The following is a 229,186-nucleotide window of genomic DNA, read 5'->3' as shown; positions in this document are numbered from 1 at the left end:
AGAATGGCATTTTGACTCCTTGGTAGCAACACTAGAAGATGGTAGAAAACTATGAAAGCAAGGTCTTCAAATCTAAGAGGAAAAATGATTTCCAATCTAGTATTCTCTCTAGAATTATAGACAATCCAATCAAGTATGGGACTAAAATAAAGGTTAGGCTGGCACAGTCACAAAATTTTATCCTACCACGTACCCTTTTTTAGGAGGCTACTGGAGGATGTGCTTCACCAAAACAAAGGAGTAATCTAAGTAAGAAGACATGAGATCCTGAAAATATACGATCTCACAAAGGAATGCCATGAAAGAAAGTCCCACGATGACTGCTGTGTCAAGTAAGTAGGGTGGGGATTTCAGGAAGCAGGTCTCGAGGAAACTTGGAACAAAGTGTGTGGGTACATGGAAAGTGTAAAAAAATGCAACAGATGTTGGGACAAGGGAAAAAACTTAAAAGATAAGTACAAGGGTAACTAGAATAATGATAAAATAAAGCAATTCGAAGTACACCAAATACAAATTTTTGGATGAGTGTCTCTGTGTCACAAAAATATATCTGAAATTTTATTTCTTAAAATGTAATCATTCTATTACAACTTCAGTAGTCAGATTTTAGAAGTTTGACATTAAAAATATAGGAAAAATGTAGTATTGTCAGCGATTAGATTGCTCCTTCAGGCATCATACACCACAATTGCAATAGGTGCTCACCTTCAATAAGATGTGCACTGCGGAAGACATTTTCCAGAAAAACTTGTGTTCAGTGACTTGTTTTGTAAAAGGAACTATGCCCCTTGCTAAAGCAAATCTCAAATTTTTTTAAAGAAATGATGCATAATACATAGCAATCATTTCAACCAGCTTTTTGTTTAAATTTTAGCCTCTGTAGACTCAAAAGCATAAGGAGTTATTTACTTCTTTACAAATAATATTCTGAAATTTCATATTATTTTTCATCTTCTGTACTGTTTTTGCTATCAAGATATAGTTATTCCCATATAATGCTTTTTCTATGTATTATTATTGAGGTTTTTTTCCCTATACTTTGTTTATATTAATATTATATAACTTAATAAATTTTGATCTAACTGCAAATAATTATGTGTGGTGATGTGTTTTTTTCTCTGTCATCAAATCTATTGAGTAAACCTTGCCAGGACAATTTGTCCATGTGCCTTTTTTTTTTCTTTTTCTTTTTTTAAGTAAGGGATAATCATACCTACACTAAAATACATAAGTGCAATAATCATTGTGTACTTGATTTTTCACGTAATGCGTACTCTCATATTAAGATGTATACACTCAGATTAAAGTACAAAAAATTTCTGATTCCCTAGTGCCCTTTTCCCCGTTTATACCTCCCCCAGAAATAACCACTCATCTCTTCTAAAGGTCGATTAATTTTGCTTGTTCTCAACTTTATGTGAATGAACTCATCCAGTATGTATTGTTTTACACTTGGCTTCTTTCATCAACATAATATCTGCGATTCATCCAGGAGTTTGCATGTATCCATGGTTCATTTTTTTAAATTGCTGTAGACTATCCCATTGTATGAATATGCCATAATTCATTTATTCATTTACCTGTTAGATGGCATTTGAGTTCTTTACAATTTGCGGCTATTACAAATAAAGCTGCAATTAAACATTCTTCTGTGTTTTTTGTGGGTGTAGGCACTCATTCCTTTAGGGAATGAGCCAGACTGCTGTGTCATAGAGTAAAACTGCCAAACACTTTTGAAAGTGATTGTATCATTTTACGCTCTCACTAGCAATGTATGAAAGTTCCAGTTGCTTCACATCCTTACAAACACTTTTTATTGTCAGTCCCTAATTTAACCGATTCTGGTATTGTATAGTTGTATCTCATTGTGGCTTTAATTTACGTTTCCATGATTTGCAATATTGAGTACCTTTTCGTATGCTTATTGTCCTTTCAGATACCTCTTTGAAAGTACTTTTTCAAGTCTTTTGCCCACTTGTAAATTATGCTATCTTTTTCTTAATGATGTGTTCTTTATATATTTTGTATACAAGGTTGCTTGTCAGATATATGTATGTGTGTTACAAGTATCTTCTACCAGTCTATGCCTTTTATTTTTACTTTCTTAATGGTATGTTATGAGTGGAAGATTTAAATTTTTATAAAATCCAGTTTATCAGGTTGTTTTTCTATTATCGTTAGTGCTCTAACAAATCTTTGCCAACCTGAATGTTATGAAGATATTCTTCTATGTTGTTTTTTTTTGAAGCCTTATAGTTTTAGCTTTCACATTTAAGTCTGTGATCCATCTCAAGTTAATTTTGTATATGATATGAGGTAGAAGAGGAATTGTCTTTATTAAAATATGCTTATTACAACTGACATTTTGAAATTTAATTACTGAGAACAATACTTTAGGTATCTCATTTTTCTCTATTACTATCTTCTTTTTATTTTTGGTAACCTTTATATTTATTTTATCCAGGTTAAAGGTCATTTATCATAGATGTGGTTTATGTATCTTTGGAGTTTGTCCTTTTCATGAAATTTGAGGTAGGAGAGTTGACATTCCATTTTTCAGTTATCCTCAAAAGACTGAAGAATTCCCAAACTGGACTTTTTCTTGAAAATTAATTATCTAAATGGTATAAATTAACTAAAATCTAATACTAGTTCTTTGTTTAAAATTTTGAATTTTAGTATACCAATTCTACAGCTATTGGAATTATAAACAATTGAATCTATTATTCTGCCATGTACTGTTATTTAAATGTTTTTATACATTTTATACATTTAAGGTATTCTTCTAGACGTTATCTAGTCTAATATTCGTGTTCATCTGTTTCCCTGTTATTCACCTACCAGAATGTTCTGAATATCTGTTTCTGTACATAAAATTAACAGATTTCAAATCAATTATTTGCAGCACTTTACTTTTGCAATACATACACATTAATATTTGAGCTGATTAATAGAATTTCAGTGCATAAAATACATTCATTCAGTTGGTCATTCAGCAAATATTTACTGAGCACCTACAGAGTGCCAAGTACTATTCTAAGCCCTAGGACTTTAGCAGTCAACAAAAAAGACAAAAATTTCTGCCTTCGTGGAGCTTACATTTCAGTGTGATTTTTCACTTCAATTTATATCCCAAATGTTTACCTGTACTAGAAAATATATATTCAGATATTAACAGTAAGTCTGAATTATTTGTAATAGATAATTCTATGTCCATCATATTGTGTGCTTCCCTTTTCAGAGTGTAGAGTTCTTATGAGAAATTGCTACCCAGCCAGGAATTATATTTCCAGACCCCCTTATATCTTAGTCAGTTCTCGCCTATAATCAGTTTTTGCCAATAGAATGACAACAGAGTTGGTGTGTCAGTTCCAGACCCCAAGGTATTTTAGAAGTGGATATACCTTCTCTATATTCTTTTTGCCTTTTACTGGCTGGATGCAGATGACTATGTGGTCCTGGAGGATCTTGGAGCACAGATAGAAATAGCCAACTGCTGATTCACTTTAGATAGGAAGGGGGTCCAAAGACAAGTAACTCAGACTTTCATGTGAGCAAAAAAATAAACTCTACTGTGTTAAGCTACTGAAATATAGGGTTTGTTTATTTTAGCAATTAACATTACCATAACTAATATACTTGCCTTGTTAATAATACAGATGTTGTTAATCTGAATAGGTATGATGTTCATCTGGAAAAAAGAACCATTATCATTGATCTGGTACAATTTCAGTTGCCAAAAATGATAGTGAAAGAGGTAGTCAGCTCTTCAGCCTCCCAAAGGGCAAGGCCAAAGCCTAAGAGCAGGTTTTTGCTGAATACTGAAACCAACACACACTTAAATCTATCCCTAGCAGTTAGTGAATTAAAAAAGAAGAAGACAAAGAAGGCTTGTATAAGAAAGTAGGAGTAATTTTGAGCACACTTTGGCCCATGAACCATATTTACATTGTTATCATATTAAATGACTGCTACTGGAATTCTGATAGAATAAGACTGAGGAATGTGGAAGGGATATGGTGTAGGAAAACCACATCCTTCCTCATTCAGTATGGTAGTAAGTGTAAAATGTGTCAGAAAATTAAATATATACATGCTTTTTATGCTCATGTAGGAATAGAATTTGTTGCTTCTGCAGGAGTGGAACCAGTGACTAGAAACAGAGGTGGAATGAAGTCATTTCATTTTTTCACTCTTGAGTATTGTACCATATGAATAATTACCTATTTAAAAATACATATAGAAATGCAACATTTTATGATTAGCTTGTGAGAATTGATTGGTATCAGGGAAGATATAACTTTACTGAATTTCAACAAAATTTCAGCAAAATTCTTTAGGAAAATTGGTGTGTGGGATTGCAAAATTGATAACCATAATTTAGTTAAGTACCTTTAATGATATCCATCCCTTGAACCTGTGAAGTTTCATATGTTTTCAGTTATAGCAGCTATTAAAATCAATGTTGGAGGGAGGGGCAAGATGGCGGAAGAGTAAGACGCGGAGATCACCTTCCTCCCCACAGATACATGAGAAATACATCTACACGTGGAACTGCTCCTACAGAACACCCACTGAACGCTGGCAGAAGACGTCAGACCTCCCAAAAGGCAAGAAAATCCCCACGAACTTGGGTAGGGCAAAAGAAAAAAGAAATAACAGAGACAAAAGAATAGGGACGGGACCTGCACCAGTGGGAGGGAGCTGTGAAGGAGGAAAGGTTTCCACACACTAGGAAGCCCCTTCGTGGGCAGAGACTGCGGGTAGCAGAGGGGGGAAGCTTCGGAGCCACGGAGGAGAGCGCAGCCACAGTGGTGCGGAGGGCAAAGCGGAGAGATTCCCGCACAGAGGAGCGGTGCCGACCAGCACTCACCAGCCCGAGAGGCTTGTCTGCTCAGCCGCTGGGGCGGGCGGGGGCTGGGAGCTGGGGCTCGGGCTTCGGTGCTAGCCGGGAGGGAGTCCGGGAAAAAGACTGCAGCTGCCGAAGAGGCAAGAGACTTTTTCTTGCCTCTTTGTTTCGCGGTGCGCAAGGAGAGGGGATTCAGAGCGCCGCCTAAATGAGCTCCAGAGACGGGCGCGAGCCGCGGCTATCAGCGCGGATCCCACAGCAACAGGGACGCAGAGGGAAAAACGGAGAGATTCCCGCACAGAGGCTCGGCGCCGAGCAGCACTCACCAGCCCGAGAGGCTTGTCTGCTCACCCGCCGGGGCGGGCGGGGGCTGGGAGCTGAGGCGCGGGCTTCGGTCGGCTCGCAGGGAGAGGACTGGGGTTGGCGGCGTGAACACAGCCTGAAGGGGCTAGCTCACCACAGCTAGCCGGGAGGGAGCCCGAGAGAAAGTCTGCAGCTGCCGAAGAGGCAGGAGACATTTTCTTGCCTCTTTGTTTCGCGGCGTGCAAGGAGAGGGGATTCAGAACGCCACTTAAACGAACTCCAGAGACGGGCGCGAGCCGCGACTATCAGCGCGGACCCCAGAGACGGGCTTGAGACGCTAAGGCTGCTGCTGCCGCCACCAAAAAGCCTGTGGGCGAGCACAGGTTATTCTCCACACTGCCCCTCCCGGGAGCCTGTGCAGCCCGCCACGGCCAGGCTCCCGTAATCTGGGGACAACTTCCCCGGGAGAACGCACGGCGCGCCTCAGGCTGCTGCAACGTCACGCCGGCTTCTGCCGCCGCGGGCTCGCCCCGCCTCCTCCGTACCGCTCCCTCCCCCCGGCCTGACTGAGCCAGAGCCCCCGAATCAGCTGCTCCTTTAACCCCGTTCTGTCTGGGCGGGGAACAGACGCCCTCAGGGGACCTACATGCAGAGGCGGGTCCAAATCCAAAGCTGAACCCCGGGAGCTGTACGAACAAAGAAGAGAAAGGGAAATCTCTCCCAGCAGCCTCAGAAGCAGCGGATTAAAGCTCCACAAACAACTTGATGTGCCTGCATCTGTTGAATACCTGAATAGACAACGAATCATCCCAAATTTAGGAGGTGGACTTTGGGAGCAGGATATGTTAACTTTTCCCCTTTTCCTTTTTTTGTGAGTGTATATGTGTATGCTTCTGGGTGAGATTTTGTCTGTATAGCTTTGCTCTCACCGTTAGTCCTAGGGTTAGGTCCGTCCGTTTGTTTTTTTTTTTTTTTTTTTGCTTAAAAAAATTTTTTTTTCCCTAATAAATGTTTTCTTAATAATTTTTTCCTTATTTTCTATTTTTAAAAAATTTAAAAAAAATTTTTAATAAGTTTTTTCGTATTTTTTATTTTAAAAAATTAAAAAAAATTTTTTTTCTTAATAAATTTTTTCTTAATAATTTTTTTCTTATTTTTAGTATAAAAAATTAATAAATCTATTTTTAAAAATTAAAAAAATTTTTTTCTTAATAATTTTTTTCTTATTTTTTATTATAATTGCTTTATTTTATTTTATTTTATCCTCTTTTTTTCTTTCTTTCCATTTTTTCTCCCTTTTATTCTGAGCCGTGTGGATGAAAGGCTCTTGGTGCTCCAGCCAGGCATCAGGGCTGTGCCTCTGAGGTGGGAGAGCCAACTTCAGGACACTGGTCCACAAGAGACCTCCCAGCTCCACGTAATACCAAACAACGGCGAAAATCTCTCAGAGATCTCCATCTCAACATCAAGACCCAGCTTCACTCAACGACCAGCAAGCTACAGTGCTGGACACCCTATGCCAAACAACTAGCAAGACAGGAACACAGCCCCATCCATTAGCAGAGAGGCTGCCTAAAATCATAATAAGGCCACAGACACCCCAAAACACACCACCAGACGTGGACGAGCCTACCAGAAAGACAACATCCAGCCTCATCCACCAGAACACAGGCACTAGTTCCCTCCACCAGGAAACCTACACAACCCACTGAACCAACCTTAGCCACTGGGGACAGATACCAAAAACAACGGGAACTACGAACCTGCAGCCTGTGAAAAGGAGACCCCAAACACAGTAAGATAAGCAAAATGAGAAGACAGAAAAACACACAGCAGATGAAGGAGCAGGGTCAAAACACACCAGACCTAACAAATGAAGAGGAAATAGGTAGTCTACCTGAAAAAGAATTCAGAATAATGATAGTAAGGATGATCCAAAATCTTGGAAATAGAATAGACAAAATGCAAGAAACATTTAACAAGGACGTAGAAGAACTACAGAGGAACCAAGCAACGATGAAAAGCACAATAAATGAAATTAAAAATACTCTAGATGGGATCAATAGCAGAATAACTGAGGCAGAAGAACGGATAAGTGACCTGGAAGATAAAATGGTGGAAATAACTACTGCAGAGCAGAATAAAGAAAAAAGAATGAAAAGAACTGAGGACAGTCTCAGAGACCTCTGGGACAACATTAAATGCACCAACATTCGAATTATAGGGGTCCCAGAAGAAGAAGAGAAAAAGAAAGGGACTGAGAAAATATTTGAAGAGATTATAGTTGAAAACTTCCCTAATATGGGAAAGGAAATAGTTAATCAAGTCCTGGAAGCACAGAGAGTCCCATACAGGATAAATCCAAGGAGAAACACACCAAGACACATATTAATCAAACTATCAAAAATTAAATATAAAGAAAACATATTAAAAGCAGCAAGGGAAAAACAACAAATAACACACAAGGGCATCCCCATAAGGTTAACAGCTGATCTTTCAGCAGAAACTCTGCAAGCCAGAAGGGAGTGGCAGGATATACTTAAAGTGATGAAGGAGAAAAACCTACAACCAAGATTACTCTACCCAGCAAGGATCTCATTCAGATTTGATGGAGAAATTAAAACCTTTACAGACAAGCAAAAGCTGAGAGAGTTCAGCACCACCAAACCAGCTTTACAACAAATGCTAAAGGAACTTCTCTAGGCAAGAAACACAAGAGAAGGAAAACACCTACAATAACAAACCCAAAACATTTAAGAAAATGGGAATAGGAACATACATATCTATAATTACCTTAAATGTAAATGGATTAAATGCTCCCACCAAAAGACACAGACTGGCTGAATGGATACAAAAACAAGACCCATATATATGCTGCCTACAAGAGACCCACTTCAGACCTAGAGACACATACAGACTGAAAGTGAGGGGATGGAAAAAGATATTCCGTGCAAATGGAAATCAAAAGAAAGCTGGAGTAGCAATTCTCATATCAGACAAAATAGACTTTAAAATAAAGACTATTACAAGAGACAAAGAAGGACACTATATAATGATCAAGGGATCGATCCAAGAGGAAGGTATAACAATTGTAAATATTTATGCACCCAACATAGGAGCACCTCAATACATAAGGCAAATACTAACAGCCATAAAAGGGGAAATCGACAGTAACACAATCATAGTAGGGGACTTTAACACCCCACTTTCACCAATGGACAGATCATCCAAAATGAAAATAAATAAGGAAACACAAGCTTTAAATGATACATTAAACAAGATGGACTTAATTGATATTTATAGGACATTCCACCCAAAAACAACAGAATACACATTTTTCTCAAGTGCTCATGGAACATTCTCCAGGATAGATCATATCTTGGGTCACAAATCAAGCCTTGGTAAATTAAAAAAAATTGAAATCGTATCAAGTATCTTTTCCCACCACAACGCTATGAGACTAGATATCAATTACAGGAAAAGATCTGTAAAAAATACAAACACATGGAGGCTACACAATACACTACTTAATAACGAAGTGATCACTGAAGAAATCAAAGGGGAAATCAAAAAATACCTAGAAACAAATGACAATGGAGACACGACGACCCAAAACCTATGGGATGCAGCAAAAGCAGTTCTAAGAGGGAAGTTTATAGCAATACAAGCCTACCTCAAGAAACAAGAAACATCTCGAATAAACAACCTAACCTTGCACCTAAAGCAATTAGAGAAAGAAGAACAAAAAAACCCCAAAGCTAGCAGAAGGAAAGAAATCATAAAGATCAGATCAGAAATAAATGAAAAAGAAATGAAGGAAACAATAGCAAAAATCAATTAAACTAAAAGCTGGTTCTTTGAGAAGATAAACAAAATTGATAAACCATTAGCCAGACTCATCAAGAGAAAAAGGGAGAAAACTCAAATAAATAGAATTCGAAATGAAAAAGGAGAAGTAACCACTGACACTGCAGAAATACAAATGATCATGAGAGATTACTACAAGCAACTCTATGCCAATAAAATGGACAACCTGGAAGAAATGGACAGATTCTTAGAAATGCACAACCTGCCAAGACTGAACCAGGAAGAAATAGAAAATATGAACAGACCAATCACAAGCACTGAAATTGAAACTGTGATTAAAAATCTTCCAACACACAAAAGCCCAGGACCAGATGGCTTCACAGGCGAATTCTATCAAACATTTAGAGAAGAGCTAACACCTATCCTTCTCAAACTCTTCCAAAATATTGCAGAGGGAGGAACACTCCCCAACTCATTCTACGAGGCCACCATCACCCTGATACCAAAACCAGGCAAAGATGTCACAAAGAAAGAAAACTACAGGCCAATATCACTGATGAACATAGATGCAAAAATCCTCAACAAAATACTAGCAAACAGAATCCAACAGCACATTAAAAGGATCATACACCATGATCAAGTGGGGTTTATTCCAGGAATGCAAGGATTCTTCAATATACGCAAATCAATCAACGTGATACATCATATTAACAAATTGAAGGAGAAAAACCATATGATCATCTCAATAGATGCAGAGAAAGCTTTCGACAAAATTCAACACCCATTTATGATAAAAGTCCTGCAGAAAGTAGGCATAGAGGGAACTTTCCTCAACATAATAAAGGCCGTATATGACAAACCCACAGCCAACATTGTCCTCAATGGTGAAAAACTGAAACCATTTCCACTAAGATCAGGAACAAGACAAGGTTGCCCACTCTCACCACTATTATTCAACATACTTTTGGAAGTGTTAGCCACAGCAATCAGAGAAGAAAAAGAAATAAAAGGAATCCAAATCGGAAAAGAAGAAGTAAAGCTGTCACTGTTTGCAGATGACATGATACTATACATAGAGAATCCAAAAGATGCTACCAGAAAACTACTAGAGCTAATCAATGAATTTGGTAAAGTAGCAGGATACAAAATTAATGCACAGAAATCTCTTGCATTCCTGTATACTAATGATGAAAAATCTGAAAGTGAAATTAAGAAAACACTCCCGTTTACCATTGCAACAAAAAGAATAAAATACCTAGGAATAAACCTACCTAAGGAGACAAAAGACCTGTATGCAGAAAATTATAGGACACTGATGAAAGAAATTAAAGATGATACAAACAGATGGAGAGATATACCATGTTCTTGGATTGGAAGAATAAACATTGTGAAAATGACTCTGCTACCCAAAGCAATCTACAGATTCAATGCAATCCCTATCAAACTACCACTGGCATTTTTCACAGAACTAGAACAAAAAATTTCACAATTTGTGTGGAAACACAAAAGACCCCGAATAGCCAAAGCAATCTTGAGAACGAAAAATGGAGCTGGAGGAATCAGGCTCCCTGACTTCAGACTATATTACAAAGCTACAGTAATCAAGACAGTTTGGTACTGGCACAAAAACAGAAATATAGATCAATGGAACAGGATAGAAACCCCAGAGATAAGCCCACCCACATATGGTCACCTTATCTTTGATAAAGGAGGCAAACATATACAGTGGAGAAAAGACAGCCTCTTCAATAAGTGGTGCTGGGAAAATTGGACAGGTACATGTAAAAGTATGAAATTAGAACACTCCCTGACACCATACACAAAAATAAACTCAAAATGGATTAAAGACCTAAGTGTAAGGCCAGACACTATCAAACTCTTAGAGGAAAACATAGGCAGAACACTCTATGACATAAATCACAGCAAGATCCTTTTTGACCCAGGTCCTAGAGAAATGGAAATAAAAACACAAATAAACAAATGGGACCTAATGAAACTTAAAAGCTTTTGCACAGCAAAGGAAACCATAAACAAAACCAAAAGACAACCCTCAGAATGGGAGAAAATATTTGCAAATGAAGCAACTGACAAAGGATTAATCTCCAAGATTTACAAGCAGCTCATGCAGCTCAATAACAAAAAAACAAACAACCCAATCCAAAAATGGGCAGAAGACCTAAATAGACATTTCTCCAAAGAAGATATACAGATTGCCAATAGACACATGAAAGAATGCTCAACATCATTAATCATTAGAGAAATGCAAATCAAAACTACAATGAGGTATCATCTCACACCGGTCAGAATGGCCATCATCAAAAAATCTAGAAACAATAAATGCTGGAGAGGGTGTGGAGAAAAGGGAACCCTCTTGCACTGTTGGTGGGAATGTCAATTGATACAGCCACTATGGAGAACAGTATGGACGTTCCTTAAAAAACTAAAAATAGAACTACCATACGACCCAGCAATCCCACTATTGGGCATATACCCTGAGAAAACCATAATTCAGAAAGAGTCATGTACCAAAATATTCATTGCAGCTCTGTTTACAATAGCCAGGACATGGAAGCAACCTAGGTGTCCATCATCGGATGAATGGATAAAGAAGATGTGGCACATATATACAATGGAATATTACTCAGCCATAAAAAGAAATGAAATGGAGGTGTTTGTAATGAGGTGGATGGAGTTAGAGTCTGTCATACAGAGTGAAGTAAGTCAGAAAGAGAAAAAGAAATACAGTATGCTAACACATATATATGGAATCTAAGGAAAAAAAAAAAAAGGTCATGAAGAACCTAGTGGCAAGATGGGAATAAAGACACAGACCTACTAGAGAGTGGACTTGGGGATATGGGGAGGGGGCGGGGTGAGATGTGACAGGGTGAGAGAGTGTCATGGACATATATACACTACCAAATGTAAAATAGATAGCTGGTGGGAGGCAGCCGCATAGCACAGGGAGATCGGCTTGGTGCTTTGTGACCACCTAGAGGGGTGGGATGGGGAAGGTGGGAGGGAGGGAGATGCAAGAGGGAAGAGATATGGGAACATATGTGTATGTATAGCTGATTCACTTTGTTGTAGAGCAGGGGCTAACACACCATTGTAAAGCAATTATACTTCAATAAAGATGTTTAAAAAAAAAAAAATCAATGTTGAAATAAACTGAACTTAGAATTAGACCTCTGAATCACAATATCCTAAAATGATAAATCAAGATTTTTTTAAATGTTGAAGCATATTCAATTAAATTGCTTCATCTAAAATACTATAATATTATATCACAATATATTAATAATATATACCAAAATTTTTGTCAAATTAACAATTTGTCATATTTTCTTTAATTCGTCTGTTTCTCTTTTGGGTGTATTTTATAGTGTATATAAAATATTAGTACAGTACAATCATAGGTTAAGAAGTACATTATTGGAATGCATGCTCAAAAAGTTTCTGCTGATCGGTCGCTGAGTCAAAGTTTAGAGACGTCTGCTGTATACTAAGTGCCATGAGAGCTCAGGGAGAGCGTCTCTGACTGGAGTAGTCAGGTCAGGGCTCCCTCAGAGTGCTATCTGAGCTGAGACATGAAGGCTGATAGGATGTGAATAGGAGAAAGGATGAGGAGGACATAATAAAGCAGGACGACATAGAGGGAAATGTTAAGGCGTGTTCGGGACATTAAAGCAATTCTCAAACTGGGGTCTGGTACCATCCACAACAGCATCACTGAAGTGATTGTTTAAAATGCCTTACTCAGACCTGAATCAAAATTTCTGATGTAAGGAGTCAGAATTATTCATTTTTATCAAGCTCATGATAATTTTTATGTTTACCAAAATTTGAGAAATTCTAAATCCATGTACATATTCTAGGTGATGCTTGGATTTGTATTGCAGAGACACCACAGATGACCTTAAAAAACAAAAACAAAACAAAACAAACAAACAAAAACAGTGGTCAATTCCAGAAAGGGAAATTGAAAAACGACTTGGCTAGGTTGAAAAATTGAACCATAGGTCATTTCTATTACCAATACTTAATTCAGTTAAAAAACTTTTTTGTTTCCATTAAGTAGAGAGCACTCTACTGCTATGTAATAAAGAGAATTTAAAAGCATCAGTTCCATTCCTTTTTGGAGTGTTGGAGAGATCTATTGTTTAGTTACCTTTGAACTCTAGAAAAAGACCAGAAAGGCAACTTTAATCTGAGTGGCCAGATTCACTTTCTGCCTGTTAAAGGTGAAGTCAAATGTACTTTGCAAGCTGGCTGTTAAATGTTTCAGGTAGTGGAAAGACTACTTGCACGATTAACTGCTCTTAGCCCATGTACTCAACTCTTCTTTTATCCCTGTGCTTCACACCTCTGTTACCACTAACAGGATTTTAAGGTATGAAGATGAGAAAAATGACTACCAATGCTCGCATTACTAGACTCATTGCCCACAGGCTGCTTCCAAAACAATTTGTGGCACTCATAGTGATCATACCAATATTTAATATAATCTGGCTAAAATTTTGCCACCAAACATTTTATTCCAAAATGTCATGTTCCATAGTGTTATGTTGATATACTGTAATCTCAGTGCAAATGTTGCCATTTTGTGACAAGAGGTTTTTGTTTTCATTTTCCTCCTGTGGAGATGAGATGGAAAACCTGTTATGAGGCTACCTTTAATAAAACCCTGCTACTATTTAATGTGTTAGGATGACAGTAAAAGCATAGTGCCAATTTTAAGCTGTGTGTTCATTTCTTGCATTCTTCCCTCGAAAAAAAAGGGGGATATTTGACCAAAAAAAAACCTTTAGCTTTTTTTTTTTTTTTTTGGTTCTTGAATATGTATTTTTTACTGAAAAAAATCATTCATAAATTAACATACAAAAATGTACGAACACATGAGTAAATAACGTAATGACAATGGAAAAGTGAAAAGTGTTTTTTTTGTGTGAAAAGTGTTTTTTAAAACATCTTTAGATTTCAGTGCAAAAATGTACCCCTGGGGGCTTCCCTGGTGGCGCAGTGGTTGAGAATCTGCCTGCCAATGCAGGGAACACGGGTTCGAGCCCTGGTCTGGGAGGATCCCACATGCCGTGGAGCAACTGGGCCTGTGCGCCACAACTACTGAGCCTGCGCGTCTGGAGCCTGTGCTCTGCAACACGAGAGGCCGCCATAGTGAGAGGCCCGCGCACCGCGATTAAGAGGGGCCCCCGCTCGCCGCACCTAAAGAAAGCCCTCGCACAGAAACGAAGACCCAACACAGCCAAAAATAAATAAATTAAAAAAAAAAAAAACTTATTAAAAAAATAAAATGTACCCCTGGCACCTCTTAAAACATAAGAGCAAGCTCAAAAAACTGTAGTGATGGAAATAAGCTAGCTACCTTCAATGTAATCGTCATCGGTGAGTGGATACCATCAGTACGTGTGCTGTTGCTCAGCTATTCATGTCTGTGGTAGAGAGGCTCCCACAAGAGGCCCTGTAATGTCAAAATGAGTAGTTGTGCTGATAACCTCCCCACCCCCAAAACATGACAGCATGAAAGGAAAACTTCTTCCTGTACGCAGCAATCAAAAGACAAGACCGATTTAAGGGACCATTCATCAGTAACCTTAAAGAATTTCAGCTGTTAAAATATGCGCAAGGTCACATTTGGTTCTTACTGTTCTTTTTATTTTTAACATGAGAATTTCACGCTATTAACAGCACACAGGGCTGGCTGTGTTTTTAACTTTTACCTTTCCCCACACGATACTCAGCTTGGTGGATAAATGACTTACAGTGCACAGCAAGAGATTTCACACGAATAGAACAAACTCACACGTGATTGCAAGATGATTTAAATGACCCTACTTTGAGCAGTGGAAAGAGACTTTTGCTTTTGTCCGCAAATCAGCATTTTCTTTTTCAAATCAGGTGTTAGCCTTTTGCCAACATTTTGTTCTTGATGGTAAATGTGTTAATGAAAGGCTTCAAACAAGATCATTTTACAACGCTGCCGAGTGTACACGAGCCATCCTTGATGAAGAATCAGTCTGTCCTGGCAAATTCTTCCAAACGACATCATAATTTTGTCACACTGAAAGCAGCTCACAGCCCTCAGAGAGAGAAGAGGCCAGGCCAGCCCAGAGGCCTGGGGGCACCCAAAGGAAGGAGGGAAAGAAATCTTTATTGCTATATGCACCATACATCAAAGGGAAGCCAAAAGAACTTCTGTGTGTCATGTTCCTCGTGAAGTTCTTTTAAAGCAAGAAATGCTCAAAACTCTTTTAAAACATTATGATACAACTTACCAGCGTGTTCGAGGGCAGGAGTCTGCTCTCTCATACGAGCCGGTAAGAGCTTTGCAACGCAGTTTATTTTCTAAATAGCATTCTCCTCTTGGAAAGAACAAAAACACAACAAAAAAACAAGGCCTGGCCAATCACTCCCACAGCTTGTGGGGATTATACGTCCATGGAACCAACACATGCAATGGACGAAACCCCAACCCACGTGTATATACACAAATATAGCCTCTGCACACATCCATGTAAACCATGAAAATTAAGGAAGTTGAAGGCAAACAAGGCAATTAAGAAAAACATGAAGTACTCTTCAGAAAGTACTCCTAATAACGATATATAAACATGTTTTATGGAAAAGGAGGGGGAAAACCTGGCATTTTTCAGAATTCTGCAGAAGCCAAAAAACCTTTAGCTTTTAAAAATAAAATATGACATAGGTGCTACACAGAGATGCAAAGCCATGAGAGTATATTTTAGGGACATGCAAACTAGTCTGAAAGATTAGTAGAAATAATGCAGAGTAAGGAAAATAGCCTTTCAGGTAAAGGAGTTAAGTGAAATACTCAAAAATGTGATCTTGTTTTTAGATGAGCAGTAATAGTAACAATAGAGTTACCCATGCTGCTTAACTGATTAGGAAAGAAAATTTCTAAGCAAAGGATAAAAGATTGCCTTAGTAAATTACTACGGAAGAAATCACCTAAGGCCGCACTTAGATGATCAGTGTGATAAAGATGAATTTATCCAAGCTATTGGACAACGGCTTAGCCATCCGGAAAAACATAAGCTTGGATTCCAACCTCACTCCATGTATCAACATAAATCCCAGCTAGATCAAATATTTAAACATTTAAGAAAAATAAAACCATAAAAGTGCTAGGAGAAACTATTCTTGGATGGGGAAGGCCTTTCTAAGCATGATGCAAAAGCCAGACAATATGAGAAAAGATAAACAGATTTACCTACATAAAAATTCAAGATATTTATAGAGCATAAGAAAGATAAATTGCTAACTGGGGGAAATGTTTGCAATATGTATGATAAGTAAAGTGCTAAAAGCCCCTGCAAAGAAAGATCATGTAATAAGTGTTAAAAAATTATTAAAGACGACAATTTTGGTGATACAAACTTTAGCACTTTATGAAGTGGAATAAAATGGGGTGGAAGGCCGGAAACTTTTATAGGATAAAGAATAAAGAACAAGGAAGAGAAAAATAGAAAATATCTGATTGGCTGGGGTTGCCTAGTCAACCTTGTTTTGAGTAAGAAGAAGCTAAGTAGAGAGCCCAGAGCTGGCTTGGTGTTTGGGGATTGGCTGACTGGATATACTGTGTTTCTGGTCGCACAGAGCATTACAGGGACACAAAAGTTATCTAGGTGTTGGTTTGCTGATGTGGCACCCACACAGTAGCAGCCCCATCTTGGGCCTAGAAAGTTACTTCAACATATAGAAGACAGCCAGACAAAAAGAGTGCACAAAAAGTTTAATTCCAATGACTGATCAATTTGTGGAAAGGTGTTTTAACAGCGCTACCAGTAATCAAACAAATGGTGTAGGGGAGACACTCTTCCCCTTTTCAACTGGAAGATATTTCAAGATCACTAGCATGGGAAAACACGCATTTCTGAGCACTATTAATGAGTATAATTTGGAATAACTATTCCAGAACAGTATAGAATATATAAAGATTTAAAATTTGCATACTCTTTGAAACCAGTTTATTCTAGGATTTAATCCTATGGAAATACTTGCACATCTGTGCAAAGATCCGTGTATAATGTCGTGTAGGAAGTTTTCCTGATGCAAGGGTAATCTCCAAATACACTACCAGGCAGACTATCCCAGATGTCATGGACAGCAAATCCTTACAGCCCAAATTAAGGTGCTCAGATCCCATGGTTTATTGAGTCACTTTTAAACAGAAGTCAATTGGAAAGCATAGTGAAGGTTAAGACATTTAGGATAGGGTGCCAGGGAGGTGGGAGGACCACGTTACCTAAATCCTGGGGTATGCAGCGTTGTTGTCCTGTCTGCTGCAGCAGCCTTGACTTCTGAACGTGCAGTTTTGAGAACCACAGTTGAAATTGAAAGAGGGGCTCAGCAGGTGGAGGGTGCCTAGAGTCAATATGTGCTCGCTCTGTTAGAAATGTGCAAAGGCAAGTATGCCTGGTTAATGGCCTGCTGAGAGCCATGTTTTTTATCTGTGTTTCTGGGGCAGGACATTCACGGGGCCAGAATGAGTGTCAACAACAAATGGCATTTTAGGGATGATACAGCTGTCAGCCTGAAGGTGGCATCATCTTTACCTTAAATCTTTGGTCTTTCCATCTTTTTCCACCTGTTAGTAGCACTCTTGTTTGTTCACTCCTTTTTACATATATTCCATTCTATCTTTATCCTGTCTTACAGTACACTCTGTACTTAACACATTTTAAGAATTCTATCCAACATAAGTTTCATATATCCTTTTTGGTTTTCCTGTCCTTTAGAACAGCATTGAATATTCTCATAATACAGCAAACATTATAAACATATAAGAAACATTTTGCTTAAAATATAAAAAAATAAAAGAATTGTTCAATAATGGGTGGGGTAAATATGTTGTATATAATGGAATACTGGCTGTTTAAAATGGGAATGTAGATTGTTATTGGCAAAAGAAAAATAAGATTGAGTGAATAGGGTTCAAAAACATTATTACAGTATCTCATTTATTTTAAAATACATATATGTACTTAACATTTTCTAGGTGTTTTCAGAGAGATGTCTACAAGAATCTTCAAAATATTAACAGCAATTTTCTCTGAGTGTGGGATTTGGGGTGATTTTTGCTTTCTTCTTATACCCATTTTTGGTATTATTACAGGCGAGATTGAGGAGAGGGGTAACTAAAAGAAGCTTATATGTTTATAATCTAAAGAAAAAACAAATCAATTGTAGTTTTAAAAAGTTTCGGATTGCCAGCACTGTGCTCTGGGAAGAACAGACTTTGAAGTTGGATAGACTCAGATCCATTTACTAGCTGTATAAGATTGGGTACTTAGCCTCCCTTAGCTTCAATCTTCTAGTCTGTAGAATGAGAATAATAAGTGCCTTAGTGGGGGTGAGAACATGTGCAAAGAGCGTGGCATAATTCCAAGATCACATTAGTGGGCTAATAAATGCCCTGTATTAGACAAAGCACATAGTCCTCTTCTGCCCTCTATTTCATTCCTGATAGTGTGAAAAGACCTACTAGTCACGGTGCTAGAAAACCCCAGCAAACTGCAAAGGACTCTTTCCAAGACAGGCCAGCTTGTGGTACCTTGATTACAGTAACTGCAGTCCAACAAAGCCTGATAAGGGAATCTGCTTTCCCCACTGTCTGCCACTATAAAGTTGAAAGTATAATATATCCAACTGGAAAATGTTTTGGCCCCCAGACTTAATAAGATCATAATTAAATAACTAAAACTTGGAGTTAGAAAGCAGTATTACTAAACTTTAGTGTGTATAAGATCATCAAGGGCAGTGGTTCTCAATCCTGTTCACACCCAATATCACCTTTTCCATAATGTTCATGTTATTATCTTGAAATTCATAGATAATTTTTACATTAGTAAACACATTTTAAAAATCAGTATAATTTCTTGACAGTAACAGAAAGGAGAAATAAAAGGAAAGCAATTATAATTAAATCATTTCAGTATGGAAATGCTCTGGCTTGATTAACTTTATGACATAATGTGGTACTCAGACGCTTGCACATATTGGCAGACTCACCATGAATGTGGCAGTTACAATACAAGTGTGTTGTATCAGCAACCAAATATGAGCCACAAAGCCGTTGATGATGTGATTTTCCACAGAGGTGAACAACTTTTGATACAGTTCTGAATCAAAAAGGCTATTTTTCTTCTACTTTACAAAGTGGTGGAATTCCTGTAAAATGTAGTATATAGTAAGACCCTGCAGAAAATACTCTAAATTTGGAATTAAGTAGGACGCTCGTTTAAAATGTGGATTCTGGATCCTCACCTCCAGAGATTTTGACTCATGGAATCTAAGATAGGACCAAGAGTCTACATCAACCTCCTGGCAGTGATTCTGATTCAGGCATTCTGTTTTCTAATTGAATTGGGGGAGGGGGTAGTTGTCCTGGAGAGGGAACCTAAGAGGATAAACTAGGAACCAAAACCCAGGTTGGCTATGCCTATGTAGTATAATGTATTGGGGTGAAAGTAAGGAATTTAGAATAGGAATATCTCGGTTTCAGACACAACTCTGCTACTTGTTAACTGCCTTACTTGGTACAAGTTTTCTGTATTTCCTCATCTATAAAAATGGGTATTGTTACCTGCAGTGTGGAGGGATGGGATCGTGGTTTCTGAGACCCCTTGAGGTTTGCTTGTTTTTTTCCAAGATTATTAAAACTTCTGATATAAAGCAGTTTGTAAAATGAAATATATTAACCATGCAAATTGCTTATTATTTTGATGCTATTATTCACACTTTAGGAAATTCTGATCAGGATGGTGTCACTTTCCCCAAAGCCCACTGTTTGAAACCAGAGAAAGCAAGTCACAAAGAAATTTGGGCCACTAACCCCTCCACTCGCCAAACAAACGAAAAACACGCAAACTCGTAATCCAAAGACTTGACAGGATTCTGGCTCCGGGTGGCCGGTGGCCAGGTGTGTGGATGAGTCGCTTCACTTTCCCTGGGATCGGTTTACTCAGACTTGCAGCTCCATTTGTTACTCACCTACTCCTCCATTCCTCTTTGCTTCCTCCTTTCCCACACCTGCCACCATCCTTTCTACCCCTGTCTTTGACTTTTTTCTCTGCTTTCTTACACTACACTTTCCCTCACTACGTACTCTGCGCTTTCCCGTCCCAGATTTCGGTCACCAGCTCCTCGGCAGCCCTTTTGGCTTCTTCCCTTTGGTAATCTCCGGCAATTCTCCCGCAACGTCCGGGGTCCTTCTTAAAGTGGGGGAAGGGGGGCTCCCACCCTCTGCCCAGGCAGGGGCCCAAAACGTATGCCCGGGTCCCCGCACCTCCTTGCGTCCCCGCGACTCGCTTTCCCCTCCCCGCCCCTCTCTCGGCACCCCCCCCCCCCCCCCCAGCCCTCAGCGCCGAGCTCCGAGGCTCCTGAGTCGCTGGCTGAGGGCACCCGTCAAGGTACCCGGTGTCTCGCCATCCATTCGCCAGCAGCACGTCGCCAGGGTCCCTTCCCCACACCAAACGCCCCAGCTGCCCGAGGCTGAGGCCGGCTCTTCTTCCTCCTTGGCCTGGGATGCCCACCACGGGCGGGGTCCGTCGCCGCTGAGTCCGGAGCCCGGCGCCACCCACGTGTCCCAGAGCGCCGCGCCTGGCCAGCGCAAACCTCTCCAAGGCCACTGGCTCCTCGTCGCTGAAGCTGATTGCAGGCGAAACCCGCACGGGCCCGGGAGCTGCGCGCGGGTCACGAGAGGCACGTGCGGGTCCTCGGCGCTTCGCCGCAGGGTGCGGGTGCCCGCAGAGCCAGCAAGCGAGCGAGGGCGGGAGGAGGAAGGGTGGGCGCGCGGGCGGCGGGGTGGCGGACACCCGGTGGAAGCAGGAGCCACGCGGTGGCGCGGGCGGCGGGACTGCAGTGCCACCTCTCCCGAGAAAGCCCACACACTCACACGCCCGCGCGCGCAAGCACCTGCACACCGTGGGCATCGAGAAGCCGAGCCATCGTGAGGCTTTGAGTGCCGGACGCGTTTCAGCGATGGCTTCTGCCCTCAACAGCAAAATTCACGCGCCCGGGACTTGCCCGGGCTCCAAAGCCGATGCCGGAGGTGGCGCCGGCTGGAGAATGGGCTGTGATCCCGAGATGCACGTGAAAATGTGCAAGAAGATCGCCCAGCTCACCAAGGTAACGTGAGGCGCTGCCGGCCGGCCAGCTGCGCGTCCGGGGCGCCCCGGGCCGGGGAGGGAGTGCGGACGCGCCCGAGGGAGGCCCAGGCAGAATCCGAGCTGAAACTTTGCCTCGGAGGCCAACCCGGGAGGGAAGCGGTCCTAAATCTTGGTGACCTTCTGGAGGCACCATCCTAAAGCAGCTGAGAGAAAGGATCCTTGCCAAGGAAACTCCTACAGCCTCCGCGCTGAGCAGGTGGTCTGTGCTCCCAGGGTGGGAATGTGAATCGAGTTGAATCAGTGCTGTGGTGTGTGTGTGTGTGTTTCCTTGCGGGCTCTGCTCAAGTGATAGTGCCTGGAATGTTGTGCTTTCATTCATCGCCGTACTTTACAGGCGGGGAGGAGGTCATGTGGGCTATTTAAACATTTGATTTATTTGTTGAGTGCCAGCAGCTTGTGTGTCACCGTAGTAAACCTGGAAGGCAGCCCAGGGGACTTACTATCAAACTGGGTACAGAGCATAAATGGGGAAGTGAACGATTCACCATTTAATTACTGGATTACAAAGGACCTCGGGAGGTCAGCCCCCCATCTCCCTACCTCATCCCAGGGCCCTGATTGAACCTCCAGGGACTGTAGTGTCTTCCTTATGAAGACCAGCAAGAAAATGACACCCTGTCCTTTGTTAGCCCCCTGCAGCTTCCCAATTAGGAGCTCCTTGGGGTAGGTTCCCCTCCTGTGCCTGGTGTGTAGATGGAAAACAACATCCCTCTCTGTCTTTTATACAAGGTCCCGAGTGCCTGAATTTAGCTAGTTGCCTTGGGGTTTCCTTTCAATCTCATAATAATTACTCCTGATAACATGCCTGCTAGTGGAACGTCCGGTCCAGGTTCTGTGTATGGGACATACTCTCTTCCCCAACTATCTTTCTCCCACTTCCCACACCCACTTTTTTGTGGGATCACAGGCATTTTCCTCCCTGACTATTTTGCCAGAAGGAAGAGAGCACAGAGACCTGGAATTGGACACTAGCTGCCTTCTCCTATCCCTCCCATTAACTTCTCCACATTTTTTGCAAATGAGCCTGTATCCAAACAGTGATCTCTTTAGTCAAGGATGGAAAGGGGGGAATGGAGATACTCCTTGGAGGCCTTGGCATGTGCTGCTTGGCACCACTGATCTAATCTGGAGTCATCCAAATAGTGACATCGACCCCAAAAAGTATTGATTTGAGGTGCTGGGCACAGTATAAGGCATCTTCATCTTCAAAGAACCTAAAATAGTTTTGGAGAAACAAGGTTGGAGAGAAACCTAAAAGACACTGCTCTATAATCAGTTGCTAAATTGGATGTTTCAAGTTGTGAGTGCTATAGAAGTAGAAACAAAGGATAAGTCATTATGGGTAGGAACATTTAGGAGAGACTTTATGGAAGAGATGAACCCTGAACTCAGTTTGAATTTATGGAGTGCCTACTGTGTGCCAGGCGCTGTGCTCAATATCGATGGCATAAAACTGAGTAAGATAGGAACCCTGCCCTTGTGATGAGACAAATGCATAAACAGATCATTTCAATATAATGTGGTAATGGTAGTCATTCTGCCCATTAATATTGATATTTTGGCACAATTATTATGTGCCAAGCACTGAAGGATACGGCAGTGAAGAAAGCAGCCATGATCCCTAGTGCATAGTAGGCAGTGTTTCTCAAAGTATATTCTGCATTAGAAATCACAGTTGATTCTTATTATGTAGGGCCTCTCTTTACCATTTTTCATGCTAATTGTTTAAATTAGACATTTTTAATATTGATATTGATATGCCACCTTTCTTTTGGCTACCTTTTGTATGTGATATTTTCCATCTCTTTATATTTAATCTTTCTGTAAGTTTTATTTTAGTTGTACCTCTGATAGGTGAATTTAATCCATGTGTGTTTACTGTGATAACTAACATATTGGGACTTATTCTTCCATCATATTTTGTGTTTTTCATTTACCATCCTGGATTAGTTAAATGATCTATATTCCCTCATTTTCCACAGCTGGTTTGAGGGCTTCTGGCATTATTCCTATTCTTCTCAGCCTTGTCTTTTATTTTTCCACATACATATTTACCTATAGTTTTTCTAACAAAGTTATCACAATTCTTTCTTCCTACAAAAGAGCTTTGCATACTTCACCCATTTAACAGCCCTCCCCTTTCCCATCTTGTCATTGTTGTCTAGAGTTTTTTACCTTTTAAAATTTACAATCGTTTTTATACTTGAGTTCATTAAATTTACTGACATTTTACCAATTCTTCTACTCCCTATTTTTTTCTTGAATCCATAGCCTTCTCTTTTGGTTCACTTTTCTTCTAGCTGAAGTTCATTTAATAGTTCTTTCCATAGGGGTCTTGGTGGGGTAAGAAATTCTTTGTATATTTGGAAATGTCTGTATTTTGCCCTCACTGTTGGATGGTCATTTATTTGGGTATAAAATTCTAGTGATGGGACTTCCCTGGTGGTGCAGTGGTTAAGAATCTGCCTGCCAATGCAGGGGACATGGGTTCAATCCCTGGTCCGGGAAGATCCCCCCACATGCTGTGGAGCAACTAAGCCCATGCGCCTCAACTACCGAGCCTGCGCTCTAGAGACCGCGCATGCCACAACTACTGAAGCCCGCACACCTAGAGCCCGTGCTCTGCAAGAGAAGCCACCGCAATGAGAAGCACATGCACCTCAGTGAAGAGTAGCCCCCGCTTGCTGCAACTAGAGAAAGCCCACGCACAGCAACGAAAACACAACACACCCAAAAATAAATAAATAAAATAAATAAATTAAAAAAAATTCTAGTGAACAGCTATTTTCCCATAGCACAGTGTTGATAGCATTCTATTGTCTTCAGGTACTAACTGCTGCTGGTAAAAATCCTACTGCCCATCAAATTTTCATTCCTTTGTAGATAATCTGCCTTTCTATTGGTAGCATTTGTGTATGTGTATTTTGACGTTTAGCAGTTTCATTAGAACTCTCTAGTTGGTAGTGAATGTACTTTCTATTGAAGACTCAGGTGCTCTCTTTAATTCTGGAAAATTATCAATGATTCTGTTTTCAGATATTGTTTCTCTGTCATTGCCTCCATTCAGTTTTCTGCAACTGCTATTAGGTGAGTTAAGGAAGCCTCTCCATCCACATCCTAAAATGTTATTAAAAATCTTTTTGTCTCTATTGTATCCTGGTGAATTCCTTAATCCTGTCTTCCTATTTCCCAATCCTCTAAATAATATGTCCAATCCAGAGTTTTTCCCATCTATTAAGTTTTATTTATTTTTAAATTTTATTTATTTATTTATTTTTGTCTGTGTTGGGTCTTCGTTGCTGCACGCAGGCTTTCTCTAGTTCTGGAGAACTGGGGCTACTCTCTGTTGTGGTGTGCGGGCTTCTCATTGTGGTGGCTTCTCTTGTTGCAGAGCACGGGCTCTAGGCGAATGGGCTTCAGTAGTTGTGGCACGCAGGCTCAGTAGTTGTGGCTCGTGGGCTCTAGAGCGCAGGCTCAGTAGTTGTGGCGCATGGGCTTAGTTGGTCTGTGGCACGTGGGAATCTTCCTGGACCAGGGATCGAACCTTTGTCCCCTGCATTTGCAGGCAGATTCTTAACCACTGCGCCACCAGGGAAGCCCCATCTATTAAGTTTTAGAATTACATTTTTCATTTCTAAGATTACTGTTCTTGCTTCCTTTCTGTCTGATTTTGATAACTTCTTAATTTTTATAGCTTTATTGAAGTATAATTTACATACCATAAAATCCATCTAAACATACAATTCACCACCTTTTAGTAAATTTACAGAGTTGTTGCACCATAACCATAATCCAGTTTTAGGACATTTCTATCACCATCCTTTGTATCCATTTGTAGTCAGTCCCTGTTCCTACCCCAATGCCAGGCAACCACTGATCTACTTTCTGTCTTCATAAATTTATCCTTTCCAGATATTTCATATCAGTGAAATGATACAACATGTATTTCCATCTGGCTTTTTTCACTTAGTTGCTAAATCTCAGCATCATGTTTCTGAGGTTCATCAATTGTTGTAGCATATGTCATTCATTCATTCCCTTTTATTACTCAGTAGTATCCCATTGTATGGATACACCATTTTCTGATGATCATATTCACCAGTTAATAGGCATTTGGATTGTTTCCACTCTGGGGCTATTATGAATCACGCTGCTACAAACATTACATTCCTGCGCACACATTTTTGTTACTCTTGGGTAAATACCTAGGAATGGGATTGTTGGGTCGTATAGTAAATTTATGTTTGACTTTCTAAGAAACTGCCAAATGACTTTCCGAAGTGACTGTGCCATCTTACATTTTCCAGCCTACTTTTCCAGGAGGATCAAGTACCACCCCAGGCACCCAGTTCTCAAATACAGTGAAGTGTACTTCTCCCTTTCCTCCTCTGTGCACTCACTTCCCTCGGATATTTCCTCTCCTGAAATGACTTCATCTCTATAAGTTGAATCCTACTTATCTTTTAAGTCTCACTTCCCCCAAGAAAAATCTTTGAAAAAAATCTCACTTTTGTAATTAATCATGTATTCATTAATCACTAATTGTATATTCGTTATTTCTTTCTTATTAATCTGTTTTTCCAGAAGTTTGTACAATGTCTGGCACATAGTAGACCCTCAGTAAGCTTGTTAAATTTAAAGTTTCCGCCTATGGATTTGGTTAATATTTCTTTCATCATGCTTATCCATCTGATATTATAGTTGATTTGTATATAATATGTCCCTTAAGATAATAAGTGCCTTAATTTATTCACAATCCTTTGCATCTGGTAGCTGCGCGCGGGCTTTCTCTAGTTGCGGTGAGCGGGGACTACTCTCCGTTGTGGTGCGCGGGCTTCTCATTACGGTGGCTTCTCTTGTTGTGGAGCATGGGCTCTAGGTGCACAGGCTTCAGTAGTTGTGGCTCGTGGGCTCTAGAGCGCAGGCTCAGTAGCTGTGGCGCACGGGTTTAGTTGCTCTGCGCCATGTGGGATCTTCCCAGACCAGGGCTCGAGCCCGTGTCCCCTGCATTGGCAGGCAGGTTCTCAACCACTGTGCCACCAGGGACGCCCTCATTATGTGTTAGTGTAGCAAATAAATATTCATTTACACGGTGGTCCAAAGTCCAGGATGCACATTAAAAACACTTGGAAAGCTTTTAAAAACACACCAGTGAGACGATAACTAAATGCAATGCCTGATCCTAGACTGGATTGTATCCTGGAGGTAAAAATGCTACAAGGAGATGGTTGGGTCAGTTGACAAATTGAATATGATGATAGAGAAAATTAAAGTATTTGTATCAATGTTAAAGTTCCTGGCATTGACAAGTATACCATGGCTATGCAAGAAAAATATCCTATTCTAAGAAAATGCACCTTGAACTATGTCTTATTTTTAAGGAGGTGAGTGTGATGTCTTACTCTCAAAGAATTTTATTTTATAAATAAAATAGAGAAAATAAAAATAGAAAGAGAGCAAATGATAAAACAAATGGGACAGAATGTTAAGAATAGGTGAATCTAGGTAAATGGTATGTGATGTTCTTTGTACTATTCTTTTTCTGGCAGTTTTTTCCTAAGTTTGAAATTATTTCTAAATAAAAGTTGAAAACAAACAAAAGGAATACAAGGCCCCAGGCTCCATCTCAGAAGGAGAGGAGAGAGAGGTGACAGGCACTGCTATTTTCTAAAGCCCCTTAAGACCTCTAATGTTCACACAGTGTTGAGAACCACCAGTTTAGAACAACTAAAGGTTTAAACACTAGAGTGGGCACAAAGGAGTTAATTGGGAGAACAGGAGGTTCCAAATCCATTTCCCATTAAAGTCTGTGGGATGCTTTGGTCTTGAAAACATCAGGCATGTTTGCCCAGCCCTGTCCCTGGGCCCGTTCAGCCAGTCCCTGCTTTTGCACCTGCCCAGAAATCTCCAGCTGATTTTTCCTTTTGTAGGTCTCTCCACATCCTCATACCCAGAAGCGTTAGCATCCCTCACACCCAGAGATTCCCCAATTCCCATTTTCAGGGTGGGATGGAGTGTCTTGCCCCCCAAATACAAGTTTAGCGAAGACCCTTTTATATTAGAACATGAAAATGAGTGGGAAAGCACGTGTTCCCTCTCCATAAAGCCTCCCTTGAACTGAAGGCTGACTCTTGGGAGCCCAGCCCACAAGCATGACTCCATATACCCATGGGACAACCTCGCACCTGGAGCAGTTAGAGAAAAGGTACCCAGGAGGCAATGAGCAGTCCTCTTAGTGCCAGAAGCTTCCAAGCTGAAAGTATAAGAAGTAAGATAACCCCGACAGACCCTCTCCGTCACCCTTCCTAAATGATGTCTGCCAGGATCTCGGAAGACCCTATAAGGGCTACGGTGGAATCAAGTGCCTGCAACTTCTGCACATTAGTAATGCCTTATGATTCCCTAGTATCTGTGTTCTTTGCAAAGCCTTTGACATACTTACTCATCCTCTGTGTGCACAGCAGTTCTGCATGGCAAGGAGACGAGCACCATCTCTAATTGAGAGAATTAATATCTGAGACCCAAGAAAGGGTCAGTATCCTTGCCTGACGTCACATTAGGATGTAGTGACAGAACCAGGGCATCCAGAACCCAGTGTTAGGTGTGTGTGTGAGAGTGATGCTTCTTCCCTGGTCATCCCTGTGTTTCCATAACCTCTCTCAATCATCTTTAGTGCTCTTTCCCAGGCGAGGGGAAATGTAGATCTAATCAGTGAGGCTGAGGGCTGGAGCTGGGTCTGCAGAGCTCTTTCCTTTTTCTCCCTTATTTCTCATGGAGTGATCTGCCCATAGAAGCACACATTCTGCTCTGTCAGCTGTGCTGTCGATTTTACAGGGGTAGGTGCAGTTCTGGGAGGAAGAAATGCCCTGGCCCAGTATTGTGACTAGGTGGGTAAATATCAGGAATGCAGCCTGCCCGTGGGTATGTCACATTCTTTAATATTATATCGGTAATGTGATATTTTGGTCTCAAAACAGCCTCACGCCTTGGTCTTGTGTTTCAATTAGTTCGTTGGAGAAGGATTTTGTTTATTGGGCTTTCCTAAAGACCCACCACACAGATCTTAGAATGAATTCCGTTTTGAGGAATTTGGTAAAGTGTTATAGTAAAAACGAGTTCTGTCATTTGGAGAGCATCCTCACCTGAGAGCAGGGGACCTTTGAGTTGCAGTGTAGTACTTATTTGTAGATCCTTCCTTCCTTCTTTCCGTGGGAGGTTCTGGAGGTCAGAGTCACCACTCCCAGCACAGTAGCATGACCAGACCAAGCGAACTGTGTCTCCCCACGTTCCAGAACCTTACTGAGGTCTATGGAGACACATTAGCGAGGACAGTCATATTGGATGTTGAGGGGAGATAGTGGATTGTTTAGGGATGGGGTAGGGGGAATGCTGTTATGGAGAATAGACCCTGAGTATAAAATCAGAAATATTAAGGAAAAGAATGATAATTTCTACTCCAGGTTATCTTTTAAATGAATTTAAACTTGATTTATCTCTAGAGGGATGCTTCTTACTCTTATTTATACTAATAAATATAAAAGAAAATTAAATATGAATAAAAATGAGGTCACCTGGAGAGCTAACAATTTGGGGGTTACTCTTGGAACGCTCTTACTCCTGATCCCTGCATGGCTGGTATCAGCTAAAATGCTATCTCTTCAGAGAGACTTTTCTGACTTTCCAATCCAAAGGGGCCAACCTGCTTTATGTGTAATTGAGAAAAATAGTCCTTTCTTCCTTGGTGATTTGTTGTGAGGGTTCACTAACTTAAGGAATGTAAGTGGAGCATCTCACCCGGCGGAGAGACTATTGTAAGCCTGATAGATGTTGGTTTCCCTTCCCTTGCTGAGCTAGAAGAATTGCAGAGGGACAGGACCACTGCCCAGTTGTCAAAACCGGCAACTAGGAACAAAGCCAGGCCTTCTCTGGACTGAGAGGCCAGGGCAGTGTCCCAGGCAGTAGGAGTGATGCTGACTGCCACACGAGTCCTCAAGCAGGCTGCCACTTGAGCCCTGTGTTTTCATGGCTTGAAGTTGTGGAAGTTTTATTGCACCCACTGACTCCCTTAGTTTCTCTGAAAATACCCTCCTGCCTGCAGGAGCGAGTGTAGGGACATGTTTAAACGGTTCCATACCAGTTTGCTTTAGGATTCTAGATTTGAAAACTGCAGATCTGTTTTAACAGGCCCTCTCTATTGGAATCTTTTAATTAAGCAAAGTGACTCATAGGGTGTACAGACAGCTATCTCACAGAAATCTTTTTGCCATAAAACAGGATGAAGTACGCCTTAAATTGGGTGTCTTTGAACCCTACTAAGATGCCTCTACTTTTGCGTAACCATTCTGAGCTCTGCACTTCCCCCCGGCCTTGCTCCAATCCTTTCTCCACACAGCAGCCAGAGTGATACTAAAATTGAATCATGCCCTCCTACACTGCTGTAGAATGTTGCAGCTGCTTTGGAAAACAGTCTGGCGATTCCTCAAGTAATTAACAGAGAGTTATCATATGAGCCAGAAATTCCATGCCTAGGTATAAACCCAAGAGAAATTAACTTGTACACAGTATTCAGAGCAACATTATTCATAATAGCCAAAAAAACGGAAATAAATGAAATGTCCGTCAACCAAAGACTGGATAAATAAAATATGGTACAAAGTACAATGGGGGTAGTGACTGAGGGATGCAAGGTTTCTTTTTGAGTCATGAGAATATTCTTCAGTTGACTCTAGTGATAGTTACACAACTCTGTGAATTGAATTGTACAGTTTAAATGGGTGAATTGTATGGTCTCAAGAATTATATCTCAGTTAAGCTGTTAACATTAAAAGAAACGAAAACAAACTGAATTTTCTCCTGTTTAAATCCAGTTCTGAAGCAAGTCCTGATGACTTTAACCCCATAAACGCAACGAGTCAGTCCACCTCCCTTCTGCATTTCCGCCTCTGCCCTAGTCCAAGCCGCCTTCCCCTCCAGCCCCCAACCCCTGCTGCGGCCTCCTCGTGGTCTACCCTTGCCCCCGCTCACAGCGGCAAGAATTATCTTACACAGTATAAACCAGAGCATGCCATTCTTCCGTTTAGAACCCACAAATGGCTTCTAGTTTCACTTGGAATAAAATTGGTTCACCTAAAGTAATATGGTCACTTGGGGTGGCTGCAGTCTACTTCTCAGCGTCATCTCCTTGGCCGCACTGGCCTTCTTTCAGGCTTTCAAATGCGCCAGGCTGGTGCCACCTGGAGCCTTTGTCCTCACGGTTTCTTCAGCCTGCTCCTGGCTTGGTTCAGATGTCTCTTCAGGGAGGGCCTCCTTGCTCACCTAGACCGTGAGATTTCCTCAGCTGCATCTGCTGTTTCCATTTTTTTCCTATGTTAATCTATTTATGGCCTTCTCTTCCCCACTAAGGAAGTTCCTTGAGGGCAGAAATTTCTGTCTGCTCTGTTCTCTCCTATACCCCCTGGTGCCTAGAACAGTGCCTGGTTAGTGATCCGTGCCCCGCAAGTGTTCGTTGATGGGCTAAATGAACAAAAAACTCTTCCTGGACCTCCCGCAGCTCCTAGGATAAAATAGCACATTTCAAACACAGCCTAGGTACAGTCATCTTATGGGAGAGTGGGAAGGCTCCTTTCTCAAGGCCAGAACTCAGGAGGTGCTAGCATCTAATTTCTAGTTTTCTGAGCACAATGGAGAACTGGCATATCTGACAAATAAGTGGACATCCCCCATGCCCTCCCAGGCCAACATCTGACTTAGTCACTCCCAGCACCTGACCACAGACACAGGGTTGGACCAAACTTGGTGCCTCCATATGGTCAGATCCACATTCCTTCAGAACACTAGAATTATGAGGTAAAATAAAAACAACGGTGACCAATCATACACAGAAATCACAACCATTTTAGAAAAATCAAGAATACAGAGAAACGAAAAGAAAAAGATTTTAAAGTATCCCCAAACCCATAATAACTACAGTGATATAATAACTAATACCATTTTTTGCAGAGCCTACTATCTGATTTCTCATACAAATATAGACATGTAATTTTTAAAAAGAGAGTTATATCACACATAACTATTGTGTTACCTGGGTTATTTCCCCTTCACAGTAAAGCTAGAACCCTTCAACACAATTTTTAATGGTTGTATCAATAGTCCCTTGCATAAATGTTGCATAATTTAACTTCTTTCATTTATGACACACTTAGTGCCTTTTATGTGCCAGGTAAAATCCCTTATCTCATGGACCTTACAGAGAAGTAGAAAGAAGCTCTCAAATACAATAGAAGCCCTCCTATTCAATGTCATGTGAACATTTTGAATAATTGAAAATGAAAACTATAAAAGAAAAAAACCTAACATAACTTTTTAAACTTAAAACAGGTGTCAGCACTGAGTTCCAATGGGCAGGTGCAAACAGTTGTTAATTAAGGAAGGGAGGGGATGCAAGACAAGGGAGGAACAGTCAAGAGAAACAATAGTACAGCCTTGGGGCAGGGTCCTGGTTCCCATCAAGGGATACACACAACAATATCTTTGAGCTGTTTTGTAGAAACTGAAACCTCCACAAGGTGGGAGAAGTTAACTGTGTGCTGCCCACAAGCAAGTAGACCCAAGACTTGTTGGAACCAGAAGGTTGATGATATTGACTCCCACTTACCTCACCACCAACCAATCAGAAGAATGTCCACCAGCTGATCATGCCCTCTTTGAACCATTACTATAAAACTTCTCACTGTACCCTCCAGGTCGGGACACAGAGTTCTGAGGGCATTAGCCTGCTGTGGCCCCTTTTGCCTGGCAAAGCAATAAAACTATTCTTTTCTACTTCACCCAAAATAAAAAAAAAAAGGGTCAGCAAACCATGTCCCAGGCCAAATCAGTCCGCTGCCCATTTTTATATGGCTTGTGAGTCAAGGATGGTTTTTACAGTTTGAAAAAAAATACAAAATAAGAACAATATTTGGTGACACATGAAAAGTACATGAAATTCAAATTTAGTGTCCAAAATAAAGTTTTATTGGGACACAGCCATGCATATTCACTTAGACATCGTCTCAGGTAGCTTTTGTGCTAAAATGGCAGATTTGAATCATTGTGACAGAGACTGAGTAAAGCCTAAAATAATTACTGCCTGGCCCTTTACAGAAAAAAGTGTGAGGATCTCTAATTAAAACATGTGGGTGAACACTCATTCACTAATCATTTCATGTGAGGCTCAGTTTCAATTCTTTGGGATGGCCTGCTGATTGACATTTACCTTATTTGTCTTGTATAAACTACAGCTATAGTTAGAGTGACCTTTTAATTTATCATCCAAACTGAGACACTTCTGAGAATGAAAGGGGGCATTAAACCAGAAAGTGCGCTGAAACAACAGGTGTAAACAGGGACTGTCCTGGCCTGACCGGATGTAAGGTCACCCTGCCCATAATGCATATGTACTTTTTACCATTTAGGCGTCTTTAAAGTGGAGAATGAGAATCTAAATTACACGTGGAACAGTGTGAGTTCAGAATCCCTCTAAACCTTTAAAACTTTTCACTTCTCTGTCACAGCTAATTGAATACCACGTTTTTTCTTTTTTTCTCTAGCAACTTACCTTTATTGAGTCTTTTCAAAGCATTCAGTCCAGTTTTCATTGGAACAACAACGTACTCTTTACATTCATATATAACTGACCTAGTGTGGTGTTAAATCACATAATTATAATAGAAAATAAACGGGCACAGACAAGTGACAATTAGTGTGAGAAGTGCGGTGGCTTTCCAGAGGAAGGATGAAGGGTATTAAGTTATCCACATGTTTGCTGAATGGAGACTGGTTAAAAGAACTTCTACTGTTTTTATACAAAAATAAATACAATTTTGATATGCTACCAAGTAGGAAGTACGAAAACATTGAACAACCTGAGGGATCAAGAAAGGTTCCCTGAGATACGTAGGGACTATTATTGGTAGACTTTTGGTTGATTCCAGTTTCTCATTGTTATAATCAGTACTGTGATGGACATTCTTGAGACTCTATCCCTGCATTCTTGCTAGATTATTTCCTTGAGACAGATTTCTATGAGCAAAACTCACCTTTGTTACAGGTAGATTCCCATAAAGAATATCAGGAAAATTGGAAGAAAGCGACCTGGAAAATATTTATCTATTAGTTAAAAACAATCTAATAGGGAGTTCCCTGGTGGTCTAGTGGTTAGGATTCGGCGCTTTCACTGCCGTGGCCTGGGTTCAATCCCTGGTCGGGGAAATGAGATCCCACAAGCTGTGCAGCGCGGACAAAAAAAGAAATCTAATAGACAAGATGTACGGAGGCCCTTACTTGTTAACTACAAAGCTTGCCATTTTAAAAGGCACTTACTACAACTCTCTTCTCCTATAATCCGAACACTGGAACAGTTCCGTGGCAGCAACACTCATAGTTACAGAGACAATGGTGTAATTACTTTCAAACTATAGTGGCATAATAACAGGCCCAGGCTGTCAGCTCACATTATGACTATTTAATGGACCTATTTGAAGTTACTCACTATATTCTGAGCCTCCAGGGTAAAAGGATACACCTGGAAAATGCTCCCAGGTTGCTCAAGGCATTAGAGAAACAAGCAGCTCTCTCACGGCTCAGGGGCCCAGCGGAACCAATAAACACACCAGCAATTCTCCCCGATCTCACGAGGAAACCTTTCTCTTAGCTGTGGAACCTTCAGAATATGAAACAGAAAGAACTGCTTGTGAATCTTTGATGTTATCATCAGGAATAATGTTCCCAGCCTGCTGAGGCAGAAAAATTTTCCTGAAAAGATATGCCCCTGCCTGCTGAATCCTGACCAGCTAGCATATAGCTTTATCCCTTGAACTTCAGGCTCTCGTTTTGTTAAAATGCAAACCCAAAAGATTATTCAGTCTTTTACAGCTTTGTGCTAATTGTGTACTTGGCACTTGCTGTCTTCTCTTGATAGTAGCGGTGGTAGACCAAAAAATAGCCTTGCAATAGATATCATCCCTGGAACCTGTGAATGCTACTTTATTTGGAAAAAGGGTCTCTGAAGATTAAGCATGTTGAGATAAGATCGTCTTGTATTATCTGGGTGGGCCCTAAATCCAATGACAAGTGTCCTTTGAAGAGAAAGGCAGAGGGAGGTTTGAGACAGAAGAGGAGAAGACACAGAAGAGGTGAAAGCCACGTGAAAATGGAGGTAGGGGCTGGAGTTATGTAGTCACAGGCCAAGGAACACCTGGAGCCACCAAAAGCTGGAAGTGGCAGGAGTGGCAGGAGGGAGTGTGGCCTGCATTCACCTTGATTTTGAACTTCTGACCTCCAGGACTGTGATAGAATGAAGCTCTGTTTAAAAAAAAAGAAATAGGTTTCAGGTGTACAGCATTATAATTCAACATCTGTGTACACTACCAAGTGATCACAGCACAAGTGTAGTTGCCATCCATCACCATACAGTTGACCCCCTTCACCCTTTCACCCGCCCCCAACCCTCTTCCCCCTGGTAACCACTAATCTGTTCCCTGTGCCTATGAGTTTGCTTTTGTTTCATTTTATTTTTGTTTTTTTAGATTCCACATGTGAGTGAAACCATACAGTATTTGTTTTTCTCCATCTGACTTATTTCATTTAACATAATACCTTCAAGGTCCATCCATGTTGTCCCAAGTGGCAGGATTTCATTCTTTTTTATGGCTGAATAGTATTCCAGTGTGTGTGTGTGTGTGTGTGTGTGTGTATCCATCTTCTTTATCCATTCATTCATTTATGGACACTTAGGTTGTTTCTGTATCTTGGCTATTGTAAACAATGCTGCAGTGAACATCGGGGTGCATATATCTTTTCAGATTAATGTTTTCATGTTCTTCAGGTAAATACCCAGAAGTGGAATAGCTGGGTCATATGGTAGTTCTGTTCTTAATTTTTTGAGGAATCTCATACTGTTTTCCACAGTGGCTGCACCAGTTTACAGTCCCACCAACAGTGGGTTCCCTTTTCTCCACATCCTCACCAATATTTTTTTCTTGTCTATTCAATAATAGCCATTCTAACAGGTGTGAGATGATATCTCATTGTGATTTTTTTTTTTTTTAAATAATGCCATTGTTTTATCCTGACTTAAGGGTGTATTTTTTTTTTTTTTTTTTTTGGCTGTGTTGGGTCCTCGTTTCTGTGCGAAGGCTTTCTCCAGTTGTGGCAAGCGGGGGCTACTCTTCATTGCGGCGCACGGGCCTCTCACTGTCACGGCCTCTCTTGTTGCGGAGCACAGGTTCCAGACGCGCAGGCTCAGTAGTTGTGGCTCACGGGCCCAGTTGCTCCGCGGCATGTGGGATCTTCCCAGACCAGGGCTCGAACCCGTGTTCCCTGCATTAGCAGGCAGATTCTCAACCACTGCGCCACCAAGGAAGCCCCTCATTGTGATTTTGATTTGCATTTCCCTAGTAATTAGTGATGTTGAACATCTTTCCATGTGTCTGTTGGCTACCTGTATGTCTTCTTTGGGAAAATGTCTATTCAGAGCCTCTGCTCATTTTTAAAATCAGGTTGTTTGTCTTTTTGTTGTTGAGTTGTATGAGTTCTTTATGTATTTTGGATATTAATCCCATATCAGATATATGATTTGCAATTATCTTCTCCCATTCAGTAGGTTGCCTTTTCATTTTGATGTTGGTTTCCTTTGCTGTGCAGAAGCTCTTTAGTTTGATGTAGTTCCATTTGCTTATTTTTGCTTTTGTTTCCCTTGCCTTTAGAGTCACATCCACAAAAACATCGCTAAGGTCCATGTTAATGATGTTATCGCCTATGTTTTCTTCTAGGAATTTTATGGTTTCAGGTCTTACATTCAAGGCTTTAATCTATTTTGACTTAATTTTTGTGTATGGTGTAAGATAGTATCTAGTTTCATTCTTTTGCATGTGGCTGTCCAGTTTCCCCAACACCATTTGTTGAAGAGACTGTCCTTTCTCAACTATGTGTTCTTTGCTCCTTTGTTGTAAATTAATTGTCTATATATCTGTGGATCTATTTATGGGCTCTCAATTCTGTTCCATTGATCTGTATGTCTGTTTTTGTGACAGTACCATATGTTTTGATTACTATAGCTTTGTAGTATAGTTTGAAATCAGGGAGTGTGATACCTCCAGCTTGGTTCTTCTTTCTCAAGTTTTTTTTGCTATTTGGGATCTTTTGTGCTTCCATACAAATTTTAGAATTATTTGTTGTAGTTCTGTGCAAAATGCCATTGGAATTTTGACAGGGATTGCATTGAATCTGTAGTTTGCTTTGGATAGATTGGACATTTTAACAATGTTAATTCTTTCAATCCATGAACATGGAATATCTTTCCATTTATTTGTCATCTTCAATTTCTTTTGTCAATGTCTTATAGTTTTCAGTGTACAAGTCTTTCACCTCTGTGGTTAAATTTATCCCTAGGTATTTTATTCTCTTTGATGCAATTGTGAATGGGATCATTTTCTTAATTTCTGTTTCTGTTAGTTCATTATTCGTGTACAGAAAGGCTATAGATTTCTGTATCTTGACTTTGTATCCTGTGACTATACTGAATTCATTTATTAGTTCTAACAGTTTTTTGATGGAGTCTTTAGGGTTTTCTATATGTAATATCATGTCATCTGCAAATAATGACAGTTTTTTTCCTCCCTTTCTTATTTGAATGCCTTTTATTCCTTTTTCTTGCCTAATTGCTAATGGCTATGTTGAATAAAAGTGGCAAGAGTGGGCATCCTTGTCTTGTTCCTGATTGTAGAGGAAAAACTGAAAGCTTTTCACCATTGATAAAGTTCTGTTGGTTTAAACCACAAGTTTGTAGTGACTTGTTATAGCAGCCATGGGAATTGGGTCCATTGGCTAACTTTCACAATATCCTCTTCATCATTACCAAAGGCTTCTTCCTTCTCAGACCCTGCTGAGGTTCTTGCCTCTGATAATTGTCAGAATCAACTAGTGAGCATTTTTAACAAAAATTGAGACCAGTGCATTAAAACCTTTGGGTGGGGCTCAGGCAATTATGCGTTTTAAAAGCTACACTGGTAACTGTGACTTTAGCCTGACTCTGAAATCACTGCAATGGGTCCTTGGCCTTTGGTCTATATAATATGTCCAGGTCTGTTGCCTGGCCCTGGACTTGCTCTGTCTGGTAGCAGAGAGACTGTGTGTTTGTCTTATTTCTTCTGCTTCTCTAGGAGTTCTTTAGGCCAGTGCTGTTCAAATGTTAGTATTAAACACAAATGGCTAGGCCCACCTGCAACATTTCTTGTTCAGTTGATCATGGGTGAGGCCTGAGAATTTGCATTTCAAACAAGCTCAGGTGATGTTGTGGACTACGGTTTGAGAAAGCCCTTAGGATCATCAGGGCTCTCTCTTTTGCCTTCCTCATATTTGAACTTCCAGAAGCTTCTAGCATAGTGTCCTGCTCTCAATAATATTAATAATATGAGCTGAATTACTTAGAACTGTGAAACCCTTGATGACAAGGACCTTGCCTTATACCTTTTAAATATATCTTTAGCACCTCCATTAATGCCAGGACACAGGGAGTGACAGTAGGAGACGTATTAAAGGGTGGGTGCACCAGCAAAACTCCCATCTATAAGGGATGCTAATGCATCTCTGGGTGCCATCACATCACAGGAAATGCAGAAGGATGCCAAAATGGCAAAAACCCCCCTTAAGAGAGGTATTGTGCATGCCTCAGTGGCTGTTTCCAGTTTAGGCGTGACTTGGAAGAGGTTGTGAAATAATGAGGAGTACAATAAAATGCTTTGTGAAGGAGGACACCACTGGTTAACCTCAAGACTTCAGTTTTGCTGAGTAAATATGCAAGTTTGGGGCCAGAGCTGAATTGCTCCAGACAGTAAAAGAAAGATTAATCTCCCCTCAGCAGTTCTGCTCCATCCTTTTCCTCATGTTGCATTCAGTCTCTTAAATAGGCATTGACCAATTGCAGGTTTGAAGGAATGACAGATGTTAGCCTGCTAGTTTACCCACGTGTCTTGGTCTAGCTTTGCAGTCTGCTGATGATTTTGTTATGATTAGGATTACAGAAGCATTTGTGGGTAGAGTAAGGATCATGCAGATAGGATGTGGTGGGTGGGTTGCATGAAGAGTGATAGCTTCATATTTTGAAGCAAAGTTTATTTAGATCATAGTTTTGGTTAAGCCAAACCAATTTCAAGGAAGTGAAAAAGAACCTGTTACTGGTTTTCATCTGTTTTCTTCCCAGGGTGCTCTGCCCAGGGTGCTCTGCCCTTGAGAAGCATACCCCTCAGACATCTGCTTTTCCTTGCACTTGCAAGCTCATTAATGGCCGTTTCCCAGAGAGAGACCCAGAAATAGCCAATTCCATTAAAAGGCTTATCATTAAGTACAATACAGCTCTTTATGTGGGAGGATGGCCTCTGAATAAGAGTCCATTAGGGCTGTGGGCTGGAAAAATGGGTCAGCTTTCTTTTAAGGGAGAAATTAATTCAGCAAGCAAGAGCCAGAAATACTGTGACATGCATCCTGTACAGCTTTTCCTCTTCACGCTGCCAAAGTGCGTCTGTCCAGACCTGCTATTCCTGTCCTCAGGCCCCTGGAGCAGGGCCCATTTGTCCTGAGGAAGACTATCGAATTGTATGGTGACAGCCTAAATAAACATGAGCAAGGAGATCAGAACTGAGTATAGGGGGTGTATGTGTGTGTGTGTGTGTGTGTGTGTGTGCATGTGAGCACACACACCCTGAATATAATCTAAACCAAGAAAACAAAAGTTAATCAGTAACTTGTTTGCTGACCTCTTTCCCCTTTGCTAGGTCCTAATGTCAGTTCCATGAGAGGTGGCTCATAGCCAAGTCCATGTGGTGCTGTCCCCAGAGAAGAGCTGATAAAAAGAAGCTTGTTTCCAGTATAGGAGGCAAGTGCTTGAAAGGACTGTCCAGTGTCCAGTCTCCTCCTGCTAACTTAGGCAAGCTGATTCACAGGGTGTGGTAGGCCCTTGGTAGCTGGGGTCGACAGGCGGAGGAAGAACTAGAGCTGAACAAGTGGGAGCTGGAGAATAAGCATCCTGTTGAGAGTAGCCAGGGACACAGTGTCCAAAAAGCACAGAAAACACAGGAGTGAATCAGGCACATATCTGCAGTGGAAGAGCTGGTCAGCTGTGTGGGCCAGGACAGTGAGGGATTCCAGAAGGTGGATGATTCAGAATTCAGAAGAGCTGTGAGTCAGAAGTGGATGTTCTGCCCAGATTCAGCAGGATACCCTGCTAGTAGGTTATGGACATGAAGACTCAACTCTACAGAAGGAGGGAATTGGCAGAGTGGCAGGTTCTTGGCAAACAACATAGAAAATTTAACGCACTTGTAAAACATTCAAGGAGGAGATGTCTTGTAGGACATTTGTTGTCTAGTTGTGCTAGATTGGATTTTGCATTATTGTTCAGTAAATATTCACTCACTCTTATTGCCCTCCCCTACCCAAAGAGCAGAGAGTCTGTCCTCATCCCATCCATGATGGGCTTCTTGAGATTTGCTTTGGTCTGTGGAATGTTAGAGAGTGCAAACACAGGCAGAGGCCTTAAATATGCTCGTGCAGTTTGGTGATCACCATGAGAAAAGCATGTGCTGATTGGCCTCTGCCCCTACAGCCTAGTGCTAGTGAGCAGACCCGAATGCAGCTCACAGCCTCAAGCCAAGCCCAGACAATACAAGACCTGAAACGCAGGGCAGATCCACTCAGCCAAGCCCAACCACGGTTACCCTACATGAGAATAAATGCTTCTTGTTGTAAGTCATTGAGTTTTGGGGGTAGTTTGTTATGCAGCATTATTGTGGGCAGTCCCTGACTAAGACAGAAGGGCTAGAACTCAGAAAAGATATCTCAACTAGAGATGCAGTTTTAGGAATTATCAACTCATAGAGGATAGTCCATTTATTTGTTTATTTACTCATTCACTCAGCAAATATTTAGTACGAGCTGATTCTAGGCTGGGTACTTATTCATTGATATGGAGGAGATTGTCCAAGATCCTCATGGAAATAGGTCTCTTGGCATCTTTCCCAGGGAGAATTTGCCAAGTAAGAAAATGCTGTCAAAAACAGAACCTTGGGGATTGCTAGCCCATGAAAGAGAGTCTGAGAAGGAGCCTTCTGAGAGGTACCAGGAGACACAGGTGAAGGTGGTGTTTCATCTGGGAGAAGAAGCCTTCAAGAGGGAGCATTGACTGGTGGTTGGTGCAAAGAGGGAAGATGGGTTGAGGCCTAAAAAAATGTCATTATGAGTGGTCATTGGTGGCCTGGGTGTCTTTAGAGTGATGGACAAGGGTTGGGAGAGCCTGGTGCTGAGAGCCATGTGTTGGCTTCTGTATTAGTCAGCTTGGGCTGACATAACAAAATGCCACAGACCCCATGACTTAAACGTCAGAAATTTATCTTCTCACAGTTCTGGAGGCTTGAAGTTCAAGATCAAGGTGCCGATAATGTTGGTTTTTGGTGAGGGGTCTCTTCCTGGCTTGTAGACAGCACCCTCTCACTCTGTCCCCACATGGCCTTTCCTCTGCGCACATGTGGAAAGAAAGAGATCTATGGTGTCTCTTCCTCTTTTTATAAGACACCAGTCCTATCAGATTAGGATACCACCCTTATGACCTAATTTAACCTTAATTACCTCCTTAATGGCCCTCTCTCCAAATACAGTCACATTGGGGGTTAGGGCTTCAACACAGGAATTTGGGACGGAACACAATTTAGTCCATAACAGCATCAGGAGACTTGGTTCTGGTTCCAGCCTTACCACTGCCTAGGCCACCCCTTGAACTTTCCCCAGGACTCCCTGTCCTGATCTAAAGGCACAGCAGCCACCTTACCTACCTGCCTCAAGGTTGCTGCAAGGAGAAAGTGAAATAAATTCCTTGTATCTCTGGGGCAAGTCAGGGGTACAGTCAAGGTTTACTTAGTTGCAAAAGGGATCCTGGATAACCACCCCTACCAAATTCTATCCTCCCTTTCCCTGTGGGTCCTGGATGGGCATCTGTTTCTGTGTTGGCTTTTCATGCCTCTTCACTGCTGCTGCTGGTTGCCTTCTCCATCTGTCCTCCTTGGGAAGAGAGGCTCCTCAGAATTTGTATATGAATTCTTTATGAACTGAGCATGTCATGAAATTCTGAGATGTTTACAGGGCACAATGTGATGTGGGGAAAGAGCCCTAGCTATGCAGTCAGCCAGGCCTGGATTCACATCACGGGCCTGCCACAGACTGTCTGGAGCCTTAGAAAGTTATCTAACAGATTCCTTAGATTCCTCACCTGACGAATACTGGAAGGAGTGCCCACCTTGGTGTGTAGAGATGGCAACTAAATGACATAGTAAATGGATGAAAAACACAACAGCGAATGGATGAAAATTTTCATGACTTAACTTTAAGAACCTAGATGCCTGGTATCCAACTTTGAGCTGCTTGCTGAGCTATGATGCTGTGCAGTGTGACACCCCTCCCAATGATGCAGGCTAGTCCTACACCTGTAGAGATGGTCCTTGGGAAAGTAAAGGTGTCCAGGCAGTGTCCACCACTTGGCAATGTCTGCAGAGGCAGGACAGCACATCAGGGCAGTGAGCTGATCCCTAAAGAGAATGAGTCCAGTGGAAGCAAGGATGTGGAGCTAGAGGGGACTGGGAGAAACAAAAGCCGGTCCCCTGAAAACCCAAAAGGTTGATGGTGCTGTATGTTTACTGGAGGTTCAAGTCACATTTCCTTTGAATCTCAAGGACAGGAAAGGAGGCAAGCAACCTGTGTCCATCAACAGATGAGTGGATAAAGAAGATGTGGTATATACGTGTGGTATATATATATATATATGTGATATATATATATGTGGTACACACACACACACACACACACACACACACACACACACACACACACACAGGGAATATTACTCGGCCATAAAAAAGGATGAAATTCTGCCATTTGCAACAGTATGGATGGACCTAGAGGGTATTATGCTTAGTGAAATAAGTCAGACAGAGAAAGTCAAATACTTTGTTATCACTTATATGTGGAATCTAAAAAATAAAACAAACAAATGAATATAGCAAAACAGAAGCAGACTTACAGATATAGAGAACAAACTAGTATTATCAGTGGGGAGAGGGAAGAGAGGAAGGGAAAGATAGCAGTAGGGGATTAAAAGACACAAACTACTATATATAAAATAAATAAACTACAAGGATATATTGTACAGCACAGGGAATATAGCCAATATCTTATAATAAATTTAAATGGAGTATAATCTATTAAAATACACTATTTGTACACCTGAAACTAATATAATATTGTAAATCAACTATACTTCAATAAAAAAAGGATAGGATAGGATGCCCAAGCTGATGTGAGGCTTATATTGCCTCTGAGGAAAGATAGACTGAGTTTAGTCACAGCTTCAGAAGTTTGCTCTGTAAATCACCTCCAATGCCTTCCTTGGTGGTTGTGGTACTTAACAGTTCATAGTGCTGCAGAAGATCTGTGTTATCTGCACATTTCAAGTATATTTACCACAGAAGGTGTTGGAACTCAGTTGAATCCATTCATTCCTTCCCATATTTCCAATGTGTCTAAAACTATCTCCTCTCTATAACACAGAACAGCATTGACCAATTTCATGGCAATGTTTTTGAAGGTAGAGCTTGGTGTGGAACCTTGGCAGTTTTATGAAATATTTCACACATATAAAAATGTATAGTACCTATATGGAGGTACAAAGAATAATGATAAAATAAGCACATGTATTTACTATTCAGCTAAAGCAACAAGACATTATCAATTACTGTGTGTCCCTCCCTAACTGTATTTCGTCTCCTCCTCCCCAGAGGTAACCACTGACCAAAATTTTGTATTTGTCAATTCTCTTGCTTCTCTTTAGTGTTTGCTACATTTCTCTAAACACTAGTAAACAATATTTGGGTTTTCTCTTTTTTAAGACTTTTATATAAATGGTATATTCTTCTGGAACTTGTATTATTACTTAATATTGAGAGTTTCATTTTTAAAAAAGATAAACTGAGTTTAAATGCATTGTTGTTACACCTGGGGAAGTTCTGAATTGGCCAAAAGAGGCTGAGCCACTTTTTCTCCACCTTTTTCCAACTACCTTTTATTCCCCTTCGTATTAGGCTTACTTGACTTTTTTACTCCGTTAAATCAGGTAAACCATCTGAGCGGAGAGAAAATGAAGTCCAGCAGCGCCACCAGCAGGCAGCGTAGGGAGCCACAGAAAGGAGGAACGTGTCGTTGTGATCCCTGAGCTGTGCACAGCTGTCGCTCAGGCGCCTCCTCCCACTAAATGCCATTTAACGGCCCCCGAGAATCTTATCACCCCTTTCGCTTCACTGTGGGAGTACCCTCACTTATGCAATAAAAATGACAAGTCACCCTCTGCAGATGCTTTCAACAGGCACTAGAGGTCGAAGCCGTCTCTTCCTCTTGCCTTGGAAAAAATTGCACCTGTCACATTTCTGAAACAGATACAAAAAAAAACACAACAAAACCCAGCCTTCGAAATTATCTTCACAACAACAGACAGCTCCTTGGCTACAGAGAGGCAGCTTTCTGGCTGGTTGGTTCTAGGATGCATGTGCCCATACTGAAACCAATTACGGACTATTTGAAATTTCAGTCAAATATACTGCAGTCGCCGATACTGAATAAATGATCACTAATGGCTAAACTGACGCTAAGATTATCATGAGATAGTGCTGCTTCTAAAAATATATAGCCTAAGTCCCTTTTTTTTTATATCATGGCCTTCCTCTTTTTTTTTTTTAATTTTTACTTTATTTATTTATTTATTTATTTATTTTTGGCTGCATTGGGTCTTCGTTGCTGCCCACGGGCTTTCTCTAGTTGTGGACAACAGGGGCTACTCTTCGTTGCGGTGCGCGGGCTTCTCATTGCGGTGGCTTTTCTTGTTGCGGAGCGCAGGCTCTAGGCACGCGTGGGCTTCAGCAGTTGTGGCTCACGGGTTCTAGGCTCAGTAGTTGTGGCGCAAGGGCTTAGTTGCTCCGCGGCATGTGGGATCTTCCCGGACCAGGGCTCGAACCCGTGTCCCCTGCATTGAGAGGCGGATTCTTAACCACTGGAGCTAGCGATGACCTGGAGATGATTTAGTCATTCTCCCAGTTCACACACTAGAGACTAGGGAAGCTAAGGGGCTTCTCCGAGGTCACACAGCTGGTTAGTAGCAGGGGAGGGTTAGTTGGAGGGAGATCATTAGTTTTGGTTTTGGTGTGTTGAGTTTGGAGGTCCTGTGAGACATCCTAGTCAGGTGTCAAGGAAACAGTTGGATATTTTTGATGGTCCTTTAGGAGAGAGGTCAGAGTTTGAGTTACAGATTTGAGGGTAGACAATGTTGAACATTTCACTCACACATATTTCAACCCTGATTCTGACGTGTGCTGCACAGGCTGGAAAGCTTAGAATTATATTTCTCAGAATTCCTTACAGCTGGATTTCTTGATGTGATTCTGGCAATACCAATCATGTGCTCCCCAACAAGACATTTATTGTCATTTTATATAAATTTTGCCATGAAAATTTCAAGTATTGATATATACAACATTTCAGTGTACTGTTTCCCAGTTTCAAAAATGACTAACATATGCTAACTTTGCCTCATTTGGACCCATATCTACTCCCTACTTCTGTATTATTTTAAAGCAATCTCAGAAGTATTTCATCCATAAATATTTAAGTGTCTATCTTTGGAAGATAAATATTCTTTTTTTATAGCATATCCTTAATACCATTATCACACTGAAAAAATTAACAGTAAATCCTTAGTATCACAAAATATCTGTTCGGTGTTCACATTTCACCCATGTTTTCTTCTAGTAGTTGTATTGTTTCATAGTGTTGTCTGATAAAATTTTTACAATTTTCTTTTCAAATCGGGATTCAAATAAGGATTTATATATTGCAACTCAACTGGTTGATATGTCTTTTAGGTTTCTCTTAATCTATAGTCACACACACACACACACACATACGCACACTCCCGCCCTTTACTTGTTAAAGAAACTGGGTTATTTGTTCTAGAGTTTCCAACAGTTTGGATTTTGCTGGTTGCACCCTTTGATGCTTTTTAACATGTTTTTCTGTCACTTATATTTCCTATAAATTTGTGGTTCCATTTACAAGACCGAGTAGATTCAGGTTCAAATTTTTGGTAAGAAAACTTCACAGAAAGTGTCGTGAATGTCACAGGAGTCCTTCTAAGAGGGAGGCAGAAGGGTCAGAGGCAGAGCACAAGATGTGGTGATGGAAGTAGAGATTGGAGTGACGCAAGGAAGGGGCCACAAACCACAGCATCTTCAGAGTGACCTCTAGAAGCTGGAAACGGCAAAGAAACAGATTCTCCCCCGGAAGGAAGGAATGCAGTTCTGCTGACACCTTGATTTTAAGTCTTCTGAGCCCCAGAATGAGAGATAATAAATTTGTGTTGTGTTAAGCCACTAAACTTGTGGTAATTTCTTACAGCAGCAATAGGAAACTAATACAGTAGGTAAATAACAACTTAGAAAGGCCTTTACCCTTCTCCAAAATTATAAATTAATATAATATATAAAATAAATATAACTAAATTAATCCATAGTCTCTTCTAATATTTTTATGGTTTTATTTTTTATTTTATATTGTTATTCTATCTGGGATTAATTTTGATATAAAGAGTGAAGTGGGGATCCAGCTTTATTCCTTCTCAAATGGTTAGCCAATTGCTCTATACATTTATTGAATAAATGCCATTCCCCATGGACCTGAAATTCCATCTTTACCATGAACTTAGCAATCAGGACTCTCTCCTCTGTTCTAGTCATCTATTTCATGTTTAGGACCAAGCTATTTAATTATTATAATTTTATAATAAGCTTTGATATCTGATAGGGCTAGTCCACTCTTACTATACTTTTTACAAAATAGTCCCTGTATTTTCACCTATTTAATTTTTGATGTGGTTATTAGAATCAGCGTGTCCAGCTCCACCCAAAATCCTGTTGATATTTGTATAGAGATTGCTTGCATTTAGGCATTAATTTAGAGAGAATTTACATATTACAATATTAAGTGTTCCTATTCAAAAACACAGTAGGTCTTCTCATTTACTCTTTTATGTCTCACGGCTTTAAAGTTTTCTAGGTCTAAATTCTACACATTTCTTAATTTGTTCCTCTGTGTGTGTGTATATTTGCTGCTATCGTAAATAGAATATTTCCTTCCTTAACCTTTTTCAGCTGGTTATTTTTTATAATTGGGAAAACGATTGAATCACGTATTTTAATCCTAGTCAGTTTTTTTTTTTTAACATCTTTATTGGAGTATAATTGCTTTACAATGTTGTGTTAGTTTCTGCTGTATAACAAAGAGTGAATCAGCTGTAGGTATACATATATCCCCATATCCCCTGCCTCTTGCATCTCCCTCCCACCCTCCCTATCCCACCCCTCTAGGTGGTCACAAAGCACCAAGCTGATCTCCCTGTGCTATGCGGCTGCTTCCCACTGGCTATCTGTTTTACATTTGGTAGTGTATATATGTCCATGCCACTCTCTCACTTCGTCCCAGCTTTTCCACCTCCCTGCGTCCTCAAGTCCATTCTCTAAGTCTGTGTCTTTATTCCTGTCCTGCCCCTAGGTTCTTCAGAACCCTTTTTTTTTTTTAGATTCCATATATATATGTGTTAACATACGGTATTTGTTTTTCTCTTTCTGACTTATGTCGCTCTGTATGACAGACTCTAGGTCCATCCACCTCACTACAAATAACTCAATTTTGTTTCTTTTTATGGCTGAGTAATATTCCATTGTATATATGTGCCACATCTTCTTTATCCATTCATCTGTCGATGGACACTTAGGTTGCTTCCATGTCCTGGCTATTGTAAATAGTGCTGCAATGAACATTGTGGTACATGACTCTTTTTGAATTATGGTTTTCTCAGGGTATATGCCCAGGAGTGGGATTGCTGGGTCATATGGTGGTTCTATTTTTAGTTTTTTAAGGAACTTCCATACTGTTCTCCATAGTGGCTGTATCAATTTACATTCCCACCAACAGTGCAAGAGGGTTCCCTTTTCTCCACACCCTCTCCAGCATTTATTGTTTGTAGATTTTTTGATGATGGCCATTCTGACTGGTGTGAGTTGATACCTCATTGTAGTTTTGATTTGCATTTCTCTGATGATTAGTGATGTTGAGTATCCTTTCACGTGTTTGTTGGCAATCTGTATGTCTTCTTTGGAGAAATGTCTATTAGGTCTTCTGCCCATTTTTGGATTGGGTTGTTTGTTTTTTTCATATTGAGCTGCATGAGCTGCTTGTCAGTTTTTAAAGGCCTCCAGGGAGTGACAGCCAAAAAGCTCTCTAGGCAGCCAATCCCAGCATTTAATAACCTCCTCTGACTTACATGATTGTAGAAATTATTGACAGCAAGAGAGTGGGCTTTAGTAAGTGGGAAAATTGCCTTATTTTTAAAATAATGCTGTGTTCCATTTAAATACATTTTTGAACTTTTTATTTGAGTAAAATATACATACAGAGCAGTTTTAAAATCCTGTTTAATAAAAGTTGGTCCTAAAAATTCAAGCTGACTTATTTATTCCTAGAACATTTTTGAGCTCCATTTTGTGCTAGGAACTGGGTTAGGAATAACCTGATGGGACCCCTGATAGATTAGGAGACAGATTCTGATGGGTGTGACATAACGGAGGGGTGAAGAGGAACCCACAGGAGGGACCCCAGTGGAGTGGGTGGGGGAGGATGAAACGTCAGGGTAGGGGTCAAACAGGTGTGAGAGGAAACTGCACCAAAAGCCCAGCTACCAAAGTTGAAAGGACATTTCAGTTTTGCTGACTGAAGGACGAGCAAGCAAATTAAAACCCTGTGAGCAAATTAGTCGTAGCTGCTCCCTTCAAGAGCAAATCGCTGAGGTTAAGAGAGGAGCTCAGGAGTCGGTCACACTGCCTGCCAGTGGAAAAAACGTGCATTGCTTTCATTTTCACTGTTCTTTTAATTTTTTTTTTAATAAATTTATTTATTTTATTTATTTATTTTTGGCTGCGTTGGGTCTTCGTTGATGGGCGCGGGCTCTCTCTAGTTGCGGCGAGCGGGGGCTGCTCCTCGTTGCCGTGCGCGGGCTTCTCATTGCGGTGGCTTCTCTTGCTGTGGAGCACGGGTTCCAGGCGCGCGGGCTTCAGTAGCTGTGGCTCGCGGGCTCTAGAGCGTAGGCTCAGTAGTTGTGGCGCACGGCCTTAGTTGATCCGCGGCATGTGGGATCCTCCCGGACCAGGGCTTGAACCCATGTCCCCTGCATTGGCAGGCGGATTCCCAACCACTGCGCCACTGAGGAAGCCCCCTCTTTTAATTTTAACAAGTGCAGCTATCTCGGATTCGGTATAGGCCAAAGCTTTTTTGCAGTGATACTAGATTTATGAGTGCAGTCCTATATCAGTTTGGGAATTCATTTGCAATTCTCATTTACATGCCTGACTTGTAGAAAGTGTCTTTATTTCTTTTTATTTTTATAACATTTACAAGTTTTATGTCGTAGACAGTTGGGATACCCTGGGCATCCTCTTGAGGTCTAATCTTGGGGATGTCTGTGAAATGGAGCCACACTTAAAATGTGAATGTGGCCTGCTGAGATCTCCAGAGGTTCCTTCCCACTTTAAGAATGTGGCTCTCTGTGAGCAAAACAAAACCCAAAAAGAGTTGTTGTTATTCATTTGTTCATCTATCTAGTTACCCACTGCCCCTCCATTCCCCTGAACCATTCACTCACTCACCCACCCTCCCATCCATACTCTTCATCACTTTCTCACCCATGCAGCTTCTGCCCAGCCCCTCCTCCATCTGTCTGCCCTTCTCTCCACCTTCCTATCCATTTACTGACCCATCCACCCATGTCAGACATGGGTTCGAAATCTCTCTTGAAACTCGACTTCCCAAACCCTTGTTCTTTCTCTTGTACTACGATGCTCTTCTCCCAGCAAGGTACGGTGGCACTAGTTCCATCAGCCCCTTGCTCTTCTAGCTCTCCCCAGTTACTGGTACTGGACACCTCCAGGCTCAGTTCTGCCCACTCTGAGCTAGGGAACACAGAGCCAGTCATTGTGTATCAAGAACTTCTGTTACTTTCCATGGTGGCCTTGGAAGTCATCTACTTCCCTGAACTCCTGGCCTCCGAGGAACAGCTTCCATCCCACTATTCCTCTACCTTTCTGGACCTGCTTGCCTGGTTCTGTAGGGTCAGAATCAGCTCTCCAGACTCCCTGATTTCACCACATCTCTTAGGTACTGTGTTTGGGGCTCCCAGATAGCCAGTTAGGATGCAATCGTGGAAGACACAACAGTCTTAAAAGTTTAGAGGTATGTTATCTCACATAACAAGGAGTCAGGAGGTAGAGCCTCTCGGTGGCTGGTAATTCAGTGTCTCAAGGATGTCACCACAGGCCACGTGCTTGCCATCTTCTCCATCCTCTGCATATCAACGCTTTCCTCTCTCAGAGTTTCTCAGTGGCTGTCGCAGTTCCAGGCAACACATAGAGACAAGACAACATCTCCTGAAGAGGAAGGGCATTTTCTCCTTTGTGCTTCTTTTTATTTATAAGGAAATCTTTCCCAGAAGTCCTTCAGATGTCTCCTTGGGTCCCCTTGGCCAGGACTGAGTTCCACACCCAAATCAAAATGAGTCATTGATAAAGGAGACAATACTGTAAGACCTGGTTTAGACCAGGCATAATTCACCCTCTGAGCCCATGGGAGGGGACAGCTGAACAAAATTGGGGTTTTCTTGCCAAGGAAGAAGGCAGGAAAGGGTGTTGGGTAGGCACTATCGGGTCTGAGATACTGAAGATCAAAAGTTTAACACTGGAACGGAAACTTGGACTAACAGAGCTCTGTGTTTCTCGTTAGTCAGGGGCTATTTTCTTCCCAGGGGACATTGGGTTCTCAAGTTAGGGGCTATTCCTCACCCCCTGGAGGACATTAGGCAACATCTGAAGCCATTTTTGGTTGTCACAATGGAGTAGAGGGGAGCTGCTGGCATCTAGTGGGTCAAGGCCAGGGGTGCTGCAATGTCAAAAGTGCTGAGGTTGAGAAACCTTCCATTAAAAATATGAGAAGATGAAGCATGATGAAAGAATAAAGCTGCATTTATTTTTGTTTGTTCGTTTGTTTGTTTTTGTTTAATTAATTAATTTATTTTTGGCTGCGTTGGGTCTCGTTGCTGCGCATGGGCTTTCTCTAGTTGGGGCGAGCAGGGGCTACTCTTCATTGCGGCGCGTGGACTTCTCATTGCGGTGTCTTCTCTTGTTGCGGAGCACGGGCTCTAGGCGCACGGGCTTCAGTAGTTGTGGCACGCAGGCTCAGTAGTTGTGCCACAGGGGCTTAGTTGCTCCACAGCATGTGAGATCTTCCCGGACCAGGGATCGAACCCGTGTCCCCTGCATTGGCAGGGAGATTCTTAACCACTGCGCCACCAGGGAAGTCCCTAAAGCTGCATTTATGAACGTTAATTAAAATGATTTAACCCCCTTTTTACACATCTGTGACACTTATTTGTAATGTCTTAGTGGCATCTCTGGGAATTGAGGTTCAAGGGATTAAAACAGGACCATGGGAAGTAAGTCAACAATTTTTGCCAACAAACTTGTAAAGGTTAAAGAAGAGGAAACACACAACAATAGTGAGGGTGTGGTGATGCAGACATTTGTTTAGCCTGGTGGCAGTATGAAGTGGTCCCACTGTTTTCAAAAGCAGCTTGACAATGTGTTGATAACTCTTAAAAATGTTCTTATTCTTTCATCCTCAAATTCCACCTCTGAGAATTCATCCTAAGGGGAAAATCCAAAGTATGAAAAAAAGCTTTAATGCAAATCTTTATTCTAAGCACCATTATTTATAAGAAACATCGAAAATGACTTAAATTTCCAACAATAGGTGTATATAGCAATAAAATATGATAGAGGTACGTGATGGAATTTTATGTCCACATTAAGCATGATGTTTATGAAGAAAAAAAATCACTCATAATGGTAAATGCAAAAGTGAAGAAATGAAATTGATTACATACCATGATCATAGTTATGAAAATAAATAACTTAAAACATATGCATATAAAAGCAACCTGGCAGGAAACACATCAGAATGTTAGCGAGACTATTTCTTTGTACCAGTGGGGATACAGGTGATTTTTATTCTTCTTTGGACTTTCTTAAGGTAATGCAACCATGTTTACTTTAGCTTATTATGTTCAAGGCAACAAATGCTGAATCTATAGATTGTACTAACAATTCAATATTTAGATCTGTTTCTGTTGCGGGTTCTTTTTTTTCTGATCCCTTCTGTCTTCCTTTTTCCTTTCCTCTCAAGGACTCCTGAACTGGGGTACCTTGACAGTAAGAGACTTAAAGATGCACTTCAGAGCACCCTTAAACCTCTGAAATTGTAGGATATATGTACTCTTTTTTTCTTTTTTTAAAAAAGGGTCTTTTAATTGGGAGTAATTTTTAAATAATTGTTCTTTTGATTTATTTTTACCTTGATCATGTACTATTTTGATAACAAAAAATAAAATGATTTTTTAAAAATTATACAGGGGATTGAAGTGTAAGGGACAAAACCATATGTCAAATCCAAGGACAACTATGGATCAGCTCTAGGGCCTATCAGTGGACCAAAGGATCTTGATCCTCACTTCTGAACAGGGACCAAGGGGCTCAGATGCCCTCACTGATAGTTGAGTCCTTTGCATCAGGTTAACCTTGAGAGACAGTGGGGGGTGGTTTCCAAATTAGATGCTCACTCCTGGGGCTGTGAGATGCCCCAGAATACAGCACACACCTCAGGGAGCCAGAACAGAGATCCCGCGGCTTCACAGAGAGCCTCTGATCAAGTGCCATTCTAAATTCTGGCACGTGTTATGGCATGGAAGAAAAAACAAATAGCATTTACTACTTCTGACTCTTTCTTAACTTTCTGTTGACCTTGTGTTTTATCTAGATAAGAGGGCTGTTCTCTAAACTTCTGAAGTGATGTTCTCTGTCAATATCACAGATGTTGAAAATAAAGTCCAAGGCGGTAACTGACTTAAAGCAGAAGGTCCACATTCCCTCCCGTAGTCTTCTCTTCCATTGCTGACCGAATCCAGGACTCCTCAGCTCCCCTGCCTAATGTGACCTAAACATACTGGGAGTGCCTTCACCATGTTATTGGCTGGGGGACAAATTCCTTCTTATTTTTTATGACCTGCTGCAAGAAATCACCACCTATGAGAAATCATCTTGGACCACCCTGCCCCCCACCATGCAGAGTTAATGACTCTGTATAGCTTCACACAGCACACTATAGGTTCTCAGTAAATAACTATTGTAAAACTTAAGAAAAATGCAAATTTACTTTATCGTAGTTTCTCATTTCTCAGAGTTACTCCATGAACTACCAGCATCAGTCACTAGGGAGTCTGATGAAAAGGCAGATTCCCAGGGGCTACCACCCTCCTCTTGAGTGAAGCTGTTTTTGGGTTGGGTCCAGGAATCTGCCTTTTATAAGGTACCCCCAGGGGACTTTTCTGCACACTGAAGTATAAAAACAATTGGCTAAGGCAAAGCGATGCTTCAAGCCATGTGTAGAGTTTTCAGCCAGTCCCTGAAATGTTTATAGCCATTTGAAACTTTGCCCAGAATTATTTTCCTTGTTTGTTAAGATATTACCAAAAGGGTGGGATAAAAATCAAAAAGAGCAATGATCATAAGCCCAAAATAGTTGTAGATTAGAGATCTAGATGGTCAGCCCTCTTTCTCTTCTTTCATCAAACAGGTGTAACCTTGTAGAATCTCCCAAATAGGTGGAATTTTAGAGCTAGAAGGGACCCCAGAAATCCAGTCCAAGTTACAGATGAGAAACAGAGTTTTGACATGTGTGTCAGTTTGGATCTTCCAAAAAATGAACACCAAGACAAATTTAGAAGTGCAAGAGATTTATTGGGACAAGAGTCTGAAGAGTAATGGGAGAAGGAACAGGAGTAGACAGGGAGCATCTACTGACCATGCTGCAGGTCTGACACCTGTGAGAGGCAAGAGGGAAGAACTGGGTAGAAAAACCTACAGACCGCAGTCCCACTAAGAAAGAGTCTTGGGCAGGCCGATGAAGAGCTCCTGAGCAGAGAGGGAACATTAGAGGAGTCTTGTGTTGGATAGAAATAGCCCAGCCTTGTTCCTCCCCCTGGGCTTGGTTGTTGGCTAGAGGCAGGTTGGGGGATCATTGCCTTGGCAGGACTGTGATAGTGAATCTCAAGGTACCAACTGGCTCTACTCCTCACCTCAGGTTCTCGGGAAAAGAGACCTGAACAGCTGACCCCACCGCATGCTCCATATCACAGTTAGTACAGAACAAGGACTGAACTTTCATCCAGAATTCTTTCTGGATTATTCTACAGAGCATTATTCCTTTAACTTCTTGATGCATCCCACACCCCAACTGTTGTAGGTTTGAACTTAATCTTGTGGATTCTGGAACTAGACCTCATGAGGGGTAGAGAAGGCAAGACTAACTGTCAAGTAAGAAAAGGAAAGGGAGAGATGCAGAGGGGATTTAAGGTCTTTGCGGGTAAGAGTGAGACAGCTGAGTATGGTCATAGTTGGTCTATTTGTCTATCCAGCAAGCTTTCCATTTCCCTCCTTTGGAGAACTCTTCTCCCTTTCCACATGGTTCTCAGAGGGCTCTCAGTCTTGGCGCTCTACTTCCCATCCCAGCCAGGAGTACTTGACCTAGGCTGGGGGAATCCTTTGGATTGATATTCAGTCATTAGGGGAGAGAAATTCTCTTTTTGCTGGAATAGCAAAGCTGTGATTGCAGGAACTAGGGCAACTGATGGTGGTGGTCTTTCTTGTTCTGTGGGGAGAGGAGCTCTGCTGAATTGAGACAAGCAGAAGTCAGCAGAGATGAGAGGTGAATAGAGAGAGTGTGAGTCATGCGCGCTCTGAGGCCTTGTCTGGCTCCTATACCTCTTCCCTCCATTCTCGGAGGTCCTTCCCAGACACATGGGTCAGTGTGCTCCCTTTTACCTGGTACACTAGGCAGATTCTAACATAGCCCCAAATGCCCAGCCCCTGGTATATATACACCTTCCTTTAGTTATTCAATCAAACACCACTCTAGATTTTTCTGGAAGGGATTTTGCAGTTGTAATTAAGGTTCCAAGTAACCTGATCACATGAGCCCTGAAAGCCCAATCAGAGATTGCAGATGGAGACATCAGAGAGACTTGAAGTGTGAGAAAAACTCAGTGAGGGAGATGGAGGAGCCATGTACTAAGGAATGCAGGTGACCTCTAGGAGCTGAGAGCAATTCCAGATGACAGTCTTACAATCACAAGGAACTGAATTATGCCAACAGCCTGAATTAGATGGGCGACACATTTCTCCCCAGATCCTCCAGATGAGAACTCAGCAGGCAACACCTCAATTTCATTCAGCCCTTGAGCAAGAACCTAGCCACGCCATACTTGTCTGTTTGTGGTAATTTCTTTATCAACAGTAGAAAATAAGCATACTTGGATTTGCTTTGCTTACACCTGAAGAAGTCCCGACTGAACAGTGGGGAGAACATCGACCCCCTTCACCCAGTGGAGACTCTACAAACTGTTGTCCTTCACTCTGCTTTCCTTGGGTATAAATCTGCTCGCAATGGCAGCTGTTGTTGACTAGTGTGACGGAAGAATCCAAAAATACATTTTGATGGGGACAGAGGGAGCACGAAATGGCTCTTGGGTCTGAAGTGGGCTGGGGAGGAAGATCACCGAAGGAATGAAGAGGGGGGAAAAGGCTGGTGGGACCCAGAAGAGACACATCTCCTGATGAATCTCCCTGCTTCCACCATTCTCAACAGCAGCCAGAGTGATCTTTATGAAATGTGGATCAGATCACACTCTGAGCTCTCCAGGGCTTCCCCTCTCACACAGGGTAAAAACCAAAGTTCTTCGAGGAGCCACGGGTCCTCCACGACCTGGTCCTGTCACCTCTCCTGCCTGCTCTTTGCCCACACCTCTCACTCTGCCCCAGCCCCGCTGGCCTCCTTGCTGCTCCATAGCCCAACGCACCTTCTTGTCCCTCTAGGACTCTGCTCTTAAACCTCTGCCGGGAGTCCTCTTCCCTGACACCCTTCATTCTTCACTCTTTCGTGTCCATCTGTTCTTCACTCAAATGTTACTTTCTCAATGAAGCCTTCCTTCACTGCCTTGTGTAAAATTTTATCTCCATTCCCCCCCCCCCAAATATTCCTTCCTTGCTTTATTCTTTTCTTTGTTTTAGCGTTTATCACGTCCTAAAAGATTGTTTATTTCACATGTTTGTTGTCTGACTCTCTCACTAAAATGTCAGCTTCATGCACACAAGGATTTGAGTCTGTTTTGAGCTTGCTGGACCCCCTGTACTGAGAACTGTGCCTCGTGCATTTGCTAAATGATTGACCGAAAGGCGGATGTGTGCATAAGAAGAGATATATTTTACTTCATAAGGGTGATTTCTTTCCCCTTAAAAGAAATTGGTGGTGGGTAATGTGATCCAGCAATCCCACTCCTGGGCATATATCCAGAAAAGATAAAAACTTTAATTCGAAAAGATACAGGCACCCCAGTATTCATAGCAGCACTATTTACAATAGCCAAGACATGGAAGCAACCTAAGTGTCCATCAACAGATGAATGGATAAAGAAGATATGGTGTATATAAACCGTGGAATATTACTCAGTTATAAAAAAAGAATGAAATAATGCCATTTGCAGCAACTTGAATGGACCTAGAGATTGTCATACTAAGTGAAGTAAGTCAGACAGAAAAAGACAAAAACCGTATGATATCACTTATATGTGGAATCTAAAATATAACACAAATGAACTTATTTACAAAACAAAAACCGACTCACAGACGTAGGAAACAAACTTACAGTTACCGAAGGGGAAGGTTTGGGAGGGATAACTTGGGAGTATGGGATTAACAGATACATACTACTGTATATAAAATAAATAACCAACAAGGATTTACAGTATAGCAGGGAACTATATTCAATATCTTATAATAACCTATAATGGAATAGAATTTTAAAAGAATATAGATATATACATATGTACAACCAAGTCACTTTGCTGTACACCTGAAACTAACACAGTATTGTAAATCAACTATACTTCAATTAAAAAAAAGAAAGAAAATGGTGGTGGGTATATTTTTAAGAAAAATAGTGAGTTGGCCATTTATTCCCCTTTAGCTACAAAAGTCCAGGACAGTGGGCCATATGGTTTTGCAGCTTGCTTTGCATATGGAGCTGACAGTAAAGACTGCTGTGATAAAAAAGAAATATTGCCAGCCTGACATCAGGACTCTTCCAAAAGCAAGATTATGTGTGTTATTTCAAGAAGTGAGGGGTGTAAACAACAGCTCAACTGGGTCTTAAAAGCTACAGTGAAAAATCCCTAGCAACCCCCAAAATATTCCCTGAACTATAAATACATACATATATTTTATGTATGTATGCATAATATTCATTTTTATTGTGTTTGTGGCATGGGCCATTTAATACAAACCCATTTGTTTGATTCATCAGACATTTCTCATGAGCACAGATTTTGTGCCAGATACAAGGCAAGGTACAGGAGATATAAAAGTGAGCAAAATAAATGGGCTTTTAATTACTTGGGATTAGGTTCAGCTACGTATAACAGAAAAACCCAAACAAATGAGAAGTTTATTACTCCCTTACATAAAAGAGGACCAGAAGTACACAATCACAGGTTGGGATGGAAGATTCATGCTGTAGGGAGCCAGGCTTTTGTATCTTTCTGCTATGCCTTGCCAGCTGCAAAGCTTCATTCTTGATGTCACCTCATGGTCCAAGATGACTGCTAGAGCTCCAGCCATGACAACTCCTTTCCACACTGCTGGAAAGAGAGGGCTGAAGATAGGTGCATCCCCTCCCATTGAAGGAGGCTTTCTGGAAGCCCACATAATACTCCTTCTAACATTTCATTAAGTAGCACTTAGCCATGGGGCCACAAAAAACTGCAAGAGGGTCTGGAAAATAGAGTAAATTAGCAGGATATCAGCTAAAAATTGAGATTCTTGGGACCAACAAATTGTCAAGCAGAACATCATGTGCTTGTTATCAATGCCAGGGGAGAACCCCAACTACATGGAGAGAGAGCAAAGATCATCACTGTGCCAACCACCAGGAGTAGAAGTCCAAACACTTCTGCCCACTGCATCTTGGTATTCGAGTCGCCAAGGAAAGCATGTCGTCGTCAAGCATTAAATGAATCAATGCTTTACTCACATAGAGAAGAGAGAGAAAGATCAGCTTCAGTGATGTGCACTGGTCCGTCTGCTAGCAGATGCCTGGGCGGCTGACATAGGGCAACTGTACACTAGCGGAAGGACCCCTCTTCCTCCCTCTTGGGGTCTGAAATACTGAAAGTTGGGCATGTGCCACAGGGCCATCTACCTACACGCTTCAGCAGAACAAAGGAATACACACTGAGCCTGAAACAGGGAAAGATATTCTCATACAAGCTGATAAGCCCGGCACAGGCTACGTGCATTCTTTAACTCTAGGTTAGGAAGGGTTCCAGGCCGAGGGGCCCATTCTTATGTGGCCCAGCAGGGGCTGAAAGACTACATGCATGAGACTGCCTTTCCCAGCACAAACAGTGGTCTCTGCTAAGGAGTACAAAGAGGCTCCAAAGGAGTGTGGACAGATCCTATGGGGGAACAGAGAAGGAAGTAATAAATTCACCCTAACCTCTTTAAGAAAAGAAAGGAATGCAAATTTTAAAATCTACATCTCTTTCCGTGTCTTCATACCAGAAGAGAACTATTAGGCGAGAATAATTCACAGTGTCAGCTTAGTGCCTCGGGACTCAGTACATATTTCTTGAATGAATGAGTTTCCCGTGGTGGCCCCGGAGGAGCTCTTGGAAGGCAGGGTGACATTGGATCTAGAACTTCGTGTCGAGGAGGATTTCACCAGGGAGATAATGGCAGGAAAGGCATTCCAGACAGACGGAGAAGAGTGAGCAAAAGCAGAGAGGTTTGAAAGTGTGTGGCTTGTGCAGGAAGCAGTGTGTAACCCAGTGTCACTGGAGCTTGCGTTCTGTGGGGGCAGCGGCAGGATTTGACACTGGATTGTTCAGAGCCTCGAATGTCATGCCAAGGAGCATCATTTTACCCAGGGGGCCGTGGGGAGCCCCACTGAGTAGTGTTGGGAGCAGCTATATTCAGTGCAGTGACTCCTGCAGGGCAGGGAGCTGGGCAGCACAGAGACAAGGCTCGGATAATGAGGGCCTGTGGGACGAGAGTGGGAGGAGGCTCAGCGAGAGGATGGATGGACGTGGGGACTTCCTGGCGGTCAGGCTGTGCAGTCTTCATGTCCTGGGAGGAAGAGAAAAGGGCCAAAGGGGACTCCTGGGTTCCCAACTTGTAAAAGCCAAAGTCCTTGACTCTACAATCCAGGCTCGCCATGACCTCCCCAGCCTAACTCCTATTTCTACCCCCTTGCTCACTCCACTGCAGCCCCCACTGGCCTCAGGACCCTTGCTTTGGCCTAGAACCCTTCACCCAGAAGTCTGCCTGGCTAACCTCCCAGCTCCTTCTCATCTTTGCCCAAATGCCACCGTCTTAACGAGGCTAACCTGAACTGTCCTGTTTCAAATAATGATACCCTCTCTCCTCATACTCCTGATCTCCCTTTTCCTGGTCAGCCTTTTCATTTTCCATTGTACTTACAAACTTCTAACTCACCATAATGAACTCATTTATTATATCTATTGTTAATGTCGATCTCTCTGCCACCCCCTCTCTCACCCTGCCCTGCCACTAGAATTCAACTGCATGAAGGCAGCGATCGCTGTATATCATGTTCCCTGGTACATCCCAAGAAACTTGAAGGGTGCCTGGCACATAATAAGATCTCAATAAGGACAACCTGTTGGACAATGAACACTCTGGAAATGTGTAGGTGTCAGAAATGGTGGTCTTCTACTCTGAACAGAGGTTGGGGCTGTAAAAGTAGAGTCTGATGTTCACCCTGGGGCAGCTCAGAGAGAGGACTTGAGATTTCTCTGCCTACAGGAAGGACCTCCACCCAAGGTGGTCAAGGAAGGGACGTCAGATTGGGGAGAGGCCCACCAGGAATCCACACAGAGAAGACGCTATCCCCAGAGTCAATCCAGCCTGGGGTCAAATGGTGTGAATACTTGAATCCTAGTTCTGAGCGGGAAATTCAGGCCACCAGCCTTCATTCAGAGCACAGTGCCTTTCGGGCTCAGGGCTATATGTTGCTGTAGAAAGAACTAAGATTTTTATTTTTTATTTTTTGGCTGCGCCACGCGGCGTGTAGGATCTTACAGGGATCCCTACCAGGGATCGAACCCGTGCCCCCTGCATTGGAAGCGTGGAGTCTTAAACGCTGGACCTCCAAGGAAGTCCCAGAACTAAGATTTTAGAGTCAAACAAATCTGGGTTCATGGCCCAGTTCTCCCACTAGCTGTGGGACAAATTACTTGTCCTCTTTTACTCTTCTGTAAAAGGAGGATAATAATAACTTTATAACTTTATTCATATTACTATTATCATTATTCAATGAGATGATATCAAGTGCCCACATTTTATACAGGCACCGTTCCCAGCATAAAGTAAGCACTAAAAGTTTTAATTCTAATGATGTTGATGATGATGATGATTATGATACAAGGACCTAGATATTTGTTGCTGTTAGACAGGTACCTTTAGCTCTTTCTCCTACTATCTTTTCATTTGTCTGTGTGGCAGAGTCATTCTTTTCCAATAATTGGCTTTTTCCATGTGATGGAGAACAAGGCCATAGGTCACTCTGAATTAACATCCTTCCAACCCTCAGACCCAACAGGCAAGAGAGATTCTCTCCTACCTCAATTGAATAAAATCCTAGGAAGGACCCTGCTTGGCCCGGCTTGGATCCCACACCCTGCTTGTGCCAGTTACTTGGTCAGAAGGATGGGGTTCTATCAATAGCCAGCCAAGGATACCTACTCATCCCTTTGGCCAGGGGTGAGAGTCTTTCACAGATGGTAGGTGGGATATTACATTTTCTGGGAAAATAAAGTAGTCACCACTCTGTATCCTGCCATCATGTCATCTTGCATCACTTCATGGTTGTTTTACATATTTGTTACTAAATTGTGAGTTTCCTGGGACAGGCACCATGGCTTCTGTATTTTCACATCCCTCCACCCCAGCACAGTGATTGACTAAGGGAAGGGCTTCTATAAATGGAGGTTGTTGAATTGAAGCTGAATATGAGTCAGATAAGAGAGTAACAAATTCTGTAGATAACACCTGAGGAGATAGAAGTGGGGCTTCCTGGGAGTCTCATGGGTTCCAACTTTAGGCTCTTCTGAGACCCATTATCTCTCTCACGAGGGACTTTGAGATTCAGTGAAAGGAACACTGAAAATCAAGAGATAAAGGCCCCATTGTGGCTCTTCTACAAAAGCTGTGTGACGGTGTAGAAATCAGTAGACTCCTGGGGCCAAAGTTGCCTTATTTATGAAATGAAAAAGATGGTCTTTGTGGTATCTTGCTTATAATCTTAAAATTCTATGAATATAGTCATCTTTCTTTTTGACATTTTACTGGCTCCTTTTGAATCTCTGTTCAACATTTGAGCAATGTCACAATCTGGTATCATTTTTAAAGGTCATTGTATTTATCTGGCACAGCTTAGAAATTCTATGGTAACCTTTTCAATTTAAACCGAAGACTCAATTTAGAGAAAAAGAACATTGGACTGAAAATCAGGGGACAAGCTCTAGTTTTCATTCTGCCCTAATGGGATGAAGGATATTGGCAAAATTGCTTAAAATCTCTGAGCCTCGGCATCCTCATTTGTATATAACATAGCTGGTATAGATTTGGTAAAAGGCAAGATTGTAACTTTCTAAGGTACTGGCACAGGGGAAACAGCCTGTCTCTCTTTTTTCCTGTTAGTAATAGAACCATCTATATTCTAGCTAGGCACATGGCAGCCCAGCCAGAGACTGCATCTCCCTGACTCCCTTTTGGCTCTGAGATTAAGTGTAGGCCTATGGGTGCTGAGAGAAGTGATATATACATCTTCCAGTTCATCCCCAACCTAAGCACAAGCTGCTCACCCTGGACCTCTTCTATGACGGTAATAATAACAACCATAGCAATGACCTTGGGCCCGGTAAATGGAACACTCTAGTGAGGCAAGGGATGAAGGGCCCCTAAAGTAGAGTAATCACAAGGAAGGTGGTTTGGAAGAAATGATTCCAGAAATTTTTAGGAAGTACAGAGAGCAGGCGTGCCCTCAACTCTATGACAACCAAATGCTCTTACTATTGTTGTCGCACATTCATTCCCAGGAGAAGTTTATTCGAGGTTGAGTTCAAGAGCTTATTTCTGAAAGCAGAGAGTGGCTGCGCCCAACGTGGCCTGTGGCCTGCAGCTCCCTGTCTCCCATATCGAAGCTTCAGGCAGCACCTTGCAAACCTCGTTACACCCACAGCAGCAACAAGACTACCTTAAACTCTGCCCCCACAGAACAAAGGTCCTTAATGGAAAAGACAACACATTTATCACAACTGAGCTGCTTAGAGCAGAATAGACCAGCCAGCCGGGAGGAGGCAGTGCCACCAAAGCCAGATCCCCAGGAGGGAGGCCTCAGCAATTGCCTCTTCCTTGTCAGACGTTTCTCCTTCCAGGGCTTGTGTCTCAGGTTTAGACATTTATGGATTAACTGATGCGGAAGAGTTTGATGGTATATCCCTATCCTTAAAAAAAACAAAAAACAAAGATTTTTTTCTGATTATAATTGAAGTGCACACTCATATAGAAAAATTGGGAATGCACAGAAGTTTAAAAAAAGGAGAAAAATTGATACCTTTCATTATTACCATCCAGACATAACCTGGGTCATGTTTTTGATACATTCTTGACCTTTTTCTTTGTTGGTGTGTGTGTATGATTTTAAAACAAAATTGGAACATGTTGCATCTTCACTCTTACATCCCTTTTATTTTAACTTAAAGTAATCTACTCCTGACGTTGTGAGGTCCCTGACATGGTGGGCTGGCAAGGGCTCTGTTCTCCCACAAATACTCCCAGTAGGTCAAGTCAGAGACAAAAGATGGTCTGGTCTATGAACTTGACCTGGTGTGGCCCTTCTGTTTCTGGTGTGCAGTTTAAGGGAGCAACATGTACCCATCACCCGTAAATTGCGAGTAAAACTTCTTATTGCTGTACTCAAAGCCACGTGATGCCAGAGCACAGAAACTCAGCCATGGCTGGGAGGACAATATGCAAAGGTTACCCACGTATAATAAACAGATCTTTGGGTTTTGTTAAGGTGTTTGGACAAGAATATGTCACTTGAAACATAAACACATTAACATGTTTATCTGAGGATTATGTAGAAGGTACAATAAATGGACTGGAAAATGTTTAAAGAGATTTCCTCCCCCCCACCCCGAAACACAGAGAACAGTGGAGAAAATAAGAATTCCTTTAGAATGGGCATTCAGTATATCTATCTTTCATGCTGTGGGGTTTACCTCGTAAAGTTGCTTTGTAAACTGTAAAGTGCTGTGTAAAAATAACGTTAGCACTCAGTGTGGTATCACTTATATGGAACAAACGGATATGCGTGTCCATATAGATATGCACAGAAAGCCCGCTGTCGGAATTTAAATTTATAATACGTAATCTAAGCAGGTAAGCTTGAAGATCTTCTTTTTCTGCTATTAAGTTCACATAATTTTGTTTGTATCTGTAGTTATAGATTTTGATGCTCCTACTTGGAGTACTTCTCTGTTAAAGTATTTCCTGTGAGAGGTATTAAGATTTCCTTGTATTGTTTTTTTAAAGAATTTTTTGTATTGATTTTGTTCACAAAGGAAGTATTGCAACACATATGCATAAATATTGACCAGGTTGGCTAACCAAGGGAGCTAGCCCTAGTCTTTGTGTTCCAAGAAGCTGTAAACAAGTCATTGGAGCTTCAAAAGGTGGTCCCTCATCTTTGTTTGTTTGTTTTTGTTTTTTGGTTTTGGGTTTTTTTTAAAGCTTTTTTACGAAAATTTTTATTGGAGTATAGTTGATTTACAATGTTGTGTTAGTTTCAGATGTACAGAAAAGTGAATCAGTTATACATATACATATATCCACTCATCTTATGCAGGGGGTGAAACTCCCTGGAAGGCAGGCGGGCCTGTATCTGTGAGTGTTGGCCTCCGCCAGTGAGAGGAGGGGCTCTCGGTAAGAGCCTTCTAAAGAGACTGCCCTTACCTTTCAGCTAAGTCTCAGTCCAAACAAGTTTGGGAGATAGTTGAGCTTCAATTATTCAGAAGCTTATGCCTCACAGCTCAGTGCCATGTGCAGCTAGGTGCCTAGCAATGGCTGTCTGATGGGTAATGATGAGATTTTTTTTTAAAAAATGAGTGTCTTGACCTCCATTCCAAGCCCATTTGCTTGCAGGAGCCCAGCCTTGTTTGGGACCTGTTTTAACCCATTTCCATAAAGAAAGGAACAGCAATCACATGACCTCTGCGCTTCCCAGGAGTTTCAGCACCCAAATTCAGGACTTCCTTCTTAAGGTTTAGCTAGTCTTCTGTTCTGATTTGGTGCCAGGAGAGTTGGAGCTGCCTCATGTGCAGGGACATGAGTCAAGCAGTGACCTTGGCCTGTCCATGTTCTGGCATCCCAGGATGCTATGCTTCTGAGGTGGGGTGGCACAGACACCCCCCGCCCCGCTCCAGTCATGCCAGCTGGAGAATCCGCTGGACTCTTCCCTCTCCCCCACTCCATACCTAGTGGGTCACTGGCCCTGCCACTCTTGCTAATTAGCCGCTCTTGAACCCACACCCCTTCCCATTTCCCCTGCTCTGATTCCAGCTCACCCCGATCTCATCCCCCTGCCTCCCACAGTTTTCTCCCTGCCCCATCGCATCTGGACTCCACACTGAAGTCAGGGCAGTGGTCCGCAAACTTATGAAATGGAGAATGTCTTAGTCAAGATTCTCCAGAGGGACAGGGCCAATAGGATATATATGTAGAAAGAGATTCCTTATGAGAAAGTGTCTCATGTGACTATGGAGCAGAAAGGTCCCACAATATACCATCTGCAAGTTGGAGACCCATGGGAGCTGGTGGTGCAAATTCCAGTCTGAGTCTAAAGGCCTGAGAACCAGGAGAACCAATGGTGTAAATCCTAATCTGAGGGCACGAGAAGACTGACATCCCATCTCAAGCTGTCAGAGAGTGAATTCTCCCTGACCCAGGCTTTTGTTCTATCCAGACCTCCACTGGATATTGGATGAGGCCCACCCACACTGGAGAGGGCAATCTGCCTTACTCAGTTGACAGATTCAAATGTTAATCTCATCCAGAAACACAGACACACCCAGAATAATATTAACCAGATATCTGGGCCCCTTGTGGCCCAGTCAAGTTGACATGTAAAATTAAACATTATGGAGAGTTTTATTCCCTGTAGTTTCAGAGAGGTAGAATCTTGTAAGAAAAGCTTCCTGCATGGCACAGAAGCCACAGTTCCTCAAAGTATGCACCCATTTGCTTTTAGAGCCTGAAGCCCTGGGCAGCCAAGTGTTAAAAATATAGGTCCTGGCCTCTCCCTGGGGAGAGGGAGAGGCCAGGACCTACATCAGGATCTCAGGGCAAGGTATGGGAGTCTGCATGATCACCATGTGCTATGTAAACAGGATAAAGTCTAAACTCCTTAACATGGATGCTGGACCCTTGAGTGTCTGACCCCTGCCCACCTGTCCAGCGCTGGGTCATGCTCTCTTCCCCGTCTTGCCAATACCCCTCACCAGGCTCTGGCCAGGAGGACTCCCCTTGCATGTCCCCTCCCAGTCCCCCCTATTTCATGCCTTTGTGCTACTTCTTGCTCCTGACACTCCCCCTACCTGTATTTTCTTCCCCTTTCTCTTCACCTGGATGACATTTGCTCATCTTTTCAAACCCAACTCAAGTATCCTCTGCACTCTGATGCCTCTCTGCTTGGATAAAGAGATTTTTCATTCATTCAACAAATATTTACAGAGTCCTTTGCACACGTCAGGCACTGTTCTGGGATCTAGTAGTGCATGCAACAGACCAAAGAACCTACCTGCATATAACTCATACTCTAGAGAGGAAAACCAATAAGCAAATTGAAAAAAAAAAACAACATGTAAAATATATGATATGTCAGATAAAGGTGACGTGGAGAAAAATAAAGCAGGAAAAGGTATGGGGAGAGCAATGATTTGGGGGGTAATCAGTGCAGGTCTCACGGATAAGGTGGCAAATGAGTAGAAACCCAAAGGAGAATGGGTTCTCCTTGGCTGAACAGGACATGAATCTGACATTCAGGTGACAGGTCCAGCCTGGACACATAAATTTGACAGTCATTAGCAAAGAGTCATTAGAAGAGGCAACAATATACACGGAGATGCAGTGAGAGAGTGAGTGTGCTTGGCATGATTGAGGCATGGCAAGGATGTCTGTGTGGTTGGAGTGGAGGGAGTGAGAAAAAGAAGAGGATGAGGTGAGCTCAGAAAGGGCCTGGGGAGCCAGAACATGTAACCCCCTTTTGGTTGCTGTAGGCTCTGACATTTTCTGCATGGTTAGTCATCAGAAGGTTTTGAGCAGTGCGGAGACATGATTTGACTGACTTTTAACAGACTTTAGATGGCAAGGTAGAAACAAGGGTTGAGGCCATTATAATGGTCCAAGTGAGAGGTGCTTATGACTCAGATTAAGGGCAGGATGGGATGGTGAGAAGGGGCGAGATTCAGGATTGGCTGATGGAGTGGATTTAGGATGTCAGAGACAGATTTGAGGCAGAGACGGCTCTAAACTTTTTTTAACTGTTTTTTTTAATGTGATAAAATATAAATGACATAAAATTTACCATTTTTAAGTGTACAGTTCAATGACATTAAGTACATTCACATTGCTGTGCAACTGTCACCACCATCTGTCTCTAGAAATTTTTCATCTTCCCAAACTAAAACTCTCTACTCATGAAACACTAACTCCCCAGAACCCCCTCCCCCCAGCCCCTGGCAACCGCCATTCTACTTTCTATCTCTGTGAATTTTGCTACTCTAGGTACCTCATATAAGTGGAATCATACACCACATTTGTCCATTTGTGACTGGCTTATTTCACTTAGCTTAAGATCTTCAAGGTTCATCCATGTTGTTGCATGTGTCAGAATTTTTTTCTTTTTAAGGCTGAGTAATATTTCATTGTAGGTATATACCACATTTTGTTTATCCATTTATCTATCAATGGACACTTGGGTTGTTCCTACCTTTTGGCTAGTGTAAATAATGCTGTGAACATGGCTGTACAAATATCTATTCAAGTTCCTGCTTTCAATTATTTTGGAATTGAAATTCCAGAAATGGAATTGCTGTATCACATGGTAATTCTATGTTTAATTTTTTGAGGAGCCACCATACCATTTTCCACAGCAGCTGAACCATTTTACATTCCCTCTAGCAATGCACAAGGGTTACAATTTCTCCACATCCTCATCAACACTTATTTTTTGTTTTTTGATGATCATCATCCTAATGGGCATGAAGTGGTATCTCATTGCAGTTTTTTTTTAATTTTTAAAAAATTTAAATTTTATATTGGAGTATAGTTGATTAACAATGTTGTGTTAGTTTCAGGTGTACAACAAAGTGATTCTCATTGCAGTTTTGATTTGCATTTCCCAAATAATTAGTGATGTTCAGCATCTTTTCACGTATTTATTGATAGACTCCAAAATTTGACGTAAGCAGCTGGAAGAAGGGGATTGGTATGGAGCGAGATGGGGAATAATGTGGGAAGAGCAGGTTTTGAAGGAAAAATCCCCAGAATTAAATTTGAGGTATATGTTACATAGAGGAGATATTGGTAAGCAACAGGACATGAGTCTGACATTCAGGTGACAGGTCCAGCCTGGACACATAAATTTGACAGTCATTAGCAAAAAAAAGCATACATAAAATCGTGAAATTGAATGAGATCCCAAGAAAGTGTTTGTAGAGATGAGAAAGTCTGAGGCCCAAGTTCTGAGGCCCTCCTATTTGAAGGATGAGAGATGAGGAAGAACTAGCCAATCAGATGAGAAGGAGTGGTCAGTGGTCAGTAGGAGGGAAGCCAAGTGAAGACGAAGTTTCGAGGAGAAGGAAGTGATTTCTTATGTCAAATGCTGCTGAAAAGTTAAACAGAAAGATTGAGAATTTTCTGTTGCTTTAGCAACTTGGAGGTCATTAGTGAAACATTGACTGTTGTTTTGGTGAATTAGTGAGGCTGAAAGCCTGATTGGAGAGGGTTCAGGAGAGAAGTGGAGGTGAGGAATTAGTGACAATGGGTATAAACAAAGTATTTGAGGAGTTTGCTATAAAGACATGCAGAAAAGTGGGGGATGTGGGATCAAAAGAAAGATTTTTGTTAATGATAAAAATTATAATACACTTATATGTTGATGGGAGTGATCCATTAATGATGATGCAGGAAGGAAGGGGGAGAATTACTGGAGCAATGTGATCCTTCCCTGTGACCCTTGTGCCTTTCTCTAGCAGATTTCTAGCAAAGCACCTCAAACACCACTAAATGTACTAATTGGCTTACTTGTCTCTCTCTCTTTTCATGTGTTAGTCAGGTTTTCTTGCGATAATGCTGTGTAACAAACAACCCTAAAAATCTCAGCAGCCTACAAGAGCAGTGCTTTATCTCCTGCTTAGGTTGGCTGCTGTACAGCTGCTCTCTGCTGGGCTTGGCTGAGCCAAGCTAACTCCAGCCTTTGGGTTGGGGTCCAGCCTGTTCCACGTGTCTCTCATTTTGGAACCCATGGCTACCCTAAATGTACTCTTCTGGAAGCAGAGCAAGCCAAAACACATAAACACACTTAAAGCCTCTGTTTGCAGCAAGTTCACTCTCATTCCATTGGCCAAAGCAAGTTACAGGCAAGCCCAAAAGGAAAGAAATGTAAATGCTGTCCACAGACTGGAAGGGCCATAGCAAGGAAGGAAAAAAAAAAAAAAAAGGAAAAACAGGACAATCTACCATGTTCTGCTAACCTACAAGCCCCTCAACAGAATGATCTTATTTGTTCTGTTTTTCTAGTGCCTAGCACCATGCCGAGCGTGTAGAAGATGCTATAAAAATATTGAATGAAAGAATATCACCAGGTTTTTTCTAAACAAGCTAATTGTTCTATTTCTTTTAATTTTTGGATCCAAAAGGATTTGGGTTTCAATCCCAGCATCTGCACTTTTTAACATTATTTTATTTATTTTATTATTTATTTTTAACCTTGTCTTTCGGCAATAATAGTAAAAATAATAGCAGTCAGAATTTCTTGAGTGTTTACTCTGTGCTAGGAATGCTGCTAAGGGTTTTAGGTTCTGTATGTCATTTTAATCTCCAAACAAATCTATGAGGTAGGCATTGCTCTCCCCATGTTATAGATGAGGTGACAGAGAATCAGAGAGGTTCAATAACTCCCTCAAGCTAGAGAGAGGTGGAGCTACAATGTGAACCCAGGTCCAGCAGGATCCAAAGCCTCCTTTTAAACACCATGCTCTATCACTCCTAGATGTTAAATTAACCCCACCCAATGTAAAACAGGAAGAAGCATGAGAATGTCCACTTTGTAAAATTGTTAGATTTATTTATTGTTAGATTTATTTATAAATAATATGTATATCACCTGGCCCAGAGAAGGTTATACTCTGGGCACTCAATAAATATTATTTCCTGTTTTCCTTTTCCATTTCACTTCTGACTCCTGCTGCCAGACTCGATGGAAACTTTCCTTACGATCTGATGCTCAGAAACCATTAATTATAGTTCTGTTAAACTTACAATACTCAACCTCTAAGACCTTAACAGGCCGGCTGCAGAAATTTTCTCTGAACTCACACCATTAGCAGTGAATTTCTAAAACCCTTGGGAAGACATTGCAACTTGCTCAGTATTTCTCTTGGCTCCTGAATTATTCATGTCCCTTGATGGATTCTGAAGTTGGCCTCCTCCTGAGGGAGAAGTTTCACAAATAAGGCTTGGGCCAGTCACTTTGAAGTTTCAGTTGAGTAGGTGGTGACTGAAAGAAATCAAGCAGGTGGCAGGGGAAAGGTTGCCAAGTGACCTGCGAGGCATCAGGCCCAGGAGAAGGGTGGGTATGCTCAAAATCTGCTCGACAATTTCAGACTCTGAGGGTGGGGTAGGGTGGGGAGGTGGAGCAGATTGTGTCTCCAAAAAACAAGGGACGTTCCTTTTTGAGGGCATAGTGTAAGAAAAGAGAAGAAAAAAACATTTATTAAATACCTACTATGTGCCAACAACTAAAAGATGTAATCCTATTTGATCCTTAAAAAAACCAGGTCTGGGTTATCTCTCTTTTACAGGCAAGAAACTGAGGCTTCAAGAAGTGAAATAACTTAAGCAATTTTTAAAAGATCAGAGTTGAGAAGTATATGTATCAAACAGAACTAGTTTGCCTGTGAAGGACAGAAAACCCAGTGCAATCCTGTTGGAATCACTGCAGGGCTGGCATGGTCTTCCACTGTGCCAGAGACCCTGGCTCCTCTTATCTTATTGTTCTGCCAACTTTAGCCTGTGGCATCCCCTTCATGGTTCAAGATGAACGCTCGAAAATAAAAGATTCATCCCGGAAGAAATAATGACACATCTGCTTATATCCAACTAGGCAAAACTTGGTCACTTAGCTGCTCCAAGTTAGAAGGGAGGCTGAGGAATGTGGCAGTGTGCCCACAGAAAAGTTAAGGTTCTATTTCTAAGGACAAACGAGAGAAACAGATATTGGGTCCACCAGCAATCTCTGTTACCAGGAAGTTAAATCTAGGTCTCTCTCACTGCAGAGGACCCCTACTCCACCAGTTCTACTATACTGCCTTCCCTAAGAGGAGTGCCATTGCCACAGAAATCTCCATCAGGCTTAAAGTGCCCTGTGGACAACAGCCAGTTCCCATAGGTGCTTACGGTGAGCCAGGCATTATGTGATGTGCCGTATAGCACTGTCTCATTTAATCCTTCAGTAACCTCATAAAGCAGGAACTTTATTCTCCCCATTGTACAAATGAGGAGACTGAGGCCCAGTGAGATTATATGGCATGCCCAAGGTCAAACAGAGAGCAGATAGCATCTGGATCCATATGTTGTATGGCATCCATACAACGGCAAAGAGGATCTGCACTCAGGCAGTGTAGACTCCAAAGCCTAGTCTTTTACTTGTTATGCTTGTCTGTTTCATGTGTGTTCCCACTTCAGGGCCTCTACTCCTGCAGGTCTCTCTTCTGGAATCCTATTCGTTCAATCTCTTGCCACCCCTTACAAAGTTCTCGTTCAGTCTAACAGGAAACACACTGAGAGTCTGGATCAGGCCAGCCATTGTGCTAAGTGCTTGGGGAACTAAAGAATATATCAGCTGAGGTCCCTATTCTTATGAAGCTCACATTTTACTTTGATATCCAGCATCTAAATGTCCATACTATGATATGAAAGGGCCATAACAACCAAGTGGTTCACAGTGCACTGGAGGACAGATTAATGGGGTAAGTTTCTATTATCTGGAGGGAGCTAAAGGACACATTACATAGGAGGTGAAATTCCTTATACTTTTCCCCAATTGTTCCAAGTAAAACTCATTTATCTTGAGTTATACCATTTCTTCTGTTTCTTTTCCTTTCTACTAAATCTTCTTATCTGCCTTTCTCTAGTGCCCTCCACCTTACTTTGATCGTGTTTGCCCATCTAGTCATCTGCCTATTCTATCCCTATTCCCTTCACCAGTGGTTTTGGGGAAGAATGGCACACGTTCTTAATCTCCCCTTCCCCACCCTCCATTCTCTCTTTAACCACACCAGTCTGCTTCTGCCCCCAACACTATACCAAGAATGACCAAATGCTCTGGCTTTTTCCCAGTCTGCAGTTAAAAGTCCAAGTCCTTTTCTCTGGACAGAAGGTAATATTCATTATGTAGTTATTGGGTATCTGGTGTCTCTATGCAATATCTCATGTAGCCCTCAATGTAGCCATAGGAGGTTGGTGCTATTGTTAATCCAATTTTACTGTAAGGAAACTGAGCTCCAGACAGGTTGAATCACCTGACCCAGGTTACCAGCTAGGAGACAGTGAAGCTAGGACTTCAGCTGAGTTTGGCTTGTTCTGGAGTCCAAGCCCTTAACCATTACTCCTTCAAAAAAACAGGAGATAACTATATGCTAGGAGAGTAGGAGTGGGCCAGGATTTAGGGTTGTAGCCCTAAGAAACATGGTAGAAAATTGAAATAGCCCTTGTGGAAAAAAAGAATAGGGAATTACTACGACAACTCAATTAAATGGTATCTGCATGGAGAGCACAGATGAGTTTGGAAATCTCAAGTACCAGTTAGTATTATTTGACAAGAGCTGAGGTGGGTGGGTTGATCTGGTGTTCATAATATGAAGGATGTGAGGCAAAAGATGAGGTGGGCAGTGATTTGAAGATGTCAATAAGAAGGTAGTTGAAATGATTGGTTGTGGCTTTAAAGGAGAGACACTAAGGTAAAAGAGACTATTGGGCTAGGGGAAGAAGGAGGGCAAGCTCAGAGATCAAGGTTGTGAGAATGAGGAAGTGGAGAGAGTGGAAAAAGATGAGACTGACTTGAGAATAGGCAAGATGACCCAACAGAGTAGTGCCAGGAGTGCCCTTGCCATGGGCACAGTTGTGAACATTCACACACGTCTCCATGTTGTTCAGGGAAATGAGTTTGATGCTTTTGAACTGAAGAATTCTAATACAAATTCTTCATATCAGTTTTATGATGCAAAATGGCATCTCTCCCCACCTACGACTGGGAGAGGAGACACCTCTTTCATCTCTTTCCTAAGATTCTATATTAACTGTGAAGATGAGTTTTTTAAGACCCAGCTCTGGAATTTAATTTGTTGCATTCATAAGCAAAAATCAGACCTCAAGATTACCAACAGGGATGGAAAAAAAGAGTAAGGAAAATTTTATTTAATAACACTGAAGTAAACATATTGATGATCTTCCACAGAGAAACAACTTAATGTCTATCAGCAGGTAATGGAGAAATAATTTATAGCACATCCATATGATGTGGCATAGGAAGCAGCCAAAAATAAAAATGAGGAATCTCTTTATATACAGAAATGGCATAATCTCCAAGATATCTATGAAATAAAAAAAAATCATGGTGCATATGAATGTATATGTGTATAAGAAAGGATGGTGACTAAAACATGATATGAATAATAACATATCATACTTTCCAGGTTATGCCTACATACCCTTGGAGTAACCTTCTATGGAAGGTCAGGAGACGGTGGGTCTGGCACCTCTAGAAAGCCAAGTTCTGTAACCAGATCTCAGCCTAAGAGAACAGTTTGGGCAGGTCTTTGGTGGGGATTGTTTGGGAACTTTAATTGCAAGACACCACGAATAAAAGCGTACATGCCAAAGTGCCTTGAGGCTTGAGCCCAGCGTGAGACCCTCTCTGCTACCTCCAGCCTGAAATCTGATCTTGTGTTAATTCAAGGGTGTGCCCATGGGGAGCATTTTCACAGTCAGGGCAGACTCACATGAGTGAATGCTGGAAAAAGCTGAAGTCCTTTAGACCCTGATACAGGCGACATGGTTCTCACTCAAATGGGTACAATGTTTGGGTTCTTTCTTCATTAAGTGCTTTAGTGGCATCAGAATATACTGGATCTCCAACGAAGTTTTCTGTTGTACAGGTATAGTGAATGTAGGAACCCCAGTTCCCAAGATCACCACCACCATCACTCATTTATTTTATCCTCAATGGAATAACCAATGTCAAATTTCACGGAATAAACTTTACAAGGATGTTTTGTTCTTCACAGTGAAAAAACCCCATTTATGTTAAGATTTGATCTGGCACAGCTTGACTCCACTGAAGATAAAAGTCAATCTTTTTTTATCAGTTGGGGTATCAGGTTGCAGAAAAGTTAACATAGCACACCTGAGACTGCTTATCCTTAGAATGGTCTGCTTGCAAAGTTGGCCCTTGGCTGGCATCTGGGAACGTGGATTTCCAGAGGCTTCCCATCACCCACACTAATAAGAACATCTCAGCAGGCCTTAACTGTTTGTGCAAACAATGTGATTTATGTGAGCACTTACTTTCCTTCTGGGAGTCTGGAATTTTGGTAATGCCGAGAAGAAGTTGTCTACCCGACTAGCCCCCAATAAAAACCTTGCTAAGTCTTCAATGAGCTCCTTTGGTAGGCAGTATTTCACATGTGTTGTCACACCCCCTTGCTGGGGAAATTAAGCAAGTCCTGTGTGACTCCACTTGCGGAGGATTCTTGCAAGCTTTCACCTCATTTCCTCCAGACTCCCCGCTGACCTCCACCACTGCCAAGCTCATTTTCCGCTTGCTGATTTTGCCTTGTATCCTTTCTCTATAATTAATCATAGCCATGAGTATGACTATATGCTGAGTCCTGTGAGTTCTCCCAGGGTGATCATAGTGAACTGATTTATTTGTTGTAACAAATAAATATCAAGACTTCAGAGGCTCAACACAATAGTTTATTTCTTGTTCGTGTAGAGATCAAGGCCAGTGCTCCTGGTGGGCAGGTGGCCTTCTACTCAGTCACTGAGGACCCAGGCACCTTCCATCTTGCACTCCACAGTAAGTTTGCAGTTGGAAAAAGAGACCGGAAAGGACATGCCTCCTTCTTAACCCTCCCCTTAACCCTAACCCCAGCGTTGGCCCTGAGATGACGCACATCCACCTCTGGCCACATTCCATTGGCAATCACGAGTCATATGGTCCCATCTAGATGCAAGGGGACTAGGAAATGTGGTCTCTGCTTGGTGGCTGTTCCTCTGCAGCAACTCTGTGGAAAGAAAGCATGAATCTCTGATGACCAGCAACAGTACCGTAATAGATACTTATTATGAACCTGTCGTGTGCTCAACTTCATACCAAGTGCTATGATACAACACAAAGAAGTCGTATTGTTCTTACCCACACGAAGGTTGACATGTACAAGGGAACTGGTCACCCCCAAGGATGAGGAGACAAGGCTCCCTTTTTCTGGGAAGTCGTCTTTTCTACTAGACCCTCCCTCTGTGTTTCCCTAGTAAGTGGGGCTGATCCCTCTCATAGCGCTTAGTGCATCGAAACTGACCATATTCTTGTCAGACTCTCCTGACGGATTGTAATATTTTTGAGGTTGCAACGTCAGCTGCCTTATTGATCAGCACATATTCCTAGTGCTCAGCACAGAACATGGCACATCTGAGATATTCAGTAAATGTGTAAATGAATGAATGTTCAAGTGGGACGGTGAGATACAGTGCAGTACCATGCTGTGAGCACAGGTTATTCGAATCTTCTTATCCCTTGTGACCTTGAAAAAGTTGCTTAATTTCTCTGAACCTCAATGTTTCATTCTTAGAATGGGGAGAAAAATACCAACTTTGCAGGGCTGCCATGAGGATTTTCTGAGATTCTGAATGTGTATTCAGCACCTAGCCCTGAAGTTATGGAGAACAGTTTTTCGCCATGGAGTACGATGTTAGCTGTGGGTTTTTCATAGATGCCCTTTATTGGGTTGAGGGAGTTCCCTTCTCTTTCTAGTTTGGTCAGTGTTTTTGTTATGAAGAGGTATTGGATTTTGTCAAATGGTTTTCCTGTGTCTGTTGAAACGATCTTGTGTGTTTTGTCCTTTATGTTATTCACGTGGTGTGTCACATTGATTTTTTTTTTTCTTTACTATTTTCGGTTTTCTGTTTATTCTCTGTCTTTTTTTTTTAATTGAGGCATAGTTGCTTTACAATGTTGTGTTAGTTTCTGCTGTACAGTGAAGTGAATCAGCTATATGTATACCTATATCCCCTCCCTCTTGGACTCCCTCCTTCTCTGCCCGCCCCCCACCCCCATCCCACTCATCTAGGTCGTCACAGAGCACAGAGCTGAGCTCCCTGTGCTATACGGCAGGTTCCCACTAGCTAACTATTTTACACATAGTAGTGTATATATGTCAATCCCATTCTAAGATGTTAAATCAACTTTGCACTCTTGGGATAAATCCCACTTGGTCATGGTGTGTAATCCTTTTCTTACATTGCTGGATTCTATTTTCTAGTGTTTTGTTGTATTTTGTTTTGGTTTGGTTTTGAGGGGCTCTTTTTGTGTCCCAGATTGTTTCAGACCCTTCACTGGATTCCCACGGTGCTTCCCAGAGGTCCCAATGGAACTCCTTACCGGTTTCTCCTGGGGACGGTTTCTAACAAATCACTTCCACTCAAATCCCCTTCTCAGGTGCAGCTCGTGGGGATCAGCCTACGTCACCGCCAGGGTCACGGCCCTCTCTGGTCACGTGGCCCCTCAATCACACCCACGCCCCTCCCGCTAACCCGGCTCCGCGAATTCTCCCGCAGGTGATCTATGCCCTGAACACCCGCCAGGACGAGGCCGAGGCGGGCATGGAGGCGCTGCGTGAGGCCCACCAGGAGGAGCTGGGGAAGGCGGTGGCCGAGACGGAGGCCAGGCTCCTGCAGGCGCAGGGCCGCGCGGGCGAGGAGGCCCTGAGGCAGCGCATCCAGGCCCTGGAGAGCGCCCTGGAGCTGCAGAAGCGGCTGACGCAGGAGGCGCTGGCCCGGTCGGCCGCGTGCGGGCTGGAGACCCAGGAGAGGGAGCTGAGGGTGGAGGCCGAGCACGCCGAGCGGGTGCTCACCCTCTCCAGGGAGATGCTGGAGCTCAAGGCCGACTACGAGCAGAGGCTCCGGCACCTGAGCGGCCACGAGGCGCCCCGGTGGGGCCGGCTTGCCCCCGAGGGTCCCGAGCCCCAGGCCGAGCCGGGCTGCGGCCCCGAAATGCGGGAGGTCCTGCTGGAAGTGGAGCGGCTGCGAGCGGAGAGCCAGCAGCTGAGCGAGGGCTATGCTCGGAAGGCTGAGGAGCTGCAGGCCGCGTACGAGCGGGAGAACGAGGCCGTCCGGCAGGCCATGCAGCAGTCGGTGAGCGAGGCCCTGTGGCAGCGGCAGGGGCAGGAGACCGACCTCCGGAAGAACTTCCAGGCCCAGGAGGCGGCCCTGCAGGCCCAGTTCCGGAAGCTAGAAGGGGATCTGGAGCACAGAGGCCGCAAGATCAGTGACCTGAAGAAGTACGCCCAGAAGCTGAAGGAGCGCGTTCAGGTAAAGCAGGGACTCTTCCTACCTTCCAGATGGGAGACTAAGCATGGCCCCTAGTATCGAACACCTACCGTGTGTCACGCACCGCGCAAAGCCCTTGACTTCTGCCAGAGCGAGCATTGTTACCTCCATGGAGTTCAACTACATTCATTCAGCAAGTATGTATGGGACACCTACTATGTGCCAGGCCGGGGCTGTGGGCAGGAGACACACGGTGAGCCGGCCTTGATCCCTGTCCTCTGAGAGCTGAGAGACTTACAATTTAGAGATGAGATGATAAAACTGAAATTGAGAAGCTTAAGGATGGACCTAGCTGGGCACACAGCTACAAAGTGTTTGAACTCAATTCAGCCTAATTATAAAGCCCCCACTCACTCCATAACAACTTGCTGTCCTCACATCCTTGGGGCTTCGTATTTGTGGAAAGCCAGACCATTGACAAGTCAGTTACATGAGGCCCACAGACTCACAGGGCCCCATCTCTAAAAGTAACAGCAGCTAGTATCCTTCATACTCCCTGAGCATTTTTTTTCTGTCCCAGACACTTTATCTCATTTGATCCTCACTACAGAAAGGTTAAATAACTTGCCAAAAGTCACACAGCCAATCAGAGGATGAGTCGGGATTTGATGAACCCTGAGCCACTGAATTCCAGAGATTAAAGGCATATGCTGTGCACTTACCCACTTTTCAGATCTGATGTACATAGGATGTCTCGACACAGAACTGTAACAAGAGAAATGAGACCCTTTCTGTCTGTTTAGGACCTGGATGTGCAGCTCAAGGAGGCTCGACAGGAGAATTCAGAGTTGAAAAGCACTGCAGACAAACTTGGGGAGAAGCTGGCTGTTGCCAAAGACAGGCTGATGTTGCAGGAGTGTCATGTGACACAGAAAAGCGGTGAGATGCCCGGAACGATTTCCTTACACAGCAAAGGTTGGCCTGACGCTGCTTGCAGCCTTGAGACTGTTGAGGGAGCAGAGTGGAGGGCAGGGCTATTTCATCTGACCTGCCTGGTGGGCGAGTCCAATCCATGCAGGACACAAGTGAGCCGACATCCAGAGCTGACACAGGTCAGGTGTTTAAAAGGCATGATGCAAAAGGATGTCTGGCCCCCAGAAAGTTCTCCACCATGCACCATAGTGCCTGAACGTCTCAGCTCTGGCTTTTCCCCAGACTTAGACAACGCTTTATACTCTAACATCATTCACACGGTGATGTTATTGGGTGTTCCCAATAATTTTGTGAGTTAGGTATTGTCAGTATCCCATGTTACAGATGAAGACATGAGGCTGAGAAAGTAACGTGGCTAGCTCAAGGCCAGCCAATTGACTGGTGATAGAGGTGGTGTTTGAGTCTCAGATTATCTGACTCCAAAGTGCTTTCCACTGAGCTCCCTCATCCGAAAGTTCTTGAATATGTACAGTGTCATCAGCTTGACACTGGGAGATACAACAAAGGCACAAAACATAGGCTCTGCCTCTAGGGAGCTTATGGGACTGCTACTTTACAGCCCACAGCATGCCTTGCTATCATGGGTGCGGCCCAGGCAGCAGGGGAGTGAGGTGTCTGGGAAAGAAGAAATCACCTCGGGCTGGAAAGTACGAGTTCGAACCAGAGGGTATGGAGGGTTTACAGCAGTGGTCTCAGAAGTAGGGCATAGAGGAAGAAACTGAGCAATTCTAACTATATTTATTTTTTGTCTTATACTTGAAATCTCTTTATTTAAATCCTTTGAATGTACATATTATCCAGGAACGTCCTTAATTTTTTTTAACCTATGGAAAGCACAATCAAAAAAATTTGAAGATGACTAGTTTAAAAAGGGAGAGCAGGACAACTATTTAGATGCTACTTGGGCAAAGGTGACAATCACCACTTGGACCATGCTTGAGGCCAGAAGGCCATGGAGCAGGGATTACATAGGGGAGTCAAGGGCAAAATAGTTGAATAGCAGAATGGCGACCCAACTGCAGAGGCCTCAGGCATGAGGCCAAGGCCAAGGGCATTCCCAATGATGTTGACACTGTACTTGCAGATGACATGAAGACAGAGAGAGTTTCAGAGAATGAAGTCCTAGGGAAAGAGAATGATTTGGAAGCCTGCAGTCTCCATCCTCAGCAGGATCAGAACTTTCCCAAGGAGTGTCCGTGCACGAAAGGAGGCACAGATATACAGGTACTGTCTGACCCAGCCCTGGGGATGGAGCAGCCACAGGGGTCTCTGCTGGAATGAGCTTCAGATGGAGGCCAGCCCCAAACCATGACAGGTCCACTTGGAAGCAACAGGTCCCATAGTTTCAGGGGTGGATGCGTGGGTGTGAAGTTCCAGCCAACGTCCTGCCAACTGCATGTCATTACATGTCAAGCTAGGAGACTGAGAATGTAGCAGAATTCCCCCAACTCCTTATCATTAGCTCCTGGGAAACTGGAAGCTTGCTTAAGATTCCTGCTATATGTTCCCAGTCAAAACAAACAAAGCATTTTTTAGAAACCACCATAGTATGGGCTGGAATATCTGATCCTATGATAATAGATACACTACCCCAAAAAGCCCTTTTCTGATGGTGGATAAAGTGAAGTCCCTTACAGATATCAAACATGTGATTTTATAAACTTTATTGTACCTTGTGATACATGCTTTGAAATCAGTAGTCAACATTGTAGAAGTTACGCAAAAGAGAAATGGTGATCTCCTGCTCCTCTCCCCACCCTGGCAGTTTTACAAGCCCTTTTTCTTTTTATAGACCAAGAAAGAGGCATGTATTGAGACAGAATATATGAAGCAAAAATATGAACAAGACCTTCGTAAAATCAAAGATCAGACAGAAGAGGAGAAGAAACATCTCAAAGACCAGCTGGTGAAGCGCCTAGAAGACCTGGTGAAGAAGCACACGGTGGAAATCCAATTAGTTCGCTCATCAGTGGAAGCTGAGAGGCAGAGGCTACAGAAGGTGAAATCCCCTTTCAGAGATATCGTTCCATTTGTTTTTCCTTGCCTCTACCTCCCTCCTTTCCTCTTTTGTTTCTTCTTTCCTTCCTCAAACATTTACTGAGCTCCTGTTGTATATAGATCTCAGCTAGTTCTCTGACCACAGGGAGTTCAGAGTCTTCAGGAGGAGACAGGGCACCCCAGGGCTGTGAGACAATAGGACCTAGAGTTGTTGACATGGGGTGGAATTGTGTCATATGAGTGTTTAACTTAGGGAAATTCAAATCCTCTAATCTGCAAAAACAGAGAGAAATAACATGAAGTGAACACGCAGGCCTGGCAGACTGCCTGGATTCAAATCCCAGCCCTGCCACCCTCTAGCTCTGTGACCACAGAAAGTTATTTAACCTGGGCTCCTCACAGGGAAACTCTGCGGGGCCCCAAGTTGCTCATTTATAAAACAGATGGTGATAATAGCACCTCACAGAGGAGCTGCAAGGATTGCATGAGGTAATCCACGTGAAAAAACAAAGCAGATCATAGTGCCTGGGGCGTAAGAGGCACTGGGTAGATGAAGATAATTAACTAACCAGTGGGAGAGAAGTTTCTCAGCCTCTGAATACTGTTCCAACTTCCCACCAAAGGGGGCGTTTTCTGCTGAGAAGGAATGCAAAGCATCATCCCTCGTGTTTGCTGAGGAAAGCAAATAACATATGTATATGAATGCTTTAGGAAAAGAGTGAAGTAAATCAGTATTATTGTGAGCATAGGTGGTGCTTTAATTATTATTAGAAGGCTTCTTTCTAATCTAAGAACTTGCATTATCACTATGAGTTTTCACTGAAAGATAATCATATATCACTGAGGAATGCAATGTGTGGTGGTGAAGAGTAGTAGATACTCAATAAAAATGTGTTGGATAAATAAATGAACTTACGAAAGTCTAGTCCTGGGTCCAAGTCCTGACTCTTTCACTGGCTTTACTACCATGGACAGGTCACTTAATCTTTCTGAAACCTGATTTTGAAAATAAGGATAAATACTTTGGGGGCTTGTTATGTGAATTGAATATGGTGGTTTTAAAATTTATTTATTTATTTATTTACTTTTGGCTTCATTGGGTCTTCATTGCTGCACGTGGGCTTTCTCTAGTTGCAGTGAGCAGGGGCTACTCTTCATTGTGGTGCACGGGCCTCTCATTGCAGTGGCTTCTCTTGTTGCGGAGGACGGGCTCTAGGCGCACGGGCTTCAGTAGTCGTGGCCCGCAGGCTCTAGAGTGCAGGCTCAGTAATTGTGGCTCACGGGCTTAGTTGCTCTGTGGCATGTGGGATCTTCCCAGACCAGGGCTCGAACCCGTGTCCCCTGCATTGGCCGGCGGATTCTTAACCACTGTGCCACCAGGAAAGCCCCTAAATATGGTTTTATATGTGAACTCTTATCTCAGTGCACAACATGTAGCAAAAGTTTGATAAACGGTGGCTGTGATTAGTTACCATGTGCATTAGATGACATCATGTGTGATGATATTATTTAGTGTCCACTATACTTTATAAAGCACTTTATTCTTATGAACACATTTAATCCTTCCAACAGGATTACAAAATGAGTGTTCATATCCCCATTTCAGAGATGAGAAAACTGAGGCTCAAAGATGTTATGTATCCACTCACACAGACAGTGAGTGGTGCAGCTTCATTAAAACCTGACAGCCTGACTCCAGAGCCCGTGGTTTCCCATCCCTGCACAGAGGGGGAGGCAGCTGTATTGAAAGCACTTTCCTCCCCATGAGCAGTGACTGGTTGCACAAATCCAGTCCTCACGTAGCTGAACCCGCTTTCCATCGTGAGCCACAATCAGTGGGAGGGACAGTAGCTCTCCCAGAGCTACAGGTTGCCCTGGTAACTTGTCAGCCAAGCCTGACTCTGAGTGTAGAAATCCCACTACAGCTTTAATCAGGGGCATGGATCCATTTGGGAAATGAATCATGTAGAAATAAATTGCATTTCCTCCTGGTTTTTAATTTTCTTTTTAAAAATTATGGTCATTTCTACAAACTGAGGATATAAGTTATATAAATTAGACCATGCAGACTACAGGAAGGTAAAAGCTTGAAGAGGTCCCAGATCTGGTGTTCGTGGACTAAAAATAGATCCCGGTTTCCCCTCTAGAGTTAAGCGCACACTGTTCCTTTGGGCCCTTGAGTATAAGTATGTTGTGTATCCTGAATGCTACCTTAACCTGAAAAAGACGCCATAGGAGATGGGCTGGAGTTCACCCAGACAGTTTATCTGCCTTTCCTGTCTGTAGGATTAGATGATATTACCACTTAATCTTCACAGACAGAGCAGAGTACGCATCCTATAATTAGCACTTGCCCACGTTGATTCCTAGGAGAGTGTGGAAAGATTTATTGAGTCCTCACAGCTGTTCTAGACACTGCTGCGTTCTACACCCCATTTGTATCACTTAGGATTCTGGGTGACAAGCATCAGAAACCCACCCTGGGCGGTTTAAGTAAGAAAGGAATTTAGTAAAGGGTAATGAAAAGCTTTCTGGAAAACCAGGGAACTGGGCTTGGCAAGCTACTCAGTGATGAAGACACCCTTGCTGCCACGTCTGAGCCCAGACCTTCTGTTTACACAGCTGACACCACCAACAGTGGGCCCTGGATGTTGCCTGCAGAACTGCACTGTCCAATATGGTAGCCTCTTGACACATGTGGTTATTTACATTTAAATCAATTACAATTAAATAATATTTTAAATTCAGTTCCTCAGTGGAACTAGCCACATTTCAAGTGCTCAATTGCCATATGTGGCTAGTGGCTCCCAGTTTGGATAGCACAGTGTTGAGGGATTTCTACACATTAGCTACATTATATTTTAGAACATTTCTATCATCACGGAAAGTTCGTCAGTCAGAGCTGCTGTAGAATGGCTGCCCCTGCTGCCCCTGGGAAGTTCAGTTGCCAGATCCTTTATGACTCCAGCTTGTACGTATCGATGGCTTCCAATTCAAAATCCGGGGTGGGTGTGTCTGATTGGTCCCATGCGTTGATCACATGCCTCAATCACATGCCCATGCCCTCGTCACAAGGGAGTCTGGGAAGGTAAGTCTGACATTTTCTGGTTCTGTGGTGGAAGGATGGCTCTGATGTATCAGATGGAGAATTTCCCAAGCATTCAGAGAAGGATCAGAGGCTGGGCAGCCAAAAGGAACAACAGCTCTCCACTCCATGATTTAATTCTTACCTCAGCCCTGTAGGCAGGGGTTGTTTTCCCATTTCACAGATGAGGAACCTGGGAAATGAAGTCACTTGAGTATCACATGAATTGGGTGTGAGTCAGGGCTGCCTTGACTCCAAAGCCACTAACTTTTGCCCTCTGTCTATGTAGCAGAACAGAATAAACATTGCCCTGGGCCTTGGAGAGCAGCCTTCAGGTCTTCACCCTGCCAATATCCATTTATGGTTTATTTATCATTCATTGAATGCATACTTGGTGTTTTGAGCAATGCAGGGATATAGGAATCAGCCATGCCTACAGGGAGCTCACAGTCTGGAAGGAGGAACAAGATATGCACTCAAACCATCTGTCAAGTCTGTGTGTAAGAAGTGCTGTGCTGGGGAAGCAGCCACATTGTCAAACCTTAAATAAGTCACCCCCAACCATTCTAGGCCTCTACTTTCTAATTTCAGTATTAATGTGAATGTGAATGATTTTGTCTAATTCTTTTCAACTTTTTATTTCTATCAACTCCAAAAATACTCTTCATTATTTAGAAATAGGTTGCTTAATTTCCAAATATTTGGAACCATTCCAGATATCTCTTTGTTACTGATTACTAATTTAGTTCTCTTGTGATCAAAGAACAGATTCTGTTCTCTCCTTTTCAATTAGCTCATATTATTGTATGGCCCAGGGATGGTCTATCTTGATGAAGGGTCCAGGTGCCCTTGAAAAGAATATGGATCTGCTGCTCTTGAGTGGCGTGCTTCATAAATGATAATTAGGTTAAGTTGGTTGATAGTGTTGTTCACGTATCTTATTTCCTTACTAATTTTTTCTCTATTTGTTCTGTTGATTATTGAGAGAGGAGTATTGAAATCTCAAATTTAAATTGTCAGTTTTTATATTTTCCCTTTTAGTTCTGTCAGTTTTTGCTTTAGATAAATTCAAACTTATTTATGAGGTACATACACATTTAGGCTTATTATGTCTTCTCAATGAATTGGCCCCTTACTCATTATGGAATATTCCTTGTCCTGAAGTCTACTTTGATAAAAATACGGACATTCTATCATTTTTGTGGTTAGTGTTACAGTCTATTTTAATCCATTCCTTTACTTTTAACCTACCTGTGTCTTTCTAGTCAAAGTGCTTTTGTATTGGATTGGCCAAAAAGTTCGTTCGGGATCCGTAAGCTGTTACGAAAACCTGAACGAACTTTTTGGCCAACCCAAATAGGATAGCTGGATCTTCTGTTTTATTCAGCTTGGCAGTCTGACTTTTGAGGGTCATTTAGACCATTTACATTCAGTGTAATTATCATTAAGTCTACCATATTGCTGAGTTGTGTTTTTTTTTCTATTTGTCACATCTTTTTTCTTTTTGCCTGTTTTTCTGTTTATTTTTGATTACTTGAATATATAGCTTTTGGTATTCCCTTTTTTGTCTCCACTAGTGACTTGTTAGATGTCCTTCTTTTGGGGAGGGGATGGTGTGCCATGGGTTGCTGTAGGATTTATAACATGCGACTTTATCATTGTTTGCCATCGAATAATATGCTGTTACTTCATACATATTGTGTTGCTGTAAGGTTTGTACGGAGAAGCAATACATATATACTTCACTGTACAAACCTTACCGCAGCACACTATTTTTATTTAGCCTTTCCTAACCTTTGTGAAGTTGTTGTCATATGTTTTACTTTACATATGTTATAAACTCTGCATCGCTTTTCTATTTCCTTAAATAGTCAATTATCTCTTAGAGAGAATTTTTAAATGAGAAAACTGAAGTCTTTTATATTTTCTAATTTACCATTGCTACCCTCTTCATTCCTTTGGCATATTCAAGCGCCCCATCTGGTATCATTTTCTTTTGGCCTGAAGAACTTCCTTTAATGTTTCTTGTAGTGTCAGTCTGCTCACAGCAAATTCTCTCAGTGTTTATATGTCTGAAAATGTCTTTATTTTGCCTTCATTTTTGAAGGTTATCTTGCTGGATATAAATTCTAGGTTAACAGTTGTTTTTTCTTTCAGCACTTTAAAGATGCTGTTCAACTTTTTAAAATTTTTGGTTTTATTTTCTTCAGATGAAAAGTTGGTAGCCACTCTTATCTGTTCTCCCCTGTGCATGGTGTATCTTTTTGTTTCCTGATTGCTTTTAAGACTTTTTTCTTTATCATGTCACAATTTGATTATGATATGTCATGGTGTGATATTCTTTGTGTTTTTCTTTTTGGGGTTCATTGGACGTCTTGGGTCTGTAGGTTATAGTTTTTTTCTGTATTCGTATTTTTTAATTGAAGTGTAGTTTACTTGCAATGTTTTGCTGTGGGTTATAGTTTTTGTACAGTGTGGAAATTTTAAGATCATTATCTCTTCTGCCTTCCCCTTCTGAGTGACATTTCAGGCTTTGTACTGGTTTACTCTTTCAGCTACATCAGGAACTTTACTATAAATACATACCAAAGAGTAATTTTTCTTCTTGAAAAAAGTTAACATGTTTTCCTTTAAAATGCCAACTGAAATCTCTGCTTGGTGATTTCCTGTGGCTGCGTATTTGTTGTTCCCGTCACAGTGGCTCCCTTATGTGTCTTTTCTTAAACTGCCAGTAATTGTGGACAATCTAGACAAGAAAGCAGAAAAAGGGTGGGAGTCCTGCTTTTGCCTCTTACCAGCCATTGGATTTGCTTCATGTGAAATGGATGCAATAAAGCCTTTTTCCATGAGTATTATGAGAGTTAAATGAGAACAGAGCTTATGAAAGTACTCTGTGAATCCTGTAAATTAATAGCCCATGGAGCCTTCTTCCAGGGGTGGGATGCAGCAATTTATATATCTGAAAGCATTCATCTCCTTCTTTTTCCACACGTTCTTGTCTTTGTAGTTGTTTTTTCTCTTTCCCCGAGTTAGGAAGAGAATGTTAACGCTTCCTGTTGAAATCCTCAAGGTCACTTGAGGAAATTTGTGGGGAAATTTTTTCCCTTTAGGTCCATTTGTCAAGGCAACAGCTGAAGCTGTGATTGATTACATATACCCTAGGACATTAGGCTGTGCAAGATTAGAAATAGCCACTGCTTTATGCTAAGCGTCTTTCTCGCAGGGGGTTTCCACTGTGCTGTTACAGTGAACATGCCTTGGCAGAGTTAGCGAGTGTCTGCACCAATAAGCACGTTAAACAAAACTTCTGTTCAATAAAAGATTCTGTGAATGAGGGACTAAATAATGAAGTAAAAAAAAATCAGAATCTTTGCTGAGGGGACGGCCTTATTTCTGATGGTTGCTTAAGTTATCTCGACTTGTTTTAAACAAAAAGTTTATCTATCATCTTCAGAAAATGAACTCTCCAAAGCAACAAGCCCTGCAAAAGGAGATGGTGGATTTACTGAAGACACTATACATGGGCTAAGTGTCCACATCATGCGACGCTTACAATCTAACCACAGCCCTCTTTTCTTCTCTTTTAAATGACTGACCCCAGGGACAATGCCAAGCGCCACCCCAGGGCCACTGGCTTGGCCTGGGGCTGGCCCCATAGAAAGTGTAAAGGTGTCATCCAGATGATCAATAGCAGCATCTTTTTTAGATGCTCAGGTTAGAAATCCAGGAGTCAGAAATCCAGAAATCCATAATTTCTCTGTCATCCCTCACATTCAATCAGCCATAAAGTCCATTCATTCTGCAGTTGACCCTTGAACAACGTGGGAGTTAAGCCAAGTATAACTTGTAGTAGGACCTTTGTATCTGCAGTTCCTCCACATCCACAGGTCCAACCAACCAGAGACTGTGTAGTACTGTAGTATTTACTGTTGAAAAATGTCCACGTATAACTGGACCCATGCAGGCAGGGAAGAAGCACAGCCAAGCGGTCATCCTTTCCTGAGTTTGGATCTTGACTCTTCCGCTTATGGGCTGCATGACCTTGGGCAAGTTATTTAACCTCTTCAAGCTTCATTTCTTCATCTGTATAATGAGCTTTAACAATACTACCTAGCTCATAGGGTTTTCATAAGGATCAACGAGATGATCTGTGAAAAGCACCCAGAAAATGGTACACACTCAGTAAATGTCAACTGCTAATATGTCCATCTACTTGCAGTTAGAGCATAAAGGTCTGTAATCAGTTATCACCATCCAACATGGTATCTACTGCGTTATAGCTGTTGACTTTGCTACCTGTCTCTTTCACGCAAATGTGAGCTCCTGGTGAGTAAGCATGTTGTCTGTTTTTATCCCCAGCTTCAAGAACAGTGCCAAGCACATGGTAGGTCTCAATAAATATTTGTTGAACAAATAAATGACTTCATATCTACCTAAAATTCAGCTATGAGGAACAGAATATTTCATCCACTGCTCTAGACACTTGAAAAATTTCCCCAGATATTAAGCTAGATCAGAAGGCTTAAGCATCTGTAAGAATAGTACTACTTATCATTTATCGATCCCTTACTATGTACCTAGAAGTATGCTAAGCATGTAAGTAATGCATTGAATCACAGAGAGGTTAGGAAATGTGCCCAAGATCATGCAGCTAAAATGCAGCTGCACCACTCACATGGGCTCCAGAATGTTCTTTTATCTAGATCTTCTTTGTGCTGAGACTATGAGGCTGTGGGGAGGGACCATGGAGGAAGCAACCATATGAATCCCATCATTTTGACTAAAGTAAGGATGCTGTTGAGAAGGCCAAAGGAGAAATTTCATTCTGCTTTTGATATTTCCCTGCAACTGAGGATGTAGTTGGCTATTTGATTTATGGAACCGTGAGAATTGTGTCAGTAATGAGCATTCTCTTTTCTTATTTGACACCACAAAATTTAAAGCCAGGGGTTTACTCTGCCCCCACCCCCCCAGTATATATTCGACTTTGTGGTGTGAATTTAGCACCTGTTTTCTTTGGACTTTCTCATGTATTTCTAATTTATGTTTCTTATAGTAATTTATGACTCTTGTGAGTTTCTTTGAACCCCTTTGGGAATAAGGCAGGGTGTGTCCTGTCCATGTTTTCGTGGCTTGTGTGGTTAACTCTTCCATTCATCATTTAGGAAGTAGAAGCACAGTTGGAGGAAGTGAAGAAGAAATCAGAAAATGAAATAAAGCATCTGGAAGAAGAGAAAGAGGCCCTAAGTGTGAAGCTCCAGAATTCACTGCTTGAGGTAAGTCCCGAATAAAAGCAGTTCTTGGAATGATGGTTCTGGGCTCCAGGAGTTTTTGATGAACAGAGATGCTAGGAATCTTGGGAAGCTGCCCTGACCTCCTTACATTTAGCATCCTTGGAAGGAAGAAAAAGACTTCATCCTGACAGGAAGGCTGTCTCAGGGGCATAAATTCAGCTGCAAATAACAGAGAGCCTGATTTATAGAGGCTTAACAAAGAGGCGCTTAATGTCACACATAAAAGAGGGAGGCAGGAGGCTGCTGGTGTTGATTCTGTGGCTAAATGATATTAGGCCTGGAAAATCTGCAAACATTTTGGTCCTGCCCTCTCCCCACCCCCGGCTGTGTTATCAGTGTCCTGGGCATTAGATACTTCCACCTTCCTGGGCTCTTTTCTTTATCAAAAAGAATTAAAAATTATAATTTGTAACTGCACTGTCATAAAGGTGAATATGGCTAGGCTGCAGTTTTTTCTTCTGATTTTGAAAGAAATGAAAATATTTTCATGGCCCCTAAATGCATCGTAGGTTCCTAGCACTGCACAGAGGAGAAGTTGGCTCAGATTCCCCTTGGCTGTGAGAATGACTGTCACTGTTCCAGTTGTCATGTCCAAAGTTAAAGCAGGAAAGAAAGAGGGGCAGGGATGACCAGGCCTGCCCGCTTCATCAGAAAAACAAAAGCATGCGCAGAAACCCCCAGCTGACTCCTACTCCCATTGGTAATATCTGTGCCACGTGGCCAGCCTGGGAAAGCAAGGATTTAGCTGTCAGGCCTCCCTGGTTGAGGCAGGCAAGGAGAGCAGGGTAAGGAATGGATGTAAACCAGCTGAACAATGGAGTTTTCTTCTTGGACCCACTTGTCCAAACCACCCAGGGACCAAGTTCAAAGTTTAAAGGCGTTGTGGACAGTGTTACTAGGGAGAAGAACTTGCCACTGGTGGACTCCTATTCATCCTTCAGTGCCCTTACCACTGTGCTGGAATTCCCTGGGCAGAGTTTATTGCTGTAAGTTCTCTGCGGTAGTACCTACCTCATAGTAATTGTTAGGAGAATTAAAAGAGTTAATACTATAAAATGCTTAGGTCTGTGCCTGGCACAGAGCAAACACACCATTAATGATACTCTTATATATTGTACATGTGTCTACTGAATGTTGTTGTGATTGTAAACATGCATCTGTTTGCTCCATAAGATGACAGCTCCTTGAAGGCAGGGACGATATTTTATGATCTTACCATCTTGCTCTCACTCTGTCCCTTCTCCTCCCCACTTTACACCTAGCGTGCTGCCTGAGGAGCATTAGTTTTAGCAACATCTGAGGTTCCTTTATGGTTATTGACCTTGTTCTTCTCAAAGTCTAGAGCAGGGAAACCAGTCTGTTTAATTGATACTCTACAATTAGTTGGTTAATAATAATCATAATTAAGGCTTTACAATTTAATAGCAGCTTCTAGCCACTCTTCTCTCATATTATCTATATAATTCTTAAATATTGTTCCTTTTCTTTTTTTTTTTTTTTTTTTTATTGATTTTTTTTTTTTTTTTTTAAACATCTTTATTGAAGCACAATTGCTCCACAATGGTGTGCTAGCCTCTGCCCCAAAACAAAGTGAATCAGCTACACATACACACACGCTGCCATATCTCTTCCCTCTTGCATCTCCCTCCCTCCCACCCTCCCTATCCCACCCCTCCAGGCGGTCACAAAGCACCGAGCTGATCTCCCTGTGCTATGCGGCTGCTTCCCACTAGTTATCTATTTTACATTTGGTAGTGTATATATGTCCATGACACTCTCTCACCCTGTCACATCTCACCCCTCCCCCTCCCCATATCCTCAAGTCCATTCTCTAGTAGGTCTGTGTCTTTATTCCCATCTTGCCACTAGGTTCTTCATGACCTCTTTTTTTTTTTTTTTTTCCCTTAGATTCCATATATATGTGTTAGCATACTGTATTTGTTTTTCTCTTTCTGACTTACTTCACTCTGTATGACAGACTCTAACTCCATCCACCTCATTACAAACACCTCCATTTCATTTCTTTTTATGGCTGAGTAATATTCCATTGTATATATGTGCCACATCTTCTTTATCCATTCATCCGATGATGGACATCTAGGTTGCTTCCATGTCCTGGCTATTGTAAACAGAGCTGCAATGAATATTTTGGTACATGACTCTTTCTGAATTATGGTTTTCTCAGGGTATATGCCCAGTAGTGGGATTGCTGGGTCATATGGTAGTTCTATTTTTAGTTTTTTAAGGAACCTCCATACTGTTCTCCATAGTGGCTGTATCAATTTACATTCCCACCAACAGTGCAAGAGTGTTCCCTTTTCTCCACACCCTCTCCAGCATTTATTGTTTCTAGATTTTTTGATGATGGCCATTCTGACCGGTGTGAGATGATACCTCATTGTAGTTTTGATTTGCATTTCTCTAATGATTAATGATGTTGAGCATTCTTTCATGTGTCTGTTGGCAATCTGTATCTCTTCTTTGGAGAAATGTCTATTTAGGTCTTCTGCCCATTTTTGGATTGGGTTGTTTGTTTTTTTGTTATTGAGCTGCATGAGCTGCTTGTAAATCTTGGAGATTAATCCTTTGTCCGTTGCTTCATTTGCAAATATTTTCTCCCATTCTGAGGGTTGTCTTTTGGTCTTGTTTATAGTTTCCTTTGCTGTGCAAAAGCTTTTAAGTTTCATTAGGTCCCATTTGTTTATTTGTGTTTTTATTTCCATTTCGCTAGGACCTGGGTCAAAAAGGATCTTGCTGTGACTTATGTCATACAGTGTTCTGCCTATGTTTTCCTCTAAGAGTTTGATAGTGTCTGGCCTTACACTTAGGTCTTTAATCCATTTTGAGTTTATTTTTGTGTATGGTGTTAGGGAGTGTTCTAATTTCATACTTTTACATGTACCTGTCCAATTTTCCCAGCACCACTTATTGAAGAGGCTGTCTTTTCTCCACTGTATATGCTTGCCTCCTTTATCAAAGATAAGGTGACCATATGTGCGTGGGCTTATCTCTGGGCTTTCTATCCTGTTCCATTGATCTATATTTCTGTTTTTGTGCCAGTACCAAACTGTCTTGATTACTGTAGCTTTGTAATATAGTCTGAAGTCAGGGAGCCTGATTCCTCCAGCTCCATTTTTCGTTCTCAAGATTGCTTTGGCTATTCGGGGTCTTTTGTGTTTCCATACAAATTGTGAAATTTTTTGTTCTAGTTCTGTGAAAAATGCCAGTGGTAGTTTGATAGGGATTGCATTGAATCTGTAGATTGCTTTGGGTAGCAGAGTCATTTTCACAATGTTTATTCTTCCAATCCAAGAACATGGTATATCTCTCCATCTGTTTGTATCATCTTTAATTTCTTTCATCAGTGTCCTATAATTTTCTGCATACAGGTCTTTTGTCTCCTTAGGTAGGTTTATTCCTAGGTATTTTATTCTTTTTGTTGCAATGGTAAACGGGAGTGTTTTCTTAATTTCACTTTCAGATTTTTCATCATTAGTGTATAGGAATGCAAGAGATTTCTGTGCATTAATTTTGTATCCTGCTACTTTACCAAATTCATTGATTAGCTCTAGTAGTTTTCTGGTAGCATCTTTTGGATTCTCTATGTATAGTATCATGTCATCTGCAAACAGTGACAGCTTTACTTCTTCTTTTCCGATTTGGATTCCTTTTATTTCTTTTTCTTCTCTGATTGCTGTGGCTAACACTTCCAAAAGTATGTTGAATAATAGTGGTGAGAGTGGGCAACCTTGTCTTGTTCCTGATCTTAGTGGAAATGGTTTCAGTTTTTCACCATTGAGGACAATGTTGGCTGTGGGTTTGTCATATACGGCCTTTATTATGTTGAGGAAAGTTCCCTCTATGCCTACTTTCTGCAGGACTTTTATCATAAATGGGTGTTGAATTTTGTCGAAAGCTTTCTCTGCATCTATTGAGATGATCATATGGTTTTTCTCCTTCAATTTGTTAATATGATGTATCACGTTGATTGATTTGCGTATATTGAAGAATCCTTGCATTCCTGGAATAAACCCCACTTGATCATGGTGTATGATCCTTTTAATGTGCTGTTGGATTCTGTTTGCTAGTATTTTGTTGAGGATTTTTGCATCTATGTTCATCAGTGATATTGGCCTGTAGTTTTCTTTCTTTGTGACATCTTTGCCTGGTTTTGGTATCAGGGTGATGGTGGCCTCGTAGAATGAGTTGGGGAGTGTTCCTCCCTCTGCAATATTTTGGAAGAGTTTGAGAAGGATAGGTGTTAGCTCTTCTCTAAATGTTTGATAGAATTCGCCTGTGAAGCCATCTGGTCCTGGGCTTTTGTGTGTTGGAAGATTTTTAATCACAGTTTCAATTTCAGTGCTTGTGATTGGTCTGTTCATATTTTCTATTTCTTCCTGGTTCAGTCTCGGCAGGTTGTGCATTTCTAAGAATCTGTCCATTTCTTCCAGGTTGTCCATTTTATTAGCATAGAGTTGCTTGTAGTAATCTCTTATGATCGTTTGTATTTCTGCAGTGTCAGTGGTTACTTCTCCTTTTTCATTTCTAATTCTATTAATTTGAGTCTTCTCCTTTTTTCTCTTGATGAGTCTGGCTAATGGTTTATCAATTTTGTTTATCTTCTCAAAGAACCAGCTTTTAGTTTCATTGATTTTTGCTATTGTTTCCTTCATTTCTTTTTCATTTATTTCTGATCTGATCTTTATGATTTCTTTCCTTCTGCTAGCTTTGGGGTTTTTTTGTTCTTCTTTCTCTAATTGCTTTAGGTGCAAGGTTAGGTTGTTTATTCGAGATGTTTCCTGTTTCTTGATGTAGGCTTGTATTGCTATAAACTTCCCTCTTAGAACTGCTTTTGCTGCATCCCATAGGTTTTGGATCGTCGTGTCTCCATTGTCATTTGTTTCTAGGTATTTTTTGATTTCCCCTTTGATTTCTTCAGTGATCACTTCGTTATTAAGTAGTGTATTGTGTAGCCTCCATGTGTTTGTATTTTTTACAGATCTTTTCCTGTAATTGATATCTAGTCTCATAGCGTTGTGGTCAGAAAAGATACTTGATACGATTTCAATTTTTTTAAATTTACCAAGGCTTGATTTGTGACCCAAGATATGATCTATCCTGGAGAATGTTCCATGAGCACTTGAGAAAAATGTGTATTCTGTTGTTTTTGGGTGGAATGTCCTATAAATATCAATTAAGTCCATCTTGTTTAATGTATCATTTAAAGCTTGTGTTTCCTTATTTATTTTCATTTTGGATGATCTGTCCATTGGTGAAAGTGGGGTGTTAAAGTCCCCTACTATGATTGTGTTACTGTCGATTTCCCCTTTTATGGCTGTTAGTATTTGCCTTATGTATTGAGGTGCTCCTATGTTGGGTGCATAAATATTTACAATTGTTATACCTTCCTCTTGGATCGATCCCTTGATCATTATATAGTGTCCGTCTTTGTCTCTTGTAATTGTCTTTATTTTAAAGTCTACTTTGTCTGATATGAGAATTGCTACTCCAGCTTTCTTTTGATTTCCATTTGCATGGAATATCTTTTTCCATCCCCTCACTTTCAGTCTGTATGTGTCTCTAGGTCTGAAGTGGGTCTCTTGTAGACAGCATATATATGGGTCTTGTTTTTGTATCCATTCAGCCAGTCTGTGTCTTTTGGTGGGAGCATTTAATCCATTTACATTTAAGGTAATTATCGATATGTATGTTCCTATTCCCATTTTCTTAAATGTTTTGGGTTTGTTATTGTAGGTGTTTTCCTTCTCTTGTGTTTCTTGCCTAGAGAAGTTCCTTTAGCATTTGTTGTAAAGCTGGTTTGGTGGTGCTGAACTCTCTCAGCTTTTGCTTGTCTGTAAAGGTTTTAATTTCTCCATCAAATCTGAATGAGATCCTTGCTGGGTAGAGTAATCTTGGTTGTAGGTTTTTCTCCTTCATCACTTTAAGTATATCCTGCCACTCCCTTCTGGCTTGCAGCGTTTCTGCTGAAAGATCAGCTGTTAACCTTATGGGGATGCCCTTGTGTGTTATCTGTTGTTTTTCCCTTGCTGCTTTTAATATGTTTTCTTTATATTTAATTTTTGATAGTTTGATTAATATGTGTCTTGGTGTGTTTCTCCTTGGATTTATCCTGTATGGGACTCTCTGTGCTTCCAGGACTTGATTAACTATTTCCTTTCCCATATTAGGGAAGTTTTCAACTATAATCTCTTCAAATATTTTCTCAGTCCCTTTCTTTTTCTCTTCTTCTTCTGGGACCCCTATAATTCGAATGTTGGTGCGTTTAATGTTGTCCCAGAGGTCTCTGAGACTGTCCTCAGTTCTTTTCATTCTTTTTTCTTTATTCTGGTCTGCAGTAGTTATTTCCACCATTTTATCTTCCAGGTCACTTATCCGTTCTTCTGCCTCAGTTATTCTGCTATTGATCCCATCTAGAGTATTTTTAATTTCATTTATTGTGCTTGTCATCGTTTCTTGGTTCCTCTTTAGTTCTTCTACGTCCTTGATAAATGTTTCTTGCATTTTGTCTATTCTATTTCCAAGACTTTGGATCATCCTTACTATCATTATTCTGAATTCTTTTTCAGGTAGACTACCTATTTCCTCTTCATTTGTTAGGTCTGGTGTGTTTTGACCCTGCTCCTTCATCTGCTGTGTGTTTTTCTGTCTTCTCATTTTGCTTATCTTACTGTGTTTGGGGTCTCCTTTTCACAGGCTGCAGGTTCGTAGTTCCCGTTGTTTTTGGTATCTGTCCCCAGTGGCTAAGGTTGGTTCAGTGGGTTGTGTAGGTTTCCTGGTGGAGGGAACTAGTGCCTGTGTTCTGGTGGATGAGGCTGGATGTTGTCTTTCTGGTGGGTTCGTCCACGTCTGGTGGTGTGTTTTGGGGTGTCTGTGGCCTTATTATGATTTTAGGCAGCCTCTCTGTTAATGGATGGGGCTGTGTTCCTCTCTTGCTAGTTGTTTGGCATAGGGTGTCCAGCACTGTAGCTTGCTGGTCGTTGAGTGAAGCTGGGTCTTGATGTTGAGATGGAGATCTGTGAGAGATTTTCGCCGTTTGGTATTACGTGGAGCTGGGAGGTCTCTTGTGGACCAGTGTCCTGAAGTTGGCTCTCCCACCTCAGAGGCACAGCCCTGATGCCTGGCTGGAGCACCAAGAGCCTTTCATCCACACGGCTCAGAATAAAAGGGAGAAAAAATGGAAAGAAAGAAAAAAAGAGGATAAAATAAAATAAAATAAAGCAATTATAATAAAAAATAAGAAAAAAAATTATTAAGAGTAAATTTATTAAGAAAAAAAATTTTTTTTAATTTTTAAAAATAGATTTATTAATTTTTTATACTAAAAATAAGAAAAAAATTATTTAGAAAAAATTTATTAAGAAAAAAAATTCTTTAATTTTTTAAAATAAAAAATATGAAAAAACTTATTAAAAATTTTTTTTTATTTTTTTTAAAAATGGAAAATAAGGAAAAAATTATTAAGAAAACATTTATTAGGGAAAAAAAATTTTTAAGCCAAAAAAAAAAAAAAAAAAAAAAAACGGACGGACCTAACCCTAGGACTAAGGGTGAGAGCAAAGCTATACAGACAAAATCTCACCCAGAAGCATACACATCTACACTCACAAAAAAAAGGAAAAGGGGAAAAGTTAATATATCCTGCTCCCAAAGTCCATCTCCTAAATTTGGGATGATTCGTTGTCTATTCAGGTATTCAACAGATGCAGGCACATCAAGTTGTTTGTGGAGCTTTAATCCGCTGCTTCTGAGGCTGCTGGGAGAGATTTCCCTTTCTCTTCTTTGTTCGTACAGCTCCCGGGGTTCAGCTTTGGATTTGGACCCGCCTCTGAATGTAGGTCCCCTGAGGGCGTCTGTTCCCCGCCCAGACAGAACGGGGTTAAAGGAGCAGCTGATTCGGGGGCTCTGGCTCAGTCAGGCCGGGGGGAGGGAGCGGTACGGAGGAGGCGGGGCGAGCCTGCGGCGGCAGAAGCCGGCGTGACGTGGCAGCAGCCTGAGGCGCGCCGTGCGCTCTCCTGGGGAAGTTGTCCCCGGATTACGGGAGCCTGGCCCGGGCTGCACAGGCTCCCGGGAGGGGCGGTGTGGAGAATGACCTGTGCTCGCCCACAGGCTGTTTGGTGGCGGCAGCAGCAGCCTTAGCGTCTCATGCCCGTCTCTGGGGTCCGCGCTGATAGCCGCGGCTCGCGCCCGTCTCTGGAGTTCGTTTAAGTGGCGCTCTGAATCCCCTCTCCTTGCACGCCGGGAAACGAAGAGGCAAGAAAAAGCCTCCTGCCTCCTCGGCAGCTGCAGACTCCCTCTCGTGCACCCTCCCGGCTAGTTGTGGCGCGCCAGACCCCTCAGGCTGTGTTCACGCAGCCAACCCCAGTCCTCTCCCTGGGATCCGACCGAAGCCCGCGCCTCAGCTCCCAGCCCCCGCCCGTCCCGGCGGGCGAGCAGACAAGCCTCCCGGGCTGGTGAGTGCTGCTCGGCGCCGAGCCTCTGTGCGGGAATCTCTCCGTTTTTCCCTCTGCGTCCCTGTTGCTGTGGGATCCGCGCTGATAGCCGCGGCTCGCGCCCGTCTCTGGAGCTCGTTTAGGCGGCGCTCTGAATCCCCTCTCCTTGCGCGCCGCGAAACAAAGAGGCAAGAAAAATTCTCTTGCCTCTTTGGCAGCTGCAGTCTTTTTCCCGGACTCCCTCCCGGCTAGCACCGAAGCCCGAGCCCCAGCTCCCAGGCCCCGCCCGCCCCGGCGGCTGAGCAGACAAGCCTCTCGGGCTGGTGAGTGCTGGTCGGCACCGCTCCTCTGTGCGGGAATCTCCGCTTTGCCCTCCGCACCCCTGTGGCTGTGCTCTCCTCCGTGGCTCCGAAGCTTCCCCCCTCTGCTACCCGCAGTCTCTGCCCACGAAGGGGCTTTCTAGTGTGTGGAAACCTTTCCTCCTTCACAGCTCCCTCCCACTGGTGCAGGTCCCATCCCTATTCTTTTGTCTCTGTTATTTCTTTTTTCTTTTGCCCTACCCAAGTACGTGGGAATTTTCTTGCCTTTTGGGAGGTCTGACGTCTTCTGCCAGCGTTCAGTGGGTGTTCTGTAGGAGCAGTTCCACGTGTAGATGTATTTCTCATGTATCTGTGGGGAGGAAGGTGATCTCCGCGTCTTACTCTTCCGCCATCTTGCCCCTCCCTCCGTTCCTTTTCTTTACCAACTAACTTTGTAAAAAAGAAATAGGGTGGCCTTTCAGGAACGGTATGAAAACTAATGGAAACCATACTACAGCTCTGGTATAGTTATGTGGATGTGAATAATTTAAAGAGAAGTGTGCAATATTGTAAACCTGCCAGGCTCATCTTCTTCTGGAGAGACGAAGCAACTAGCTAATTAGAAATGGCCTCTGTAGAAGCACGTCTGGGATTTGTCTAGTGGGGCACAGTCCCCAGAACTGATTGACCCAAGGGAACGAGTCCCAGATTAATGACCACAGCCGGGTGATAGGACTTTGCTTCATTGCTGAATGTTTCTATTCTTCTGTTTTAGGTTTTAAGGCTGGAAGAATTTATCCAACAGAATAATGTACATCCCCCGAGAGGCAATGAATGGCCCCAAGAATTGGACTGCCAGCACTGCAACATTTTAGAGACCCAGGTAACCTCTAGCTTTTTCTGCTTTAATTAAGGATATTTTTCTTCTTCTTTTCAGCACTTTGGTGTCCCCAGTGACACACGCTGGCATTAATGGGCTCTTTTATTTCCCCCCTTAGAGCTGCCAAAATGCCTGAAAAAAAAAATCATTATAAAATCAATTTGCAAAAACCACGACGAAAATAGAGTTCTGAGTAATTATCCACATGGTTTGAAAAAGAACAGTGCTTGTCAGATGACTCTTCTCTCCCTCTCTGAGAGCAGCCTGGCTGGCAGATCAAGGGGCACTGGACTAGAGTGGGGTCTTTGGTTCTGCCCAGCATGAAGCGTAACAGTAATCATAACTTCCCCTCAAGTGCATGTTGAGAAGCTTGGGTTGGTTCACCATGAAACTCGGCTCTCATCCGACCCTCCTGGGTCTAGACCGTGATCCCTCCATGAGCTTAGTTCTAGAGAGAAGTACAGACCCCTCCTACATAGAGTAGCAGGAGGAACCTTGATGAGTATCAATTCCACTTGATTCAACTCAACATGCACGTTCTTCGTTCATTCTGCAGTCATCTGTGAAATACACAACAAGAGCCAGCCTCTGAGCTACATGCTGGACGGGAGAAATATATATAAACAAAGGGCTTTAACACAATGTGGACATTTAGTAATAGAATTAAACATCTGGTGCTGTGTTTTCTATTAAGCAACTGTTATGCACTTTACAGGTATAGTTTGTTCTTTTTTTTAAAATTTTATTTATTTATTTATTTTATACAGCAGGTTCTTATTAGTCATCCATTTTATACACATCAGTGTATACATGTCAATCCCAATCTCCCAATTCATCCCACCACCACCACCACCCACCGCCACTTCCCCCCCTTGGTGTCCATACGTTTGTTCTCTACATCTGTGTCTCTATTTCTGCCTTGCAAACCGGTTCACCTGTACCATTTTTCTAGGTTCCACATATATGCGTTAATATACAATATTTGTTTTTCTCTTTCTGACTTACTTCACTCTGTATGACAGTCTCTAGGTCCATCCACGTCTCTACAAATAACCCAGTTTCGTTCCTTTTGATGGCTAATATTCCATTGTATATAGGTACTACAACTTCTTTATTCATTCCTCTGTTAATGGGCATTTAGGTTGCTTCCATGACCTGGCTATTGTAAATAGAGCTGCAATGAACATTGGGGTGCATGTGTCTTTTTGAATTATGGTTTTCTCTGGGTATATGCCCAGTAGTGGGATTGCTGGGTTATAGAGTAATTCTATTTTTAGTTTTTTAAGGAACCTCCATACTGTTCTCCATAGTGGCTGTATCAATTTACATTCCCACCAACAGCGCAAGAGGGTTCCCTTTTCTCCACACCCCCTCCAGCATTTGTTGTTTGCAGATTTTCTGATGATGCCCATTCTAACTGGTGTGAGGTGATACCTCATGGTAGTTTTGATTTACATTTCTCTAATAATTAGTGATGATGAGCAGCTTTTCATGTGCCTCTTGGCCATCTGTATGTCTTCTTTGGAGAAATGTCTATTTAGGTCTTCTGCCATTTTTGGATTGGGTTTTTTGTTTTTTTAATATTGAGCTGCATGAGCTGTTTATATATTTTGGAGATTAATCCTTTGTCCATTGATTTGTCTGCAAATATTTTCTCCCATTCTGAGGGTTGTCTTTTGGTCTTGTTTATGGTTTCCTTTGCTTTGCAAAAGCTTTTAAGTTTCATTAGGTCCCATTTCTTTATTTTTGTTTTTATTTCCATTACTCTAAGAGGTGGGTCAAAAAAGATCTTGCTGTGATTTATGTCAAAGAGTGTTCTTCCTATGTTTTCCTCTAAGAGTTTTATAGTGTCTGGTCTTACATTTAGGTCTTCTTTGATCTATTTTGAGTTTATTTTTGTGTATGGTATTAGGGAGTGTTCTAATTTCATTCTTTTACATGTAGCTGTCCAGTTTTCCCAGCACCACTTATTGAAGAGGCTGTCTTTTCTCCATTGAATATCCTTGCCTCCTTTGTCATGGTTTAGTTGACCATAGGTGCATGGGTTTATCTCTGGGCTTTCTATCCTGTTCCATTCATCTATATTTCTATTTTCGTGCCAGTACCATATTGTCTTGTTTACTGTAGCTTTGTAGTATACTCTGAAGTCAGTGAGTCTGATTCCTCCAGCTCCGTTTTTTTCCCCTCAAGATTGCTTTGGCTATTCAGGGTCTTTTGTGTCTCCATGCAAATTTTAAGGTTTTTTGTTCCAGTTCTGTAAAAAATGCCATTGGTAATTTGATAGTGATTGCATTGAATCTTTAGATTGCTTTGGGTAGTAGAGTCATTTTCACAATATTGATTCTTCCAATCCAAGAACATCATATATCTCTCCATCTGTTTGTGTCATCTTTGATTTCTTTCATCAGTGTCTTATAGTTTTCTGAGTACAGGTCTTTTACCTCCTTAGGTAGGTTTATTCCTAAGTATTTTATTCTTTTTGCTGCAATGGTGAATGGGATTGTTTCCTTAATTTCTCTTTCTGATCTTTCATTGTTAGTGTATAGGAATGCAAGAGATTTCTGTGCATTAATTTTGTATCCTGAAACTTTACCAAATTCATTGATGAGCTCTCGTAGTTTTCTGATGGCATCTTTAGGATTATCTTTGTAAAAATATCATGTCATCTGCTAACAGTGACAGTTTTACTTCTTTTCCAATTTGGATTCCTTTTATTTCTTTTTCTTCTCTGATTGCTGTGGCTAGGACTTCCAAAACTATGTTGAATAATAGTGGTGAGAGTGGACATCCTTGTTTTGTTCCTGATCTTAGAGGAAATGGTTTCAGTTTTTCACCATTGAGAATGATGTTTGCTGTGGGTTTGCCGTATATGGCCTTTATTATGTTGAGGTAGGTTCCCTCTATGTCCACTTTCTGGAGAGTTTTTATCATAAATGGGTGTTGAATTTTGTCAAAAGCTTTTTATGCATCTATTGAGCTGATCATATGGTTTTTATTCTTCAGTTTGTTAATATGGTGTATCACATTGATTGATATGTGCATATTGAAGAATCCTTGCATCCCTGGGATGAATCCCACTTGATCATGGTGTATGATCCTTTTAATGTGTTGTTGGATTCTGTTTGCTAGTATTTTGTTGAGGATTTTTGCATCTATATTCATCAGTAATATTGGTCTGTAATTTTCTTTTTTTGTAATATCTTTGTCTAGTTTTGGTATCAGGGTGATGGTGGCCTCGTAGAATGAGTTTGGGAGTGTTCCTTCCTTTGCAATTTTTTGGAAGAGTTTGAGAAGGATAGCTGTTAGCTCTTCTCTAAATGTCTGAGAGAATTCACCTGTGAAGCCATCTGGTCCTGGGCTTTTGTTTGTTGCAAGATTTTTAATCCCAGTTTCAATTTCATTACTTGTGATTGGTCTGTTCATATTGTCTATTTCTTCCTGGTTCAGTCTTGGAAGGTTATACCTTTCCAAGAATTTGTCTGTTTCTTCCTGGTTGTCCATTTTATTGGCATAGAGTTGCTTGTAGTAGTCTCTTATGATGCTTTGTATTTCTGTGGTGTCCGTTGTAACTTCTCCTTTTTCATTTCTAATTTTATTGATTTGAGTCCTCTCACTCTTTTTCTTGATGAGTCTGGCTAAAGGTTTATCAGTTTTGTTTATCTTCTCAAAGAACCATCTTTTAGTTTTATTGATCTTTGCTATTATTTTCTTTGTTTCTATTTCATTTATTTCTGCTCTGATCTTTATGATTTCTTTCCTTCTGTTAACTTTGGGTTTTGTTTGTTCTTCTTTCTCTAGTTCCTTTAGGTGTAAGGTTAGATTGTTTATTTGAGATTTTTCTTGTTTCTTGAGGTAGGATTGTATTGCTATAACCTTCCCTCTTAAACTGCTTTTGCTGCATCCCATAGGTTTTGGATCATCGTGTTTTTGTTGTCATTTGGCTCTAGGTATTTTCTGATTTCCTCTTTGATTTCTTCAGTGATCTCTTGGTTATTTAGTAATGTATTGTTTAGCCTCCATGTGTTTGTGTTTTTTATGGTTTTTTTTTCCCTGTAATTGATTTCTAATCTCATAGCATTGTGGTCGGAAAAGATGCTTGATATGATTTCAGTTTTCTTAAATTTATCAAGGCTTGATTTGTTGACCCAAGATATGATCTATCGTGGAGAATGTTCCTTGTGCACTTGAGAAGAAAGTGTAATCTGCTGTTTTCGAATGGAATGTCCCATATATATCAATTAAATCTATCTGGTCTATTGTGTCATTTAAAGCTTGTGTTTCCTTATTAATTTTCTGTCTGGTTGATCTGTCCATTGGTGTAAGTGAGGTGTTAAAGTCCCCCACTATTATTGTGTTACTGTCAATTTCCTCTTTTATAGCTGTTGGCATTTGCCTTGTGTATTGAGGTGCTCCTATGTTGGGTGCATATATATTTAGAATTGTTATATCTTCTTCTTGGATTGATCCCTTGGTCATTATGTGGTGTCCTTGCTTGTCTCTTGTAACATTCTTTGTTTTAAAGTCTATTTTATCTGATATGAGTATTGCTACTCCAGCTTTCTTTAGATTTCCATTTGCATGGAATATCTTTTTCCATCCCCTCACTTTCAGTCTGTATGTGTCCCTAGGTCTGAAGTGGGTCTCTTGTAGACAGCATATATATGGGTCTTGTTTTTGTATCCATTCAGCAAGCCTGTGTCTTTTGGTTGGAGCATTTAATCCATTCACATTTAAGGTAATTATCGATATGTATGTTCCTATTACCATTTTCTTAATTGTTTTCGGTTTGTTTTTGTAGGTCCTTTTCTTCTCCTGTGTTTCCCGCCTAGAGAAGTTCCTTTAGCATTTGTTGTAGAGCTGGTTTGGTGGTGCTGAATTCTCTTAGCTTTTGATTGTCTCTAAAGCTTTTGATTTCTCCGTCAAATCTGAATGAGATCCTTGCCAGGTAGAGTAATCTTGGTTGTAGTTTCTTCCCTTTCATCACTTTAAATATTTTGTGCCACTCCCTTCTGGCTTGTAGAGTTTTTGCTAAGAAATCAGCTGTTAACCTTATGGGAGTTCCCTTGTATGTTATTTGTCATTTTTCCCTTGTTGCTTTTAATAATTTTTCTTTGTCTTTAATTCTTGTCAGTTAGATTACTATGTGTCTCGGCGTGTCTCTCCTTGGGTTTATCCTGCCTGGGACTCTCCGCGCTACCTGGACTTAGGTGGCTATTTCCTTTCCCATGTTAGGGAAGTTTTCAACTATAATCTCTTCAAATATTTTCTCAGGTCCCTTCTCTCTCTCTTCTCCTTCTGGGACCCCTATAATGTGAATGTTGGTACATTTAATGTTGTCCCAGAGGTCTCTTAGGCTGTCTTCATTTCTTTTCATTCTTTTTTCTTTATTATGTTCTGTGGCAGTTAATTCCACCATCCTGTCTTCCAGATCACTTATCCGTTCTTCTGCCTCAGTTATTCTGCTATTGATTCCTTCTAGTGTATTTTTCATTTCATTTATTGTATTGTTCATCTCTGTTTGTTTAATTCTTCTAGGTGTTTATTCTTTAATTCTTCTAGGTCTTTGTTAAACATTTCTTGTATCTTCTCGATCTTTGCCTCCACTCTTTTTCCGAGGTCCTGGACCATCTTCACTATCATTATTCTCAATTCTTTTTCTGGAAGGTTGCCTATCTCCACTTCATTTAATTGTTTTTCTGGGGTTTTATCTTGTTCCTTCATCTGGTACATAGTCCTCTGCCTTTTCATTTTGTCTATCTTTCTGTGAATGTGGTTTTCGTTCCACAGGCTGCTGGATTGTAGTTCTTCTTGCTTCTGCTGTCTGCCCTCTGGTGGATGAGGTTATCTAAGAGGCTTGTGCAAGCTTCCTGATGGGAGGGACTGGTGGTGGGTAGAGCTCAGTAAAACTTTAATCTGCTTGTCTGCTGATGAGTGGAGCTGAGTTCCCTCCCTGTTGGTTGTTTGGCCTGAGGGGGCCCAGCACTGGAACCTGTCCGGGCTCTTTGGTGGGGCTAATGGTGGACTCTGGGAGGGCTCACGCCAATCAGTACTTCCCAGAACTTCTGCTGTCAGTGTCCTTGTCCCTGCAGTGAGCCACAGCCACCCCCCGCCTCTGCAGGAGACCCTCCAACACTAGCAGGTTGGTCTGGTTCAGTCTCCTTTGGGGGTCACTGCTCCTTCCCCCTGGGTCCTGATGCACACACTACTTTGTGTGTACCCTCCAAGAGTGGAGTCTCTGTTTCCCCCAGTCCTGTAGAAGTCCTGCAATCAAATCCTATTAGCCTTCAAAGTCTGATTCTCTGGGAATTCCTCCTCCTGTTGCCAGACCCCCAGGTTGGGGAGCCTGATGTGGGGCTCAGAACCTTCACTCCAGTGGGCAGACTTCTGTGGTATAATTGTTCTCCAGCTTGTGAGTCACCCACCCAGCAGTTATGGGATTTGATTTTATTGTGATGGCACCCTTCCTACTGTCTCATTGCAGCTTCACCTTTGTCTTTGGATGTGGGGTATCTTTTTTGGTGAGTTCCAGTGTCTTCCTGTTGATGATTGTTCAGCAGTTAGTTGTGATTCCGGTGCTCTCGCAAGAGGGAGTGAGCACACGTCCTTCTGTTCCGCCATCTTGAACCAATCTCCTCGTCTGTTCTTTTAAACTGAGTTTTCTTTTCAAAAAGATAACCTACCTACAAAGCACAGAATTCATAAGGTGCATAAAGGTATACAGTGAAAAGCGTGCCCCCTCCCCCAGTTCCCTGTCTGTTTTATTTTGTTTTACCTCTTCTTGTATCTCCTTTCATATGGTGCATATGCAGGCATCATTATGAATATATTATTTTCTTCTGCAAATGATAGAATTCTCTCCTTCTCTCTGCTTTTTCCTAAACTTAAATTTTTGTAGCTTGGAGATTGCAACACAGCAGTACACTTCCATATCAACTTCATTTTTTTAAAAAAAGAGCAACTGTCTAGTGTTCCCTTGAACAGAAAAACTGTAATACATGTACCTTTTCCCTTATGATGAATTTTTAGGCTGTTTCTAATTTTTCACTATAGATAATACTTAAATGGATAACACTGTAGAGGGATACAGTGTAGCATAGTGGTTAAGTGAGCTGTCCCCTGAACCTGACGCCTGGTTTCTTACTGGCTAAAGAATCTTGGACAGTTGATTTAAAGTCTCTTTGCTTGAGCTTCTTCACCTGTAAAATGGGTCTGATGATAGTACCTACCTCCCAGGGTTTTTATGAGGACTACTAAAAGAATTAATATATAAGCAGTGATGAAAACAGCACCCAGCACGTGTAAATGCTCAGTAGGTACTAACTCTTAGAATTTGCTGGGTCCAGCGGTATGAGTAGCTTTAACTTTGATAGATTTGCTGCACTGCCTTCCATCAAGTTTGTCAGTGTACCCCCATGGCAGCACCTGCAAGTTCCTCTTTCCCCACAACCTTGCCAAAACAGCAGGTTACACAACTTTCTGAACTTGGTCAATCAGAGAAAATTTATAATTTAATTCAGATATTTTTGGCAAGCCAACTCTATACCAGCCAAGCGAGTCAAACCTTTGCTGAGGCCCTGGAGATGCAAAGTCCAGGCTCATGTGGATGGTGTGTGAGCAGCACACTGCAGTGTGGTGAACCCTGCACCCAAGTGGGACACGACAAAGGTTGTTCTTAGCTGTTCTGCCAAAGCATTTCAGTGAGTCAAGAGGGATACAAATAATAAGGCCAACTGAGAGCAGACTTTTCACTCCACTCCCAGAATATGCAGAGGGAGGGTTGCCAACCCTGGGTGTGGCTCTGTCCCCATCATAGACAGCTGAGACTCCACTGAGCCTTTTGTCCTGGTCTCTCATGTCTAGTCTCCTTGATTCTCTTAGGTTCACAATGTTCTTCACTGGTTTCCAGAAAACCATGTCAGTCTTGGTAATTCTAAAGGAAACTTTTTTTCTGGAAGTTTCTGGTGCCTGGGTCACAGTGAACCAGGGGCAGAGAAGGGACAAAGTTTTCATAGATCCCTGCCTGCACCGTCTCCAGAAGAAAAAGGAGAGTCGTTTGTGGTCATTATTAGTCAAGTCATTTCACTTCAACAAGTATTTATAAGTGCTATCACTATGCAAGGCACGGGACTGGATGCCGGGGTGAGTGAGGCCCAGTCCTGGTCCTTGGAGAGCTCCATTTCAAATGCAGGAAGTAAATATTATGTAATTATCTCTCTGAGATCAGTTTCCTCACTACTCCTAGTGGCAAACACAGATCAAGTACCAATAATGTAGTGCAGTACACAGTCCCACAACAACCCTATGAGGCAAGTGTTATTTTTTAAAAATATTTATTTATTTATTTTTTAATTTGGCCATGCCGGGTCTTAGTTGCAGCATGTGGGATCTTTGCATGCGGGATCTTCGTTGCGGCATGCGAACTCTTAGTTGCGGCATGTGGGATCTAGTTCCCTAATCAGGGATCAAACCCGGGCCCCCTGCATTGGGAGTGCAGAGTCTTAGCCACTGGTCCACCAGGGAAGTCCCAAGGCAAGTGTTATTATTATCCTTGCTTTACAGATAGGGAGACTGAGGCCCAAAGAGCAGCACCAGGGCCCAAACCACGATTCTATACCGCTTCTCATTAGTAAAGTGGCAGTGATAATCCCTGCCCTCCCCGCCTCCAGAGACTTGTAATGAACAGAAGAAAGCACATGAAGGCACTTTTCAAAACTGTTATAGAGTCTATAAATGTAAGGTGACTTTGTAGTATCTATTACAGTTCCTATTAATCATTTCAGCAAAACCCCATTGCATTAGGTGTTCTATTTTAAGACGTACATAATGCTACCTTTGAAAGATTGTCAAATGAACTTGAGAATGACTTTCAATATTTCCTTCTAGGAGATTGCTGGGCATGGGTATTCCTTTAAAATAGAAACAATCTAGGTGAGGTTCATTGCCTAGAAGATGAAAGATGAAGACCTAATGTGAACGTGGGTTTAAAATAACCAGCCATTTGCTTGGGAGGAGTTGGGAGGAGGCTTCTGCAGTGGATGGTTGGAGGAGAAGCAGGGTTATTTATTTTTCTGTGCACACTTTAACAATGGAGAGAGCCCTGGCCAGAACCTGAGAAATGCCTGATGGGGAAGCCAAGAGTGTGAATTAGGGGCGATTAACTCAGGATACACCGAGAGTGGCTCAGGGTTGGTCCTGGGAGGAACTCACTGGGATCGCAAGCAGACAAATAGAAAAGGGACGTTGGAGAGTCCGCTCCATTTGGAATTCAGAGAAATGAGTATTGGTTGGCTTGAAAGTGCTCTTTCAGCCAACTGTTCATTTCGATGGTCAAGTCCATTTGAGAAATATTCAGATGGCATCCCAGCTCCTTTTGAATGATGCACTTTGACCCAAAACACCAAGTACAGAAGGTGGGGGTGTGAAGGAAGGGAATGTTTTTGCCATTTATATGGTCTGTTGGTCCCCTCTGCTGAACCATTAGTTTGTTGAAATCAAGAACTGTATCTCATTAATCTTTATCCTTCCAGCATTTAACATACCTGAATGTGGCAGATGTTTACACCTCCTTGTACATTAACTGATCCATGACATGACAACTGAACGAATGGAACTGAGGGTGCCATTCTGAGTTAGATTAGGAACACCTTCAAAAATTAACCTTGGCCAGAGGATGATTTAGAACACTGGGGTCCTTCAGTTACTTGCAGGGAGGGGGAGGATTCATCCCCCTTTTGGGGGGAAGGATGCTCTTGTCTCTGGTGTCATGGGGGCTGGAAACAACTGAACAGAAACAGAAAAGATTACCGAGTTTACCTCCCTGTTGATTTGGGAAACAGCCTTCATCTCTCAGGTTGATTTTGAGTGTCTCTTTTTAGATACTTCTAAAAGTATCAAGCTAACAGCATAGCCGAGTGCCAGTGCAGTCACATGGAATGACACGAATGGTAGTGGGACGACCCAGGAGTCCAGTCCTGTGCTGTTCTCCAGTGGCTATGTGACCTGAGACAAGTCGCTAGACTTCTCTGATTTTAGATCCCCCTCTGTAACACAAGGACGGGGGTGTCTTTCCTGCCCACCTCACTGAGTTGCAGGCACCCATGAGTTAATGTATGGAAATGGATGAATGCTGTGTAGTGGGAAGCTGGTGTAGTCATCCGAGTGCATCATCAGCCTTTTTAAGCATTTTCCATCCTCTCCTGTTTCTGGACTCCTGCCCAGGATGCCTTTAAATATATCAGTGGTTGATAAGGTAGCCCAGAAATTATATCCTGCACATTCTCTTTCATGGTCTTCACAGTGGCTCAGAGTACATTTGAACTTCTTTTTCATCTCCATAATAACCGTTGTGAGATCTTTGTCCATTATTCATGTTGCTTTAAGTTCCTTCTCCCTTTTTCCTTGATCAGTCTTACTACAAGTTTGATGTGTCTTTTCAAAAAGCCAGCTTTCAGATATGTTGGTCAGATCTATCTTTTTGTATGTCATTAATTTTGTCTTTCATACCTCTTTCCTTCTACTAACTTTAGGTTTATTATGTTATCCTTTTTCTAACCTCTTAAATGTTCTCTAATAAATACATTTAAGGCTATGAATTTCCCTCTAAGTATATATCTTTAGCTGTATCCCAGAGTTTTGAAGTTTGTCTCATTTTTAAACCTACTTTCTTATTGTTTTCTAATTTTATTGCATTGTCATTAGATAATATGGTCTGTAGAATGTCAACACTCTGAACTATGTTGAGATTTGCTTTGTAGCCTGCTGTGGGGTCAGTTTTTTTTTAATGTTTCCTATGTGATAGCAAAGAAGTAGTCTCAGTTTGGTTGTTAAAGTTTATATATTTGAATTCTAGTTCTGTGATATATTCACTGTATGACCTAGGGCAAGGTACATATCCTCTCCTGCTTCAGTTTCATCACCTTTAAAATGGAATGATTCACATCTCAGAGAGTTGAGGGCCTGGTGCACACTAAGCATCATATAAACATTAGCAGTGATTACTGTTCTTTTTTAGCTATTAGGCTTAGCTTATTAATCTTGTTCAAATCTTTCATATCCTAGCTCATTTTGTGTACCTGATATATGAGTCTCTGAGAGGTATGCATTAAAATCTCCCACTATAAATTTGCTTGTTTCTCCCTATATTTCTGTACATTTTGCCTTATGTTTTCAGTCTCTGTTGTTAGGTGCCTACAGTTTCATTATTAGAGCTTTTTAGTGAATGATTCCTTTTACCAGGGTAGAGATGTTCCTGTTGAATTGAGCCAATTCTTATTTATTGTGATTACTGGTACCATTTAGATTGTTTTGGCCACATATTTTGTGCTTTCTATTTACTAAAATTTCCTTGTAAACTTCCATTTTCCTTTTGGAACCTGGACCTAATTAACTTTGATCATCATTTATGTATTTATAGTGTAGTATTATGCTATTCTGATTTTTTTTTGTTGTTCCATATTTACTGTGCAATTTTCCCCATGTTATACAGAACATGTCTTTATAACAGTTGTCTCACAAAGCTCTTTGGCTTAGATTATGATCTTTGCTTCTGGGCTTTATAAGAATTGGAGAGCTCCAAGATACTTCAATGCCCAAAATACCTGAAAGTACAAGGCAAAGGTGGTCCTTTTAGCCTCAGGTCCACATGGAGGTTGTAAGCTGATCAGTGACATCATTTTTTTTTTTCATAAATTTATTTATTTATATTTATTTTTTTTGGCTGTGTTGGGTCTTCGTTTCTGTGCGAGGGCTTTCTCCAGTTGCTGCGAGCAGGGGCCACTCTTCATCGCGGTGCGCGGGCCTCTCGCCGTCGCGGCCTCTCCCGTTGCGGAGCACAGGCTCCAGACGCGCAGGCTCAGTAATTGTGGCTCACGGGCTTAGTCGCTCCGCGGCATGTGGTATCTTCCCGGACCAGGGCTTGAACCCGTGTCCCCTGCATTGGCAGGCAGATTCTTAACCACTGCGCCACCAGGGAAGCCCTGACATCATTCTTGAAAGTACACAGCAATGACCCAAACTCACTGGGTCCTGCACCTAGCACATGTCAACCAGTTAGACTTCAGTGTCCAGTTACAAACACTGAAGAGAGAGGATTCAGGCAATGGAAAATGGCCATGCTGAACGTTCTTAGTTACTGGCTGTAGGACTTATAACAATTTGAAAACTATATCTGGGATTACTTTTACCCTCATTTATATTCCAGGATGGGAGAGCGAGAACACTTCTATAACTAATACAAAGCAGAAAAACTTTTGTCTGTTTCATTTATTGCTGTGTCCTGGAACAGTGCCTGGAACGTAGTAAATGACCAGTAAATATTGTGAACAAATTATGGTACCAAAATAATTGTTATGGGAACTTTGAGAAGAAAGAATGTAATTGCAACAAAAGAGATTGTGAAGGCTTCATGGAGGAAGTGACAGTTGAGTAGAGCTTTGAAGGATAGTTAGGTCTGGAGATTGAAGAGTGTGCATCAGTTAGGGTTTGATCAGAGGAACAAATTACTAGAAATGATATAGAATATGGAATTCCTTTTGGGAAATAACCTGACATAATTGTGGGAGCCAGCTAAATACTTTATGTTCAACTGTTGCTCCCGAATCTGGTGTGGGGCTTAAAGTGGGCCTAAAGCAGGGCAGGCAGCCAGAAGGAAAGAAGGACAGATGTAGAATGGGGAAGACCAAGGGCGAATGCAACCCTGAAACTGAGCTGGAACAGTGTCGGTTTCTGAGGCTGATGAAGCTCCAGCTTTGGTGATACGTGTGACCTGTGGGAGAGTCTGGCATCCTTCATCATAGAGCCAAACGTGCCCTTGGCCCAGGACATGGAGAAGCCTAGGGATGGTCTAGCAGGAGGCGGAAGAGCTGAGAGCTCCCAAACTGCCCAGTCCACCAAGCTGAGCCAGCAGATTGGTGACAGTGCACGTGAGCTCCAGCCACACCTGGCGCCCTGCATCAGGCATCCAGAGGCTTAGAAAGATAAAGGCTGCTGCTTTGTGCTCATCTGCCAGACCTTGCACAAAGTCAGCTGGCCCAGAATATGCAGGGAAGGGAATCCTGGGAAATGTAGCTCTGACTTAACTACGTTGGCTCAGAACACATCACCCCCAAAGGGAAGACAAGGGCTTAGGTAGAATGGCTGTGGAGGCAGAATGGCCCCTTAGCCTCTAACAAGCTGTGCTGCTGGGCACTCTGGACAGGTCCTCCGGGCAGGGGTGGACAGTCACTTCCCAAATGCCCCTCCACCCTGATTCTGTGGAGGGGTCCAACATCCCATGGGATCAAGATTTTGTCCCACTTAGAGACACCACAAAGTTCTCAGAACTTAAGAATTATGAAGGCACTAAGGGCTCCTGAGCAGAGCTGGAAAACACCCAAAGTTTGGGCCACAGCCATCCCTACACCCACACCCTCCAGCCGCGTGCCCTGCAGATTTCTCACGAGAAGTGCAGTTAGTCCCAGCTGTTGCCCCCAGGGGACGTGATGGGAGCATGGGGTGAGTGTGGGAGAAAATGGTCCTCCTGCTGTCCTAGAGTGGCCCTTGAGTTATTTGGGTTTATTTATGTCATGTTTACCAAGCGTAACCACGTGCCACACACTGTCCTCAGAACCAGGAAAACAATGGTGAACAGAGCAGAGTCCCTGCCCTCATGGGGCTTACCTTCCAGTGAGGGAACCAGAATAAAAAGTAGACAATTAACGTCACCGGAAAACAAACAGTGAGGTCATACAGCAAGGTGGGAAAAAGAAAGTGAGGGGGGTGTTATTTTAGAGAAGGACAGTCAGAGAATAATCCTGGGGAATGTTATTTTGAGTACTTACTGTGTAGCTAATACTGTTCCAAGGACATTACATTCATTTACATTTACATGCATTTAATCCTCATGACAACCTAAGTAATTTTCCCAAAGTTACGTCATCAATACGAAGAACTGGGATTTAAACATAGGCAGTCTGCTGCCAGAGCCCAAGCTTTAAACAAGGGAAGGATTCTTGGTGGTGGTGACTGAAGTGAGGAAGCACATAAATATCACAGGGTAGAGCATTGCAGGTAGCGGGAACAACCAGTGCAAAGGCCCTGAGGCAGGTACATGCTTGTCATTTGGAGGAAGTGAGATCAAGAGTTCAGTTCTGGACGTGTGACAGTTTTGAGAAGCTTATTAAGTATCCAACAGATATCTGGAGGGTAGTTGGATATACAAGTCCAGACTTTAGGGGGAAACTTGGAAATAGAGATAAATTTGTTTGTCATCAGTATCCATGGAATTAGATGAGACACTAGGGAGTGAGAGAGAAAAGAGAAGTCCAAGGAATGAGGTCTAGGGCAGGGGAGGAGGAGGTTTTAGCAGAGGAGACAGAAAAGGAGCAGCTGCAAGAGAGGCAGAAACCCAGGAGAGGGGGCTGCATGGAGGAGGGAGTGATCAGATATTTCCAATTCTGCAAAGAGGTCCCGTTAGCTGAGGCCCGAGGAGTGACCATTGGATTTGGCAACGTGGAGGTCATCATTGGCTTTGACACTGGTGGCCTTTCATAGACATTAGAGTATATGGAAGGCAACCAAAGCAGTTTCATTCTGTGTCAAGTGGGGAGGGGAGCCCAAGGCCCCATCTTCCAGCCTCAGCTTTGCCCCTCTCACCCCTGAGGGCATCTCCCAGGGTCCCTGGAGCACAGTTTGAAAACCACAGATGTAACCAACCCGTTTGTTTTACAGCTGATGAAGCTCAGGTCCAGAAAAAAAAAGACAAGACTGGCCCAAGGCCAGACACATAGTTAGCAGGAAGCCCAGGTTGCAATATATTATTATTTAATGAGATTTCTCAACAAAGAAATCTGTCCTAGCCTGTCTTACCCTGTTTTCCATGGACATGGTTACTGTAACAAGTAGAAGAATCAAAATAAGAAAGTCTTCACCTTTCTATCTCTGCAGAAAGGGGAAATGATAAACAAATTCAACCTCATAGAAAATTCCGAAGCCTCATTATTACCTCATGGTTTCCATATTGTCTTCCCACCATACCCCATTTCTCAAAGCTTCTGGTCAAGTTCCATGTTTTCTGATCCTGTGTGATAGGATGTAGCAGACTGCCACCTGTAAAATGGGTATAATAATAATACCAGTTGCTCCCACTTATAGACCAGTGGCTGTTGCTGTCACTGTTCTCAGATCCCCACAGCAGGGTCAGATTCCCCGATGGCATTTCCTTTCCACTCCTCACTGGTGGGAACCCTGGACAAGCTACTTCCTCTCTCCGCGGTTTAATTTCGTCAGCTGTGTGACATGCTTGGTAGACTGGAAACAGGACACAGGGATAAGGGCTGATACTGCTCCTAAGCAAGGCAGGGGGCTCAGCACTGAATCATCACAGGCCTGCGAGCTGGGCACTGCCACTGGATTGCAGGGGGCTCTTTCTCCTCCACTCTCTGGTTTGATAAACCACAGCTTGACTCGGAGAACTGTACTTCGTCTCATCTTGCAACTGTTTTTGCCTTAGGATCCATGCTTGAGGCCGAATGAACCTTCTCAGACTCTGCCCAGAGGAGAAGAGTTTCAAGATAAGTTAGCAGCTGAAGAAGGAACCAACAGCGACGAAGAGGAAAGGTACAGGAGGACAGGCAGGCTTCTGAGGGCTCCAGTGAATGAGGACTCAGACTTGGAAGGATTCATTCATTCATTCATTCTGTCCTCACGTGTTTATCACCGCTCCCTGCATGATGCTTAGGGAGGGAACAGACATGTCTTGTATGCCTTCAGCACAGCTATGGACTTTACCTGAATTATCTTATTTAATTGTCACAACAACCCAGGGGGACCATTTTGTATATTAAGAACCTGAAACTCAAAAGTGTTAATAAACTGCCCCAAATTCAGACAGACCTGGACTGGCCCCAAACCTCTCTCGCTATTCTTCCAAGTGTTCTTAACTAAGTAAGGGAGATGAGGGAGTTTAGTCACTGAGTGGAAATCTCCCACCTTTATCACCTATATTAGTCAGCTTTTGCTGTTGTAACCAACATTCCCAAAATATCGGTGGTTTTAGCTCATAGGTCAGCTATCTTTATTCTTGGCTCTGCCAAGCTCTGCTATTTTTATGTGAGCTTGGCTCCTGACTGGGAGTCAGCTGTTATTGCTCTGCCCCAAACCATGGGTAGAGTTTAAGTCTGCTCAGATGCCTTCCCATGCTGGGACTGAGACTGATGGATTAGCCTCTCCAGGGCATGTTGTTGTCATGGTAAAGGGAAGAAACTCAAAAAAGCTGATGGAAACACGCAATGCCTCTTAAAGTCTACACTCAGAACTGCATTCTCTCATTTTTACCCACATTCCATCGGCCAAAGCAAGTCACATGACCAAAACTAATATCCCTAGGCAGAGGAGAATATGCTTGCCACATGTCTTAGCTTGGGCTGCTATAACAAAATACCATACAATAGAAGTTTATTTCTCACAGTTCTGGAGGCTGGGGAGTCCAAGATCAAGGTGCTGGTCCATTCAGTTCCTGGTGAGAACTGTCTTCCTGGTTTGCACATGGCCATTTTCTTCTTGTGTCCTCACATGGTGAAGAGAAAGGCGGCAGACAGTGTGGGAGGAGGTCTCTCTTGTGTCTGTTCTTATAAGGGCACTAATCTCACCATGAGGGCTCCACTGGCCTGACCTAATTACCTCCCATGGCCTTATTTCCAAATACCACCGTTGGTGATTGGAGCTTCAACATGTAAATTTGGGGAGACACAGTTCAATCCATAGCATCACACAAGGCAGAGGAAGGGGAGAGTGAATATTTGCTGAACAATAGTGATCTGTCACACCACCTCACAAGATTCTGATACAGTGGGTCTGGACACATCCCAGCCCTATGTCTTTTGAGAAAGCTTCCCAGGTGATTCTGAGGCCACCACAGTTATAATCCACTGCCCCACACTAATCAACGGCTGTGTGGGGTCCTGACAGATGACATGGAAGCCATGCTACCATCTGGCAGCTCTTCAAGTAGTTGGTTTTCATAATCCATTCGGACTGCTTAGCAGTGGCTTATGAGCAACAGAAATTTATTTCTATGGTTCTGGAGGCTGGAAAGTCAAAGGTCAAGGTGATGGCAGATTCTGTGTCTGGTGAGGGCTCACTTTCTGGCTTATAGAAGGCATCTTTTCACTGTGTCTTCACAAGGTGGAAGGGCAAGGGAGTTGTCTAGGGTCTCTTTTATAAAGGCACTAATCCCATGCATGAGGGTTTCACCCTCATGACCTAATCACTTTCCAAAGCCCTCATTTCTTTTTTTTTTTCTTTTTTTCTTTTTTTTAAATGGGTATTCACATTTATTTATTTATTGAATTTTATTTTATTTATTTTTTTATACAGCAGGTTCTTATTAGTTATCCATTTTATACATATTAGTGTATACATGTCAATCCCAATCTCCCAATTCATCCCCCCACCCCCCCCCACCGCCACTTTCCCCCTTTGGTGTCCATACGTTTGTTCTGCACATCTGTATCTCAATTTCTGCCCCGCAAAAATTGTACCATTTTTCTAGGTTCCACATATATGCATTAATATATGATATTTGTTTTTCTCTTTCTGACTTACTTCACTCTGTATGACAGTCTCTAGATCCATCCACGTCTCTACAAATGACTCAATTTTGTCCCTTTTTATGGCTGAGTAATATTCCATTGTATATATGTACCACATCTTCTTTATCCACTCATCTGTCGATGGACACTTAGGTTGTTTCCATGTCCTGGCTATTGTAAATAGTGCTGCAATGAACATTGGGGTGCATGTGTCTTTTTGAATTATGTTTTTTTCTGGGTGTATGCCCAGTAGTGGGATTGCTGGGTCATATGGTAATTCTATTTTTATTCTTTAAGGAACCTCCATACTGTTCTCCATAGTGGCTGTATCAATTTACATTCCCGCCAACAGTGCAAGAGGGTTCTCTTTTCTCCACACCCTCTCCAGCATTTATTGTTTGTAGATTTTCTGATGATGCCCATTCTGACTGGTGTGAGGTGATACCTCATGGTAGTTTTGATTTGCATTTCTCTAATAATTAGTGATGTTGAGCAGCTTTTCATGTGCTTCTTGGCCATCTGTATGTCTTCTTTGGAGAAATGTCTATTTAGGTCTTCTGCCCAGTTTTGGATTGAGTTGTTTGTTTTTTTAATATTGAGCTGCATGAGCTGTTTATATATTTTGGAGATTAATCCTTTGTCTGTTGATTCATTTGCAAATATTTTCTCCCATTCTGAGGATTGTCTTTTTGTCTTGTTTGTAGTTTCCTTTGCTTTGCAAAAGCTTTTAAGTTTCATTAGGTCCCATTTCTTTATTTTTGTTTTTATTTCCATTACTCTAGGAGGTGAATCAAAAAAGATCTTGCTGTGATTTATGTCAAAGAGTGTTCTTCCTATGTTTTCCTCTAAGAGTTTTATAGTGTCTGGACTTACATTTAGTTCTCTAATCCATTTTGAGTTTATTTTTGTGTATGGTGTTAGGGAGTGTTCTAATTTCATTCTTTTACATGTATCTGTCCAGTTTTCCCAGCACCACTTATTGAAGAGACTGTCTTTTCTCCATTGTATATCCTTGCCTCCTTTGTCATAGATTAGTTGACCATAGGTGCGTGGGTTTATCTCTGGGCTTTCTATCCTGTTCCATTGATCTATATTTCTGTCTTTGTGCCAGTACCATATTGTCTTGATTACTGTAGCTTTGTAGTATAGTCTGAAGTCAGGGAATCTGATCCCTCCAGCTCCATTCTTTTCCCTCAAGACCGCTTTGGCTATTCAGGGTCTTTTGTGTCTCCATATAAATTTTAAGATTTTTTGTTCTAGGTCTGTAAAGAATCCAAAGGCCTCATTTCTTAATACCATTATATTGGGCAATAGGCTTCAAAATATGAATTTTGAGGGGACAGAAACATTTATAACATAGCATTGAGGAAGCAGAGCCTACACTCCTAAATCATATCAATGGCAGTGTCAGGTACCCTATAGTCCAGTGAACTCTCCAGCTAATAATACTTCCACAGGTCCCTCCAGATTCTGTCTCAGGATCTATGAGGTGTAGAACCATAGAAGTTAAAGAGCACAGACTCTGGAGTCAGGCCTCCAGACTAAATCCTGGTACTGTCACTTACCACTGGAAGCCACAAATCTTGTCCTGTTTAAAACTCACAATTCCAAAGGGAAAGAAATCATCTTTACTGTGAAAATACTAGCAGGAATTTCAAAGAGGTTTCTAAGGGGCCCAGCTTGGGGCACATGTGCATCCCTGAGCCAGTCTTTCTGGCCAAGGAGATGTCTGGCTCTGATTGGCCAGGTATGTGTCACATGCCCTTCCCTGGGGCCAGCTAATGATGAGGGCAGAGTTAGCTGCACCCAAACCCTGTGGACTAAACAGGACCACCATGGAAAGAGGAAAGGCTTCCCCAAGGAGAAGATGCTGGGCAGAGCAACAGCAGTGGTGGTCACAACAGACTTGTCTTTTTCTCCCACATACCTATATTGATAAAGGGGTTCCTCAACTCTAGAACCAAATGAGGAGGTGTGGGGTCTCTAAGCTTCTTCCACAGTGGTTTTAGTGGGAGTGTAAGGACTAAGCAGTGATGGGAAAGGAATAGAAAGATCCAAGGTTAGAGGCCGTAGGACAGAACAAACGCATTGGCTCCTTTAAGGGGTGAGGCTGTGTATTCAGTAGTTAACCCCTTGAAGGATGCTTATCAGAGAACTTTTGGCATGGTGGCTCTAAGAGGGAGGTGGCTTTTCCATTGGCTGTTGATTTAAGGTGGGGGGTAGCAGGTCAGAATCAACTTCAGAGGGAGCAGGGGGAGTCAGGAGAGTTAGCTATGGCTTGCTTTGTGAGAGATGGTAGGATAAGATCAGGTTTTTAGGATATGAGGGAATTTGGGGCAATAAAATGGAGTAAGAGAGGGGAATTCCCATTAGTGGTGTTCCAGGGAATAATGATGATGATGAAATTAATATTTACTGAATGTTGGATTAACCCATTTCATATTCATTAGGTAGACACCATTATTGAAGTACTCCATTTTATTTTATTTTTTTTAAAATTTATTTATTTATTTTTGGCTGCGTTGGGTCTTTGCTGCTGCGCGCGGGCTTTCTCTAGCTGTGGCAAGCTGGGGCTACTCTTCATTGCGATGCGCGGACTTCTCATTGCAGTGGCTTCTCTTGTTGCGGAGCATGGGCTCTAGGCTCGCGGGCTTCAGTATTTGTGGCACGCGGGCTCAGTAGTTATGGCTTATAGGCTCTAGAGTGCAGGCTCAGTAGTTGTGGCACACGGGCTTAGTTGCTCCATGGCACGTGGGATCTTCCCAGACCAAGGCTCAAACCCGTGTCCCCTGCATTGGCAGGTGGATTCTTAACCACTGCACCACCCGGGAAGTCCCTGAAGTACTTCATTTTAAAGATGAGGGAAACTGAAGAACAGAGAGGTTCAGTAACTTGCCCATCTGCTGACACTGCCAGTAGATGGTAGGATCCAGATGATAGTTTCTCTGGCTCCAGAACTCATGCTTTTAACTACATCTCAACTTAGGGCAGCTGTTCTTATATGCCACATGAAGTTCCACAGTTTTTCTACTTTTCCAAGGTCACTCTCTCCTTTAATACTCAATAATAAGGACTGAAACTTCCATTTCCAGGCATGACAGGGTAACTGGTACTAGACTTGCCCTCTTTCTGTAAACAACTATAAACTGAGCAAAATATATGAGACAGCTCTTTTGAGTAATAGGACAATATGCAGAGAAGGACCATGTCCTTCAGAAGGGAAACATGAGTTGAATCCCATAATCACCCCACATTTGCTCCTGCCTCTCTCCCTGGGGACAGTGCCAACCACAGTGCAGAGAACTGGAGGCAAGCTGAGCTGAGCAGGCAGATGTCAGGGCTCAGGGCTGCTAAAGCAGCTGGACTTTGTAAGGTAGGGTACCAGAAGAGAGGATCCTATGTGGGGGGGATAGAGGGCAGAAATCTATGAGAGTTTTCCATAGGTCCTTGCCAGGGGCTTGAGTGAGCATGTACAAGATGAGACTCCACGAGGCCTAGGAGTGTGCTGCTGCCATGGTGCTGAGGAAAATGAAGATACCAGAGATGCAATGCTAGCAGACATTGGAGTCTCAGCTCAGCCAGAATAAAAAAGCCTTTCTGAGCTCTCTGAGCATTTAGTTGAGACCTCAGAGAAGTAACACTGTAGGAGTAAGAAACATACCCTATAGGGTAAGGGCCACACCCTAGAACAAAGGGCAATGTTGAAATATACCTGCTCTAACAAAAGACAAATCCAAGTGTAAAAGGATCAGAAAGAGCCTTCAGTAATTTAACTGGCTGTCATAACAAAACTCAACACTTTTGAAAGGAATTCATAATACAGACTCCCTACATTGTATTATCCACAATATTGAGCATTTGATGAAAACATTATGAGACATGGAAGGAAGCAGAACAGTGCGACCTGTAATCAAGAAAAAAATCAGCCAATAAAGCCTAAAATGACCTAGATATTGGAATTAGCAGACAAGGACTTGAAAGCAGTTGTATGAGCTATGTTCAGGGACATCATAAAGGAAAAGATTGTTATAATGAGTGAACAAATAGGGAATTTCAGCAGAGAAATGAAAACCTTGAAACAAACGGAAATTCTAAAACTGTAAAGTACAGTATCCATAATGAAAAGCTCATTGGATGGGCTTAATAGCAAATTAAAACCATGAAAGAAAAGTTAGTGGCTTGAAGACAGATCAGCAGAAACTGTCTTGTTAGATAATTAGGGGAAAAAAATATTTTTTAAAAATGAAGAGATTCTTCGTGACTTGTGGGACAATATCAAATGGTCTAATATGCATGTATTTGGAGCCCAAGAGAAAATAGGGAAAGAAAATGGAGGAGGAAAAAATATTTGGAAAAATAACGATTGGAAATTCCCCCAAACTGGTGTGGGACGTCAATTTACATACTCAAGAAGCTCAGTGAACTCCCCACAGAATAAATCCAAAGATAACAATGCCTGGGTACACCACAGAAAATCTGCTGAAAAAAAATATATCCCCCCAAAATCTTAAAGCAATCAGCTTTTTAAAAAGACAAATTACATACAGGGGACAGTTGACTTTTCATAAATACTAATGACAATTGACTTCTCATCAGCCTTCCAGCCTTATTTTCTTCTGAAAGCCAGAAAACTATGGAACAATATCATTAAAGTACTAAAAGGAAAAAAAAAAAAAAACCTGTCAAGTCCAAATTTTAAATCCAGTGAAAATATCCTTCAAAAATGAGACTGAAATAGAACATTTTTCACCAGCTAAGCTGCAGTATGATAAACGGCAATGGAATTTATTGAAGCTGAAAGGAAATTATACCAAATTTAAACTTGGATCTACAGGAGAAAACGAAGAGCATCAGAAATGGTAAATGTATAGATAAATATAAAAAACTACTGTTTTTCCTTCTCTTAATTTCTTTAAAAGACATCTAACAGCTTGATAATAATAATAAAAAAAACATTGTATTATGGAGTTCTTAATGCATGTAGGTGAATAATATATGACCACACGAGTGCAAAGAACAGGGATTAATGGAATTATTGTGTTATAAGGGACTTATATTTTATATGAAGAGGTGAAATATTAACTCTAAGTAGGCTGTGATAAGTTAAGGATAGAAATTGTAATCCATAGAGCAACATTAAACATGAATACAAAGAAGAGCTAAAAAAAATCCAATAAAAGAACTAAAATGGAATCCTAAAAAATATTTGTCAGGTAAGAAGATAGAAAAAGAAGAACAGAGGAACAATAAGAAAAAGGATTGGGCAAATAGAAAACAAACAGGAAGATGTAGATTTAAACCCAGTCATTTCAATAATTACTATGTAAATGAAACAAAGACATCAGTAAAAAGAAAGAGATTGCCAGAGAGGATAAAAAGATAAGACATTACTATATGCTGTCTGCAAGAGAGATATTTAAGCATAAAGACACTGTTATTGGCTGAATTGTGCCCTGCCCTCCAAATTCATATGTTGAGGCCCTAACCCCCAATATGTTAGAATGTGAATGTATTTAGAGATAGGACTTTAAATAGATGATTGAGTTAAATGGGGTCATTAGATTGGCCCTCACCCAATATGTCCTTATAAGAAGAGGAGATTAGCACACTGGTAATGCCAACAGAGGGACAATCACATGGGGACACAAGGTGAAGGAAGTTAGCTATCTGCAAGCTTCAGAAGAATAGAAGCCTTAGAAGAAGGCTTAGCGAAACCAAACCTGCTGACACCTTGGTCGTGGACTTCGAGCCTTCAGAAGTATGAGAAAATGAGTTTCTGCTTTTTAAGCAACCCAGTCTGTGGTATTTTGCATGGCAGCCCTAATACAGGCACAGGTAGGTTTGAAGGTAAAAGGGTAGGGATAGACACACCATGCAAATATGAAACATAAGGAAGCTAATGTGGCTATATTCATATCACAGTAGACTTCAGAACAAGGAGTATTACCAGGGATTAAAATGGGATATTTCATAATGGTAAAGGGGTCAGTTCATCTGGAGGACATAACAATCCTAAATCTGTATTACCTAATAACAAAGCTTTAAAAATAATGAAGCAAATACTGAGAGAACTAAAGGGAGAAATTCTCAATCACATTTGGAGATTTTGACACCCTTTTCTGAGTATTTGATTGATTAGACTAATATCAGTAAGGACATAGAAGATTTGAACTACACTTTTAACTAACTTAATCTAATTGATACCTATAGACAACATGAACGACTGCAGAATAAAATTTTTTCAAGGCACCTAAAACATTCACCAATATAGACAAACTAATATTCTTCATGAATGCAAAATCCTCAACAAAATGTTTGAAAATAAAATCAAGCAATATATAAAAAGAATGATACATCATGACCAAGTAGAATTTATCCCAGGAATGCGTGGTTGGTTTAACATTTGAATGGCAATCATGTAATTCATCACATTAAAAAATAAAGGGAAAAAAGAATCATATCGGGACTTTCCTGGTGGTGCAGTGGTTAAGAATCTGCCTGCCAGTGCAGGGGACACAGTTTCGAGCCCTGGTCCAGGAAGATCCCACATGCCACGGAGCAACTAAGTCCGTGCGCCACAACTACTGAGCCTGCGCTCTAGAGCCCATGCTCTGCAACAAGAGAAGCCACCCAATGAGAAGCCCGCGAACCACAAAGAAGAGTAGCCCCTGCTCGCCACAACTAGAAAAAAGCCCGCGCGCAGCAACAAAGACCCAAGGCAGCCAAAAATAAAAATAAATAAATAAATTTTTAAAAATTATTTAAAAAAAAAGAATCACATCAATAGATGCACAAAAGCATTTGACAAAATTTAACATCCTTTCGTGATAAAAACTCTTCAGTCCATGAATAGAAGAGAAGTTCTTCAACCTGAAAAAGATGATCTATGATAAACTATGTAAACATGCGTAATGGTGAAATGTTGAACACGTTCCTCCTAAAATTTGGAACAAGGCAAAAATTCTGCTTTCACTACTTAACATTGTCGTGAAGGTCCTAGCCAGTCCTATAAAGCAAAAAAAAGAGCTACCAATTAGAAAGGAAGAATAAAAGTATCTTTATTTACAGACAGAATGATCATGATTGAAATATTCAATGTTGTTAAGATCTTAATTTACTCTGAATTGAGCTATAGACTCAGTTCAATCCCATATAAAATCCCAATAGCCCTATTTGTAGGAATAAATAAGCTGTTCTGAATATTGATATGGAAAAGCAAAGGACCTAGATAAAAGAAGAATCTTGAAGAACATAGCTGGAGGACTCAGGCTTTCCTGATTTTAAGACATTATGAAGCTAGAGTAATAAAGACTATATGGTATCAGTATATAGATAGACAAATAGATCAATGAAAAACAATGAAGGTTCTGGAAATAGACCTGCACAAAGATGTTAGATTAATTTTTCTTAAAGGTGCTGAGGCAATTTAGTAGGGAGAGGAAAAGTTTTTCAACGAATGGTGTTGGAACTGGATAAACATATGAGAAGAAATAAACTTCAACCTCTACCTCACCCCATGCATAAAAATTGAGATGTTCCATAGATCTAAACATAAAGTTAAAACTATAATATATAGGAAAATATCTTTGAAAATTTGGGGTAGGAAATGATTTCTTAGGACATGAAAATACTAATCATCAAAAACAATTGATAAATTGGTCTTCATCAAAATTAAAATTTACGCTCATTAAAAAAATGCCAGTGAGAAAATGAATAGACAAGCCACAGACCTATAAATCAACGATAAAAAGACAAGCGTATTTTTTAAATGGACAAAATGCTTGAACAGACACTTCCATAAAAAAGATATATGAATGGCCCATAAGCACATGAATATGTACTCAACATCATTAGTCATCAGTGAAGTGCAACTTAAAACCAAAAGGAAATACCATTTCTCACCTACCAGAATGGCTAAAATTAAAAGACTGACAGCACAAAATGTTGGCAATGATGTAGAGTGATTGGAACTCTCATGCATTGCTCCTGGGAGTGTAAAATGGTACAACCACTTTGGAAAACCATTTAATAGTTTCCTAAAAAATTAAGCATATACCTACCAGCAATTCCAATTCTAGGTATTTAAGCAAAAGAAACATACATCCACAAAAATATTTGTACAAGAATATTTCTAACAGCTTTATTCATAATAATCCAGAAGTGAAAGCAGCTGAAATGCTGTTTATCAGTAGGAAAATGGATACACAAATCATGGTGTATTCAGGTAATGAAATACTACTCAGCAGCCAAAAGTATGAACTACTGACATTTGCAACAATGTGGTTGAATTCCAGAGACATTATGTAGTACCACGTGATTCTGTTTGTATGACGCTTAAGATCAGGCAAAACTAATCTATGGTGATAGAAATCAAAGCGTTGGCTGCCTGTGGATGGTGGATTGACTGGCAGAGGGTGCAGGGAAGTTTTTGGGTAATGAAAATGTTCTATATTTTGATTGGGGTGTTGCTTTTATGGTTGTGTGTATTTGTCAAAACTCATTGAATTGTACACATAATTTCAATACTGTAAACTTTACCTCAATAAAACATTTTTTAAAATAATAACTGAGCCCTGGGAGAAAGTCTGGTCCCCTCCTCAGGGAAAGTTTACCTGTTCCACACATCCAGCCTGGTAGTGTCACTTATCATTCTTGCTCTAGACTGCTTCACTGTTTATCACCTCTGGCTTCTTCTAACCAGAGCTCAGACCAAGGTATCTCCCCTTTATTGTTCCTTAAATATGGTTATGTTTAGCATAGCTTCCAAAAGTTTGAGGATAACCTAAGAGAATTAGGATGCAGAGAAAGAAAACTTCTCACTTTATTAAATGTTTGATTAATTTTTTATGTGATTATTACTATGTGCCAGACATAGTGTTAAGCATTTTTTAAGATATTTACTCTATTAAGCTTTATAACAATCTGTGTGAAAGGTACTATTATTAACCCCATGTTATGGAAGAGGAAACCCAGACAATTTGAAGAGCTCAGCCAAGGTCACATAACCAGTGTAGTAGAGCTGGAATTTGAACCTGGGCGATCTGGCTCTAGTGTCCATGCTCTTAACCACTTTACTATGCTGCCCTTAGCATCCTGCCCTTCCTTTCAGGGGTCCCCTCTGTCCATGTTGCTGGGCCTTTTCACCTCTGCCAAGCCAGAGTCCTTCTTATCATGGCCTTTCTTCACAGTCCAGGGCCCTAACTCCCTAACCTCTGGTCCTCTCACCTGATGTCTTTGCCAGAGGAAGCAAAACGTCATAGAGTCCCAGCAATCTTGGCAGAGATGCCCACCGTGTGGCATTCCTTTGCACTGTTAAACAGGATAAATACTTAACTTTACAATCTCAACCAGTCACATTTGAATTTCTCAGCTGGTTTAAAAGCACAGAACTGAGTACAGGAAAGTCTCCTCCAAAAATATTTGTCAGCATCTCTTCTAGAATACAGAAACTATTGGAGCGTTAAACCAGCATTGTCTTGTTCTTGCTACACACACAAAAAGGCCTATTTATAATCCTCCTATCTATAGCTGGGAACAGCCAGTAAAAGTTTTGAGTGTGCTTTGAAAAGTGTAAAGTACTGTATTCAAGTAAAGCATCATTGTTTTGTTATTTTTTTCCATATGCAGGAAAAGTTGTGAAATTAGACCACAGAGACCTCTTCTTTTGAAGCCCCCAGGGACCCCATATAAGAAACTCTAAGCTCTCAGTCATTCTGACAATTAATCATCATTTATTAAGCACCCACTAAAACAGATACTGGGTGATTCCAGCTGAATCTTGACAGTATCCCAAGTGCAATAGCACTGAGAATTTGTAATTAAGTGGCTTTTTAAAGTCCAAGTGAGATGTCTCTCATTCCACTAGCTGCCATCGGAGCTCCCTCCTCCCAGCCCAAGTGGCTGAGATGTTATCAGGGTGACCATGTCATTTCCAGCCTGGGATCTTTTGTGATTTTGGCCTCCATATCTTCAAAGGATCGAAGTGCCCCTCAAGGAGGGAGGTGACCTGCAGCCTCCGCTGGGCTCTTTGCCGAAGGAGAAGGCACCGGAAATCCAGCATCTGCAGGAGGAGTGGCAGAGCCAGAAGGCCAGATTGCAAGCCCAGGTAGAAGGGCAGCCGTGGTGGGGATGCACCCTCATGCTGAGTGAGACCCTACCTCTTCCTTATTCTTGCAGACAACCTTGGAAATGCATGCAAGGCCTGATTCTTGTTCAAGCTGGGGAGGGTATTCCAGGTCCAGGGCGAGGTGGGATTCTTGGTTCTGTTTGTTTATTCATTCAACACCTGCTATGGCTCCTGAGCACCTGCTAGGAGCCAAGAACTCTTCTGAGTGCTTGGATATCGTCAGTGAACAAACCAGACAAAAGTCCTGCATTACGGGGCTTGTATTTTAGCAGAGGAGGTAGATACAGACAAAAAATACTAGACATACGAAATAAGCAAAGCACATAGCATATTAGAAAATGTTAAGGGCTTCAGGAAAAAGAAAAAACAGAGCAGGATGAAGGAGGTTGGGAGGCTGTCTGTTGATGAGAGGTGGGTATAATGCCAAATAGGGTTGTCAGGGAAAGCTGCTGTAAGAAAGCGAGATTTGGGCACGGGGGGGCACGCAAGGGAGGCTGCTGTGTAGACCTTTGGAGGGCTTTCTGGTCTCCTCTTGATTTCTCTTGGGTGGCATACGTTCCAGCCCTTCTTCCCTGTTCCCTGGCATCCATGGCTCTAGCTGAGGAGGCCCCAGGAGGGCTGGCTGTCCCCGGATTCTTTACGCTTGCAGCTTCTACCCCCCTCAGAGTTCCCTTGGGTAGAGGAGGCTCAGCTGGGCTGCGGAGACGTTCAGAAAGCTTTTATGTTTAAAGAAAATCCCAGGCGGGGCGAGGGGCACAGCCTGAGGTCGCATGCTCTGGCGGGCAGGTCTCGCAGATGCAGCAGGCTCTGGAGCAGTGCACCAGCAGCTACAGGGAGGACCTGCGGGAGCTCAGGCGGCTCTCCGACCGCGAGCGGGAGCAGCTGCGGCGCGAGCTCCAGGAGACCGTCCAGCAGAATCAGGTGGCGAAAGCTCAGCTCGAGGCCGCCCACCAGCGAGCACTCCGCATGCTCGAGAAGGCCAAACACCAGGAAGTCAAGGTAAGGGTGCTAACGATGACGTCCACTAACTACTACCGAGCACTTGCTGTGCAAGCACCTGCTCGGCGATTTATGAGGTGCCTTATGTACATTATCTCCAGTCCCCACAATCATCATACGAGGTCATTATTATCATATTCTCTTTTTCTGGATGAGGAAAGAGGCTCAGAGAGGTTCAGTAACTTGCTCAGGGTCACACAGCTAGTAAGTGGCAAGACAAGGATTCAGACTCAGGTCCCTTGAGCTTCTGGTACTGCTTTTCCCCATCTGCCCATGATCTTGATTTCATAAGAACAACTTTCTTTCATGACTTGGGCAATGTTATGCATGATGTGTGCTAAGAAGTCAGGCTCAGCCTGGCAGCTAAAAAGAGGGCGGCCCAGAGTTGAGAAAGACCAACTCAGCAGAAAAAGACCTTCCGAAGGGCTTGGAAAGCAATGATGAGGTGGTCAGGCCCTCGGCGATGTGTAATCAGCAGGGAGGTTCAGGCACCTTTCACCTGTCACCTCTACCTTCTGCTTTCTCAGAAGGCCTTCCCTCCCTGCTCTCTCAGGAGATGGGCTCCTACTCTTACTGCTACAGATAGCACACTGTCACCACGGGCTTCACACAGCAGGCTGGCTTCACACAGCGGGCTGGCTTCACACGCCAATTCCCTCTTTATATTATCAAATTCACCAAACTGGAAGCCCCTTGAAGCCAGGAACCATCTCTACCTGTCCATTACTGAATCCTCTCCTAGCTCATAGTAGCTAGGTACTCAAGGGTCTCACTGAATTAAAGCCTCAAGTTTAATTTCCCCTTCTATAAATTGGGGATATTGAGACCCACTTCTTTGAGATGTCAAGATGATTAAATGAAAAAACGTGATAGTTCTGGTTTTAAGGTGGCAAAATAAAGACTTTTGAATTGTTTCCTATTGGAAATGCTCTAAAAAACAATAAAGACACACAGCAGAAGCATATTCTGTTCAGATGAAGCTGGGAGACATCTGTACCTTTGAACCACAATACATGAGGACAGGAAACAAATGGAGACATGGTATATGACCTTGCAGAGCAGAGAGGCTCAAACCAAAGTGCCTGAAGACAGAGAAGGACGAGAATCAAGCTGACAGTGGAATTCAGAGAAGCCAGGAATTGGAGGCACCAGTTGAAACAGAAGGCAAGAGTGCAGTGGAGAGTATGACTCACCTAGAAGCCCAGATTCCCAGCTTACCCAGCACAGTCAGCCAATTACCTCTGTCTTATTTAAGGACAAGAGATTGGGGTGGGGGGCAGTGATCCCTGGGTAAACTAAGCCAGAGAGACTCTGAATTAGGAAGTACCAGTCACAGAGGCTGGGATGAGGCTTGCATCTGAGACTAAGTTTAGGTGAAAATCTGTGTACTGAACCATTAGGTGGACTACAGTCACCTCTGTCACACCCCCAGCAATGCTTTCTCTGCTCAGCTCCAGAAAACAAGCAGCTAGAACCTAGATCCCCAGAGGAACTCACCATCCAACAGATGCCCCCCTGCCACACCACCCCAGGCACAGATGGAGCTTCTGATTATCGCCCACTCTTAAATATGAAGAGACAGCAGAAGATTACTAAACTTTCGAGGAAGTCTCTAATGGGAGAGTGGGAATCCAAGATTATCAAGGGGAAAAGAATGAACTCAGAGGAAATGGCTAATGCGGGGAACAGAAAAAAAAATTCAATGAGGAGTGATATTCTCAGAATTAAGAGATTAGATTTGCATCCATGAAACAAGGACAACATGTTATTTCCAAAGGAGGGGGCAATTAGAGCAAGAAAGAGTTCTTTTTAAATAAAAAACAGGATAGCAGAACACTTAAAAAATCAGTAAATGAGTTGAAATATAGAAAATGAAGAAACCTTCCAGACAGCAAAGTAGAAAGACAAAGAAATGGATGATGGGAGAGAAGGAACCAGAAGTGTAGAAACACAATCCAGGAGGCTGATATCTAGCAAAGAGGAGTTCCAGAAAGAGATCATGGAGGGGAAGAGATTTTCAAAGAAATAACAGAATGAAATTCCTATAAGGAAATGAAAAAGACCCGACCCAGGCTTGTCTTGAAACTTCAGAACACCAAGGAAACAGAAGAAATTCTAAAAGCTCCCAACAAGGAAAATTGATACCAGACTCAAAGTACTTGAATCCAAATGTCATCAGACATCTCAACAGCAACAGGGAAGCAAGAAGATCATGAAGCAATTCTGAGAAATTCAATTAAAACCATTAGCAAGGGTGAAAATTGAATAAAAATATATCAGACAAATGAAATATTAGGAAATTTCCCTTCTGTTATCAGTTTATGCTTCTCAGCTCTCAATTTATGCCTCCCAGCTCTTGATGCCTGCTTGTGATAATGGTCTGGATTCTTTAAGCATTTCTTCTCCTTTACAGAGAGCACAGCGTTAAGCTTTGTCAGTAGAAGGCGCTGGAGGCACCTTGCAGGAAGAAGGAGGCTTCTCTTCCTGGTTCTGGCAGTTGCATTTTTGCTCTGTTTCTGGCTTCTGTTGCACAGTTGAACAGCGTCCTGAGTGTGTGAGGGCCTCGGGTGATACTCTGCCCCAGTGACTTCACGGTGATCTCATAGCCCTGGTCCAGGCCCAGTGACTACCATCCTGTGGTCTCCCGATGTGGACACCACAGACTCCATCCTCACGCCTGCACACCCTGACTCTTTCTGGGCTCCTGCCTGTTGGCTGCTGTTGCCTGCACCCCAGAAGTTTGCTTCTTGCAACCCTCCCAAGGCAAACACTGTTCACTCTGGCCCTCATGCCTGCATTGGTGCCCCCGTTCCCTCTGGGCACCTGCCCATCTGTGGCTCACCAGCACTGTGGAGGGTTGCTCCTGCTTGACTCTGGCCCGGGCAACCTGGTGATCTCCATCAGTGAGCTGCCACCACACCTTCTCCAACAAGGTCTGGATCCCAGGCTGGGGAAGGGCTCCCCCTTCCAAGCTTTCCCTTTCTTGAATGCTCTCCCTCAGCCTCAGGATACCCTTCAGAGTTCTCTTTGCATCTTTATAGTTACTCTCCTATCAGAGCTTAATAGTTCTTTAGATTCAGTTTCCCTTGTTTAAATTACTGTGTGGTTTCTGTCTCCTGTTGGACCCATACATCTTCCATACACTTTTCCTTAGGAAGTTCCTTGAAGAATATCCCACCAAAACAAGGGAGCAAATCAAGAAAGAGGACATAAAAGGGATCTAGGCTACAGAGAATCCAACACAGGAGAAGGAAGGTTTTAGGAGCCCAGCTATGCCACTGGCTGAGGGAACAACTCAGTCTAGACTGGAGCATGATGATTGAGGGCTCTAGAAGAGATGCCTCTGAGGAAAAGTAGACCTGATGGTTTCTCTGACCAATTTGGCCATGTGAAAGATTGTAGTGAAAGTATTTTACAAAGCTTTTAGAGGTTGTAGGAAGACTTAGCCAACTATCCAAAGAAAACCAAGCAAATTAAAAATGCAGTAGTTATTAATGCAAGGAAAAACAAAACTTTGTATAAGGTAGATTTTAATAATTATAGTTCATTTAGCTCAGCAGTAAATGGTACTTACTCACAAGAAGGATAAATACTGAATATATTTTACTGTATTGAAAAAAGCAATATAACTGTATATAAGGAATGGAAGGGGGAGAAGGTATGAGACCAAAATCCTCATCCACCATAATGGGAAGACAATTCATAATTTCTAAAATAATCAGGATAGAGCAGAAGGAAGGTACTACCTTGTTAATGGCGGTGAATATCAGAAGAAAGAACTAAAAGAGTTGCCAGTGGCTGCCTCCAGTGGGCAGGATGCAGAAGGAGGAAGAAAGAGGGCTAGGAGGTGCTGGTTTTCCTTTTTGGAAAATATTATTTGGCTCTTTATACTACGTGCATGTATTGCCCCAATAAAAATATAAAATAGGCTTCTTAAAAAAAGAAAAGAAAAAAGAAATGAGATCATGCAATGTGGACTGCTTGGCACTTAGTAGGTGTTCAAAATTTGTGAGTTCTGGGACTTCCCTGGTGGTGCAGGGGTTAAGAATCCGTCTGCCAATGCAGGGGACACGGGTTAAAGCCCTGGTCCAGGAAGTTCCCACATGCTGGGGAGCAACTAAGCCCATGCGCCACAACTACTGAGCCTGTGCTCTAGAGCCCACGAGCCACAACTACTGAGCCCATGAGCCACAACTACTGAAGCCCGCGTGCCTAGAGCCCGTGCTCCGCAACAAGAGAAGCCACCGCAACGAGAAGTCCGCGCACGGCAATGAAGAGTAGCCCCCGCTCGCCGCAACTAGAGAAAGCCCGCACGCAGCAATGGAGACCCAATGCAGCCCTAAATAAATAAATAAATAAATTTATAAAATTTGTGAGTTCCTTTTCTTCCTTTATTCTCTTAAATCTTTTTCCAGGTTGGCTTGCAATCTATAAGGGCTCAGGCTGCCGAGATTCCCAGGTTATTCGCTGCTGGGTCACGCTGGCCTTTGGGTTGGCCTGAGCTTTACCCCTCCAGGCTTTAGGCCTCAATCCCCTGCAGGAGGCAGAGGAAGCACAGAGGGCTGGCCCACCTGCAAGGGAGGTGTCCCAGGGCCTCCAATTGATTGGAGGAAGGAGGATCTGGTGGTGAGAGAGGGGGATGGTGCTCTGCCCACTGGGGGGACCCTGCGGTTCTAAGCCCCAGTCCCTGGTCACCATGGAACCAGATTCACGGGGTCTTCATTGCTGGCTCCAGTCTGCATGGGATGGTTCCAGAATGAGACAAAAGAGACAGGTTGCAGTTCTCGTTGGAGATGGCAAACATCTGGTCATTCCTAACACAGGATAGTGATTAAGAGTGGGATGCCTGGTTTCAAATCCTGGGTCTGCCACTTAAGAGGAAAGGGAGCTTAGGCTTCCTTGTGCCTCAGGTTCCTCATTCATAAAATGATGGCTAATAGTACCATACAGGACCACTGAGAGCGTCAAAAGAGATAATCCACGTAAAGTGCTTAGAATAGTACATGACTGATAAGAGCTTGTCTTAGTCTGTTCAGGCTGCTCTAACAGAATAACATAGGCTGAGTGGCTTATAAACAACAGAAATTTATCTCCCACAGTTCTGGAGGCTGGAAGTCCAAGTCTCAGACTCAGACAGATTTGGGGTCCGTTGAGAGCCTGCTTCCTGGCTCGTAGATGGCCATATTCTCACTATAACCTTACATGGCAGAAGAGGAAGGGAGCTCTCTCTGAGGTCTCTTGTGTAAGGGCACTAATCCCATTCATGAGGGCTCCACCATCACAACCTAAGCACCTCCCAGAGGCCTCACCTCCTAATTCCATCACATTGGGGAATAGGTTTCAACATATGAATTTTGGGGGTGGGGGAACACAAACATTCAGTCCATAGAAGAACTCAATTTTAAGAAGATCCACTCTTCTTACTCATTGATTCTGCAGGTATTTATTGAGCATTTACCTTGAGCTACCATCGTGCTGAGCTCAGGAAATACAAAGATGATTAACACAGTCTGCCTTAATGGAGCTCACCTCTAAGGGGAAAGGCAGCCACTCAAACAGGTTGCTTTAATTGGAGCCATGAGTAAATTGGAGCCATGAGATGGCTGCCCATGGTATTTTGGGAGCACAGGGGAAGGAGACTTTATATAGGATGGAACATGGAGAGTTGGGGGTGAAGTCAGGCCGCTTAGGAGGCCCCAAACCAGCCACAACAAGAGCAAGGCAAACAAGAGGCTAGAGCAGTTTGCCAGGGATGAGTGTCTGACTTGATATAAAATCTGGTGGCTAAACCCTGAATGGTCTTCACCGCCAAGGGCTTCTGAGCCAGAAGGCAGGCAGGGCTGACCTGAAGACGCCGGGTCAGAGTGAGAGAGTTTGGCTCCATCTTTTACAAACCTTTGCTTCAATCTCTCCATTCACATTCCCCAAGGGATAAAAAGGTCACCAGTTGGAGTTCTCTGAGCCTTGCAGCAAGTGCAAGAGGAGGAAAGTATTGGAGAGTTTGAAAAGTGCGAGACTTTTCTGTCTTATTAAATAAACTCACCAGGGGATGACTGAGTTTCCCATGAGAGGGATAAGACTGTTTTTCCCCATTTGCTGGGGAGCAGCAAAGCAAAGACACTGCTGCCTTCAGGTAGCTACCTTGTCTGCTCACCCCTAATGGGAGCCTCATGCATTTGCTGCAGTCCTATTTTTCATTGTTCCCAGGGGCTGCATGAGGGAGCGGGTAGGGCTTGGGCCCTGGGCACCACCGCCCATGGGTCACAATCCTGCCCCCACCATTACCTGTCTTCAGTCATGGCACTTCACCTTTCTGAGCTTGTTTCCTCCTAATCCTGCATCTTTTCTGTGTGACCTTGGGAAAGCTAATTCATCCCTCCCAGCCTCAGTTTCCTCACCTGAAAAGTGGTATGTGAACTCTCTGTTGCAAAAAAAAAATAGAAACTATTAGTTTCTTACTGCTGCTGTAGCAAAATTACCACAAACTTGGTGGCTTAACACAGCACAAATTTATTATCTGACAGTTCTGGAAGTTGGAAGTCAGAAATCCTAAAATCAAGGTGTTGGCAGGGCTGTGTCCCTTCTAAGGGCCCTATAGGGGAGAACGTGTTTTCTTGCTTTTCCTATAGCCAGTGTCTGTCTGTCTCCTTCCTGCTCTCTTCCTCCCAACACCAAATTCCCAACAATTGGCCCAGCTTGGAACAGGTGTCCACTCTGGTCCAGTCAGCTGTGAACAGGAGTTAGGTTCACACAGCACAAAATGGCTGCTATGGCCAGGCCATCACTGTCATTCCAGATGGGCAGGGGAGCGTTCACTGTAGCCTGATAAGCCCTCCATCAGGGAGTGGCGAGTGCTCGGTGCGGGGGTGGGGGGGTGCCCAGCACAGAAGAGGAGCTAGGCAAAAGGGACAGGTCTCCCCTCTGTGCCCACTTCCATGCCTCCTTCCTCCCACTTTTGCCCACAGGCCACAGAGGAGCGCTTGAAGAAGGAATCCAGCCACAGCCTCCAGATCCAGCACCAGGCGCACCGGCTAGAGCTACAGGCCTTGGAGGAAAAGGCCCAGCAAGAGCTCCAGGGAGAGCTGGAGAGGATGCAGGCTCAGCAGGCGCTGTTGCTAGGTATGCAGCCAGCTATGCACCCAGCAGGGTTCACACGCGGAAACCAGGGGCAGCAGGGAGCCCAGGGGTAAGGGCCAGGGTGACTCTCCTGGCTCTGATGCCAACAAGATGTGAGATGTGGGACAGGTTGCCCTCAGCCTCATTTTCCTTTTCTATAAAGTGGAGTTACACTTGTCCTTCCATCATAGAAGCATTGTATGGATTTGATGAGATATTAAATATAAAATGCTTAGCATATAGCATGAGCCCAGTGAGTGCAGATAATATCATCGTTATTACTGAACATAAGCCAGATCTCTGAGCCTTCGTGAGAGTTTCATGAGATAACCTCAAACGCTCATTTCTGAAGATTTCTGCAAATTTGGGGACTTAGGCCCCCAGGCTCCTGGCTGTTCCCTGTCCCCGCATTATCCCCAGCAGGAAACTCACCTCCTCTTCAGTTTCCACAGCAAAAACCTGTCACACAAAGCATTCTGGAAGTTTCCAGAGGCAGTAAAGATCCCAAAGCTAAATTGCCTGGGCTTGAAGTCTGACTCCAGTGCTCACTAGCTGTGTGACCTCAGGTGAGTTGCTTAACTGCCCTGTGACGCAGTTGCTCATCTGTAAAATGGGAATAATAATAGTATCCACCTCATTGGGCTGTTATTAGAATTATGTGAGTATATACATGGGAAGAATAGAGGCTGGTACACGGTAAATGCTATGTAAATGTTCACTCATTATTGTTGAATATTCCAACTTTGCATGGCTGACTCTAAGGGCCTCTCTCCATTTTTGTAGATCATCTCTCTTCCTCATTTTCTCTTTTACTCTCATCTTCTTTTTCACTCTTAAGAGCAAAACCAATACCCTCCTTATTTCATGCCTAGCATTAAATACCATATTGACCTTTTAAAATATTTCTTCAAACCCAGACAGGGCTCTCCTTAAGAGAATTCTGGGAAGAGCATTTTCTTTACCTCTGTAAGTGAATAAGTTCTACCTGCTGCTTGGTTGAGTTTTCATTATACAGTATGTCCTGTTCACTGCATGTCAGCATGTCAGCTCTGCACGTTTCCGGATGAAGGAGAGAGAGAGAGAGAGAGAGAGTCCCACAGATTTCCTAGTTAGCAGCTACCCTGGAATGAGGCGGCCGCGTGGGAAATGCTAAAGTTAGCAGCACCTAAAGGAGACGCATTATACAAGATAAAACCTGGGTTGTACCACCTGTCTCAGGAACAAGACTCCCCAGATTGAGATCAGGCTGGACACCCCTGGTGATTTCAACACCCCACAGCAGCCATCCCTGCTGCCCCTTCCCTGGCCCCTCTGACCCCACAGCAGCCCGGTCCTTACCTGGAGGAAAGATTCAGGAGAGACCCTGGGGACAGACTGGGATGCTCAGCACAAGTCCCAGGAAGAAGGGGCTTTGTGGACTCTGTAATGATGATAGCAAATTGTAGGCTTTGTGGGTGGCATTGGGTGGGTGGGGGCACGGACCACCACAGGTGATATTAAAAATTCCTGGTTACTCCTATTCCAGCATCTGGAGAGACACACCTGACCTGCAGTATAGGTCAGTGTGTGAGGGGCAAAGAGTTTGAGTGTCCACCAGATTACCTGGCATACTGGGGTGGGGACCCAGACATGCTGGATGAATAGGTGGATGGGCAGGTGGTTGGGTGGGTGGGTGGATAGATGGATGGATGAGTGGACGGATGGATGGTGGGATAGTATGAGAGAAGAGGGGCAGGTAATGAATGAACTGTCTGTAGTTCCTGCTTTGCTAAAGGGTTTAATTGCACATATTTTTGTGATAAAGGATTTCAGAAATTGGGTTGTGTTTAAACTATAGAAATCACTATAATAAAATCCTAGAGGAGAAGGAAGATGATCAAGTAAATTTTTCAACATAATAGCATCAGAATACATTAAACTTTTATATGTGTTTAAATACTGTCCTTCTCAGAGAACCTTAGTAAACTTATGGGAAATCTTTTACAACTGATACGCTTTCACAATATCATTAATTTTCACTCTAAACATCATTTATTTATTTTACAAAAATATGTTGAGTACTTGCTTTGTACTACGGCCTGTACTGGGTATCTTATGGCCTCTAGGATTATTGGAACAACGTTTCAAAAGTAATTTGCAATAACTAAAATATGGTCTCGGAAGTCCATAATAGAAAATAAAGTATCAAATTTACTAGCACTTGAAAATCACCTTCTCTTTAAAAATTTATAGCTCGGACTTCCATGGTGGCGCAGTGGTTAAGAAACCGCCTGCCAATGCAGGGGACATGGGTTTGAGCCCTGGTCTGGGAAGATCCCACATGCCGCGGAGCAACTAAGCCCGTGCGCCACAACTACTGAGCCTGCACTCCAGGGCCCGTGAGCCACAACTACTGCAGCCTGCGTGCCTAGAGCCCGTGCTCCGCAACAAAGAGAAGCCACCGCAATGAGAAGCCCATGCACTGCAGTAAAGAGTAGCCCCCGCTCACAGCAACTAGAGAAAGCCCGCGCACAGCAACAAAGACCCAATGCAGCCCAAAAATAAATAAATAAATAAATTTATTAATAGCTCACTGAATAGTGTCTACTCCATCAGAAAATACTCTTTTTGAAATGATTGTTTTCTTTGCCTTTTGATCATTCTGGTAAGTGTTACACTATCAGAAATCACCTACCATCCTCAGAGGAGAAATTCGAGTTTCTGGCTGTACTGGTCCCTGAGTGAAGGAGGGCGTGTACATTTCTCCTGAATGATTCTGGTTTTAATCATGATCCTGTTGGGATGACATGCCATCTCCCGCCTTCACAATCCAGCTGGGACCTTAACATCCATGAGAAGTAGAACCTGTGAATGTTTTGTCTCCTTAAGTATTGGCACAAATGTCAACACTTCCGATTTGAGACCCGCACCCCCAGAAGAGGCCACTGGGTCATTTGCTAATTCCCTGTTCTTAGTTTTCTGACTTGGTGCTGAGGCCAAGTGTTGCCTCGGGGTTCAGCTCTGGACCCAGGCTGTCCCACCCTAACCCACCACCCGTCCTAACTAACCAGCAATGGCGAAGCAGGTGGTCCCAAGGGAAGATGAACCACGGGAAGTGTTGAATCCCGACTCTACCACTTATTAGCAGTGTGGCTCTGGGCTACTTACTCAGCTTCTCTGAGGCTCTGTTCCCTCGTCATAAAATGGGAGGGATAATGCTGGATAGGATAGTAGTAGGGCTTAACTGAGGACAGTTTTCAAGGGTTTAGCACATTTAGTGCTCTGTACATGGTATTGTTGTTACTGTTCTCTTGAGATACGTAAGTAAGTTTGGGGAACTCGAACCAGCGCCTGCAGCAGCTCCCCACTCCAGCCCACCCCAGAGCCTGTGGTCCCTGCAGAAGAGGCTTCGGCCTCACCGTGCCCCTGACCTTCCGCTGCTCTTCCTTTTGCAGAGTCCCTGAGGCAGGAGCTGGCGGAGCAGCGGGCTGCCTGCTCTGAGCACCGGAAGGACTTGGAGGCGCTGCAGGCGGAGCTGAGGGCCCTGGGCAGTGTGGCCAGGCGACAGGCCATCACCCCGTGTCCAGGGGACAGCGAGGACCGTGCCGGCACTGCAGAGGTCAGCACCCCTGCCCTGCCCATGCCACACCCTTCTTGGAGCAGTGTCAGGGAGAGGCTCTGGGTGCTCGGTCACCCCCTGTCTGAACGGGGGAAGAGCCTCTCTTTCCGCAGGCCTGGGGGACACTTGATGAGCCTGCAGGCTCCCATCTTTGGAAAGCAAAAACAAGTTTTAAGTGCAGCGTGTTATTTTAAATTCAGATGCAATGGGATCTCAGGGTGGTGGTGCCAGACAGGGTCCGTCCTGTAGACCTGCAGAGGGTTTCTCAGAACACCTCCCCAGACAGACTCCCTGTCTAGACCTCTCTGTTCCTGTGAGGCCAGGTGAGCTTGTCACCAAAGGTCAGTGCTGACTCTTCTTGAACTTTCTGGTCAGACTTGGCCCATCGTCCCCCTCCTTGCCCTCCATAATTCCTACCTTGCTGGGTAGCACAGGGACCTCCTAACAACCCAGGCATCTCTCCCCAGCCCACCACATATGGCTTCAGGTATTCATCTAAAGTGCATCTGTGTAAAGCCTTCAGTGGCTCCCTACTGCTATGAGAATAAGCTCCCAATGGTCAGTCTGACATTGAAAAGGCTTTACCCACTGGCTGCATATACCCCTCTGCTCTAAATGCAGGCTCTGCATCCTGCCTCACTGCCTTTGCACATGCCCTGCCCCCTGCCTGGGACCCCTTCCTCCCTCTTCAGTGCCCAGCTGATCCTTCAGTGCCCAGTTGATCCCTCCATGCTGGGGGCCTCCCCTCCACACCCGTGACCTCTCTACCCTCTGAGCTCCTGGAGCGCTTCCTGTTGCTGTAGCTCAGCTGGCACCCGCCTCTACTGCCTGCCCTGTTGGAGACCCATCACTTCATGGACGCCCTTGTTTCCTCGCCTGGACTAGGCATCCTTTGAGAACAAGCCATGTCTGCTTCATCGCATCCCCCAGCCCCACCCCCAGAGCTTGGCACACAGCTCTGCACACAGTAGAGTCTCCACCAGGGTGTGCAGACGGCCACGATTAGTTGGTGTCCCAGCCGTGCTGAAGATCGCAGGAACATGGGGATGGTTCATTCCAGATTTTTCTGGTATTGAGAACCTGAAGACAATTTCTGTGTTTAATGAGAATTATTAACAAATGATGTATCACGATGAGTTCAGCTCAGTTGGTAAAGTCTAGCAGAGGGAAAACAGAATATGATCCATTAAATGTTCTAGGTTGGTGGGGGCCACCTGGACCTGTGGAAGGAGATAGGGGAAGTGTGGGATGGTGACAGCTGGTGGCTGGAGGGCCCAATATTGGGCCCTCTGCAATGAATGACAGGCTTGCCTGAGGGCTATGGATAGAGACCCGGGCTGGGTGGATGAGATGGGACCTGGTCATCCACATCCAATCCTCACCTCCACCTCACTGGAGGGAAGCCCTGAACCCTCCGGGAGGAACAGCAAGGCCCTGGGTGATATCCCACACAGAGAAGAAGTATATCCACAAGAAGGAACAGCCCCAGGCAGCAGGAGTGAAAGGGGGGTGCAATGTCAGGATGCATTCCCAGGGTGGCCACCACTGCAGGTAAGTGGTGTTGCATCCACTGGGATCTTCTGAGGAGCCCCATGAAATAATTCTCAGATCTGTCGCAGCCAAGTACAGAGGGGGATGCACTTATCCGGCAGCTTCTCTCTCCCACTAGTCAAGGGTGGCCCCACAGGACTTTAACCAGGCTCTTCAGGTCATGCAGGTGTGAGTGCCGGGTGGTACCCATGGGCATCCCACACTATGCAAACCCCAGGGCTGGAAGCAAGAGGTACAGGGCCTGGGCCACACATGCTCCCTGTGCAATGCTGTTCAGTCTTTGGAAGGGACAGATGCACAAACCTTCAGGCACGTTTGCGTGGACTTGAAAACTGCTACATTCACTAATCGGGGATTAACCCTGACCCCATTTAATGGTGGATATCAATCTTTGTATTTCTGTCTGAACCATTGACATTCAAGCATCATTTCGCAGCAAGCATTCATTTGGCACCTGCTGAATCCCAGCCACTGTGCTAGGTGCTATAGGATTGGGAAGATGAAGAGGAGATGGCTCCTTCCCGGAACAGCTGCTGGTCTGGTGGAGGAAACCAGCATTTCAACAAATCAGTGCACTTCATTATAACCTCTACACGGAGAGGATCTAGCTCTCAGAGAAGAGAAAGCTTGTCTCCTCTCCCCTGAGGGGTCGAGAAGGCATCACCAAGGCAGGAATGGTTGGCTGTGGAAGGCACCCTAGGTAAAGAGACGGGCAAGGGCAACTGCGGGGCAGTGGATTACAACTGTGGTGGCCTTAGAGTCACCTGGGAAGCTTTCTCAAAAGACACAGGGTTGGGATGTACCCAGACCCACTGTATCAGAATCCTGTGAGGTGATGTGACAGATGGTTATTGTTCAGCAAATATTCACTCTCCCCTTCCTCTGCCCTGTGTGGTTTCGCCCCAAATTCACATGTTGAAGCCCTAACCACCAATATGATGGAGTTTGGGAATGAGAGACCTTTGGGGGGTAATTAGTGAATTAGTGTCCTAACAAGAAGAGACTCAGAGACATCCCACCCCCTCCCCACCCCCACTCCACACAGGTGCAGTGTTGGGTTTGTTTTAATTTAAGCCACATTCTTGGCTCACCAGCATTGTTAGACTTTTTGAGGGCCACATTTGGCCAACTCTCAAAGCAGAAAACTTTAAGAGACTAGACGTGAGCTCCTGAATCAGGAGCCCGATTTGGGTTCCAGGCTGGGTCTTTGCCGCGGCACATCTCTGGCCCTTGTCTGCCATCGCGCCTCCTGCAAACGGCTCTTCTGGCTGCTTTCTCCCTAGGAGGGGGGCGGTCCGGGCCAGGCGGGCTCCCCGACGGGCAAGGGCGCCGCCGAGCAGGAGCCAAGCGAGGGATGCGGCCTCTGGGAGGAGAACGCGCAGCTCAAGGAAGCCGTGCGGCGGCTGCAGGCCGAGGTGGAACAGCACCGGCAGGAGGCGCTGCAGCTCCGCGACCAGCGCAGGTAGGTCTGCGGGTCGGAGCTTCTCTCCTCTGCCCCTTGGTGAGCCTCTGGGGTCTAAGATTAGGTTGCACCCTCGGCGTCTTCCCAAAGGAAGGACTCCCTAGTACGCCAGCACTTCACTGATGTTAGTCCTTTGACCCATGGAAAGTATCAGTGGTCGAGGAATTCTAGATCTCAAAACTGCCCAGGATTAGCCCTGAAATGGGGGGGGAGGGGTACCCTATTTCCCTACAGATCAGGGAATTTATGGAATCAAACTTAACGATGCCACAAGTATCCTCAAAACTAGCCTTAGGGAGTCAGTGCAGTGGAATAGTTAAGACAGTTCTGTGTGCTCTTAACTAGCTGTGTGACCTTGGGCAAGTCTGCTAATCTCTCCAAGACCCTGCCCTTACCTGTAAAAGGTAGAAAACACCACCCCCTCTCAGGGCTGTTGTAGAATGCAGTGAAACGTATAGGAAGATGCTTAGCACTGACCCTGGCACTCAGTAAATTGTGGTGGCAACTCTGATTTCCTTGTCCAGGCTGGATAGCCCTTTATCAAGTCCTGAATTCATGGCCTTTTTTTCCCTGGCTGGAAAGTTTATAACTACAACTTTAATTTCATTAATAGATATAGGACTTTTCAAGTTATCTTGTTTCTTCTTGAGTGAGCTTTGGTAGTTTGTATCTTTGAAGGCATTTGTCCATTTCATCCCAGAGTTTGAATGTTCCAGTCCCCGGCATAAAGTTCAAGTGAAAGTAGGCCTGAGGCTCATCTGAGAAACAGCCATGAATCCACCTGGCCAAGGTGGAGCACCTTAAATTCAGTTAGGGAGTCAACAGGTGACACTGGAATAAAGAGACTGGACCAGAGTAGGGGCTCCTAACCATTTCCGATTACAGCCCCCTCCAGGTGAGGAAAACGATGTCCCTCTCCTGGAGAAGGATATCATCACACAAAAATATGCATGTACTTTCAGAAGATGTCAGGCTCCTGAGGCTGCTCTGAGGATCCCTTAGTGCCCCACCCCAAGGTTAAGAAAAGTGATAGCTGATGGTCGAACATACGCTTTGTGCCACGGGCTGTTCTGGACATGGATTAATGTGGTTCATCCTTTCAATAACCCTATAAGGTAGCCACTGTTGTCAGATGGAGAAACTGAGCAAAGCGTAGCTCGCCCAAAGTCACGCAGCTAGGAAGTGATGGGGGAGGCCGTGGAGGGACGCAGGCAGCCTGGCTCTAAGCGGTGGTCTCCTAATCCCTCTCCCATCCTGCCTTCCCACCCTGGACCGCTGGTCTCCCAGCTCTCAGAGTCCACAACGTTCAGTAATTCTGATACAGAATCTCAGCCTCCAGGCCTACCCACCTCCCCCAAGTGAAAGGGGTGCTTTCTGGGACTCCTCTCCTGAGCTGTCCTCCACCCCTTCCCCCAGAAGGCTGCCCTTTGTGCTCAGGTTTCTCCTTCATGGAATGCTGGGGTGGAAGGTGCTGAGAAGGGGTTCCACAAGCTGGACCCCACAACTCAAAGACCCCGGATCTCCTTCCCACTGTGTCCTGACCTTAGATTCTGCAGGCCACCCAGCAGAGTGGGGAGAAACTCCAGTGCCCTAGAGGTTCAGTCCCTAGAGCCTGGACAAGCCCAGCTGTGCTTCCACCCCGCCCCACAGGCTGCTGGAGGAGGATCAGCAAGCCCAGCGGGCCCGGGAGGTGGAGATGCTACGCCAGGAACACCGGAAGGAGATGCAGGCCATGGTGGCCGATTTCAGCAGCGCTCAAGCGCAGCTCCAGGCCCGGCTGGCTGCCCTGGAAACCGAGTAAGTGAGGCCTTGGCCCCAGGTTGGGAGGGACTAGTAGATGTACCATTTTATTAGGGGGACCAACTCATCCTAGTGTCCCCAGGACTCTCCTAGTTTTAAAACTAGAAGTCCCGAGTTCCGGAAGCGCCTCAGTTCCAGGCAAACTGGGATGGTTGCCCACCCGTCTTTTTATGAGACTGCATTCCCGTCTTGTACAGGGTACTGGGAATCTGTGAGGAATGAGCATGGTTTGACCCTCACACACAGAAGAAGATCAGGGCTGCTTTTTTATGAGCATTTCCCCCTTCTAATGTGCATCATCTCATTTAATCTTCACAGCAGTTCTTCAAGGTGGAAACCATTATTCCCATGGATTGATTAAGAAAGCAAGGGCCCCTTGTGCAAGCATTCATTTATTCATTCAGCAAATATTTGTTAAGGGCCTACTGTGTGCCTTGCACTGTTTTAGGCTCTGGAGTTACAGTGGGAATAAAACAAAGACTGTGCTCTCATAGCACTCACAAATTCTAGATGGGGAGTCTGACAAAGAAATAAGCAAACAAATATTTAACTTCATATCAGGTAATGAAAGTACCTGAAGGTACTAGAAGGAAAACAGGATCAGTGTCTAGAGTGCCAAGGGTGGGCAAGGAGGTGACATTTAAGCATAAAGAGGTGAGGAAATGAGAGAGCCATCTGGACGAAGAGCATTCCAAGCAGCCAGAACAGCAAGTGCAAGGGCCCTGGGGCCCGCTTCCCAAGACCAAACAGCCAGAAGGCTTAAGTGGAATGAGTGAGAGAGTGATGATAGGAACTGAGGTTGGCAAGGTAGCTGGGAGGGGTGGAGGAGATGCTGCACTGAGCAGGAAGGGGTTTGGGTGTATTCGGATGGAGTGCACTGGGAAGCCCTTGTAAGGCTTTGAGCGTGACTGACATGGTCTGAGATACCTTTTAACAGGGTCACTTCTGACTGCTGAGAGGAGAAGAGACTGGGAGATCGGGGTTAGTGACAGGGAGATGAGGTCAAGCAGCACTAAGTAAATTTAAACGTCACCTGTCTGACCCTTAACTTGTGCTCTTAAAAACTGTCCTCCACTGGCTCCAATACAAAGCAAATCATCCAAAATCTGGAGTGGAAGGTTTTACCAGCTACCATCTAATGGGTACTTAGCACGTGCCGGGCATGCATTATCTCACTGAATCCTCACAACCACCCAGTTTCACGCCCATATTAAAGAAGGAACTGAGGCTCACGGGCAAAATGCCCAAGATTACATAGCTAGAAAAAAGCAGAGCTGGGATAAAAGCCCAAGTCATCTCACCCCAAAGCCCTGGCTTCTTATCAACTACAGTCAGTAGATCACCGGCAGCCCTCACCCTCTCTCCCCCACCATCCGGAGGTTATTTCTCTCCAGCTTCACACTGAAAGGGCGGTGGTACCAGCTGCCCCGCTGCTTTGCAGAACTAGCTCATGCTATGCTCTCTGGCTGCCAGCAGGTGGGGCGGGAGCCACATCTGTATTAGCATAACCTGCTGGCCTTGGCGTGGGTGGGGACATTTTCTGGCTGAGGCCTCTCCTCCCAAACTTCGCTGGTTCTTGAAGCCCCACTGAATGTGGCATCCGTGTGCACACACAGGCCTTTGGTTCCTGGGCCCTACAGAACCTGGGGGAACTGACAAATGTCAGACTGGGAGTTGCAGTCCTGGGGTCCACCTGGAGCTCTGCAGCCAACTCACTGGGTGGCCCTGGGCAGGCTCTCTGGGCCTCAGTTTCCCCTTTGGTGAACAGAGAGTGGCCGGCCAGGCCAAGCAACATAGCAGCGTCCCCATCACACCCACCTCTTCTCCCTCCTTGCGGTTGAGTCATTGCAGCACGGTGGCTAACTGCATGCCTGCTCGAAACAGACTGAAAGATTCCGGAGAGAAGCCAGGGAACGGGGAGTCGAGGCCGGAGGACGTTCAGCTCATAGGCCATCTGCAGACCCGCTTGAAGGAGAGGGAGGAGATCATCAAGCAGCTCACGGTGAGGCTGTCCGGGGTATTCGCTTTAGCCTAGCACTTCCATGGGTGCCTAAAACTGTAATCCTGATAACCCTAAAACCACCTTACAAAAGGTCCTTGGTTATTTTTCCCCTATTATATAAAAAAATACATGCTCACTAAAAAAAATTAACACAGGAAAGTAGAAGGCAAAAAAAAAAAAAAAATCACTCTCAAGTCCCACACCATCTGCCTGATGTTGGTATTGGTTTGGTTTTTTTAACCTACAGCATTTGGGAAAATCTAGAATGGTTTGCACCTCACACTCATGTCTCCTCACACTTTAACCATTGCTTTAGGCTTTTGCCCAGCCTTCCTGTGCTCCAAGCTTTGGTTGAAAGTTCTCTGTAAGCCAGCTCCCAGTGGCTCACGTTCAGCTCTGGGGACTTTGGGTGATGCACTCGCTCCTGTCAGCGTGGCCCACGCGGGTCAGCTAATTAGCCACATCAAAAGTCCAGCCTCTTCCCGCCATCTCTACCTTCACCACCTTGGTCCAGGCCCTGCTGCCTCTCATACATGATGGAGAGTCCACTGGTCTCCCCACTCACTCCAGCCTCACCCCACTCTGTTGACCTCACAGCGACCAGAGTAATCTTACAAAAACGTAAGTCGGACCACAACATGGCTCTGTTCAGCACCTCCTGTGGCTCCCTGTCCTTCTCAGAGTAAAATCCATGGTCTTATGGTGGCTTACACAGCCACACATCCTCCCACAATACACATGCACACTTGTATCTCACGCCCATCCTTGCACCCTCCTGCTTCCCAGTCACATTGCTTCATGTCAAGATGAAGAGGAAAACTTAACCACCAACTGAAAATTAGATGATACTAATAAGGAATCGCTTGTTTGCTAAGTGTGACAAAGGTATTGTGGTTATGTGTTTTTTTAAAAAACAGTCCTTATCTCTTAGAAACACTTATCAATGTTTTTTTGTTTTTTGGCTGTGTTGGGTCTTCATTGCTGCACGTGGGCTTTCTATAGTTGCAGCGAGCAGGGGCTACTCTTCGTTGCGGTGCTTGGGCTTCTCATTGCGGTGGCTTCTGTTGTTGTGGAGCACGGGCTCTAGGCGCGCAGGCTTCAGTAGTTGTCGCACGTGGGCTCAGTAGCTGTGGCTCGCGGGCTCTAGAGCGCAGGCTCAGTAGTTGTGGCGCACGGGCTTAGTTGCTCTGCAGCATGTGGGATCTTCCCAGACCAGGGCTCACACCCGTGTCCCCTGCATTGGCAGGTGGATTCTTAACCACTGTGCCACCAGGGAAGCCCTCAATGTTTTTACAGATGAAATTATACAACTGGAACTTGCTTTAAAAACAATACAGCAGCAAAGAAAAAAGTGGAGAATGACACAGGTAAAGATTGGCCATATAGTGATTGTACCTGGGTGTTTTTCTTTGTCTTAATAACCTTCTGCAGTAGATTCTGCTCAGATCCTAAGAGCACCTGGATCTCTGACTTCCCTAAGGCATTCCAAAAAAGCTCACCCTTTCCTTCACAAGGGGATCTGGGGACACAATGGCCCCAGAAATAAAGGTGCTTCCTCAAAGCTTCAGTGGGTGGCAGCTTGAGTCCCACTGACTTCCCCTCCCTTCCCTGGTCTTTCCTCCTCTCTGTAGTCTGCTCTCACACAGCCATCTTCCTTCAAATTAAACTCAGTGTGCTGTGTAGTTAGGCTTATTTAGACTCAGTTGTATTGTTTTTCCAGGAGGAGAGAAGATTTCACTATGCAGTATTCCCCAGCGCAGTGTCCCATCGGAATCGGTCCTTCTCTTTCAATCCTCGCCCAGGGTATTTGACCCCTTCCATGAAGGTAAATTGGTCCTACTGGTTTCAATGCATTACATAATTCTGCTGGCTTTGTCTTTCCCAAAGGTAATGGCAACTTATTTATCAATTGTCCGGCATTCATTTAGAGGAATATTCATTGAAAATAAGACCCCCCAGGAAATAGTCCAAATTAACAACAAACAGTATTTATATCTGGCTAGGCAGATTATGTGTGTTTTTTTTTTTATGAGTTTTTTGAATTTTCCAAACTTTTTATATATAAATGTGTCACTATTAATAATGGCTATATCTGGGTGATAGGAAGGAGAGAGAGAAGAGCAGGAATCCTTCACTGCAACTTTTTTTCCTTTTATAAAAATTTTTGGAATTTATTACAGTGAGAATATTCATATCCAAATCTCTCATCTGCCATCACAAAATCCTAAAGTGCTTAAAAATTTGTATTTTTTTGGTAACTCATAGGACAGTAAACCTAACCCAAGCTGAATTCACGTAAGCTCATTTATAACTTTTATATATGCCTCTTGGTGTGACAAAATGTAAGTTTCACTCCAGAAACATTAATGTGTTTGAGGACAAGGTGGGCCCAGCTTCTGCTGGGGGTGTTATATAGCCTTTTAAAATCTAAAACAAGATTTTAAATTAAAAAACACATTTGTCACCAGAAGTTTTGGATAAGAGATTGTGAGCCTGTGTTTTTTTAAAGCACAAAGTGGATTGGAAGAAAAAATGCTTTAAAAAATAACATGTAAGTTATTGCCTTCTTGCTCATATAATTTCGGTTGGGCAGGCCTTATCTACTTTTACAATAATGCCTCTTTGGTTGGTACTAACAGGCCTTCCCTTTAATACCAACAGAAAAAGAAGATGGAGGAAGTGCCCAGCCGAGTGGTCAGTGTGCCAAACCTTGCTTCCTATGCTAAGAACTTCCTGAGTGGCGACCTGAGCTCCAGGATCAACACTCCTCCGATAACTAAGTCACCCAGCTTGGACCCAGGCCCCAGCTGTGGCCAGCCTTACAAACCCACCCCATCTCTAGATGTAAAAACTGCCACAAGGTAGGGGGCCAAAGCTATGATTCCATTTTCCCATAGTCAGGAGGGAAATTAGTATTCCTTTCTGGTACCTGTTAAATACCCAGCCTTTGGGCCAATACAAAGGGTAATGAAACAAGCCCTGCCTTGGACAAATTACAACCCAGCCAAAAAGAATGATATGTAAGAGAAGGGAAATAGGTCATTCTTTAGAAGAGGCACTACTCCTGATACCAAATTCCAGAAAACCTTTTTTTTTCCCATGGATGATTAGACAGGGGACATTGAATCACTTAGCTGACCACTTCAGAGTGGGTCACACAGAAGATGGACTCATCATCTGGCCTTGAGTCTGGATTCAAATTCTGGTCGTCTTTGTTCGTAGCTTGCTTGGCTTTGGGCAGCTCACTTGACTTCTCTGAGTCTGTTTCCTCACCTCTAAAATGAAGATAATACAGCACCTACCTCATTAGACTCATGTGAGACTGAAGGAATTAATCCATAGGACATGCTTAGCACAAGACCTGGCACAGAAGCATTCAGTAATTTTCCACTATTATTATTAAGGTTATTTCTCAAGATTCATTGTATAATCTTGTAATTCTAAGGCCTCTTAATCTGTGGGTTTGGTTGATCACGCATGATGATCTCTGATACTGCCTTATTTTTCCAGAAGCCCTTGCAGCGTGCTTCTCTTCCAGAAATGTGTGATTTCCCCTTTGTTTGTTGATTCCTTCCTGTCCAGCCTTCCGTTCAGAGCAAAATCTTTAATTCTGAGCTTTGAAGTTTGCATTTCTGGAAGGGCCCCTTCTGAAATGTTCCTTTTCCAAAGGCCCTGCCTGCCCAAGGCTATTTAGACAAATATGAGTGTGGAGCTGGAAGGACTTCCTGTCAGTCATTGAACGAGTCCAGCCCTTTGTGTCACAGCTGAGGACACTGAGGCCTGGAGCCCCAAGCACACGGTCTATTAACTGCCAGAGCCAGCCTGACTGGCCACAGTTCATCTCATTACCACACACCTCTGTTTAAAGCTGTGTTCCCACTGTTTTTTTGTTTGTTTTTAAGATTTATTTTATTTATTTTTGGCTGCATCAGGTCTTAGTTGTGGCAAGTGGGATCCTTGTTGAGGCGTGTGGGATCTTTCATTGCAGCGTGCAGGCTTCTCTCTAGTTGTGGCATGCGGGTTTTCTCTCTCGTTTTGGTGCGCAGGCTCCAGGGCGCGTGGGCTCTGTAGTTTGCGGCATGTGGGCTCTCGTTGAGGCACCGAGCTCAGTAGTTGTGGCGCGCAGGATTAGTTGCCCCGCGGCATGTGGGATCTTAGTTCCCTGACCAGGGATCAAACCCGCGTCCCCCGCATTGTCAGGCAGGTTCTTTATCACTGGACCACGGGGTAAGTCCCCCCACTGTTTTATAAGAAGCTTCACAAATGCAGTTAGAGACCGTTCAGACAGGTATACACTGTACTTTCTTACCTACCGTCTCCCCTTTTCAATTTATTAGGCTAATTTCACAACCTCATTGAAATGCCAGAGCACATCAGATAACTTTTGAAGAAGCCATAAAGTGTAATACTGTATTGATTAACCATTTCTTCTTTTACCTGTTTTTGGAGGGGGTTTATTGTTTAATTTGTGCCTGAAATAAATAGTACATGTTGCAAAATATGCCTTATTAGTGTTACGTGAAACAATGGAGAACCTTCTGTTTTCAAAACTGGAATTAGATGCTCCCTCTCCATCCCCATCCTTCACAACTTGTTTCTAGCTCCTAATATTGGCCATCATGTTCTAGTATCTTTTTAAGAGTAAAGAAGCAGTTATCTTTCCCTGAAAAGATGGTAGAGTATTAAGTTGTTTACTGAATAATTTTCAAAACCATCTAAGAAAACTTTTTGTTTGTTTTTAGGACACAAGATGATGAAACAGCCCAACCCAAAGAAGTCCAGCAGAAGCAGGGCTCAGCCCACCAGGAATGGTTTACCAAATATTTTTCTTTCTAAACTGATCCTTAAACTGATCATAAAGTGGATATTTGAAGCACATTTCTTTTGAAGCATCTGATTGAAGGAATGAACTAAAAAGCCAACCAACCAACTAACTTGCCTGTAATATGATTTACATACATAGCTAAAACAAATTCTTGCATTAACATTTCATACTGTTTCATTGTGACATTAAGATAAAACAAGCCAGTGTTACCAGAAAGCACCCATAGGGAAATATTATTGTTACTGATGACCTACCCATGGTATTTCTAGTGTCCATAAGATTGCAATCTGCCTTGTGGAATATCAGACTTTGTGATTTCCATGGTCTACTTTTAAAGTGGTTTCATTTTCCTAGGACGCTGGTCATCTTCACTTGAAAAGTGTTTCTATGTAAATGATAATTCCAAAATACACATGTAACCTCAACAGGTAGAGGAATAAAACAAAGCTCAAAATAACCAGGAAAGCCAATTTTAAAAAACCAAAGAAAACAAAACTACTAGGAATGGACTATAGCAGACCTTGGCATACTTGGATCAAATATTTTGACTTCCTAGGTCCAGGACATGAAGGTTATTATAGAGGGCATAACACCTACCTCAAAGGGGCTTTTTGAAGTTTAAGCAAAATATGGGTAATGATACTAATCATGAATTGGAATTAGGCCTTGCCAGGATTTTTCTGTGAATAACTGAGCCTCACCCCGTCATACATCTCAACTTCAATGACTGTAGCATCAACTTGGTCATTTGTGATGGTTTCTAGATTATTCTTTGAAGTGAAAGATCTACTGAACCGCTAGTCTTGCCTCATGGTGCATTGCTTCCCCATTGCATGGATGCTCAGCAGATTAAAGGGAACTGGGAATGGCCATTCACAATGCTGACCTCGCTGTCAGTCCACGCTGAGCTGTCGGACCCTCTGATGGAGCAGTGCAATTTGACAAGACTCAGTACAACTTTTAGTGGTCAAAATATGTTCTCAATCCTTTGGTGCTGGCCCAGCAAGTGGCCCATAAACAGTTGTCTATTCTATGCACCATCAAATCTTTGCTCTTTGAATAAAACTTTAAACAACTGGACAATAAAAATGGTTGTGATTTGTATTGATTTTCCAAAGAAAGGTGAAATTAGATGAAGGCTGAACTTGGAAATAGAAAGTTCACGTTAACCTCAGTCAGATCATCTTCAATAAAACGTAGCTGCAGTGCTTTGCGACCACCTAGAGGAGTGGGATAGGGAGGGTGGGAGGGAGGGAGACGCAAGAGGGAAGAGATATGGGGATATATGTATATGTATAGCTGATTCACTTTGTTATAAAGCAGAAACTAACACACCATTGTAAAGCAATTATACTCCAATACAGATGTTAAAAATAAATTAAAATAAAAAAAAATAAAACGTAGCTGCTCACGCACTTATGTCATTTTGAGAGAAATGCAATTACAACTCAGACTCATAATTTAAAAGTAAATTTACTACCTAATCAAAACACATGGCCCAATAACATAAATTTTTAAATGCAAATACTTGTTACTATCCGTGTAACATGCCGCATTATTTTTCAGTATCAAGTACTTTTTAGTTTTGTTACCTGCTTAGGGTGAGCATTGTAGGATAATGTTTGTGTTTTAAAGATTACATACAGGTAGTTCTACTTTTGTTTGTTGAAATATTTTCCCACTACTGTGCAACTCCTGATGACTAACAAAGGAGGCTGCACTTTATACTACTGTCCTTTAACTCAGCATAACACATGCTGCAGGGATAGAATTTTACTGAGACCCCACATCTGTCTTGACTCCTTTCTTGTTGCAGGCAAGTTAAAGATCATGTTAAATTTCTAGGTTATATGCAAACAATTGTGTCTGTTAAGTAAATCTTGGCATGCTTCTATCATTTTTTTCTTTAGGACATATTGCATATTTTTCTTTAGGACATTTTCTTTAGGACGTATTCCATATAAAGCACCAAAGGATACACCTAGGCTTTTTGTGTGATACTACCAAATTACCAGAAAGTTTCTAGCAATTTACACCTTCACCAGCAGTGAATGAAATTCTACCTCTCTGTACCCTAGACAATATTGACAAGGAAATCTGAGAGATAAAACATTATTGTTTTCTCTTGCATAATCTGGTTCCATCCATCTCTCAAGAGCAGAGTGGTCTAGAGATGATGGGGATGGCTTGGAGGTAACAGCAGACATGAAGAGAAATGAACTGATTCAGAATTGATTTAGGAGGGAGAAACAACAGGATTTGATGATAAATCTCTTTAGGCATATTTATTATGACAGAGAAGAGGAATTAACATATTCCTGGAGCAAAACTGGAAAGGAACATTGTGGCGAACTGTTTCTTCATTGGGGGAGAAAAGAATGAATTCACCCAATCAGCGGCTGCACACCACATACCTGAGTCCTTACTACTGCTCTGCATCAGTGCAACATCCAACACAGCAGTTCCAACTGAGGCTACTTGGTATATACTCATTCTCCAGCCTCTATCTGGATTCTGCAAGGGCAAAGCTGGGAAAGTAAATGGAGTTATGATAGGGAGCAGCTTCCTAGCATCCTTTAGATTTCTCAGGATAGCACTAATTTCCACCATTACCCACAAGATGCAATATTGGTTTTGATCAGCTACCTCCTACTAGCTCATCTGTCGTGTTCTCCCCCTGCAGGATATAACCAAAGATGCCCTGGGCACTCACAGTGGCCACTGAGCATTAAACAGTTATTTTGTCATTGTCCCTTTGCTGAGTCGAGACAGTGTAGTGATAACCTGCCAACTCCACCGTTCTTACATGCAGTATTCCCCCTTAGCTTCCAAATGTTCGAATCCGTGCACTGACAAAGTTCCCTTCCACTGGGACACTTGCCCAGGGCACCACTGGTGCGATCTTCAATAACTGGGCCACCCTCTTGAGCCAGTGACTGTACCTCACATACCCTCAGGATGCATCTTCCTCGCCAGTTGGACAGTAAGCGAGCCAGTCCCCAACCCCACCCTCCTGCCTGCTCTCAGGCCGCGTCCGTGGCAGCGTGTCAGTCGGGCCCTCCAGGAGGCATACCCCGACACAGGTGGAGGAACCGACCACGAGAAACCCACCTATAGTTGAATGAGTTGGCTTTATTACTTGTTGGACACAGGGAGAATGTCCATCATGGAGAATGGTGGGGCTTCTCAGAAAGTGGGTGTTAGAAAGAACCTACTGTAAGATTTTTGTCATTGGTTGGGTGATTTCCAGGAGGGTCTAAAGAAGCAGGGATTCATTATAGATTGGATGCTGTCAGAAGGCAGGGGCAACTCTATGACTGGGTGTCTTAATAAATGTTATCTATAAGACGGGCAGACCAGAGATAAAGCTGTAAATGGTTAAAAAAAAAAAAAAAAAAAAAAGAAAAAGCAGTCACTTATTTTTTAGCCAGGAGAATGTTTGGTATTTGGGGGGTGGCACAGTGACCTTGTTTTTTTTTTCCTGTGCTTAGACAAAGTTGTGAAGTGGTTTTGGTTTGCCTGACTTTACCACGGTCTCAGAGCAGCTTTGTCTAGGAGGCTGGCATCCTGAGACTGCTTCTGTCCCGTAGGAGAGTAACATGGCCAAGCAGTGCTGGGTCGGCATCCCTTGTCAGGGGCAGGTTTCCGCCCTTCTCAGGGGAAACACCTGTGTTGAATAAAGGGGAAGAAGCAGGAGGCAGGAAGAGCCTTCAGATTTTGACGGAGAGTTGACACCCGTATAGAGAGCCAAGGAAGATTTGGGGAAGAGGCTTAGACAACAGCAGAGTTTGGAGAAAAAGCCTCGGCCAGGCTGAAGAGCTCCAGAGCAGGGACTGCCCATTAGAGGGGTCTGTGTTGGGCAGAAATGACACAGATCCAGTGTCCCCACTGTGCTTGGTCACACCCAGGAAAGAGCATGGCCTTTGAGATAACTGAGCAGGGCTCCTTCGTGGCCTCCAGTGGCCCAGGACCAAACCCTCAGGAACGTCAACATTTAGAGGTTGGGGAGAAGAGGAAAGAGAAAAGAAGGGGAGATGTGTTAAAGAGAGTAAGAGAATGAGTTCAAATAAAGAAGATGATGAAGTGTCACAGTGAAGCAGCTGGGAGTCATCACAAGCACAGCTGGAGCTGTGGAGCCACACGTCACAGCCTGGGGGCGGGGAGCGTGGAGGAGCTGGAGACTGAACGAGGGGCCGGGAAATGGGGCAGCGCTCAGGCATCGCATCGCAGCAGGGAAGACCAAGAATTCTGTGAGCTGCAGGGGGCAGAGAGTCCCCAGGGGGTTAAACCCTAGAGAAGGCAACTGGCCTGGACCCAGATCATTTGTGGAAAGGTTCATCTTATACAGGGTAAGCGCTTCAGCAGATGGACCAGGAAGGGAATAAAGATGCCCTGAAGATGTGGGTTGGTCTGTCATCCCCAGAGGGAAGGTGAGGGAAAGTCCAGCTGATGGCTCATTACTTTCTCCTTGAGGGAGAGGGCATCCCAGAGGGTTTTCTGTTTGTCAACCAGCAAGATGTCACTAAAAAGGAAAAAGATATTTACAAACAGAAAAAAGTGAAATGTTTACGTGCCAGAAAACTTTTGAATTTAGTAAAGAAATGACAGTAATTGGCACACACATTAATTCAAAATATTTTTACTAAGCACCAAATAGAATAGTTCCTGAACTCTTCACTAAGCACCTCTTCATTACTGAAAGAATGCCTAAAATGTAATCAATTTAGTTAGGTTTTTAATCAAGAAATCTACAGCTGCCAGTCAGAGCTTCTAACTGGCACGAGATGACCAGGTTAACAACCCTGAAATCAGATAATGTGATTGAAAACAACTTTTAAAAGCTTTGTTTAACTATATACTCCGAATGAGGAAATTCATTGGCCTCCGGCTGTGTACCATACACAAACGCACAAAAACAAAAATAAGTACTAGTTATTATGTATAAAAGATAATAAGTGGTCCCTGTATATTCAGAGGGGAATAATGCCTACTTCTCATGAGGAACAAACAGACAGATCACTAACTGCAGAGGGAGAACCAAGCAAGGCTGGCAGAAGAGACAAGAAGTCCTGTGTCCTGTGGATACAACGGAGAGGGCCTTTGGAGGCTGCAGAGACCAGGTGCCGTCCAGGCCAGACGGGAACTTGAGTGGATGTCAAGGTGGGTGGGGCGGGGCCTTCAAGACTGGAGGAAAAGCGAGCCAAGACACCGAGTCACAGAATTGCTGCCTGCTCAAGAGACAGTGCAGCACTGGGTGAGGGAGAAGGGCTGTAATCTAACGAGGGAATGTGAACAACAGAGAGAGGAAAGCCTCCTCCAAGGAGACCAGGCACAATGCTGGACTGTATTACTCAACAGCAGACCAGGCACAATGCCCGTTTGTACTTCTCAACAGCGGTTCAACAGAGAAGCTGAGGTGGCCTGTGTGACTGATAGAGGGTAAAGTATCTTCCCAAACACTGAGTCTCCCATGCACCCTGCAGCCAACCTCCCACCTAGAGGCCCCAGTCCCTTGGAATCAACACTACCCATTAGCAAGAAATTCATTAATGGAAAAATCTGCTCCAAATAGCAGAACAAACAAACAAAACTCAAAACTCAGAGATAATCACAGCAATCTTTAACCCTCACACTTCACCTATGCCCCTATTGAGAGCAGGGTCCATTCTGTTACTTAAACTGATTATTGCAGAAATGAATATCACTAGCATATCACTGCTCCTACCCTCCCCCAAAAGTAAATGAACACTTCACAAAATATAAACTTACCCCAAATAAAAGTCAACATTAACTTAAGGATACTGCTGGACTCCTATAGCACTATGTTACTGCAGTAACAGTTACTACACTAACCTACGATATTATAATCCTCTTCCAACCTATTTACAAAATATCCTCATTCTGAGGTTCTGGAAGTGTTACATCGTTGCATTAGACTCCTCTTCTTTAGGTAGTTCAGTCTTGAAAAACAGCAAATTTAATATTTTTATATACTGCCACTGATGGCTAAATTATCATAAAAGGCCTACAACCAAAATCCTCATCCTTTGATATGCAGATCAGATCATACAAGCTTTTCCCCTCAGATCATACAAAATAATCTAAAACTGGAAACAGAGAGATAAACACTCATACAAAAATAAAAATCATAAAAACAAGCAGCAAAAAACAAAAACAAAAACATAAAAAGGAATCTGTAAATGGCACCATATTAACAGTCTTAAATTTTGCTAAAGACAATATACTTGGTTTACCAAAGCAATAAGCATTTTATAAAGTACTCCAGAAATAACTTATAAAAATAGGGGGAAATTTTTAGATGAGAGCACAAAACTAAAATCATCTCACTCTCTGGCAAAGAGTTCTCCCCAAATGTCATGTCTACAAGAAGTGATGTTTGACAAAACTGTGTCTGGGCTGACTCAGCCACCAGCTCACGTTCAGGTGGCTTTTCCTCAGGTCTGCTTCATCGGTGCAGGGATATTTGCAGACGCCTGCTCGAGGTAGGCCAGGGAACCCTGAGGGATGTCGGCTGGCTTTTTGTGCTGCATGTTGATGTCCTCCAGCACCTGCAGCCAATGTCTCAGTTTTGTTAAGTGCTTCTGGACCAGAGCATCCTTTCGCTGTAATTCGTTCCTCAGTTCCGAGACGTCCTACAAACGAAAGCAATGAAGCCAGAGTAAACTCACAAAACACAAACATAGTTCCTGATTAGTTAAGAGCACTAAGAAGTAAATTCAAAACAGAGAACCGACTGAACTATACTAGGCTGATTACTCTGATTGGCTGCATACTTTGAATAACCCAAAGCCACTCTTCTCATGAAAGATGCCTGCTTAACAGTTTTTATTTTTAATTCATGTTCTTTTAGTAAGTAATACACACATTAGAAAATTCCAAAGTACCAAAGGACAGGCAAAAAGAAGTCAGTCTCTTTCCCATCCTGGTCTCCAGGCACTCAGTATATCTCTCTGTCCAAAGGCTACTGTGAGAAGAATCTAAAACACTGAGAATCTGAAACACATGTTAACTGTTTTAAAAGAATCCACAGCCACTGTTCTATCATTTCAGATTATGAAGTGTTAAAATCTCATTTTCAAGAGCTTTTTAATGAGTAACAGTATTAAAATCCTGTATTAAGACCTGGCCTTGAACACACCTAGACTGTCACTCAGGTATTCAAATCAGGAAATGATCTGATATGGTGAATTGTAAGAATATCACCTTCTTACCATTCACGTTCTCAACAGCTGTTATCAAAGAGTAAAACATTTTGGCTAATTGCTCAGCTTGTGGGAGGAGTTATTTCAAAAACTGCTAAAAAAATAATCATCCCAATTTAGTATTTCCCACTGGGGGCATCACTGTGTTTTGGGCAGGACGATTCTTCCCTCTTCCACACTGCAGGGGGCAGGCCCTGGCCCTATCCACTAAATGCCATTAATGACAACCTCAACACACTTCCAAATACCCTGGTTTCAAACAACTGAGATAAATGAAATCCTGAGTTTCAAGGAGCCTGGGACAGAACATTTACTTTTCGGTTCCTTGAACAAAATTGCCTAGAGCCCTTCCTGTGTGTAAGGCACCAGGGACACACAGATCAGTTCCTGTTCAAAATGAGCTTATCATCTACATTAATGGTTTTTCAACCTTTCAAGCAGAACCTTTTTCTTTTAAGAGAAAAATCTTCCATGAAAGCCAGTGTATGAAACGAGTAAAAGCCGAGAGCTGCTGTGTTTGAAGCACCGCTTTCCATCCCTGACCCCCAGGTCCAGGTTGTCATGAACACTGACAACCAACATTTTACACTCAAGCTATGAAGCCCCACTATAACTAAGGGGCAAATGGAGCACCTCATTTAAAGCATAAATGGAATTTTGACAACATTTGCTCTTCCTTAAACTTAGGGAGAGAAATGAGCTTGTACCTCTTTGATAACTTGCTCTGGTTTCTGGACAGACAACTGCAATCTTTTTTGTAGGAAAAAACATTCTGTCTGTCTCGCAATATCTAGAAATTTCTGGATACACTGATCAACACCTTAAAAAAAAAAGACCAAAATATTAAATTAAGAAAAACACTAGACACATATATCTCTCTCATAAATTAACAGTTGGAATATCGAAACAGCACCTTCTTGTAGATGTAATCAGGGATTTTAATCCTGCCCACAGCAATATTATTGACCCCAACCCCCTATGTGTTAAGCAACATTAACTAGCAGATAATCTGTGCTTTTACCAGGTGAATAAGAAACCTAACTACAACGCAAAAGTTCTTCTGAAGAAAGACAATCCAGAGATCCAGCAATTAACATCATGATCTCCAGTTAAAATGAAACATTAAAACACAGTACAAAGAAATCAGAAGTACCTCTCTGGGGACAGAACTTGGGCGAGGAAGGGGAAGCAAAAAACTTAGTTCTTTATTTTTTTTAAAAGACATAGAGGAATTTTTTTAAATTTATTTATTTTATTTATCTTTGGCTGTGTTGGGTCTTTGTTGCTGCACGCAGGCTTTCTCTAGTTGCGGTGAGCGGGGGCTACTCTTCGTTGCGGTGCGCAGGCTTCTCATTGCAGTGGCTTCTCTTGTTGTGGAGCACGGGCTCTAGGCGCACGGGCTCAGTAGTTGTGGCACGCGGGCTCTAGAGGGCAAGCTCAGTAGTTGTGGCGCACAGGCTTAGCTGCTCCGCGGCATGTGGGATCTTCCTGGACCAGGGCTCGAACCCGTGTCCCCTGCATTGGCAGGCAGATTCTTAACCACTACACCACCAGGGAAGGCCAACTTAGTTCTTTAAAAAGCAGTACACACTATTGGTCTTCTTTGTCTTGGTACCAATACGAAAAGCTCATTCATTACAAGTGGCTCATTGTAAGTGACATAAGATGTCAATAAACTGAACAAAGAACCAGCAGTATATAGAGATTGCACAAATCTTATTCCCTGGAAAAGTTCTCTTAGGATACAAGCGGGACTGAAACACATCAAGTGTAAAATCAGCAATGAGGGAATTCTTACCAGTTCGAATTTCTTCCTGATCTGTACCATTGACATAATCCTGACTCACCAGAGAAGCAAAACAAGCCTGTATGATCAAAACATATCACAAAATAAAAAAATGTCATTCACACATCAAGAATCTTACTTTAGAGTAAGAAATAACTTCTCTTGATGGAAAACGAAGGCTGAGCCGAGTCTCGCGAGAAGACTAGGCGGGTGATCCAGGTAGCACCTCTCCCCACCCTTTTCACTTGGCTAATTCCCAATGCCCGCCTGGGTTTCATGTTTTCTGGGAAGCCCTCCTTGACAGCCATGCCCAGATGTGCTCTCAGAGTATCCCGGGTTTCTTCTATCAGAGCACTGATCCCACAGCACAGCAGCTGCCTGCCATTTATCTGTTTTTTCCACTGCACAGTCATGAGCTTCCTTGAAGACAGGAACTGTTTTCTGTGTATTCTTAGCACCCAGGACAGGTCCTGACACATAACAGGCTCCTTTACTGTTTGACAAATATTCATCAAGCACTTGCTACCTGCTACCACTGGATTAGCACCACAGATACAATGAGAGGAGGGAGGGCAAAACAGGTGTTCTCTGACTTCACAGAGCCTGATGTAGTGTGCTACAAAGAGCAGCAGGGCAGGGTCGATGCGGAAGTGATGTGTGAGCTGGAAGCCCAAAGAGAAAACGAAGAACACAAGCAGAAGGTCTCCTGTGGCCAGAGTAAGAAGAGATGGGTCTGGAGCAGAGACTTGAACATGCAGAGTTAGGAAGACCACAGCACCTCTTGGGCTATCCCAACAGCCACAGGTAGCCACTAAAGGGTTTTAAGCATTAGGGTGCTGGTGGTCAGCTGCGGACTTCTTTCTACAGGGCCAGTGTTTCAGCAAGAGCTCACGATGAGAGCCACCTCACCTCTCAATGCTAGATGCTGCTCTAAAACTTAACCTGTCCCTTTCCTTTACGGTTTAGCCCCACCCCAAAGGCGTCTCATCCTCCTCCCAGACGGAAGAGATTTCTCTGTTCTTTAAATCTGTTGTCTCCAAACTTTTGAATGTACACCCCATCAGCAAAAGCATTTTGTCCACGCAGCCCCAATAACACGTTCATTTACAAACTATGTTTATCAACTACTCTGCTATTGTATACAGTATAAAAGTCACACGACTAGGATTTAAAATGTAGAAAAGGTAATTCCAGTTACAAGTTACTTTATTTCCACACGTTAATGGCTCATCTTCCACTTCAGAGACCACAGGAAGCCATCTTATTTCTAAGCACTTGTTTTTTACCTCTCCTTTGTCTGCTACCACTCCCCATCTTCTTTGGTACAGGGTTAATGTTTGAGCAGAACTCAGAGTTTGGGTCACCTCTGCCTCTCTCCTCACCCCCCAGCCTTCCTCCTCCTTCCTCGGTCCTTAGTACCAACCTCCCCACAGTAACTCTTAAATAACTCCATTCAGCTCCAAAAGTCCCACTACTTTAGGACCGTTTAAGGGTGGAGACCAACGGAAAGGATACAGGACATAGGGGTGGACGCTGCGGTCCGGAGAGGATGAGCACGTACTAAACACGCAGGGACGCGGGAAAGGATACTCAGGGATGGAACCAAGGATGGGGTGGGAAGGGAACAAACCACTGAAAGCCTAGAAGGGTCCCACAGTTGGGGGTAGACAAACTTCAAGTCCACGTGGCTCCAGAAATGTCAAGTTTACGCATCTCCGCCAGCCGACCAGAGGAGAATTCCGGCCACCATTCAATGTGGAGACTAATGCAAGCGACTTAGGTGCAGGTATCACCGAAAGAGAGGAGCTGCGCACGCGCAGCATACGCTTCAGAAAAGAAGGGAGGCTGGGAACACAGACGCCCACGTCTTATCTTACCTCGAACGATGACTCCAACTCGTCCACCAAGGTACTGTTAGAAGTTCTCGGAACGCCTGGTGTGGCCTGAAGAAGCGAAGCCTGGGCCAAGAGCCCCGGCGGGGGTGGCGGGGGTCCGGGTGGCTGCCCGGAGAACATGCCTCCCAGCGGAGCCGCCATTTCTAAAATGGTGGCCAAGAGACTCACTGCGCCTGCGCAGGAGCTGGGGGGGGGGGGCGCCCGCGGGGTCACGTGATATGGCTGGTCACGTGACGGTGTTGAGTGCCCGTTGGCGTCTGTTGGACGCCCGGGAAACCTCTTGTTTGGTGCTTCGTGCCCTCTTCTTTCCGGTCACGCAGGCAACCTGTCTTTTTTTTTTTTTTTTTTTTTTTGCAACCTGTGTTTTACTTTTGCTTTTTTAACTTGAGAATTGAAGGCTTTGATAGGGTTTAACACAGTTGTGTGGAGAGGGGGATCAGTAACTACGGTGGAGCGAGCCCTCTGGCGGAGTCAGGATATTCCTGTACTAGCCCGGCCTTTGCTCTCAACTCTTGCAATGACTTTGGCCCAGGCGCTTTCTCTGGGCTCAGTTTACCCGTTGGTAGAAGGGGGGTGCTCATTCATCCCACAAACATTTATTGAGAGCGCACTGTGTGCCAATTACTAATCCAGTCACTGTAGCGGGAATAAAGAGGAAAAATGTCCCCTAAATTTTCCCTTGGGAGATACAGGTAACAAAAACGACTTAACATTGTTGAGGCTCCCTGTCTTATGTGCTGGGAGCTATTTGCTTTAGATATTTATGGTTACATCAAAGAAAGTCACTATGCTAATCTTTTTTTTAAACATTTGCTTATTCAACTTTTCAGAATCTAAATATTTTTTCACTATAATTAACTTTACAGTTATCATCCAGCATATCTGTTGAGCCTTCCATGTCCCAGGCTCTATTTACTGATCTGAGGGTTGCAGCAATCACCCCAACTTTCTGCCCTTGGAGAGTTTACCACTGTTTTGTGGGAGAGAGAGACTGATAAACATGTACATATATAGAGTGAAATCAGGTAGAGATAAGTGCCAAGAAGGAAAATAAAGCCCAGTAAGGGGATGACTAATGATGGATTTTATTTAGTTTTTTTTGGCTGCATTGGGTCTTCATTGCTGCATGCGGGCGTTCTGTAGTTGTGGTCAGCGGAGGCCGCTCTTCGTTGTGGTGCAGGGGCTTCTCATTGCAGTGGCTTCTCTTGTTGCAGAGCACGGGACTCTAGGGTGCGCAAGCTCAGTAGTTGTGGCGCACGGACAGGCTTAGTTGCTCCGTGGCATGTGGGATCTTTCCAGACCAGGGATCAAACCCGTATCCCCTGCATTGGCAGGCGGATTCTTAACCACTGCGCCACCAGGAAAGTCCCAAGTGACGGATTTTAGATGGGTGGTTGGAGAAGGCCTGAGGAGATCTGCACTGGAGTGACTAAAGTTTAATTAGGAAAGTTTTCTAGACAGGGGGGCCCTTGAAGAAGGAAACTGCCTGGCATATTTAAGGAGCTACAGAGAGGCCAGCGGGGCCAGAGTGAGTGAGGCAGGCAGAAGTAGAGAAAAAACAGAGGCTTCCCATTGCCAATCAGGCCTCAGATCAACAGTCACCTTCCCAGCGTCAGTCTAATTGGACCCACACTCCCAGCCATTTCACCCTGTTTAATTTTCTTTACAGCACTTGAACACTTACCTGAAATTATCTTGTTCATTTTTCTTTTTCATTGACTAAGTTGCCTTGCACACATGCACACACGCACACAACACGCGAACTGGAAAACAAGATCTATGTGATCAGGGCCTGCCTGTCTTGTTCACCTGTATTCCCAACACCCAGAACTGTGCCTGGCATAAAATAGACATAATAAATATTTAATTGAACAAAAATAGAATGCTGTGAGGGAACTAGTGTACTCCAGCAGTTCTCAAACTTTTTTGGACTCCTTTACACTCCTAAAAAATTATTGAGGACTCCAAATGTTTTTGTTTATGTGGGGTATGTTGGGCAATATTTACCTATTAATTAAAAATAATATTAAAACAATTAAAAAAAATATATTCATGTAAAAATAAGCCGATTATGTTAACATAAATAATATTTTAATTAAAAATGTAACTACTGTATACAATGAAAAATAGAGGAGTGGAACCATTTTACATTTTACTCCTGGGTTTCCAATGGCCATAGGGCTGCCTGAATTCTGGATTTCTTACTTCAGCTATCTTTTAACACTACTGTATTCTAAACCACTGCTGTTTTGGATTTGCTGCTATCTGAAGCCATGGCTCTCTCAAGCCCTGCCTTGTCCTTAGTGATTTAGATGCAGATTATACCACCAGTCTCTGGAACATCATTCTAAGGATCCACCAAGGTTTTGTGAATACCTGGTAGCCAGATGCACCAGCAGTGGCAACTAAATTTCATCTCAACCAGATTAGGTAAGCACAAGAATCTAGGACTACACCATGCCTTTTGTATCTCACACTCTAGTAAACACAAGAGTTCTATTGTTCTTTTACTTATAAAAAGCCTTTGATAGAAAGGTCAAATCCCTGTTTGGTCTTCTGAGAATCACACAGAAGATATCTAAATGTTTTTAGTTTCCTTTCACAAGCCGGTAATTCCACCTCTCCATTTCCATCTTTCCTGCTGAAGTAGCTTCTGGATATAGATACCCAGAGGAACCTGTGTTTACACACTATTCCTGCCTGATTTTAATTCTGATTTAATTTAAATTCATGTTATTTATTAACATGGATATGCATGTCCATTGTCATTCCCTCTCTAAAAGCCAGTTTAGACACATAATATCCATTTACATGTCAAGTTTTTAAAATATTAAATGTTAAAAATAACTCCAATTAAAAAAAACTGTCAAACGTTGTCAAAGTCTTAAAAAAAAAATAGATCCTATTTGTGGGTAATTTGATTCACCCAATACAAATGTAGCAGAAGTTTAACCCCAGGGCTTCCCTGGTGGCACAGTGGTTAAGAATCTGCCTGCCAATGCAGGGGACACGGGTTTGAGCCCTGGTCCTGGAAGACCCCACATGCTGTGGAGCAACTAAGCCCGTGCGCCACAACTACTGAGCCTGTGCTCTAGGGCCCGCGTGCCACAGCTACTGAGCCCACGTGTCATAACTACTGAAGCTCGCACGCCTAGAGCCAGTGCTCTGCAACAAGAGAAGCCTCCGCAATGAGAAGCCCCTGCTCGCCGCAACTAAAGAAAGCCCATGTGCAGCAACAAAGACCCAACACAGCCAAAAATAAAATAAATAAATAAATTTATTTAAAAAAAAAATGAAAGCTCTACTGCTTTCTGCTCTCCCACTTATTAGCTTGGTGACGTCGTTGGCATGTTACTAACCCTCTCTTGTGCCTCATTTTCCTCACCTGTAACGTGGGGATAATGGTACTGCCTCACAAACTCACAAGCTCATCACTGAGTGCCCCAAAGTGATTATGAACATTGAAATCCAACTTAATTACTTAGTTCATATAACACAGCCAGAAGAGACAAGTTATATTATAGCATCACTGGGTTTAGAATAATATATAAGTAAATCAGAGCCACACCAGGGAGCACAAGAAGTTGGATTTATTGTTTCTGACAACTGCATAGCAACTTTTAGTTTGTTCATATTCCCAGCATCACAAATCTGAAATACAATTTTGCTCCTCAATTACAAACATATACTCTGAAAAGTAGTAAGGTAGCTTTTAAAAAATCATTGTTATTCATTTAAGAGAGAGTATCTTAAAAATCTTTGCCAAGCAAGATATTAGCTTTACCTTTATAAATCTCTGCATAAAATGAAAAACAAATCAAGGCATACAAATTTCATTTTGTTCTATGTTTTTAAATACCATCCTTTGTTTCCCTTAAAAGATTTTAAGCTATTCATTCAAAAGTATTCTGAAGCTCTACTGCCTGTTTAAGACAGAATGAAGGCATTTTAGAGCATCTGAACTAAGCACTGTCTTGACTGAACCGAAGCAGGAACTCAATCAGGGTCCTCGTGGGCCTCCCAGCCATGCCTTTGCGCAGATAAGGAACCTCATCTTTGTTGGTCATCACACCTGCTATGTCTAAATGCGCCCACTTAGGATGAGTCACGAATTCTTTCAGAAACGCTGCAGCCGTACATGCTCCTGCAGATCTGAAGAGGAAGACAACAATCAACATTTAACCCCATGTAAATGTGCACTGAACGTTCTATTAAGATCCTCCATTCTTGCTAAGTGGCTTCTATGACCAGAGAGCAAAGTCAAGCTAATGAGAAATCTTAAGATGTTAACCCAGAAATCACTTTCAAGATTTTCAGACATAGCTTTAAGCATAAAGGATAAATTCTTTTTCCTATGGTAATGACCATTTTGTGTATCTCATTCCCTTACCATTTGCTTAAAATGACCTTTAGATTTGAAAACATGCAAAATTTTGAGAACCAGTTGGGAAATACCTTGAAAATAAAAGACAGAAATTAGTGCTTACAAGCACTACATCAAAAGAAAATTGGACAGCTAAACCTTTTGTGAAAGGGGATTAAACTGAAAATGGTCATTCTGGCAACCAATGATGACTGTAAAAATGTACTTTTATAGCTTACTTTACATACCTATATTTTCCAATGTTATTAACATCAGCAAGTTGGCAATCTACAACCTGTCTTGTGTAATGTTCAAAGAGAGGCATCCTCCAGACACGGTCTCCCGTTTCAATGCTGGCCTAGAGAACAAATAGGTATGCTAGTTGGCAGAGTAGATGAAGCAGGTTCTGACCTGTTACTCTAAAACATGATGCAATACAACAGATTCCAGAATTATTTCAGTTAGTTAAAAGGTTTACTTAAGAATTATAAAAGGAGCCAGGAATGTTGTAAAACAGTCCCACAAATTTGTAGGGCATTTGCTAAAATCATCAAACTAATATTATGGGTCTCAGTTTAAATGAATAAGCTGGTAACCTGTAGCACGGACAGGCTTTGCTGGTTTGATTAGGCCAGATCTCCTAAGATAAGGTGACCTCATTAATTCATGTAATCATTTACACATTCATTCATCCATCCATCCATCATCTACTGAACTGCTGAGCACCAAGAGGTGTTGGGGATATAAAGACACTTAATAACTGAGCCATCAAAGGGCCCACAGGCTAGTAGGAGAAATGGATAAAGGTTGTCTTAATACACTGTGGTCAAAGGTAAGAGCCAAAAGTGAAAAGTCAGGAAGCAGCAATGTAAGCTGTTGTTTTGAGACTTGAGTAGTTATCAGATGAACCCACCAAGGGTTGAAAGTAACTGCCTCCAGGAAAAGAGGCTGTAGGCTGTATAGACTGCTGACTGTTATTTCAATGTTTACATACATATAACTTTAATTTTTTAAAGAAAATTAAATTAAAAAAAAATCAAAACCAACAACGACGTTGTGGACGATAGCGAGGGACACTGGACACTGGGTGCCTGGCACAGAAGAGAGGCCCCACAGCCTACCTGAAAGGAGACAAGGGGGCTGAGCTTCTCCCCGAGGCTGGGGATGATAGAAGGGGGCTTCACAAATGGTGAGATGGCAAGAGGTGAAAGGGAAGCAGTTTAGGGTGGAAGGGCAGTTTAGGACCTTAAACCACAACAAGAATGTATTCAGGGACATTTTGTATTTGTTTCTGCTGGCACATAGTAAGCTCCCATTAATTGTTGAAAGAATGAGGTGCCAGATGGAGCTGTTTCATAGCTAAGTGGGATGCACAGGGTCTGGGCTTCAGGAGAGACGGGAGCTCAGCAGAGAGGTGCCAGCTGCAGCCAGGGGAATAGATGGGCCTTCCGGTGAGGACCATGCAGAGTAAGAACATGTGGCCCAGGACTGAAGGCAACCAAAGGGGCAGACAAAGGAAAAAGCTGGCCAAGGAGGCTGAAACAGAAGTCAGTGAGGAAGGAAACCAGAAGAAAAGATTATCGTGGAAGCCAAGAGCAGGGTGTCACCAAGACGCCAGAGGTACACACTGCCTCTGGACAAGCTAAAGGAGGCTAACAGAGCGGTGTCGCTGGGGAAAGCTGATGGCGGTGAGAGTGGGGGGCGGGTGGTGGTGACGGGAAACTGCTGTTTGGAGGAGGCTGCTGTGAAAGGGCTGGGAGGAGGCACAGAGCACAGCTGCAGAAGTCGTCCTTCTCACCACCCGCGAAGGGACAAGGGACGCGGGTGAGCCCTATCTACATGCTCCCCGACTTGACTCATGACCCGTATTCCTTAAAAGGCCATTCCTTCTTCTACAAAGCTGTCCTTGTAACCTTTTCTACATCAGGGATATTTTCAAGTTATTTTCACTTCATTCTGAAGCTACTGGAGGACAGGAGGAATATGGTATCATACCCATAATTTTGGAACATTTTGGAACATTTATAGAAAACCACACTGAATCGAGTTTATTGAATTTTCATTTCAAAGGCAAATCTACAACATAAAAATCACTTTAATTAAGAAATATAGCATTCTAAGGCTAGAGTAATTAAATCATCTCCATATTCTAGGTCTGTATGTGTTATTCTTACCTCAAATAGTTTGTTCCACAGCCAGGAAGAATTGGTAAAGACCCCGGTGGCACCAGACCCCAAAGCTATGTCCATGGCACCTGCAAGACACAGCCCTTCAGGTCAGCGTTCGCTCTCTTCCGGCGAGACAGGTTTCTCTGCTGCTGTGCAGACCAAAACTTTAGCCTTTAACCCTACTTTAATGTCTCCCTCATTTTAGAAAATAGATGATGTTGGGAAATCCTTGCTGTATATATAGCTAGAATTCACCTTCAATTATTAAGGAAAATGAAAAAAAAAGCAAACATCAAATATCACCAATAATCTCATCCCAGGGGTAACCACTACATATTTTTAATATTTCTTTCCAGATTTCTTCTAAACTTAAAAAAAAACACAATTAAGACCATACTGTACATGTCCAATACGTGTTCTTCCTCTTATGCTTTAAACGTTTATTCTTTTATAAACAAATTCGTTAAAAGTATTCTTAATGACTTTAAAAGTCCACTGGGTAGAGGTACGGGCATACCTCGTTTTATTACACTTTGCTTTACTGCATTTTGCAGATATTGCATTTTTCACAAATTGAAGGTTTGTGGCAACCCTGTGTCAAGTAAGCCTATCAGAGCCATTTTTCCAACAGCATTTGGTCACTTCGTGTCTCTGTGTCACATTTTGGTAATTCTTGCAATGTTTGATACTTTTTCATTATTTGTTATGATGATCTGTGATCAGTGTTCTTTGATGTTTCTACTGTGACTCGCAGAAGGCTTAAATGATGGTTAATTAGCATTTTTCAGCAATAAGGTATTTTTTTTTTTTTAATTTTGGGTTTATTTTATTTATTTATTTATTTATTTATTTATTTATTTATGGCTGTGTTGGGTCTTCGTTTCTGTGCGAGGGCTTTCTCCAGCTGTGGCAAGTGGGGGCCACTCTTCATCGCGGTGCGCGGGCCTCTCACCATCGCGGCCTCTCCTGTTGCGGAGCACAGGCTCCAGACGCGCAGGCTCAGTAATTGTGGCTCACGGGCCTAGTTGCTCCGCGGCATGTGGGATCTTCCCAGACCAGGGCTCGAACCCGTGTCCCCTGCATTGGCAGGCAGATTCTCAACCACTGCGCCACCGGGGAAGCCCCAGCAATAAAGTATTTTTAAATTAAGGTACGTACATTGTGTTTTTAGACATAATGCTACTGCACACATAACAGACTACAGTGTAGTGTAAACATAACGGTGACCCATATGTAAAAACCTGTGATTCCACGTGACATTTGGGCAACTCTGTTTGGGTCCTTGTCCCTTGGGGTTTTGTTACTCTACCTCCCAATTACATCTCAAACCGATTCACTTCCCTTCACCATGACCGCTACCACCATCATCTACCACTGGACTATGGTAATACTTTAAAAAAACAAACAAAAAAACCTTATTGTCAAAAACTTCAAATATACACAAAGCAAAGAGAATAATGTAATGGACATACAAGTAAGCATCCATTAACCACCACAAACAATTATCAAGTCACGGGCAAACTTGTTTCACCTATACTCTCAGACCTGACACATTATTCTGAAGCTAAACGCAGACACTCATCCTTAACACACACACTTACACATCCGCCGGAGTCAACCACCGAACGCCGTTCACCAGCCCACCTGGACTGCGGCGTCTCCTCGGCCGTTCTCCCTTGCACTCAGCACGCTGCTGGCCAGGGACGCTTTCACAGGGCAAATGTGATCTCACAGTCTCCGCTCTTAGCTTCCTGCTGCACTTGGCTCCAGACTAAATCCCGCAACACGCCAAGGCCAGCGGGGGACTGGTGCCTATCAGCACACGGGTCCCCAAAGTCCTCACCCAGCCACGCTCTGCTCCTCTCGGTCCCATTCACCGCTGCCCACACACACCCACCTCGAGAGGGGCCTTCGCTCTCCCCTCCTCCCCCCGCTAACGCCTCCTCCTTCAGATCCCAGCTCAAGCAGCACTTCTCAGACAAGATGCCTGACATCTCAGACCTGTCAAATCCCCAGATGCACAGGCTCTCACGGACTCCTTTTAACCCGGCTCCTCTGTGCTGGTCAGTGTGAGGATCTGCTGACTGCCGCGCCCCATGGGACGCAGGCCTCACCTCTGTCCTGACCCACCTCTGTATCCCCAGCCATCTGCAGGAATTAAACACAGGCCGACTGTGTCAACAATCATTCGTGGCATCCCCTATATCCCAGATACTACGATGGTTGCTGGTTACTCACTGCCTATGGTCTGTCTATATGACTGCGGGGATACACACTCATTAATGCTTTACTTTTCAAGTTAGTGGCTTTTTCCATACTTATTCACTTGTCCTCAAAACACTCCTATCAGCCCTGTAAGAGTCTTGCATCACTGTTTGAATTTCTCAAAGAGAAGATGAGCACTGACTGCAAACAAGAATGTGATGTGATATCCTCTCTTAAAGGAAGAGAAAATGGGAGACATGAATATTTAATGTGATCCAACAGGGATCATGGCTCTAGAGATGATTTCATTACATACTTCAGAAAATCATCTATTTTCTACGTAATTACAGAACCAGTACCACCACCAATTTCAGAATTACCATTATCGGGGGCATACCTTCCATTTTCTTTTACAAGGCACTTTTGAAGCTGTATATTGAGGTGCTAACTCATCAGTGTTACCAGAATTTCTCAGAGTATGGAAGGAACATCAAAGCTCCAAGGAAGGTGCTGATGTCACCACTCTCGTTCCATCCTAAATCACAGGCGTTAAGAAAATGAGAGGTACCATGACTGAATGGCACCCCCTGAGCAGCCGCTGCTCCTACAGTCTGCTACAGGCCTACCCTTTAAAGGTCAGTAACATCAGTCCAGTGTCTACCAGGCACACCAACCTGTATCACCTTATTTAATTTTCACAGGCACCCCTCCTGCCAATGACGTGCTATTATACCCCTTTTACAGACGAGACAACTGAGACACTGTCAAAGTCACATGCTATTAAGAGGCAGGACAGGGAACTTCCCTGGTGTCGCAGTGGTTAAGGGTCCGCCTGCCAATGCAGAGGACACGGGTTTGAGCCCTGGTCCAGGAAGACCCCACATGCCGCAGAGCAACTAAGCCTGTGCGCCACAGCTACTGAGCCTGCGCCCTAGAGCCCGTGAGCCACAACTACTGAGCCCACGTGCCACAACTTCTGAAGCCCGCGTGCCTAGAGCCCGTGCTCCGCAACAAGAGAAGCCACCAAAATGAGAAGCCTGTGCGCTGCAATGAAGAGTAGCCCCCGCTCACCGCAACTAGAGAAAACCCGCGTGCAGCAACAAAGAACCAACGCAGCCAAAAATAAATAAATAAATTAAAAAAAAAAAAAAAAAAGAGGCAGGACAAATTATTTTCTCCTTCTAAAGACTACGTTCCTCTTCCTGCTATGAACTTGGGGTTGGAAACTGTTTCTCATCCTCCCCCTTTGAATCCCAGCTCCTGGAACCAAGAAGGGGCTCAGTAAGTTATTTGGGGAACTAAAATGAGCCATCAACAGCCTTCAGCAAGGACAACGGCTGGGGTGATCTGAAGGCTCACCCATCAGGTTGCCCTTAGTTACTTGGAACCAACTTTCCCACCTTCTCACACCCTCAGGCTTGGGGAAAAAAAGGGGGTGGAGGGCCGTGATTCCTCATTTACAGAAAGGGTATACTATCACCCACCTCAGCACTGCCCCTCAAACACCAGCCCCAGAACCTCTGTTGTTCAGCTTAAAATATTTGCTGAACTGAAAAGGGAGACGAAAGACCATAAAAATACTATAATGCCAGCTTGAAAAAAGGATTCTTAGCATATAAATCTGTGGACTATTGTTAGAAACACATAAAAAAGAAACATGAACTGATTTCTCTTAAAGTAAAGGCTCACGTGACCAGGGGAAGAATTAAAACCAAAGGATAAAAAATGATCTGAATTTTAATCTTAAAAAAGGTGGAGACAGAATGAATCCCTAAAAAGAGAACTGTTGGATAGAAGATTATGAACACTGGGTTTCTGCAATAAGGCAATGCCCACTGTCGTCCCTTTAGGCATTTACTCCTACTCCACAGAGCCGGTGGTGCTGCCTGCCGCATGCGGGCGCTGCATTGAAGAGGCTTTCCAGAAACTCCCTCCAGTCTTCACAACTCTGCGAGACAAACAGACTTGTCCCCAGGTACTGATGCTCGGGGGTGTCAGGGAATCAGCCCCAGGCTGGCGGACTAGTAAATAGCACAGCTGGGAGCCACCCCTGGGCTGGCCTTAAAGCCAACGAGCTTCACACAACACAGTACACGGCCCCGCCTCCGCTACATGAGGATCTTGCCACCTCCATCCCCAGTGTTTTCATTTCTGTACAACCTCAAGTACAAAAGTTCAGAAAACACTCAGGGGGCATTAGATGCATTACGATTAATAAAAATAACTACTGATTCTGGGATTTATCACTAATCTTTTCAGACCTGTATCAAACAGCAATTGTAACAGAAAACATCGCTTAGTATCATTTATAGACGTCGTCGCTGTGGATGGGCTGACCTGACCCACTTGTTGTTTCTTTATTTAAAGGTACAGCCTGGGATGTTTCAAAACAACAAGGCTAATATTCGAAGCAGTTTACAACTGCAGAACAATTCCTTTGGTGAAAGATCTTTCAATGCAAATGCAGCGAGCCAGATTTCAGCAAAATAGTGCCCTGAGTACAATGTGTGCCCTCGATGCCAACAAATGAGACTTTCTTCAAACAAAAGCAGGAAAAGCACGTTGTCTGACCTGTCAGGGTGGCGGCATTGATGATGACCTTTGGGTTAAAAGTGTGCGCGTAGCAGAGCGCATCGGCCAGGATGAGTCTCCCCTCAGCATCAGTGTTATCCACCTGCAAAGAGGAAGGTGAAAAGAAAAAAAAAAGGGTAAGATGATACAAATAATGAATATAAAATTTAGACACTCACAGCTATGTTCAATTTAAAAGAAAACGCTGGTGTGATGTTTGTCATCGAGTATCAAAAACATACTACCATTAGAACAGGAATAGTATATTTACTCTGAAGAGCAAATGTAATTTAATAATCCCCGTACCAGAGCTGATAACCAAATGCTGATGACTTTGGAGGCTGAAATAAAGAGAAGTGTCTGGTTCACTTTACCATTAAGTTTATAACAGGAAGGGAAAAAATATCAAGATTTCTGAAAACAAAAAGGCTAAAGAGTTTAAGAAAGATACACCGAAGCAGCAGCCTGGATCTCCAGACCGGAGAACTCTTGCAACTTCAGCAACTTCATATATATTATATCCTCTTCTTTTAAATAGAGGCTCAGTCGTTATGGGCAGTGTGTGTGTACATGCATACACGTGCCCAGCGGACGACCTGCTGCCATATCCCCAGATGCAGCACCCATGATGCAGAATGCGTTTTCCACTCGAATGAGCTGCTAAATGGAAAAAGTTATCACGTCAAAGGTGTATCCAGAAAACAGCCTGCACTTTTACTGCTTTGCCCTGTTCTGCAGGGTTGGCTGCAAATTCACGGTAATTTGTGTGTACAGCATTCAGGAAGTAGGAGGAATAGTAAGATAGGAAAAATAATCTTAAAGTTCCCATGAAGAAATACTTTTGACTGCATGAAAAGCTACTCATAATAAAGGCACTGCCCTTCCCTACATAGAGCCAGTGCTCCGCACCCGTTCAAGGTGTGTTTATGTGGCTATGCTGGGAGTCCTTCAGAAAGAGCAGAGCTCGGAGGCTGTGTCTTCCACCTACAAACCTGTATGGTCTTCCCGTTCTTGGCTCTAACAACATCCCCAGGCTTGTTGGCCTTCCCGCTGGGCATATTTTCACAAAGAGGGGCCAAACCTGTCAAAAAAAGAATATATGAAGGAACATGGAGTGTGCTAGGTCCAAATACGCCACCCATGGGACCTAGGTCATCAGCGGGCCCTCAACAGATGCCAGTCACAGACACCACTTCGACCAAGTGATGGAGTTTAGCATCACCAGTGACCCAGGTGACATTACGTGCACCAGCAACAGGAAATACACGTCATTCTCTCCAAAGAAGTCTAACCTGATTCTATTGTGAAGAAATAACCAAATAAATCCGAACTGTAGAACATCGCAAGATGACCTTGAACCTTTAAAAACTGCCAGTGTCATGAAAGAAAACAAAGGGGGGCAGGAATAGGTTCTAGATTAAAGAAAACTAAAGAGCCATGGTGACCACATGCAAGGGGTGATCCTTGAGTGGCTCCAAGATTTCAAAAAGAAATAGAAATAAATAAATGCGTGTGTGTATAGACACACATATAAAACAAACATTTTTTTGACAACTGGGCAGTTTGAATTTGGTTACTGTATCAATCCCTGGAAATGATAATGGTATTGTCATTACACAGAATGTCCTTGTTCTTAGGAGACACAAGCAGAAGTATTCAGGGGTGACGTGTCATGATGTCTGAGACTCACTTTCAAATAGTTCAGCAAAAATGGAGGAGGAGAGGGAGGGGGCATGTCAGACAGACCTGGACTGCAGTCCTACTTTCCCATGCAGTGGAGGTGACACTGGGCAAGTCATTCGACCTCAGTCCCCGCTCCCAGCTCCCCCTCTGACACATGGCAAACCCCCAGCATTGTGTCCGGCATCCTGCACTACAAAAATCGCCTGCGTACTGAGCACTTTTTCTGTCCCAGGCATTTTCTGCCTGTCGGGGCACTTAATCAGCCACAACCCTATGAGGTAATCGCTACCCTGACTACTGACTGAGCATTTTCCATTGGAGTAAACCGCAAACTTGACATTATGTGTCCCTGACTGCTAACCACTTTTTTGCAGAAGTAAAACAAATCAATTCTAGTTACAGCCCACAACGCAGAATACATTTAACTCTGCCAGTTCAGACAAGATAACACCTATCTCAGCTAAACAAACATCTTCCACTTGATGAAAACCTATTTAAAAACCATTTCTTGATCTTTTCAGATTAGAGAAAACCATGTTTGTTGTCTCCGTTCTACCATTTGACAGGATTCCAGAAGCTCTCCAAGACACCCTCCCTCTCCCGCGCACCTACGATGTTGATGGGCAGGTCGAGCTTGGCAGCAGACACGATGGCTGAACAGATAGTGGCGGCTCCTCCCATGTCAGCCCTCATGAGGTCCATGTTTGCAGCCGCCTTGATGGAGATGCCACCACTGCGGGGAAAAGGACAATGTACCATGTTAATAGCAAAGAAGGGGGCCAGAACCGTTTCCCTAAAAAGAACGTATAAGCTGAGGGTAAACTACCACATACAAACACCAAGAAATTTCCAAATTGGGAATCAATGATTTCAGCATTTAAAAAGATAATATTGTGGTTTTTATAAAAGACACAAAATAATTCCAGAAATACAGGCGGGTATGTTAGCTCATTTTATTTCTGTATGAAAGAAATTTAAGCAGTGCCACTGGAAACATTACATCATGCAGTCAACACTGCTCAAACCCCATCTGAACTCCTGACACCCATGTAGATTTGTCTTTTCAGCAAATTTTATGAATTGATCAACTTATTGAACCTGAAGGTCACAAGCTGTTGGGGAAAGCTGACAAGCTCACAGAAGACCGGGAGGATCTCCTTTCAACTCCTAGGAAGACAGGAGAGAACTCGTTCTGACACCCCCAAGGTGTGCTAGATCCTGCAGACGGCAAAATACAACCCAGGCACGAGGAAGATGCTAGCCCGAAGCCTCAAGACAGTGCCCAAACACAAGAGCTGAGAAAGGTTTCAATTACCAAGAAACCCAAGCCACTGCCCCAGACTTCTTGAACTAACTAGTGACTTTTCTGCTTCCGGTTTATAAGAATCCAGAGCCACTGGCTCTGCAGGCTGGGCAATGAGCCAGGGGTTTCTACTCTGAGTTCTAATTGGATTCTGCTGCTGACTTGCCTTGGTGAGAGAGTCAACTCCTTGCTCTGACATCTGCTCACCTTAGAAATCAGATCCTAATTCTCATTCACCTCCAAAGCACTTGATATTTAAATCTTTTTTTAAAAATTAATTTAATTTATTTATTTATTTTTGGCTGCATTGGGTCTTTGTTGCTGTGCACGGGCTTTCTCTAGTTGGATGAGTGGGGGCTACTCTTCGTTGTGGTGCGCGGGCTTCTCATTGCGGTGGTTTCTCTTGTTGCGGAGCACGGGCTCTAGGAGTGTGGGTTTCAGTAGTTGTGGCACGTGGGCTCAGTAGTTGTGGCTCGCGGGCTCTAGAGCGCAGGCTCAGTAGCTGTGACGCACGGGCTCAGTTGCTCTGCGGCATGTGGGATCTTCCCGGACCAGGGCTTGCACCCATGTCCCCTGCACTGGCAGGTGGATTCTTAACCACTGCGCCACCAGGGAAGCCCTGCACTTGATATTTAGATGGTTGTCATTTACACCTAGAATTAAAGATTATCCACTGGCTCTGAATAAGAAAAGAAGTACACTCCTGGTCCAAGAAGTCCAGACATAACCCCATGGGGGCAAGGAGAGCAAGCTGGTGCATAAGGTTGTCCTTCTATCTACTTCTAGGCCACTTCTGCTCAGGGGGTTCCACTCTGTGTATAGGACTATCGTTCTAAATAACCACCAGTCAAAGGTCAGCAGTTATCTCTGCTCACCTTTTAGATTCCCCTCCAATCCATCCATTTCTTTTCTCCTGCGTCCATCCAAGTTGAGGCTACCACCATCAGTCATTCAGATGTTTGCCTGGCTCCTATATATATTCAGGTGTCCCTATAGCAGTCTTACCCCTTCACTTCATTACCCACACAACTACCAAACTTTTACAAATAGATAAAAAAAACAAAACAAGACAAACAAAAGAACCTCAATGCTTTTTATAAGCATATACAAAAATTCAAAATGGATCATAGCCTTAAAAGCTAAAACCATAGACTTGTCAAAGAAAACACAGACTTGGCATAGGCAATAATTTCTTAAACAGGGCAAAAAAAGTACGAACTATAAAATTAAAAACTGATAATTATACCTCATTAAAATGAAAAACTGCTCTTCGAAAGGCACCACTTCAAAAAATGAAAAGGCAAGCCTCACAGTGGAAAAAAAAATATTTTCAACACATTTGTCTGAAAAAAAGGACTTGTATCTAGAATATGTTTTTAAAAAACTTATAACTCAGTAAGACAAACACTCCTATAATAAAGGGCAAAAGATCTGAACAGACACTTCACGAAAGAAGATGTACCAATGGCTAATAAGCACATAAAAAATGCTAAACATCATTAGTCAGAGAAATGCAAAGTAAACCTCAAAGAAATACCACTACACACTCCCTGAGTGGCTAGAACTAGAAAGACGGACACCATAAAACGTTGGGGAGGATGGAGAACAACTAGAACCTTGTACACTGGTGGTGGGAATGCAAAATGGTATAAGAACCTTGGAAAACTTTGGTAGTTTCTTATAAAGTTAAACATGCAGTTATTACACAACTCAACTCTCCTTTCCTAGGTATTTAACTAAGAGAAAGATAAACATATATGCACACAAAGGCTTCTAGATGATACCGGCTTTATTACTAATAACTCAAAACTGGAACAACCCAAATTTCCCTCAGCAATGACTGGATAAACAAATTTTGGTATGTCCATACAACGGAATATGACTCAGTGATATAAAGGAACAGATTACTGATATGACCACAACATGGTTAAATCTCAAAGATAATATGCTGGGAAAGAGGCCAGGCATAAAAGATTCCACGTAAGCGAATTTCTGGAAGAGGCAAAACTAATCTACAATAACAGAAAGATGACTGGCTGGCTGAGGTGGGGTAGGGGAGAGGATGACTGCAAAAGAGCATCCCCCAAAATTCCGCAAGGGAGCTTTTGGGGTGTCAGGGAAATGTTCTGTTTTCATGACAGAGGTGTTTTGCTGCATGGGTGCACAGGTTGTTAAGCTCACTGAACTGAACACGTAATGGGTGGACTTCACTGTATGTGTAACTCTCACGTCATTCTTTCCCTCTGCTAGACACCCTTCAGTTACTTCCAACTGTTCAAAGTCCAACATCTAACCGGGCCCAGAACAACCCAGCTTCTGCCTATCTCTCCGGCTGTGCCTTGTCCCTTCCCTCAGTCACGTTCTGTCACGGCCACTCTGGCATTCTTTCAGTACCAGGAATTTCCCCTCTTCCTTCCCACCCGCAGCCTTCACCCGGCTCTTTCCCTGCCCTACCCCCCCCCCGAGAACTAACTCCCTTATCCTTCACATCTTAAGCTAAAACTGTCACTCCTTCTAGAAAGCCTTCTCTAAACCGAGAAGACTAGGTCAGGCCTCCTTGCTTAATATTCCCATAGCAAAAAATTCAAGTACAGATTTAATGAACAATAAACTTCACCCTTAGCATAAATGTTTCAATTAAGACATTAGCCCATGATAGTATAAAACCATCACAATCAGCAAGACGTTTAAAAACAACTTTCATTCTCTAATTTTTATCTGCTGTAGTGTTCTATTTATTTTTATTTTATTTTTTTATTTTTTTGCTTGCATCACGCGGCTTATGGAATCTTGGTTCCCCAACCGGACGTCGAACCCAGGCCCCAGCAGTGAAAGCGCCGAGTCCTAACTACTGGACCGCCAGGGAATTCCCTGCTGTAGTGTTTTATAATACACACTTTAATACAACAGTATATGAACGTGACATAAATAAAGATGCGTATTTTGAGTGGTATGAGCTCGAATCTTTTACTGATGGGCTACATAACGAAGATCGTTTGGAGACCAATGCTTTAAAGGAGAGAACGTGAACCAGTGGATGGAAAACACAAGAGGCATTACAATCTGCTAGTACAAGGAAGACCAGCCTGGAGGCCAGATCTGCCCAGGACAGAGGCATCACAGTGCCTAGAAACACTCCGGTAAGGGTGGGATTCATTCACGTTTCAGATGGAGTTCCTGAATGGGCGCAAAAACATACTAGGGGACATCAAGATTTTATGGAATCTCTAGCAGCATTTTCCAAAGCAGTTTCTATGGACCATGATTTCCTAAGATAAACGTTCCCTTCAAAAGGAAATTAAGATGTCAACTATATTTATATTTCAATCAAAAAAAAAAGGAAATTTAGAAAATGCTGTATTTTGTACCCCCAAGAAGTCCTGTAGTTGAAACAAAACAAAATAAAAAACAATTTGTTTTATCTAACCTAGTTTTTTGATCAAGTAATCCTTTTCAAGTCTCACATTTAATTAGCAACCCAGAAACTAGTATTCAGTAGCAAATGCTTTCCATGGGAAATACTGACTCAGATCATCTTTTCCAACTCAGCTTCTCCCTGGTTGAAATAACCAGAGAGAGCTTCCAATTCTAAGGAACACTTATGGTTTAAGGAGATTAATGAAAGCTAGACTGGTCAGCAAAAAAAGTAATCTCAAGTAAGCAAAGGGAAGACAGCATGATCTACTTGGAAAGCTGCCTCACCATTATCTACTTGGAAATCCTTAATATCCATACAGGAGAATCAAAGTGTATGATGGAAATATTTTAAGACATTTTAAACACACAGCTGAGTTTGACTTCCGATTCTATTAGTTATGGGGCTTTGAACAAATTATTTAACCTGAGTCACGGTTTCCTTACCTGAAGAATGTCTGCAACGCCTAGCTCCTAGGCGTAAGATCAGGGCTAATATATGTAAAATGCCTAGTAGAGCCTCTGACACACAGTAGGCGTTTTATAAGTGGCAGCCTAATATATTTAAAGTTACACATAAGATCTGACCAAACACCACGCTTCTGAACCAAATTACACACCAAATAATACAACGGCATACAAAGCATTCACCAAAATACAAACCATGGATGCAGTAAAGAAGTACCTGTCAAAGGTAATCCCCTTCCCAACAAACACCAAGGGAGGTTCACTTGCATTGGGGCTGCCTTTGTAGTGAATTTCCAGGAAGACTGGAGGCTCTTCGGACCCTTTGGCCACACTGAGGAATGATCCCATTTCCTGTTCCTCAATCCAAGGCTTGGGTCTATAGGGCAGAAAAGGGAAAAAGTAAATACATGTTGCTATCTCCATTTCAATAACTTAGAATAACTCATCCGTGTGTAAAAAAGTATAACATAAAAGCTCTTAATATAGACACGTTAATGCTTCAATTATCACCTCCTATCTGCTTTCTGTATATTCTTGGGTGAGTCACTTGATTCTGAGTCTGTTTCCTCATCTATAAAATGAGATCAATGACACCTCCATCAAAAAATTAACTACAGAATTACTAAGAGAATTCATGTATGGTATGCAATACAATGTCAGATAATAGTGCATAGTCAATAAACAATTATTACTTGATTTTTTTTCCCAACCCACTCACATATTTCTAAAGTTTTAATTTAAAGATGAAATTAGCAAGGCTCTGAGACCATAAAGGGTACTCAAAGATAGCTGAGGAGTCCACTGATTTATTTTTGGTACTTCTGAAAAAGACAAAGCAATAACCAACCAACCAATCAACAAACAAAGAACCAACAAAACTACACTCCATTGATTAGACTAAACTACCTATTTCTTTGCTTTTACAGAATTGCTGGAATTCAATCTTTTTAATGTTGTCACACTATTTCTCACAGTTTGAGATGTCTGATTGAAGTGGGAAAACTAGTTATTACTTAATAAACACGGGATCAGTGGGGGTAATTTAATGGGAATAGTCCTTAGTGCCAACCAGAAGACAGATGCCACATCGCTATTCCTCCTAGGCTGGAGGCCCAAAAGGGCTTTGTATTGCTTTCTGGCCACAGTAACTAGGCCAGGGGAGAAATCCTACCCTCCTACAGACAGACCAGAAACGACCTTCTTCAAGGAACGCTCCTCCCGCACCTGCCTAGCCACTTGTTGAAACTATTAATCTAGGATGTCATTGTAGAGAGAGGGCCACCCAACTTCAGAGGGAAAAGACTATAAAAATGGAAGGTATGACAATTTAAAAAAAAAACACTTCAAAAGAAGCGAGGCCGTATAACGTGGGCATTTTTATTCACAAACCCAGTACTTGATGTTTTATTAAAGTCCTGCCCTTCTGGAAGTACAGTCTGTATTTCTTTGATTTACACCCACCTATGCTAGAGCGCGTGTGACGCAGCTGCCTCAGTTTAAGGGTTACGTTCCGCCCGCCTGACCTGCCTCATCTCTGGCCGACTTCCCTTTGCTCCACCGCAAGCCATGCAGCTTCCCAAGGCCACTGCATAGGCGCTCCTGCCCCGCTCTCCTGTCTGTTCACTTCTAAGCCACCTCCCTGACTCTGCTTAGGCACCGCTTTTGCTGGCAAGCCGTTTCGACTCTTCCACAATCCTCCCTGGCTCTCTGCTCCTGCAGCGTCCCCTGCACAGCCACTTCCCTGCCTATTCCTTCCTGCACGGTCCTCAGCTGTCTGAGCACAAGAACCATCGCCACCCACCTTTGTAAGCTAAGTTCCCAGGCACACAGGAGGCGCCCTTACTGATAATGTGAGGCCACACTGCCACAATCTGCTGACACAACATAGCTCTGGTGTCTCCTTAAACAAAACAAGGAATAGTCTTTACCAAGACACCTTTGTAGAGACTAAACATTGCTACAGAATATATAGCAACCAGTCCAGAAATTTTATCAAGCTCCAACACTACGTTTTCTATAGATTATACATTTTCTTCACTCTATCTAGACCACAGGGGTTTTCCTGAAAAATGCAAACTCTACTCACAATTAAATACTGAAGAATCCTTTTAAATGGAAGTGCCCTTGAGAAGCAACTTTGATAGTAAAGGATTCTTTAGGTAAAGCAAATATCTGTGGATTTACTTTAATCATAAATCCCCAAATACTCAGACTTGGTTTGCTTAAAGGGTGACGGGGAGCCTGGAGGGGCAGCCTTTTACATCTAACAGCCTGGCTGCTGACCATGGACCTCAGGACGGCCTGGGAACACCAGTTCTGGTATTTGATCTAGCTAACGGAATCTACCAGGTAGAGATTCTCATTCCATGCCAAGGAGGGCGTGCTCTGTTCTTCACTTATGTCAAAAAGAGAAAAGACAGAAAGGATTCACCAAAACAAAATACAATGTGCACACTCCTCAAAAAGGTGAAGAGTTATCATTCAATCCAATAATTCAACTCCTAGGCACATGCCCAAGAGATAGGAAAACATACGTCCACATAAAACCTTATACACAAATGCTTACAACAGCATTATTCAGAGTCCAAAAGGTATAAACAACCCATATGTCCATGAACTGATGGCCAGGGGGAGAGGGAAATGAGGAGTGACTGTTAATGGGTACAAGGTTCCTTTTACGGGGTAATGAAAATGTTCTAAAATTAACTGTGGTGGTGGTGGCACAACTCTGTGAATATACTAGAAATTACTGAATTGCATACTTTACAAGAGTGAATTGTACATTACATGAATTATATTTCAATAAAGCTGCTACAAAACACACACACATGTGCAGTGTGCAGTCACAACACTCTCAAAAGCAAGGCAAGATATGATGGGAGAAACCTCAAACTGAGCCCTTACCCCCACTCGTATGTGGCTGCTGGTGGGTGACCTCACCTCTCTAGTCTCAAGTTAATTCTCCGAATAGTGAGAGAGCTGGATTTTAGGATCTCTGAGGCTCCGTCGGGCTCTAGCATAGGAGTCTATGACACAATCCTGAATTACCTGATGTGGACGTCTGTTTTACTACTAGCACTTCTGAGATTCTTCTCGATAATTTCCGCAAATCTGGTTGGCGTCATCTCATTGGCAGGCGTCTCCATCAAGTGGCGCGCCAGGTTCTGCCCAGAAGCAAAGAGGACTCCCCTTTGCCAGGCCTCCTGATCCCCACTGGCAAAAGCAAGCACAAGGTCATCGTCAGACAGCCTCTCCAGAACACTGACCACAGTCCAGCTAGGAGGGCTCCCGCCGAAGATGACAAGTGAAACGTGATGGACACAGGGACCCGGATTTCTTCTTTGTGATCTGATCCAGGGGGGCAGCTGTTATGGCTTATAAAGTGCTGGAAAACACGACCCCCACTGAGCTGAGCTAGAGGAAACCTAGAATCCTCACCTCACCTGTTGGCCTGAGGGACCTCTGGAGCCCTCAATCTACCCCCCAAATCTGACGGCAGAGGCTTCCACAGAAAGGCCTGTTTTACACTCCTCCAGAGTGTGACTACAGAGCAAGCTCCCCTCGCTCAGTCCTGCCGGGGAACTGAAGGCCTCCCGCCTTCTCCCTGCCTGGGTCGGGACCCTGAACTCCAACCCACCGGAGGGCAGGGCCGGCTTCAGAAGACAAAGGACGTGGGTGAGCGCTCCACGACCCTGGGTCTTCGTATGCACGACAGGAATTAACACGGCGCGTGGAGAGGCAGAATAACACTCATCACTTACGGGGTTCACCGTGTGCCACACCCCTGATGGGTTTTGTCTGGCGACCATAAAAGCCCCATGAAATCCGAGCCACAACTCTACTCAACCAATGAGGAAAATGAAGCACAGAGAGACTTCAGTCACTTCACTGAGGTCACCCAGCCAGGAAGTGGGAGCCAGATTCAAAGCCAGGCTGACTGGTCGCAGGGCCCTCATTCTTACCCACTACACAACAGCTGCCAACCACCGGGAGGACCCCCGCTGTCCTCCCAGCACCGTCTCCTGAGGGTCTCACACTGTCTGCTCCTGAACACAGAATAGGGCTGGAGTGTAGCTGGTGCTCAATAAATCTGCTCGAAGATGAGTCTCCCCACTAGACCAGGAGGGCAAGGGCCAGATCCCTGCATCTGCGTATCTCTGGTGTTTAGTACAGGGCCCGCAGGCGCTGGGTAGATGGAAACGATCTGCATCAAAACCTGCTGGGACCCGTCTGTCATCTTGTGCCCTCCCTTGTCAGGGAGCCAACCAGGTATGGTTTCCTAGGAACCAGCAAGCACGGAGGGGTCTAGAGAGTCAGGGGGGAAACACGCACAGGACGAAAGCCAGGAGCAGAATGGAGGCACAGTCACCAAACTCCTAAAATGGCTAAGGCCATGGGAGAGCCACAGACAAGCTGCATGGCAGTGCCCAATGCTGAAAGGCAGGCAGCTCGTGTCCAAAAGGCCCTGCCATCAGCACGCAGGGAAAGGGCCTGGTCCTGGTTTTATTCCATCACCTTCCATGGAGCTTCACTGACACGGCGACCTTCTTCTTCTGCTTCAGGTCGTCATACTCATAGAGCCCAAGCACCGCTCCTTCCGCAGCTGCCTGGGCGTCTCCGCAGGGGTCCACCTCCACGGACGGGATCTCCAGGTCCTGCATCTGTCTGCACCCCGCTTCACAGGGACAGAGGAACCAGAAAACCGGAGTCAGTCAGGGACACCTCTGAGGGCAGAAGGCAGAGGCCTGGGGTGGGGTCCTGAGAAAACATCAGGATTGGGGTTCAAATCCTGGCCCTGACACTTGACTTTTCTGAGCCTCCACTTCCCCTTCTGTACAGTGAGGACGAGCACACACCTCACAGAGGGTGGGAGGACAGACTGATGGACAAAATGACTAGTCTAGCACCTCACAAAGCGGGCCCTCAAGAAGTGGCTGCTATTACTAGTATCACTTCTGAAACACTAGGGTTTCCTGATGAAGCATCCCAATCACCAGGAGCTTGCCAGATTAAAAATATCATAGAAGTGATAACACTGAAATTACACCCAAGGAACTGAGCAAAGTCCATTATTAACACAGCGTTTATTAAGATCAGGTCAGCAAAATCTCCCAAATAAAAGTTATGAAATAATCTCCGAACATGAACTTTGAAAGTACATTTAACAAGCACATATGATATACACGGGGTCAAAGATCAATCAAGCTAATTATCACCACCTCAGCAATGTTTTTCAAAGCATCTTTAACCACAGTCTCCGCGGTGAAGGCCTTGTCCTGCCGCTCAGCTCTGAAGAGACCCAATGGCACCTACCTCAACTTTTGAACTGTCCACATGACAAACTGGAACAGGCATGCACCTTTGGTAACTAGTGATAAACAAGCATCCTACCCTTGGCATCCATTTTCTCTGATTTGTAAATATGATGACTCCACATGATTTAAAATTTGGGCAACGGACTTCCCTGGAGACACAGTGGTTAAGAATCTGCCTGCCAATGCAGGGGACACGGCTTCGAGCCCTGGTCCAGGAAGATCCCACATGCCGCGGAGCAACTAAGCCCGTGCGCCACAACTACTGAGCCTGCGCTCTAGAGCCCGCGAGCCACAACTACTGAAGCCCATGTGCCCTACAGCCCGTGCTCCACAACAAGAGAAGCCACCGCAGTGAGAAGCCCGCGCACCGCAATGAAGAGTAGCCCCTGCTCGCTGCAACTAGAGAAAGCCTGTGTGCAGCAACGAAGACCCAACACAGCCAAAAATAAATTAAAAATAAATAAATAAAAATAATAAAATAAAATAAAATTTGGGCAACACGAGGGCTGCATTACAAAAAAGGAAAAAAATCACCCACCAGGACTTTCTGGCAAAACAGAGCTCTAAGGCCGATACTGCAAGAGGGAACAAGTGGTCCTGAAACCCCCAGACACAAGCTAAAGAAATATAAAAATAAAATTCCACAAGCTAACCTTCTGTATCTAAAGTAAAGCCAAGCATGTTAGGTAAGGGAAACTGAATATCTGTTGAGAGTTATTTGTGTGAACGTGAGGGGATGGTGATGGAAAGAGGGGAGACATAATCTGACCGAGTGATCCTTAGGAATCTTTACCAACATTAAAGTTCAAAAGTTAAAGAACCTGCTGCAGCGGCCCTGATGTTCTCCTTGCCTCCGTGCCAGTTTTCCTGTTCGTCGACTCCGGCCGTCCTTTGGCCGAGGCCAACCACCACCACGCTGGAGAAGTCCTGTTCCAAAAGATACACGAAATCAGCTGCTTTACGTCTTTAAAGCATCCACTTCCAGCATGAAATGGCACAGGAGCTTGCACACAACCCCCTAAAGCGCTGCACGGGACAAAACCCTCCACGAAGTTTGCTTGTTTTATTTTTGTAAGCCCTGTTATCTTGGTTAAATTTTATAACTCTGTGTTGCAAAGGGAGGGCGAGGATAATCCTGCAAATAACTCGCTATGTAAGACAGGGCCACTGAACCAAGAAAGCTTGCAGACTGAGGAATACAAGAGATGCAGTACCTTTTGACAACAACTCGCCTCTTTACAATGTTAACTAATACTTGCGGCTTAATCCTGGGATAAAACAAACACATAATCCGATACAAAATTTTCTGCCTGACTGGTCAGCCACAGTACTTGGCACATATAGGTGCTAACTCAGGGTTTGCCACATAAACCTTATTTTCACCTCATACCTCATGCAGACCATAAAAGGTTCGGGTTTTGCCTGCCTTCAGGGGTGGTCCAGATCTGCAACAAAAAGAAACAGTTGTTTTAAAAATTATAGTTTGCTCTGCTCCATTGAGAAGTGACATAAACAAACCTTTAGCATTATTACAGTATGCTCTGATGCTTCTGCAAATTTGTTACACTTATGTTTTTATCAAATACAGAATTCTCTCAGGCCAGATTTCTCAGATGCAGCACTTCTAATTCTATCTCAAAAACTTCCAGATTAGATTTAATGCCAACTACAGAAAGCGATGCCGTGGACGGGTAATGCAGGGGAGAGCTGAGCACTGAATGGAGGCTGATCTCGATCTTAAACCTCATAAAAGATGCAAGACACCAACCTAAGTGGCTGACTTGACTGCAGTGTGTTCAACCTGGAGGTTTTTTGTGATTTATCTACAGATGGGATACCCGGCAATTTAAAAACAAAGCAGGTGGCAACGCACAATTACAGCCTGAGGACTGGATGCCCTGGTACCTCGCAGTCAGGAAGGCCAGGCTGTTCTGTACTCGTACAGGTTAGCTTTGGGGTTAATGAATTAATCAAGGCAGTTGAGAGAGCTGCCTACTGGTGAAGGACTGGTAAATTGACAGGCGATGCAAATTCTGTCATTCAGTAATTACACAATTACTCTAATTATTAGACTACACCTATCAGATGCTAATAGGCTAACTGTAATCCAAATAATATACAGTTGCAGTGGCCTATGTTGTCACCTCTGTTTCTGTTAAACGTGGCCCGCAGCTCAGAAGGACTTGGAAACCCCAATGTTTTCCTACCTTCCCCAGACCCTGGCTAATCCAAGAGTGGTTAGAATCTCAGGCCCCACCCAGATTTACTGGACTGCATTCTAACTACACCCCCAGGCGATTCGCATGTCATTTAAGATCTGAGAAGCCCTTGAAACTCAAGGCTTGCAGCCTCCTCAGGCTATTCTGAACCAGCCCAGGCTGTTCCCCCCAAGAGAAGGGGAGTTAAAGAGGTAGAGAGATGGAAGGTGGGAAGGGGGTGGGGAGAAACAGACTGGAGCCAGGAGGGTGGGCTGAGGAAATAGGGTACTTTCCAGATCCTTCTGGGTCAGCCTCTCACATAAGTTTGTGATTTGGCTGAAGCAGCCTGACTTCCCAGAACTGTGGACCCACCCAATACTGAACCTGAAGTACCAATGTGCATGCCACAGACACATACTTTCACTTCCACTGAGAAGATCCCAGCCAGTGTACTTCTGTGCATTTTCATCCACTAATGATAAAGCACAGAAAAGATATTCTCTTTCACTTTCAGGGCATTTTAAAAACTGGAACCCACAGATGAATACTTACATGTTCAAGATTTCTCTCAGCTTTCCAGACACCAATTTATTAAAATTCTCTCCTGCGCTTGTAAACTGGGGCACATCATCTTCTTTTTCTTTGCTATAGATTCCTAAAACAAGGCCCTGAAAACAAGAGAAAAGGTGAATATAATTAGAGTAGATCCCTGAGAGGGACTCAAGGGTTCCCAAATTCCAGAAAGAGCTAATCATTTCAACAAAACCGTGTCCCCCTCAAGGACAGAAGAGCAAGGCCAAAACAGCAGCAGGTGCTGGGCAATCAGCTATACTCACATCCTGCCTAAATGTTTCAAACTCCTGCCGATGCAAGAGCGCAATTACTACCTGTCCTGGTCTTGATGGTCCCTCCCAAGAGCTTTCACAACATAGAGGGCTTCCTTCACTTTCAAATAAAGAAGAGCAGAAAGGTGCTTTAAGAAAACAATTCCATTTGTAACGAAGTCAGATCTGGAAGGGGTTCAGAACGTGCCACCCCGAAATATGCCACTCTGGCATATTGATTACTTTGAGGTGCAGGCAGCTGAGAAAAAGCAGATGCAGGAAGGGCTCTCTGACGGCCCACCACCCCACCCTTCCTATCTAAAAGCTGGTCATAAAATTTCCCATGAGAAAGCTTCTCTCCCTGTACCAGGAAGGGAACATTCTTATCATCATAGATTGGGAGTCAACACCAAACAAACCTACTAAAATAACCCTTATCCTGCCTTGTTTCCCCCATATATTTCCCAGTCCCTGTCTCTCAACTTACTGCCCCCAGGTTCCTTTGCGTTATCACATCCCCACAATTTCCCCGTCTCTGTTTAAAAAGGTATATAAGCTTTCTTTGGGTCTTCATTTCCCTTTTGAAGGTTCCCATGTACACATAAAAATATGAAATAAAACTTGTACGCCTTTCTCCTGTTAATCTGTTTTATGTCCATTTCATTCTTAGGTGCAGCCCTAGAACCTTGGAGAGTAGAAGTAAGTTTTTCCTCCCCTACAAGCTTCAAATGCAAATCTGCAGTACTCTGGGATGTCATCCCAATAAAGTCAATGGCTGCACTTGCCAATACTAAAAAGTACTCTGGCCAACTCATAGGCTGGAAGAAAGGAAAAGGATGCACCTTCACCGGGAGAGTCGGGCCAGAGCATTCTGTCCAGCACTTAGTGGCTTATCCTTTCATCTCCTTAAGCTCCAGGCCCCAAACAACTGAAATAAGGAAGTAAACCTAGGAATCACTATTTGCCTTTGCACAGCAATTTATGACTTTAAAAATGTGTTCTGACTTAGGGCACCTCTGTGAGGTGGAAAGAACAAGTAGTCTTCTTCACATCTGATGGATAAGGAAACTGAAACCTGGTTTCACATACTAGCCCGTGTGCAACAGAACTGGTCAAGAATCCGGATGCCTTCCCTCAGGTCCTCTGTCCTTTCTACAGAATCACACTGGTACTTAGACCAAAGCATGTCCTGTCCTTTCCATCAAACAAAATAGGCTTCCTCGGGGTTGGTAACCTTCTCAGGTTCAAACTTACCTAGATTGCCCACTGTCTGGGATTCCAGGGAACCAAGCAGGGAACTGATCAGACAGAACACGGATGTTACCTGAGTAGGATCTATTTCCATAGTGTTGAACAGACTAGGGGACAAGCTTCTGGTCCCTCGGCCATCTGTGATTCAAGGAGAGGCCTGAGCTCAAGCCCCACCTAGAACACCCCTAGCCAGGCACAGTCCTTCTGGTCCTCAAGCGTGACTCCCACACATGTGCTCCTCCCGCCAAGCCGTTCCCCTTTTCCAGATACCCCACGACCGAATAGTGACCCTCTTCACAATGTTTTGGAGCTCAGTTAGATGGAGGAGGCGCTTCTTCTGCAGGACACTTCTAATCTCACGAACAGATGGGTCTCCCTGCAAAGCCCTTTTCCCTAGAGAGACATTTTTCTCCAGAAACGCTTCTAGTCAGTTTACTCCCTGAGAGCCTGTGTTTTTCTGGCCTTTAATTTCAGCGGGGGAGGGAGGTCTTGGTGTGGAACCTGGGGCCAGTGATTGGCCGACTCTGGGACCCTAGAGGGCATTTCACCTCACCAAACTTGGGCATCCTACTAGCTAAGGTGGGAACAATCCTGGCGCCCAAAATAATGAAATAAGGGCACGGCACAGAGTGGGAGCTCAGGAAACGGGAGCTACGGCTATCATTCCCTCGCGCGCAGAGTTCGGGTCCTAGCACTTTCAAGCAAGAGAAGAAAGAGCGCATCCTCGGCACTAGCCGGCTGGAGAATACTGGGGGGTCTGCAGCCCCCGCGCAGCCCGCTGCCAACGCCGAGCTCCGCAAAGACAAGAAACGTTTCTTTCTAGCCAATGTCTGTAACTCGGCTCAGAAGCCCGGAACAACGCGGCCTTGACCTGCCCCAAAGTCCCCGTGGCCCGCGGGCAGGACTCTCGCGGCGGCCCCGGAGCGAGCCGCGGCCTCTCACCTTCGTCATGTCTGCGGCGGCTGGACCGGGTCCCCAGAAATGCTTCACGCTCAGATGTCGGACGGCGAGTCTCGCGGCAGCCGGAAGAGGCAGCAAGAACATCTTTTCGGCTCGGCCCCCCCGCACCGCCCTCCACCGAGCACGTGGCGCAAGGAGGGCGAGTGCGCGCCTGGCAGCCCAGCTTTCCGGGGCGGGGAAAAGGGGGGGAAGGTGGGCAGAGGGCGCGCGCCTAGGGGGCGGGGAAGGTGCCAGGGGGCGTGCCGGGCGTGCACCAGGGGCGTGGCAGGAGGGCGTCGGGGGGCGGGGCTGTCGGGTGGGGGCCGGCGCGGGCGCGGACGAGCATGCGTGCGCCCAAGGGGCGGGGCGGGCCGACTAGGCGGTACTGGGATAGACGCGAGACTGTGGCAGGCGCTCAGGGCGTGCAAGTGCGGACTGAGACGAAGAGGCGGGGCTCTTGGAGGAACGCTCTAGAGAGGGGCGGAGTCGCTGTTATGCTGTACCACGAGGGGCGGGGATGGAGGCGGGGCACCGGGGCGAAAGAGGGTAGAAGCAGCCTTATAGCAGAGCTGTAACTGGGTAGCGAAGACCCTTCTGCTGAGTAATTTTTATTACTTTCCTTTTCTTGAACTTTTTTTGAACTTCCATCTGGTCCAAGGGTTCAACATGGTAAGGCAGTTAGCCCAAATACTGTTTTTTGAAAAGAGAAGCTTTGCGAATAGCGCTCAATGTTTTAATATATATATTTTAAAGGGGTCTTACATTTTTTATTGTAAAAAGATACACGGTTGAATGGAACTTGGAGAACACGATGAAGTACAAAGAGGGATACGAAAGCCGTCCTTAATGTTACACCAGTGTCTGAACCCAATTTTAGCTGGATCTTTGATTTTAGCTAGGGGCGCGGGGTGGATGGGGTCCCCCAACTGAAGTGAGTAAAGTCCTGGTCTCAGTCGCGGGAAGGAGAGAATGTCTATTTCACTGAGCAAGGGCTGGACGCAGCAGAGATTTGACTGTCCATTCTTGAAGGTTGGGCAAGTTGGGGGTGGTAGGTCCTCTTTGAGTTCCTTTAGATAGTTGAAGAGGAATTGCATCATAAACTCAACAAAATTCACCTATGTTCATTTAAGAGAAATTTTGTATTCACGTTATAGCTGTTTTCTCGTCCCAACGAACTCATGCTGCAGTTTCCATAACCAGAAGTTTGCTAAAACGTGTCCCCCAACCTTCTGTGTGAGTGGAGAGGAGGAGGGCTGTGTGAGCTTCAGAGGTGACAGTGCTGCAGAGCCATAGGTTACATTTGTGACTATCTCCTTTGAGCAAATTCTGTTCCCTTCATTTTATTTATTTGCTGCTCCTGCCAGGGAGAATTTGCTTCCTGGCATAGCCTCATTTACTTTTCTCTTTGCTTCAAGGACCACACCATTTCATTTTCACATGCCTAATAGAATAAGGGAGAAATAAATGTCAAAGTCCCCAAATAACTTTTGTCCTTACTGAACAATATTTCTGACGACTTTGGGATGCAAGATTTAGCCATCCATCAAACCCTGAGTTTACAAAGTGTTTAGTATGTTTTTCTGTTAGAAACCGTGGGGTGCAACAGAATTTAAAAGGGTCCCTGGCCTCAAAGACTTTATTATCTAGTAGAGGTAAGATATATCATAACTGTAAAGAGATAAAAATAGACACTGTTTCATACAGTTATAAGTGCATATGCTTCAGTTCCTTCTGTCCCCTTTGCTTGACCGAGACTTTGGTGCCATGTCCTCCAGGAAACCTTCACTAACATTCCACATCTGGGTTATGTGCCCTCCCTTTGCTCCCAAAGCAGCCTGTCTCAAAGTGCTGATCCCCTGTATTCTCCCTGTTTCCCCTAGGCATCTTGGGAGCCACGGCTTTCATCTCTGAACTCTCAGTGCCTAGATCTAGAGTTTAGACTGTGACTGCCACATATACGAGGTGTTCATAAAATATTTGAATGAATGCATGATCAAGGTCTACTGGATGTGGCAGGGTTAATTAAAGAACAGAATAGTTCCCGATTGTGGCCTTCAAATAATAAATACAAAAACAGAAAAAGCTTGAAAGGAGCCAGTAGAATGAAAAGGATATAGATGGTTGAGGAGGATATCAGGATATGGAGGAGTGTGTGGGAGGGCGTTGGCTTGGCTTATGGTGTAGGGATCAGGCTTGCCTGGATTAAAAGGTTATAAAAGAGAGTGATGCTGGATTAAAGAGGATTTTGAAAGGCTAGAAGAGTTTATTATTGATATGGGAGTCAATATGGACTCAAAAATGTTTTTTGTAGAAGCTGGGAGAGGTAAAATCTATGTTTTAGTACAATTGATAGAGGTTGGAGTCAAGGATGAAGAAAGACCAAGCAGTATAGGGAGAGTTGTGGTTTGGTGGAAAACCATGTACTGTCCAGAGAGATTTGAGATGACTCCAGTGGGTAAACTGATTCAGATTCTACGAAATTCTTTCACAACTCTGTAAATTGTTGTGCACTGCAACACAAGTCTTGTCTGTAGATATGTAGATTATATCCTGTCTAGTAGAAGTGTGTGTGTGTGTGTGTGTGTGTGTGTGTGTGTGTGTGGCGGGGGGGGTGGTGCACCAGTCTTGTCTCCATTTGCACATTCATTTCAATATTCCTGATCTGTAAATGTATCGGTTCTCAGAATTCTCTTTTGAACCAGTTATAACAATTGTTTCCACCATGAGCCAAAGAAAATCTTTAACATGTGTTCATTTTTATATCTGTATGAGTCTTGATTTTAACTTTTTTGGAAAATTATCTTTTAATAGCAGGTAAGCTGTCTGGAGACATGAGTTTTTGTTTGTTTGTTTTTTCCTTATTTATTTATTTTTTATACAGCAGGTTCTTATTAGTTATCTATTTTATACATATTAGTGTATATATGTCAATCCCAATCTCCCGATTAATCCCACCACCATCACCGCCCCCCCACCCCCACCCTGCTTTCCCCCTTTGGTGTCCATACGTTTGTTCTCTACATCTGTGTCTCTATTTCTGCCTAGCAAACCGGTTCATCTGTACCATATTTCTAGATTCCACATATATGCGTTAATATACGATATTTGTTTTTCTCTTTCTGACTTACTTCACTCTGTATGACAGTCTCTAGGTCCATCCACGTCTCCACAAATGACCCAATTTCATTCCTTTCTATGGCTGAGTAATACTCCATTGTATATATGTACCAAAACTTCTTTATCCATTTGCCTGTCGATGGGCATTTAGGTTGCTTCCATGTCCTGGCTATTGTAAATAGTGCTACAATGAGCATTGGGGTGCATGTGTCTTTTTGAATTATGGTTTTCTCAGGGTATATGCCCAGTAGTGGGATTGCTGGGTCATATGGTAATTCTATTTTTAGTTTTTTAAGGAACCTCCACACTGTTCTCTATAGTGGCTGTATCAATTACATTCCCACCAACAGTGCAAGAGGGTTTCCTTTTCTCCATACCCTCTCCAGCATTTGTTGTTTGTAGACTTTCTGATGATGCCCATTCTAACCAGTGTGAGGTGATACCTCACTGTAGTTTTGATTTGCATTTCTCTAATAATTAGTGATGTTGAGCAGCTTTTCATGTGCCTCTTGGCCACCTGTATGTCTTCTTTGGAGAAATGTCTATTTAGGTCTTCTGCCCATTTTTGGATTGGGTTGTTTTTTTAATATTGAGCTGCATGAGCTGTTTATATATTTTGGAGATGAATCCTTTGTCCACTGATTCGTTTGCAAATATTTTCTCCCATTCTGAGGGTTGTCTTTTCATCTTGTTGATAGTTTCCTTTGCTATGCAAAAGCTTTTAAGTTTCATTAGGTCCCATTTATTTATTTTTGTTTTTATTTCCGTTACTCTAGGAGGTGGATCAAAAAAGATCTTGCTGTGATTTGTGTCAAAGAGTGTTCTTCCTATGTTTTCCTCTAAGAGTTTTATAGTGTCTGGTCTTACATTTAGGTCTTTAATCCATTTTGAGTTTATTTTTATGTATGGTGTTAGGGAGTGTTCTAATTTCATTCTTTTATATGTAGCTGTCCAGTTTTCCCAGCAGCACTTATTGAAGAGATGGAGACATGAGTTTTTGATGGAACTTGCCAGATGACTCCATTTGGGAACTGGACCACAGAATCAGCTAGATACAGCTTATGAAACTGGCAAAACATACACCCCTAGCCTGTTTAGGGCCCTAACATTTCCCACTTGCTTAGGAAGAAAGAAGCTGTGAAGGTGATGGGGAGTTTAATTATAAATGCTGACTCTCAAGTAACAGTGGGACACTGGAGGGGAAAACAGATGGAAAAAAGTCCAGTGGGAGCTTAAGATGATGATGCAGATGCTCCCTGTGTGAGCTGAACAGCAGGAGTCTGGCGATTTCCCTAAAGGAGCCATCACAGAACAAAACAAGCAAAGGGAAAGGACAGAGTCTGTGGAAGACGCCCTCTGTCAGGAGATGCAAGAACCCTAGAAAGAGGAAAAGTAGGGAGTGGCTGGGGAGAGGCAAGAAGAGATTAATCTTATCAACATTCATGAGTAACAGTTATTCAGCACTTCCAGGGTCACCCTGGGCAGACTAATAATTCAACACTGCTTCTAGCTGATTTGTTTAAAATATCAACATTTGAGAGGGAAGGAAAGAACAGTTTCTAGAGATAAAAATTGTTTATCTCTTGCTATGTTCAAATTAAGGGAGTTGCTACACGTATTAACCATAAAATAACATCTTAACTTGCTTGAAATCATTTTATCCTTTTTTTCCCCAAATCATAACTGAAGAATGTTCATCACTCGCAGTCACTGAAGATAGAGGTAACCTGCACACCATGGTGGAGTCTGTGAGTTGTCCCCCAGTATTGTTCTCCCCCTTTTTCTCTAGTATTGACAGCTTTAGTCAGGCACATCACCATCAAAATAAAACTATATTTTCCAGTCTCTTTTGCTGGCAGGGTGGTTGTGTGACTAGCTTCCAGCTAATGGGAGGGAGTGGAAGTGAAATGTGAATGTGTAACTTCCAAAGCATGGCCCTTCTTCATGCCTACATTCATTTAAAAATAATTGTAGAGCGTCTACTAAGTACCAGCCAATGTTCTAGGCACTTGGGAATCCATCAGTGTATAAAAGAGATAACGATCCTTGCTTCTGTGGAGCTTATATTCTAGTGGGAGGCATCAAACAATAAATGTAATGAATAGCTAAATTATATAGTATGTTAGAAGATAAGTGGTATAGAAAAAAGCAAAGGTGGGGCAGGGTAAGGGGCTTGAGAGCAGTGAGGGAGCGGATGTGTTGTACTGTTCCATAGGGTGGTCAAGTAGGTCTCATTGAGAAAATTACCTGAGCGCAGCCTTGAAGGAACTGAGTGAGGGGATGAGCTCTGTGGATATCAGGGGAAAAAGATTTCCTGGCCTAGAGAACAGCCATTGCAAAGGCCCTGAGGCTGGAGCGTGCGAGGAAGCCAGTGTGGCAGGAGTGGAGTGAGTGAGAGGGAGAGCAGAAGATCAGCTCATGGATGGATGGGGACAGCGAGGGCTGACCATGTAGGACCCACGGGCCACATTAAGGGCTTTTATTCTGAGGGCAGTGGTAGCCCTGGGAGGATCTGAGCAGAGTGGGACAATGGCCTAACTCGAAAAGTATTACTCTGGTCTCTGGGTTAAGAACAGTCTGTAGGGAGCAAGGTGGAAACAGTGAGACCAGTTAGGCTATTGCAATAATGTAGGGAAGAGTTGACAGTGGCTCAGACTAGGGTGCTAAGTGGAGGTGTTGAGACGTTGTCAGACTCTGGGTGTATTTTTAAAGGAGGGCCATTAGAACTTTTTCATGGACTGGAGTTCGGGTAGTTGGATGTGAGAGAAAGAGGAGTCAAAGATGACTCTAAGTTTTGGCCTGAGCAGCTGTAAGGAAGTTGCCATCAACAAGGATGGGAACTAGGATGCCATCAGCTAGGAAGACTGTGGGTGGAGCAGCTTTGCAGAGAGTGGTCGGGGGTGTGAGACATCCATTAGACCTCCAAGTGGAGAGATGGAGGAAGTAGCGTGATCTATGAGTCTGGAGTTCAGGAGAAAGTTCTGGGCTGGAGGTATAAATTTGGGAGTCATTGGTATGAAGATGGTACCTAAAGCCATGGGTCCATGAAAAGAAAGAATGCAGCTAAGAAAAAAAAAAAAAAGTAAAGGGCCAAAGACTAAGCTGCAGTTTCCTCCAACACAAAGATGTTGGAACAAAGAAAAAGAACCAGCACAGAGAATGAAATGTATCAACCAGTGGGGCAGGAGGAAAACCAAAAGAGTAGTTCTTTGAGAAAAAAAGCCTTAAGATTTCTATAAAATGGAATGGTGAACCTACCTCTCCCCCTTCTTCCCTTCTTTCTCACTGGAATGCAGCCACAATGGTAGGAGGCAGAGCAGCATTATTTTAACCCATAAGACATGAGGAAGCTGGGTCACCAACAGCATGAGGCCAGTGAATCATTTCTGGATTATTAACATCCTGACTGTGACTTTCTTTCTTTCTTTTTTTTTTCCATATTAAGATGGTTTTTTAATTAATTAATTTATTTATTTATTTTTGGCTGTGTTGGGTCTTCGTTTCTGTGAGGGCTTTCTCTAGTTGTGGCAAGCGGGGTCCACTCTTCATCGCGGTGCGCGGGCCTCTCACTATCGCGGCCTCCCTTGTTGCGGAGCACAGGCTCCAGACTTGCAGGCTCAGTAGTTGTGGCTCACGGGCCTAGTTGCTCCGCGGCATGTGGGATCTTCCCAGACCAGGGCTCGAACCCGTGTCCCCTGCATTAGCAGGCAGATTCTCAACCACTGCACCACCAGGGAAGCCCACTGTGACTTTCTTTAGGCCATTGTTATTTTGACCTTTGTTAGAGCAGCTTACCTTGAATTCTAACTAATACACACAGATAACATCACAAAGTTTTGCTCAAGACATGTATTTAATTCCCCAACCCTGGTTTCAAGCTAGTGAAATGTTTTGCACTTCTTATTGGTTCTCATTCTCCCTTTGGTTTTCTTCTTTATTTTCCAAATTGAACAAATTCTTGTGGGGTATATTGGAAGTATTAAAATTTAGATAGTAAAGCAAATCACTATGCCACAGCATTATTTGATTTCTTTTGATGGTGACCATAGACTAAGAAATTGTCAAACAGGTTGGTCTCAAGGTAGGGGGCACGGTCTGCCTCTGTTCCTTAAAACTTGCACATTTGTATTACCCCCCAAAAAAAGGAATCCACAGAGAAGAGAAGCATCATGAAGAGGGTTTAATATTCATTTGAAAGTATTATGTACTTAAGTAGGAAGAAGTCTATTTATATTTCACTGGATATATGAGAATCAAGGTGGGGGAATTTGAGTTAATTGACACCATATTTCTGACTTCGTCCATTAGTATTTTAGAGGCTCTTACCAGGTCAGGCTACATAATTTTCAGGGCCCAGTGTAGAATGCAAATGTGAGGTCCCTTGTTCAGACTTATTAAGAATTACAAGATGGTGACAGCAAAGCATTAAACCAAGCGTGGGGTCCTGCTAAGGGTGGGACTTGTGTGGCCACACAGATCACACACACTTGAGGCTGGCCCTGCCCCCTATAGTATAATTTGGTTTGCTGAGAGCTTCCTGGCTGGACAACTCTTGCATGGCATTGGTCACGGTGCTCACTTCGTAACATTAATGGTGAATGTCACCAAAGCCAAAGGAGGAAGGAGCTTGACTACTGATTGTATGCTCAAGAGTTTCAAATGCTCCTGAGATTAAGAAGTACAATAAATAGAGGATATTCCATTGTATTTGTCAAGAAAGAGACTTTCATTCACATCTCTATGACAACACTTACCACTCCTTGTTTGCAATTTTGCTCTGTTTAAATTAGGAATGCTTTCAGCTGCAAGCAGCAGAATATTTGACTAACAGTGACATAAACAAATAGCGGTTTGTTTTTCTCATCTAACAACAAGACCAGAGAGAGATTTTTCCAGGTGTTAGTTTAGCTGCTTACTGATGCCTCTGCTGTTCTTGCTCTTTGCTTGGCTTATGTTCATGGTTGCATGTGGGTTCAGGCATTGTATCCACACTCAGGGCAACAGGAAGCCGGAAGAGTGGCACCAGCCACATCTGTCTTTTGTCTGAAGAGCAAAAACTTTCCCAGAAGCCCCCAAAGTGGACTTCCACTTACTTGTCATTGGCCGGTACTGTGTCACATGGCTACTCCAAGATGCAAGAGATGGGAAGTATTTATTTTTCCCAGCTTCTTTATTTTTTCTTTCAGTTTTATTGAGATATAAATGACATACAGCACCGTATAAGTTTAAGGTATACCAAATAATGAATTGACTTACATGTATTGTGAAATAATTACCACAATAAGTTTAGTTAACATCCATCATCTTGTATAGATACAAAAAAAGAAAAAGAAAAAAAAAGGTTTTATCCTTCTGATACAAACTTTTAGGATTTATTCTCTTAGCGACTTTCAAATATACCATACAGCAGTGTTAACTATAGTCATTTTGTGCATTACATCCGCAAGTCTTATAAATGGAAGTTTGTATTGTACCTTTTGACGATCTTCATCCAATTCCCCCACCCTTCATCCCCTACTCTGGTAACCATAAATCTGATCTCTTTTTCTACGAGTTTAGTGGGTTGTTTTTTTTTTTTAAGACATATGAGATCATACATTATTTGTTGTTCCCTGACTTATTTCACTTAGCATAAGCCTTCAAAGTCCATCCATGTTGTTGCAAATGTCAGGATTCCTTCTTTTTTATGACTGAATATATATATACACATTTATATATACATATTTATATATACATAAAATTCACATCTTCTTTATCCATTTATCTGTTGATGGACACTTAGGTTGTTTCCGTGTCTTGGCTATTATAAATAATGCTGCAATGAATATGGAGGTATCTCTTCAACACAATGATTTCATTCCCTCCTGATATATACCCAGAAGTGGAATTGCTGGATCTTTCCCACTTTCTATAGCAGAAGCAGAGAAGAGGGGTGGGGGATGGGAATGGATGTTGTGATAACCAACCACTGGTGTTTAATACCCCCTTCTTGACAAGACTTTGAGCTCCTTGATGGTGTGAACTGTATCATCTATCTATCTATCTATCTATCTATCTATCTATCTATCTATCTATCTATCTATCTACCTATCTATCTACATCTGTTTATCTATTTACCTATCAATCCGCTATTTATTTGTCATCTATCTATCTATCTAATTTTATTTTTTGTATTCCTAGTGCCAAGAACATGTTGGTTTATGGAACATAAAATATCGGTAGTGAGATCTATCAGAAAGGAGTTACAGGAGAAAAATAACACTGATGGTGGCTCCATGCAGACAACAGAAGCAACCCTGGCTGATTCAGTGGAGGTGTTTATTGAAAGGGAGGCTTGAGGGCTGGAGAAAAGACCCGAGGGGCAGAGCTTCCAGAAACAGTGCCCTAGACCTGCCACAGGCCTGTTGTGACGAGACAACTGCCCCATCTTCCCCACTCAGGCCCCACCGCCACGGTTGATACTCCTGGCACCCGTGCACCATGAATCCCATCTTGCAGCCACTGCTACCTCCGAACATCAGGTACCTCTGCTTCCAAAGCACCAGCAACTCCCTCCTCAGGTTTCTCGCCTCTGAATTGGAATCTGCTGAGGGTGCCGCTGACTGACTGGCAGAGCTGGGTGTGTGCTGGCCCCCGTGCTGGGAGAGCCAGGCATCGGGCTGCTCCTGAGGGAGAGGGCTTCCCGAGGTGGGCCATTCCCTAAACAGAAGAGGAGTGGGTAAGAGGGGCTGGGAAACCAGCAAACACGAGAGATGTCCACCACCAGTACTTCTAGATGAGACGTTTAACAGCCACACAAACGAGACAAACAGGAAGGTAGCTGAAAGAGGCCAGAGGCACAAATAGTTGGGTTTTTTTTTTAATGGTTAGAAATTATTTTAAATGCATCATTTCATACATCAGAAGAATAATTATAATGTATATGCTACCTATAAAGCATAGCAATAAATCAGACACCTGTGAACCCAATACTTAACCTCAGACTAGAAATTTCCAACTCCATTGAAGTTATTGCTGCACTTCCTCATCTTGTTTCTGAGCTTTATTAAAGGGTATTTATACTAGATATAGCTTTCTGTGATGTTATTCCCTTAATATTGTATTTCTAAGATTCATCCATATTGCTCTATGTATGTACAGTTGGATCAATTTCCTTAATATGTAATTAGCATGTGACTATCAGAATGTATTTATCCATCCTCCCATCAGTCGACATTTGGGTTGCTTCTAGCATCTGTTACAAACAATGGTGCTGTGAAAAAAATTTAAACATGTCTCCTGAATGACGAATTCAAAAATTCCTTTAGAAAGAAAAGTAGGAGTAGAATTGCTGGGAGGTAGGGTATAAATGCTTAAATTTGTGAGACAATATCAAATTGTTTTCCTTTTGCCAGCAGTGTATGAGTCCTAATTTTACCACATTCTTCTCATCCCTTGATTTTGCTAGATTTTTTTGCCAATCTAATTGGATGCATGTGAAGTAGTATCTCATTGTGATTTTAATTTCAAATGAGGTGAGCATCTTTACATAGATTTATTCACAATTTCCATTTACTCTTCTGTGAAATGCTAGTGCCTTTTACCCATTTATCAATTGGTAGTTTGTCTCTTAAAATTGGTTTATAGTTCTTTATATATATTGGGCACTATTCTTTGCCAGTTACATTTGTTGTAAATATCCCCCCTCCAGTTTGTGGCTTGTTTTCTCCCTTTCATCTTTTTGATGAACAGATGTGGGAGTGGAGTCAGAATTTCAGACTCAGAATTTCAGTAGAGTCTGATATTCTGAAAGCTGGTGACATGCCTGAGGACCGTTGACACACATGCTCCAGTAAAACAAAGGAATACATACTGAGCCTGAGACAGAAAAATATTTCCACATAAGGTGATAAGTCCACCACAGGCCCATGTGGGTTCTTTATCTCTAGGTTAGGAAGTGTTCCAAGCCCAAGGCCCATTCTTACGTGGTCAAGCTTGGGTTGAAACAATGCATGTACAGGATTGCCTTTCCCAATGTTTAGTGCAGAGTTTTCATCCTTGAGGTCATCTGGCTACTGAAATGTCAGCCATCACCTCTACCTTCCAGATAAGAGGAAGGGTAAAGACAAAGGTCAAACCACCCTCCCTTCCAGCTGAGTCATCCCCTTTGAAGAATGCTTTGGAAGCTCCACTCAATGTTTTGCTTAATTCCATTGTCCATCCCTATCTGTAAGGAGGGCTGATACCCAGGATAAGATCTGAGTTCTAAAACTAACAAAGAAAGGGAGCCTGGATGTTGTGGGCAACAAGCAATGTCTGCCCACATAGTAATTGCTACCCCTCAGGTCCCAGCACAAAGTTCATTTCCCAAAGACGTTCTTTTTTTGTTTTTTGTTTTTTGGCAGCGTGGCATTTGGGATCTTAGTTTCCTGACTGGGGATAGAACCCGCGCCCCCTGCAGTGGAAGGGCGGAGTCTTAACCACTGGACCACCAGGGAAGTCCCAAAAGGCATTCTTTCTTGATGCCCCTCCTTAGATCAAGTTCCCTTTGGCTATACTTCGTTGCAGGGTGCGGGCTTCTCATTGCGGTGGCTTCTCTTGTTACGGCGCACGGGCTCTAGGCGTGTGGGCTTCAGTAGTTGTGGCACACGGGCTCAGTAGTTGTGGCTCACGGTCTGTAGAGCACAGACTCAGTAGTTGTGGCACACGGGCTCAGTAGTTGTGGCTCACGGTCTGTAGAGCACAGACTCAGTAGTTGTGGCACACGGGCTTAGTTGCTCCACGACATGTGGGCTCTTCCTGGACCAGGGATCGAACCCATGTCCCCTGCATTGGCAGGCGGATTCGTAACCACTGCGCCACCAGGGAAGTCCAGCTGTACTATTTTAAATTCCTCATGGTCTTTTTTTTTAAAAGGTGGGGCGATGTAAAGCCTGTTTGGGTGTTCTGGGGAGGAGCCAGCTCCCAGGAAGGGGAAGGATGCAGAGGAGAGAGCCGAGTCCAGAGGCAGCAAGTGAACATGGAGCAAGGTAAAGAGATGCTCCTTCCTCTGGAGGGTGTGCACTAGTTACCTGCTGAAGAAGGAGTGAGGTCCGATGCGGGTGGCTTTATGGGTTTGATGGCAGGAACTTAATGGCTTCTCTTCTCCTGATTAAACAGCGAATGAAGGCCATGCTGAGAGTGAAGTGTTTTGACATCAAAGGGCTTTGTGGTCACACTAGGTTGGGAAATGCTTCTTAATGTCACAGCCTACTTATTAGCACATTAAAAGTTTAGAAAAATCCTAGGGTAGAAGAGAGACCAGTCATACTCTGTGGCTTGAACAAATGAATTTATGTGGTGAAGAATTAATTTTTTTTTGCTCTCCACATGTATTTCTAAACCCTCCTCTCACTTCCCCCACCCCAACCCCCAAAGAACAATTTTCTCTTCACACCAATTTGGAAAGCTCTGGAATAGAATATAGCTACAATGGAACATTGCATGTATTCCATGCAACACATGGAATTTCACCCTCTCCACGAGAGGCATACGTCCAAATTTAAATATGTGTGGGATCAGAATATAAGGATCAGATTTTTAGTAAAATCTTCTAATATGTAAAAAGTATTCCAGTATAATTTAGTTGTTGCACTAATTATGCCAAGCTGGTATTTAAAAATGAATTAACGTTCTTAGATGAATGTTTGATTTATTATAAAAGTAGAATAGTGGAGAAATGGAGAAAGAGCAATCTTTTAAATAAACAAAAAGTCCTCTGATTTCAATAAATGAAGCTGGATATTCGTATGGGAAAAAGTGAGTTTTGACCCTTGCCTCATTTCAAACACAAAAATCATTTCCAAGTAAATGTGAAAAGTAAAACAATAGAACTCGTAGGAGATAACATCGGAGACTATTTTGATGAATTTGAAGGTAGGCAAAGATTTTTTAAATAGAGTACAATGAGCACTAACAATAAAGGAAATGGTTGATGAATTCAATTACCTTAAAATTAAGAACTCCTGTTCAACAGAAAGACATTAAGAGAGTGAAAAGGCAAACCATATTATGGGAAAAGACATTTGCTATCCATGTAATCAGCAAAGGATTTGTATCTAGAATAAATAAATACTATAAACCAGTTATAGACAGACAGTGCAAAATGAAAACTGGACTATAAAGCTAGACTGTTACTGAGTCCAAGTTTGCTCTGCTTGCCGCATGACAGGCCAATAAATCGGGAGAGGAGGTGTTGAGGTAAGGAATAGAGACTTTATTCGGAAAGCAAGCGCACCGAGAAGATGGCAGACTGGTGTCTCAAAAGAACCATCTTATTGGGGTTTGGATGCCAGTTTCTTTTATAGAACAGGGAGGGGGAGGAGGGGGAGAAGTAAAGTAAAAAGGCCATAAGTCTTGCAAATATCTCCTGGAATGGCCAGCCTCGGGGAGGGGATGTGTTAATTTCTCCCTTTCTTGCAGCCATTCACAGGTGGACAGGGTCAGGATGCTTCCCTGAACAAAGGCACTTTGGTTTACCGTTCAGGCAGAGGGACAGTGTTCCCCGAGGCAGGCCATTATGTATCCTTTTAGTGAACAAAAGCAACGGGAAGCAAAGGCTAAAGTAAAAGAAACAGATCCAACATGTAACAAGATTTGGTTCTTCCCTGTAACAAGACTGCCTATAGCTACTACCTGCTGCGACTTTGGACACATTATTCAATGCTTTTTTGCCTCCATTTCATCACTGTAAATGGGAATAAGAGTATACCCACCTCCTACAGTTGCTGTGATAATTAAATTAATCAATACAGATAAAACACTTTGAGTACAGTTTTGCACATTAAAAGGGCCCAGCTGAAGTTAGCAATTATCATGTGTCTTCTGTGTTTTCAAAGAAAGGTGAAGCCTGATGCAGCGAATTTAGTATTTAGTGTGCTTTCATTATCAGAGTGAGTATCACTGATGTCCCTGACATGTTGCGCCATCACATTTCTTGTTACACAGCAGCCATGTGTGCATGCATGTGCACACGAGTGAGGTGTAATGCCATTAAATGTCACCCACCCCTTCCATAGTAACTGAGAGGCATTCTGGTTTAACCACCATGCACCTGCAATGAGCTTGACTGTGTTCTCCTTCACCCAATAATTGTGACTGCTTCTACCAGTATATTTGGGCAGTTTTCTTACAGATACATACATAATTACTGGAGAATATAAAATCTCTTACATTTCAGGCCTAACGTTACCTTGTTATGAGTTTACATTTGTACAGATGTTTCTCTGTCTTAAATAAAACGCTTTCCTCAATTTTATCATTTCCAAATGGGTGGTCCTGTGAGTCACTGTTCTCCCCTCTGGGTGGCAGAGAGTTAAGTTCAAGGCACCTCCTGCCAGGGAAGCATCTTCCTTGGCTGTGGTTCACTAGGCAGTTTTCTCTAAGTTGTGCCCTAGCTCAACTGGATTTCATTGGTACCAGAAGCACTTGTAAAGCCAGCACATCTCTGGTGCTGTTCTAATTAACCCATCATAACTCCTTGGGAGGTGGTCTGTGTATGAGTATGAAGTGATCATTAACAACCAGACCCATGATTCTCAAAGTGTGCTTGTGGTTCAAGTTCATAAGATTCACCTGGGATACTTGTTAAAAATGCAGATTTCCAGGTCTCATCCCAGACCTTCGGAATCAGAGTCTCTGGGACTGTCAATTGAAAGTTTACATTAAAAAAAAAACAACTTTCTAAGTGAGTCTAAAATTTGAGAATTAACAAAATGTATATTACTGAGTCCCACAGAATCTGGTTCTAGAATTAGAATATGAATGCCCAACAACTCCAGTAGGATACAGCAAAATACAAGCTGTGAAAATGGACACTGGTTGAATCTATGTAAGGATTAACTTCGAGGAAGAAGGGATGTGTGAAGAGGGTGTAAGAGTGCCCAGAACACCGTGAGCACTGCACATGCTGTAGTCATGATTTTCCTAGAGCTGAGGGAGTATTTTAATTTGCCTCTGAGAAATGAATTACTCAAAAATAGATTTATTTCATCTTTATCAATTCCAAAAATGAATAAAAATATGACTGTTTCTGTATCTCAAGCACTTTGTTTAAGATCTGGTACTCTTCTTATCTCTTTGGAGTATGTGATAAATGTATAGATTCAGGTAATTCTGCTCTTGCATCTGAGCCCCCAGGCTGAAGGTCCTTCTAAGCTTATGAACTAACAAGTCTGTCTTGGTCATTCTTGTTGCCATTCACTCACCATTCACTCATCTAACTACCGGTTAGGTGGTCTAGAAGACCTAACTACAAATACATTCACTGCCTGGGGGTGTCTTGTAACATGCAGTATAGGATTCAATGGGTCTTGGGTGAGACCTGAAATTCTGCATTTCTAACAAGTTCTTAGGTGATGGTGATGATGCTGGTCCATGGACAACACTGGTAGCAGCATTGCTTGTTTAGGAAGCACTGTCTTCTTTCTGGCCTCCAGAAAGACTTTTTTGAGACTCTCTGGTCCCTGGATATCTCTGAGCTGGACTGCTGGTGGAGGAGGTGAAGATTCCATACGGGCGATGCAGCACTGGACTTTGCTCTCAGCAGCTCCTGACATGAATGCTGTGTTGGCTGCTGATGAATGATGAAGATTCTCTCCCTTTCATACCTGATCCAGGTCTCAAATATGAATCTTTTAAACCAGCTAGTTCTTTCTCTGGGAGCATAAATTTGGAATTCTGGCCTGTCTGCCTCCACACATCTCCCGAACTGTTGATAATGACCATGACTGCCCTTAAACATCTCTTAAGCCTTCAATGGCTCAGTGGTGTCTGAATCCCACGGTAGTTGCTTCTCTTTATTTTCCATTTTTTAAAAAAGATTAAAGTATAATTGACTTACAATATTATGTTAGTTTCAGTATACATCATAGTGATTCGATACATTTATACATCACAAAATGATCAACATGATAAGTCTAGTTACCATCTGTCACCATACAAAGATATTACCTAATTATTGGCTATATTTCATATGCTGTATACTACATTCCCATGATTCATTTATTTTATAACTGGAAGTTTGTAACTCTTAATCTCCCTCACCTATTTCACTCATCCCCCCACCTCTTGTCTCTGGCAACCACCAGTTTGTTCTCTGTATCTATGAGTCTGTTTGTGTTTTATGTTTATTCATGCATTTTGTTTGTTAGAGTCCACATATAAGTGAAATCATACAGTATTTTTCTTTCTATGTCTGACTTATTTCACTTAGCATAAGACCCTCTGGTTCCATCCATGGTATCTCAAATGGCAAGATTTCATTCTTTGTTATGACTGAGTACTATTGCATTGTATGTATATATGTATGTATGTATGTATCTATCTATCTATATCTTTATATATACATCTTCTTTATTCATTCATTTATCAGTGGGCAAGATATGGGTCAATTCCATATCTTGGCTAATGTGAATAATGCTGCAATGAATGTAGGGGTGCATATATCTTTTTGAATTGGTGTCTTTGTTTTTTCAGAAAAATACTCTGAAGTGGAATTTCTGGATCTTATGGTAGTTTTATTTTTAATTGTTTGAGGAACCTCCATAGTGGCTGTGCCAATTTACAATCCCACCAACAGTACGCGAGGGTTCCCTTTTCTCCACATCTTCACCAACACTTGTTATTTGTTGTCTTTTTGATAATAGCCATTCTGAGAGGTGTGAGGTGGTATCTTGTTGTTTTGATTTGTATTTGCCTGATGATTTGTGATATTGAGCATCTTTTCATGTGTCTGCTGACCATCAGTATGTCTTCTTTGGAAAATGTCTATTCAGGTCCTCTGGCCATTTTTTAATTGGGTTATTTTTTCTTTTGATGTTGAGTTGTATGAGTTCTTTGTATATTTTAGATATTAACCCCTTATAGGAAATATCTTTTGCAAATATCTTCTCCCATTCAGTAGGCGGCCTTTTCATTTTGTTGATAGTTTCCTTTGCTGTGCAAAAGCTTTTTAGTTTGATAGAATCCCATTTCTTTATTTTTGCTTTTGTTTCCCTTGCCTGAAGAGACATATCCAAAAAAACATTGTTAAGACTTATTTAAAAGAGAAAACTGCCTATGTTTCCTTCTGGGAGTTTTATGGCTTTAAGCCTTATATTTAAGTCTTTAATCCATTTTGAGTTTATTTTTGTATATGGTGTGAGAAAGTAGTACAGTTTTATTCTTTTGCATGTAGCTGTCCAGTTTTCTCAGCATAATTTATTGAAGAGGCTGTCTTTTCCCCATTGGATATCTTGAATCTTTTTTTGCAGATTAATTGACCATATGACTATGGGTTTGTTTCCAGGCTGTCTCTTCTGTTCCAATGACCTATGTGCCTTTTTTTGTGCCAGTAGCATACTGTTTTGATGACTGTAGCTTCGTAGTATAGCTTGAAATCAGGGCACACGATACCTTCAGCTTTGTTCTTCTTTCCCAAGATTGCTTTGGCTATTTGGGGTCTTTTGTGTTTCCATACAAATTTTAGCATTATTTGTTCTTGCTTTGTGAAAAATGCCATTGGTATTTTGATAGGGATTGCATTGAATCTGTAGCTTGTCTTGGGGAGTACAGTCATTTTAACAATATTAGTTCTTCCAATCCATGAGCATGGTATATCTTTCCATTTGTTTGTATCATCTTCAATTTCTTTTATCAGTCTCTTATAGTTTTGGAAGTACAGGTCTTTTACCCCTTTGGTTAGATTTATTTCTAGGCATTTTATTCTTCTTGATGCAATTGTAAATGACATTTTTAAAAAAATTTCTCTTCCTCGTAATATGTTGTTAGTGTATAAAAATGCAACAAATTTCTGTATATTAATTTTGTATCTTGTGACTTTACTGAATTTATTTATCAGTTTTAATAGTTTTTTGGTGATATCTTTAAGACTTTCTATATATATGTAGTGTCATGTCATCTGCAAACAGTGACAGTTTTACTTCTTCCTACCAATTTGGATGACATTTCTTTTTCTTGTCTGATTGCTGTGGCTAGGACTTCAAATATGAATAAAAGTGGCAAAAGTGGGTATCCTTGTCTTGTTTCTGATCTTAGAAGAGACACTTTCAGCTTTTCACCCTTGAGTATGAGGTTAGTTGTAGGTTTGTCATATATAATTTTATTATGTTGAGTTATGTTTCCTCTAATCTCACTTTGTTGAGAGTTTTTATCATAAATGGATGTTGAATTTTGTCAAAAGCCTTTTCTACATTATGAGATGATCATATGAATTTTATTCTTCAGTTTGTTAACGTGGAGTATTACATTGATTTGCAGATATTGAGCCATCCTTGCATCTCTGGGATAAATCCCACTTGATCATGATATATGATCCTTTTAATGTATTGTTGAATTTGGTTTGCTAATATTTTGTTGAGGATTTTTGCATCTATGTTTATCAGAGATATTGGCTGGTAATTTCCTTTTTTTATGGTGTCTTTGGTTTTGGTATCAGAGAGATGCTGGCCTCATGGAATGTGTTCAGAGCATTGTTTCCTCTTCATTATTTGGAATAGTTTGAGAAGAATAGATGTTAACTCTTCTTTTAATGTTTGGCAGCATTCACCTCTGAAGGCATCTGATCCTGGACTTTTGTTTGTAGGAAGTTTTTTTGTTACTGATTCAATTTCATTACTGGTAATTTGTCTGCTCATATTTTTTCTTTCCTCAGTCTTGGGAGATTGTACCTTTCTAGGAGTTTATCAATTTCTTCTAAGTTGTCCATTTTATTAATGTATAATTGCTTGTAGTAATCTCTTATGGTCCTTTGTATTTCTGTAGTGTTGGTTGTAACTCTCCTCTTTCATTTCTAATTTTATTTATTTGAGCACTCTCTTTTTCCTCAATGAGTCTGGCTAAAAGTTTATCAATTTTGTTTATCTTTTCAAAGAACCAATTCTTAGATTCCTTGCTCTTTTTATTGTTTTTAAAGTTCAATTCCATTTCTGTTCTAATCTTGGTTATTTCTTTTATTCTACTAAGTTTGGGTTTTATCTGTTCTTTTTTTCTAGTTCCTTTAGGTGTAAGTTTAGATTGTTTATTTGAGATTTTTCTTGTTTCCTCAGGTAGGCTTGTATCACTACAAACTTCCCTCTTAGATCTGCTTTTGCTGTGTCCCATAGATTTTGGATCATTCTGTTTCATTTGTCTCCAGGTATTTTAAAATTTTCTTTTTGATTTCTTTGGTGAACCATTGGTTATTTAGTAACTTGTTGTTTAGCCTCCATGTGTTTGTGTTTTTTGTAGTTTTTTCTTGTAGTTGATTTCTAGTCTCATAGCACTGTGATTGGAAAAGCTGCTTAATATGATTTCAATCTTCTTAAATTTACTGAGACTCATTTTGTGGCCTAGCATGTGGTCTATCCTGGAGAATGTTCCATGTGCACTTGAAAATAATGTGTATTTCTCTGCTTTTGGATGGAATATTCTATATATATTAAGTTCCCTACATATGAACGAGTTCCATTTTGAGAGCGTGTTCATAAGTCCAATTTGTTTGTAAGTCCAGCAAAGTTAGCCTAGGTACCCAACTAACACAATCCGCTATATAGTACTGTACTGTAATAGGTTTATAATACTTTTCACACAAAAAATACATAAAAAACAAATACAAAAAATAAACATTTTTAATCTTACAGTACAGTACCCTGAAAAGTACAGTAGTACAGTATACCAGCTGGCATACAGGGGCTGGCATCGAGTGAACAGGCAAGAAGAGTTACTGGCTGGAGGAGGGAGAGGAGGTGGGAGATGGTAGAGCTGAAGGATCATCAGCAGTAGGAGATGGAGGGCAAGCTGCAATTTCACTCACTCCTTATGTGATTGGACATGAGAACACACGTTTGCATCTTTGAAAGTTTGCAACTTGAAGGTTCGTATGTAGGAGACTTACTGTATATCTACTAAGTCTATCTAGTCTAATGTATCATTTAAAGCCAGTGTTTCCTTATTGATTTTCTGTTCAGATTATCTGTCCATTGATGTAAGTGGGGTGTTAAAGCCCTTACTTTGTTGTGTTACTGTTAAGTTTTTCCTTTATATCTGTTAATATTTGCTTTATGTATTTAGGTGCTCCTATGTTGGGTGCATTTATATTTACAATTGTTACATTGTCCTGTTGGATTTTTATCATTATATAATGTCCTCTTCGTCTCTTGTTACAGTCTTTGTTTTAAAGTCTATTTTGTCTGATGTAAGTATTGCTAACCCTGCTTTCTTTTCATTTCTATTTACATGAAATAACTTTCTCCATCCCTCGCTTTCAGTCTGTGTGTCTTTAGATTTGAAGTGAGTCTCTTGTAGGCAACACATATATGGGTCTTCTTCTTCTTCTTCTTCCTCTTATTTTTAAAATCCATTTAGCCACTGTATGTCTTTTGATTGGAGCATTTAGTCCAGTTACATTTAAAGTAATTATCAATAAGTATGTACTTATTGCCATTTTGTTAGTTGTTTTCTGGTTGTTTATTTTCCAATTCTTGCCTCAGCTTACAGTCCTAATGAGCTTTCTATGCCTCAGAAAACTCTGGTTTAAATTATCTATTTTGCCAGGACTCTCACCTGGGCAACTGGCCTCCCTTCCATGGCCCCTGTCATTCAGCCTTAGCAGGGAATCCAGTCCTATGGTTTGTTTATAAGAACCAAATCCCAAGTTCTCTATACTTGAACGTGTGTCCACATGTCTTTTAAAGAACTTCCTTGGGACTTCCCTGGTGGCGCAGTGGTTAAGAATCCGCCTGTCAATGCAAGGGACGTGGGTTCGAGCCCTGGTCCAGGAAGATCCCACATGTCGCGGAGCAACTTAGCCCGTGCACCACAACTACTGAGCCTGTGCTCTAGAACCCATGAGCCACAACTACTGAGACCCGTGCACCTAGAGCCTGTGCTCTGCAACAAGAGAAGCCACCACAATGAGAAGCCCACGCACCACAACGAAGAGTAGCTCCCGCTCACTGAAACTAGAGAAAGCCTGCGTGCAGCAACGAAGACCCAACACAGCCAAAAATAAATAAATAAAATAAATAAAATGAATAAAATAAATAAATTAATAAAAAAAAAAATAACTTCCTTGCATTCTTCTGCCTCCATGAGCTAAGAGTAAAGAAGATTAATCCTTTTCTCTTATTCTCATGTCTATCAGGTCTGAGATCTTCCTTCAGTAACCCCAGAACTTTATTTCTTGGAGAATAATCTTCCTTTGTAATATAAGTGACAGTCCTGTGAGATGCTGTAAGGTGCCATTTTTTGTTTGTTTGTTTTTACTGTGAGGGTCTTTAGTGAATAAGAACTCTCATTTCTTTGTTCAATAGTTTGGTCATCTTTATATACTTCCAGAGACAAACTGTTCTGAGTAGTTGAGTAGTTTCAAATAAACTTTTTTCTTTAAAATATCATAGATTTAAATGTATTATTAGAGTTGTCAATGCGTCAACTGTATGCCTTTCGCAATTTTTCTTATTGCAAAATGATTTTTTTGAAAAGTAGTTTAATTCCAATTTGGTTTCCACAAGTTGGGTTAATTATATTTAAGTCCTTAACCATTCAGATACTCTATATTTTCCATGGCATCACCCACATGTCGACTCTAAAGTATCAACTGGGGAACTCAGAACAAACATGCACACACACACACACATACACACTCAGGGATCCACTGTCCTATTCTTTTCCCTTTCCCTCAATAAATTCTGATTTGGTTTTTAAAAGCTCACTAGGTAATTTTGAATATCAACTAGCTTTGGAAACTATTGAGATGGTTTCTTGTGTATCTATCTCTCTATCTATCCATCCATTATCCTCCTTTCCTTATTCTAAAAAAGATTTAAGGTACTGTCTTAATTAATATGGTCATGTAGGAAAGTAACCATTTAAGAAAATAGATAAAAAGATCAATAATAGTTTAATCTTTATCTACTTTCTCATAGTTTTATGTTTTCCAAATTTTCTTGCCATGTATTATTATAGCGATAATAACTTTTAAAAGGACTGAATTTTTTATGGATTAAAAAATTGATCCAGTTACTTATCAGGGTTGCCCTGCTTATGTACTATTTTATACTTAGTGAGTTGTCAGTTAACCAAGTATTTTAATTTTTAGGGCTGTCTGTTCCCCAGAGGACTAGAAAGAAAAACTTTCACACCTGTTCCTTTACAGATTCCTGGTAAGGCAGAAGACCTCTGAAGTTCTAACATTTTCTGTTCTTTAGGGTTCTGCAACACCCCTGGAGGAATGATGCATATTATCCTCAGCCAGCAATGTTATATAAAACATTGGAATTTGAAATTGTAATCTAACATATTAGAATCTGTGTTGGAAGAACCATTGAAGGCTCCCTGCCCAACCAGTAGTAACACCCCAAGGGCACAATTTATTTATTTCAGTGGATTGCTTCTCTCTAGTGGTGAAAGGTGGTCATACCACTTCAAATTTAGTGTTAAAGTTTTAGTCTCACATAGTTTATAAATTATTTTACACCATGGATTTCTTTGATTACAATGATTGCAATCTATGCTTTTGTGATAATATCACATAATATCTATGCTAAAACCATTAGCTCATGATTTTAACAACCAAAGCAACAACATCTAAGAAGTCGTAGCCTGTTCTCTAATTTCTTTCTGACTCACTAATTGTTTCAAATGAAACAACTTATCTCTGATTTATAATACTCCTACTATTAAGAAATCTTACATAAATGCATGTAATTGTTCTAAAAGTCAGCCCTTATCAATAGACAGCATTATAAGTCAGTATGATTAAGTTTCTAGAAACACAAATTGCCATCATGTGGTTATAGCCTTTGGTGACAAACAGAACAAAACAAAAGAAGGATTGGGACAGTTTACTACCAGATCCAGGATTTGATAAACAATTCATGCCTAGAAAACACTTTGTCATTTTGAGACAAATTGCTCTTAAGAAACTCAATGAACTCAGTAAGGTTTCTAAATCATCCTTTGATATCCTTTTCTTTTTTTCTTCTTTTTTTTTTAAACATCTTTATTGGAGTATAATTGCTTTACAGTGGTGTGTGTTAGTTTCTGCTTTATAACAAAGTGAATCAGCTATACATATACATATATCCCCATATCCCCTCCCTCTTGCGTCTCCCTCCCACCCTCCCTATCCCAACCCTCTAGGTGGTCACAAAGCACCGAGCTGATCTCCCTGTGCTATGCGGCTGCTTCCCACTAGCTATCTGTTTTACACTCGGTAGTGTATATATGTCCATGCCACTCTCTCACTTTGTCCCAGCTTACCCTTCCCCCTCCCCGTGTCCTCAAGTCCATTCTCTACATCTGCCTCTTTATTCCTGTCCTGCCCCTAGGTTCTTCAGAACCATTTTTTTTTTTTTTTTTTAGATTCCATATATATGTGTTAGCATACAGTGATGTCCTTTTCATCTGAACTCTCTACAACTCTCCAACGTAGAAGGGAAGGTATTATTATCCTGCCTTATTTTTTTTAATGGTTGAGGAAACTGAGGCTCAGAGACCACACAACAAAACAGTCTCAGAAATGGGACAAGAATAAGAACCATGGTTGTCCCACTCTTTGTGAGATGCTTCAGACTCAACATTCAGTGTTCGGCTGTGCATTTTTATTTGGACGTCCATTCGCATGCTCTCAAATGTAACTCAGCCTGAGCAGCTCCTTCTCCAGGATCTCTGTCATACTGAGTGGCCTTGCCTCCACTAATCTCATTAAAGGAGAAGTCTGGCAGGCCTCCTGGCCTTCTTCCTCTTCCGTCCCCACTTGTAATCAACAAGTCTTGCTGAGTTTCGTGACCTTCCTCCACATCCTGTTTCACCTTCATGTTACTGTCCTAGAGCTGCCATAGCAAAGTTCCACAGACTGGGTGGCTTAGACACCAGAAATCTATTTCTCACAGCTCTAGAGGCTGGAAGTCTGAGATTGAGGTGTCAGCAGGGTTGGTTTCTTCTCCTTGGCTTGTGGACGGCCATCTTCTCACTGTTTCTCCACGTGGTCTTCCCTCCATAGGTGTTTGTGTCCTAATCTCCTCTTCTTAAAAGGACATCAGGCATATTGGATTAGGGGCCACCCTAATGACCTCATTTTAACTTAATTACCGCCTTAAAGACCCATCTCCACGTATGGTCACATCCTGAGGGTCAGGACTTCACCATAAGAAATTGGGGGAGGGGTGCAGCTCAGCCCCTAACGACCCTGTTACAGCTCTGGACTGGCTGAGGGATGCCTCCCTTCATCCCTGCACTATGCAACATATTCCTACCTGGATCCTCTGCCCCAATTCACTGTCCACAGGGATCAATCCAATATACAGGTCTGATCGTGCAAATTTCCCTGCTTCTAATGCTTCAACCGAGCCCCATTCTTTCACAGGACAAGAGAAGACCTCTTGGACCTGGCCTTGCCTTTCTCACCTGCTTCTTTTCTCTCCACACCTCTTGTCTCACACTTGACCTCCACTGATGCTAAAATGCTTCGTGACCAGGCCATGCTGCTTCATGCCTCAATGCCTTGGCTTATATTTATGCCCTCACCCTAAGACCTTTTTCTTCACCTGCCTGCCTCTTCCTCATTCTTCAAAATGGACAGAAAATGAAAGCCTCTCTGGTTCCTTCAGGCCGATTGAAGCTCTGGCCCCCGGAGCAACCTGTGGGCATGAGTGCACCTTGGTGCATTATGAGTGACTGAATAGGGGACGATCAATAACACTGATTGTTGGAACAGTTTGTTAAGGAAATGATGATCCAGGTCTGACACTGGGAACTCACTGCCCCAAAGAGCTGTCCCCCTCACTTCTGGAGGTGACAGCTGCCCTGGATCAGGCGGCTTGTATGAGCTCCTGGGCAAGTGAGGCTTCTTCATGGTTTCACATAGACACCACAGTTTCTTCCCATTTATGGCTGGCTACATATGTATTTCTATTTTATATACATTTTAACTTAGACTCATACCTGTGAGGTTGGTACTCATTTGTGGAGATATTAATTTATATTTCCTTTTCCCCAACCCTTTCTCTTTGCCCTTTCCAGCCAATTGCAGGCCCCAGATCTCCTGGCTTCAGGGGAGAATTGTGACAACATGGAACACAGGAGGGTTATCATGGTGGCTTTCCAGGCCAGGGGTTTTCCAGGCTGTGAATCATGCCCAAGCATTCCGTCAGAGAAATGGCTCTGCCTTCACATTTTAACCAACTCCTACCTCATTGTAGTAGCTCCTTTAACCCCATATAACCTTTAAAATAATATCATGTAAGCACTTCCACACCAGCAACTTTATCGGAAACGTTACCCCCTCTCCGGCATGTGATTACTATTAATGATTTTATTTACAAACCCCGCTACCACCCGCGTGAAGCTGTGTCAGGAACCAACTTTGTCCATCCCCCAGCCTCGTGCTGTAATTAAATGGAATATTTGTGTTTCGTGTTCCTGGTGTGTAAACTGCCCAGACAATGTCCTATTCATCTTTGTGTCCTCAGGACCCAGCGCTGGACACAGAGTAATGTTCCCCAAATATCTACTGCAAATAAAGTTAACATAACCAGAACCATGGGAGAACAGGGGTGTCCAAGTAAATATTTCCAAGGAGTTTTAGTGAGAAGCTTTTGGTAAAGGAGGTGGGGAGTGGAGGTGAAGGTACAAATCGAACAAGATTAGCTAGGAATTGATCGTCATTGATGCTGGGTAATGGGACTGCATTATAGTAGTCTCTCTGCTTTTGAATATATTTGAAATTTTCCCTAAAAAAAAAAAAAACCAGAAAAAAAAAACACCCAAAAAAGACCTGTTTGTTTATAAATAAGCATGAGAAAGAAAGCTTTTTTCTTTTTCTTTTTTGGATTTGTCATAATGGTCCTTAGTTGAGGAACAAGGCAGTGACTTCCATCTCTTCTGGGGAGAAGCCAGATCAGGATGTCACTTGTGTGGCTAGTCAGCCCTTGAGGTGGTGTTGCTGATTCCTGAGAATAAAACCTTCATTTAGCTGTAGAAGGGAACAGTTGGGTAATAAAGTGATCGTTGTTATTGGCTCAGATTTTGTAAGCAGCTTCATTTTTAATGAAGGCATGAGTGGAAGATTACAGGAACTGGTGAGATTGTCTGAAATGTCAGGACTGTAGTCTTTCATTGCAGGGGGATGCCGTGAGACTTGACACTGATATATTCATTAGAAGTCACAAAGAAGAAAGTGGCATAGAAATAAAAGAAGAGATTTGACATTTCTATGTGAAGAAAGGGGGATGAAAATAAGTACATGATGACATACAAAAATTACAAGGTTGGGACATTATGTTACAACATGGATGAACCTTGAAAACATTAGGATAAGTGAAAGAAACCAGTCACAAAACCCACATATAGTATAGTTCCATTTATACAAAATGCCCAGAATAGGTAAATCCATAAGACAGAAAGTAGATTAGCAGTTGCCTAGGGTTAGGCTGGGAAGACAATGGGCGACTGACTGCTAATGGGTACGAGGCTTCCTTTGGGGGTAATGAAAATGTTCTAAAGTTGTGGTGATGATGGTACAATTCTGTAAATTCACTAAAAACCATTGAGTCATACACTTTATTCTTTTAAAGGAAGATTTTATTTTTAATTAATTAATTAATTAATTAATTTTTGGCTGAGTTGGGTCTTTGTTGCCGCACGCGGGCTTTCTCTAGTTGCGGCGAGAGGGGCTGCTCTTTGTTGCGGTGTGCGGGCTTCTCACTGCGGTGGCTTCTCTTGTTGCTGAGCACCGGCTCTAGGCGAGTGGGCTCAGTAGTTGTGGCTCGCGGGCTCTAGAGCACAGGCTCAGTAGTTGTGGCGCACGGGCTTAGTTGCTCCGCGGCATGTGGGATCTCCCCGGACCACGGCTCGAACCCGTGTTCCCTGCATTGGCAGGTGGATTCTTAACCAATGCGCCACCAGGGAAGCCCCACAATGACACACTCTAGTAACCAGGGGAGCTGTGATTCAAACTGAGGTCTTTGTCTTAAGGCCCCAAAGTCTATATTCTTTACACTTTGAGGGTTCCATAGCTGGCAGGCGACAGTACTCTAAGAATTTTCTTCTGACTTCTTTTTGAAGCACTAAACTGGGCCAGCTGCATGTTTTGAAGTAATTAAGAAATGTACACCAGAATCACAGGGGGCACTTATTCAAAATAAATAGGACCAGGACCCAGGCATGTGTATTTTGAAAAAGCTCCTCAAATGGTTCAGATGCACACTCCTGGTTCAGTCCCTCTGGTCTCAAGCGTCTGGTTGGAGGCTTCTGAGGACTGTGATGAGTGAGTACAGAGCCTGGCACTTGATATATGAGAACTATCATTAAGGAGTCGACAGTTTGGTTTGCAGGGCAGAAATAGAGACACAGATGTAGAGAACAAACGCATGGACGCCAAGGGGGGAAGCGGGGGAGGGGTGGTGGGTGGGTGGTGGTGTGATGAAATGGGAGACCGGGACCAACACACACACACCAATATGTATAAAATAGACAACCAACAAGGAACTGCTGTATAAAAAAACATAAACGAAACAAAATTCAAAAGAACAACAAAAAAACACAAAAGGAGTCCACGGTTTTATTTCCAGTCTTGCTATTAATTTGCTTTGCCACCTTGGACAAGGCATTTCCCTGCCCAAGTCTCAGTTTCTTCATTTGTAAAACAAGGGGTTTAGATGAGAGAAATAGCTAAGGACTCTACCAGTTAGACGTCCACTGATTATGGGACCTACAGTCTCTTATTTGCATGAAACAAATTACCTCTCCTCTCTTTTTTCTTGAATTAAAAAACCTAAATTTACCCTGAACTTTGTCTTGAAAAAGAAAGGGGCTATGGGAAGAGGGCCAGGGATGGTGACACACAGACTTCTGATCATGCTTACTACTTAGTGCACTCTTTCTCTGCAGAGACAAGGCCAGTATGCCCCTCCCCCAGGAGCCAGCAACATTTTGGGACTCGAGGCATCCGGACACGTGGCAGAGCTGGGGCCTGGCTGCCAGGGACACTGAAGATCGGGGACCCCGCCATGGTTCTGTTGCCTAGTGGGGGCCAAGCTCAGTAGGTCCCTGTCCCTGGAGGGCTCCTCATGCCCATCCCGGCAGGACTGACCATGCCCCAGGCTGCAGCCATCCCAGAGGCCTGGCTCACCGCCTTCCAGCTGTTATATCTCTTGGGTGAAGGCCACCCCACCCCACCCTATGCTCACTCCATACAGCATGGTTCAATTTCTTCATGACTCAGCCACCTCAAAACCCAGCAGTCCTGCAAGGCAGCTTTGATCTGGCCACTGAGCCACACCCAACTCCAGCACCTCAGCCTACTGTACCACCAGTAGTATCAGGCCCTCATACTATGTAGCAATACTGAGGCTGAAAATCATGGTTAGCAGATAGAAAACCTGGAAAGCGCTGGATAGAAGACCTGTGAGCGTCGTCACACCGTAAGCCCAGCAGTAGTCCCAGCTTCTCAGTCATGCTAAGCCTCTTTCTGGGAGCCCTAGTGCAGCAGAAGGAGCCATTCAATCAACTCTTTAATTCCTCCCCAATCCCACTGAGGCCAGCCAAGAGCTTACATGAGGGTCCCTGGCTGTGGGGAACTCAGCCTAACTGGAGAGACAACCATAGTGTTTGGAAGGGTGGCCCTGTCTCTAACTACAACAGAAGCTCAAGATGGGAAAAGTTGGTGTGGGCAAAGGTGGTCAGAGAAGGCTTTCTGGAATAGAAGGACTTGAAGGGTAGTAGAGCTGTGATGGACAGATGGCATACCAAGGTGGCCTAAGAGAGTCAAGCTGAGATCGGCTGCTTCACTCAGAAGTGAAGGATAACAATTATAATTTGTGAAAGATGAGACTGGGACTAGATTGTGGTGGCCTTGAATGGCAGGCTATCTGGACTTGACACAAAAGCCAATCAAGAACCAGTTGACATTTTGAGGAGAAAGTGCCATAATGAAATCTCCATTTCAGGAGGAGCCTGGTGGCTGGGTGTAGTGCCTGGATTTGTGAGACTAGCTGGAGGCCAGTTTCAGACTGAAGAGGGGCTGGCTTCAAGTGGTGACAGTAGGAATGGTGGTTATTCTTACTCATTCAGGTATAGGTCAGAGATATGTTTTGGTATTATTTCATAGGTAAAACAGAGATTATGAATGTGGCTGCTAATAACTGTTTCCAAAAGTTGTTTCCCACTTTGACCAGAGGCAATAAGACAAAAAGTCAATATGTTCTCTTAAAACAGCCAGAGATTTGACATTTGGTGGTCCCAGGGCCAGGTGATCATGGTAGAATAAGCCTATGTGGAGAAAGTGTAGCAGTTGCAAAGTAAAGAAAATGGTTCCTGTACTTTCTGTCACAGGAATTGTTCAGCCTGGAGACTCTGTGCTAATCCATGCAGGAGCAAGTGATGTGGGCACAGCTGCCATCCAACTTACCTGGATGGCTGGAGCTATTCCTCTGGTCACAGCTGGCTCCCAGCACAAGCTTCAAATGGCAGAAAAGCTCGGAGCAGCCGGGTGCAGACCCATCTCTCACAGCTCTCGTGTTTGGTTTTCTAGCAGATGCTGTATGGTCTGCTGAAGCCACCTTCTCTTTCCTCTGTTGCTTTGTCAAGGAAGAGGTTGGCAAGTAGAGTTCTCATGCTAGGCGGTCCTCCAGGGTGGATGATCAGTCCCTCATCCCAAATGGGAGTTAAGTCGGTTTCCCCAAATCACCACGGCAGCCCAGTCATTATTGTAATAGCTGTTCCCTTGAGGTATTGTCTGGTGGCAAAATGTTGCTGAATTGCCTTCGTTCTCCTGATACCTGTAACCACCTATCCAGCTTCTTGAGCTTCTGTGTCTCACCTATAAAATATGTACAACGGCAGTAGCTCCCTCAAAACAGAGCCGTGCTGATTCCAGGGGTGGGGTGGGGAAAGTACTACAAGATGAGATCTTGCTGTGCCGTAAAGAAGGGCTCAGAGAACAGTGTGGACATGTCAAAGGAAGAGGAGCTAGTCAGGAGGCCCTCTCACTGGCCACGTTTGGGACAATTGAGCATCAAAATAAATAATGAAATAGTAATGATTAATAAACCCTGGAGTAAACTAGGAATCCATGACTCTATACTGATATAAATATATGAATAAACACACAAATAAATTCTTCCTTAACATTGGAATGCCAACTAATAAGCGCAGAGGGAATAATGGAATTAGAAAAAAAAAACATTTTGTAACCACCATGGCAACAATGGTTTCAGGCAAGAACCATCAATGGATGTTAAAACTAGTGGGTGAGAATTTGATGGGAGATAAGATATTTACATAGTCTCAAGGTATCTCTCATCCAGAGACAGACTAATTAGAACATGCAAAGTAGTAACTACAGTGGAGAAACCTGTCAATACCACTCTCCAAGTGGTCAAAGTTAATACCACTAGTAATAGGACAAAAAGGTATCAAGTGCCTCCTACATGATTCTCTGGGATGATCCCAACAGCACTTTGGAGGTATTCCTGCCATCTTGAGGAAATATCAGGCAAACTTAAATGGAGAGACATTCTGTAAAGTAAATGTCCTGTGTTCTTCAAAAAAATCAAGGTCATGAAAGCCAAAAAGGACTGTTCCAGTTTAAAGGACACTAGAGAAACATGATGACTAAATGCAACCTGGACCCTATATCAAGTTTAAAACAAAAAAGAACTATAAAGGACATAAGGGGAATGATTGACAAAATTGGAATAAGATCTGTAGATTAGATAACAGAACAGTGTCAATTTCTTGATTTGATCATTGCATTGTAGTTATGTAAGAGAATGCCTTAACATTTTATTTTAAAGGAAATACACATTAAAGAGGTAAAATGCTAAGTTGTCTGCAACTTACTCTCAAATGGTTCAGCAAAAATTTATGAACACACACAATGCACACACATGTCCCCACGGGGGACAGCACCCCTCCCCGGCTGTTCCCCTCTGGGGGACCCGGCCACCCCCCATGGGGGACAGCCCATTTACCATGTCATAGGGTTGTTGTGAGGATTAAAGGAAATAAAGAGGGCAGTGGCTCCCACCAGGCCTGGCACTTCGTAGGCAGGACAGGCAGAGCCTGCTGTGGTTGTTTAGTGTTTTTTTTTTTAGATATAAATATACAGCCAATATTTTATATTTATTTTCTTTTTTTTTAAAACATCTTTATTGGAGTATAATTGCTTTACAATGGTGTGTTAGTTTCTGCTTTATAACAAAGTGAATCAGTTATACATATACGTATGTCCCCATATCTCTTCCCTCTTGCATCTCCCTCCCTCCCACCCTCCCTATCCCACCCCTCTAGGTGGTCACAAAGCACAGAGCTGATCTCCCTGTGCTATGTGGTTGCTTCCCACTAGCTATCTATTTTACGTTTGGTAGTGTATATATGTCCATGCCACTCTCTCACTTTGTCACAGCTTACCCTTCCCCCTCCCCTTATCCTCAAGTCCATTCCCTAGTAGGTCTGTGTCTTTATTCCCGTCTTGCCACTAGGTTCTTCATGACCTTTTTTTTCCCCCTTAGATTCCATATATATGTGTTAGCATACTGTATTTGTTTTTCTCTTTCTGACTTACTTCACTCTGTATGACAGACTTTAACTCCATCCACCTCACTACAAATAACTCAATTTCATTTCTTTTTATGGCTGAGTAATATTCCATTGTATATATGTGCCACATCTTCTTTATCCATTCATCTGATGATGGACACTTAGGTTGCTTCCATGTCCTGGCTATTGTAAACAGAGCTGCAATGAACATTTTGGTACATGACTCTTTCTGAATTATGGTTTTCTCAGGGTATATGCCCAGTAGTGGGATTGCTGGGTCATATGGTAGTTCTATTTTTAATTTTTTAAGGAACCTCCATACTGTTCTCCATAGTGGCTGTATCAATTTACATTCCCACCAACAGTGCAAGAGGGTTCCCTTTTCTCCACACCCTCTCCAGCATTTATTGTTTCTAGATTTTTTGATGATGGCCATTCTGACCGGTGCGAGATGATATCTCATTGTAGTTTTGATTTGCATTTCTCTAATGATTAATGATGTTGAGCATTCTTTCATGTGTTTGTTGGCAATCTGTATATCTTGCTTGGAGAAATGTCTATTTAGGTCTTCTGCCCATTTTTGGTTTGGGTTGTTTGTTTTTTTGTTATTGAGCTGCATGAGCTGCTTGTAAATTTTGGAGATTAATCCTTTGTCAGTTGCTTCATTTGCAAATATTTTCTCCCATTCTGAGGGTTGTCTTTTGGTCTTGTTTATGGTTTCCTTTGCTGTGCAAAAGCTTTTAAGTTTCATTAGGTCCCATTTGTTTATTTTTGTTTTTATTTCCATTTCTCTAGGATGTGGGTCGAAAAGGATCTTGCTGTGATTTATGTCATAGAGTGTTCTGCCTATGTTTTCCTCTAAGAGTTTGATAGTGTCTGGCCTTACATTTAGGTCTTTAATCCATTTTGAGTTTATTTTTGTGTATGGTGTTAGGGAGTGTTCTAATTTCATACTTTTACATGTACCTAGTAGATTGGCTTTTCTGTTCATCAGGCGAGCAGACCCAAGTTTGGTTCAGTAACAGGACCTCTCAATGCAGGTATCTCTACCCCAGAGAGCAGACATGATGGGAGAAGAGTTGGGAGTGTTACAGAAACAGGTTAGGTCACCCAACGCAGAACAAGCCAAATGCTGAGGCATCGAGGTTTGGAGCAGAGAAAGGGTTTATTCATGATGCAACTAAGGGAGGAGATGGAAAACAAATCTCTAATCCACCTCCCTGAAGGCAGGGGCTCAGCGTATTTATGGGATAAAGAAGCAGGGTGGTCTGACCAGTGGGGAGCATGGGGAATGGTGATCAGAAATAAGAAACAGATGAGGTCTTTGTCATTCTGGGCAGGTGCAGCTAAGCTACAGGTTCTTCATGTTCAGAAACTGGCAGGGTTAGCATGCTGTAAAGGTGGAAATTTAGCCCCCCTGATGTCAAAAGTCATTGACTGGACACTCTCACATGCCCAGGTAAGGGGTTGATGGTCATAACCAGTCTTAATTGGCTGGAGCATTCACTGGACCCAGCTGACTTCAAGTTCCTGAAAAACTACTTAGGCAAACATCTTACTATATAGTCTAACATTTGGAGGATATGCAAGTCTTTTGCAGCGAAAATTAAAGTGAGATTGACGGTGAGGGTAGATGACAGGTGTAATGCATCTGATTGATGATCACCCTCCTTTCAGTAGCAGGGAAACTTGGGATGAATTCCCAAATCTGATGTCCCCATGGTGAGACTTGGTTCGAGCTGTTTCGCCTCTGTCTGCTTCAGTGTCCTCTCTGTAAAGTGTGGTCATGGCTGCCCACTCCCTGGGCCCTTGGGAGTATTCAATTGGATGATGGATGTGGAAATGTCTTCTTTTAATTGTGGTAAAATATATGACATGAAACTTATTTTAACTTTTTAAGTGAACAATCCAGTGACATTAAATACATTCACAATGTTGTGCAACCTTCTGTACCCATTTCTGGAACATTTTATCATGCAAAAAAGAAACTCTGTACCCATTAAACAGCAGACTCCATGCTCAGGGACCAGGGCCGGTAGTCTCAGTTTCTGGACACAGCAGACCTGCTTCAATCTGACAGCAGGATAATGAGCCCCCTGAGTGTGTGAACAAACTCTCCTCCCTGCCTCACCTTCCTTCTCAGGCCCACCTCCTGCCCTCTTCCTGTGGGTCCCACCTGGAAGTCTCCTCCTCCCGCCCAGCCTCAGAAAGACCAGCAGTCTGGTTGGCTGGCCTGACCCCATCCTGGGCCATGTCTCCCCTCTCTGCTGCCTTTGGGGCATGGTCTCACTTGACGTGGCAGCTGAGTTGTAAACTGAGAGCCCTCATTTACTCATTTGATACACAGTTTAGAGATCTCCCCGTGGCCATCACCGTGCCCAAAATGGCGATTGCGGCAGTGAGCAAGACGACTGGGACCCCTGCCTCCTGGAGATTCTGTCTGACTGGGGGACCTAGACAATAAACAGAATAAATCCATGAAACAGATTACAGATTGGATGGTGATGGGGTGGCAGAGAATACAGATCTGGAAAGGGAGTGGGAGCTCTAGATGGTGGCACCCTGGGCTATGAATTAGTGGGTCAGGGAAGGCTCCTGAGGGACATCAGGAGTGAGCCCTGTGGAGACATATTGGGACAGTGGGAATCTAGGGAGAGGCCTTGCCAGTGCAAAGGTCCTGAGGCAGAGGGGCCCAGTTATGCTCTATGGAACATGAAGAGTCCTGTCAGTCATTGGAAGGACTTTGGCTCCAACTCAGTGTGAGCTGGGAAGACCCCAGAAGGCTGCCGTCAGCGGGGGATGGGGTCCAAGGGCCATTTTAGCAACACCCACTGAGAGGGCCTCACACTGCTCAACAGCTCATGCTGGGCCAGTCCTCTGGTGTCCTTCCTGCCTCTCTCCCGTCTCCTGCCATCCCCATCTTCCTTGCACCCTTTCCTCTCCCCTTCTCATATCAACTAAGAAAATTAATGCAGGCGGCTGCAAATAAGAAAGTTATTTGTGGTCTTAAGAATTGCAATTAGGGAGATGCAGATCACAGTAACCCTGAAACAGTGTTTGGGGAAGACGAAGAGCCAGGGTCTTCAAAGACAAAAAGCCATGAGGTTGTTGACGTTTCCTGGCGAGAACTCTGATTGATGCTGATGTGTATCAGAAAATATTTGCCATGCACCCTGGCCTGTGCCTCTGCCTCCAGCTCATACCCTACAGATGCATTGCCTCAGTTTCCTCATGTGTGAAAAGGGGACGATTCCTGCCTCCCAGGATTGCTGCGAGGATTCCACGAGGCCAGAGAATGACCATCACAACTCAGAGTCAGCAATTAACAAAGTCCCCGTGGCAGCCCTGCCCCCGGCACTATCTCAGCCTCTTGAGGCATCTATTCTCCTCTACCTCCTATGGGTAGAGGAGATGGTTGTCACTCTTGTGAATGACCAACATCTAACACTCTTTTTTCGGGAAATCCTCCATCTTATGAAGCCAAGCTCTCTTCCCACTGTACAAATGGAGTAGAAAATGCTAGACATTCTCTTTCCCGGTACTGCTTTGGCGCAGGCATGCGACTTGGGCTCTGCCTGTCCCACGTACCTGCCTCAGATGTTGACTGAGAATCCAGTGAGGTAAGGAACCAGGAACAGCCAAGAAGGAGGTGGGGTCATTGAGGGTCCCCAGAGGTGGAGGCAGCCATGGTAATCACTGTGGATTTACAAGGTCCCTTTCATTTGTAACCTCAAAGGTGCAAAGGTCAAGGGTCAAAGTGTGGGAAGCTAAAGTCATATGTTTGTAGGACCTAAATATGCAAGTCTTTCAAAGGAACAGCTAACATGGCTGCAGCCCCCAAGACTCATGGAACCTTAAGGAGCTCCACCTGGGGTCATAATTTCAGGATCAAGAACAGCAGCTGCTTCAGACCCCCGGGCCCTCCGGTGGCCGTGATGAGAAAGAGCAGGACATGACAGGGGTTCTCAAGCTCATCAGCACCCTCCTGGAAAAGGGTAGGTTGGCGTAGGAACGGGGAGAAGGAGAGATGGGAGGAGGGCATAACAATGGTCTCCACCACAGGTAGGCCGTCACTCCAAATGTTCGCAAGGACTCACTTCATCTGAGAACCTGGGTAGGGGACCCAGACATTGGATTATGAAAATACTTGCTCATACCCAGCCATGGCATCACTCAGATTCAAAAATTATCAAGATTTTGCCGCACCAGCTTCATCCTTCCCTTCTTCCTCTTGTTGTTTTCCCTAGACTGGAGGGTTTTAATTGAAATCTCCCCTTCACTTCAGCATGTGTCTTTCTTACACACACGATGCCATTATCATATCTGACAAAATAAAAACAGTTCCTTAGGGGCTTCCCTGGTGGCGCAGTGGTTGAGAATCTGCCTGCCAATGCAGGGGACACGGGTTCGAGCCCTGGTCTGGGAAGATCCCACATGACGCGGAGCAACTAGGCCCGTGAGCCACAACTACTGAGCCTGCGCGTCTGGAGCCTGTGCTCCGCCACAAGAGAGACCGCGATAGTGAGAGGCCCGCGCATCGCGATGAAGAGTGGCCCCCACTTGCCACAACTAGAGGAAGCCCTCGCACAGAAACGAAGACCCAACACAGCCAAAAATAAATAAATAAATAAATAAAATTAAATTAAAAAAAAAAACAGTTCCTTAGAATCAGCTGGTAGAGTCCAAGGTCTAATTTTCTAGGCTGATATTCTGTAAGTTTATGTGTATCCACCCATTCCTGCCTGGAGTTTCTGATGAGATTAGAATTTGAATCAGAAAAGTCAGGGCAGTAGATGCCCTCCCAGTGTGGGTGGGCATCATGCAATCTGTTGAGGGTCCAATAGAACAAAAAGTGGGGGAGGGCGAATTCTCTGTCCCCTGGAGCTCTCTGTCCTCTCCTGCCCTCCGGCATCCCTGTTCCTGCTTCTCAGGCTTTTGGACTCAGATCGGAACTTACACAATTACCTGGCAATTCCCAGGCCTTTGGCCTTGGAGTGAGTTAAACCACCAGCTCTGGTGCTTCTTCAGCTTCCAGCCCAGAACTGTGGCACCAAAGCAGGCAAGCACACTGCACTCAGAAGACAGGAAGCAAAAACCTTCCAGGAGTAATTATGAGGGTGAGGATTATGGATTGAACTGTGTTCACCCAAATCCCTTTATCAATGTCATACACCCTCATCCTAAGAATGGGACCTTGTTTGGAGAGAGGGTCTTTACCAAGATAATCCAGTTGAAATGAGGTCATTAAGGGGAGTCCTAACCTAATATGAATCATGTCCCTATAAAATGGGAAATTTGGAAACAGACGGATGTGTTCAGGGAACAGCAGGGATTGTAGTGTGAGCAGCAGACAGGACAGGGTGGGACCCGGTGGGGACACTGAGGCTGGAAGGGACCATGGGCATGCAGAGGTGGCTGGTTAGTTCTGGGCTCCGAGAACCAGCCTAAGGGGCTTGCCTGAGGTCCACGGGGAGCCTTCCCTGCACTGACCTCTCACCACCACGTGCTGGCCTCGCAGAACAGTTTGCCTGGCCCAGAGCAAACTGAGGCAGATGGAAGGCTGCCTGAGAAGGATGGAGACTCAGGAGCTCTGCCACTGACAGCTGTGTGGCCTCTGACAGCTACTTAACTTCTCTGTGCCTGGTACACAGGTATCTGGAAATGGGGAGGCGGTGGTGCTTCCTGGCAGGCTGCGGTTAGGACCGAATGGGTGGGTGTTGCCGGTACTTGGAACACACGGGGCCAGGTGTGCTTGTCACAGTGACGAGGTCGCCTCCCCACCCCCCGGTGTGCCCTGCCCAAGCACCTTCTGTGATTTGGGTCACACACCTCACTAGGCCCCTGGAGGAGAGGAAGGAAGGGGAAGCAGAAACGAAGGCCTGGGCGCCTAACATGTGCCTGGCAGGTATTTCCATCCACCTCTGCATGACCTGCCAGCCAGGCAAGGCCACCCCAACGTACAGAGAAAATCTGGGGACAAGAGTGACTTGCCTATGGCCAGGGGGCCAGTCAGGGTGAAGCCAGGACTCAGTCCAGGAGGTAGGTATGGCCATTTGCTGCTCCTTTTCCAGCTAGAAAGACACCTGTCGGTGGCTCTGGCTGCACAGAGGCCCTTGGCCCAGGGGAACCTGAGCAAAGAGGCCACACCTGTGATTATGGCCCTATTGGCCTCTGGGGCACGTCCAGTCACCCTTTCGTCCCTGGGACACTCATTTGCCCCCTCTGGGCCTGGCATTGCCATGGGGCTCTCACTTGCCAGCAAAGCTTCTCCAAACAGGATCAGGAGTGGGGTGGACTCTTCTCCCCCGCAGTGCTGGCTTCTGCAGGGGCCCCGGAGACAAGCTGGTTGGGGGACCCACCTGCGCTCATTAAACTCGTTAGGCTGCACATTATGCCACGCAGAGAGGTGGGCTCCCCAGCCTGCTCTCAGAGACTGTGGCTCAGAGAGGTGGAAGGCGTGCTCAGGTTCCACAGCCAGCAGGATCCACGCCTGTTCTGTGGGGTTGCGTCATGACCTGGAGAGCAGGGGCTCTGGAGGGACCTGGGTATTTCTTAACCCAGCGGAGGCGACCCCGCCCTGTGCCCCAACCTGGACCAGCGCTGCTCTTCCCTCCTGCCTCGTCATTTTCCTTCCCCTGCCCCTCCCCTTCCTCCTCGTCCTCTCTCTCCCGGGTTCTGGCTCCCCGCCCAGATGGGGGTGGCACTGCCCAGTGCGCGGTCATGAGATGCTGGGTGCAGGATGCAAGCACAGAGTAGGAGGTATGGCCAAGGATGCTGGAGCCGGGTGAAGTGTTTGCTTGAGGGGTGTGGAGTGCAGGGCTCAGAGCAGGGAGAAAGCTCTCGGGCTGCAGGGTGTGGACACCACGCTGCTGTGTCCTCTGCATCCAGTTACCGTACTGGGGTCACCTGCCTTTGTACGAGGCCCTTTTAAACAGGAGATACCAAGGCTGTGAAAGAGGAAGGATCTCAAACTCTGGACTGTTTGACGCTGCCCTGAGACACTTTTCTGTCTCCTCTTTCCCCAACCTGCCCCCTGATAGTGGCAGGGATGACTGCCCTCCCCCAGCCCCCATGGATGCCCTATAGGGTGGGGCAGGGCCCTGGAAGCCATTACCAAGGAGGGAGAAGAGAGGTGCCCCCAGGTGTTATCCTGACAGACTGAGGAAGAACTGAACCTCTCCTGGTCCCAGCCGCCTTGCTTAATATGGACACAAGATCCCCCCTCAGGAAGCTGGTGTTCCTGAAGTGCAGGGGTGGATGGACGTGAATAACCAGCCTGCCCCTCCCCCCAGCCCCAGGAACAGAGGGGAGGGGAGATGGCCAAGGAGAGGAGCCAGCTTGAGCTGTGAAACGAGAGGTTGGAGAAGCAGAAAGAGCCTGCAAGCTCATGGCCTTGCCCTGGCTCTCCTTCCCCACCATGGCCCAGGACTACTGGCTGCCAGCCAACTCCCCAGCGCCGTGTCCCCTCACCCCTCCTCCAGGAAGGCCTCCCGGGTTCTCCAGGAGCCCCCAAACCACCAGAGCAGCTTTTCCTGTGGGCAGAGCCCACCATGGCCAAGGCCTGTCTGCCTAGCAAGGCTTTCCTGGGGGCAGGTTATCTCATGTTCTCTCACCTCCCAGCACAGAGCCTGGCACAGAGTCAGGGTTCAGTGGTTCTTTACTGGTAAAAACTTGAGAACAGGACCCAGGGCAGACTTGCAGCCTGGGTTGGGGCGGACCTGTTGTGTATGAGCAGAGTGCTGTCTGTGGTCAGGCATTGGGCGGCCACCTTACATCCCCAGTGGCTTAATTTCCAAGCCACCCTGTGGACGGACCTACGTCTCCCCTTTGTACAGATCCGAAGCCCGGGGCTCTGAGTCAGGCTGCCAGGAGTTTCGTGTTGCCCTGCTCCAGGGTTAACGGACTTGCTCACACAGCATGTAGAGGTGGAGTTGGGATGAGTTGCTGAGCTGAGCTTTATAGGCTGCACCGTGGATATCACCCATGTCGCCCAGGGTAGAAGGAGACAGGCATGTCCATAACAGTTACACGCTTGTGTTCTTTCCACACAGAAGATAAAGAGCTCCTGCTCTGTCCCAGGTGCTGATATAGCAGAGAACAAAGTAGAGCGTCATGAAGCCTGTCTGGTGGGTGAGGAGGGTGTTAGCCAACCACACAGATTAATATACAATTATGTTCATCAGTAAATGCTATGGGGGAGGGGGTGGGAGGTCCATGGAAGGCCTCTCAGAGGGGGGAAGACATAATGGAGGAATAGCAGCCTGCCCAACAGAAAGTGGAGGAAGGTGCTTCCCATTAGAGGGAACAGCACGTGCAAAGTGCCTGAGGTCACGAAGGGCTTGACCTGTAGGGAGGATCTGACCCTGCAGCGGTGGTGCCAGGAGGAAGTGGCTCCTTCCAGGTGGAGGAGAAACAGCAGCCAGGACACAGCAGAGGGCAAGGGTCATGAGGACTTTGGGCAGGGGGCTGGCCAGCGTCTTCTGGATGGAATGGAGCAGAAGAGGGTGTAGGAAGTGAGGCCAGAAAGGCAGGTGGGACAAGTCCTGAAGGCTCTGAGATGCAGGCTGAGGGTCAGCCACCTGGAGGGCAGACAGTGGGAGCTATGGAAGGTTGGAAGCAAGAGGATGCCGGGGTCCATGTTGCTGTGGGGACGTTCTTGGCACTGGGGGCAGCCCCAGGCAGTCTGCCCATCAAGGCAAGCCTGAGCCCCCAGGCTGGTCACTTGCCCTAGAGGACAGAGAACTCTGATGTCACAAAGAGTAAATAGAAATAGTGCCAGTGTGTCCATCTTACAAACTCCCACACACCGCAAAGCAGGGTCAGGCTGTTCTTTCTCTAGGATACCCAGAACAAGTCATGCTTCACACTCTCACGTGCAGCTATGGCCCAGAGCAAGAAAAGGTCACATGCCACGCGCCCACATGTGACACTGGTGAGAAGTTGGCATTGCTGAGGGAGAGGTGCCAGTACCCTGTGTTCTTCTCACAGTGCTCGGGTTCAATGTGGCGTTTGTGGTGCATCTCATTGGAGCAGCCAAAACGTGCGGCACTGGCCCTTTTGCTTGACAACAATTTTTTGCCAGTAACCAAGGTCACGGAACCTAGAACTTCAAGTAGCGTGTTCAGGCTGGGCATGGTAAGCCTGTTCTAGAAAAATCTGCTCCTGTGCTCTAGCCTGTCCCCACAGGGAAACGCCACCTCCTAGGGACAGACAGCGAGCCTCGGAGGTTGTCACTGAAGCTGCCCTCTCTCCTCCCCTCCCCAGGGGACTTCGCCTCCAGAACTATGAGAAAATACATGTCTGCTCTTTAAGCCCCATCTGTGGTGCCCTGTTAGGACAGCTGAAGTAGAGTAAACGCCAGTTACAAAGGATTTCGCATCAGGAGATAGACTAATGGGCTGCAGAGAAGCTCTAAAGTTGGACAGTGTTGGTCCACACTGAGTGAAGAAGAGATGCCAGCTCTA

General features: G+C 43.2%; 3 protein-coding genes across 3 annotated transcripts; 1 reads left to right on the top strand and 2 right to left on the bottom strand.

The window, feature by feature from the left end:
• Positions 1-20,980: 20,980 nt before the first annotated feature.
• Positions 20,981-148,471, top strand: FAM184B (family with sequence similarity 184 member B). The gene is made up of 18 exons (XM_061191260.1): positions 20,981-21,127; positions 75,705-76,457; positions 77,219-77,354; positions 78,493-78,632; positions 79,201-79,407; positions 87,657-87,767; positions 97,310-97,417; positions 112,902-113,008; positions 124,957-125,086; positions 125,894-126,106; positions 133,072-133,225; positions 136,657-136,820; positions 139,655-139,833; positions 141,484-141,630; positions 143,518-143,635; positions 145,356-145,460; positions 146,297-146,496; positions 148,378-148,471. The coding sequence occupies exons 1-18, from the start codon at positions 20,981-20,983 to the stop codon at positions 148,469-148,471; spliced, it is 3,213 nt and encodes a 1,070-aa protein (XP_061047243.1).
• A 6,358-nt stretch (positions 148,472-154,829) lies between these two features.
• Positions 154,830-159,515, bottom strand: MED28 (mediator complex subunit 28). The gene is made up of 4 exons (XM_061192128.1): positions 159,347-159,515; positions 157,482-157,548; positions 156,391-156,503; positions 154,830-155,113 (listed from the first exon to the last, which is right to left on the bottom strand). Exons 1-4 carry the CDS (start codon positions 159,503-159,505, stop codon positions 154,916-154,918), a joined length of 537 nt encoding a protein of 178 aa, XP_061048111.1. The 5' UTR covers positions 159,506-159,515; the 3' UTR covers positions 154,830-154,915.
• A 3,424-nt stretch (positions 159,516-162,939) lies between these two features.
• LAP3 (leucine aminopeptidase 3) lies at positions 162,940-188,280 on the bottom strand. The gene is made up of 13 exons (XM_061191259.1): positions 188,070-188,280; positions 185,605-185,720; positions 184,245-184,299; positions 183,676-183,781; positions 182,055-182,214; positions 180,588-180,752; positions 177,757-177,915; positions 172,963-173,087; positions 171,664-171,752; positions 170,672-170,774; positions 165,902-165,981; positions 163,976-164,085; positions 162,940-163,516 (listed from the first exon to the last, which is right to left on the bottom strand). The coding sequence occupies exons 1-13, from the start codon at positions 188,169-188,171 to the stop codon at positions 163,327-163,329; spliced, it is 1,560 nt and encodes a 519-aa protein (XP_061047242.1). The 5' UTR covers positions 188,172-188,280; the 3' UTR covers positions 162,940-163,326.
• Between the last annotated feature and the right edge of the window lie 40,906 nt (positions 188,281-229,186).

The sequence above is a fragment of the Eubalaena glacialis genome, chromosome 5 (genome assembly GCF_028564815.1).
Source record: "Eubalaena glacialis isolate mEubGla1 chromosome 5, mEubGla1.1.hap2.+ XY, whole genome shotgun sequence".
Classification (NCBI taxonomy): domain Eukaryota; kingdom Metazoa; phylum Chordata; class Mammalia; order Artiodactyla; family Balaenidae; genus Eubalaena; species Eubalaena glacialis.
The sequence above is the reverse complement of the archived record's forward strand: the minus strand, read 5'-3'. Positions and strand labels throughout refer to the sequence as shown.

Coding starts and splice junctions, on each gene's coding strand:
- FAM184B (XM_061191260.1), top strand. CDS start 20,981: ATGGCTTCTGCCCTCAACAGCAAAATTCACGCGCCCGGGACTTGCCCG. Junction 21,128..75,704: donor AGATCGCCCAGCTCACCAAG/GTAACGTGAGGC, acceptor ATTCTCCCGCAG/GTGATCTATGCCCTGAACAC. Junction 113,009..124,956: donor AACAGCGACGAAGAGGAAAG/GTACAGGAGGAC, acceptor ATATCTTCAAAG/GATCGAAGTGCCCCTCAAGG.
- MED28 (XM_061192128.1), bottom strand. CDS start 159,505: ATGGCGGCTCCGCTGGGAGGCATGTTCTCCGGGCAGCCACCCGGACCC. Junction 157,549..159,346: donor AGTTGGAGTCATCGTTCGAG/GTAAGATAAGAC, acceptor TTGATCATACAG/GCTTGTTTTGCTTCTCTGGT. Junction 155,114..156,390: donor CAGAGCAAGTTATCAAAGAG/GTACAAGCTCAT, acceptor TTTCGTTTGTAG/GACGTCTCGGAACTGAGGAA.
- LAP3 (XM_061191259.1), bottom strand. CDS start 188,171: ATGTTCTTGCTGCCTCTTCCGGCTGCCGCGAGACTCGCCGTCCGACAT. Junction 177,916..180,587: donor AAAACAGACGTCCACATCAG/GTAATTCAGGAT, acceptor TCTGCCCTATAG/ACCCAAGCCTTGGATTGAGG. Junction 171,753..172,962: donor CCTGCCCATCAACATCGTAG/GTGCGCGGGAGA, acceptor TTTTTTTGACAG/GTTTGGCCCCTCTTTGTGAA.